The sequence below is a fragment of the Phyllobates terribilis genome, unplaced genomic scaffold, assembly GCF_046119375.1.
Source record: "Phyllobates terribilis strain yellow unplaced genomic scaffold, ASM4611937v1 Scaffold_665__1_contigs__length_859303, whole genome shotgun sequence".
Lineage (NCBI taxonomy): Eukaryota > Metazoa > Chordata > Amphibia > Anura > Dendrobatidae > Phyllobates > Phyllobates terribilis.
In genome coordinates this window covers 242,340-500,217 of record NW_027363425.1, presented here as the reverse complement: position 1 = coordinate 500,217, position 257,878 = coordinate 242,340, and the positions used below count along the sequence as shown (strand labels likewise).

Here is a 257,878-nt window from a genome sequence, read left to right as displayed (position 1 = left end):
TCACCACGGTAACTAGACCTCCAGCGGAGGACGGTCACCGTGGTAACTACACCTCCAGCGGGGGCGGTCACCGTGGTAACTCCACCTCCAGCGGGGGGGCGGTCACCGTGGTAACTCCACCTCCAGCGGGGAACGGTCACCGTGGTAACTCCACCTCCAGCGGGGGACGGTCACCGTGGTAACTCCACCTCCAGCGGGGGACGGTCACCGTGGTAACTCCACCTCCAGCGGGGGACGGTCACCGTGGTAACTCCACCTCCAGCGGGGGACGGTCACCGTGGTAACTCCACCTCCAGCGGGGGACGGTCACCGTGGCAACTCCACCTCCAGCGGGGGACGGTCACCGTGGTAACTCCACCTCCAGCGGGGGCGGTCACCGTGGTAACTCCACCTCCAGCGGAGGACGGTCACCGTGGTAACTCCACCTCCAGCGGGGGACGGTCACCGTGGTAACTCCACCTCCAGCGGGGGACGGTCACCGTGGTAACTCCACCTCCAGCGGGGGACGGTCACCGTGGTAACTCCACCTCCAGCGGGGGCGGTGAGGTGAGGAGGAGCCGCTGCACATCCCCCATACAACACTGAGGAGCCGCAGTCACATGGAGCAGGAGCCTCCACAGGAACAGCTCTGATCTCACCCCACACTCTCGTCTCACAGATTCACCACAAACCCTCCCTGTAATCTCACCGGAATGGCGGGAAGCGGAAACCTGCTGCTGGCTGATACCAGAGAGCAAGAGCTGCACACAACCAGGACGGAGCTGCTGCACTGAGAGCGGGAGGACCTGTGGTGACGTCACCGCCATGTGATCAGGGGGCGGGGTCAGGAGAGCAGTGGTGAAGGACCTGTGGTGACGTCACCTTCATGTGATCAGGGGGCGGAGCAACGGAGAGAAGTGAAGGCCATGTGATGTGATGACGTCACCGCAGCTCCTCCCGCTCGGTGTAGGTCTGTGTTGCGCTCTGTTGCTCTCTGGTGTCAGCCCCAGTGGTGATGGATGGAGTCACAGCGGAGGCTGCTGTCTGTGTACAGGGCGGGGACTCCAGCACTGAGCCCTCAGCATGTGGAGCCCCGGGCCACGAAGAAGACGCCGCCGCTCAGAGAGGAGCCGCGCCCTGTGTGTACAGAGGCCAAGAAACTGCAGCAGAACCAAGACCCTGAGGAGACGCTGCGATATGTGCGGAGTGTAGGAGCGCGTTCACACTGCGCCGCTTCATAGCCAGAACCCAAGAGCAAGACGCAGGAAGTGGTGATGTGTAGCTCCTGAACCTCTTTATAGTGAATGATATGAGTCGTCTCCTGGCAGGGAGCAAATTGAAATGTAAACGGCTCTTTGCCAGTTCACTCCACAGCCCCGCCCCTCCCTCCCCTCTGGCCCCGCCCCTCCCCTCTGGCCCCGCCCCTCCCGGCCCCTCCCTCCCGGCAGTAGTCACTCTGATCCTGAGGATGCCTGCTCCTCCTGCTGCCGCACATAGCACTGACTCACAGCCCCGCCCCTCCCTCCCTCTGGCCCCGCCCCTCCCGGCCCCGCCCCTCCCGGCCCCTCCCTCCCGGCAGTAGTCACTCTGATCCTGAGGATGCCTGCTCCTCCTGCTGCCGCACATAGCACTGACTCACAGCCCCGCCCCTCCCTCCCCTCTGGCCCCGCCCCTCCCGGCCCCTCCCTCCCGGCAGTAGTCACTCTGATCCTGAGGATGCTGCTCCTCCTGCTGCCGCACATAGCACTGACTCACAGCCCCGCCCCTCCCTCCCCTCTGGCCCCGCCCCTCCCGGCCCCTCCCTCCCGGCAGTAGTCACTCTGATCTTATCCAGGATCCTGAGGATGCCTGCTCCTCCTGCTGCCGCACATAGCACTGACTCACAGCCCCGCCCCTCCCCCTCTGGCCCCGCCCCTCTGGCCCCTCCCCTCTGGCCCCTCCCTCCCGGCAGTAGTCACTCTGATCCTGAGGATGCCTGCTCCTCCTGCTGCCGCACATAGCACTGACTCACAGCCCCGCCCCTCCCCTCTGGCCCCGCCCCTCTGGCCCCTCCCTCCCGGCAGTAGTCACTCTGATCCTGAGGATGCTGCTCCTCCTGCTGCCGCACATAGCACTGACTCACAGCCCCGCCCCCCTCCCCTCTGGCCCCGCCCCTCCCGGCCCCTCCCTCCCGACAACATGGTCGCATCCTGAATAGGGCTCCGGCACAGGACGACTTCCATGGAAACCCGTGTAAACAGTTCCATAGGTTTTTATGGAATACCAGCAGGATTGAAGCAGAATTGAAGTCTATGGAGAATAAACCTATTGTACAAAGTTCTCTTCAATTAATGGCACTAATGCCCATGTGATCCAACCCCTTTAATGACATTATATTAGTGAGGGCAAAAGACATTGCTCCTTGATGGGACCCCAAAAAAACAGATAATAACAGAGGAAATAAACGGCATCAGTCCATCCAAGCTCTGGCACTGAGTTTATCCAATGGGCCCTGCAGACAATTCTAGGCGGCGTTCACACTGTGTGGATTTGCAGCGCAGTTTCCCTGCAGATCATCAGCCTGGACGTTCCACGGCATTTACAGAAGCCGACAGCGGCCATGGTCTCTACCCAAAACACATTCTCACTTCCTGGAAAACTTCAGAATCTGCCATGAGGTGTGAAATGGTCTTCAGCAGCAGCGTGTGAATATGTGCCGAGTATCCGAGCTGCGGAATTCATTGCAGTCAATGGACGGGTGAATCCGCCTGGATGCAGATGCCACAGTTCACACTGCAGACGGCCCACAGCCAACCTGCCCAGTGTGAACGCAGCTTTACAATGTGGCGCTGATCATTACTAGCTTGTTGCTATTTTGCATCTTCATTTTGTGTTTGTTAAAGTTTTTACAGCAAATAATATAAAATCCGGTTATTCTGGAAACTATTCTGTTTTATGTCAGAAATTGTCAGATGTGGAGATTCTACTAAAAGGCTAAAACATCCCAGAATATGGCGTCAAACGTAAAGCCAAAGGGAACAGGAAATGAAGAGTCGGCTCCCCAAAAAATCACATTTTACCCATCACTACTCTGCAGTGACACCGAGGAGGGGGCGGAGCTCTGAGGAGGGGGCGGAGCTCCGAGGAGGGGGCGGAGCTCCGAGGAGGGGGCGGAGCTCTGATGAAGGGCGGAGCTCTGAGGAGGGGGCGTGGGCGGAGCTCCGAGGACGGGGCGTGGCCGAGCACTGCTTGTTACTTCCTTGTTGTCTTTCTCTCGGGTTCTGGCTGTGAAGCTGCACAGTGTGAACGCGCTTCTACACTCCGCACATATCGCAGCGTCTCCTCAGGGTCTTGGTTCTGCTGCAGTTTCTTGGCCTCTGTACACACAGGGCGCGGCTCCTCTCGGAGCGGCGGCGTCTTCTTCGTGGCCCGGGGCTCCACATGCTGAGGGCTCAGTGCTGGAGTCCCCGCCCTGTACACAGACAGCAGCCTCCGCTGTGACTCCATCCATCACCACTGGGGCTGACACCAGAGAGCAACAGAGCGCAACACAGACCTACACCGAGCGGGAGGAGCTGCGGTGACGTCATCACATCACATGGCCTTCACTTCTCTCCTGAGCTCCGCCCCCTGATCACATGGCGGTGACGTCACCACAGGTCCTCCCGCTCTCAGTGCAGCAGCTCCGTCCTGGTTGTGCGCAGCTCTTGCTCTCTGGTATCAGCCAGCAGCAGGTTTCCGCTTCCCGCCATTCCGGTGAGATTACAGGGAGGGTTTGTGGTGAATCTGTGAGAGGAGAGTGTGGGGTGAGATCAGAGCTGTTCCTGTGGAGGCTCCTGCTCCATGTGACTGCGGCTCCTCAGTGTTGTATGGGGGATGTGCAGCAGCTCCTCCTCACCTCACCGACCCCGCTGGAGGTGGAGTTACCACGGTGACCGCTCCCGCTGGAGGTGGAGTTACCACGGTGACCGTCCCCCGCTGGAGGTGGAGTTACCACGGTGACCGACCCCCACTTGAGGTGGAGTTACCACGGTGACCGACCCCCACTGGAGGTGGAGTTACCATGGTGACCGCCCCCCGCTGGAGGTGTAGTTACCACGGTGACCGTCCCCCGCTGGAGGTGGAGTTACCACGGTGACCGTCCCCCGCTGGAGGTGGAGTTACCACGGTGACCGTCCCCCGCTGGAGGTGCAGTTACCACAGTGACCGTCCCCCGCTGGCGGTGCAGTTACCACGGTGACCGTCCCCCGCTGGAGGTGTAGTTACCACGGTGACCGTCCCCCGCTGGCACTGTAGTTACCACGGTGACCGTCTCCCGCTGGAGTTGTGGTTACCACGGTGACCTTCCCCCGCTGGTGGTGTAGTTACCACGGTGACCGTCCCCCCCGCTGGAGGTGTAGTTACCACGGTGACGGCCCCCCGCTGGCTGTGTAGTTACCACGGTGACCGTCCTCCTACGAGGCTGATAATGAGCGGTCAGATCGGTGGAGTTTGTGGCTTTTCCTCCAGATTCTTCCTGATAAATGTCGGATATTTGGGGCAGAATTCAGTGATTGTCGTTATATCGTCCCCTGTGATCTCCATCTTCTCCTTTATCATGAAGACGCCGGCAGGACGAGATCCCTCCAGCTGATCCAGTGTTCATCCCTCCTTCTCCTGAATGACCCCGAGGATGGACGAGGACGAGACCACCAGAAGATTATTACACTTCACCCTGGAGATCATCTCCCTGCTGAGCGGAGAGGTAACTCCTCTACATTTCTATCAGCTTTATTGTGTTATGTAACAAGTCCGACATCGGGAAGAGAAGGATTCTTTACTGTAAGAGCAGTGATTGTGTGCAGCTCTCTGCCAGGAGGAGTTGTCATGGGGATTCCCTATAAGAGCTGTAGAGGGGCCTGGATGTCTGTCCTGAGTGTAATAATATTCCAGGTTATGGCCCCAGATTACTGGAGACGGTTATTGATCCCGGGATTTCTACTGATTGTCAGATCTGGAGTCGGGAAGGAATTCTTCTCTCTAAGTGTCTCTCTCCATACACAGGATTACACAATAGTGAGGAAGACACCGGGGGAGGGTGTGACTCCCATCATCCATCTCCAGGAGTCAGGAGGGCGGAGCCCGGACCCCATCACAAAGCCTCCCCCGCACCCCCCGATACATGAGAGGAAGAGGAAGAAGATCCTAGAGCTCAGCAACAAGATGATTGAGCTGCTGAGCGGAGAGGTGACTGCTGGGACATTATACAGGACAGCACTGGAGGATTCTGGGTGATGACCGGAGAGGTGACTGCTGGGACGTTATACAGGACAGCACTGGAGGATTCTGGGTGATGACCGGAGAGGTGACTGCTGGGACATTATACAGGACAGCACTGGAGGATTCTGGGTGATGACCGGAGAGGTGACTACTGGGCCATTATACAGGACAGCACTGGAGGATTCTGGGTGATGACCGGAGAGGTGACTGCTGGGAGATTATACAGGACGGCACTGGAGGATTCTGCGTGATGACGGAGAGGTGACTTCTGGGACATTATACAGGACGGCACTGGAGGATTCTGGGTGATGAGTGGAGAGGTGACTGCTGGGACACTATACAGGACGGCACTGGAGGATTCTGGGTGATGACCGGAGAGGTGACTGCTGGGACACTATACAGGACAGCACTGGAGGATTCTGGGTGATGACCGGAGAGGTGACTGCTAGGACATTATACAGGACAGCACTGGAGGATTCTGGGTGATGACCGGAGAGGTGACTGCTGGGACATTATACAGTACAGCACTGGAGGATTCTGGGTGATGACTGAAGAGGTGACTGCTGGGACATTATACAGGACAGCACTGGAGGATTCTGGGTGATGACCGGAGAGGTGACTACTGGGACATTATACAGGACAGCACTGGAGGATTCTGGGTGATGAGCGGAGAGGTGACTGCTGGGACATTATACAGGACAGCACTGGAGGATTCTGGGTGATGACTGAAGAGGTGACTGCTGGGACATTATACAGGACCGCACTGGAGGATTCTGGGTGATGAGCGGAGAGGTGACTGCTGGGACATTATACAGGACAGCACTGGAGGATTCTGGGTGATGACCGGAGAGGTGACTGCTTGGACATTATACAGGACCGCACTGGAGGATTCTGGGTGATGACGGAGAGGTGACTGCTGGGACACTATACAGGACGGCACTAGAGGATTCTGGGTGATGACCGGAGAGGTGACTGCTGGGACATTATGCAGGACGGCACTGGAGGATTCTGGGTGATGACCGGAGAGGTGACTGCTGGGACACTATACAGGACAGCACTGGAGGATTCTGGGTGATGACCGGAGAGGTGACTGCTAGGACATTATGCAGGATGGCACTGGAGGATTCTGGGTGATGACCGGAGAGGTGACTGCTGGGACATTATACAGGACGGCACTGGAGGATTCTGGGTGATGACCGGAGAGGTGACTGCTGGGAGATTATACAGGATGGCACTGGAGGATTCTGGGTGATGACCGGAGAGTTGACTGCTGGGACACTATACAGGACAGCACTGGAGGATTCTGGGTGATGACCGGAGTGGTGACTGCTTGGACACTATACAGGACAGCACTGGAGGATTCTGGGTGATGACCGGAGAGGTGATTGCTGGGACATTATACAGGACAGCACTGGAGGATTCTGGGTGATGACCGGAGAGGTGACTGCTGGGACATTATACAGGATAGCACTGGAGGATTCTGGGTGATGACCGGAGAGGTGACTGCTGGGACACTATACAGGACAGCACTGGAGGATTCTGGGTGATGACCGGAGAGGTGACTGCTTGGACACTATACAGGACAGCACTGGAGGATTCTGGGTGATGACCGGAGAGGTGACTGCTTGGACACTATACAGGACAGCACTGGAGGATTCTGGGTGATGACCGGAGAGGTGATTGCTGGGACATTATACAGGACAGCACTGGAGGATTCTGGGTGATGACCGGAGAGGTGACTGCTGGGACATTATACAAGATAGCACTGGAGGATTCTGGGTGATGAGCGGAGAGGTGACTGCTGGGACATTATACAGGACAGCACTGGAGGATTCTGGGTGATGACCGGAGAGGTGACTGCTGGGACATTATACAGGACAGCACTGGAGGATTCTGGGTGATGACCGGAGAGGTGACTGCTGGGATATTATACAGAACGGCACTGGAGGATTCTGGGTGATGACCGGAGAGGTGACTGCTGGGACATTATACAGGACAGCACTGGAGGATTCTGGGTGATGAGCGGAGAGGTGACTGCTGGGACATTATACAGGACAGCACTGGAGGATTCTGGGTGATGAGCGGAGAGGTGACTGCTGGGACATTGTACAGGACAGCACTGGAGGATTCTGGGTGATGGCGGTGTCGTTGTCAGGTTCCTATAAGGTGTCAGGACGTCGCTGTCTATCTCTCCATGGAGAAGTGGGAGTATCTAGAAGGACACCAGGATCGGTACCAGGAGGTGATGATGGAGGAGCTCCGGCCTCTTACACCAGGTTCGCTGTAGATGACGTGTAATGATGAATCTCCCATTTTCGGCTTTTCTCCTCTTTTTTGCCTTGTACATGTGACTCTTGTGCTGCTGTTCTCGCTCCCTCACTGTCTCGTCTTCTCCGCTCCCCTCCCCCATCGCTCACACAGGAGAGTGATTGTCAGCAGCGTTTGATTTTACATTCTGTGGATAAATCAGCAGATTTCCGATTGTGTTTGGAGGACAATGAAGCCTCATAAGGCGACAGCAGAAGAAATATTAGGAAGATTTATCGCTTCATGACATAATGGCCGATCAGTAATGAGGGTTATGAAGGGTCGTTCCTCCTGAGCTTTTTGGGGTCTCAGGACTTGTTCTGGTGACTGATGGGGTCCTTTGTCCCCTGATCCGACGTCCCACACTGGACGGTTACTCCGGTGATGTCTCCCCCGGTATCAGTATAGTACAATATAAGGGAGGGCCCTGCTCACAGTCTACATGTTAGGGGGGAATAGAAGGAGTTTTGTATCGGACACGACCAGAATAAGATGTTACACGTCTCTGAGGTCTCAGATTTGTAGTGATTTACATTTATTGTGCATTGTTACTTACAGGGAACCTGTCTGGTTGGATATCGCCAGTAACATGCACATATGGGGTTAATCTGCTGGTTAATAGCATTAGGGAGGTGCCCGGCCGCTGTACTGAGTGTGCGGCACCCGGAAGCCGCCGGCTTTCAGTCATGCAGGCGCCAACGCACCTACAGTCACCGTACGCAGCACTGAGCGGCGTCTGTAACTGCGCCCGGGACTGAGACTGACAGCCGGCTCAGCAGTGCATCAGTACAGAGCGACCGTCACTCAGTGTCGGGGCACAGTTACAGCTGTCGCTCACAGTGCTGCCAGTGGTGACTGTAGCTGCACCTTCTTGATTCCTTGGGATTACATCAGGCCTATGCATTTTTTGTGAGGGTGGTAGTAGTGGCGAGGGACTGTTGTGTTCCTACACCCTGGCTCCCTGACAAAGACAAATGTCCCCATTCTCCTGTGCTGTGCGTGTGGTGCAGAACACTCACGTTTTGGTCGCAGATCTCTGCCGTCTTCGGTTTTCCTCTTCAGTAGCCGCCGCACACACAATACGGGACTTCCACTCCGCTTTATAAAAAAGAACTTTACTTAACCGTCCAACTTCACCATGAGGGAACACGCAGTATTGGACACATCCTTTTCCAGGTGCACAGCATATGTTAATATTCACCGTCTGTTTCTCCTGAGATGTCCCTTCCATAGTCGACCTCTTTGGCCTCTGAGACCCTCACAGTTTTTAGAGTCCCGTTCCATTTCCCCTTCTGGGAAGATTTTCAGACAAGTTACTCTGCTGACTCCTGTGGACCGTAGGCCCCGAACATTAAGGGAAAGTCGTTTTAGAGTTCCTGACTAACGTCCCTCTGCTGCTGGTCGGACCGGGTTTCTGTGCCCCCTGGACCTCCAGCTACTGCTCTGTCACATCCCTCCCTCAGAACTAACTGACAGGAAAAACCGTTGCTCCGCCCTGGCCTAATCTCCTCCCCTTTTGACTGGGCCAATCACCAATCCTCCTTCGGTTGCTGGGCAGACTTCCCCGTTACTCCCCTGCTGCAGTCACTAAACCTCCTGGTAACTACCCCGGCTCCTCCTGCTCTGCAGCTATTGCTAAACACAGTAACTGTTTCTATCCTAAACTATTGCGTTCACCCCTACACTGTACCCAATTCCTAGTAATAATAATAATTTTTATTTATATAGCGCCAACATATTCCGCAGCACTTTACAATTAAGCGGGGACATGTACAGACAATAAATTCAATACAAGGTAAGACAGTGTAAACAGTTACATTAGGAGCGAGGGTCCGGCCGCTCGCACGCTTACAATCTACAAGGAAATGGGGGGACACAGTAGGTGCAAAGTGCTTGTTATTTCAGGTCTGACAATTATAATAAATAGGGATTTTCATATAAAGCTGCATGATCCGGTCATCAGCCCGTATGTATAAGTGCAATAATCAAGTATCGAGTGCAGTTATCTTGTGCATGGAGGGTGAGGAGACAGATGAATAGTAGGGAACAGATTCTGAATAATATTTAGAAGGAGGGAACAGGGGAAAGTTGGTTTACTGAGTAGTTGAGGTGGTCGGCTTGTTTAAAGAGATGGGTTTTTAAAGCGCGTTTGAAGACATGGGGGCTAGGCATCAGTCGGATCGTTTGGGGCAGAGCATTCCAGAGAACTGGCGCAGCACGAGAGAAGTCTTGGAGACGGAGGTGCGAGGTTCAGATTATGAGGGATGTTAGTCTTAGGTCATTTGTAGAACGGAGGGCACGTGTAGGGCGATAGAGATGAGAGAGGAGATATAAGGCGGCGCAGAACTGTGGAGAGCTTTGTGGGTGAGAGCGATGAGTTTATATTGGACCCTGTAGCGAATGGGCAACCAGTGTAATGACTGGCACAAGGTGGAGGCATCGGTGAAGCGGCTGGACAGAAATACGACCCTGGCTGCCGCATTCAGGACAGATTGGAGAGGAGAAAGTTTGGTAAGAGGGAGACCGATCAGAAGAGAGTTGCAGTAGTCCAGACGAGAGTGAATAAGAGCGACAGTAAGAGTTTTAGCAGTTTCAAAGGTGAGAAAAGGTCGGATTCTGGAGATGTTTTTAAGATGCAGGTGACAAGAGCGAGTGAGTGATCGGATATAGGGAGTAAAGGAAATGTTAGTGTCGAATATGACCCCAAGGCAGCGGGCGTGCTGCTGGGAGTTATGGTTGAACCCTCCAAGGTAATTTCGATGTTAGGTAGAGTTGGGTTAGTAGAGGGGGGAAACACAAGAAGTTCAGTTTTAGAGAGATTCAGTTTAAGATAGAGGGAAGACATGATGTTAGTGACAGCGGACAGACAATCCTTGGTATTTTGTATTAGGGTAGGGGTGATGTCAGGTGAAGAGGTGTATAGTTGGGTGTCGTCAGCATAGAGAAAATACTGAAACCCAAATCTGCTGATTGTTTGTCCAGTAGGGGCAGTGTATAGAGAGAAGAGGAGGGGGCCTAGGACTGAGCCCTGCGGGACCTCGATAGTAAGGGGACGAGGAGAGGAAGAGGAGCCGGCAAAAGATACAGTGAAGGAGCGGTCAGAGAGGTAGGAGGAGAACCAGGAGAGAACGGTTTTCTTGAGGCCTATAGAGTGGAGCACAGTGAGGAGGAGCTGGTGATCCACAGTGTCAAATGCAGCCGAGAGATCCAGGAGAATCAGCAGGGAGCAGTGACCTTTGGATTTAGCTGTTCGTAGATCATTAGAGACTTTAGTGAGGGCAGTTTCAGTGGAGTGTAAGGAGCGGAAACCAGATTGTAGAGGGTCAAGAAGAGAGTTATCTGAGAGATAGCGGATTAGACGGGAGTGGACCAAGCGTTCCAGGAGTTTAGAGATGTAAGGAAGGTTAGAGACAGGTCTGTAGTTAGCAGCGCAGTTCTGGTCTAGGGATGGCTTTTTAAGTAAAGGGGTTATGATGGCATGTTTAAATGAGGAGGGAAAGGAGGAGGTCATACAGGCACGTGGAGGCCACACACAATACTGAGCCTCATCAGGAGCATGCCCAGGCGTTGTAGGGAGGTCATACAGGCACGTGGAGGCCACACACAATACTCAGCCTCATCAGGAGCATGCCCAGGCGTTGTAGGGAGGTCATACAGGCACGTGGAGGCCACACACAATACTCAGCCTCATCAGGAGCATGCCCAGGCGTTGTAGGGAGGTCATACAGGCACGTGGAGGCCACACACAATACTCAGCCTCATCAGGAGCATGCCCAGGCGTTGTAGGGAGGTCATACAGGCACGTGGAGGCCACACACAATACTCAGCCTCATCAGGAGCATGCCCAGGCGTTGTAGGGAGGTCATACAGGCACGTGGAGGCCACACACAATACTCAGCCTCATCAGGAGCATGCCCAGGCGTTTTAGGGAGGTCATACAGGCACGTGGAGGCCACACACAATACTCAGCCTCATCAGGAGCATGCCCAGGCGTTGTAGGGAGGTCATACAGGCACGTGGAGGCCACACACAATACTCAGCCTCATCAGGAGCATGCCCAGGCGTTGTAGGGAGGTCATACAGGCACGTGGAGGCCACACACAATACTCAGCCTCATCAGGAGCATGTCCAGGCGTTGTAGGGAGGTCATACAAGCACGTGGAGGCCACACACAATACTCAGCCTCATCAGGAGCATGCCCAGGTGTTGTAGGGAGGTCATACAGGCACGTGGAGGCCACACACAATACTGAGCCTCATCAGGAGCATGCCCAGGCGTTGTAGGGAGGTCATACAGGCACGTGGAGGCCACACAGAATACTGAGCCTCATCAGGAGCATGCCCAGGCGTTGTAGGGAGGTCATACAGGCACATGGAGGCCACACACAATACTCCGCCTCATCAGGAGCATGCCCAGGCATTGTAGGGAGGTCATACAGGCACGTGGAGGTCACACACAATACTCAGCCTCATCAGGAGCATGCCCAGGCGTTGTAGGGAGGTCATACAGGCACGTGGAGGTCACACACAATACTGAGCCTCATCAGGAGCATGCCCAGGCGTTGTAGGGAGGTCATACAGGCACGTGGAGGCCACACACAATACTCAGCCTCATCAGGAGCATGCCCAGGCGTTGTAGGGAGGTCATACAGGCACGTGGAGGCCACACACAATACTCAGCCTCATCAGGAGCATGCCCAGGTGTTGTAGGGAGGTCATACAGGCACGTGGAGGCCACACACAATACTGAGCCTCATTTTGACGTGTTTTAAGGACATTACATCAAAGTTGGATCAGCCTGTAGTGTGTTTTTCCACTTTAATTTTGACGGTGACTCCAAATCCAGGCCTCCATTGGTTAATAAATGTGATTTCCATTGATGATTTTTGTGTGATTTTGTTCTCAGCACATTCAGCTTTCTACAGAACAAAGTATTCAATGAGAATATTTCATCCATTCAGATCTAGGAGGGGGGATTTCACTGTTCCCTTTATTTTTTTGAGCAGTGTATATGAATTGAAATGTCTGCTAACATGCTGCACCTAATCTAATACTCTATCTATATATACTCACCCTATAACTAACACATCAGACATTAGGTCACATACATACTCATATATAAACACAGGGTACAGCAATATGTGCAGAAAGAGGGAAGAGGCGCATGACCGTCCTGGTCACCCTCTTACACATTTCCTCCCCCGTGATATTAATATCTCACTCCTCTGCTACGTGTTATCTCTTCTGAAATCTGCATTGTATCTCCATGTTACTTGCAGTGCTCTGCAGCTAATCACTGGTATATACACTGCTCAAAAAAATAAAGGGAACACTTAACAGAATATAACTCCAAGTGATCAAACTTCTGTGGAATCAAACTGTCCACTTAGGAAGCAACACTGATTGACAATCAATTTCACATGCTGTTGTGCAAATGGAATAGACAATAGATGGAAATTATTGGCAATTATCAAGACACCCTCAATAAAGGAGTGGTTCTGCAGGTGGGGACCACAGACCACATCTCAGTACCAATGCTTTCTGGCTGATGCTTTGGTCACTTTTGAACTTGTAAACCTGCCACCGTTTCACTCTGGTGCGCCAGTTACTTTGCCTTCACAGGCCTTTGTTGCGCCTTCACCCAGGCTTGCATTGTACAGCGCCTCCTGCTCTGCAGCTTAGCAAACAAACCACTGACTCACCCAAACCTTTGCTGAAGGTTTTTTAATGGATTCTGTGGCCATGAGCCACTTGTAAGACTCGGCTGGAGGGAGTGGACCGCCCCACTGCCACCTGCAGATCACTCCCAAAATAAAAGCCCACGCTGGGTTTTCTTAAATCCAACTTGGTCAAATAGTTTGACCAAGTCCAAACTTTCCTTTTATTTTGCTCTGCAGCGACAGGTGTTTCTGTGACTCCAGTGCACTCCAGCGGGTTCAATGTGCCTCTATGAGCATCCTGGGGGATACATACCGTCCCCCGCATATAATTCCCCTCACTGCCTCACGACTGTAATACAGGGATAAAAACCTGTGATCCCAATGTATTACCTGTGACAATACAGCTTTTCTTCTCAGTTATTCCAGACGATTAGATTTGTTAAATCAAGAGAAATGGCATTTATAGAAGGGCCGGATGATTGTCTCACAGTGAATGTCATTGTAGGTTAAAATAATTGATAAAGAATGTAGAACTCGTGGAGGCCGGTTGGACTTGATGGACCTGAGTCTTATTTAAACCTATATAACTATGTATTCATGGGGTTAACCGCAAAGGTCAGAGTTTAAGCGCCGATCGCTGCCGTTACAGGTAGATGCTGGATATTGGGAAGGGATTAAATACTTTATAGGAAAATGTATATTTTATTAGAACAGATGTTTTTCGGTCATCCCATCTGAAAATAACTATAAAGTGAAGACCCCGATGGGCTCATACTGGGACCCCCTCACATAGACTCCTCAGGTGCTATTACTTTCAACAATAACGAGGTTAAATAGCCGGAGGTTTACTTATTTCTAGTTCTCAGAAGGAAGAAACTCCTCAGACAACCCCCATGGGGAATCGGCATCTGTCCCTTATTCATTATCCTGTGACTATGACATAAATCTGTGTTGGGAGTCCTCCTATAATCCATGTGGTGACGGCTCGGAGGACCTGCTTCTCCCGCTGCTCAGTGACTGGGCTTCTGTGCACTGCTGATCACCATTATTGGCATCCCTTCATTTTTTTCATGGCCTGTACAATATCTTCAGAAATAATGAAAGTTACAGTATATCCTTAGGATTTTTTTAATTGTTGGTCCAAAGTAATACAACAATAGAACATTGTTTAACCTCCTTGTGGCAATTTCAAAGATTAAACCGAATAAACAGCATGTGCAGCAATAAAGGCCCCCCTAAACCCCTAATTAATACTTGGCAGAAAAACAAGAACCTCCTCCAGCAGTAGCCAGAAATATAAAAAGCAAAGTTTATTGATCACATTAGAAACTGTAGTAGCAAGTCACCAAAAGAGATCCATAGATATTCTATTCTATTTTCTGCTGTTTGTCTCCACGTCCGAGACTGGGACGGCTCCGCGCGCTGCCTTACAGATGAAGACTGCTAATCAACGGTGGGTGAGCTGACTATTCCTTTACCCCATTCCCCTCTGTTCTTCAAGTAATTAATACTTGGTTGCACACCCTTTGGCATTGCTGACGGCCTCCACACATTTCTTGTAGCCATCTATAAGCTTCTTGCACTTCTCAGCTGGGATTTTCTCCCGCTCTTCCTTTGCAGTTTGTTCGAGCTCTTGAATGTTTGCAGGTTCTTTTTCCCAGCGGCAGATTTCAGCTCACCCCAAAGATTTTCAGTGGGATTGAGGTCTGGACTCGTTGCTGGCCATTATAAAACAGTCCATGTTTTTTCTTTTTCAACCATTCCTGTGTACTTTTGGATTTGTACTTTGGGTCATTGTCTTGCTGGAGGACCCATGATCTTTGACTCAAACCAAATTTTCTTTCACTGGGTAGGACATTTCTGTTAGAACCCTCCTGTTTGTTTTTTCCATCTTGTGTTTTGTGGTCATGTGACCATCTGCCTTTATATTCCAGCTCCGCCCTTGTGGCTGTGCTGGACTTCAGTGTTTGACTGTTTCTCTAGCCTGGTGCTTCGGTGCCTTTCTCTGTCAAGTTCACTTGGTCCTCTGGGACCTCCAGTACATTTTTGTCAGTTTGTCTTTTTGTGTTCTGCAACAACTTCTTTGTTTAGGAGGTGTCCCATTTTTGTCCCAGTCTTTAGTGCTTTTAGGGACACCTCCCTTTTATGCTATAGGTCTTCGTTCAGACTAGCCGAGGACTAAGTCGGGTCTGTTCACTAGGAAGAGGCTGCCCGCTACATCGTAGGGATTCAGCTTAGTCTTACTGTAGGGACAGCTAAAACCTCTTGATAATTCTTTGATTTCATGATTCCTGTGATATGGTCAAGGCCTCCAGTACCAGATGCTGCAATGCAACCCCACAGCATTGTGGATCTTCCACCATGCTTAAGTGTTGGTAAGGTTTTCTTTCCTTATATCAAAAGAATCTAGTCAGCACTCCGTACAGCTGGGGTGGTGCACGTGGAAAACAGTGTTTCTAGGAAAAGTCAATCCCGGCACTCACGTATTGATGATTAATTCGTTTATTCCACAGCTCACATTGTGAGTTGTGGAATAAACAAATTAATCATTAACACGTGAGTGCCGGGATTTTCTTTCCTTATATAACCTTCATTGCATCGTCTGTAAACAAACTGTTGCTTTGCATTGCCAAAAAGCTCTATTTTTGTTTCATCTGTCCACAGAACATTTTCCCAGAAGGATTGAGGCTTGTCAAGGTACTCTTTATCAAAGATCAGTCGTTCCTTTTTATGTCTTTTACTCAGCAATGGTTTCTTCCTTTGCCTTCCCCCATAAAGCTCTGCTTGGTTTAGTGTGCGGCGTATGGTACTTGTTTTAACCATGACCCCAGACTGTTCCAGGTTGGCCTTCAGGTCTTTGGATGTTTGACGTGATGTTTTTTTTCCACTATTTCCACCAATCTTCGAAGACCTTTTTTGCCAATTTTCCTCTTCCCAGGGAGGTTCTTGACGGTTCCATGCTTGGCAAACTTATTAATGACATTGCACACTGTTGAAACTGGGATACCAAGGTTTTTGGAGATGGCCTTCTACCCTTTGGAAGTCTTGTGTTTCCTAATAGCAGTTCTGATGTCCTCAGGCAGCTCCTTTGTCTTCACCATTGTGACAAAGGAACGGGGCCTACCATGTGGCTTTTTAAAACATTGAAGTCACCATTCATTGGCTAATTCTTGTCACATAGGCACTGACCATCACAGGAGAATCTCTTTTGTGATTTACCACAGGCGAGTCAAAATGTGTTTCCATACTAAATTAAGGTAAAGGTGGAAATACCAGTGACACAGAAAGCTTTAGATTTTTCTATTTTTCCCTCCCATTGGTTTTTGTTTTAAATTATCATTTGCTCTTTTGTATTTAACATGAGTCTCTATACAAAAAAACTGTTTCACTTTATTCATTTTTTTCAGGAGATATTCCACATTATGTACTTAAAGCGCATCTGTCAGCAGGATTGTGCTTAGTAAACTACATAGACTGTCAGGTGGGCGACATTACACTGATTAAAATGATACCTTTTTTGATGAAATCCGTCCTGTGGTTCTTGTGTAATCTTTACTTTCAGTTTGGAGATAATTATATGCCTATGCTCCAGGGCGACCTGTGGGGGGCGCTCTATCTGGTGCTCTGATTACATATTCACCTGTATGCTCTTATGGCAGCTCACTGTGCCTTCACTGACCTGCCTCCTATTTTACCTAGCCACGCACTACTAGATGCATTATGTAAAATAGGAGGCAGGTCAGTGAACGATCAGTGAGCTGTCATAAGAGCATACAGATGAATATGGAAGCAGAAACCCAGATAGAGCGCCCCCCATAGGCTGCCCCGGAGCACGAGCATATCATTATCTCCAAACTGAAAGTAAAGATTACACAAGAACCACAAGACGGATTTCATCAACCAAGGTGTCATATTAATCAGTGTAATGTCGCCCTCCTGACAGTGTATGTAGTTTACTGAGCACAATCCTGCTGACAGGTGCGCTTTACATTTCATGGGTGTCAGCAACGATTACCAGGAATGTATCGCATATGAAGTTGTCCTCTGTTTTCATCTTCTCCTTTTATTGTAAAGACGCCGGCAGGACGAGATCCCTCCAGCTGATCCAGTGTTCATCCCTCCTTCTCCTGAATGACCCCCCGAGAATGGACGAGGACGAGACCACCAGAAGATTATTACACTTCACCCTGCAGATCATCTCCCTGCTGAGCGGAGAGGTAACTCCTCTACATTTCTATCAGCTTTATTGTGTTATGTAACAAGTCCGACATCGGGAAGAGGAAATCCAGAAGAGGAAGAGAAGGATTCTTTACTGTAAGAGCAGTGATTGTGTGCAGCTCTCTGCCAGGAGGAGTTGTCATGGGGATTCCCTATAAGAGCTGTAGAGGGGCCTGGATGTCTGTCCTGAGTGTAATAATATTCCAGGTTATGGCCCCAGATTACTGGAGACGGTTATTGATCCCGGGATTTCTACTGATTGTCAGATCTGGAGTCGGGAAGGAATTCTTCTCCCTAAGTGTCTCTCTCCATACACAGGATTACACAATAGTGAGGAAGACACCGGGGGAGGGTGTGACTCCCATCATCCATCTCCAGGAGTCAGGAGGGCGGAGCCCGGGCCCCATCACAGAGCCTCCCCTGCACCCCCCGATACATGAGAGGAAGAGGAAGATCCTAGAGCTCAGCAACAAGATGATTGAGCTGCTGAGCGGAGAGGTGACTGCTGGGACATTATACAGGACAGCACTGGAGGATTCTGGGTGATGAGCGGAGAGGTGACTGCTGGGACATTATACAGGACAGCACTGGAGGATTCTGGGTGATGAGCGGAGAGGTGACTGCTGGGACATTATACAGGACGGCACTGAAGGATTCCGGGTGATGATAGGAGAGGTGACTGCTGGGACATTATACAGGACAGCACTGGAGGATTCTGGGTGATGAATGGTGAGGTGACTGCTGGGACATTATACAGGACAGCGCTGGAGGATTCTGGGTGATGTCCGGAGAGGTGACTGCTGGGACATTATACAGGACAGCACTGGAGGATTCTGGGTGACGACCGGAGAGGTGACTGCTGGGACATTATACAGGACAGCACTGGAGGATTCTGGGTGATGAATGGTGAGGTGACTGCTGGGACATTATACAGGACAGCGCCGGAGGATTCTGGGTGATGTCTGGAGAGGTGACTGCTGGGACATTATACAGGACAGCACTGGAGGATTCTGGGTGATGACGGTGTCGTTGTTGTCAGGTTCCTATAAGGTGTCAGGACGTCGCTGTCTATCTCTCCATGGAGGAGTGGGAGTATCTAGAAGGACACCAGGATCGGTACCAGGAGGTGATGATGGAGGAGCTCCGGCCTCTGACATCACCAGGTGAGAGGAGACTCTTGTTGGCTCCGGTGGATGTGATGACGTCTCTCGGCCTCGTCCTATAATAGATGAGTTTTCTCCAGACTTGCTCTGGTTTTCTCTACATTTTCTCACAGCTTTCATTCCCTGATTATTCTCTTCTGATCTGTGAGTCGCGGTTTCTCCGCTGTCGTCTTCATCAGTCTTGAGTCTTCGTCTTCGGCGGCTTCTTTCAGAATCTTTCACCTTCCTTAGAGCATCGGTCACATTTTGTCTGCAGATGTCCCAGCGCTTCTGTCCCTTCTCTCCTATGATTTCTTTCGGGACCGGAGTCTGATCTTTACTCAGCAGAGTCGGGGTTAACTTACTGATGATTTTCCCCCTAATCCGCTGTCGCTCGTCCGTCCCTCTGAATCGGTGCCGGCTCAATGTCGTCATCAGTCGTGGTCGGGCGTCCGGCTTTTTGGGTTTTGTTTCTCAGCATTTATTGGGCGGTAAGAACGACGTCGCTGCCATTTTCCAGGTCAGTACAGTTACAGCAATTCCAAACTTGTCGGGTTTATTTTTTAGAATATATTTTATGGGTTAAATATTCAGAACTGTTCCTGACACCCATCACTTTATCTTCCGTTATCGGAGCTGTGTGAGGGCTTCTCTTCTTGAATGGCCGCTGACCTTTTTGTTGGTGACTTTTTTGATCGTTGTTTTTTCATTGCAGTTTTGGGGAGGTGTTTTTGATGTGTTTTTTTTCTTTTGGCGTTTACCGTGTGAGATAAATCCTGACGTGAAACTGCCAAATAATAAATATATATATATACAGTACAGACCAAAAGTTTGGACACACCTTCTCATTTAAAGATTTTTCTGTATTTTCATGACTTTGAAAATTGTACATTCACACTGAAGGCATCAAAACTATGAATTAACACATGTGGAATTATATACTTAACAAAAAAGTGTGAAACAACTGAAAATATGTCTTATATTCTAGGTTCTTCAAAGTAGCCACCTTTTGCTTTGATGACTGGTTTGTACACTCTTGGCATTCTCTTGATGAGCTTCAAGAGGTAGTCACCGGAAATGGTTTTCACTTCACAGGTGTGCCCTGTCAGGGTTAATAAGTGGGATTTCTTGCCTTATAAATGGGGTTGGGACCATCAGTTTTGTTGTGAAGAAGTCTGGTGGATACACAGCTGATAGTCCTACTGAATAGACTGTTAGCTGGCCATCATTACTTTAAGAAATGAAGGTCAGTCAGTGCGAAAAATTGGGCAAACTTTGAAAGTGTCCCCAAGTGCAGTTGCAAAAACCATCTATCGCTACAAAGAAATTGGCTCACATGAGGACTGCCCCAGGAAAGGAAGACCAAGAGTCACCTCTGCTTCTGAGCATAAGTTTATCCGAGTCACCAGCCTCAGAAATCGCAGGTTAACAGCAGCTCAGATTAGAGACCAGGTCAATGCCACACAGAGTTCTAGCAGCAGACACATCTCTACAACAACTGTTAAGAGTAGACTTTGTGCAGCAGACCTTCATGGTAAAATAGCTGCTAGGAAACCACTGCTAAGGACAGGCAACAAGCAGAAGAGACTTGTTAGGGCTAAAGAACACAAGGAATGGACATTAGACCAGTGGAAATCTGTGCTTTGGTCTGATGAGTCCAAATTTGAGATCTTTGGTTCCAACTACCGTGTCTTTGTGTGACGCAGAAAAGGTGAACGGATGGACTCTACATGCCTGGTTCCCACCGTGAAGCATGGAGGAGGAGGTGTGATGGTGTGGGGGGGCTTTGCTGGTGACACTGTTGGGAATTTATTCAAAATTAAAGGCATACTGAACCAGCATGGCTACCACAGCATCTTGCAGCGGCATGCTATTCCACCCGGTTTGCGTTTAGTTGGACCATCATTTATTTTTCAACAGGACAATGACCCCAAACACACCTCCAGGCTGTGTAAGGGCTATTTGACCAAGAAGGAGAGTGATGGGGGGGCTACGCCAGATGACCTGGCCTCCAGTCACCAGACCTGAACCCAAAGGAGATGGTTTGGGGTGAGCTGGACCGCAGAGTGAAGGCAAAAGGGCCAACAAGTGCTAAGCATCTCTAGGAACTCCTTCAAGATTGTTGGAAGACCATTTCCGGTGACTACCTCTTGAAGCTCATCAAGAGAATGCCAAGAGTGTGCAAAGCAGTCATCAAAGCAAAAGGTGGCTACTTTGAAGAACCAAGAATATAAGACATATTTTCGGTTGTTTCACACTTTTTTTGTTAAGTATATAATTCCACATGTGTTAATTCATAGTTTTGATGCCTTCAGTGTGAATGTACAATTCTCATAGTCATGAAAATACAGAAAAATCTTTAAATGAGAAGGTGTGTCCAAACTTTTGGTCTGTACTGTATGTATATATTTTATTATTTGGCAAAATAATGTATGTGTGTGTGTAAATAAATAAATATATATATTTTATACAAAAACATTTGTTCTAATTTTGGGAGACAAAGCAAAATTAATGGGGACTTCAATCTGAGATCCTGGTCTGGTGGTAATAAGTGTAAGTCTCCCTTTAAAGGGATGTTTGTTCAGAAGAATATGTATTATGGAGGTTTTCTGTGGAGTCTGACCAGACAATCTCTCCTTGGCTCCCCGTGTGCATCAGTAAGCGCCCATGACCCCGGTGCCGGCTCTCTAGTTGTCCTTTCTACACATTGATAGGTACTAACCGCTGCGTACCGGGTGCTCCCCACAACACCGTCCTTCCGGGTGCGGAGACTTCATCCGTCAGCCGTACATGTGCCCTTTTTTCCTCCTTTAGAGTCAAACGCAGAACTTGCTGCCTATTTTAGTGTTTATACCGAGGCGGATGTGGAGATTTATCTCTATTTAAAGAAGAAGAAAAATGCGGTAACTCGTCTTTTAATAGATCAGGTTCTCTCCTCTTAGTGATCCCAGAGGATCCTGTCCAGGAGGGAGGCCGTGTCCTCATGGTGACATCATGAGCTCTCAAAATGCAATCACTGGTAAATGGTCACCGTCCTTCCCCCAATCTCCATACAGTGAATTAGGAGAGAAGAAACCAATGGATAGAAATGTGGAGCTTTCTCCAGCTCCTCTGTGGTTACATCCCTGGAGACGGAACTTGGAGAAGTTGTGTTTTTTAGTACGGCTCCTCCATCTGACTGACGAGGGTCTTCTCTGTCCCTCTCCTCAGGGTCCTCATCCTCTCTGCAGAGCATTAGGTTTTGGCCTTGCTGATTATCACTTCATACTTGAGGCCCACAATGTGCTGGGACCTCGGTACCGGTGGTGAGGACCACAACAATGTAATTTAGTCCCTGATACATAAATATAGAATTACCGGTTCTGAGAGACGAGTCTCATATATAGACAGATACACGGCAGGTCATGTATTCAGTCTCTGTGTCTCCACAGATGGATCCAGGAGGAGAAATCCACCGGAGAGATGTCCCCGTCCTCTGTATCCCCAGGACTGTCCAGAGGAGAATCACAACATCCCGGAGGATCATCAGGTAGATGACACTGAAGTCCCCACAACATCTGACCATGACGTGATGGGATTTGAGCTCATGTTACATTGTTCTTTTTAGGATGAAGATCTGATTGATATTAAGGTTGAGGTTATACATGGAGCACAAGAGGCGACCGCAATATGGGCCGATCAGCAGGGTGAGGAGGGGAGACTGTCATGTTGGCTCTGTGGCCATCTACTACTACTCCCATCATCTCATGATCACATGATACAATCTACAGTGGCATGTAAAAGTTTGGGCACCCCTGGTCAGAATTACTGTTATTGTGACCAGATAAGCAAGTTGAAGATGAAATGATCTCTAAAAGACCTAAAGTTAAAGATGACACATTTCCTTTGTATTACCCTTGAACATTTGTGTGCTCAGATAACTTTGACCAATGATTCAGACTTTACTTCGCCTGTTAGGGTAAGGGCTCGTTCACTATCATCGTTAGGAAAGGCCAGCTTTATAAAAACCCAGCCTACTCTAACAATGTGCCAAATAAACAGCAGCCATGGCTTCTTCTAATCCGCTGTCTAGCACTCTGAAAATGGTGGAGGCCCACAAAGCAGGAGAAGGCTATGAGCAAAGCGTTTTCAAGTTGCCCTTTCCTCAGTTCAAAATGTAATAAAAAAATGTCAGTTAATAGAAACAGTGGAGGTCAAGATAAGGTCTGGAAGACCAAGCAAATTTTCAGTAAGATTGCTAGAGAGGCAAATCAGAACCCCCGCCTGACTGCAAAAGACCTTCAGAAAGATTTAGCAGACTCTGGAGTTGTGGTACATTGTTGTACTCTTCAGAGACACCTGCACAAATATGGCCTTCATGGAAGAGTCATCAGAAGAAAACGTCTCCTGCGACCTCACCATGAAATTCAGCGTCAGAAGTATGCAAAAGTACATCTAAGAAGGTCTGATGCATTTTGGAAGCAAGTCTTGTGGACCGATGAGGTTAAAATAGAGCAATGATCAAAGTTGTGTGGAGTAAAAAGGGCACAGAATTTTAGGAAAAGAACATCTCGCCAACCATCAAGCATGGTGGTGGATCAATCATGCTTTGGGGTTGTGTTGCAGCCAATGGCACAGGGGACGGGTAGAGGGAAGAATGGATTCCATTAAATTTCAGCAAATTCTTGATGCAAACATAACACCATCTGCAAAAAAGCTGGAGGTGAAAAGAGGATGGCAAATGATGATGATACTAAACACACGTCAAAAGGCGCAAGCTGAAGGTTTTACAATGGCCCTCATAGTCCCCTGATTTGAATATCATTGAAAATCTGTGGCTAGACCTCAAAATAGCAGACGATGCAAGACGACAAAAGAATCTCACGGAACTGGAAGAATTCTCCAAAGAAGAATGAATGAAAATCCCTCAAACAAGAACTGAAAGACTATTGTCTGGCTACAAAAAGCATTTACAAGCTGTGATACTTTCAGAAGGGGGCGCTACTAGGTGCTAACCTTGCCGGGTGCCAAAACTTTTGCATTTGCCCATTTTCCCTTATTGAATTTTTTTTTAAATGTAAAAGATGAAAATATATATAGTTTATTATTTATTGTTTTGCCTAAAATACAAAGGAAATGTCATCTGTAACTTTAGGCCGTTTGGAGATTATTTCATCTTCAACTTAACTGTTCACAATAACAGTAATTTTGACCATTGGAGCCCAAACTTTTACATGTCACTGTATTCTGTCACTATGTGTTTCCTACAGATGGACTCATGGAAAGAAATCCACCAGAGAGATGTCCCCGTCCTCTGTATCCCCAGGACTGTCCAGAGGAGAATCACAACATCCCGGAGAGTCATCAGGTAGACGGTGCTGAGCCCTGTACCGGATCTGTATATGGGGGGACATTTCTGATCGAGGTCATAGATGTCACAGATTTTGGTGGTTTCTTGTATTGTGCTGATTGTTACATCTGATATATCAGGAGGAAGATCCGACTAAGAATAAAGTGAAGGACGAGACAGAAGAAGAAGTGATGACGAGGGGGGATCAGCCGTGTGTGAGTGACGTGAAGGAGGAGATTCCTCTAGATGTTTCCACAGGTGTGTAATAATGACCGGCGTATGATGGTGATGGTGATGATCGGCGTGTGATGATGATGATGATTGGCATGTGACTATGATTAGCGGCGTGTGATGATGATGACTGGCGTATGACGATGATGATTGGCTTGTGACTATCATTAGTGACGTGTGATGATGACTGGCGTATGACGATGATGATTGGCATGTGACTATGATTAGCGGCGTGTGATGATGATGACTGGCGTATCATGATGATGACTGGCATGTGACTATGATTAGCGGCGTGTGATGATGATGACTGGCGTATGACGATGATGATTGGCATGTGACTATGATTAGTGGCGTGTGATGATGATGACTGGCGTATGACGATGATGATTGGCATGTGACTATGATTAGCGGCGTGTGATGATGATTGGCATGTGACTATGATTAGCGGCGTGTGATGATGATGATTGGCATGTGACTATGATTAGCGGCGTATGATGATGATGATTGGCATGTGACTATGATTAGCGGCGCCTGACGATGACCGGTGTGTGATATTGTATGAAGTCTCCGGTGCAGTGAAGCTTTATCCGCCGTCCACATCACAGCAGAAGCGTCCGGTGATGGCGCGGCTGCTCCTGTACAGAGTCCGGTTGCGCACCGATGAATAACTGGGCCGCATTCACACCTCTTCTTAATGATTTAATAAGCACATTTTTAATTTTTCTAATTGTGTTTTTTAATATTACTTCCATCTTTTATTTTCGTATTATTCTTACACAAGTCTCATGCTGCCATATAAATGACTGAGCTTGCGATTCGGACAGAACCCCGGGGGAAGATTCCGTATAATGAGGCGCTGTGGACGCCGTCTGGCCTATGATCCAGTGATGTCCATCTTTTTCAGCGTGCATAAAAGCACAGTCGACCAGAGGCTAGACGGAGTCCGGTGTAACTCTGCTGCCTCATTATTCTCAATGGATCCCTCGGGGGTGTCATCTGAATCATGTATTTTGTAGATTTAGATGGAAACCCCGATGTACAGTGGGTACGGAAAGTATTCAGACCTCTTTAAATTTTTCACTCTTTGTTTTATTGCAGCTATTCGGTAAGTTCTAAAAAGTTCATTTTTTTTCTCATTATAGTACACTCTGTTCCCATCTTGACTGAAAAAAACAGAAATGTAGACATTTTTGCAAATTTATTAAAAAAGAAAAACTGAAATATCACATGGTCATAAGTATTCAGACCCTTTGCTCAGTATTGAGTAGAAGCCCCTTTTGAGCTAGTACAGCCATGAGTCTTCTTGGGAATGATGCAACAAGGTTTTCACCCCTGGATTTGGGGATCCTCTGCCATTCTTCCTTGCAGATCCTCTCCAGTTCCATCAGGTTGGATGGTGAACGTTGGTGGACAGCCATTTTCAGGTCTCTCCAGAGATGCTCAATTGGGTTTAGGTCAGGGCTCTGGCTGGGCCAGTCAAGAATGGTCACAGAGTTGTTCTGAAGCCACTCCTTTGTTATTTTAGCTGTGTGCTTAGGGTCATTGTCTTGTTGGAAGGTGAACCTTCAGCCAAGTCTGAGGTCCAGAGCACTCTGGAAGAGGTTTTCATCCAGGATATCTCTGTACTTGGCTGCATTCATGTTTCCTTCAATTGCAACCAGTCATCCTGTCCCTACAGCTGAAAAATACCCCCATAGCATGATGCTACCACCACCATGTTTCACTGTAGGGATTGTATTGGGCATGTCAGGAGCAGTGCCAGGTTTTCTCCACACATACCGCTTAGAATTATCACCAAAAACTTCTATCTTCGTCTCATCAGACCAGAGAATCTTATTTCTCATAGTCTGTGAGTCCTTCATGTGTTTTTAAGCAAACTCTATGCGGGCTTTCGTATGTCTTGCACTGAGGAGAGGCTTCCATCTGGCCACTCTGCGATAAAGGCCCGACTGGTGGAAGGCTGCAGTGATCGTTGACTTTTGTGAGCTTTCTCCCATCTGCCTACTGAATCGCTGGAGCTCAGCCACAGTGATCTTGGGGTTTTTCTTTACCTCTCCTACCAAGGCTCTTCTCCCACGATTGCTCAGTTTGGCTGGACGGCTAGGTCTAGGTAGACTTCTGGTGGTCACAAACTTCTTCCATTTAAGGATTATGATGGCCACTGTGCTCTTAGGAACCTTGAGTAATGCAGAAATTCTTTTGTAACCTTGGCCAGATCTGTGCCTTGCCACAATTCTGTCTCTGAGCTCCTTGGGCAGTTCCTTTGAGCTCATGATTCTCATTTGGTCTCACATGCACTGTGAGCGGTGACGTCTTATATAGACAGGTGTGCGCCTTTCCAAATCAAGTCCTATGAGTTTCATTAAACACAGCTGGACTCCAATGAAGGAGTAGAACCATCTCAAGGAGGATCACAAGGAAATGGACAGCATGTGACTTAAATATGAGTGTCTGAGCAAAGGGTCTGAATACTTATGACCATGTGATATTTCAGTTTTTCTTTTTTAATAAATTTGCAAAATTGTCTGCATTTCTGCTTTTTTCAGTCAAGATGGGGTGTAGAGTGTACTTTAATGAGAAAAATAAATGAACTTTTTAGAATTTACCAAATGGCTGCAATGAAACAAAGAGTGAAAAATGTAAAGGGGTCTGAATACTTCCCGTACCCACTGTAAGTGTTCAGCGTACAGCACAGGATAAATATGATCCAAAATGTTCTGTACCCCAAAATGCCACCATTAAGAGCTTCTACTCAACCCACAAAAAACAAGTCCCCACTCAGGTTCATCATCTGTAAACAGTAATATAGGGGGTGTCCATATCACTGGTAGCACAAAGGCTCTGGAAAAGTGACTTGGCTCCCACTTAAAGAAATCCAGTGACATCTGCGCTCCCAAATCCAAATGCCCCCTCCTCCTGGGCCCCACCGTGTGCAGTTACCATCCACATGTTTGGCATTACTGTAGCGGGGAGAGACAATTTATTTCTCCAGAAAGCACTAGCTGGGAATCATGTACTGGGCGCTACAACGTAAGGGCACTGCAATGTACCGGACACTACAATGTACTGGCCACTATAAGGGAATATTTGCATTTTCACTTCACAACATCCATTACTGCTTGTTTCTGGAAAGCACCCATGGAGTCAAATTCATCACTACACCTGTAGATACATTTCCATAGGGTGTAATTTCCAAACTGGTGTCACTTGAGGGGGGATTCTGCTCTTCTGCCACTTAGGGGCTCTGTATATGGAGTCTGCAAACTGTTCTACTAAAGTTTGTTCTCCAAGAGTCAAATAGCGCTCCTTCCCTCCCGAGTCTCGCCATGTGGCTAAGCAGTACAGTACAGACACATATGGGGTATTGCCCCGTTCAGCAGAAATTGTGTAAAATTATGTGATCATTTTTACCCATTTTACCTTGTGAAAATGTAAGATCTGGGGCTAAAATAACATTATAGTGGAAAAATGTAATTTTTTTTTTCTTCCCCTTTCAATTGTATAACATTTTGTGAATCACAATTACCTTGTATTCATTGGGAAAGTGCGCGGTGGATGCTGGGTGTGACGCGTGGGGAAACCCCACCCACAGCCCGGCATCCACCGCGGGGATCGCATCACCGAGTCACGCCTCACTTGACGTGACATCAGGGGAAGCAAGAGCCGGCTGCAGCCGGGGGTCGCGTGATGCCGGTGAGTGGCCAGCGATAGCGCCGCTCACAGGCAATAAAGACAAAGCTAGGTAATTAGAAAAAATCTTCTCTCAACGGGTTAATTACATTGGGGGCATTTAGTAGTGGACATCTTTTTTAACTGCGTGGACACTTTTCTATACTAACGCCGAGATATGAAGCTTGAGAGAGTGAAATGGCACCGGAGGTACATTAAGGGAACCTGTCATCAGTAATTACCACTTAAAGAACTATTTGCTGTCTAATCTCTGCCGCCCCTGACTTGTGCCAATGTCACCAGTTTATAAGTGTCATTCACTTTACCCGTCATTGTGTTAATGTTATGGCATGTAGTTGTCCTCCTTATTCCCGGTACTTTCACTGACGAGGGTCTTCATTGTGAGATCCAGAAAATACATTCAGAAATCTCTTTTGTGTTGAAGAAAAAACTCACATCTAATCTATCTTTCCTCCTTACAGGAAATCCTTGTGAGAATAACGGTTCATCACTAAATTGTAAAAAAGAAGATATCAGGAAACACTCTAATAGAGAAAACCTCATCACCCTTCCTGCACCTCCTGGACTTCACAGCACTTCACTTTCTTATAATCCTCCTAATCATGAGGAATCATCTCCTGAGCAATCTCGCATTATTACCAAAAGTCCAGGGGACAAAGTGGATTCAAGATTTCAGTGTGACAAGCAATTTACAAAAAGCTCAGATTTCTTAACACACAGAAAACACAAAGGTAAAAAGCCATACTCCTGTTCAGAATGTGGGAAATGCTTTACATATAAATCACAATTTGTTATACATGAGAGAATTCACACAGGAGAGAAGCCATTTTCTTGTTCGGAATGTGGGAAATGTTTTGGAAGTAAATCAGAGCTTGTTACACATCAGAGAATTCATACAGGAGAGAAGCCGTATTCATGTTCAGAATGTGGAAAGTCCTTCACAGGTAAAGGGACTCTTATTATACATCAGAGAATTCACACAGGAGAGAAGCCATTTTCTTGTTCGGAATGTGGGAAATGTTGTAGAAGTAAATCAGAGCTGGTTAAACATCAAAGAATTCACACAGGAGAAAAACCTTTTTCATGTTCGGAATGTGGGAAGTCCTTCAAACATAAAGGGAATCTTATTACACATCAGAGAATTCATACAGGAGAGAAGCCATTTTCATGTTCGGAATGTGGGAAATGTTGTAAAAATAAATCAGACCTTGTTAAACATCAAAGAATTCACACGGGAAAAGCCGTATTCATGTTTACAATGTGGAAGGTGCTTTACAAAGAAATCACAACTTGTTAAACATCAGAGAATTCACACAGGAGAAAAGCCGTATTCATGTTCAGAATGTGGAAAGTCCTTCACAGGTAAAGGGGATCTTATTATACATCAGAGAATTCACACAGGAGAGAAGCCATATTTATGTTCAGAATGTGGGAAATGTTGTAGAAGTAAATCAGACCTTGGTAAACATCAAAGAATTCACACAGGGGAAAAACCTTTTTCATGTTTACAATGTGGAAGGTGCTTTCCAGATAAATCACAGCTTGTTCTACATCAGAGAACTCACACAGGAGAAAAGCCATATTCATGTTCAGAATGTGGGAAATGCTTTACATTTAAAGGGAGTCTTATTACACATCAGAAAATTCACACAGGAGAGAAGCCATTTTCCTGTTCAGAATGTGGGAAATGCTTTACATTTAAAGGGAATCTTATTACACATCAGAAAATTCACACAGGAGAGAAGCCATATTCATGTTCAGAATGTGGGAAATCCTTTACAGATAAAAGGAGTCTTATTCAACATCAGCGACTTCACACAGGAGAGAAGCCATATTCATGTTCAGAATGTGGGAAATGCTTTGCAAATAAATGGAGTCTTATTAGACATCAGAGAAATCACACAGGAGAAAAAACATTTTCATGTTCACTATGTGAGAAGTCCTTCACAAATAAAGGGAATCTTTTTACACATCAAAGAAATCATACAGGAGAAAAAACATTTTCATGTTCGGAATGTGAGAAGTCCTTCTCAAATAAAGGGAGTCTTATAACACATCAGAGAATTCACACAGGAGAGAAACCATTTTTGTGTTCACTATGTGGGAAGACCTTCACAGCTAAAGGGCATCTTAGTAGACATCAGAGCATTCATACTGGAAAGAAGCCATATTCATGTTCAGAATGTGGGAAGTGTTTTAGTTATAAATCAGAGCTTGTTACACATCAAAGAATTCACACAGGAGAGAAGCCGTATTCATGTTCAGAATGTGGGAAATCTTTTATACATAAATCACACCTTGTAAAACATGAGAGAAGTCATACGGGAAAGAAAGTGTAATTATGTTCACTGTGTTTTATAAAGTTTAATAAACATTGTTCAGCATAAATGAGTACACCCCCTTTGATGAGTAAGATTTTATTTAATAGCTCACTGAACACAAGATCAATTTCTACAATTTTGCCAACACTAAGTTTCATAGAACATTTTTTTGTAATCAAAACATGAAAGTAAGGTTAATAATATAACTCTCATTACAAAATCTTCAGTTTTACTCAAATTAGTTGATGCAAAAATGAGTACACCCCACATAAAAAGCTACTACATCTATTATTTTGTATGGCCTCCATAATTTTAAAGGACGGCATCAAGTTTTCTAGGCCTGGAATGAACAAGTTAGTGACAATACTACATCTATCTTTATTCTCTTTTTCGATAACGAGCTCTTAGAGCCTGGATGCTGGATGGAGCGATGACAACTTGTCTCTTCAGAATTCCCCATAGGTGTTTGGTTGGGTTCAGATCAGGAGACACTTGGCCACTGAATCACTGTCACCCTGTTCTTCAGAAATGTAACAGTGGCCTACCAAGGGAACAGAGTGATGGCAGCATCTTTTCTGTCACTATAGAACAGAACATCTGTGAATTCAAGATACCATCAATGAAATGTAGCTCCTCATGCAGCCGCACATAAGGACACGGCCACCACCAGGTCTCACTGTAGACACCATGCATTCTCATTGTATTCCTCACCTCTTCAATGTCATACAGTTTTGAAGCCATCAGTTCCAAAAAAACCTTTATCTTGGTCTCATCACTCCAGAGTATAAAGTCCCAGGAGTCTTCATATGTTTCCGCATGTGTCCTGGCAGATTGTAGGGCGGCTTTTTTGTGCATGGGATTTAGGAGAGGCTTTCTATGTGGACAACACCCATGTCTGCCATTCCTCTATAGAAAAATATGTCTGCTTTCAGCTCATCTCTCAATGCTTGGATGAAAAATCACAGTTGGGAAGGAATGGACGGGACAAAGAAAGTTACTGATAATCCAGCACTTGTTTTCCAGTGTGAATAAAACCAAAAACTTTTATTGAACAAATCAAATTAAAATCATAGAAACATTAAAAAACAGATAGGAGCAAAACATCTCTGCGTTTCTACCTGGTATTTGTGTTCAGTTCTTCTTCATGACATAATAAATAACCAGTAACCGGCTTCTTCTACACATCATAGGGTCTAATGCACAGCGGAGACCCCCAGCCCCAAATGGACGTGTGCAAGTATGTCTACATTACCCCTATGGACGATCATATGTCCACAACAAAAAGCATCCGTGCAATAGAAGAATGAAGTGTCTGCATCTATAATGTGTATATTATGTATAATTACTATAAAAGAGGAAAAAACACAATTCAGTAAATGGATACAAGGTCTGAAGGAAGATTCATATCACTGGGGAATCTGGAGTCCAATTCCAGAATCCACAAGGCTTCTCGGGGGTGTACTTTTTATACCAATCTCCCCCTTAGCTGGTCTGGTGACATATTCAATACCCACAACTGTAAAGTGATTAATCCCTATTGTGTTGTATGAGATGTTGTGATGCTGCAGATGTATTACGTGTTGTGGGGCCAAGAACGTCCCTAACGTGTCCCCCAATGCGGTGACGTAAGGGTCTGACCGTGCCCCCCACATATTGCAGCAGACAAGCTTCACATTGTATGGTGTCAATGACGTGTGGAACTACAACTAATGAGATGTCGGATATTATAGGGTTTATTATGGTTAGTAGATGCAGACATTTTTGCTTTGTGCACAGACTTGCACAAACCACATTTATTTCTCCCACATTCAATGAAACCTTTGGTGTTTGTCCTCCACGTGTCAGTTGTCTTTCTTGTTGCTGGATCCTTGTCGGTGTATAACATAGGTAAATGTTTTCTGGTAATATTCACTATATTATAGGAATCTTCTCTGCAGCCAGTATTGAATGTAACTCTAGACTGATGGATGTTTCCTTCTTTGTGGGTTTTCGGTAATGTATGAAATATTGGACATTGTGGGTGATTTTCCTTTAATCGTTCTATTTGTTTGGCATTAAGTACAGCCGATACCAAACCCTCCTCCAAAAGACAATGTAAGGGGGTATTGTATGAATTAGTAGGATCTCCATCTAGAGTGCGGCATATATTAGTATCGTCATCCATGTTCATAACCTCCGGCTCATACAACCCACTATCCAGAGCTGTAATCGAGCCCCCTTTATCTGCAGCTCTAATGACTTTATTAGGGCTGTGCTCAGGGCCGTATCTGGCATTCATGCTGCCCTAGGCACTTTAAGTGGTCACGCCCCCTACTGGTAATTCATACTAAAAGTGCTCATACCCTTTAGGCCCCCTTCACACGTACCGGAGACACACACGTACACCCATTATAATCTATAGGCTGCGCACATGGTCACACGGACCGGACATGTCCGTTTTTTGCCGGCAGCTCGGACGTCAGTACGTCCTGCACACAGATGACATAAAGTGTGACATCCGCACACACGTCTGTGTGACACGTGCCGGAAGAGAGCGCAGAATAGAAATGACAGATATTTAGGTGTTAGATGTACAAAGATCGAGATAGATGATCGATATCCGTGAGATATATAATTAGTGCCCTGAGTGTGTAGTTTACTGTACTTGTGTTTAGCTAATAAATTAAAAAGAGATGTGGAGTCCTACCTATTTTTGATAACCAGCAAAGGTAAAGCAGACAGCTGTGAGCGGATATTATCAGGGTGGGAAGGTCCTCGGTTACTGGGCCCTTCCCAGCCTAAAAATACCAGCCCTCAGCCGCCTCAGAAATGGCGCACCAATTCAGGTGCTTTGCACGGCTCTTCACGATTGCCCTGGTGCGGTGGCGATTGGGGTAATGGTGGTTAGGGTTGATGACAGCTGTGATTTGTCATAAAACACCGCTGTCTTCAAGCCCTCAGGTTAGTAATGGAGGGGGAAAGGAAAGAGATCCCGGCCCTCACCTGTAGTCAATCATTTATTCCACATCCACAAATCTGCAAAACGTTTCAGCTCCTCCAGAGCTTTTCTCAATTGTGGCCAATCACATAGAAATACAACATTTATATAGAAAAAAAAACAAGGAAATGACATCACAATGAAATAAAAAATGAAGAAAACCACAAACAGTCATATAATCATATTAGTCTCATTATATAAAATATACACTGCTCAAAAAAATAAAGGGAACACTTACACAACAGAATATAACTCCAAGTGAATCAAACTTCTGTGAAATCAAACTGTCCACTTAGGAAGCAACACTGATTGACAATCAATTTCACATGCTGTTGTGCAAATGGAATAGACAATAGATGGAAATTATTGTCAATTATCCAGACACCCTCAATAAAGGAGTAGTTCTGCAGGTGGGGACCACAGACCACATCTCCGTACCAATACTTTCTGGCTGATGTTTTGGTCACTTTTGAATGTTGGTTGTGCTTTCACACTCGTGGTAGCATGAGACAGACTCTACAACCCACAGAAGTTGCTCAGGTAGTGCAGCTCATCCAGGATGGCACATCAATGCGAACTGTGGCAAGAAGGTTTGCTGTGTCTGTCAGCGTAGTGTCCAGAGGCTGGAGGCGGTACCAGGAGACAGGCCAGTACACCAGGAGAGGGGAGGGGAGTGGAGGGGGCCGTAGGAGGGCAACAACCCAGCAGCAGGACCGCTACCTCCGCCTTTGTGCAAGGAGGAGCACTGCCAGAGCCCTGCAAAGTTACCTCCAGCAGGCCACAAATGTGCATGTGTCTGCACAAACGGTTAGGAGCCGACTCCATAAAGGTGGTATGAGGGCCCGACGTCCACAGATGGGGGTTGTGCTCAGAGCCCAACACCATGCAGGACGCTTGGCATTTGCCACAGAACACCAGGATTGGCAAAGTCGCCACTGGCGCCCTCTCCTCTTCACAGATGAAAGCAGGTTCACACGAAGCACATGTGACAGACGTGACAGAGTCTGGAGACGCCGTGGAGAGCGATCTGCTGCCTGCAACATCCTTCAGCATGACCGGTTTGGCAGTGGGTCAGTAATGGTGTGGGGTGGCATTTCTTGGAGGGCCGCACAGCCCTCCATGTGCTCGCCAGAGGTAGCCTGACTGCCATTAGGTACCGAGATGAGATCCTCTGACCCCTTGTGAGACCATATGCTGGTGCGGTTGGCCCTGGGTTCCTCCTAATGCAGGACAATGCCAGACCTCATGTGGCTGGAGTGTGTCAACAGTTCCTGCAAGATGAAGGCATTGAAGCTATGGACTGGCCTGCCCATTCCCCAGACCTGAATCCGATTGAGCACATCGGGGACATCATGTCTCGCTCCATCCACCGTCACGTTGCACCACAGACTGTCCAGGAGTTGGCGGATGCTTTAGTCCAGGTCTGGGAGGAGATCCCACAGGAGACCATCCGCAACCTCATCAGGAGCATGCCCAGGCATTGTAGGGAAGTCATACAGGCACGTGGAGGCCACACACAATACTCAGCCTCATCAGGAGCATGCCCAGGCGTTGTAGGGAGGTCATACAGGCACGTGGAGGCCACACACAATACTCAGCCTCATCAGGAACATGCCCAGGTGTTGTAGGGAGGTCATACAGGCACGTGGAGGCCACACACCATACTGAGCCTCATTGTGACTTGTTTTAAGGACATTACATTAAAGTTGGATCAGCCTGTAGTGTGTTTTTCCACTTTCATTTTGGGGGTGACTCCAAATCCAGGCCTCCATTGGTTAATAAATGTGATTTCCATTGATGCTTTTTGTGTGATTTTGTTATCAGCACATTCAACTTTGTACAGAACAAAGTATTCAATGAGAATATTTCATTCATTCAGATCTAGGATGGGTTATTTCAGTGTTCCCTTTATTTTTTTGAGCAGTGTATATACACAAAAATGAAAAAACGTCCATAACAAAGTATATTAACTATCAAATAAAATATGTAATTTTACACCAATACACATCGCCACAAATATATATATAGGAAATGCGAAAAAAACAATCATTTTTATTTATATAGCGCCAACATATTCCGCAGCACTTTACAATTCAGCGGGGACATGTACAGACAATATATTCAATACAAGGTAAGACAGTTTAAACAGTTACATTAGGAGCGAGGGTCCGGCCGCTCGCACGCTTACAATCTACAAGGGAATGGGGGGGGACACAATAGGTGAAAAGTGCTTGTTATTTCAGGTCTGACAATTATAATAAATAGGGATTTTCATATAAAGCTGCATGATCCGGTCATCAGCCCGTATGTATAAGTGCAATAATCAAGTATCGAGTGCAGTTATCGTGTGCATGGAGGGTGTGGAGACAGATGAAGAGTAGGGAGCAGATTCTGAATAATATTTAGAAGGAGGGGACAGGGGAAAGTTAATTTACTGAGTAGTTGAGGTGGTTGGCTTGTTTAAAGAGATGGGTTTTAAAAGCGCGCTTGAAGACATGGGGGCTAGGCATCAGTCGGATCGTCTGGGGTAGAGCATTCCAGAGAACTGGTGCAGCATGAGAGAAGTCTTGGAGACGGAGGTGCGAGGTTCGGATTATGAGGGATGTTAGGTCATTTGTAGAACGGAGGGCACGTGTAGGGCGATAGATAGAGATGAGAGAGGAGATATAAGGCGGTGCAGAACTGTGGAGAGCTTTGTGGGTGAGACCGATGAGTTTATATTTGATCCTGTAGCGAATGGGTAACCATTGTAATGACTGGCACAAGATGGAAGCATCGGTGAAGCGGCTGGACAGAAATACGACATTGGCTGTCGCATTCGGGACGGATTGGAGAGGAGAAAGTTTGGTAAGAGTGAGACCGATCAGAAGAGAGTTGCAGTAGTCCAGACGAGAGTGAATAAGAGTGACAGTAAGAGTTTTAGCAGTTTCAAAGGTGAGAAAAGGAAGGATTCTGGAGATGTTTTTAAGATGCAGGTGACAAGAGCGAGTGAGTGATCGGATATAGGCAGTAAAGGAAAGGTTAGTGTCGAATATGACTCCAAGGCAGCGGCCGTGCTGCTTGGGGGTTATGGTTGAACCATCCAAGGTAATTTCGATGTTAGGTAGAGTTGGGCTGGTAAAGGGGAGAAACACAAGAAGTTCAGTTTTGGAGAGATTCAGTTTAAGATAGAGGGAGGACATGATGTTAGAGACAGCACACAGTCAATCCTTGGTATTTTGTATTAGGGTAGGGGTGATGTCAGGTGAAGAGGTGTATAGTTGGGTGTCGTCAGCATAGAGATGATACTGGAAACCAAATCTGCTGATTGTTTGTCCAATAGAGGCAGTGTATAGAGAGAAGAGGAGGGGGCCTAGGACTGAGCCCTGCGGGACCCCGATAGTAAGGGGATGAGGAGGGGAAGAGGAGCCAGCAAAAGATACAGTGAAGGAGCGGTCAGAGAGGTAGGAGAACAAGGAGAGAACAGTGTCCTTGAAGCCGATAGAGTGGAGCATAGTGAGGAGAAGCTGGTGATCCACAGTGTCAAATGCAGCAGAGAGATCCAGGAGAATCAGCAGGGAGCAGTGACCTTTGGATTTAGCTGTTCGTAGATCATTAGAGACTTTGGTGAGGGCAGTTTCAGTGGAGTGTAAGGAGCGGAAACCAGATTGTAGAGGGTCGAGGAGAAAGTTATCTGAGAGATAGCGGATTAGACGGGAGTGGACCAAGCGTTCCAGGAGTTTAGAGATGAAAGGAAGATTAGAGACGGGTCTGTAGTTAGCAGTGCAGTTCTGGTCCAGGGATGGCTTTTTAAGTAAAGGGGTTATGATGCCATGTTTAAATGAGGAGGGAAAGATACCTTACGAAAGAGAGAGGTTAAATATTTTAGTCAGGTGAGTGGTGACCACCGGTGAGAGAGACTGCAGGAGATGTGAGGGAATGGGGTCACTGTTGCAGGTTATAGGTCGAGAAGAAGTGAGAAGCTGGGTAACTTCTTCTTCTGTAACAGGCTCAAAGATGGCTAGTGAGCTTGAAGTGCGGCAGGTAAAGGGATCCAGGCACTGAGGAGATTGGGCTGAGATGTCCTGATGGATGTGGTTGATTTTTTCTAGTAAATAAGTGGCCAGTTCCTCCCCGCTGAGGTTGGTGGTGGGGACCTGTGCATTAGGTTTCAGGAGGGAGTTTAAGGTTTCAAAAAGTCATTTTGGATTGTTGGACAGTGAAGTGATGAGGGTGGTGAAGTAGGATTGTTTGGCCAGATGAAGGGCAGAGTTATAGGTTTTGAGCATGAATTCATAGTGGATGAAGTCCTCTGCTAAAAGAGATTTTCTCCACTGATGCTCAGTGCACCTTGAGCAACGCTGAAGAAAACGTATTTGCATTGTGTGCCAGAGCTGCCGTTGTCTGTGTCGGGTCTTTCTGCGTGTAGAAGGTGCTGCTTCATCTAGGGCGCTCTTCAGTGTATTATTGTAGTGTGACAATGCCAAGTCCGGGCAGGAGAGGGAGGAGATGGGGGCTGAAGATGTGTGGAGATTGTCCATAAGCTGCTGGGTATTAATGGTACGTATATTCCTATAAGTGAGGTAAGTGGGGGTGTCCCGGGTGAGGAGACGGTTCTTGACAGAGAAGGAAAGAAGGTTGTGGTCCGACAGCGGGAGAGGAGAGTTAGTAAAGTCATGCAGCGAGCAGAGACGGGAGAAAACCAGGTCCAGAGTATTCCCGTCTTCATGCGTAGCAGAGTTAGTAACCTGTGAGAGGCCGAATGAGGAGGTTAGAGAAAGTAGATGAGAGGCAGATTGGGAGAGGGGATCATTGATGGGGATGTTAAAGTCTCCCATGATGAGGATGGGGATGTCACAGGATAGAAAGTGAGGAAGCCAGGTGGCAAAGTGATCCAGTAACTGGCGGCAGGAGCCTGGAGGGCGATACACAACCGCCACTCACAGGGAGAAGGGTTTTAAGAGTCTGACGGTGTGGACTTCAAAGGAAGGAAACATAAGTGAGGGAACTGGGGGGGATGACCTGGAAAGCACATTGTGGTGAAAGGAGCAAACCAACACCTCCACCTTGTCTGTTCTCAGGTTTGGCGGTATGCAAAAATTTCAGCCCACTAAACGAGAGAGCAGCAGGTGCGGTGGTGTCTGAATGCTGGATCCAGGTTTCTGTAATAGCCAGAAGGTGAAGGGAATTAGAGAGGAAAAAATCGTGAGTGTAAGTTAGTTACACACAGACCGTGCGTTACAGAGAGCATAGTGGAAAGCAATAGGAGAGGGCATGCACTGAATGTTAATAAGATTAGCAGGGTTTCTATATGCCGCTGGAGGAGAGTGGTGTATGCTAGCACACGGAGGCCCAGGGTTGGGAGAGATGTTGCCAGCGACTAGGAGAAGGAGAAAAAAGAGAAAGAGCAGGTGGTGCAATGATTTGTATGAACATTTTGCGTGCTGTATGGAGGTAGTGGATGGTTTGGAGTGGGTGAGAAATGTCAGTAGAGCTTCAGAGTTATACATGAGAGAGGGGAGAAGGGAGGGGTGGATATGGAGAGAGTGCACCACAGAATGTGTTAAAGGGCAGGCGAGATGTGAGAAAGCAGAAGTTAAAACAAGTAAGATAATAATCATCGTATCATTTAACAGTGATCAGGTCATAGAAGGGTTATGGATTTAGAATTGCTTTCATTTGTCATTGGGTGAATATTTTAATATCTGAACGGACGACTAAATTATCAGCATTAGAACATTTTAATAACATTTTATAAAATTAAAAAATAGGAGAAAAAAAATAATAATTAAAATATTAAAAATTCTCCAGACCCTGATCACAAGATGGCGCCGAGAACTCTGCACAACAACATGGAGAGGAGGAGATGGCGCGGGAGGATGCTGAGGCTGAGTCGCACCCGGAAGAACCTGAGCCTACGTAAAGACAGGTATCTGTACAACTCCGCTCTGCTATACAAGACACAGACGTATCTCTTAGGCCGGGGTCCCACTAGCGTACGGTATGCGATGCGAGACCCCCCGATGCGATATGCTAATGACACTCGCTGCTGCTCTGCTGCGAGCGGGAGCCGAATGTCAGTGCTCCATGCTCTGATCCTCTCGCACGGCTGCGGAGGGGACGGGGAAATCACTATCTCCATCTCCTCTGGTGCTGGCATTGGCGGGAATCGCACTGCACTCGGGTGGTATCTGAGTGCAGCGCGATGTTTCACACGCAGCTGTAGATTATATGGGTGCGTGCGATCCGATCGGAGCTGGAAAACAAAACGCCGCTGAGCAGAGAATCCGAGGATTTCTGGGTACGGACGCAGTCTGGGGTTTTATCAGATTGAAGTGAGAGCGAGCCCTGACTGGGGAAACAGATGAACTTACTATAGATGTGGACCTGATGAGACTACTGGACTTACAGAACCTCCGGGAGCGGAGAAATCCTCATCACTGGAGAAAGCGGCCACTATGTGACGTCAGAGGGAGGAGGAGCCGGGGGAGCGACTGCGCCGGGATCATCTGCAGATCTGGGCGGGGCAATGACCCCTGAGGGGGAGGAGCTGCGGTGACGTCATCACTGTCACATGACCGCAGCCTCATCACAGCTCCTTCACCATTATAATAACTTTATAGTTTATAGAATCATTACAGTCTGTGAGGAAACACTGCGGAGCCAATCACCACCCGAAGCCCCGCCCCCTGATCACATGGCGGCGACGTCACCACAGGACCTTCACGACATCTCTCCTGAGCTCCGCCCCCTAATCACATGGCGGTGACGTCACCACAGGTCCTTCACAAACTCTCTCTTGGGCTCCACCCCCTCATCACATGGCGGTGACGTCATCACAGCTTCTCTCCTGAGCCCCGCCCCCTGATCACATGGTGGTGACGTCACCACAGGTCCTCCACCACTACACTCCTGAGCTCCGCCCCCTGATCATATGGCGGTGACGTCACCACAGGTCCTTCACCACTTCTCTCCTGAGCTCCGCCCCCTGATCACATGGCGGTGACGTCACCACAGGTCCTTCACCACTTCTCTCCTGAGCTCCGCCCCCTGATCACATGGCGGTGACGTCACCACAGGTCCTTCACCACTTCTCTCCTGAGCCCCGCCCCCCTGATCACATGGCGGTGACGTCACCACAGGTCCTCCCGCTCTCAGTGCAGCAGCTCCGTCCTGGTTGTGTGCAGCTCTTGCTCTCTGGTATCAGCCAGCAGCAGGTTTCCGCTTCCCGCCATTCCGGTGAGATTACAGGGAGGGTTTGTGGTGAATCTGTGAGAGGAGAGTGTGGGGTGAGATCAGAGCTGTTCCTGTGGAGGCTCCTGCTCCATGTGACTGCGGCTCCTCAGTGTTGTATGGGGGATGTGCAGCGGCTCCTCCTCACCTCACCGCCCCTGCTGGAGGTGGAGTTACCACGGTGACCGCCCCCCGCTGGAGGTGGAGTTACCACGGTGACCGCCCCCCGCTGGAGGTGGAGTTACCACGGTGACCGTCCCCCTCTGGAGGTGGAGTTACCACGGTGACCGCCCCCGCTGGAGGTGGAGTTACCACGGTGACCGCCCCCGCTGGAGGTGGAGTTACCACGGTGACCGTCCCCCGCTGGAGGTGGAGTTACCACGGTGACCGTCCCCCTCTGGAGGTGGAGTTACCACGGTGACCGTCCCCGCTGGAGGTGTAGTTACCATGGTGACCGTCCCCCGCTGGAGGTGGAGTTACCACGGTGACCGTCCCCGCTGGAGGTGGAGTTACCACGGTGACCGTCCCCCGCTGGAGGTGGAGTTACCACGGTGACCGTCCCCGCTGGAGGTGGAGTTACCACGGTGACCGTCCCCCTCTGGAGGTGGAGTTACCACGGTGACCGTCCCCGCTGGAGGTGGAGTTACCACGGTGACCGTCCCCCGCTAGAGGTGGAGTTACCACGGTGACCGTCCCCCGCTGGAGGTGGAGTTACCACGGTGACCGTCCCCGCTGGAGGTGGAGTTACCACGGTGACCGTCCCCCGCTAGAGGTGGAGTTACCACGGTGACCGTCCCCCGCTGGAGGTGTAGTTACCACGGTGACCGTCCCCGCTGGAGGTGTAGTTACCACGGTGACCGTCCCCCGCTGGAGGTGGAGTTACCACGGTGACCGCCCCCGCTGGAGGTGTAGTTACCATGGTGACCGCCCCCGCTGGAGGTGTAGTTACCACGGTGACCTTCCCCCGCTGGAGATGGAGTTACCACGGTGACCGTCCCCCGCTAGAGGTGGAGTTACCACGGTGACCGCCCCCGCTGGAGGTGGAGTTACCACGGTGACCGCCCCCGCTGGAGGTGGAGTTACCACGGTGACCGTCCCCCGCTGGAGGTGGAGTTACCACGTTGACCGTCCCCCGCTGGAGGTGGAGTTACCACGGTGACCTTCCCCCGCTGGAGATGGAGTTACCACGGTGACCGCCCCCCGCTGGAGGTGGAGTTACCACGGTGACCATCCCCCGCTGGAGGTGGAGTTACCACGGTGACCGCCCCCGCTGGAGGTGGAGTTACCACGGTGACCGTCCCCCGCTGGAGGTGGAGTTACCACGGTGACCGTCCCCCGCTAGAGGTGGAGTTACCACGGTGACCGTCCCCCGCTGGAGGTGGAGTTACCACGGTGACCGTCCCCCGCTGGAGGTGGAGTTACCACGGTGACCGCCCCCGCTGGAGGTGTAGTTGCCACGGTGACCGCCCCCGCTGGAGGTGTAGTTACCACGGTGACCGACCCCCGCTGGCGCTGTAGTTACCACGATGACCGCCCCCGCTGGCGCTGTAGTTGCCACGGTGACCGCCCCCGCTGGAGGTGTAGTTACCACGGTGACCGACCCCCGCTGGCGCTGTAGTTACCACGGTGACCGCCCCCGCTGGCTGTGTAGTTACCACGATGACCGTCCTTCTGCGAGGCTGATAATGAGTGGTCAGATCGGTGGAGGAGGTCGCGGTGGAGTTTGTGGCTTTTCCTCCAGATTCTTCCTGATAAATGTCAGATATTTGGGGCAGAATTCAGTGATTGTCGTTATATCGTCCCCTGTGATCTCCATCTTCTCCTTTATCATGAAGACGCCAGCAGGACGAGATCCCTCCAGCTGATCCAGTGCTCATCCCTCCTTCTACTGAATGACCCCGAGTATGGACGAGGACGAGACCACCAGAAGATTATTACACTTCACCCTGGAGATCATCTCCCTGCTGAGCGGAGAGGTAACTCCTCTACATTTCTATCAGCTTTATTGTGTTATGTAACAAGTCCGACATCGGGAAGAGGAAATCCAGAAGAGGAAGAGAAGGATTCTTTACTGTAAGAGCAGTGATTGTGTGCAGCTCTCTGCCAGGAGGAGTTGTCATGGGGATTCCCTATAAGAGCTGTAGAGGGGCCTGGATGTCTGTCCTGAGTGTAATAATAATCCAGGTTATGGCCCCAGATTACTGGAGACGGTTATTGATCCCTGGATTTCTACTGATTGTCAGATCTGGAGTCGGGAAGGAATTCTTCTCCCTAAGTGTCTCTCTCCATACACAGGATTACACAATAGTGAGGAAGACACCGGGGGAGGGTGTGACTCCCATCATCCATCTCCAGGAGTCAGGAGGGCGGAGCCCGGACCCCATCACAAAGCCTCCCCCTCACCTCCCGATACATGAGAGGAAGAAGAAGAAGATCCTAGAGCTCAGCAACAAGATGATTGAGCTGCTGAGCGGAGAGGTGACTGCTGGGACATTATACAGGACAGCACTGGAGGATTCTGGGTGATGAGCGGAGAGGTGACTGCTGGGACATTATACAGGACGGCACTGGAGGATTCCGGGTGATGATAGGAGAGGTGACTGCTGGAACATTATACAGGACAGCACTGGAGGATTCTGGGTGATGAGCGGAGAGGTGACTGCTGAGACATTATACAGGACAGCACTGGAGGATTCTGGGTGATGACCGGAGAGGTGACTGCTGGGACATTATACAGGACAGCCCTGGAGGATTTTGGGTGATGACCGGAGAGGTGACTGCTGGGACATTATACTGGACGGCACTGGAGGTTTCTGGGTGATGACCGGAGAGGTGACTGCTGGGACATTATACAGGACAGCACTGAAGGATTCTGGGTGATGACCGGAGAGGTGACTGCTGGGACATTATACAGGACAGCACTGGAGGATTCTGGGTGATGACCGGAGAGGTGACTGCTGGGACATTATACAGGACAGTACTGGAGGATTCTGGGTGATGAGCGGAGAGATGACTGCTGGGACATTATACAGGACAGCACTGGAGGATTCTGGGTGATGAGCGGAGAGGTGACTGCTGGGACATTATACAGGACAGCACTGGAGGATTCTGGGTGATGACCGGAGAGGTGACTGCTGGGACATTATACAGGACAGCACTGGAGGATTCTGGGTGATGACTGGAGAGGTGACTGCTGGGACATTATACTGGACAGCACTGGAGGATTCTGGGTGATGACTGGAGAGGTGACTGCTGGGACATTATACAGGACAGCACTGGAGGATTCTGGGTGATGACGGTGTCGTTGTTGTCAGGTTCCTATAAGGTGTCAGGACGTCGCTGTCTATCTCTCCATGGAGGAGTGGGAGTATCTAGAAGGACACCAGGATCGGTACCAGGAGGTGATGATGGAGGAGCTCCGGCCTCTGACATCACCAGGTGAGAGGAGACTCTTGTTGGCTCCGGTGGATGTGATGACGTCTCTCGGCCTCGTCCTATAATAGATGATTTTTCTCCAGACTTGCTCTGGTTTTCTCTACATTTTCTCACAGCTTTCATTCCCTGATTATTCTCTTCTGATCTGTGAGTCGCGGTTTCTCCGCTGTCGTCTTCATCAGTCTTGAGTCTTCGTCCTCGGCGGCTTCTTTCAGAATCTTTCACCTTCCTTAGAGCATCGGTCACATTTTGTCTGCAGATGTCCCAGTGCTTCTGTCCGTTCTCTCCTGTGAGATCTTTCGGTACCTGAGTCTGTCGTGGATTGTTACTCAGCAGAGTCGGGGTTAATTTACTGATGATTTTCCCCCTAATCCGCTGTCGCTCGTCCGTCCCTCTGAATCGGTGCCGGCTCCATGTCGTCATCAGTCGTGGTCGGGCTTCTGGCTTTTTGGGTTTTGTTTCTCAGCATTTATTGGGTGGTAAGAACGACGTTGCTGCCATTTTCAGAACTGTTCCTGACACCCATCACTTTATCTTCCGTTATCGGAGCTGTGTGAGGGCTTCTCTTCTTGAATGGCCGCTGACCTTTTTATTGGTGACTTTTTTTGATCATTGTTTTTTCATTGCAGTTTTGGGGAGGTGTTTCTGATGTGTTTTTTTCTTTTGGCGTTTACCATGTGCAATAAATCCTGACTTGAAAATGCCAAATAATAATACTTTATTTTGCCAAATAATAATATATATATGTGTGTGTGTATATGTATGTAGATAGATTAGATAGGTAGATTTATTTTTATAAAACAAAAACATTTGTTCTAATTTTGGGAGACAAAGCAAAAATAATGGGGACTTCAATCTGAGATCCTGGTCTGGTGATAATAAAAAGTGTAAGTCTCCCTTACAGGGATGTTTGTTCAGTAGAATATGTATTATGGAGCTTTTCTGTGGAGTCTGACCAGACAATCTCTCCTTGGCTCCCCGTGTGCATCAGTAAACGCCCATGACCCCGGTGCCGGCTCTCTAGTTGTCCTTTCTACACAGTGATGGGCACTAACCGCTGTGTACCGGGTGCTCCCCACAACACCGTCCTTCCGGGTTCTGTGACTTCGTACGTTAGTCGTACATGTGCCCTTTTTTCCTCCTTTAGAGACAAACGCTACATTTGCTGCCTATTTTAGTGTTTATACCGAGGCGAATGTTGAGATTTATCTCTATTTAAAGAAGAAGAAAAATGCGGTAACCCGTCTTTTAATAGGAGGAAGTCAGGTTCTCTCCTCTGAGTGATCCCAGAGGATCCTTTCCAGGAGGGAGGCCGTGTCCTCATGGTGACATCATGAGCTCTCAAAAATACAATCACTGGTAAATGGTCACCGTCCTTCCCCCAATCTCCATAACGGTGAATTAGGAGAGAAGAAACCGATGGATAGAAATGTGGAGCTTTCTCCAGCTCCTCTGTGGTTCCATCCCTGGAGACGAAACTTGGAGAAGTTGTGTTTTTTAGTACGGCTCCTCCATCTGACTGACGAGGGTCTTCTCTGTCCCTCTCCTCAGGGTCCTCATCCTCCGAGTGCAGGGCATTAGGCTTTGGCCTCGCTGATTATCACTTCATACTTGAGGCCACAATGTGCTGGGACCTCGGTACCGGGGGTGAGGACCACAACAATGTAATTTATTCCCTGATACATAAACATAGAATTACTGGTTCTGAGAGACGAGTCTCATATATAGACAGATACACGGCAGGTCATGTATTCAGTCTCTGTGTCTCCACAGATGGATCCAGGAGGAGAAATCCACCAGAGAGATGTCCCCGTCCTCTGTATCCCCAGGACTGTCCAGAGGAGATTCACAACATCCCGGAGGATCATCAGGTAGATGACACTGAAGTCCCCACAACATCTGACCATGAAGTGATGGGACCTGAGCTCATCTTACATTTTTCTTTTTAGGGTGAAGATCTGATTGATATTAAGGTTGAGGTTATACATGGAGCACAAGAGGCGACCGCAATATGGGCCGATCAGCAGGGTGAGGAGGGGAGACTGTCATGTCTGTTCTGTGGTCATCTACTACTACTTCCATCATTGCATGACACAATCTACAGTGGAATGTAAAAGTTTGGGCACCCCTGGCCAAATTCCTGTTATTGTGACCAGTTAAGCAAGTTAAAGATGAAATGATCTCTAAAAGACCTAAAGTTAAAGATGACACATTTCCTTTGTATTACCCTTGGACATTTGTGTGCTCAGATAACTTTGACCAATGATTCAGATCTTACTTAGCCTGTTAGGGTTATGGCTCGTTCACTATCATCGTTAGGAAAGGCCAGGTGATGCAAATTTCCAGCTTTATAAAAACACAGCTTACTCTAACATTGTGCCAAAATAACCGCAGCCAGGGCTTCTTCTAATCCGCTGTCTAGCACTCTAAAAATGGTGGAGGCCCAGAAAGCAAGAGAAAGCTATGAGCAAAGCATTTTCAAGTTGCCCTTTCCTTGGTTCAAAATGTAATAAAGAAATGGTAGTTAACAGAAACAGTGGAGGTCAAGATAAGGTCTGGAAGACCAAGCAAATTTTCAGTAGGATTGCTAGAGAGGCAAATCAGAACCCCCACTTGACTGAAAATGACCTTCAGAAAGATTTAGCAGACTCTGAAGTTGTGGAACATTGTTGTACTCTTCAGAGACACCTGCACAAATATGGCCTTCATGGAAGAGTCATCAGAAGAAAACCTCTCCTGCGACCTCACCATAAAATTCAGCGTCAGAAGTATGCAAAAGTACATCTAAGAAGGTCTGATGCATTTTGTAAACAAGTCTTGTGGACCGATGAGGTTAAAATAGAGCAATGATCAAAGTTGTGTGGAGAAAAAAGGGCACAGAATTTTAGTAAAAGAACATGGTGGTGGATCAATCCTGCTTTGGGGTTGTGTTGCAGCCAATGGCACAGGGAACGGTTAGAGGGAAGAATGGATTCCATGAAATTTCAGCAAATTCTTGATACATACATAATACCATCTGCAAAAAAGCTGGAGGTAAAAAGAGGATGGCTTCTACAAATGGATAATGATACTATACTAAACACATGTCAAAATCCACAATAGACGACCTCAAAAGGCGCAAGCTGAAGGTTTTACAATGGCCCTCACAGTCCCCTGATCTGAACATCATTGAAAATCTGTGGCTAGACCTCAAAATAGCAGACGATGCAAGACGACCCAAGAATCTCACAGAACTGGAAGAATTCTCCAAAGAAGAATGAATGAAAATCCCTCAAACAAGAATTGAAAGACTATTGTCTGGCTACAAAAAGCATTTACAAGCTGTGATACTTTCAGAAGGGGGCGCTACTAGCTACTAACCTTGCCGGGTGCCAAAACTTTTGCATTTGCCCATTTTGCCTTATTGAATTTTTTTTTAAATGTAAAAGATGAAAATATATATAGTTTATTATTTATTGTTTTGCCTTAAATACAAAGGAAATGTCATCTGTAACTTTAGGCCGTTTAGAGATTATTTCATCTTCAACTTAACTGTTCACAATAACAGTAATTTTGACCATTGGTGCCCAAACTTTTACATGTCACTGTATTCTGTCACTATGTGTTTCCTACAGATGGACTCATGGAAAGAAATCCACCAGAGAGATGTCCCCGTCCTCTGTATCCCCAGGACTGTCCAGAGGAGAATCACAACATCCCGGAGGATCATCAGGTAGACGGTGCTGAGCCCTGTACCGGATCTGTATATGGGGGGACATTTCTGATCGAGGTCATAGATGTCACAGATTTTGGTGGCTTCTTGTATTGTGCTGATTGTTACATCTGATATATCAGGAGGAAGATCCGACTAAGAATAAAGTGAAGGACGAGACAGAAGAAGAAGCGATGACGAGGGAGGATCAGCCGTGTGTGAGTGACGGGAAGGAGGAGATTCCTGTAGATGTTTCCACAGGTGTGTAATAATGTCCGGCGTGTGATGATGATGATGACCGGCGTGTGATGATGATGATTAGCGGTGTGTGATGATCATGACTGGCGTATGACGATGATGATTGGCATGTGACTATGATTAGCGGCGTGTGATGATGATGACTGGCGTATGATGATGATGATTGGCATGTAACTATGATTAGCGGCGTGTGATGATGATGATGACTGGCGTATGATGATGATGATTGGCATGTGACTATGATTAGCGGCGTATGATGATGATGATTGGCATGTGACTATGATTAGCGGCGTGTGATGATGATGACTGGCGTATGACGATGATGATTGGCATGTGACTATGATTAGCGGCGTGTGATGATGATGACTGGCGTATGATGATGATGATTGGCATGTGACTATTATTAGCGGCGTGTGATGATGATGATTGGCATGTGACTATGATTAGCGGCGTGTGATGATGATGATGACTGGCGTATGACAATGATGATTGGCATGTGACTATGATTAGCGGCGTGTGATGATGATGACTGGCGTATGACGATGATGATTGGCATGTGACTATGATTAGTGGCGTGTGATGATGACTGGCGTATGATGATGATGATTGGCATGTGACTATGATTAGCGGCGTATGATGATGATGATTGGCATGTGACTATGATTAGCGGCGTGTGATGATGATGACTGGCGTATGACGATGATTGGCATGTGACTATGATTAGCGGCGTGTGATGATGATGACTGGCGTATGATGATGATGATTGGCATGTGACTATGATTAGCGGCGTGTGATGATGATGACTGGCGTATGACGATGATGATTGGCATGTGACTATGATTAGCGGCGTGTGATGATGATGACTGGCGTATCATGATGATGATTGGCATGTGACTATGATTAGCGGCGTGTGATGATGATGATGACTGGCGTATGACGATGATTGGCATGTGACTATGATTAGCGGCGTGTGATGATGATGACTGGCGTATGACGATGATGATTGGCATGTGACTATGATTAGCGGCGTGTGATGATGATGACTGGCGTATGACGATGATGATTGGCATGTGATTATGATTAGCGGCGTGTGATTATGATGACTGGCGTATGATGATGATGATTGGCATGTGACTATGATTAGCGGCGTGTGATGATGATGATGACTGGCGTATGACGATGATGATTGGCATGTGATTATGATTAGCGGCGTGTGATTATGATGACTGGCGTATGATGATGATGATTGGCATGTGACTATGATTAGCGGCGTGTGATGATGATGACTGGCGTATGACGATGATGATTGGCATGTGACTATGATTAGCGGCGTGTGACGATGACCGGTGTGTGATATTGTATGAAGTCTCCGGTGCAGTGAAGCTTTATCCGCCGTCCACATCACAGCAGAAGCGTCCGGTGATGGCGCGGCTGCTCTTGTACAGAGTGCGGTTGCGCACCGATGAATAACTGGGCCGCATTCACACCTCTTCTTAATGATTTAAGAAGCACATTTTTAATTTTCCTAATTGTGTTTTTTAATATTACTTCCATCTTTTATTTTCGTATTATTCTTACACAAGTCTCATGCTGCCATATAAATGACTGAGCTTGCGATTCGGACAGAACCCCGGGGGAAGATTCCGTATAATGAGGCGCTGTGGACGCCGTCTGGCCTATGATCCAGTGATGTCCATCTTTTTCAGCGTGCATAAAAGCGCAGTCGACCAGAGGCTAGACGGAGTCCGGTGTAACTCTGCTGCCTCATTATTCTGAATGGATCCCTCGGGGGTGTCATCTGAATCATGTATTTTGTAGATTTAGATGGAAACCCCGATGTACAGTGGGTACGGAAAGTATTCAGACCCCTTTACATTTTTCACTCTTTGTTTCATTGCAGCTATTCGGTAAGTTCTAAAAAGTTTATTTTTTTCTCATTATAGTCCACTCTGCACCCCATCTTGACTGAAAAAAACAAGAAATGTAGACATTTTTGCAAATTTATTAAAAAAGAAAAACTGAAATATCACATGGTCATAAGTATTCAGACCCTTTACTCAGTGTTGAGTAAAAGCCCCTTTTGAGCTAGTACAGCCATGAGTCTTCTTGGGAATGATGCAACAAGTTTTTCACCCCTGGATTTGGGGATCCTCTGCCATTCTTCCTTACAGATCCTCTCCAGTTCCATCAGGTTGGATGGTGAACGTTGGTGGACAGCCATTTTCAGGTCTCTCCAGAGATGCTCAATTGGGTTTAGGTCAGGGCTCTGGCTGGGCCAGTCAAGAATGGTCACAGAGTTGTTCTGAAGCCACTCCTTTGTCATTTTAGCTGTGTGCTTAGGGTCACTGTCTTGTTGGAAGGTGAACCTTCGGCCAAGTCTGAGCTCCAGAGCACTCTGGAAGAGGTTTTCATCCAGGATATCTCTGTACTTGGCTGCTTTCGTGTTTCCTTCAATTGCAACCAGTCATCCTGTCTCTGCAGCTGAAAAATACCCCCATAGCATGATGCTGCCTCCACCATGTTTCACTGTAGGGATTGTATTGGGCAGGTCATGAGCAGTGCCAGGTTTTCTCCACACATACCGCTTAGAATTATCACCAAAAAGTTCTATCTTCGTCTCATCAGACCAGAGAATCTTATTTCTCATAATCTGTGAGTCCTTCATGTGTTTTTGAGCAAACTCTATGCGGGCTTTCATATGTCTTGCACTGAGTAGATCCTTCCATCTGGCCACTCTGCCATAAAGGCCCGACTGGTGGAGGGCTGCAGTGATCGTTGACTTTTGTGAGCTTTCTCCCTACTGCATCGCTGGAGCTCAGCCACAGTGATCTTGGGGTTTTTCTTTACCTCTCCTACCAAGGCTCTTCTCCCACGATTGCTCAGTTTGGCTGGACGGCCAGGTCTAGGAAGACTTCTGGTGGTCCCAAACTTCTTCCATTTAAGGATTATGGAGGCCACTGTGCTCTTAGGAGCCTTGATTAATGCCGAAATTCTTTTGAAACCTTGGCCAGATCTGTGCCTTGCCACAATTCTGTCTCTGAGCTCCTTGGGCAGTTCCTTTGAGCTGATGATTCTCATTTGGTCTGACATGCACTGTGAGCTGTAAGGTCTTATATAGACAGGTGTGTGTCTTTCAAAATCAAGTCCTATAAGTTTAATTAAACTCAGCTGGACTCCAATGAAGGAGTAGAACCATCTCAAGGAGGATCACAAGGAAATGGACAGCATGTGACTTAAATATGAGTGTCTGAGCGAAGGATTTGAATACTTATGACCATGTGATGGGGTGCAGAGTGTACTTTAATGAGAAAAATAAAGGAACTTTTTAGAATTTACTAAATGGCTGCAATGAAACAAAGAGTGAAAAATGTAAAGGGGTCTGAATACTTCCCGTACCCACTGTAAGTGTTCAGCGTACAGCACAGGATAAATATGATCCAAAATGTTCTGTACCCCAAAATGCCACCATTAAGAGCTTCTACTCAACCCACAAAAAACAAGTCCCCACTCAGGTTCATCATCTGTAAACAGTAATATAGGGGGTGTCCATATTACTGGTAGCACAAAGGCTCTGGAAAAGTGACTTGGCTCCCACTTAAAGAAATCCAGTGACATCTGCGCTCCCAAATCCAAATGCCCCCTCCTCCTGGGCCCCACCGTGTGCAGTTAGCATCCACATGTTTGGCATTACTGTAGCGGGGAGAGCCAATTTATTTCTCCAGAAAGCACTAGCTGGGAATCATGTACTGGGCGCTACAACGTAAGGGCACTGCAATGTACCGGACACTACAATGTACTGACCACTATAATGAAATATTTGCATTTTCACTTCACAACATCCATTACTGCTCGTTTCTGGAAAGCACCCATGGAGTCAAATTCATCACTACACCTATAGATACATTTCCATAGGGGTGTAGTTTGCAAACTGGTGTCACTTGAGGGGGGATTCTGCTCTTCTGCCACTTAGGGGCTCTGTATATGGAGTCTGCAAACTGTTCTACTAAAGTTTGTTCTCCAAGAGTCAAATAGCGCTCCTTCCCTCCCGAGTCTCGCCATGTGGCTAAGCAGTACAGTACAGCCACATATGGGGTATTGCCCCGTTCAGCAGAAATTGTATAACAAATTATGTGGTCATTTTTACCCATTTTCCTTTGTGAAAATGTAAAATCTGGGGCTAAAATAATATTATAGCTGTAAAAATGTAATTTTTTTTTCTTCACCGTTCAATTGTATACCATTTTGTGAATCACAATTACCTTGTATTCATTGGGAAAGTGCGCGGTGGATGCTGGGTGTGACGCGCGGGGAAACCCCACCCACAGCCCGGCGTCCACCGCGGGGATCGCATCACCGAGTCACGCCTCACTTGACGTGACATCAGGGGAAGCAAGAGCCGGCTGTAGCCGGGGGTCGTGTGATGCCGGTGAGTGGCTAGCGATAGCGCCGCTCACAGCCAATAAAGACAAAGCTAGGTAATTAGAAAAAACCTTCTCTCAATGGGTTAATTACATTGGGGGCATTTTTAATAGTAGTGGACAACTTCTTTAATTACGTGGACACTTTTCTACACTGAGGGCAAGATACGAAGCTTGAGAGAGTGAAATGGCACCGGAGGTACATTAAGGGAACCTGCCATCAGTAATTACCACTTAAAGAACTATTTGCTGTCTAATCTCTGCCACCCCTGACTTGTGCCAATGTCACCAGTTTATAAGTGTCATTCACTTTACCCGTCATTGTGTTAATGTTATGGCATGTAGTTGTCCTCCTTATTCCCGGTACTTTCACTGACGAGGGTCTTCATTGTGAGATCCAGAAAATACATTCAGAAATCTCTTTTGTGTTGAAGAAAAAACTCATATCTAATTTATCTTTCATCCTGATAGGAAATCCTTGTGAGAATAACGGTTCATCACTAAATTGTAAAAAAGAAGATATCATGAAGCACTCTAATGGAGAAAACCTCATCACCCTTCCTGCACCTCCTGGACTTCACAGCACTTCACTTTCTTATAATCGTCCTAATCATGAGGAATCATCTCCTGAACAATCTCACATTATTACCAAAAGTCCAGGTGGCAAAGTAGATTCAAGATTTCAGTGTGACAAGCAATTTCCAAAAAGCTCAAATTTTTTAACACGCAGAAAACACAAAGGAAAAAAGACATACTCCTGTTCAGAATGTGGGAAATGCTTTACATATAAATCACAATTTGTTATACATGAGAGAATTCACACAGGAGAAAAGCCATTTTCATGTTCGGAATGTGGGAAGGCCTTTAAACATAAAGGGGATCTTATTACACATCAGAGAATTCATACAGGAGAAAAGCCGTATTCATGTTCAGAATGTGGAAAGTCGTTCACAAATAACTTTAGTCTTATTAACCATCAGAGAATTCATACAGGAGAGAAGCCATATTCATGTTCAGAATGTGGGAAATGTTTTGGAAGTAAATCAGATCTTGTTAAACATCAAAGAATTCACACAGGGGAAAAACCTTTTTCATGTTTACAATGTAGAAGGTGCTTTCCAGATAAATCACAGTTTGTTATACATCAGAGAATTCACACAGGAGAAACGCCGTATTCATGTTCAGAATGTGGGAAATGCTTTACATTTAAAGGGAGTCTTATTATACATCAGAGAATTCACACAGGAGAGAAGCCGTATTCATGTTCGGAATGTGGGAAATGCTTTACATTTAAAGGGAGTCTTATTACACATCAGAAAATTCACACAGGAGAGAAGCCATATTCATGTTCAGAATGTGGGAAGTCCTTTACAGATAAAAGGAGTCTTATTCCACATCAGCGAATTCACACAGGAGAGAAGCCATATTCGTGTTCAGAATGTGGGAAATGCTTTAGAAATAAAGGGAATCTTATTACACATCAGAGAAATCACACAGGAGAAAAAAACATTTTCATGTTCCTTATGTGAGAAGTCCTTCACAAATAAAGGGAGTCTTATAACACATCAGAGAATTCACACAGGAGAAAAACCATTTTTGTGTTCACTATGTGGGAAGACCTTCACAGCTAAAGGGCATCTTAGTAAACATCAGAGCATTCATACTGGAGAGTCGCCATATTCATGTTCAGAATGTGGGAAGTGTTTTAGTTATAAATCAGATCTTGTTAAACATCAGAGAATTCACACAGGAGAAAAGCCGTATTCATGTCCAGAATGTGGGAAATGCTTTACAGAGAAATCAAAACTTGTGACACACGAGAAAATTCACACAGGAGAGCAGCCGTATTCATGTTCAGAATGCGGGAAATCTTTTATGCGTAAATCAAATCTTTCTACTCATAAGAGAATTCATACAGGAGAAAAGCCATTTTCTTGTTCAGAATGTGAGAAATGTTTTAAAAGTAAATCAGAGCTGGTTTTACATCAAAGAATTCACACCGGGGAGAAACCGTTTTCATGTTTAGAATGTGGAAAATGCTTTACAGGTAAATCAGATCTTGTTAGACATCAGAGAACTCACACAGGAGAGAAGCCGTATTCATGTTCAGAATGTGGGAAATCTTTTATGCGTAAATCAAGTCTTTCTGTTCATAAGAGAATTCATACAGGAGAAAAGCCATTTTTTTATTCAGAATGTGGGAAGTCCTTCAATCATAAAGGGGATCTTATTACACATCAGAGAATTCACACAAGAGAAAAACTTTTTTCATGTTTAGCATGTGGAAGATGCTTTGCAAATAAATCAGATCTTGTTAAACATCACAAAATTCACACAGGAGAAAAGCCGTATTCATGTTCATTCTGTGAGAAATGCTTTACAAAAAAACCTTATCTTGTGCAGCATGAGAGAAGTCACACAGGAGAGAAGCCGTATTCATGTTCAGAATGTGGGAAATCTTTTATACATAAATCACACCTTGTAAAACATGAGAGAAGTCATATGGGAAAGAAAGTATAATTATGTTCACTGTGTTTTATAAAGTTTAATAAACATTGTTCACCATAAATGAGTACACCCACTTTGATGAGTAAGATTTTGTTTAATGGAAAACAAAAACAGTAGGAGCGCCAGTGGTGAAGAGCCTGAGGTTTGGGGGGGGGGAAATGAAGGGGGAGATGTAGTGACCACTCACCTGGTCCTGTTGTGCAAAGGAGCCCCGCACAACAAGGGAAAACGCTTCCAGGTGGGAGTCTGTAAGATGATCACAACTTGGCAGGAACTGTTGTAGGGAGCTTCTGTCTGCTTCAGCGGTCACATGACCAGGACCGTGTGACCGAAGTGGGCATTCCACAATGAATGAATCTACCTGAGGAAGATAGCGTCTGCTATCGAAACGCGTCGTGGCGTTAGAGAGCGTACTAAACAATAAAAGGTTTGTGTGTTATAACCTAATCCACTGTCTAGTTGTTCTAGCGCTTCACTAACACCGCAGAATTCCTTCTTTCTAGATTTTATTTAATAGCTCACTGAACACAAGATCAATTTCTAAAATTTTGCCAACACTGAATTTCATAGAACATTTTTTTGTAATCAAAACATGAAAGTAAAGGTAATAATATAACTCTCATTACAAAATCTTCAGTTTTACTCAAATTAGTTGATGCAAAAAATGAGTACACCCCACATCAAAAGCTACTACATCTATTATTTTGTATGGCCTCCATAATTTTAAAGGACGTCCCCAAGTTTTCTAGGCCTGGAATGAACAAGTTAGTGACAATACTATATCTATCTTTTATCTCTTTTTCGATAACGAGCTCTTAGAGCCTGGATGCCGGATGGAGCGATGACAACTTGTCTCTTCAGAATCCCCCATAGGTGTTTGGTTGGGTTCAGATCAGGAGACACTTGGCCACTGAATCACTGTCACCCTGTTCTTCAGAAATGTAACAGTGGCCTACCAAGGGAGCAGAGTGATGGCAGCATCTTCTCTGTCACTACAGAGCAGAACATCTGTGAATTCAAGATACCATCAATGAAATGTAGCTCCTCATGCAGCCGCACATAAGGACACGGCCACCACCAGGTCTCTCTGTAGACACCATGCATTCTCATTGTATTCCTCACCTCTTCAATGTTGTAAAGTTTTGAAGCCATCAGTTCCAAAAAAAACATTTATTTTGGTCTCATCACTCCAGAGTATAAAGTCCCAGGAGGCTTCATATGTTTCAACATGTGTCCTGGCAGATTGTAGGGCGGCTTTTTTGTCCATGGGATTTAGGAGAGGCTTTCTATGTGGACAACACCCATGTCTGCCATTCTATAGAAAACATTGTCTGCTTTCAGCTCATCTCTCAATGCTTGGATGAAAAATCACAGTTGGCAAGGAATGGACGGGACAAAGAAAGTTACTGATGTTATGGAGACCCTCTTTGGTTTAAGGAGAACTTTGGTTTAGACAGCAAAGGGTCTTCACGTTGCCAGCGAGATTCAAATTAAGGTACTTCATCGATGAAGGGAGAGAGACAGAATACATGTGACATTCATTGTCAGCAAGTAGAGTCTTCTGGTGTGGCAACCTAGACTCACCAATTTATTAGCTAGACAAAAAAGCGGAACTTCGTTTTTGTATACAACTGAACAGACAACCAAAATAGCTTATCAGTAACAAATACATTTCCCTTGACCCAACGTAAAATCTTCTCAGAGACTTTCACAGGAAACCAGTATCTTAGTCAGACATTTCACAATGTATGTCTTAAAACACTCAAGCAGAGGCCTCATGAATCAGAATTGTTTTATCTAATTAATAATATATAGGTATTAAAAATTAACCATAACACTATCATGGCAAAATATTTTATACCACTATCTTGTATGAGTCTGCCTTGGGGCACGACTATTCACCACCTGATTAACATGTATACATAAGCTGACATTTATCTAGCGGTTACTGATATTATGGCAGTGATAGATATCAACTATCATCACTCACTCTCTGCCCAATCCCGTAGTTGTCCATAATGAATTGCACAGTGTGTGTATTTGTACTTGTTATAGCTGAGCCGGCACCATTTGAAATCATTAGCAGGAGGAAAACCTCATTGCCAAGCGATCATATCTCTTATAACACCGAGGAGCCAGATTTATTAGTGGGTACCATCTTTATACTCCAATAGATGGTTACCTTATATGCATCTATTGATGCATGAGAAATTTTGTGTTTAAAAGTATTTTAATAAATTAATAAAGTTTATACATTTTAAATATTTCTATATATCCACAATTCTCCTACTTCACCTTTCCTCTACCTAACATGACTATTTTGGTGGTGCACACCTGTGGATATAGATCTGATGAGAATAGACCATCCTTTTGACTTTATGGGCTGCAGTCAAGAACTGGAAGGAGACCATACATTGTAGGCTACATTCTGCTAGCTTCACTAACATATACCTGGGAAAGGATCATAGATTCTGCTGGCTCCAATAATATACAGTTAGGTCCATATATATTTGGACAGAGACAACATTTTTCTAATTTTGGTTCTAGACATTACCACAATGAATTTTAAACAAAACAATTCAGATGCAGTTGAAGTTCAGACTTTCAGCTTTCATTTGAGGGTATCCACATTAAAATTGGATGAAGGGTTTAGGTGTTTCAGCTCCTTAACATGTGCCACCCTGTTTTTAAAGGGACCAAAAGTAATTGGACAGATTAAATAATTGTAAATAAAATGTTCATTTCTAGTACTTGGTTGAAAACCCTTTGTTGGCAATGACAGCCTGAAGTCTTGAACTCATGGACATGGACTCATGACACTACGGATGTCCTAACGCGGGTCGACGGCGTTCGCCTGGATGAAGGTGTCTTGCTCGTCACGGCAGATGTTGAGAGTTTGTATACCTGCATTGAACATGCAATTGGTCTGGACGCGGTCCGTCTCTTCCTCGGGGCGTCCGACCTGGGCGGCCCTTGTGCGAATTAATTCTTGAGCTGCTGCACTTCGTGCTCACATATAATTATTTTTTGTTTAAAGATATGATATATCTGCAGAGGCGTGGCACGGCCATGGGGGCGGCCTGCGCTCCCTCGTACACCAATCTCTTCTTGGGCGCATGGGAGAGACAGATTTTTGGCTACAGGGGTGCCCGGGCTACGGACCGTGTGCTCTGCTGGCTCCGCTATATCGATGATATTTTATTTTTTTGGCGTGGCACGGTGCCGCAGCTCGAGAGTTTTATGGCACAATTAAATTGTAATATGTGGGGAATTCGGCTGACGTACAAATTTGACAAGCACAAGATGGAGTTCCTGGATGTCTGTCTTGAGGTGGACAGCGCCGGGCACCTCCAGACAGACATACACAGGAAACCTACGTCGGTCAATTCCCTCGTTCATGCCACAAGTGCACACCATCCCACAACTATTAGGGCTGTTCCAGTCGGACAGTTCCTGAGGGCGAGACGGATCTGCTCTTCAGACCCTAAATTCGAACAACATGCTACCGATTTAAAAAACAGATTTGAACTACGTGGTTATAGCAAAAGATGTATAAGGCTATGTGCACACGATGCAGAAATGAAGCAGAAAATTTCTGCATCATTTCTGCATCTCCCTGGCAGAAAAAACGCATGCAGATTGTGCCTGCGTTTTTCCTGCAGAATACATGCGGATCCACATGCAGATTCACATGCGTTTCCGCATGCAGATTGACAAGCGCTTTCCAGGCGATTTTAGCATCACCTGGAAAGTGCTTGACAACTAGGTCACACTATATAAATCCATGCAAACAGCATGGATTTATATAGTGTGACCCGAGAGAGTGTATATACTTACCTCCGATGGCCCGCGCTGTCCCGCTCACTCCGTTCTCCCGGCTGCCGGCAACTTTGAATTGAAAGACCTGCCGACGTCAGCGTCACGTGACCCGTCACATGACTCTGACGTCACCGCAGGTCCTACAACTCACTGCAAGTGCCGGGAACCAAGCGGGAGCGCTGCGCGGGCCGACAGAAGGTAAGAATACATTTATTTTTTATTTTATTCTTTTTTTTACAGCTTTTTAATGGTACCTGGGTGTGGATGAGACTCTCCTCTCCTCCACACTCGGGTACCATCCGCATATTAGAACGCGGCAATAACGCAAGTACAAATGCTGTCTTGCGGAATTGGCGCGTTCTAATGCAAGTCAATGGCGGCGAAATCACCGCGTTTCCGCAAAATTAATTGACATGCTGCGGATTTTTGACCGCAGCGTTCACGCTGCGGAAAAATCCGCATCATGGGCACAGCACATGCGGATTTCCATTGGGGAACATTGCTTCCCTTCTACCATGCGTTTTTCATGCGTTTCCGCGGCGTTTACGCAACTGCAAAAACGCCGGGGAAACGCATGAAATACGCATCGTGTGAACTCAGCCTAAAGCAGGGCTATGACTATTATATCCCAATAAACAAAATACATCTAAGGATAGGCAGAGAAAGATACGTTATATATCTACCTATAATCAATCATGAATGGGAGAACATGAGAAAAATAATGAGGAAACACTGGGACATCCTGACGACCGATACCTCCCTGGGACCAATCCTTGGGTGTTATCCCCTCATGACCCCCAGACGATCCCACAACCTTAAGGATATGCTGGTCTCCAGCCATTATATTCCAGCGAAACCTAACCCCTTTGGTTCGCATGGCCCCACATTGGGGACATTCCCATGCGGCCACTGTCGTGCCTGCACCAATGTCCTACGCTGCACCACATTTACGTCCTCGGATGGTAAAAGTGAATTTAATATTAGACATCATATCTCCTGTAGTACAAGCAATGTAATCTACTATGCAACATGTGATTGCTCATTGATTTACATTGGACTTACATCTAGAGAACTCCGAGTACGTGTGCGGGAGCACGTGCGGGACATTGGTGCGGCCAGGACGGTGGCCAAAGTTACAGAACTTAAGACTATCCCTAGACACTTTAGGGAGGTCCATAATTGCGACCCTGGGGGCCTAAAAGTCAGTGGAATTGATGTTATTCATCTGGGCACCCGGGGGGGCAATGTAAAGAAAATCTTAGCCCAAGTAGAGGCCAAGTGGATTGTTTTGCTGGGCACCCTATCACCAGAAGGCCTTAACGAATCCTTATCATTTTCTTCCTTCATGTGATGACATTTCAATTTATTGAATGTCAATGTGGATCCCTATAATTTTACCGTTTCCATCCTTCCTTTCCTTTCCCCCTCCCCCTTCTCCTCTTCCTTTTCTCTCCCCAATCCCTCCCCGCTTCTCCACTATTTTTATTGCCATGGCGTGCTTTTGTTTTTAATCTGTAGTTTGGGATTTTTGGTTTTTCCATTATTCGTTATTTATTGCATTTTTCTCAGTTTTCATTGACATGTACTACGGATCATATCCGTGTCACATTGCCTGAATGTGCCTCCACCTGACCTGGATGAAATAAGAATTTCTTTGCATGAAGGATGATTGATCATCTGCGGAGTTAAATATGAATGCAACATTGGACAAGATTTGATGATCATATATATTGTTATAATATGTCTCCCTCTGTGTATGTATCCATTAACCAGTGATGTCTGGCAAAGATGTTCTCCACTTACTGGGTACGTTGGCATACAATGATGCAGTGCACGTGCGCTGCTGTCTCCGTTGCTGGTGCGCGCGCTTGGCTGTCTCTGCGGGGCTGGTGTTCGCGCGGACGCCCAGGCACTCTTTGTGCCGCGTGCCCGCGCTTGCGCACTGGCTCCTGATGGCTTGGGCGCGCGGCCAGGACGGGCACGGCGACGCATGCGCCGTATACCAGCATCAGGCCACACCTGGATGTACCCCATGTGATCGGTCACGTGAGGCCACACGTGATCGACACAATGGGGATTAACCCCTTTCCAACCCTTGCCGTATTAGTACGCACATTTGAGTACCCCCGGTTCAGTGAGGGCTGCTGCGCTGAGCCCTCACTGAACCGAGCACATGTCAGCTGATTCTTACAGCTGACATGTGCCCGCAACAGCCGCGGGTGGAATCGCGATCCACCCGCGGCTGTTAACATGTTAAATGCCGCTGTCAATCTCTGACAGCAGCATTTAATGCGCGCTTCCGGGTTGTGCGTCATAAGCCCCACCCATCGGCGACCCCGTCACGTGATCGCGGGTCACCGATGGGTGGGCATGACAACCCAGGGTCTGCAGCAGACGCCTGTGGTTGTCATGATCTGGTCGCTATGAGCGCCACCTAGTGGTCGGCGCTCATAGCACAGGACCATTTCTGCTGCATGCAGGGAATCTGCTCGTCCCCTGTATGTAGCAGAGACGATCAGACAACTGCTGCTTCTAGTCTCCTATGGACACTATTGAAGCATGCAGTAAGTGAAAAAAAAAAGTTTTTAAAAATATAAAAAAAATATAAAAGTTTAAATCACCCCCCTTTCGCCCCATTCAAACTAAAATATAAAAAAAAAACAACCCACATACACATATTTGGTATCACCGCATTCAGAATCGCCCGATCTATCAATATAAAAAAAGAATTAATCCGATCGGTAAACGGTGTAACGAGAAAAAAATCCTAAACGCCAGAATTACGTTTTTTGGTCGCCGCAAAATTGCAATAAAATGCAATAACGGGCGATCAAAACATCGGATCTACCCCAAAATGTTATCAATAAAAACATCAGCCCGGCGCGCAAAAAATAAGCCCTCACCCAGCCCCAGATCACGAAAAATGGAGACGCTACAGGTCTCGGAAAATGGCGCTATTTTTTTTTAGTTTTTTTTACCAAATTTTGGAATTTTTTTTCACCACTTAAATATAAAAGAACCTATACATATTTGGTGTCTACGAACTCGTAATGACCTGGAGAATAAGAAGGGCAGGTCAGTTTTAGCATTCAGTGAATGTGGTAAAAAAAAAAAAAAAAAAAAAACAACTGTGGTATTGCACTTTTTTTGCAATTTTACCGCACTTGGAATTTTTTTCCCGTTTTCCCGTACACGATATGGTAAAACTAGTAATGGCGTTGAAAAGTACAACTTGTCCTGCAAAAAATAAGCCCTCACACGGCCATATTGTCCAAAAAATAAAAACGCTATGGCTCTGAGAACAAGAGGAGCAAAAAACGAAAAAGCAAAAACGACAAAACCCCAGGTTGCGAAGGGGTTAAGGGATCCGCTCCTCCGTCCCTCCTCATTCCCCTTGAGGAAGCGGCCATTGGGGGCCGCGAAACGCGCGTCGGGGTACCCTGGGGTACGCCATTGCACACCCTTAAACCGCTGGTGTCCTATTGCCTGCTCACTTGGTAAGACTAATGATGATTTACTTAATCTTTAATAGATAGCTCTCTTTTGCCATGCACCATTGTTTGTGTAATATATGGGTAACTTAAAAGTCCTATTTTGAAACTATTCCTTCTATTTAGTACCACTAATTTACATATTTATCCTAGGACCGACACATTAATTCACTAAATAATGTGGCTTGGCTATATTGTCTTCTATCCACTGCATGTGGAATACATGAGCTCTATCTACATATAGGACTAGTGACACCGGTGGTCATCGCTGCTATCTCCATGCACTTTATTTCTATCATTGCTTGAATACTCTTTTTATATATTGAATAATAATGTAATAAAATCTGTTTTTATGCCGATAAAACTCTTTCTTCTCAATTTGATATGTGTATCATGAGTCGGCACTCTTTGGGGCTTGTGGGAAGCACCTTCTCCCATAAACACCAACATAGCTATAGACGGGTTGTACTATTAGTACTAACTGTATACCTAGCAAGAGCCCATACATTCTGTTATCTCCAATAATATATACCTGACAGGAGCCCATACATTCTCCTGCCTCCAATAATATATACCTGACAGGAGCCCATACATTCTCCTGCCTCCAATAATATATACCTGACAGGAGCCCATACATTCTCCTGCCTCCAATAAGATATACCTGACAGGAGCCCATACATCCTGCTGCCTCCAATAATATATACCTGACAGGAGCCCATACATTCTGCTGCCTCCAATAATATATACCTGACAGGAGCACATACATCCTGCTGCCTCCAATAATATATACCTGACAGGAGACCATACATTCTGCTACCTCCAATAATATATACCTGACAGGAGCCCATACATTCTCCTGCCTCCAATAATATATACCTGACAGGAGGCCATACATTCTCCTGCCTCCAATAATATATACCTGACAGGAACCCATACATTCTCCTGCCTCCAATAATATATACCTGACAGGAGTCCATACATTCTCCTGCCTCCAATAATATATACCTGACAGGAGCCCATACATTCTGCCTCCAATAATATATACCTGACAGGAGCCCATATATTCTCCTGCCTCCAATAATATATACCTGACAGGAGCCCATACATTCTGCCTCCAATAATATATACCTGACAGGAGCCCATATATTCTCCTACCTCCAATAATATATACCTGACAGGAGTCCATACATTCTGCTATCTCCAATAATATATACCTGACAGGAGCCCATACATTCTCCTGCCTCCAATAATATATACCTGACAGGAGTCCATACATTCTCCTGCCTCCAATAATATATATCTGACAGGAGCCCATACATTCTCCTACCTACAATAATATATACCTGACAGGAGCCCATACATTCTCCTGCCTCCAATAATATATACCTGACAGGAGCCCATACATTCTGCTGCCTCCAATAATATATACCTGACAGGAGCCCATAGATTTTCCTGCCTCCAATAATATAGACCTGACAGGAGCCCATACATTCTCCTGCCTCCAATAATATATACCTGACAGGAGCCCATACATTCTCCTACCTCCAATAATATATACCTGACAGGAGTCCATACATACTGCTATCTCCAATAATATATACCTGACAGGAGCCCATACATTCTCCTGCCTCCAATAATATATACCTGACAGGAGTCCATACATTCTCCTGCCTCCAATAATATATATCTGACAGGAGCCCATACATTCTCCTACCTACAATAATATATACCTGACAGGAGTCCATACATTCTCCTGCCTCCAATAATATATATCTGACAGGAGCCCATACATTCTCCTACCTACAATAATATATACCTGACAGGAGCCCATACATTCTCCTGCCTCCAATAATATATACCTGACAGGAGCCCATACATTCTGCTGCCTCCAATAATATATATCTGACAGGAGCCCATACATTCTGCTGCCCCCAATAATATATATCTGACAGGAGCCAATACATTCTCCTGCCTCCAATAATATATACCTGACAGGAGCCCATACATCCTGCTGCCTCCAATAATATATACCTGACAGGAGCCCATACATTCTGCTGCCTCCAATAATATATACCTGACAGGAGCACATACATCCTGCTGCCTCCAATAATATATACCTGACAGGAGACCATACATTCTGCTACCTCCAATAATATATACCTGACAGGAGCCCAAACATTCTCCTGCCTCCAATAATATATACCTGACAGGAGCCCATACATTCTCCTACCTCCAATAATATATACCTGACAGGAGCCCATACATTCTGCTGCCTCCAATAATATATACCTGACAGGAGGCCATACATTCTCCTGCCTCCAATAATATATACCTGACAGGAACCCATACATTCTCCTGCCTCCAATAATATATACCTGACAGGAGTCCATACATTCTCCTGCCTCCAATAATATATACCTGACAGGAGCCCATACATTCTCCTGCCTCCAATAATATATACCTGACAGGAGCCCATACATTCTGCCTCCAATAATATATACCTGACAGGAGCCCATATATTCTCCTGCCTCCAATAATATATACCTGACAGGAGCCCATACATTCTGCCTCCAATAATATATACCTGACAGGAGCCCATATATTCTCCTACCTCCAATAATATATACCTGACAGGAGTCCATACATTCTGCTATCTCCAATAATATATACCTGACAGGAGCCCATACATTCTCCTGCCTCCAATAATATATACCTGACAGGAGTCCATACATTCTCCTGCCTCCAATAATATATATCTGACAGGAGCCCATACATTCTCCTACCTACAATAATATATACCTGACAGGAGCCCATACATTCTCCTGCCTCCAATAATATATACCTGACAGGAGCCCATACATTCTGCTGCCTCCAATAATATATACCTGACAGGAGCCCATAGATTTTCCTGCCTCCAATAATATAGACCTGACAGGAGCCCATACATTCTCCTGCCTCCAATAATATATACCTGACAGGAGCCCATACATTCTCCTACCTCCAATAATATATACCTGACAGGAGTCCATACATTCTGCTATCTCCAATAATATATACCTGACAGGAGCCCATACATTCTCCTGCCTCCAATAATATATACCTGACAGGAGTCCATACATTCTCCTGCCTCCAATAATATATATCTGACAGGAGCCCATACATTCTCCTACCTACAATAATATATACCTGACAGGAGTCCATACATTCTCCTGCCTCCAATAATATATATCTGACAGGAGCCCATACATTCTCCTACCTACAATAATATATACCTGACAGGAGCCCATACATTCTCCTGCCTCCAATAATATATACCTGACAGGAGCCCATACATTCTGCTGCCTCCAATAATATATATCTGACAGGAGCCCATACATTCTGCTGCCCCCAATAATATATATCTGACAGGAGCCAATACATTCTCCTGCCTCCAATAATATATACCTGACAGGAGCCCATACATTCTCCTGCCTCCAATAATATATACCTGACAGGAGCCCATACATTCTCCTGCCTCCAATAACATATACCTGACAGGAGCCCATACATTCTCCTGCCTCCAATAATATACACCTGACAGGAGCCCATACATTCTGCTGCCTCCAATAATATATACCTGACAGGAGCCCATACATTCTCCTGCCTCCAATAATATATACCTGACAGGAGCACATACATCCTGCTGCCTCCAATAATATATACCTGACAGGAGCCCATACATTCTGCTGCCTCCAATAATATATACCTGACAGGAGCACATACATCCTGCTGCCTCCAGTAATATATACCTGACAGGAGCCCATACATTCTGCTGCCTCCAATAATATATACCTGACAGGAGACCATACATTCTGCTACCTCCAATAATATATACCTGACAGGAGTCCATACATTCTGCTATCTCCAATAATATATACCTGACAGGAGCCCATACATTCTCCTGCCTCCAATAATATATACCTGACAGGAGTCCATACATTCTCCTGCCTCCAATAATATATATCTGACAGGAGCCCATACATTCTCCTACCTACAATAATATATACCTGACAGGAGCCCATACATTGTCCTGCCTCCAATAATATATACCTGACAGGAGCCCATACATTCTGCTGCCTCCAATAATATATACCTGACAGGAGCCCATACATTCTGCTGCCTCCAATAATATATACCTGACAGGAACCCATAGATTCTCCTGCCTCCAATAATATAGACCTGACAGGAGCCCATACATTCTCCTGCCTCCAATAATATATACCTGACAGGAGCCCATACATTCTGCTGCCTCCAATAATATATACGTGACAGGAGCCCATACATTCTCCTGCCTCCAATAATATATATATGACAGGAGCCCATACATTCTCCTACCTCCAATAATATATACCTGACAGGAGCACATAGATTCTGCTGCCTCCAATAATATATACCTGACAGGAGCCCATACATTCTGCTGCCTCCAATAATATATACCTGACAGGAGTCCATACATTCTGCTATCTCCAATAATATATACCTGACAGGAGCCCATACATTCTCCTGCCTCCAATAATATATACCTGACAGGAGCCCATACATTCTCCTGCCTCCAATAATATATACCTGACAGGAGTCCATACATTCTCCTGCCTCCAATAATATATATCTGACAGGAGCCCATACATTCTCCTACCTATAATAATATATACCTGACAGGAGCCCATACATTCTCCTGCCTCCAATAATATATACCTGACAGGAGCCCATACATTCTGCTGCCTCCAATAATATATACCTGACAGGAGCACATACATTCTGCTGCCTCCAATAATATATACCTGACAGGAGACCATACATTCTGCTACCTCCAATAATATATACCTGACAGGAGCCCATACATTCTGCTATCTCCAATAATATATACCTGACAGGAGCCCATACATTCTGCTGCCTCCAATAATATATACCTGACAGGAGCCCATACATTCTCCTGCCTCCAATAATATATACCTGACAGGAGCCCATACATTCTGCTGCCTCCAATAATATATACGTGACAGGAGCCCATACATTCTCCTGCCTCCAATAATATATACATGACAGGAGCCCATACATTCTGCTACCTCCAATAATATATACCTGACATGAGCACATAGATTCTGCTGCCTCCAATAATATATACCTGACAGGAGTCCATACATTTTCCTGCCTCCAATAATATATACCTGACAGGAGCCCATACATTCTGCTGCCTCCAATAATAAATACCTGACAGGAGCCCATACATTCTGCTGCCTCCAATAATATATACCTGACAGGAGCCCACACATTCTCCTGCCTCCAATAATATATACCTGACAGGAGTCCATACATTCTCCTGCCTCCAATAATATATATCTGACAGGAGCCCATACATTCTCCTACCTATAATAATATATACCTGACAGGAGCCCATACATTCTCCTGCCTCCAATAATATATACCTGACAGGAGCCCATACATTCTGCTGCCTCCAATAATATATACCTGACAGGAGCACATACATTCTGCTGCCTCCAATAATATATACCTGACAGGAGACCATACATTCTGCTACCTCCAATAATATATACCTGACAGGAGCCCATACATTCTGCTATCTCCAATAATATATACCTGACAGGAGCCCATACATTCTGCTGCCTCCAATAATATATACCTGACAGGAGCCCATACATTCTCCTGCCTCCAATAATATATACCTGACAGGAGCCCATACATTCTGCTGCCTCCAATAATATATACGTGACAGGAGCCCATACATTCTCCTGCCTCCAATAATATATACATGACAGGAGCCCATACATTCTGCTACCTCCAATAATATATACCTGACATGAGCACATAGATTCTGCTGCCTCCAATAATATATACCTGACAGGAGTCCATACATTTTCCTGCCTCCAATAATATATACCTGACAGGAGCCCATACATTCTGCTGCCTCCAATAATAAATACCTGACAGGAGCCCATACATTCTGCTGCCTCCAATAATATATACCTGACAGGAGCCCATACATTCTGCTGCCTCCAATAATATATACCTGACAGAAGCCCATACATTCTGCTGCCTCCAATAATATATACCTGACAGGAGCCCATACATTCTCCTGCCTCCAATAATATATACCTGACAGGAACCCATAGATTCTCCTGCCTCCAATAATATATAACTGACAGGAGCCCATAGATACTCCTGCCTCCAATAATATATAACTGACAGGAGCCCATACATTCTCCTGCCTCCAATAATATATACCTGACAGGAGCCCATACATTCTCCTGCCTCCAATAATATATACCTGACAGGAGCCCATGCATTCTCCTGCCTCCAATAAGATATACCTGACAGGAGCCCATACATTCTGCTGCCTGCAATAATATATACCTGACAGGAGTCCATACATTCTCCTGCCTCCAATAATATATACCTGACAGGAGCCCATACATTCTCCTGCCTCCAATAATATATACCTGACAGGAGCCCATACATTCTCCTGCCTCCAATAATATATACCTGACAGGAGCCCATACATTCTGATGCCTCCAATAATATATACCTGACAGGAGCCCATACTTTCTCCTGCCTCCAATAATATATACCTGACAGGAGCCCATAGATTCTGCTTCCTCCAATAATATATACCTGACAGGAGCCCATACATTCTCCTGCCTCCAATAATATATACCTGACAGGAGCCCATACACTCTGCTGCCTCCAATAATATATACCTGACAGGAGTCCATACACTCTGCTGTCTCCAATAATATATACCCGACAGGAGCCCATACATTCTCCTGTCTCCAATAATATATACCTGACAGGAGCCCATACATTCTCCTGCCTCCAAAAATATATACCTGACAGGAGCCCATACATTCTCCTGCCTCCAATAATATATACCTGACAAGAGCCCATAGATTCTCCTGCCTCCAATAATATATACCTGACAGGAGCCCATACATTCTGCTGCCTCCAAAAATATATACCTGACAGGAGCCCATACATTCTGCTGCCTCCAATAATATATACCTGACAGGAGCCCATACATTCTGCTGCCTCCAATAATATATACCTGACAGGAGTCCATACATGCTGCTGCCACCAATAATATATACCTGACAGGAGCCCATACATTCTGCTGCCTCCAATAATATATACCTGACAGGAGCCCATACATTCTGCTGCATCCAATAATATATACCTGACAGGAGCCCATAGATTCTCCTGCCTCCAATAATATATACCTGACAGGAGCCCATACATTCTCCTGCCTCCAATAATGTATACCTGACAGGAGCCCATACATTCTGCTGCCTCCAATAATATATACCTGACAGGAGCCCATACTTTCTGCTGCCTCCAATAATATATACCTGACAGGAGCCCATACACTCTGCTGCCTCCAATAATATATACCTGACAGGAGCCCATAGATTCTCCTGCCTCAAATAATATATACCTGACAGGAGCCCATAGATTCTCCTGCCTCCAATAATATATACCTGACAGGAGCCCATACATTCTCCTGCCTCCAATAATATATACCTGACAGGAGCCCATACATTCTGCTGCCTCCAATAATATATACCTGACAGGAGCCCATACATTCTGCTGCCTCCAATAATATATACCTGACAGGAGCCCATACACTCTGCTGCCTCCAATAATATATACCTGACAGGACCCCCTAGATTCTGCTGCCTCCAATAATATATACCTGACAGGAGCCCATACATTCTCCTGCCTCCAATAATATATACCTGACAGGAGCCCATACATTCTGCTGCCTCCAATAATATATACCTGACAGGAGCCCATACATTCTGCTGCCTCCAATAATATATACCTGACAGGAGCTCATACATTCTCCTGCCTCCAATAATATATACCTGACAGGAGTACATACATTCTCCTCCCTCCAATAATATATACCTGACAGGAGCCCATACATTCTCCTGCCCCCAATAATATATACCTGACAGGAGCCCATACATTCTGCTGCCTCCAATAATATATACCTGACAGGAGCCCCTACATTCTCCTGCCTCCAATAATATATACCTGACAGTAGCCCATACATTCTCCTGCCTCCAATAATATATACCTGACAGGAGCCCATACATTCTGCTGCCTCCAATAATTTATACCTGACAGGAGCCCATACATTCTCCTGCCTCCAATAATATATACCTGACAGGAGCCCATACATTCTCCTGCCTCCAATAATATATACCTGACAGGAGCCCATACATTCTCCTGCCTCCAATAATATATACCTGACAGGAGCCCATACATTCTCCTGCCTCCAATAATATATACCTGACAGGAGCCCATACATTCTGCTGCCTCCAATAATATATACCTGACAGGAGCCCATACATTCTCCTGCCTCCAATAATATATACCTGACAGGAGCCCATACATTCTCCTGCCTCCAATAATATATACCTGACAGGAGCCCATACATTCTGCTGCCTCCAATAATATATACCTGACAGGAGCCCATACATTCTGCCTCCAATAATATATACCTGACAGGAGCCCATACATTCTCCTGCCTCCAATAATATATACCTGACAGGAGCCCATACATTCTCCTACCTCCAATAATATATACCGGACAGGAGCCCATACATTCTCCTGCCTCCAATAATATATACCTGCCAGGAGCCCATAGATTCTGCTGCCTCCAATAATATATACCTGACAGGAGCCCATACATTCTGCTGCCTCCAATAATATATACCTGACAGGAGCCCATACATTCTCCTGCCTCCAATAATATATACCTGACAGGAGCCCATAGATTCTCCTGCCTCCAATAATATATACCTGACAGGAGCCCATACATTCTGCTGCCTCCAATAATATATACCTGACAGGAGCCCATACATTCTGCTGCCTCCAATAATATATACCTGACAGGAGCCCATACATTCTCCTGCCTCCAATAATATATACCTGACAGAAGCCCATACATTCTGCCTCCAATAATATATACCTGACAGGAGCCCATACATTCTCCTGCCTCCAATAATATATACCTGACAGGAGCCCATACATTCTCCTGCCTCCAATAATATATACCTGACAGGAGCCCATACATTCTCCTGCCTCCAATAATATATACCTGACAGGAGCCCATACATTCTGCCTCCAATAATATATACCTGACAGGAGCCCATACATTCTGCCTCCAATAATATATACCTGACAGGAGCCCATAGATTCTGCTGCCTCCAATAATATATACCTGACAGGAGCCCATACATTCTGCTGCCTCCAATAATATATACCTGACAGGAGCCCATACATTCTCCTGCCTCCAATAATATATACCTGACAGGAGCCAATAGATTCTGCTGCCTCCAATAATATATACCTGACAGGAGCCCATACATTCTGCTGCCTCCAATAATATATACCTGACAGGAGCCCATACATTCTCCTGCCTCCAATAATATATACCTGCCAGGAGCCCATAGATTCTGCTGCCTCCAATAATATATACCTGACAGGAGCCCATACATTCTGCTGCCTCCAATAATATATACCTGACAGGAGCCCATACATTCTCCTGCCTCCAATAATATATACCTGAAAGGAGCCCATACATTCTCCTGCCTCCAATAATATATACCTGACAGGAGCCCATACATTCTCCTGCCTCCAATAATATATACCTGACAGGAGCCCATACATTCTCCTGCCTCCAATAATATATACCTGACAGGAGCCCATACATTCTCCTGCCTCCAATAATATATACCTGACAGGAGCCCATACATTCTGCTGCCTCCAATAATATATACCTGACAGGAGCCCATAGATTCTGCTGCCTCCAATAATATATACCTGACAGGAGCCCATACATTCTCCTGCCTCCAATAATATATACCTGACAGGAGCCCATACATTCTGCTGCCTCCAATAATATATACCTGACAGGAGCCCATACATTCTCCTGCCTCCAATAATATATACCTGCCAGGAGCCCATAGATTCTGCTGCCTCCAATAATATATACCTGCCAGGAGCCCATAGATTCTGCTGCCTCCAATAATATATACCTGACAGGAGCCCATACATTCTGCTGCCTCCAATAATATATACCTGACAGGAGCCCATACATTCTCCTGTCTCCAATAATATATACCTGACAGGAGCCCATAAATTCTCCTGCCTCCAATAATATATACCTGACAGGAGCCCATACATTCTGCTGCCTCCAATAATATATACCTGACAGGAGCCCATACATTCTCCTGCCTCCAATAATATATACCTGACAGGAGCCCATACATTCTCCTGCCTCCAATAATATATACCTGACAGGAGCCCATACATTCTGCTGCCTCCAATAATATATACCTGACAGGAGCCCATACATTCTGCCTCCAATAATATATACCTGACAGGAGCCCATACATTCTCCTGCCTCCAATAATATATACCTGACAGGAGCCCATACATTCTCCTACCTCCAATAATATATACCGGACAGGAGCCCATACATTCTCCTGCCTCCAATAATATATACCTGCCAGGAGCCCATAGATTCTGCTGCCTCCAATAATATATACCTGAGAGGAGCCCATACATTCTGCTGCCTCCAATAATATATACCTGACAGGAGCCCATACATTCTCCTGCCTCCAATAATATATACCTGACAGGAGCCCATAGATTCTCCTGCCTCCAATAATATATACCTGACAGGAGCCCATACATTCTGCTGCCTCCAATAATATATACCTGACAGGAGCCCATAGATTCTGCTGCCTCCAATAATATATACCTGACAGGAGCCCATACATTCTCCTGCCTCCAATAATATATACCTGACAGAAGCCCATACATTCTGCCTCCAATAATATATACCTGACAGGAGCCCATACATTCTCCTGCCTCCAATAATATATACCTGACAGGAGCCCATACATTCTCCTGCCTCCAATAATATATACCTGACAGGAGCCCATACATTCTCCTGCCTCCAATAATATATACCTGACAGGAGCCCATACATTCTGCCTCCAATAATATATACCTGACAGAAGCCCATACATTCTGCCTCCAATAATATATACCTGACAGGAGCCCATAGATTCTGCTGCCTCCAATAATATATACCTGACAGGAGCCCATACATTCTGCTGCCTCCAATAATATATACCTGACAGGAGCCCATAGATTCTGCTGCCTCCAATAATATATACCTGACAGGAGCCCATACATTCTCGTGCCTCCAATAATATATACCTGACAGGAGCCCATAGATTCTGCTGCCTCCAATAATATATGCCTGACAGGAGCCCATACATTCTCCTACCTCCAATAATATATACCTGACAGGAGTCCATACATTCTGCTGCCTCCAATAATATATACCTGACAGGAGCCCATACATTCTCCTGCCTCCAATAATATATACCTGACAGGAGCCCATACATTCTCCTACCTCCAATAATATATACCTGACAGGAGCCCATACATTCTCCTACCTCCAATAATATATATCTGACAGGAGCCCATAGATTCTCCTGCCTCCAATAATATATACCTGACAGGAGCCCATACATTCTGCTGCCTCCAATAATATATACCTGACAGGAGCCCATACATTCTGATGCCTCCAATAATATATACCTGAGAGGAGCCCATACATTCTCCTGCCTCCAATAATATATACCTGACAGGAACCCATACATTCTGCTGCCTCCAATAATATATACCTGACAGGAGCCCATACATTCTCCTGCCTCCAATAATATATACCTGACAGGAGCCCATACATTTTCCTACCTCCAATAATATGTACCTGACAGGAGTCCATACATTCTGCTGCCTCCAATAATATATACCTGACAGGAGACCATACATTCTCCTGCCTCCAATAATATATACCTGACAGGAGCCCATACATTCTCCTACCTCCAATAATATATACCTGACAGGAGCCCATACATTCTCCTACCTCCAATAATATATATCTGACAGGAGCCCATAGATTCTCCTGCCTCCAATAATATATACCTGACAGGAGCCCATACATTCTGCTGCCTCCAATAATATATACCTGACAGGAGCCCATACATTCTGATGCCTCCAATAATATATACCTGAGAGGAGCCCATACATTCTCCTGCCTCCAATAATATATACCTGACAGGAGCCCATACATTCTGCTGCCTCCAATAATATATACCTGACAGGAGCCCATACATTCTGTTGCCTCCAATAATATATACCTAACAGGAGCCCATACATTCTGCTGCCTCCAATAATATATACCTGACAGGAGCCCATACATTCTGCTGCCTCCAATAATATATACCTGACAGGAGCCCATACATTCTCCTGCCTCCAATAATATATACCTGACAGGAACCCAGACATTCTGCTGCCTCCAATAATATATACCTGATAGGAGCCCATACATTCTCCTGCCTCCAATAATATATACCTGACAGGAGCCCATACATTCTGCTGCCTCCAATAATATATACCTGATAGGAGCCCATACATTCTCATCGCTCCAATAATATATACCTGACAGGAGCCCATACATCCTCCTCCCTCCAATAATATATACCTGACAGGAGCCCATAGATTCTGCTGCCTCCAATAATATATACCTGACAGGAGCCCATACATTCTCCTGCCTCCAATAATATATACCTGACAGGAGCCCATACATTCTGCTGCCTCCAATAATATATACCTTACAGGAGCCCATACATTCTCCTGCCTCCAATAATATATACCTGACAGGAGCCCATACATTCTCCTGCCTCCAATAATATATACCAGACAGGAGCCCATACATTCTCCTGCCTCCAATAATATATACCTGACAGGAGCCCATACATTCTGCTGCCTCCAATAATATATGCCTGACAGGAGCCCATACATTCTGCTGCCTCCAATAATATATACCTTACAGGAGCCCATACATTCTGCTGCCTCCAATAATATATACCTGACAGGAGCCCATACATTCTCCTGCCTCCAATAATATATACCTGACAGGAGCCCATACATTCTGCTGCCTCCAATAATATGTACCTGACAGGAGCCCATACATTCTGCTGCCTCCAATAATATATACCTGACAGGAGCCCATACATTCTCCTGCCTCCAATAATATATACCTGACAGGAGTCCATACATTCTCCTGCCTCCAATAATATATACCTGACAGGAGCCCATACATTCTCCTGCCTCCAATAATATATACCTGACAGGAGCCCATACATTCTGCTGCCTCCAATAATATATACCTGACAGGAGCCCATACATTCTGCTGCCTCCAATAATATATACCTGACAGGAGCCCATACATTCTGCTGCCTCCAATAATATATACCTGACAGGAGCCCATACATTCTGCTGCCTCCAATAATATATACCTGACAGGAGCCCATACATTCTCCTGCCTCCAATAATATATACCTCACAGAAGCCCATACATTCTGCTGCCTCCAATAATATATACCTGACAGGAGCCCATACATTCTCCTGCCTCCAATAATATATACCTGACAGGAGCCCATACATTCTCCTGCCTCCAATAATATATACCTGACAGGAGCCCATACATTCTGCTGCCTCCAATAATATGTACCTGACAGAAGCCCATACATTCTGCTGCCTCCAATAATATATACCTGACAGAAGCCCATACATTCTCCTGCCTCCAATAATATATACCTGACAGAAGCCCATACATTCTCCTGCCTCCAATAATATATACCTGACAGAAGCCCATACATTCTCCTGCCTCCAATAATATATACCTGCCAGGAGCCCATAGATTCTGCTGCCTCCAATAATATATACCTGACAGGAGCCCATACATTCTGCTGCCTCCAATAATATATACCTGACAGGAGCCCATACATTCTGCTGCCTCCAATAATATATACCGGACAGGAGCCCATACATTCTCCTGCCTCCAATAATATATACCTGCCAGGAGCCCATAGATTCTGCTGCCTCCAATAATATATACCTGCCAGGAGCCCATAGATTCTGCTGCCTCCAATAATATATACCTGACAGGAGCCCATACATTCTGCTGCCTCCAATAATATATACCTGTCCTGAGCCCATACATTCTCCTGTCTCCAATAATATATACCTGACAGGAGCCCATAGATTCTCCTGCCTCCAATAATATATACTTGACAGGAGCCCATACATTCTGCTGCCTCCAATAATATATACCTGACAGGAGCCCATACATTCTCCTGCCTCCAATAATATATACCTGACAGGAGCCCATACATTCTCCTGCCTCCAATAATATATACCTGACAGGAGCCCATACATTCTGCCTCCAATAATATATACCTGACAGGAGCCCATACATTCTCCTGCCTCCAATAATATATACCTGACAGGAGCCCATACATTCTCCTACCTCCAATAATATATACCTGACAGGAGCCCATACGTTCTCCTGCCTCCAATAATATATACCTGCCAGGAGCTCATAGATTCTGCAGCCTCCAATAATATATACCTGACAGGAGCCCATAGATTCTGCTGCCTCCAATAATATATACCTGACAGGAGCCCATAGATTCTGCTGCCTCCAATAATATATACCTGACAGGAGCCCATACATTCTGCTGCCTCCAATAATATATACCTGACAGGAGCCCATAGATTCTGCTGCCTCCAATAATATATACCTGACAGGAGCACATACATTCTGCTGCCTCCAATAATATATACCTGACAGGAGCCCATAGATTCTGCTGCCTCCAATAATATATACCTGACAGGAGCACATACATTCTCCTGCCTCCAATAATATATACCTGACAGAAGCCCATACATTCTGCCTCCAATAATATATACCTGACAGGAGCCCATACATTCTACCTCCAATAATATATACCTGACAGGAGCCCATAGATTCTGCTGCCTCCAATAATATATACCTGACAGGAGCCCATACATTCTGCTGCCTCCAATAATATATACCTGACAGGAGCCCATAGATTCTGCTGCCTCCAATAATATATACCTGACAGGAGCCCATACATTCTCGTGCCTCCAATAATATATACCTGACAGGAGCCCATAGATTCTGCTGCCTCCAATAATATATGCCTGACAGGAGCCCATACATTCTCCTACCTCCAATAATATATACCTGACAGGAGTCCATACATTCTGCTGCCTCCAATAATATATACCTGACAGGAGCCCATACATTCTCCTGCCTCCAATAATATATACCTGACAGGAGCCCATACATTCTCCTACCTCCAATAATATATACCTGACAGGAGCCCATACATTCTCCTGCCTCCAATAATATATACCTGACAGGAGCCCATACATTCTCCTGCCTCCAATAATATACACCTGACAGGAGCCCATAGATTCTCCTACATCCAATAATATATATCTGACAGGAGCCCATAGATTCTCCTGCCTCCAATAATATATACCTGACAGGAGCCCATACATTCTCCTGCCTCCAATAATATATACCTGACAGGAGCCCATAGATTCTCCTACCTCCAATAATATATATCTGACAGGAGCCCATAGATTCTCCTGCCTCCAATAATATATACCTGACAGGAGCCCATAGATTCTCCTGCCTCCAATAATATATACCTGACAGGAGCCCATAGATTCTCCTGCCTCCAATAATATATACCTGACAGGAGTCCATACATTCTCCTGCCTCCAATAATATATACCTGACAGGAGCCCATACATTCTCCTGCCTCCAATAATATATACCTGACAGGAGCCCATAGATTCTCCTGCCTCCAATAATATATACCTGACAGGAGCCCATAGATTCTCCTGCCTCCAATAATATATACCTGACAGGAGCCCATAGATTCTCCTGCCTCCAATAATATATACCTGACAGGAGCCCATACATTCTCCTGCCTCCAATAATATATACCTGACAGTAGCCCATACACTCTGCTGCCTCCAATAATATATACCTGACAGGAGCCCATACATTCTCCTGCCTCCAATAATATATACCTGACGGAAGCCCATACATTCTGCTGCCTCCAATAATATATACCTGACAGGAGCCCATACATTCTCCTGCCTCCAATAATATATACCTGACGGAAGCCCATACATTCTGCTGTCTCCAATAATATATACCTGACAGGAGGCCATACATTCTGCAGCCTCCAATAATATATACCTGACAGGAGCCCATACATTCTCCTGCCTCCAATAATATATACCTGACAGGAGCCCATACATTCTCCTGCCTCCAATAATATATACCTGACAGGAGCCCATACATTCTGCTGTCTCCAATAATATATACCTGACAGGAGCCCATACATTCTGCTGCCTCCAATAATATATACCTGACAGGAACCCATAGATTCTCCAACCTCCAATAATATATACCTGACAGGAGCTCATGCATTCTCCTGCCTCCAATAATATATACCTGACAGGAGCCCATACATTCTCCTGCCTCCAATAATATATACCTGACAGGAGCCCATAGATTCTGCTTTCTCCAATAATATATACCTGACAGGAGCCCATAGATTCTGCTGCCTCCAATAATATATACCTGACAGGAGCCCATACATTCTGCTGCCTCTAATAATATATACCTGACAGGAGCCCATACATTCTCCTGCCCCCAATAATATATACCTGACAGGAGCCCATACATTCTGCTGCCTCCAATAATATATACCTGACAGGAGCCCATACATTCTCCTACCTCCAATAATATATACCTGACAGGAGCCCATACATTCTGCTGCCTCCAATAATATATACCTGACAGGAGCCCATACATTCTCCTGCCTCCAATAATATATACCTGACAGGAGCTCATACATTCTGCTGCCTCCAATAATATATACCTGACAGGAGCCCATACATTCTCCTACCTCCAATAATATATACCTGACAGGAGCCCATACATTCTGCTGCCTCCAATAATATATACTTGACAGGAGCCCATACATTCTCCTGCCTCCAATAATATATACCTGACAGGAGCTCATACATTCTGCTGCCTCCAATAATATATACCTGACAGGAGCCCATACATTCTCCTACCTCCAATAATATATACCTGACAGGAGCCCATACATTCTGCTGCCTCCAATAATATATACCTGACAGGAGCCCATACATTCTCCTGCCTCCAATAATATATACCTGACAGGAGCTCATACATTCTGCTGCCTCCAATAATATATACCTGACAGGAGCCCATACATTCTCCTACCTCCAATAATATATACCTGACAGGAGCCCATACATTCTGCTGCCTCCAATAATATATACCTGACAGGAGCCCATACATTCTCCTGCCTCCAATAATATATACCTGACAGGAGCTCATACATTCTGCTGCCTCCAATAATATATACCTGACAGGAGCCCATACATTCTCCCGCCTCCAATAATATATACCTGACAGGAGCTCATACATTCTGCTGCCTCCAATAATATATACCTGACAGGAGCCCATACATTCTCCTGCCTCCAATAATATATACCTGACAGGAGCACATACATTCTGCTGCCTCCAATAATATATACCTGACAGGTGCCCATACATTCTGCTGGCTCCAATAATATATACCTGACAGGAGCCCATACATTCTCCTGCCTCCAATAATATATACCTGACAGGAGCCCATAGATTCTCCTGCCTCCAATAATATATACCTGACAGGAGCCCATACATTCTGCTTCCTCCAATAATATATACCTGACAGGAGCCCATACATTCTCCCGCCTCCAATAATATATACCTGACAGGAGCCCATACATTCTCCTGCCTCCAATAATATATACCTGACAGGAGCCCATACATTCTCCCGCCTCCAATAATATATACCTGACAGGAGCTCATACATTCTGTTGTCTCCAATAATATATACCTGACAGGAGCCCATAGATTCTGCTGCCTTCAATAATATATACCTGACAGGAGCCCATACATTCTCCTACCTCCAATAATATATACCTGACAGGAGTCCATACATTCTGCTGCCTCCAATAATATATACCTGACAGGAGCCCATACATTCTTCTACCTCCAATAATATATACCTGACAGGAACCCATACATTCTCCTGCCTCCAATAATATATACCTGACAGGAGCCCATACATTCTCCTACCTCCAATAATATATACCTGACAGGAGCCCATACATTCTCCTACCTCCAATAATATATACCTGACAGGAGCCCATAGATTCTCCTGCCTCCAATAATATATACCTGACAGGAGCTCATAGATTCTGCTGCCTCTAATAATATATACCTGACAGGAGCCAATACATTCTGCTGCCTCCAATAATATATACCTGACAGGAGCCCATACATTCTCCTACCTCCAATAATATATACCTGACAGTAGCCCATACATTCTCCTACCTCCAATAATATATACCTGACAGGAGCCCATATATTCTGCTGCCTCCAATAATATATACCTGACAGGAGCCAATACATTCTGCTGCCTCCAATAATATATACCTGACAGGAGCCCATACATTCTCCTACCTCCAATAATATATACCTGACAGGAGCCCATACATTCTCCTGCCTCCAATAATATATACCTGACAGGAGCCCATACATTCTCCCGCCTCCAATAATATATACCTGACAGGAGCTCATACATTCTGCTGTCTCCAATAATATATACCTGACAGGAGCCCATAGATTCTGCTGCCTTCAATAATATATACCTGACAGGAGCCCATACATTCTCCTACCTCCAATAATATATACCTGACAGGAGTCCATACATTCTGCTGCCTCCAATAATATATACCTGACAGGAGCCCATACATTCTTCTACCTCCAATAATATATACCTGACAGGAGCCCATACATTCTCCTGCCTCCAATAATATATACCTGACAGGAGCCCATACATTCTCCTACCTCCAATAATATATACCTGACAGGAGCCCATACATTCTCCTACCTCCAATAATATATACCTGACAGGAGCCCATAGATTCTCCTGCCTCCAATAATATATACCTAACAGGAGCCAATACATTCTGCTGCCTCCAATAATATATACCTGACAGGAGCCCATACATTCTCCTACCTCCAATAATATATACCTGACAGGAGCCCATACATTCTCCTACCTCCAATAATATATACCTGACAGGAGCCCATAGATTCTGCTGCCTCCAATAATATATACCTGACAGGAGCCAATACATTCTGCTGCCTCCAATAATATATACCTGACAGGAGCCCATACATTCTCCTACCTCCAATAATATATACCTGACAGGAGCCCATACATTCTCCTGCCTCCAATAATATATACCTGACAAGAGCCCATACATTCTCCTACCTCCAATAATATATACCTGACAGGAGCCCATACATTCTCCTGCCTCCAATAATATATACCTGACAGGAGTCCATACATTCTGCTGCCTCCAATAATATATACCTGACAGTAGCCCATACATTCTGCTGCCGCCAATAATATATACCTGACAGGAGCCCATGCATTCTCCTGCCTCCAATAATATATACCTGACAGGAGCCCATACATTCTCCTGCTTCCAATAATATATACCTGACAGGAGCCCATGCATTCTCCTGCCTCCAATAATATATACCTGACAGGAGCCCATACATTCTCCTGCCTCCAATAATATATACCTGACAGGAGCCCATACATTCTGCTGCCTCCAATAATATATACCTGACAGGAGCCCATACATTCTCCTGCCTCCAATAATATATACCTGACAGGAGCCCATACATTCTGCTGCCTCCAATAATATATACCTGACAGGAGCTCATACATTCTGCTGCCTCCAATAATATATACCTGTCAGGAGCCCATACATTCTGCTGCCTCCAATAATATATACCTGACAGGAGCCCATAGATTCTTCTGCCTCCAATAATATATACCTGACAGGAGCTCATACATTCTGCTGCCTCCAATAATATATACCTGACAGGAGCCCATACATTCTGCTGCCTCCAATAATATATACCTGTCAGGAGCCCATACATTCTGCTGTCTCCAATAATATATACCTGACAGGAGCCCATACATTCTCTTGCCTCCAATAATATATACCTGACAGGAGCCCATACATTCTGCTGCCTCCAATAATATATACCTGTCAGGAGCCCATACATTCTGCTGTCTCCAATAATATATACCTGACAGGAGCCCATACATTCTCTTGCCTCCAATAATATATACCTGACAGGAGCCCATACATTCTGCTGCCTCCAATAATATATACCTGACAGGAGCCCATACATTCTGCTGCCTCCAATAATATATACCTGACAGGAGCCCATACATTCTCCTGTCTCCAATAATATATACCTGACAGGAGCCCATACATTCTGCTGCCTCCAATAATATATACCTGACAGGAGCCCATACATTCTCCTGCCTCCAATAATATATACCTGATAGGAGCCCATTCATTCTCCTGCCTCCAATAATATATACCTGCCAGGAGCCCATAGATTCTGCTGCCTCCAATAATATATACCTGACAGGAGCCCATACATTCTCCTGCCTCCAATAATATATACCTGACAGGAGCCCATACACTCTGCTGTCTGCAATAATATATACCTGACAGGAGCCCATACATTCTCCTACCTCCTCTTCTGTCCTAGGTTAGGGCTATACAGTGACCTTGAACACTGCCCCTGTCTTGCAACCAATCTCTCCTCTACTATATCGAAGTGCAATGCAAGTGAATGGGTCATATTGCAACCCCAAGGGTACTGTGACTGCGACAAGCAGGTAGCAATAAAATCTAATGAGTTTGGACTTTTTTCAGCATTGACATCTGGAGGAAATGAGAGAACAGCAGCAGCTCCGGCTTCCACCGGAAGTCTGATTTATTTGACAGACATTGTCACGCGATTGCCGGGAGAGCCTGTACTCAAATCAATGGAATGGCACTAGCATCGGAGGGGAATATAAGTAGTGTTGAGCCACCCCCGTAGTGTTCGAGTTCGGTTCGGTTCGTCGAACACCCGTGTGTTCGCCGAACTGTTCGTCGAACTGTTCGTCGAACACCTTCGAACACCGTTAAAACCAATGGCAGGCAAACAAAAACACATAGAAACACATAGAAAACACCTTCAAAGGTGTCCAAAAGCTGACAAACTGCTCAGAAGACACAACTAACACATGGAAAAGTGACAAGTACATATAGTCATGCGAAAAGAAAAGAGGTGGAGGCTAAAAGGAGGGGGAGACACAGATATAGGCATGTCATGCCCTTCTAAAATCCAAAAAGTGAGAAGCCGACACGTTCAGTCCGCTCCTGCCCGTGCCACCTCCGTGTCGCCGGGTTTGTGCCAGAGCCGCGGTGGACCCTGACGGCCAGTCCCCCTCTCCCAATACTGGTGCCTGTCCGCTGATGGGTCGAGCGAGCCCCCCTGTGGTGGAGGCAGCTCTAAGCTTTTTAATTTAAATTGTCCCTCTAATTTGAATGAATACACTTTAAATCCATTTACAAGGATCTATTGGAGGGCAAGTCTCATGCCAGCAGCCGCGTAATTCCAGCTCCAGTAGCGTCCACTAAAGCTGCTGCAGTTAAAAAGCTTTTATAAGGATCGAGCCCGGCTGTCCACCGCAAGGCATCCTACTGCCAGTCCCAGCCCCTATGCCTTGGGGTGCCTCCTGATGCTCTTCACTGAGTATCCCGTGGTCCCGAAGCATTTCCTTTGAAAAAATTAAGTGTCCAAACTACAGGTGGTGTAGCTTGCTTAACAGCCGGGATAATCCGCTGACTAGCAGACACTGCTACTAGGTACAAAGTATTTCCTGGGCTAGATGCAGTTAAAAATTTGTAATTAGATACTCTCGTTGGATGCTGAGAAAGCATTCCATAGAGTCTCCTGGCACGCCATATATGATTCTCTTAAAAAGCTTGGGGTAGGGGTCTAGGGGACCCTTTTATAGCCAAAATCACGGCCCTGTATCACAATACGTCACCTAGGCTGAAGATAAATGGAACTGTAGTACCCTGAGGGCTCGGTTGCTACAGAGGTATTGCACCTCACCAAGAGGTGTGATATCTCACTCTCAGGTAAGGATGGAGTGTGGATCAGGACCCGACACCTGCATGCATTACACCACATTGCCGTGGGGCAGGGCGACCAATATGCCTCTGAGATGGGCACGACAGTCCCTGTCCCTGGCTGGAGTGGGGGGAGGGAACACTGAGGAAGGGGAACCCTGTAGTGCAGGAGCAGAGAGGAAGCAGTTCCTGGGTGCATTGAGAAGGGAGTATAAAAGGTGGGCACCATCTTAGTTCAGTGCAGAGAAGTCTGAGCAGAAGTGGCAGGGAGCAGGGGCTCTGCATGAGCTCTGCTCCGGAGGCAGGCCTAGTAACAGAGGCCCAGGCCTGGAAGAGGGAGAAGGAAGGAAGAGGAGCGGAGAAGGCTCCAGGAACGAGGAATGAAGGGATCCCAGGGGTGCGGACGGGCGAGTCGCCACCGCACGCCCGAATCCACCTGCGTGGAGGGGTCAGGCCAAAGGGGGAGACCGGTCCCCGAAACTAGTGGAGGCAGGAAACGACCCTCAGCTAGAAACCGGAGGCTGTGACATTTTATGTAGCGCAGCCCCTCGCTACACCCGCTAGGAAGGCACCACATAGGGTCAGGGAAACTGGCGCCAAGTTTACCAAGAGGAGGCCCAAGGCAGCCGGACAGAAGGGTTGGTAAGAAAGGCCAGACAAAGGACACACAAAGGGGGTCCTGTGAAGCGCTCCAAAGTTATCTGGGAGTTGTCTGAGCCCCTCACCTGGTGAGCACAGTACGACGTGGGCATCCGTTACCTGCAGACGTGGTCTGGATAATAAGAACTGTGAGTAAAGGCCTTGGACTGCATCACTGACTCCGTGTCGTTACTGCTGCTGCCCTGCACCATCACCCCCATCCTCCGCATACACTGCCCTGAGGCTATACTCCTCCCGTGGGGAGTTATGCTTCGCTCTGCTGCACCCACAACACCAGCCTCAGCGGTCTGCCCTGCAGCGGCGGTTCACTCTGACCGCAATCCACGGGTGGCGTAGTCGGACATTTAAACATCAAAACCACATAAATAGTCCCGCCACTGGTTTGACCACCCTGAGCCACGGAACCGGGTCGCCGCCACGAAGACTACAACCACCAGCATCCACCAAAAAGGGTCCGGCTCCGGGTGTCCCAAGGCCCAGGGGGCGCGTCAGAACATTTTCATCACCTTTCACAATCACCAATGGGACAAGGCAGGGATGTCCTCTGTCCCCTCTCTTATACATCCTAGTGACGGAGCACCTGCTCTCATCAATTCGCCATAACCCCAATATTAGGTGGATTGAGGTGGGAGGCACCGAGTACAAGTGCTCTCTATTTGCTGATGATGTCCTAGTATATATCATTCAATCACATATATCCATCCATGCTATTATGGCTGAAATAGATCACTTTGTTACATGGTCAAATTTTAAAATCAATGCAGCGAAGTCTGAGGCCCTCGATGTCTCCCTCCCCAAATCCATATAGGATTCCATCCAGTCCAACTTTCCCTTTGCCTGGCCCTCACAGGGTATCAAATACTTAGGAATTCCTATTCATAGAGACCTCTCCCATCTATGTTATCTTAATTTTGGGCCCTTTATTGAACAACTCCATACAGACCACGGTTGGCAAGTTAGAACTGTAAGATTCACTACGTGAACCACTGGTGTTTTGTGGAAAAGCACATGTACACTGTGTTCCAAATTATTATGCAAAAAGTGTTTAGGAGTGATAAGGGAAGAATTTGTTTGTTTGTCAGTTAAACTCATTGATGGTGATGTGTGTCAGGACTCTTTATATCACTGTAAGCAATTGCAGACACCTGTGCTAATTAGTTTGGCAGGTGTGTCCAATGAAAGGCAAGACTACTTAAGAAGGCTCTCTCACATTATTAAGCAGCCTACATTTTCTGCCAAAATGGGAAAGAAAAAGGATGTGTCGGCTGCTGAGAAGCAACAAATTGTGGAGTGTTTAGGTCAAGGCATGACTACAATCAACATTGTGCGATGATCAGGATGAAGTGTCTTGGCAATCAAGAAGTATGTAGCTGATTCACAGTACACACGTGTGCGTGCTGATAAGGGCAAATTGAGGACTCTTTCCTACAGGCAATTACGACAGGTTAAAAGAGCAGCGGCAAAAAAGCCTTGTCATAGCAGCAGACAAGTTTTTGAAGCTGCTGGTGCCTCCAACGTCCCCCGAACAACAAGATGCAGGGTCCTTCAGAGGTTTGCAGCTGTGCATACGCCATCCTGTCGACCTCCTCTATCCACTTCACACAAGCAGAAACGGCTCTAGTGGGCCAAACATTACATGAAGACTGATTTCAAAACTGTTTTGTTCACGGATGAGTGCCGTGCAGCGCTCGATGGTCCAGATGGATGGAGTGGAGGATGGCTGGTTGATGGACACCCCACGCAAACACGGCTACAGCGCCAACAAGGAGGAGGTGGAGTAATGTTTTGGGCTGGAATCATGGGGAGAGAGATTGTCGGCCCCTTTAGGATCCCTGAAGGCGCTAAAGATGAACTCCATAATGTATGTGGATTTTCTCAAACAGCACTTCCTGCCATGGTTCAAGAAGAAGAACCGTGTATTTCACAGCAAGATCATTTTTTTGCATGATAATGCACCATCTCATGCTGCACATAAAACATCTGCATCTCTGGCTGATATGGGCATAAAAGGGGACAAACTTATGGTGTGACCCCCATGCTCCCCTGACCTCTACCCCATTCAGAACCTCTGGAGCATCATCAAAAGGAGTGTCTATGATGGCAGGAGGCAGTTCACATCTAAGCAACAGCTCTGGGAGGGTATTCTGTCCTCATGCAAAACAATTGAAGCAGAAACCATCCAAAACCTGACAAATTCAATGGACGAGAGAGTTCAGAAGCTCCTTTCGAACAAGGGGTCCTATGTGAAAATGTAACATCACCTAGAATAAAGTTTTGAGTTGAAAACTGTTTGATTTCAGTTTCTAATAACCTGCTAATGCTTATAATTTCAAAAATGACCATTTTTTTGGTCTTTATTAAAATGAAAAGGTTGATCGAAAAGTTTGGGGGATCTAAGAGTGTGGCAACCCAGTAGTCATGATTACTTCGAATTCTGACAATATGAGGGTCATGTTGCAGGTAGTGCAGCAAGAAGGCACTTGTGTGTCTTGCGCATCTCGGAGCCCCAAAATTATTTTCCGGGCTAGATGCAGCTAAAAATTATTATTAATTTTAAATCTGGTGGAGCTTAGTATAGATGGCCTAATAGGATCAGTGCTGCACACTGCTACAAAGCCCAAATTATTTTCCAGTCAAGATACAGATAAACATGATTAGTAATTTTAAATCTGGTGAAGCTTTAGTATAGATGGCCTATTAGAATCAGTGCTGCACACTGCTACAAAGCCCAAATTATTTTCCAGCCAAGATACAGATAAACATGATTAGTAATTTGAAAGCTTAAAACGGTTGGTAGGGTGATTTTAACCAATCATCAAGCTTTTACTCTCCCCAGGATGACACAGGGGTAGAAAAGTCGTTTCGGATCCATGATTTGTTCATCTTTATGAACGTGAGTCTGTCTACATGATCAGTGGAGAGCCGCGTGCGCTTATCTGTCAGCACACCACCAGCAGCGCTGAACACACGTTCAGACAGAACGCTGGCTGCGGGGCATGACAAGATCTCCAAGGCGTAAGTGGCTAGCTCCGGCCATTTATCCAGATTGGAAGCCCAAAAAGAGCAAGGGTCCAGTGACACAGTCATGGCTTCAATGTTTACTTGGAGATACTCCTGTACCATCGTCTCTAGGCGTTGACTATGTGTCAGACTTCTTGTCTCCTGTGGCCTTGCAAAGGATGGGCTAAAAAAGTGGTGAAATGATTCCGCAAAATTGATGTTACCAGCAAATACTGTGGTTCTGTTATGGTTTGAGTGCTGAACACTTGACGGTCCCACGGTTGGCAAGTTGGAACTGTGAGATTCACTACGTGCACCACTGGTGTTTTGTGGAAAAGCACATGTAAGATTCTGCAACAGTCTCTGCTGATACTCCTGCATGCGTGCATCCCTTTCTATGGCAGGAATAATTTCTGCAAATTTACTTTTGTACCGGGGATCTAACAGTGTGGCAACCCAGTAGTCAGGATTATTTCTAATTCTCACAATTTGAGGGTCATGTTGCAGGTAGTGCAGCAAGAAGGCACTCATGTGTGTTGCGCATCCAGGAGCACCAAGTCCCTGTTGTGTTGGTGGCGAGGTAACAATCATGCTTCCTTCCTCTGTCCTCTCCCCCCAACCTCGCACAACAGAAATGTGATCAAGGTCTCCCTCATCTGATGAGTCTTCCATCAGTTCGTCCTCCACTTCTTCCTGGGCTCCTGCACCTTCCTCACTAGTTTGGCTGCTACCATGCGCCCTGGTAAAACCATCTCCCCCACCCTCACATGCCTGCCACCTTGGTGCTGCCGACCGTCTGGACCTTGCAGATGTTAGCCCTTCCGCATACAACTCCTCCTCCTCTACTTCCTCCACCTCCTCTTGTGCCACCATCTGACTCCGAATTCTGTTTAACATGTGCTCCAGCATGTAAATCACCAGAATAGTCATGCTGATAATGGCATCGTCAGCACTAAACATCTTCGTCGCCATTTCAAAACTGTGCAGAAGGGTGCATAGGTCCCTGATCTGAGACCACTCCTCCAGCGTGATTTGCCCCACCTCTGGATCTCGTTGGCCCAGGCTATACATCAGAACGTATTGCACCAGGGCTTGTCGGTGCTGCCACAGTCGCTGCAACATGTGCAGAGTTGAATTCCACCGGGTAGGCACATCGCATTTTAGCCGGTGAAGTGGCAGGCCCAACGACTTCTGTAGAGATGTAAGTCGCTGAGCTGCGGGATGCGAACGGCGGAAGTGAGCACACAGCGACCGTGCCCTCTGCAGAAGGCCATCTAGTCTGGGATAGTGGGCTAAAAATTGCTGGACAACCAGGTTCAACACGTGAGCCATACAAGGCACGTGTGTGACATTGCCCCGGCGAAGGGCCGCACCCAGGTTTGCAGCATTGTCGCACACGGCCTTCCCTGGTTTCAGGTCCAGTGGAGACAACCATTCATGAAATTGGTTCTCCAGAGCTGACCACAACTCCTCAGCTGTGTGACTCACATTTCCCAGACATTTCAAAGTAAAAACCGCCTGATGACGTTGAGCCCTACTGCCAGCATAGTAAGGAGGTGTGCAGGATCCCTTCTGCGCAGTTAGAAAGCTTGTGGCACGACCAGACAGGCTTTGGGTGCAGGTGGAAGACCGAGAGGAGGTTGAGGAGGCAGAAGCAGTGGAGGAACTTTGACATAAAGAGGATTGACGCACAACTCGTAGGGACGGCAAGACTTGGACAGCAGCCCCTTGTCCTGCTGTCACTATAGTTAGCCAGTGCCCAGTCAGCGACATGTAACGCCCCTGTCCATGCCTACTCGTCCAAGTGTCTGTGGTGAAATGCAACCTGTCACACACAGAGTTTCTCAAAGAAGCGGTGATGTTGTGTGCGACATGCTGGTGGAGCGCAGGCACACCTTTCTTTGAGAAGTAGTGCCGACTGGGCATCTGGTACTGGGGCACTGCGACGGACATAAGGTCTCGAAAATCCTCTGTGTCCACCAGGCGGAAAGGCAGCATTTCTGTAGCCAAGAACTTGCAGATGGTGAAATTCAACCTCTTAGCTTTCTCATGGCTAGGAGGAAATGGTCTTTTACTTGTCCACATCTGAGGGACCGAGGGCTGGCTATTGTGCTTAGACGGGGTTGATAAGGGTGTCCCCGGCAAACTGCCGGTCTGTGAGGAAGATGCAGGCGGACATGTTAGGTTGCCTTGATCCAAAGGTGGTGCTATCGATGTCGGACAGCGCTCAACACCAGCTGGTGTTACTGTAGCACCCCGAGGACTCGGCTGCTACAGGGGTATTGCACCTCGAACCAGAGGTGTGATATTCCACTCCCGGGTAAGGATGGAGTGTGGAACAGAGCTCAGTTAGCTGCATGCACTACACTCACCCCATTTCCGGGGGACAGAACAACGGTACTCCCACCAGATAGATGTGCAGGTACGACAGCGTCTGTCCCTGGCTGGAGTGGGGGGGGGGAGGAACATCCCAGTGGTGTAGGAGCAGATAGGGGAGGGACTCTGGGCATAGGTAAGAGCCCATTGGTTGCATTGTCGCCGGGGCTCGGGTGTCAGAAGGGAGGTATAAAAGGTGGGCACCATCTAGGAACACTGTTCAGTCTGAGGAGAAGCTGAGGGAGAGTTCAGCCAGAGAGGGCTGACAGGGAGCTGTGGCTCCGTCTGGGCCCAGCTCCAGAGCCAGGCCTGAAGCAGAGAGGAGAGAGAAGGAAGAAGGAGGAAGAAGAGAAACACAAAGAAAGGCCCAGAGACGCAAGCATAGAGGGAACCCTGAGATCCCACGAGAGAACGAAAACGGGTGAAGGGTTGGCAGAGCAGGGTACCGGATCCCAAACTGGTGGAGGCCAATTATCCTTAGCCAGGAACCGGAGGTCGTGGTCAAGTCTTGGCGCGACCCCTCACCACATCCACCAGGAAGGCATACCACGTATAGGGTCAGGGAAGCCGGGAAAGGTTTCGCCACCAGAAGGCCCGAGGGAGCCGGACAAAGGTGGGTCCCTGGTGGGGACGGCCAGTAGGAAGGAAGAGAGGGGAGCTCTGGACCACGCTCTGGAATTACCTGGGAGTTGGCCGAGTCCCTGACCTGGTGGACGCAGCATGGCTCAGGTGGTCCTTACTGCGCACAAGTGACCTGATAAAGAACTGTGAGTAAAGCATTGAAAACTGCAGCTGCACGTCTCACTGACTCCTTGTCACACCACCACTACCACTACCATCTCCACCTGCTTCACCAGCTGCCCTGAGGCTATACCCCTCCCGTTGGGGGTTATACCATCCACGCTGCACAACCATACCACCGGCCTCAGCGGTCTGCCCTGCAGCGGCGGCTTCATAGCCGCATTCAACGGGTGGCGTAGTCGAACATTCTAACATCTACTGCTAAATACTGCCACTCAGTTTGACTCCCTGGGCACGGACCGGGTCACCGCCACGAGACTACTACCCCTATCTGATCCGGCTCCGGGTAAGCCCCCGTGCGCACGATACCGCACGACACAGGCCCAGGGGCGCATCAACTTTGGCGTAGTCGGCAGGATTTCGTGCCCGCAATCACCGGGTACTGCGTGCCTGAAAAAGACTGTTGAAACTGACCTGTGGTAAAGATTCCCGCCATCCGGAGTCGATTCCCGCCATCCGGAGTCGATTCCCGCCATCCGACGCCATCTTCTGCCTTCTTCCCGCCATCCGTGGAGTTTTCCCGCCATTGGACGCCATCTTGGGGACGCCGCGCGGGAAGAAGAGGGGCGTGGACTCCGAAAGCGCGCGAGAACTGGAGCCCCGCCTCACGTCCGGACGTTGCGTAAGGTCCTGGAAGGAGCCCAGCAGACGCTGATGTGGCACCCCAGGGGTCTGGTTTCCACAGTAACAGCAATGTTATGTCTGAGAGCAGGTGGGAGGTCTCTTGGTCAGGAATTCTATGCATGCCACACCTCCTGCCCAGTCCTGGGAGGGGAAGAACTTCCCCTATATAAACCTAGGGCTGAGGCAGGGTTAGGGAGTAGAGAAGAAGTAGAGACAGAGAAGAGAAGCAGATATAGGAAAAGAACATCAGGAGCTCTGTGGGAGCAGTGCTACAAGGAGTCAGGGGCTGGCAGCTGCAGAGCTCGCCCTGACTGAGAAGTTATCACCGGACCCGGAGTCCGAGGCTGTGGGGACTAACTCCTATCCAGCAGCAGAAACCGACCGGCAGGGGATTGCAGGTCCTCTGGCCCAGAAACCCGAAGGCACGGTCACACGCGTGGGACCAGCACCGCCGTCGTGGAGCGGAAGCTACTAGAAGGCCCCGAGTCACCGGCCATACGGGTGAGCACCACACGGTACACTCAGGGACGTGGGCTACTTATACCCGCCTCTAGCAAGGTAGCCAGAAGAGTATCGTTAGTTTGGGAGGCCTACAACTCCGCCTGGCCAGGGGAGATCCCATCTGCTCAAGGACTGACCAGGCCCCAATCGCTAGCCAGTACTCCGGGAGGGTCTATCTTTGTCACCAGTAAAGACCCTGAACTACACCGTACCGTCTCCGAGTGGTTCCTGCTACCCCCATCATCCACGTCGGCTGCCCTGAGGCCATACCCCTCCCGTTGGGGGTTATACTATCACGCTGCACAATCCTACCACCGGCCTCAGCGGTCTGCCCTGCAGCAGCAGCTCCTTAGCTGCACTCAACGGGTGGCGTAGTCGTCCAACATCTACCTCTAATACAGCGCCACTTAGTCTGACTCCCTGGGCACGGACCGGGTCACCGCCACGAGACTACAACCCTCAACAGATCCGGCTCCGGGTAAGCTCCCGCGTGCGCAACGCTGCGCGACACAGGCCCAGGGGCGCGTCAACTTTTGGCGTAGTCGGCAGGATTTCGTGCCCGCAACCACCGGGTACTGCGTGCCTGAAAAAGACTGTGAAAACTTACCTGTGGTGAAGATTCCCGCCATCCGGCGCCATCTTCCGCTTTCTTCCCGCCATCGGTGGAGTTTTCCCGCCATCCGGCGCCATCTTCGGCCTTCTTCCCGCCATCCGTGGAGTTTTCCCGCCATTGGACGCCATCTTGAGGATGCCGCGCGGGAAGAAGAGGGGCGTGGACTCCGAAAGTGCGCGAGAACTGAAGCCCCGCCTCACGTCCGGACGTTGCGTAAGGTCCTGGAAGGAGCCCAGCAGACGCCGACGTCACAGGAGCGCGACGGAAGGTCCTCAACCCTGACGATCCACTGCGGAGCCGCGGCCTACGGAAGAGGATCATCGCAAGGTAGGCCACGGTCCACTAGGGGGGAGGAAGATGTCGGATACGGAGGAGAGGTTCACCGCTTCAACCCCCGCCAGCGCCACCGCTGTTGCGGTCATGCCTTTCACCATGCCCTATATCCCGGGGGCAGCCTGGCTACCCCAGTACTCAGGGGAGTCACATACCCTGCATGACTTTAGAGAAAAGCTGGATAGCCTCTTCCAGGTGTACCCCCTCACAGAAGAGCAAAAAGTGAGCATCCTGGTGGCCCAATTAACCGGGGCAGCCCAAAGGGAGGTAAAGTCCTGGCCACCTGGGGGGAGGACTGTCGCAGGGATACTAACCCGGCTGAGGGACACCTTTGATACCCGCACCTCAGCCGAGATCAAGCTTAGATTCTACGGGTGCAAACAGCGGGCACATGAGAGTATAAGGGACTATGCCCTGAACCTACAAGAGGCCCTGAGAGCCATTAAGCAGACCGACCCTGACGGCGTGGGAGACGAGGACAGGCTGTTGACTGAACAATTTATAGAGGGTTTATATTGCAATGCCCACCGAACCCAGTTGCGGGCAATGGCCTTACAGGACCCTCATCTGGGATTTGCACAGTTCAAGGACAGAGCCATCCGGGTGCTCCGAGAACCGGCACCAGGTGGCGTTGTGACCCACAGACGCCCCACTACCACTTACCACCAGGAGGCGGCGCCCTTGTCGGCAGGGCCTGTGGGAGCTGATGCGCAGGCTTTGAACAATGACCCGGCTCCAGACCTGCACCATCAGGTCCAAGAGCTAGCTAAAAGCGTTGCTGCGCTAACCCGAACTGTGCAGTCTTTACAGGTTTCCACTCCAGGGAAGATCCAGCTGGCATCCGGACCGGAGGACATCCCGTGGCGTCGACCAAGGAGGACCCCACCGGCCAGAGGAAGACCCAGCGACCGATACAACGAGGACGGACGACCCATCTGCCGCCGCTGCAATCAACCCGGACATATGGCAAGGTACTGTCCTTTAAACTGGCACAACCTGGGGTAGAGGGCCAACCCCCAGGAAAAAGATCATCAGGCCCATCGAACTGGCGCGACAAATATGTGGGAGGACGTCCAGTCTTGCCTGTGGTACTGGATGGCATCCCAATGAGTGCCCTACTGGACACCGGGTCACAGGTCACCACTATCCCGTACGTGCTCTTCAAGCAGTACTGGAATGACTCGGATATCACCCGCTACCCTGACGACGACTTGAGTATCATCGCCAGCAATGGTCAGCCCGTGCCACAGATTGGAGTTAAAGAGGTGACCATTAAAATCGGTAGAGTCGAACTGGCAGCACAGGGACTGATCATTGTAGACATTGACAAACACGAGAGTCACCCAAAGATAACTCTAGGAACTAATGTAATTGAAAATTGTCTTGCAGAGGTGATTTTCCTTTTACACCAGGTTGCCAAGAACGCCAGCTCCGGCCAGCAGCGAGTGCTCCAGAAAGAGATCCGAGCACTGATGCGACGGCAACAGATAGAACTCTCCGGTGGTGAGATTGGTAGCGTAAGAATGTGTGACCCTTTCCCTATTGCCATGCCCCCAAAAAGTGAAATGATGATTTGGTGCCGGGCAGCTATTGGTCTGAGAGGTAGAGATTACCAGGCAATGGTAGAACCAGTTTACTCAGATAGTAGGCCCACCATTTTGACAGCACGGGGGGTGGTCAATGTACGCCATGGGAGGGTGCCCGTTCGCATAATAAATATCGGGGAGAGGGAAGTGTACCTGCCCCGGTATGCCACGCTAGCCAAATTGTATACCATCAATCAAAATTCCATACAGTCCGTAGAACCCTTGCCTCCATCTTCCCCGGAGGAAGGTAACGGCTCTAAGGAAACAATGGAGGACTGGTGTCAGCAACTACATTTGGGTGCTGACTCCACTCCCTCACACCAGAAACAGGGAGTCTATCGGGTGGTTCAAGAGTACGAGAGAGTGTTTAGTAAACACCCGTTAGACTTCGGGCGAGTCAAGGGGGTAGAACACCACATCCCCACGGGAGACCATCCTCCCATAAAAGAGAGGTATCGACCCGTACCCCCTGCACACTACCAACACGCCAAGGGGATGCTTAGAGACATGAAGGAGGCTGGGGTGATCAGGGATAGCTGTAGCCCCTGGGCAGCTCCACTAGTCTTAGTCAAAAAGAAAGACAACACCATGAGGATGTGTGTAGGTTACCGGAAAATCAACCGTATCACACACAAGGATGCGTACCCCTTACCAAGGATAGAGGAGTCTTTGGCTGCTTTAAGATCTGCTAACTTCTTCTCTACCTTGGATCTCACTAGCGGGTACTGGCAGGTTCCTGTAGCAGAGGCGGACCGGGAGAAGACCGCATTCACCACCCCGATGGGACTTAGCGAGTTTACCTGCATGCCGTTCGGACTCTGCAACGCACCAGGAACCTTCCAACGATTAATGGAGTGCTGTCTGGGCCACAGAAACTTCGAGACGGTCCTGTTGTACCTGGACGATGTCATCGTATATTCCAAGACTTATGAGGACCACCTGAAACACCTGGCGGAAGTGTTCGAAGCTCTGGCAAGCTACGGCCTAAAGGTAAAACCCTCCAAGTGTCACCTCCTGAAACCAAAGGTGCAGTACCTGGGACACGTGGTGAGCGCTGACGGAGTGGCTCCCGACCCTGATAAGATCACCGCAATTAAGGAATGGCCAAGTCCCTCCAGTGTAAAGGAAGTGCGGCAGTTCCTCGGGTTGGTAGGCTATTACCCCAGATTCATCCCCGGTTTCACCAAAAAGGCAGCTCCTATGCAGGACCTCCTGATAGGCCAGTCCCGGAAGGCCAAGTACCAGAAGCCGCCCTTCAAATGGGAGAAGTTAGAAGAAGAGTCCTTCCGCCAGCTGAAGATGGCCCTCACGGGGGATGAAATCCTGGCGTACCCTGATTACAGCCAGCCCTTTATCCTCTACACCGACGCAAGTAACATCGGGCTAGGAGCCGTACAGTCCCAGATCCAGCAGGGGAAAGAACGAGTAATCGCTTACGCCAGCCGAAAACTGCGACCCACCGAAAGAAACCCTGAGAATTACAGCTCATTCAAGCTAGAGTTCCTGGCAGTGGTGTGGGCAGTCACCGAACGCTTTAAGCACTACATCGCTTCTTCCCGATTCACCGTGTACACGGATAACAACCCGTTGACACACCTGGACACGGCAAGACTCGGTGCCCTAGAGCAGAGATGGATGGCCCGTCTGTCCAACTACGAGTTCACAATCAAATACCGGGCAGGACGCTCCAATACCAACGCGGACGCCCTGTCCAGGATGCCAAACCTACCGGACGTAGGAGAAGATCCAGAGGGACTGGAAGAAGTCGAACTCCCCGCGTTCCACCGTCATGGGACTATCCAGTATTCCCACCGGGTAAGGAGTAAGCAAGCCGCTACGTTTAACCCCTTGCCTCACTACAACTGGGAGGAAACGCAAGACAGTGACCCTGCCGTCCGACTGGTGAAGGAGATGCTGACTCGGCCAGAGGCTCGCCTTGACCCAGACGCTCCGGAGGAAGCCAAGCAACTGTGGGCTGAGAAGAGTCGACTGTTCCTTTACAAGGGGAAGTTGTGCCGCAGAATGGTTAACTCCCGGACGCATGAACTAATCTGGCAAGTAGTGGTGCCACGAAGAGACGCAGCTATGGTGATGGAGACATACCACGATGGGGCTGGACACTTCGGATGGAAGAAGCTGGAGTTCCTGCTGCGCGGGCGGTTCCACTGGGTAGGCATGAGGGGAACCATCGAGAGGTGGTGCAGAGACTGTGGCCCGTGCAACCTAAGAAGGAAGGACCGTGCCAGCCAGAAGACTCCCCTGCAGTCCATCGTCACCCGGCAGCCGTTGGAACTGGTAGCCTTGGATCATGTAAAACTGACCCCAAGCAGAAGTGGCTACGTCTACGCGTTAACCATTGTGGATCATTACTCCCGGTTCTTGGTTGTCGTCCCCGTCAAGGACTTAACGGCTCAAACAGCAGCTAGAGCCTTCCAGCAGCACTTCTGCCGTCCACACGGGTACCCGGACCAAGTGCTGACGCACCAGGGACCTGCCTTTGAAGCGGAGGTCTTCCAGGAATTCTGCAATCTGTATGGCTGCCGGAAGATAAGGACGACACCCTATCATCCGCAAACTAATGGACTTTGTGAGAAAATGAACCAGGTGGTAATGGATCTTCTGAAAACGTTGCCCCTGGAAGAACGCAGTCTGTGGCCTGAGAAGCTGCCCGATCTGGTGGACCTATACAACCACATCTCGGTAGGTTCCACCAACTGTACCCCGGCTTACCTAATGAGGGCGAGACCTGGTAAGTTACCTGTTGACCTGGAAATGGGAGTCCTGACACCCGAGGACACTTCACCAGAAGCAGACTGGGACACAGAGAGGCAGCAGCAGTACCGGAAAGTACAGGAGAGCGTGGAGCGAAGTCTCTGTCAGGCTAGGGAAAGACAAGAGAAAACTTACAACCAGTATGCTCCCGCTGTTCCCCTGGTACCCGGAGAGCAGGTCTTGAAGAGGAAAAGACGGCTCCACAAGTTGGACGACCAGTGGGAGAAGGACCCGTACACCGTACTGCCCTCAAGCCACGAGAACCCGAAGGTCTGTACCATCAGTAAAGACGGAGGGGAGACCATAGCTATTGTATCCCGGGATCACCTGAAGAAGTGTCCTGAACAGCTACGGAACCCTGAAGAGGAACAAGAAGACCATCGACCCGTAGAGGAAAGAGAAGATATGGTTAGTACTGTGCTCGGAGACTTCCCTCGGTCTTGGACTCAAGTCAATGGTGCAGTTGTGGTACCCGTACTCACCTTCTTCCAACCAGCATCCCAAGCACCTACGGAGCAACAGGTAGAGCTGGAAGAACAGCCGGTCCAGGAGGCAGAAGACCCCACACCAGCAGACCAGGAGGATCAACCCTCTGCTTATAGTGAGCCTGCCATACCCCTAGTGAGCCAAAGAGCCCGTAGACAGCTGCTCAGTTTACCCTTGACAGCTCCTACACCCTGTAGTTCAGGGCCAGACAGTCAGCTCCGTAGGTCCACTAGGGCCACTAGAGGCCAGTTACCCGCACATTGGAGGATTTGAAGTGTATAAATTGTTTTATTTGTAGTTACCTGTTTTTCTTGTTGCTTGTGTATAATTATGTGTTTCTAGTTATTTATAGGAGTCCTTGGTGGATTTACCGGGAATCCTTTGTACATAGTTGGAGCATAACCCAGGACGGACTAAAGACTGTTAAGGACTCGGGGCAGGACAGACCCCTACCTGGTTATGTCTCCCTGTTTTGGTGAAATGGACACCTTGCTTTTCTTCAAAAACTGCACCCGGTTACGGACATGCCGTGACCATCTTTATGTGTTTTTCTTATTGTATTATTATTGTTTATACCTTGTTATGTTTTTTTTCTAAAAAAATATGTTTAGTCCCGGAGTACTAAATTTCACTAGGGGGGAATGTGGCACCCCAGGGGTCTGGTTTCCACAGTAACAGCAATGTTATGTCTGAGAGCAGGTGGGAGGTCTCTTGGTCAGGAATCCTATGCATGCCACACCTCCTGCCCAGTCCTGGGAGGGGAAGAACTTCCCCTATATAAACCTAGGGCTGAGGCAGGGTTAGGGAGTAGAGAAGAAGTAGAGACAGAGAAGAGAAGCAGATATAGGAAAAGAACATCAGGAGCTCTGTGGGAGCAGTGCTACAAGGAGTCAGGGGCTGGCAGCTGCAGAGCTCGCCCTGACTGAGAAGTTATCACCGGACCCGGAGTCCGAGGCTGTGGGGACTAACTCCTATCCAGCAGCAGAAACCGACCGGCAGGGGATTGCAGGTCCTCTGGCCCAGAAACCCGAAGGCACGGTCACACGCGTGGGACCAGCACCGCCGTCGTGGAGCGGAAGCTACTAGAAGGCCCCGAGTCACCGGCCATACGGGTGAGCACCACACGGTACACTCAGGGACGTGGGCTACTTATACCCGCCTCTAGCAAGGTAGCCAGAAGAGTATCGTTAGTTTGGGAGGCCTACAACTCCGCCTGGCCAGGGGAGATCCCATCTGCTCAAGGACTGACCAGGCCCCAATCGCTAGCCAGTACTCTGGGAGGGTCTATTTTTGTCACCAGTAAAGACCCTGAACTACACCGTACCGTCTCCGAGTGGTTCCTGCTACCCCCATCATCCACGTCGGCTGCCCTGAGGCCATACCCCTCCTGTTGGGGGTTATACTATCACGCTGCACAATCCTACCACCGGCCTCAGCGGTCTGCCCTGCAGCAGCAGCTCCTTAGCTGCACTCAACGGGTGGCGTAGTCGTCCAACATCTACCGCTAATATAGCGCCACTTAGTCTGACTCCCTGGGCACGGACCGGGTCACCGCCACGAGACTACAACCCTCAACAGATCCGGCTCCGGGTAAGCTCCCGCGTGCGCAACGCTGCGCGACACAGGCCCAGGGGCACGTCACTGACGTCACAGGAGCGCGACGGAAGGTCGTCAACCCTGACGATCCACTGCGGAGCCGCGGCCTACGGAAGAGGATCATCGCCAGGTAGGCCACGGTCCACCAGGGGGGAGGAGGACACCAGGAACGGACAGCAAGATGGCGGACCGGCAGCAGACTAAGCTGCCCAGCATCGGCAGCGCCCCAGCCGTCGCGGGCCCCGACCAGCACCAGGAGAAGACGCGTGACGCAGGAGCGGTCGCGGGAGCAGGTAAGAGGAGTCTCCCTGTCCCGGACGCTGCCAGCGTCAGCCTGCTCCCGGGCCCCCTGGTGGAGCCGCTGACCCCGGGCGCTGTAGACACCGATCTGCTCCAGTCCCCGCAACAAGCCCTGCGGCCAAGCCCTCCAGCCCTGGGCACTGCCACCACCAGGCCCAAAGTCGCACCCTCTGACCCCGGGCGTCATCAACGGCGACCCTCTCCACGCCCGGTCGCAAGGCCTGAACTCCCCAGGTGCAAAAGGACTGTACGCCCTCCACGTTCACCGGCTAACCGAGGAGGAGCTGCAGTACTACCAGTACGAGGAAAGCCAAGAGGACCCGGACGGGTCTGAAGACTACCCTCAGGAGGGAGCACAAAGAGGACATAGCTACTGAAGGGAAGTAGCGTGAATAAAGAACTGTACATAGTTACCCGTTAGGGTACAAGGACTGCTTTCCGTTTGAACTGTTCCGATTAACAAGTGTGGTCCCCGTTGGGACACCTAAAATGGACTGTTGCACCTTTACCTGGTCACAAGCTGCACGGTGGCCAGAGATTAAGAACGTGTTTATCAAGAATGTTTTATATGAAAAAGTTTTTGCTAAAAGAGTTAATGGTATTTTATAAGTGTGTGAAGAAAGTCTTATAATGTTTCCGTAATGTTTTATACCTGCAACGTTAAAAAGAGAACCTCCCATAAAGGGATGAGTTTAAAAGTTAATGTCCTGTATATGAATGCATTCTAAAAGTTGTAAGTTTAAATTGTCTTTGCTCTTTTCCAGCCCGAGGACGTGCTGTGATTTACCAGGGGGGAATGTAGCACCCCGAGGACTCGGCTGCTACAGGGGTATTGCACCTCGAACCAGAGGTGTGATATTCCACTCCCGGGTAAGGATGGAGTGTGGAACAGAGCTCAGTTAGCTGCATGCACTACACTCACCCCATTTCCGGGGGACAGAACAACGGTACTCCCACCAAATAGATGTGCAGGTACAACAGCGTCTGTCCCTGGCTGGAGTGGGGGGGGGGAGGAACATCCCAGTGGTGTAGTAGCAGATAGGGGAGGGACTCTGGGCATAGGTAAGAGCCCATTGGTTGCATTGTCGCCGGGGCTCGGGTGTCAGAAGGGAGGTATAAAAGGTGGGCACCATCTAGGAACACTGTTCAGTCTGAGGAGAAGCTGAGGGAGAGTTCAGCCAGAGAGGGCTGACAGGGAGCTGTGGCTCCGTCTGGGCCCAGCTCCAGAGCCAGGCCTGAAGCAGAGAGGAGAGAGAAGGAAGAAGGAGGAAGAAGAGAAACACAAAGAAAGGCCCAGAGACGCAAGCATAGAGGGAACCCTGAGATCCCACGAGAGAACGAAAACGGGTGAAGGGTTGGCAGAGCAGGGTACCGGATCCCAAACTGGTGGAGGCCAATTATCCTAAGCCAGGAACCGGAGGTCGTGGTCAAGTCTTGGCGCGACCCCTCACCACATCCACCAGGAAGGCATACCACGTATAGGGTCAGGGAAGCCGGGAAAGGTTTCGCCACCAGAAGGCCCGAGGGAGCCGGACAAAGGTGGGTCCCTGGTGGGGACGGCCAGTAGGAAGGAAGAGAGGGGAGCTCTGGACCACGCTCTGGAATTACCTGGGAGTTGGCCGAGTCCCTGACCTGGTGGACGCAGCATGGCTCAGGTGGTCCTTACTGCGCACAAGTGACCTGATAAAGAACTGTGAGTAAAGCATTGAAAACTGCAGCTGCACGTCTCACTGACTCCTTGTCACACCACCACTACCACTACCATCTCCACCTGCTTCACCAGCTGCCCTGAGGCTATACCCCTCCCGTTGGGGGTTATACTATCCACGCTGCACAACCATACCACCGGCCTCAGCGGTCTGCCCTGCAGCGGCGGCTTCATAGCCGCATTCAACGGGTGGCGTAGTCGAACATTCTAACATCTACTGCTAAATACTGCCACTCAGTTTGACTCCCTGGGCACGGACCGGGTCACCGCCACGAGACTACTACCCCTATCTGATCTGGCTCCGGGTAAGCCCCCGTGCGCGCGATGCCGCACGACACAGGCCCAGGGGCGCGTCATTACCACCTCCAAAGAAAATGATGACCTGCCAATCACGCTGGCTGTTGCGGGTAAAGAGGTGGCAGGTCTGCGCCCCAAAACAGGTGTGACTGCTGTCCCCCCAGTCACAGAGGATGAAGAGGCCGCGGATGCACAAGATATGGCAGACGGTGGTTGGCCCGGCCGGCTAGGCCGCATTGTACCACACTGAGCTTCCCACTGCAACTTATGCTTCATGTCCATGTGCTGGTTCATGCATGAAGTACTCAAACTATGCATTTTTTGGCCTCTACTTAGCTTTTGCTGACAAATGTTACAGATAACACGACTTGGGTCATCTTTATCGATCTGAAAAAATGCCCAGGCTATGCAAGGCTTAGCACCCATGCGACCTGAAGAGCCACCACGACTTGTGGTGAGAGGCAGAGTTGTGTTTGAGGATGCAGTTGTTGACGTGCTTCCAGTACTACGTCTCTGTCCAGGAAGGCGCAACCTGACCTCGTCATCACTAGCATCTTCCTCCACCTCCTCTGCTGACCTCATCTCTTGGCTGACTGTGGGTTGACAGTAAGTGGGATCTCCAACCTCATCATCATCACCCTGTGCGTTATCACACCCGTCGTCCTCAGAGCCAACCTGTTCCTGCCCTGACAAAAAACTAAAGTTGTCGCTCCAATCAGGTATTTGAGTCTCATCATCGTCTTCCTCATTGTCTCCACCAACAGGAGTTACAGTTTGGGAATGAGGGTCTACATTATGGTCAGAACCTTCTGCGTCTGGTCCTGGATCCGACTCATAAAGATTCTGGGCATCAGTGCAGATCATTTCCTCGTCTGGATTCACAGAAGCGCTGGAGTCGACCTCTGATTCCCAGGCTATAGTATGAGTAAACAGCTCTGCAGACTCAACCATCTGTTCTACCTCATACTCAGACGGGCAACTGGAGATTTGGGAGCTGTGAGGAAGCAAGTGCGATTGGGGTGACACCTTTGAGGACTGGAGTATTTGTGATGTTGAAGTTGATGTGGAGGAGAGCCCACTTAAAGGAGCACTTGATATCCGTTGAAGCACCTGCTGTTTTTGTGCCTCATCTGGAATTTGTAGCGATTGGCGTGGCCGTAAGAAAGGGATCTTATCACATTGTCCGCTAAAAGAAGTAGACATTTTAGTTTGGCTGGAAGATGGTCTTTCTTCTGCAGATGTTAATGTTGCTTTAACACCTACCCCACGGACACAACCTTTTTTCCCCTTCCCAACACGCCTATTCCCCTTTCCACCAGCAGCAGGCCTTTTTCCACTCATTTTGGTGGTTAACTAATTCACAACTCTGGAGTTGTTTGCACAAAAAAACAATGGATGGGAACCGAGCAGAGCTCAGTGGCCAAACTGTGGTATTAGGCCAAAACTATTGGCTGGGTTAGATGCAGAAAAAAATTATATTCAATTTGCAACCTGATGGAGGTCAGTATAGATGGATTAATAGAACAAGTCCCACACACAGCTAGAAGCCCAATATTTTTTCAGAGGTAGATGCAGAAAAAAATATATTCAGTTTGCAACCTGATGGAGGTCAGTATAGATGGACTAATAGAGAAAGTCCCACACACTGCTAGAAGGCTAAATATTTTTTCAGAGCTAGATGCAGAAAAAAATTATATTCAGTTTGCAACCTTATGGAGGTCAGTATAGATCGACTAATAGAACAAGTCCCACACACAGCTAGAAGGCCAAATATTTTTTCAGAGGTAGATGCAGATAAAAATTATTTTTAATTTGCCACCTGATGGAGGTCAGTATAGATGGACTAATAGAGAAAGTCCCACACACTGCTAGAAGGCCAAATATTTTTTCAGAGCTAGATGCAGACAAAAAATTATTTTTAATTTGCAACCTGATGGAGGTCAGTATAGATGGACTAATAGAACAAGTCCCACACACTGCTAGAAGGCCAAATATTTTTTCAGAGGTAGATGCAGATAAAAATTATTTTTAATTTGCAACCTGATGGAGGTCAGTATAGATGGACTAATAGAGAAAGTCCCACACACTGCTAGAAGGCCAAATATATTTTCAGAGCTAGATGCAGATATAAATTAGTTTTAATTTGCAACCTGATGGAGGTCAGTATAGATGGACTAATAGAGAAAGTCCCATACACTGCTAGAAGGCCAAATAATTTTTCAGAGCTAGATGCAGAAAAAAATTATATTCAGTTTGCAACCTGATGGAGGTCAGTATAGATGGACTAATAGAACATGTCCCACACACAGCTAGAAGCCCAATATTTTTTCAGAGGTAGATGCAGATAAAAATTATTTTTAATTTGCAGCCTGATGGAGGTCAGTATAGATGGACTAATAGAGAAAGTCCCACACACTGCTAGAAGGCCAAATATTTTTTCAGAGCTAGATGCAGAAAAAAATTATATTCAGTTTGCAACCTGATGGAGGTCAGTATAGATGGACTAATAGAACATGTCCCACACACAGCTAGAAGCCCAATATTTTTTCAGAGGTAGATGCAGATAAAAATTATTTTTAATTTGCAACCTGATGGAGGTCAGTATAGATGGACTAATAGAGAAAGTCCCACACACTGCTAGAAGGCCAAATATTTTTTCAGAGCTAGATGCAGACAAAAAATTATTTTGAATTTGCAGCGTGATGGAGGTCAGTATAGATGGACTAATAGAACAAAGTCCCACACACTGCTAGAAGGCCAAATATTTTTTCAGAGCTAGATGCAGAAAAAAATTATATTCAGTTTGCAACCTGATGGAGGTCAGTATAGATGGACTAATAGAACAAGTCCCACACACTGCTAGAAGCCCAAATATTTTTTCAGAGCTAGATGCAGAAAAAAATTATATTCAATTTGCAACCTGATGGAGGTCAGTATAGATGGACTAATAGAATGATGCTATGCCCAAAAGATTTTACTTCACTAGGTGCAGTAAAAAAATTGGTATTCTATACACAGGTGGTATATCTTGCAACACAGATAGGCTACTCCACTGACTAACACACTCTGCAATAGGCCAAAAACGATTAGCTTTGCTAGATTCAGCCAAATGCTGTGAAAAAAACTTGCACAGCACTGGCACAGACCTGCCTGGCAAAAACTGATAGGAACTGATGTAACCTAGTCCTGAAAAGGACTGCAATTACAATTAGTCTTTACTCCCACAATCTATCTATTTAAGAGCACAGACCTCCCTGATAAAAGTCGTAGGAAATGCTGTAACCTAGTCCTTAAAAGGACTGCAATCACAACTATTCCCTACTCCCAAGCTATCTGTAGATTTGTGTGAAAATTGGCTTGAAATTAACAAGGTATAGCGCACACAGCAACAGCGGTGCCGTCTAACACGCAGCTGCAGCAGTGAGAAAATGGTGGTGACGGGGAAAATGGCTTGGTCTTATAGGGCAAGGACATGTGACATACACTGCCAATGACACATGCCCTTGCTTGTGTGAAAAAAAGCACTTCGCTCCGTGTGTGCGCTGCTGATAGGCTGACAGACTGCACCTCCCCACTGTAAATGCGGGAAAGAGAAAAAAAAATGGAGATCTTCATTATTCCTGCAGAGATCCATCCCCTGCCCCTCCCCCCACCCCGCTGTACACTCAAACTGCGTATTAACATTACTTTTCATCATTACTGAGAAAAAATCCAGTTATGATTTTGGTGCACGAACAGTTATCGAACATAACCTCGAACAGCCGAATTTTTCTCAAATCGTTCGTGTTCGCCGAACGGCTCGAACACCGCCCAAAACAGCTCGAATTTGAGATTGGCGAACAGTTCGAGTAGAACAACGCTCATCTCTACTCTCCACTCTTCCTCCAGACTCTGGGACATTGATTTCCAAATAAAATGCAAAATTTACTTTCATCTGAAAACAACACATTGGACCACTGAGCATGAGTCCAGGTCTTTTTCTCCTTGGCCCAGGTAAGACGCTTCTGGCGTTGTCTATTGGTCATGAGTGGCATGACACAAGGAATGCGACACTTGTAGCCCATGTCCTGGATACCTCTGTGTGTGGTGGCTCTTGAAGCAATGACTCCAGCAGCAGTCCACTCCTTGTGAATCTCCCCCACATTTTTGAATGGCCTTTTCTTAACAGTCATTTCAAGGCTGCGGTTATTCCGGTTGCTTGTGCACCTTTTCCTACCACACTTTTTCCTTCCACTCAACTTTCCATTAATATGCTTGGATACAGCACTCTATGAACATTGAACAGCCAGCTTCTTTAGCAATGACTTTTTGTGGCTTACCCTCCTTGAGTGTGTCAATGACTGCCTTCTGGACATCTGTCAAGTCAGCAGTCTTCCCCATGATTGTGGAGCCTACTGAAACAGACTAAGGGACATTTTATACGCTTAGGAAACCTTTGCAGGTGTTTTTTGTTAATTATTCTAATTTACTGAGATAATGACTTTTGTGTTTTCATTGGCTGTAAGCCATAATCATCAACATTAATAGAAATAAACGCTTGAAATAGATCACTCTGTTTGTAATGACTCTATATAATATATGAGTTTTACTTTTTGTATTGAAGAACTGAAATTAATTTACTTTTTGATGATATTCTAATTTTGTGAGAAGCACCTGTAGATGCAACCACAACCCCTTTTTGAAGTATAGGAATCGGTTCAGAATTATCTCCACCTCCAGGAAAACAGCGAGATAAGGCATCCGCCTTAATGCCCTTGTTCCCCAGCCTTTACGTGACAGTGACAAAAAAGTTAAACCTGGTAAAGAATAACGCCCATCTTGCTTGTCTGGGCGTTAGACGTTTTGCAGACCCTAGATATACAAGATTGAAATGTCCCCTCCAAAAAATGACGCCACTCCTCAAAAGCCCACTTAATTGCCAACAGTTCTCTGTTACCAATGTCATAATTTCTCTCAGCGGGCGACGTCATTTACCAGGACACGCACCCTGCGACAAAACAGCCCCCACCACCACTTCAGACGCATCAACTTCTACAATGAATGGCTGAGTGACGTCAGGCCGTATGCGAATCGGCGCAGATGCAAAACACTCCTTTAGGGTATTAAATGTCTCCCTGGCTGGACTGGACCATTTAGAATAGTCTGTCCCTTTCCTGGTCATATCCGTCAGAGGTTTGGCTACTACAGAAAAGTTTTTGATGAACTTGCGGTAGTAGTTGGCGAAACCCAAAAACCTTTGTAACGCCTTTAAATCCTCAGGACGCTTCCAATCCAGTACCTCCTGAATTTTTGCCGGCTCCATGCGAAAACCGGTGGACGATAAAATATAACTCGACTTTGACTTCCGGTCAGGCCCTGGCTGAGAGGCGATAAGAAGAAATAGCTCCGCAGCCCCGGCAGATTTCACCCCCTCAAAGCAGTAAAACCTGTTAAGAAAACATAGGATCAAAAGCACAGAACAGTGAGAAGCAGATTAACCAGCCGATGGAACGTTATCTCCTCCGCAGCAGTAAAACCCCGGTGAGTGGTATGACAGGGGAGATTCAGGAGATATCCAAAATGGCCACCAATGAAGATTCTCAGTGTGCCTTGCCGTTATCACAGACGACAGCACAGAAGCCAAGAGGGGAGGAATTGTGTACAGACTCCCAGCAGGAGATGGGGGTGAGAGAAGATGGGAGAGGACAGAGAGAGTCTGGCCAGCTAATGGGAGAGATGCAGGCAGACTTCAGCAGTATAAACTACAAAGAACTTACTGAATCAGTAATCGAACACCTCACCCCACAGATAAGAGTTTCCCTTGAGAATGCAATGAAACAGACGCTGATGGGTCTTAAAGAAGACATCTCACAACATGAAGTGAGAATAGAGGAGGCCGAAGGCAGAATTGGGCGCCTGGAGGATATAAATGAACAGGCTGATAAAGACATCAGTTTACTGCAGAAGAAAGTTCATATTTTGGTAGATCGCATTGAAGATCTTGAAAACAGATCACGTAGGAATAATTTAAGGGTCGTTGGACTCCCGGAGACTATCAAGCCCAGACAACTTCAGAGAATATTTGAAGATGATTTACCAGAGGCTCTGGGAATAACCTCTCACAGGAGGGTAGAAAGGGCGCACCGAATAGGCCCTCAAAGACCGAACAATACGCCAGAGACAAACCAGAGACCAAGGCAAGCAATAGCCAAGTACTTGGACTTTAACGATAAGGAAAACATTCTGCGAGCGTTTAGACGTCGAAGAGAGCCGTTAACTTTTCAAAGACACAAAATTATCATTTTCAATGACTATTCTGTGGAGGTTAATAAACGGCGCAGAATGTTCAGTGACTGTTGTTCCAGACTATTTAAAAATCATATACAGTTCCAATTACTGTACCCGGCCATATTGAAAGTAAGGCACACAGATGGCTCAACAAAAAGCCTTCAAAATCCGAAGGATGCAGAAGAGTACATATCGAAGCTGCTGAGGAAAAACGGACAAGATGAAACAGAGGTCGGAACATCGCCGAAGCAGGGGAGAAAAGCAGAACAAAGTACAGAGAGAGAAGAGGAATCCGAGAATTGGAGGATGAGCCCACAGACCCAAAGGCAAAGAACACCCAGACATCACAAGATAATCCAGGAAGTGGATATTGAAGCAGATAAGTAATACACTATGGAGGGGATAAAGCAGGGAGAAGGACACTTTAATGAGACTGGCGACCCAAGGACTCTCCTATTTGTAGTCACTTGAGGGGGTGACCACTTAAAGAACTTAGAGGTGGTTTAACGAAAGAAATATTGCCGGGGAGGAGCTTGTGGGGGAATAAGCCAGAAAAAGGAAGTCACAGAAAAATGCTATTGAGTGATTGTTTGTTGTTGGTTGTTAACTTGTTTTTTGTTCAAAGGGGAGACATGCAGGAACACAATGTAAGTCAGAGCAAAATTGTGATTATTTGGTGTGAGCAGCCAACATATAATCAAAAATGAAAATTGTGATGAAAGCCGGCCGGTGGGTGCAGCTCTCTGGCGCCCCCTTACCTCTCAGGTCAGTCAAGGTACTGCACCTAGAGAAAGTAGTGCCAGGAAGCTGCAACCAGCGCAGGGAACACGGTAGTGTGTTATCCCTTCAACGTCACTAAACCGTAACGTCACTACACAGCACAACTCGCTAGCGCCCTCTTAGCCTCAGGTCAGTCAAGGAACTGCACCTAGGATAAGCGGTCGCCAGGGAGACTGTCCTGTAACCTACTGGGTATCGGGGCCCTCTGTAGTGAGGGCGGTATATATATCTTCCTTGGCCGCGCCAGGAATATATATATCTGAACCTCCGACCGTCACTACCAGCCTTCCCCAATCCCCAGTTGGTATGCTGCCACCAGTCCCTATTTTAGATATACGCCCAGTCCGTGAATGGGCCTATATCGGGTCAGGAACCAACCCTGGGTAGCGTTTTTGGCTTGAGCCGAGCTCACACGGACGTGCGTTCGTTATGCAGAATAAAAGGCAGGCCCACAATTACTTGAGGTAATTGATTATAATAATACACTAGATACACGATATACAACTAAATATACACAGGTATAAGGTCAGGCTAAACTATACAACAATGGAATACCACACACAGAATCACCACAGCATATCAGTTACCGGTTTCTTGATTTTCTTGTGACGCAGGGAGAGGATTCTGCGATCGCAGGCACGGTTCTTTGTTACAGGCTGAGGCCTACCACCGCATGGTCAAACTGCTCCTCCCCTTGGTGGCCTCAGCTGGTGCTCAGATGTTCAGCACACCACTCTTGGGTCAAAAACTGACTTGTCTCTTGTCTGTCCGGCTATCTTACCTGCCCCGTCCCGCCCACTGCTGGTGAGGTCAGCTGGCTCAGTCTCCACCCTCAGGTCTAACTTCGATCAGAAGCCCAAATTCTATGGAACCCAATAACTTCTTCTGGGATGGTCTCATGATACCCCCAGGGGTTCCCATGGATTCGGGCCGCCGTAACCGACCTTTTGATATCAATTATGATACCATACGGTCCTCAGGAATGGCTCCGCGCTATATCTTGGCTTCCAGAGCACGTACAAACGTCTACCGCGGAGGCTTGTGTGCGCAATGGCTCCGGGACGCCGTGATATTTTTTAATTGGCCCATCCCACGCAACATGCGTGTACTATTCATGTTTCTATATCTTATGCCTCCATGCTTGTGACAGACAAAGAAACTAGTCCTATGGGACAAATGGTCAGGTACAGATAGACGAAGCACCCCCCCCTGCTGGCTGTGTTTCCTCTCGAAGTCTTTGAAGCTCCTAGCATTCAAGTGTTAAGTAGGCTTCTTATCTTACAGGAGCCTGGATGGGGGGAAACTATCTAGTTGACGTTTTAACAGAAGGTCCCAAGGGTGGGGGCTGCTGAAGTGTGGCCATCCCTGGATATGATTTATCATTACCAAGATGGCGGCTACAGGTTCATCACACCTCCCCCTATACGAGGGCGCGAGGGGGTAGCACATTCCTGTGTTCCCCCGTGCGTCCTTCTGCACCCTCCCCTTGCCGGGATAACCCGTCAGCGTTACCGTGGTCACGGCCTCTTCTGTGGCGAATGGAGAAGTGGTACTGCTGGAGAGCGAGGCTCCAGCGTAGCAACCTGCCATTCGACCCAGAGACCGTGTGTAACCAGCTGAGGGGGTTGTGGTCCGTCTCCACGGTGAAATGGCTCCCGTACAAGTAGGGCTGCAGACGCTGCAGGGCCCATACAATTGCCAGGCATTCTTTTTCCACCGTGGAGTAAGCCACCTCCCGGGGCAGTAGCTTCCTGCTCAGGTACAAGACAGGATGTTCCTGGCCTGTCGTGTTGACCTGACTTAGCACAGCACCGAGGCCAAAGTCACTGGCGTCGGTCTGTACCACAAACGGCCGGTCGAAGTCGGCAGCTTGCAGTACAGGGGAGCTACTTAGGGCGGCCTTGAGTGCCCCGAAAGCTGTCTCGCAGGCGACTGTCCAGTCGACTGCGACGGGCAGCTTCTTCTTGGTGAGGTCCGTCAGGGGCTTGGCCAGGATGCTATAGTGTGGGACGAACCTCCTATAGTACCCGGCGGTCCCCAAGAAGGACATCACCTGCTTTTTGGTCCTAGGAGTGGGCCAGGATGCGATGGCATCCACTTTCCCCGGTTCTGGCTTCAGAACCCCCCCGCCTACCCGGTGACCCAGGTAGAGGACCTCACTCATGCCCAGCTGGCACTTTTCCGGCTTGATGGTCAAGCCTGCCCGGTGGATCCGACCGAGCACCTGCCGCAGGTGCTCTAGGTGATCCTCCCAAGTGGGACTGAAGACTGCAATATCGTCCAAGTACGCAGCCGCGTACCCTTCAAGTCCCTCAAGCAGCGTATTGACCATCCGCTGAAAAGTGGCAGGGGCATTCTTCATGCCGAATGGCATCACTGTGGACTCGTACAGTCCAAAAGGGGTGATAAAGGCAGAGCGTTCCCTTGCCGCGGGGGTCAGAGGAATCTGCCAGTACCCCCGGCTCAGATCCATGATGGTCAGGTACTTAGCCCCGGCCATCCGATCGAGCAGGTCATCGATGCGTGGTATGGGGAACGCATCGGTGGCCGTTACAGCGTTGAGCCCCCGGTAGTCCACGCAGAACCGTGTAGTTCGGTCCTTCTTTGGTACGAGGACTACAGGCGAGGCCCACGCGCTGCTGGATGCCTGGATCACCCCCAGCTTCAGCATCTCGTCTATCTCTTGGCGCATGTTTCCCTGCACCTCGAAAGAGACCCGATATGCTGAACGCCGGATCGGCGGGTGATCGCCAGTGTCCACGTCGTGGACAGCCATCTCAGTCCTTCCGGGCAGGCTGCTGAACAGCCCCCGGAAGGGGTGCAGGGTGGTCCCCAGCTGGGACCGTTGGTCCTCCGTGAGCTGGTGGCCAACCCCCACATCCTCGATGGACCCACCCGCCTTGGCTTGGGTGAGCAGATCCAGGAGGGTTTCTACCTCTCCTTCCTCGGGAAGGTTGCACACTGGGTGGGCAGTCGCTTCCCGCTCATGATGAGCCTTCATCATGTTCACGTGGAAGGCCTTCCTCCTTCCACGGGCGTGATCCAGGGTGACCAGATAGGTGACGGCATTGAGTTTCTGGTGCACGAAGTAGGGACCTTCCCAGGCTGCCTGAAGCTTGTTCTGTGGTACGGGGACCAGTACCCACACCTTTTGACCCACCTGGTAGGTCCTCTCACAAGCATTCTGGTCGTACCACCGCTTCTGGTCGGCCTGGGCCTGGGCCATATTGTCCTGCACCAGCTTTGCCAAGGCCATCATCCTGTCCCGGTGGCGCACGACATACTCGATGACCGACACCTCGGGGGTGGCCAAATCCCCTTCCCATGCTTCCTTCACCAGAGCCAGGGGGCCCCGTACCCGTCGCCCGTACAGGAGCTCAAAGGGGGAGAACCCCGTTGAGGCCTGCGGAACCTCCCGGTAAGCAAATAGGAGGTGTGGGAGGTAACGCTCCCAGTCTCTCCCGTGGGAGTCGACCAACATCTTAAGCATCTGCTTTAAGGTGCCATTGAACCGCTCACACAGGCCATTAGTCTGTGGGTGATACGGGCTGGCCACCAGATGTTGCACCTGCATTTGCTTACAGAGGGACTCCATCAGCCGCGACATGAACTGGGTCCCTCGGTCGGTGAGCATTTCTTGGGGGAAACCCACTCTGGAGAAGATCTCCAGTAAGGCGGTAGCCACCTTGTCGGCCCGAATGGACGACAAAGCTACCGCTTCCGGGTACCGGGTGGCATAGTCCACTACCGTGAGTATGAAGCATTTCCCGGAGTGGCTGGGAGTGGACAGAGGTCCAATAAGATCCACAGCAACCCTCGAGAAAGGCTCTTCGATGATTGGCAGAGTTACCAGTGGGGCTTTGGGGCGCGGCCCCGCCTTCCCCACCCTCTGACAGGTGTCACACGAACGGCAGTAGGCACCCACCGCGGCTCCCATCCCAGGCCAGTAGAAATGCTGAGCTATCCTGGCCTTGGTTTTAGCGATCCCTAGGTGTCCGGCCATCGGAATCTCGTGTGCGATCCGCAACAATTCCGCCCTGAACGGATAGGGTACCACTAACTGTCGGTCCCTGGGCCACGCCTCCGGTGAACCCTGCTGGACCGTTACCCGGTACAGCCGTCCCTGGTCCCAGACCACCCGCTCGCAGTCTGACTCCATGGGAGGCTGTGCCGCCTGTTCCTTGAGAGCTTTCAGGCTGTCGTCTGCTTCCAACGCAGCCTGAAATTCCTGACTTGATGTGGCCAGAATCGACGAAACTGCCACATCCTCTGTCAGCCCCTCCGGGCATGTCACCTGGCCGCTGTCTGACCCGGCAGACACTTGGTCAGAAGTGGGGAAGCCGTCGGACCTCTGCAAGGCTCCTTGGGCTCCGGCGCCCCCACTCCTGGTGACAGCGGCTATGACCGCTGTGACCGTGGGTAGTGCCTGCTTCCCCTCTGTTTCTGACCAAGCCGCCCGATCAGGCAGGCTTCCTAGGCCGTTGGACATCTCGGATGTGGGGAACTCCTGCCCTGGGGTCTTACCTGGCGGCTCCTCTCTTGGGACACCCCCACCTCCCATGGCCTGTTCCTCCCCCTGCAGTGGGCCTATACTCAGCAGCCTGGATACCCCTGGGAGCCCTACACTGCCGGTAGCTGCCCCCCTCTCCATCCCTGAGCTTCCCTCTACAGAATCCTGCCCGCCCCCTCCCTCACCGGAGGACAAGAGGTCACGGCACGCCGGCTGAGCACCTCTGCGGGCATCCCCACACTCCCCACCTGCTTTCACTAACCCTGTTTGTGTTGTGTCTGTGCAGGTGTTACCCTCAGGTTTCACTCCCTCCTCCTCAGCAGGACGCACACTACATACAACATGGTTGGCATTAGCAGCAGACAAATCAATACACTCTTGGGGGGCCGAACTTGGGGGTTCAGAGGGTACATACTGCGATACTAGACGCCCCAAGTCGGTCCCTAATAAAACATTTGCGGGAATATTTGGCGTTACTCCCACCTCCCGCATCCCCCTTCCGGCACCCCAGTCCAAATACACCATGGCAACGGGAAGTGCCGGCTCCACGCCTCCAACCCCGGAGACGGAAAGAGTCTTTCCTGGTACCAAGTCCTGGGGGGACACCACCTCAGGCCGTACCAGTGTTCGTTCAGCGCCCGTGTCCCGCAGTCCCATGACCGCAGAACGGCCTATGGTGACGGGTTGGATGTTGTCCAGGGACCTACCACCACCCCCTCCCACACACAAAACATTGGGCGCTCTCTGGGACTGGGATGGGGTCTTTTGGCGCTGGGGACACTCAGCCCTAAAGTGTCCTGGTTTGTTGCATAGATGACAACGTCTTACGTCTGGTCCTTGCCTGGAGAGGGCAACAGGGGGATACACCCCTTGTGTTCTAGGGGCCGGGGAAACAGGGGCATGACTGGGCTTACCCCCTCTCCAGGTGCTGCTGGCAGACTTCTTCAGCTCAGGCGCCCTGTTATTGGCATACTCGTCTGCCAGGGCGGCTGTAGCAGAAGCCCCTATTGGTTTTCGGTCACGGAGGAACTGTCGGAGGTCCTCTGGGCAGTTCCACAAGAACTGCTCCGTGACGAACAGTTCCTGGACCTCCTGGCGGGTAGTAAGCGCTAGACCCGAGGTCCAGTGCTCTGCGGCTCTCAACAGCGCCCGCATATGATCGGTCCAGGTGTCCTTGGGGCCACGCAGCAGGCTCCGGAACTTCTGGCGGTACGACTCGGGAGTGAGGTTGTACTGCCGGATCAGGGCCCGCTTGATGCAGTCGTAGTTCTGTACCTCCCCGGCAGGTAAGTCCCCCAAGGCATCCAGGGACTTACCCCTCAAACGGGGGGTCAGGTATCTGGCCCACTGATCCCGGGCCAGATGGTGCTGAAGACAGGTCCGTTCAAATGCCACCAGAAAGGAGTCCAGGTCCCCATCCTTCTCCAGTAGAGGGAAGTCCTCAGCTCGGACTTTGGACGACTTGGTCTCCTGATGGGTTGGTTGCTCTAGCGGAAGCCCCCGCTGGGCCAGGTCCAGTTGGTGCTGGCGCTCCGCAGCTCGCTCTGCACGCTCCGCAGCCTCCCGGCGCTCTGCAGCTTCACGCTCCGCAGCCTCCCGGCGCTCCGCAGCTTCGCGCTCCTCCTCCGCTGCCTTCTCTGATGCTGCCAGGAGGGTTTTGTAGACGGCATCGCCATGAGACTGGAGACTTGCCATAGCCGCTTGTAAAAGGGCTTGTGATCTGGACAGGCTGGGCTGGGTAGGTGGTGGGCAGCCCACTGCGGGACCGTATACTGGGGACTGGCTCCCTGAGGTGCCCGGGCTGGACTCCTCCTCGCCATGAGTAACAATGTCCTCCCCTCCTGCCACACGGACCGTAGCATTAGCCTCCTGCAGGGTCTTGCTCCTGGTGCCGTCTGCCATCTTGGTAACCGACACCGCTGCAACCCTGAGTTTGCACACACCTTGTTATACTTTTAGCCTGACCGTCTAACGTTGGGCTGACCTTAAGACTCCAGCAGTGGAAGTTACCACTGGCAGTCTTTAGTGCCTGGGAGTAGGGGTCCCACAACACTATTATTCTGCAATCCCACCGCTCTGCCACCAATGTGATGAAAGCCGGCCGGTGGGTGCAGCTCTCTGGCGCCCCCTTACCTCTCAGGTCAGTCAAGGTACTGCACCTAGAGAAAGTAGTGCCAGGAAGCTGCAACCAGCGCAGGGAACACGGTAGTGTGTTATCCCTTCAACGTCACTAAACCGTAACGTCACTACACAGCACAACTCGCTAGCGCCCTCTTAGCCTCAGGTCAGTCAAGGAACTGCACCTAGGATAAGCGGTCGCCAGGGAGACTGTCCTGTAACCTACTGGGTATCGGGGCCCTCTGTAGTGAGGGCGGTATATATATCTTCCTTGGCCGCGCCAGGAATATATATATCTGAACCTCCGACCGTCACTACCAGCCTTCCCCAATCCCCAGTTGGTATGCTGCCACCAGTCCCTATTTTAGATATACGCCCAGTCCGTGAATGGGCCTATATCGGGTCAGGAACCAACCCTGGGTAGCGTTTTTGGCTTGAGCCGAGCTCACACGGACGTGCGTTCGTTATGCAGAATAAAAGGCAGGCCCACAATTACTTGAGGTAATTGATTATAATAATACACTAGATACACGATATACAACTAAATATACACAGGTATAAGGTCAGGCTAAACTATACAACAATGGAATACCACACACAGAATCACCACAGCATATCAGTTACCGGTTTCTTGATTTTCTTGTGACGCAGGGAGAGGATTCTGCGATCGCAGGCACGGTTCTTTGTTACAGGCTGAGGCCTACCACCGCATGGTCAAACTGCTCCTCCCCTTGGTGGCCTCAGCTGGTGCTCAGATGTTCAGCACACCACTCTTGGGTCAAAAACTGACTTGTCTCTTGTCTGTCCGGCTATCTTACCTGCCCCGTCCCGCCCACTGCTGGTGAGGTCAGCTGGCTCAGTCTCCACCCTCAGGTCTAACTTCGATCAGAAGCCCAAATTCTATGGAACCCAATAACTTCTTCTGGGATGGTCTCATGATACCCCCAGGGGTTCCCATGGATTCGGGCCGCCGTAACCGACCTTTTGATATCAATTATGATACCATACGGTCCTCAGGAATGGCTCCGCGCTATATCTTGGCTTCCAGAGCACGTACAAACGTCTACCGCGGAGGCTTGTGTGCGCAATGGCTCCGGGACGCCGTGATATTTTTTAATTGGCCCATCCCACGCAACATGCGTGTACTATTCATGTTTCTATATCTTATGCCTCCATGCTTGTGACAGACAAAGAAACTAGTCCTATGGGACAAATGGTCAGGTACAGATAGACGAAGCACCCCCCCCTGCTGGCTGTGTTTCCTCTCGAAGTCTTTGAAGCTCCTAGCATTCAAGTGTTAAGTAGGCTTCTTATCTTACAGGAGCCTGGATGGGGGGAAACTATCTAGTTGACGTTTTAACAGAAGGTCCCAAGGGTGGGGGCTGCTGAAGTGTGGCCATCCCTGGATATGATTTATCATTACCAAGATGGCGGCTACAGGTTCATCACAAAAATATCATAGTATGCACATTGTATCATGGAGTGTAAAGGGGCTTAGAGCCCCGACTAAAAGAATGATGGTTCTGCGACATGTAAAGAAACTAGAAGCAGATATTGCATTATTGCAGGAAACGCATTTGAGAAATGAAGATATGTTTAGGATGAAAAAATTGTGGGTGGGAGAGGTGTATGGTTCAGAGGGGGTGGGAAGAAAGGCAGGTGTTCTCATATTGCTGCACAAAAATCTACCGTACAAAGTAACGCAGGTAGAACGGGATACAGATGGAAGGTACATAATGCTAAAGCTAGAAAGAAATGAGGAAGAGATTGGTGGAATCAATATATATGCGCCCAACACAGAGCAAAAAACTTTTTTTGAACAACTACGTTTTAAAACACAACAAAGAACATGATAGTAGGAGGAGATTACAACAACACACAGTCTATAGAGGAAGATCGACTGAGTCACGTGAGGACAAGAGGGGGAAAGCTAGTGGGAAATCAACTCTATTGGCAGAGTTCATAGAGGACACAGATTTGTCGGATATTTGGAGGTTGGAATCACCCAATGAACGAGAATTTACACACTTTTCCCACCCACATCAAACTTGGTCTAGAATTGACTATATATTGGTGAGTAGAGGGCTACTAGACAGATGCAAAAAGTCAAAAATTGAGGAAATGGTGATTTCGGATCATGCGCCAATCTCTCTAAATTTAATTGAGCAATATCCAAGGGGAACGGACTACATATGGAGATTCCCATCGTTTCTTCTTGGAGACGAGCGGTTTAAAGTGATATTACAGCAATGGTGGGAGGAGTATTCTTACCACAATTCGGTGGATGGTCTGAAACCACAAACATACTGGGAAGCAGGAAAGGCGATCCTGAGAGGGAAACTAATAGCGTATGTGCATACATTAAAAAAAACCAACCAACACTAAATATGAGGAATTGAGTAGGAAATTAAGGGAGAAATGCTTGCACTTTCAACAACAAAAAACAGCTAAAATAGGGATGAATGGAGGGAGGCCAAAAGGGATTTTGACATATGGGCGGAAAAAAAAGAATTATTTAGAAAGACGCAAATGGAAATAGAGTTGAGGAGATTTGGAGATAAAGCAGGAAAGCTATTAGCAAACTTGGCAAAGGGCAAGAAGGGAAAGAGTAATATCTTAAAGCTTAAGACTAGAGATGGTTTAAGGGTATGTGCACACGATGCAGAAATGAAGCAGAAAATTTCTGCATCTCCCTGGCAGAAAAAACGCATGCAGATTGTGCATGCGTTTTTCCTGCAGAATACATGCGGATCCACATGCAGATTCACATGCGTTTCCGCATGCAGATTGACAAGCGCTTTCCAGGCGATTTTAGCATCACCTGGAAAGTGCTTGACAACTAGGTCACACTATATAAATCCATGCAAACAGCATGGATTTATATAGTGTGACCCGAGAGAGTGTATATACTTACCTCCGATGGCCCGCGCTGTCCTGCTCAATCTGTTCTCCCTCGCCGGCAACTTTGAATTGAAAGACCTGCCGACGTCAGCGTCACGTGACCCGTCACATGACTCTGACGTCAGATCAGGTCCTACAACTCACTGCAAGTGCCGGGAACCAAGCGGGAGCGCTGCGCGGGCCGACAGAAGGTAAGAATACATTATTTTTTATTTTATTCTTTTTTTACAGCTTTTTTAATGGTACCTGGGTGTGGATGAGACTCTCCTCTCCTCCACACTCGGGTACCATCCGCATATTAGAACGCGCCAATAACACAAGTACAAATGCTGTCTTGCAGAATTGGCGCGTTCTAATGCAAGTCAATGGCGGCGAAATCGCCGCGTTTCCGCAAAATTAATTGACATGCTGCGGATCATGGGCACGGCACATGCGGATTTCCATTGGGGAACATTGCTTCCCTTCTACCATGCGTTTTTCATGCGTTTACGCAACTGCAAAAACGCCGCGGAAACGCATGAAATACGCATCGTGTGAACTCAGCCTAATGGTGGATAACCCTAGGGAAATAAACTCAACCCTGCGGGAGTATTATGCTAACTTATATATAGAAGAGGCCAAGGGCACAAGTAGGGGTGAGGACTTTCTAAAAAAAATGAACATACCTTGTGTCTCAGAGCCACAGTTAAATATGCTAAATGCTCCCATTACAGAGGGGGAAGTGAAGAGTACCATTGGGGGATTGCCAGCTGGAAAAGCACCTGGGCCGGATGGGTTCACGGGCGATTTTTATAAGGTCATGTCCCAACAAATAACCCCTACTTTGACTGCATGGTATAACGAATTGTTACAGGGGGGGATCTGTTGGTGGGCACTAATGTGGCTCATATTAGCTTAATACCAAAAGAAGGGAAAAATGTGGAGGACCCAGCATCTTATAGACCTATATCCTTGATAAATCAAGATCTTAAAATAATATCCAAACTCATGGCAAACAGATTAGCAGAGATACTGCCAACATTAGTAACACCCGCACAGGTGGGCTTTGTGAAAGGTAGGAGTGCAGTTACAAATGTAAGACGTACATTGTTAGCCATAGATGCAATAAATAAAGAAGAAAACAGTCGAGGTAAGCCGGCTCTGGTTACACTAGACGCAGAGAAGGCCTTTGATAAGGTGAAGTGGAGCTGGGTAGGTCAAGTTTTGGACAAAATTGGGCTTGTGGGAAACTTCAGAAATGTTATAAAAGCCCTATATGCTAACCCCGCAGCAAGAATTCAAACCCCAGGTCATTTATCGGCAAATTTCCCTCTTGAAAAGGGAACACGTCAGGGATGTCCTTTGTCCCCGCTAATGTTTGATCTGGCATTAGAACCCCTTGCGCGATACCTAGAACAACATGAAGTTTATGAAGGGATACCAATAGGGGGCATGAAGCTTAAGGCCTCGTATTTCGCAGACGATATCATACTTTACATGGCTGAGGTGGCAAGAGATCTGCCAGGGGTCCTGGATCTTATGGAAAATTTTGGTAGGTATTCGGGATTCACTCTAAATAAAAGCAAATGCGAAATTCTCCACTTAACAAATAGAGACAGAAGTAGTATGGTGGAAAAGGAAATGTGCAGTATTCCAATATCCAAAACACATATAACATATCTGGGTATCAAGCTGGGGAGAAAACCAGAGTCAATATATAACTTAAACTTTCCTCCAGTCATCTCCAAAATTCAACAGGAATTAGAAAGGTGGCAAAATTTGCCTTTGAGTCTATTGGGCAGGATTCACCTTTTAAAAATGATGAGTTTTCCGAAACTCATGTATCCACTGCAGACCATTCCTGTTCTCCTAAAACATGTAGATGTGCAGAAAGTATACTCGGCTATTAGGAAATTTATATGGAGAGGTCGAAGACCTCGTATAAAACTGAATACACTGATGGCTTCCAGGGAAGAGGGAGGGGTAAACTTGCCAGACATAAGAGGATATAATCTAGCGTGTATTTCCCGTCACATAGTAGATTGGTTTAAAGACACTAGTGGGTTCTCTGATACGGTCCTGGAAAAATCGTATGCGTACCCGTGGAACTTAGTCGCCTTATTACACACGCCACAAAGCCTAATGCCTAAAAAAATAAAAAACTCAATAGTGTTTCGGGATACAATAGCTACATGGAAGGAATTTAGGAGAAAACTTAAATTATCATGGAGAATATCAAGAGATTTACCCATATGGGGAAATCCTGTGTTCCAACAAATAGCAGAGAACAAACTATTTCAGGAATGGAGGGTGAGGGGGATCCATAAAATAGCTAATCTACTACATGAAGAAGAAAATAGGTGGCTGAGTAGGGAAGAGATAATATTAAAATTCAAGCCAAGTGAACAACAATTCCTACAATTCGGACAAATAAAAGGGACAATTATGACGCATTTGATAAATGTGAGTGAAGAGACGAGAAGGAATGCAATGGATAATCTATTATTTGACCGAACAGGTACATGCGATATATCCGCAATATACAGAAATCTGAAAGGCATCCTTGGAAAAATAGACATAGAGAAAACATTCAGATCCTGGGCCAAACAAATAGAGGGTGAGGAAATCGGGAAAAAAATGCTGGCGGGTTGGCAGGCAGTACGGAAAAACATCTTAAGTGAGGTCTGGAGAGACACACAATTTAGGATTTTGCACAGAGCTGTACTGGCCTTCAACATACCAGTATCTAGAACAATGAGGGATCGTCTGGTACATTGTCCAAAATGCAAACTCGGAAAATCTGATCTGTTACATGGACTCTGGGGATGCTCTAAAGTACAGGAATTCTGGGAAGATATATGTAGCACCTAGAGGAAGATGGGGGATAACTCGGTACCCGGGCCTTTAGCCTGACCTTCAGGGATGTCGCGGTGGTCGGCCCAAAAAGGGTTTGATTTAGTAAAAATAATAGTTCGTGACGCCACCTGTGGTTTCTGGTGAGGATCACCAGCGCTGCGCAGTCCACTGAGGCTGATGATAGGGCAGCTTGATGGTATTGCTCTCCACAGGTAGAGCTGGGCCTCAGGGCAGTATAGGAACGGGGATGCAGGACAAAAAGACTACGCCGGGCCAGAGCAAGTACAGGGACGGACACGATAGTCACTTCAGTACCTTTTACTGGTGGAAATTCAGGCACTCCCCGGAGCACTGTAGGGTGAAGGGTGTATGTCCGGATCCTCCCCAATGAGCAGGTTTTGGGCCTCCTGGTTCTGGCTTCTGCGTAGTAAGTTTCTGACCTGCCTGGAGCTAGGCCTAACTTTGTCTCCGTCCTGTCATTCAAAATTTGTAATAAAACTAATAGAATTAAGAAGTATAAATAGAAATTAAATAAATTCATGAATATATTAAAAAGAGGTACTCTAGAAATAACTTATTAAAGAATCAATTGAATCTTAATATGACATAATTTTATACTTACACTCCATGATTTGATGAAATAACACATATCTTAGGGTATTTGACCCTCATTGCAAAACAGGAGTTCTAGTAAGCTAGGTAAAAAAAGGCTTTGTTCTGTAAGTATAAGAGAAGCTTTCCACAGAGCTTCACTATTGGGAGGACATGTCTTCCTGCTATATCATTTTGTGGTAGGTGAGACGGAAGCAGGGGCGGACTGGCCCACCGGAGGATCGGGAAAACCCCAGTGGGCCCCGGGTCCCGATGGCCACACCCCCAAGCCCCACCCCCTACCCCCCTGGGACCTGTACAGAGAACAAAGGGCCCCCCCGGTTCGCTAATCATATCGGCAGCACTGCCGATATGATTAGTGATGGGCCCTCTGCAGCGGCAAAGCAGGGAGAGCGATCTCCCTGCTCTGCCTGCTGCTGCAGTGCCCCTCTGCCTCCTCTGCGCAGCGCAATACTGCCGGCGCGTGTGATGCGCCCCCTGGGCCTTGGGGACACCCGGAGCCGGGCCTTGTAGATGCTGGGGGTTGTAGTCACCGTGGCGGTGACCCGGTCCGTGACCCAGGGCGGTCAAACCAGGGTAGTAGTCTATGTGCACTAATGTCAATGTCCGACTACGCCACCTGTGGATTGCGGTTATTGGTAGTCCGCTGAGGCTGGTGGTATGTGCAGCTAGGTGATGTGACTCCCCACAGGTGGAGTGTAGCTTCAGGGCAGCGTGTAGAGATGATGGTGGTGATAGTGCTGGGAATCAGTAATGACAACGCGGAGTCTTTGCAATGCAGTCTCAGGGTCTTTACTCACAGTTCTTTCACTCCAAGTTATTACTGCAGGTTTATAACTTCCCGCGTCGTCCTGTGTTTACCAAGTGAGGGGCTCAGTCGACTCCCAGGTAGCTCTGGAGCACTTAGCAGGACCCCCTTCTGTGTGTCCTCTCTGGCCTCTCTCCTTGAACCTCACACCTAGCGGCACCTCTATCCAGTGTCCTCGGGCCTTGGCGGGCGACTTGTGTTCCATCCCCTGGCCCTATGTGGCTATTTTCCTGGTGGCTGGTGTGGGCGGCCTGCTGTACTTGAAGTGCTGCAGCCTCTGGTTCCCAGTTGAGCCTTGTAGTCTCTGCTGGTTGGGGAACCCGGTTCCACTTCTTTGGCCTGACTCCCCTACCTCCTGGCAGCAGCGGGCATACGGGTGGCTTGCTGCATGGCCCGTACCCCTAGGGTCCCTTCTTCCCTCGTTCCTGGAGCCTTCCTGCTCCCCTTTCCTCTCTTCTCTCTTTCCAGGCTCATGCCTCTTGGCAGGGCCTGCCTATGGAGCAGAGCTCATACAGAGCCTCTGCCCCCTGCCTGCACCTCAGTCTGACTGATTGGAACTTCCCCACTGACTGACTGAACCAAGATGGTTCCTTCCTATTATACCTCCTACCACAGTGCTCCCAGGATCTACGTCCTCCACCCATCCACTACATAGTTCCCCCTCTCTAAGTGGTTCCTCCCCACTTCAGCCAGGGATCAGGGACTGTGCTCTCCCGTAGGAGCAATCTCGCCCTGTCCCCCGTAAATGTGGTGTAGTGGATGTAGTGTTAGGGTCCTGGGCTGTACTCCTTCCTTACCTGAGAGTGAGATACCACACCTCTGGTTGAGGTGCAATACCTCTGTGGCGACCGAACCCCCAGGGGCGCCACACGTGCGCAGGAGGTCAGTCTCAGGGTGATGACGTCATCGCCCTGGGACTGCTTCCTGTGCGCACTGTGGAGGACGGACCCGGCGTCGCCCCAGGCAGCGCAGGCCTGCAGCTCATCTGGACGCGAATCCTAGCCCCCAGCTGCCTAGTTTTGCCTGGCTGGCGATCAAAATATGGCGGGAGCCCGCGCATTTTTTTTTTAATTATTTTTTTAAATTAAAAAAAACCCATTGGGCTTTCCTGACTTTTGATCAGCAGCCACGGTAAAGCCAGGCAGCTGGAGGTGGCAGCCCGTAGCTGTCTGCTTTATCTGCGCTGAGAATCAAAAATTCTGCGGAGCGCTATGTCATTTTTGTTTTATTATTTATTTATTTTCACATTTCTATATGTGTGACAGTCCCAACAGCCAATCACAGACGCTGACACAGAATGACACTGGAGCACTGTTACTGTGGAGTGCCGCACTATGTTGCTTTTTTGTCATTTCATGTAGTGTAGAAATCTTGGGAAAAGTGTGGATTGTGCTCTGGAAGTGATCAGTTATAGCTAACTATGATATTTTCTGCAGAGATAAGTCCTGCATAGAAGATGTGATATATCGGTCTGCGGCAGATAAAGAACTTGTGAGTATGTGTATTACCTATACACGAACACTGACACTATATACAGAGCTCCTGTGTATAATATCAATGGTGATCATTGCATTCCCTGTACACTGACACTATATACAGAGCTCCTGTGTATAATATCACTTGTGATCATTGCATTACCTGTACACTGACACTATATACAGAACTCCTGTGTATAATATCAATGGTGATCACTGTATTACCTGTACACTATACACTATATACAGAGCTGCTGTGCATAATGTCACTGGTGATCACTGTATAACCTGTACACTATATACAGAGCTCCTGTGTATAATATCAATGGTGATCACTGTATTACCTGTACACTGACACTACATACAGAGCTCCTGTGTATAATGTCACTGGTGATCACTGTATTAACTGTACACTATACACCATATACAGAGCTCCTGTGCATAATGTCACTGGTGATCACTGTATAACCTGTACACTATATACAGAGCTCCTGTGTATAATATCAATGGTGATCATTGCATTACCTGTACATTATACACTATATACCGAGCTCCTGTGTATAATATCACTGGTGATCACTGTATAACCTGTACACTGACCCAATATACATAGCTCCTGTGTGTAATGTCACTGGTGATCACTGTATAACCTGTACACTATATACAGAGCTCTTGTGTATAATATCAATGGTGATCATTGCATTACCTGTACACTGACACTACATACAGAGCTCCTGTGTATAATGTCACTGGTGATCACTGTATAACCTGTACACTGACCCAATATGCAGAGCTTTTTTAAATTTTTATTATTTTAGTATTATTTGTCACTATGTGGTGGCATTATGTACTTTGGTCATGACATGACGATATTTGTCCCTTCTATGTGGTATTATTCGGTCACTATGTGGTGGTAATATGTGGTCTCATGGTGTGTCAGTATTTATACCTTGTATCTGGTAGCATTTGATCACTATGTGGTGGTATTATGTGCTTTGGTCATGGTGTGGCGGTATTTGTGCCTTGTATGTGGCATTATTTGGGCACTATGTGGTGGTAATATGTGATCTGGTCACGGTATGGTGGTATTTCTGCCTTCTATCTGGTAATATTGGTCTTGGTAGAGTGGATTGTGGTTGGTCATTTGTTTTATCTGATATCAATAAGGGGAAACCTCTTTATTTCCAATAGATATTAAATACTTGGATGTTTAACCCCTCCCTGTCTTGTGACTATTACACAGCAGCAGAGATGTAGTTACAGAGGTTCACCAGAGAAAGCAAGTTGGCATTTGGTGAGATTTTCACCTCTGTATTGATAAGACAAAACCAGGAGTGGGTGAGAAATGCATAAAACATGACCTCGGATCGCTCCACTCCTGGATTTGTCTTATAAATACAGAGGTGAAAATCTCACCAAATACTCTTAGTGCCACAATCTCCTGACAGCGCGGATTCCACCAATAAATAAGTGACCCCCTTCCCAACCTGTGCATCGCTGAGAACTTCACCAATAAAAACCCTTTAATGCAAACTCTAGTAATTGTACATGGCATTTCTGGTGAGCGCACAGTGATGGGCAGGAGCCGCCAATATAATGGGGATAACGGCGAACAGGTATCTGCAAATAGCTGAAGGGTGGGCCCGGGTGGGTGGACCCCTGGAGTCAATGTCCCTGGTGGGCCACAGACACCCCAGTCCGGCGCTGGACGGAAGGCAGCTGGAGTTTCATGGTGGATGAGGTGTGGATTTATTAGAGACCTGGATCCCTGTTTTGTACCTACACTTGAGTGAAGGTGTGAATGAGATTCTACAAATCTCAGAAGTAGAGGACTGTGAGGATCAGACGAGTCTTCATTGCATTATGTTTTAAGTCTTTACCAACCTTTAGGCTATGTTCACACATCATGTTTTTTTTCAGCGTTTTTTCTAATGCGTTTTTTATGGTAATTTTCAGCTGCGTCTTGCAGTACCCGCAAAGTCTATGAGATTCCAGAAATCTCATGCACACATCATGGGTTTTTTTGCAAAATAGAGCATGTCACTTCTTTCAGCGTTTTTTTCAGTGTTTTTTTACCCATTGAAAGTAATGGTTGGTGAAAAAAACGCTGAAAAAACGCACCAAAAGTGAAGGTGTCAGGTTTTTCAGTGTTTTTTTTCAGCGTTTTTTGCGCCAAAACCAGAAATTTTTATCTTGTTTTCACTGAACGTTATGTACAAACATATAAGAGACAAAAGGACCGTGAAAAAAACGCAGCAAAAATAAGCAAAACAGCAAGAAAAATCCTGAACAAACATCTGGCAAGAGATCAGGTTTTGCTGCAGAAAAAAACATGATGTGTGAACATAGCCTTACACACAAGACCCCCTGAGAATGGAGCGATCAACGTTCAATCCTTGAGACCATTGATGTCACCTTGTGTGTCAGTCAGCAGTCGGCTTTCTATAATACCCGGCTATTACTGCGCTGAAACAGCGGAGAACAGTTTATCATATATTATAAGAAATACAAGTGTTCTGCCTGCGGCCCTCCTGGAAATCCCGTACTCCCCCCTGGTTGTATCTGAGTTATAGGCTCAGAACCTGCAGACCACTAATATAATGGCCGTCCTAGTCCAACCATTAGTGGGATTCCAGACATTGCCTAATTTGTATCACATGAACGGCAATAAATCATCTCCAGCTGTAATGTACTGATACATATATGCCGATAAGAATGTAAAGAGTCATAAAGAGAAGAACAATAGAAACTGAAATGATACAACGGCTTCTGCTTCTGACGTCTAATTGTGGAAAAGTATTTCACTAAATATAAGAGGATTTAATTATATATATATATGTGTCTATACTGTGTATATATATTATAGAATGTTATCACTTCATGTAATCCACTTATATACATTCTAATCCATATATATATATATATATATATATATATATATATATATATATATATACACATACAGCTGACGCGCCCCTGGGCCGTGGGGTACCCAGAGCCGGGCCTGTAGATGCTGGGGGTTGTAGTCACTGTGGCGGTGACCCGGTCCGTGACCCAGGTGGTCAGTCCAAGGCGTATTTATGTATAGGTTATTTATAATGTCCGACTACACCCCCTGTGGAATGCAGTCAATAGAGACCGCCGCTGCGGAACAGTCCTCTGAAGCTGATGGTTTGGCAGCAGGGTAGTATAACTCCCCACAGGAAGAGTGTTGCTTCAGGGCAGTGTGTGTGGATGATGATGGTAGTAGTGCAAGTTATCAGTAATGGCAACACGGAGTTTTTGCAGTGCAGTCCCAGGGTCTTTACTGTTGGCAATTATATGGGCCCCAACGGGAGTACCAGCTAGTGATGAAGGCCTGGTCAGTCTGGGAGCAATCCTAGAGTCCTCCTGGCCAGTTGGAGTTGTAGGCCTGCCGTTCTGACTGTACTCTTTGGCTATCCTGCTTATAGTCGTGTTGCGGCCCATGTCCCTGAGTGTAACGTGCTGTGCTCACCCGTATGGCTGGCGACTCAGGCCTTGTGTATTCCTCGCTCCTCTGTGGAGGTATTGGTCCTTTCGGGTGGCTGAGCCTCCGGGCTTCTGATGGGGCCAGGAGACCTGCAATCTCCTGCCCTGTGGTATCTGCTGCTGGGTATGCAATCCCCACAGACTTGGACTCTGGTGTCCGGTCCTCTGTGTAAAACGTCCAGGACGAGCTATCTCCAGCTCCAGTCCCTGGCTTCTTGCTCCTGCGTGTCCCACTTGACTCCTCACACTTGACTAGACTGCCTAGACTAGACTGCTCTAACCCCGCCTCCAGACCCAGTTATAAAGGGCAGGATCCTCCCCTTTCTGGTCTGGGGCAGGAGGTGTTGCATGTACTGTGTTCCTGACCAGGAAACCCCTGTTTTGCTCCCAGACATGGTATTACTACCACTGTGGCAACCAGACCCCCTGGGGTGCCACACAGCCTTGACTCTTACAAAACTAAAGGGTTTTTCCCAAAATTCCTAGTTGTCCCATATCAATAATAAAACTTACTCATCGTTTGGGGTCCAACCACTGGCCCCCTTAGCAATCCAGACAATGGGTCCCTAGATCCCAGGAACCAGGCTCTGCATAGCCCTGTATTGAATGGAGTGGAGGTGTACATGCTAGACCACAACTTTATTCATTGTCTATAAGACTGTCAGATTACAGCCCCGACTATTCCCTACAGTCCCATAGGGAATAAATGACGATTTTTGGAATAACCTTTTTAATCTAAGCAGCTTTAAATGTTTATTGGAATCTCGCACGTCCTGTCTGCGGTGTAAGTGACGCCGCTCTAATGATTGTGTTATATCGCACGTCCTGTCTGCCGTGTAAGTGACGCAGCTCTAATGATTGTGTTATATCACACTTCCTGTCTGCCATGTAAGTGAGCGCAGCTCTAATGATTGTGTTATATCGCACTTCCTGTCTGCCGTGTAAGTGAGCGCAGCTCTAATGATTGTGTTATATCGCACTTCCTGTCTGCGGTGTAAGTGAGCGCAGCTCTAATGATTGTGTTATATCGCACTTCCTGTCTGCCGTGTAAGTGAGCGCAGCTCTAATGATTGTGTTATATCGCACTTCCTGTCTGCGGTGTAAGTGACGCAGCTCTAAAGATTGTGTTATATCGCACTTCCTGTCTGCGGTGTAAGTGAGCGCAGCTCTAATGATTGTGTTATATCGCACTTCCTGTCTGCCGTGTAAGTGACGCAGCTCTAATGATTGTGTTATATCGCACGTCCTGTCTGCGGTGTAAGTGACGCAGCTCTAATGATTGCGTTATATCACACTTCCTGTCTGCCGTGTAAGTGAGCGCAGCTCTAATGATTGTGTTATATCGCACTTCCTGTCTGCCGTGTAAGTGACGCAGCTCTAATGATTGTGTTATATCACACTTCCTGTCTGCCGTGTAAGTGAGCGCAGCTCTAATGATTGTGTTATATCACACTTCCTGTCTGCCGTGTAAGTGAGCGCAGCTCTAATGATTGTGTTATATCGCACTTCCTGTCTGCCGTGTAAGTGACGCAGCTCTAATGATTCTGCTTCTTGTGTTATATCGCCGGGTGTAAGTCTAGGAAGAGAGGACTGAATCCACCCGATTCTGAAACTCTCCTCTCCACATCCTGTTCATGCAATTCTCATTATTGTTTGATGACATTAAATTATTTTAATACAACGTTGGACTGTGATGATCCTGATTTAGTAATAGGAGACGGTGAATGTGGTTGAACCAACAGGTCCACGAGCCGATATTAGAAAGCCGACAGATTTGTAGTTGTAGAAAAGAGAAAAGTAGAAAAATCAAAATAAAACCCAAAAGACGAGATAAGCCGGAATTACAGCTAGAATGTAAAGCTGCCATAAGGCTGCTACATGGATTTCTATATACATTTTTGGCATGCTACTTTTATTTTTCTTAGAAAAGCTGCCTTCCTAAAGGTGCTGGTGAGTGACCCGTCTGCTGTCTGCTGAGCGGGGGCCGTGTGCCGGAACCTCTTCATTTACAGGACCCCACAAATTATAAGTTACAATTAGTCAGAAGTGTTCACTGTCCCTTTATAAAGAATTGTTACTAAATATCAGGACGGTTTATTAAAGAGGTCGTCCTCTGCAATCAATAATGCCCCCATCCATTTCAATTTGGAAAAAAGTTTTTTTGTGATTCCCTTTGGTTGTTATAAGGGTCTGTGAGGGGCGCTATCGCTGACGGCTCATTGGGCGTCTCTGACCCCGGCTACAGCCGGCTCTGACCCCGCTGAGGTCATGTCACATTCCAGATTCATGCCGGCGTGACCCAGTGGCGCCACCTCCTGTCACAGCCCAGCATCCACCGCGCGCTCTCCCTCTCCTCTACATTCATCTAGCAATTAACAGACTATATACGGTACATAAATATATATCAGCAGGCCGCTGTGAATAAAGCACATACGTCATTACAGTAAATATTGCAGGAATCCTTCATCATCTCCCCTCCAGATTATAAGCAGTGTAATGATTGCAGTAATCATCCATACCATCCACCCCAGTTTATTACCATAGTAACATCATTGTCAGTTATCATCCATTCGATGCCATTCACCATGCTCGCTGCTCCCTATGGTTTATTGTCACAGACAGTCACCATGACGACCGGCACTAATCATTCATCACATACTCTTATGTTCCCCAATAACTGTGCAGTGTAAACTGCAGCCAATCACCCAATGAACAAGTGTAAAGAGGTGGTCCGCTACATTGTAAAATGCCCCCATCCATTTACACCTTTTAACTAACTATTTTTGGAAATACCTTATGTTGCCAGATGTGCCTGTGGGTGGCGCTATCCCTTCTTGCTCAGTCCACATCACGTGACCTCGGCTGATGTCACCTCAACTTCCGGGTTTCTTGGATTCACCTAGGCATGACCCAGTCGCACGCACTAAACCCCCCGCCATGATTGACTGGGTTGTGAACGGCGTTTCACCGCACGTCACATCCCAAAAGGCCTTCACACAGGAAGTGCAGGAGCGCCCTTACTGCCATTCCCCATAAGGACTCCACTGAATATGCATCCCCACTGGGATATCTCTCATATGGTTTGGACCATCACAGCCTTACTCAGAGCGACTATGTGAGCAGGGCCCAGGAGCGGACCGAAACGGAAAAGTCCCCTCTAAACAAAAGAACTGTTTTTTGTCGCCACTTGCAGGTTTTTCTAAATATCATTAAAACTTTTGCATTGGATCTCCTGAGTGTGCGGTGAAAGTTTCTATCCTCTAGTGATTGTGGGGTCTGCAGCCCCCTTCCACCCGCCCCTCACTCTATAGCTGGGGGCAGGACAATTTTTGTAATCGTGAACATCCCAAAATCCAGAGAGCGCTTGCGGCCGATGAAAGCAGAGGAGAGAGGGAAAGCGCACGCTTGATTTTGGAGCGATACTGGATGGAAGGGGGCATTATAGAATGTAGCGGACCACCTCTTTAAGCTTAAAAATAATCATTCTCAGAATTATATCGTCCTGTAAACAAGAGATGCGCTGTCAAGAAAAATGACCGTCTATGTGCAGACAATGATGTGTTACTGATAGGGATGTGTGGATCCATGGATGTTCAGGTTCAGCAGATTCTACCAAGCTACAGTTAAAAGTTTGGTTTTGGACCGAACTTGACCCTGAACCCAATAGAAGTCACTTAAAAAGGGCTGTAAAATGTTCATAGTAAGGGCTAAGGGGCTGCAAAAGGAAGCCAAATGGGGGTAAGTGCAGGACAATTGCCCTGAAAACAAATGTTGATAGGAAAATGACTTAAAATAACATAATAAAAAAAAAGAAACAATTATAATCTTGAACCAGGAGGCAGAGGTCCAAGTGAAGCAGGAGGTTGAGGAGGAGGAGGAGGTGGAGGTGGCGGTGTTGGTGGAAAAAGTGGAGGAGGAGTAGGTAGCCAAAACTGTATTTTTTGGTTTTGTTTTTTTAGGGGGTACTCTGAAAACAGGCAGTGTAATAATCTGCGATCCACTCTCTCTCTGAATACAGGCCGTGTAATATTCTGCAATTTTTTGGGTTGAAAACAAAGCGGAGAGCATCAAATAGATGTGTCAGTTTTGCTGGTGGTGGTGAATGTAGCTGCTGCTGGGAGAGAAAGGCCGTGGTCGATCTGTGTCGGCTACGTGCCCAAATGAAACACCTTCCTTTGCTGCAAGTAGGCGACAGGATGCTCTGTGTAATTTCGTAGGCCCGAGTATCGTTGGGTGAATGGTGAGGCCAGAACAAGTAGAAGTGGTTTTAGGTTGGTTGGCTGAGCGTGCCTTCAGTCCCATTGCTTTGTCTTCCACCTAATCCCCTGCTGAAAGCGCAGATTTGGCACCTGCGGCTCATGGGCATCTGTCTTCCACCTCACCCCCTGGCAAGCAGTCTGAGCCCCAAGTCATGCAGCGGTATCTTCTGCTTTTTGATGACTGCTGGCTGTGGTTCCGTGGGCCATCCATCTGGCCCTAGCCAACAATTGGAACAGATTGAGTGCACTGATGCCCAACCACTTGTTTTGTTGGAGGATGAGTACGTGGGATGGGTAGTGTAAACGGTCGGCAGACCACTGCAGCACATCTCTGATGATGCTGACGATGAAACACTGTGCCAACTACTGCTGCCGCTTCCTGCAGTGTGCACACCGGCATGGAGGGCAAGGGTGAAGACTGGGTGGAACATCATGTGGGGGATTATTGTTATTATTTATTTTTAGAGCACCATTGATTCTATGGTGCTGTACATGAGGAGGAGTTACATATAAACACAAATAGAAATTGCAATGAACAAACTAATAGTGACGGACAAGTACAAAGGGGAGAGGACCCTACCATTGCGGCCTTACATTCTACAGGATAATGGGGAAGGATAGTAGTATTGGGGGGTGCAACAGCTCTGCTGTTGGTAAGGTGGCAGTGGGGTCATTGCAGGCTGTAAGCTGTTTTGAAGAAATGGGTTTTCAAGTTCCGCTTGAAAGTTCCAAATGAGGGAATAATCGGATGTGTTGGGCCACAGAATTCTACAGGATGGGGAATACTCGGGAGAAGTCTTGCAGGCGATTGGATGACGAACGTACGATTGTGGAGGAGAGAAGGAGGTCTTGGGAGGACCTGAGATTACATGGTGGGAGATATCAGCAGATTAGTTCAGAGACAGGGGCGTACCTACCGCTGGTACCTACCGCTGGTGCAGCTGCACCGGAGCCTTGCCGTGCAAGGGTGCAGGGGGGCCCTTACCGGACGGTTAATATTGAAGGCAATCTGGCCTGCTTCTCGGAGCCCCAGGCTCTGGGGGGGCCCATAGCCAGATTTCCCTCTCATGTGCGGCGAGCAGCAAGCGATCCCTCCAGCTCCGCTGCTGACAGAAGGAAAATGGCAGTGGAGCTGAGGGATCTGTCCTCTGCTTCCTGCCCGGCACTTCCTCCCTGACACAGGCTCGTACAGCTTGATGACGTCATCAAGAAGCTCGGGCCTGTGTAAGGGAGGAAGTTTCCGGCAACAAGGAGGATGCTGCGGGAGTGTGCTGAGAGGTAAGTTGTGTTTTTTTTTGTTGTTTTTTTTGTACTGATACACTGTGGAGAGGAACAGGAGAATGAGGGGAGGTGGGGGGAGAGCAGTGATGGGCAGAGCAGTGATGGGCAGAGCAGTGATGGGCAGAGCAATGATGGGCTGATCAGTGATGGGAAGAGTAGTGATGAGCAGAGCAGTGATGGGCAGAGCAATGATGGGGAGAGCAATGATGGGAGAGCAATGATGGGCAGAGCAGTGATCAGCAAAGCAATGATGGGGAGAGAAATGATGGGCAGAGCTATGATGGGGACAGTGGGGATGAGCAGAGCAATGATGGGGACGGGGAAAGCAATGATGAGGATAGTGGGGATGGGGAGAGCAATGATGGGGATGGTGGGGATGGGGAGAGCAATGATGAGGATGGTGGGGATGGGAGAGCAATGATGAGGATAGTGGAGAAGGGGAGAGCAATGATGGGGATGGTGGGGATGGGTAGAGCAATAATGGGGATGGTGAGAATGGTGGGGATTGGGAGAGCAATGATGGTGCTGGGGAGAGCAATGATGGGGGTTGCTGGGAGAGAGCAATGATGGGGTGCAGTGCTGGAAGAGAGCAATGATGGGGTACTGGGAGAGAGCAATGATGGGGGTGCTGGGAGAGCAATGATGGGGGTGCTGGGAGAGAACAATGATGGGGTGCTGGGAAAGAGCAATGATGGGGGTGCTGGGAGAGAGCAATGACAGGGGTGCTGAGAGAGAACAATGATGGGGGTGTTGGGAAAAAGCAATGATGGGGTGCTCAGAAAGAGCAATGATGGGGGTGCTTGGAAAAAGTAATGACTGGAGTACTTGGGGAGAGCAGTGATGGGGGTGCTGGGAGAGAGCAATGATGGGGGTGATGGGAGAGAGCAATGATGGAGGTGCTCGGAAAGAGCAATGACGGGAGTACTTGGGGAGAGTAGTGATGGGGGTGCTGGGAGAGAGCAATGATGGGGGTGCTGGGAGAGAGCAATGATGGAGGTGCCCGGAAAGAGCAATGACGGGAGTACTTGGGGAGAGTAGTGATGGGGGTGCTGGGAGAGAGCAATGATGGGGGTACTGGGAGAGAGCAGTGATGATTGTGCTGGGGGAGAGCAATGATGGGGGTGCTGGGAGAGAGCAGTGATGGGGGTCTCACTTTGCTTGTACTGTAAAACCTGGTATATTTTCCGTGTGCACATCCTGCATGGGGCATTAAAAGGGAGGAAATGAAATACTGCATGGGGCATTAAAGGGGGGGAGTGACATCCTGCATGGGGCATTATAAGGGGGGGAGTGACATCCTGCATGGGGCATTAAAGGGGGGAGTGACATCCTGCATGGGGCATTATAAGGGGGGGAGTGACATCCTGCATGGGGCATTATAAGGGAGGGTGTGTGTGACATCCTGCATGGGGCATTATATGGGGGGGGGGAGTGACATCCTGCATGGGGCATTATAAGGGGCGGGGGTGTGACATCATGCATGGGGCATTATAAGGGGGGGTGACATAATGCATGGGGCATTATAAGGGGGCGACATCCTTCATGGGGTATTATAAGGGGGGTGACATCCTGCATGGGGCATTATAAGGGGGGCGACATCCTTCATGGGGCATTATAAGGGGGGTGACATCCTGCATGGGGCATTATAAGGGTGGGTGACATCCTGCATGGGGCATTATAAGGGGAGAACAGCCTGTGTGGGGCATTATGTGGGGGGAACAGCCTGCATTAGGCATTATGTGGTGGGAACAGCCTGCATGGAGCGTTATATGGGGGTCAGTATTCTGTATGGAGCGTTATATGGGGCCAGTATCCTGTATGGGGCCTTATATGGGGGCCAGTATTCTGTGTGGGGCGATTCGCCGGTTTCTGAGCTATTGTTGAATTTACAATAGATATCACTCATGTAATGTAAAAAGTGAAATCTTTGGCATTGTACTATATATATATATATATATATATTTCTCTGCGGTATCTGTGCATCATGAATCGTAGTATGTGTTAAAGGGGCCACTGAGACTCTTTCGCCCGGGGCCCAGAAAAACCTGGAGCCGGCCCTGCAAGAGTGTCCACCACCCTCTTATATGAGCAGCACTTGGCACAATATAATTGACTCACTATGTACAGACAAAGGCAGAATCTTATTCATTTACCAATCTACCCCGTTCATTGTTATATATATTTGTAATTGAGAATAACGTCATATTTGCATGAAGCTGAAACGTGGGGCCCTGGAGTTGGATAGTGGGGGGCCACTTGGCACCACAGTCAGACTCTGCTTGTGTCTCTTGTATTCGGGGGCTCTGTGTCCGGTCTTCAGTCTTCGATCAGGTAGTTTGTTGTGTAGGACATATACTGTTTTAGTGCCCTGCCTCCATCATAGAGATCGACCCCCATAACACTTGTAATGTAACTTGGGACAGGAGCTGACATTATGATACCACAATGGGTGGAGATAGACGTGGTCTGCCGTCTGTAAATGGCGCCCCCATAATTCCTGGTTCTACTTCAGGAATATTGAGGGTAGTAATGGTCACTTCCATCATTGTAACTGTTTAAATAAAAAAAAGTCAAGACAAAAAAACTCACATGACACTTTTATTTTCTTTCTTTTTATTTTTTTATTGGAATAGCAATAAGCAACATTGTAATAAAAATATTACTGGCCCCTTAAGAAATTAAACTCTGATCACAATGACTCTCAGATCAGGCTCCATAGAGACCACAGAACTGGCTGTGGTCATTGAGGACTGGCTGAGAGCCACTGGACCCAAAGATCCAGAGGAAGGCGAAGAAACCCCCCGGAGAGCTCTGCATCAGGGGGGAAAAAAATTCCTTCCTGACCCCAGTGGTGGCGATCGGATATTTCCCTGGATCATGTCTGTCCTGCTGCATATTGCTGTATATCTACATGTATTATAAGCTCAGGCAAAGGAAAAGACAAATACACCCTGCTGAAGAGGAGCTTACAATCTAATATACAAGCTGCTCCTGAGGGCATGCAGAATAATGTACACCCTGTCCGAGGAGCTTACAATCTAATATACAGTATACAGACTGCTCCTGAGGGCATGCAGAATAACGCACACCCTGTCCTAGGAGCTTAAAGCCTAATATACAGTATACAGACTGCTCCTGAGGGCATGCAGAATAATGCACACCCTGTCCTAGGAGCTTACAATCTAATATACAATATATAGACTGCTCCTGAGGGCATGCAGAATAATGCACACCCGGTCCGAGGAGCTTACCATCTAATATACAGTATACAGACTGCTCCTGAGGGCATGCAGAATAATGTACACCCTGTCCTAGGAGCTTACAATCTAATACAGTGTGGAATGCACGCACGTGTCCTCTTCAGCAAAGTGTCCTGTTCGACAAGTGTCTGACAGTAATTTCAATGGCAAGCGACTAACGTCCATCCATCTCTTCTATCTTCACAAAGGTATAACATCTCTGCTTGCTGTATCTATGTCATCTGCTGAACTCTCATCTTGAAACAATTTCTATGGTATAACATCTCTGCTTGCTGGATCTATGTCATCTGCTGAACTCTCATCTTGAAACAATTTCTATGGTATAACATTTCTGCTTGCTGGATCTATGTCATCTGCTGAACTCTCATCTTGAAACCATTTCTATGGTATAACATCTCTGCTTGCTGGATCTATGTCATCTGCTGAACTCTCATCTTGAAACCATTTCTATGGTATAATATCTCTGCTTGCTGGATCTATGTCATCTGCTGAACACTCATCTTGAAACCATTTCTATGGTATAACATCTCTGCTTACTGGATCTATGTCATCTGCTGAACTCTCATCTTGAAACCATTTCTATGGTATAACATCTCTGCTTCCTGGATCTATGTAATCTGCTGAACTCTCATCTTGAAACCATTTCTATGGTATAATATCTCTGCTTGCTGGATCTATGTCATCTGCTGAACTCTCATCTTGAAATCAGTTCTATGGTATAACATCTCTGCTTGCTGGATCTATGTCATCTGCAGAACTCTCATCTTGAAACCATTTCTATGGTATAACATCTCTGCTTGCTGTATCTATGTCATCTGCTGAACTCTCCTCTTGAAACCATTTCTATGGATAACATCTCTGCTTGCTGGATCTATGTCATCTGCTGAACTCTCATCTTGAAACCATTTCTATGGTATAACATCTCTGCTTGCTGGATCTATGTCATCTGCTGAACTCTCATCTTGAATCCATTTCTATGGTATAACATCTCTGCTTGCTGGATCTATGTCATCAGCTGAACACTCATCTTGAAACCATTTCTATGGTATAACATCTCTGCTTGCTGGGTCTATGTCATCTGCTGAACTCTCATCTTGAAACCATTTCTATGGAATAACATCTCTGCTTGCTGTATCTATGTCATCTGCTGAACTCTCCTCTTGAAACCATTTCTATGGTATAACATCTCTGCTTGCTGGATCTGTATCATCTGCTGAACTCTCATCTTCAAACCTTTTCTTTGGTATAACATCTCTGCTTCCTGGATCTATGTCATCTGCTGAACTCTCCTCTTCAAACCATTTCTATGGTATAACATCTCTGCTTGCTGGATCTATGTCATCTGCTGAACTCTCATCTTGAAACCATTTCTGTGGTATAACATCTCTGCTTTCTGGATCTATGTCATCTGCTGAATTCTCCTCTTGAAACCATTTCTATGGTATAACATCTCTGCTTCCTGGATCTATGTAATCTGCTGAACTCTCATCTTGAAACCATTTCTATGGTATAATATCTCTGCTTGCTGGATCTATGTCATCTGCTGAACTCTCATCTTGAAATCAGTTCTATGGTATAACATCTCTGCTTGCTGGATCTATGTCATCTGCAGAACTCTCATCTTGAAACCATTTCTATGGTATAACATCTCTGCTTGCTGTATCTATGTCATCTGCTGAACTCTCCTCTTGAAACCATTTCTATGGATAACATCTCTGCTTGCTGGATCTATGTCATCTGCTGAACTCTCATCTTGAAACCATTTCTATGGTATAACATCTCTGCTTGCTGGATCTATGTCATCTGCTGAACTCTCATCTTGAATCCATTTCTATGGTATAACATCTCTGCTTGCTGGATCTATGTCATCAGCTGAACACTCATCTTGAAACCATTTCTATGGTATAACATCTCTGCTTGCTGGGTCTATGTCATCTGCTGAACTCTCATCTTGAAACCATTTCTATGGAATAACATCTCTGCTTGCTGTATCTATGTCATCTGCTGAACTCTCCTCTTGAAACCATTTCTATGGTATAACATCTCTGCTTGCTGGATCTGTATCATCTGCTGAACTCTCATCTTCAAACCTTTTCTTTGGTATAACATCTCTGCTTCCTGGATCTATGTCATCTGCTGAACTCTCCTCTTCAAACCATTTCTATGGTATAACATCTCTGCTTGCTGGATCTATGTCATCTGCTGAACTCTCATCTTGAAACCATTTCTGTGGTATAACATCTCTGCTTTCTGGATCTATGTCATCTGCTGAATTCTCCTCTTGAAACCATTTCTATGGTATAACATCTCTGCTTGCAGGATCTATGTCACCTGCTGAACTCTCATCTTCAAACCATTTCTATGGTATAACATTTCTGCTTACAGGATCTATGTTATCTGCTGAACTCTCATCTTGAAACCATTTCTATGGTATAGCATCTCTGCTTGCAGGATCTATGTCATCTGCTGAACTCTCCTCTTGAAACCATTTCTATGGTATAACATCTCTGCTTGCTGGATCTATGTCATCTGCTGAACTCTCCTCTTGAAACCATTTCTATGGTATAACATCTCTGCTTGCTAGATCTGTGTCATCTGCCGAACTCTCATCTTGAAACCATTTCTATGGTATAACAAATCTGCTTGCTGGATCTATGTCATTTGCTGAACTCTCATCTTGAAACCATTTCTATGGTATAACATCTCTGCTTGCTGGATCTATGTCACCAGCTGAACTCTCATCTTGAAACCATTTCTATGGTATAACATCTCTGCTTGCTGGATCTATGTCATCTGCTGAACTCTCATCTTGAAACCATTTCTATGGTATAACATCGCTGCATGCTGGATCTATGTCATCTGCTGAACTCTCATCTTGAAACCATTTCTATGGCATAACATCTCTGCTTGCAGGATCTATATCATCTGCTGAACTCTCATCTTGAAACCATTTCTATGGTATAACATCTCTGCTTGCTGTATCTATGTCATCTGATGAACTCTCATCTTGAAACCATTTCTGTGGTATAATATCTCTGCTTGCTGGATCTATGTCATCTGCTGAACACTCATCTTGAAACCATTTCTATGGTATAACATCTCTGCTTACTGGATCTATGTCATATGCTGAACTCTCATCTTGAAACCATTTCTATGGTATAACATCTCTGCTTCCTGGATCTATGTAATCTGCTGAACTCTCATCTTGAAACCATTTCTATGGTATAACATCTCTGCTTGCTGGATCTATGTCATATGCTGAACTCTCATCTTGAAACCATTTCTATGGTATAACATCTCTGCTTGCTGGATCTATGTCATCTGCTGAACTCTCATCTTGAAACCATTTCTATGGATAACATCTCTGTTTGCTGGATCTATGTCATCTGCTGAACTCTCATCTTGAAACCATTTCTATGCTATAACATCTCTGCTTGCTGGATCTATGTCATCAGCTGAACTCTCATCTTGAAACCATTTCTATGGTATAACATCTCTGCTTGCTGGATCTATGTCATCTGCTGAACTCTCCTCTTGAAACCATTTCTATGGTATAACATCTCTGCTTGCAGGATCTATGTCACCTGCTGAACTCTCATCTTGAAACCATTTCTATGGTATAACATCTCTGCTTGCTAGATCTGTATCATTTGCTGAACTCTCATCTTCAAACCTTTTCTATGGTATAACATCTCTGCTTGCTGGATCTATGTCATCTGCTGAACTCTCATCTTCAAACATTTCTATGGTATAACATCTCTGCTTGCTGGATCTATGTCATCTGCTGAACTCTCATCTTGAAACCATTTCTGTGGTATAACATCTCTGCTTACTGGATCTATGTCATCTGCTGAATTCTCCTCTTGAAACCATTTCTATGGTATAACATCTCTGCTTGCAGGATCTATGTCACCTGCTGAACTCTCATCTTGAAACCATTTCTATGGTATAACATCTCTGCTTGCTGTATCTATGTCATCTGATGAACTCTCATCTTGAAACCATTTCTGTGGTATAATATCTCTGCTTGCTGGATCTATGTCATCTGCTGAACACTCATCTTGAAACCATTTCTATGGTATAACATCTCTGCTTACTGGATCTATGTCATATGCTGAACTCTCATCTTGAAACCATTTCTATGGTATAACATCTCTGCTTCCTGGATCTATGTAATCTACTGAACTCTCATCTTGAAACCATTTCTATGGTATAACATCTCTGCTTGCTGGATCTATGTCATATGCTGAACTCTCATCTTGAAACCATTTCTATGGTATAACATCTCTGCTTGCTGGATCTATGTCATCTGCTGAACTCTCATCTTGAAACCATTTCTATGGATAACATCTCTGCTTGCTGGATCTATGTCATCTGCTGAACTCTCATCTTGAAACCATTTCTATGCTATAACATCTCTGCTTGCTGGATCTATGTCATCAGCTGAACTCTCATCTTGAAACCATTTCTATGGTATAACATCTCTGCTTGCTGGATCTATGTCATCTGCTGAACTCTCCTCTTGAAACCATTTCTATGGTATAACATCTCTGCTTGCTGGATCTGTATCATTTGCTGAACTCTCATCTTCAAACCTTTTCTATGGTATAACATCTCTGCTTGCTGGATCTATGTCATCTGCTGAACTCTCATCTTCAAACATTTCTATGGTATAACATCTCTGCTTGCTGGATCTATGTCATCTGCTGAACTCTCATCTTGAAACCATTTCTGTGGTATAACATCTCTGCTTACTGGATCTATGTCATCTGCTGAATTCTCCTCTTGAAACCATTTCTATGGTATAACATCTCTGCTTGCAGGATCTATGTCACCTGCTGAACTCTCATCTTGAAACCATTTCTATGGTACAACATCTCTGCTTGCAGGATCTATGTTATCTGCTGAACTCTCATCTTGAAACCATTTCTATGGTATAGCATCTCTGCTTGCAGGATCTATGTCATCTGCTGAACTCTCCTCTTGAAACCATTTCTATGGTATAACATCTCTGCTTGCTGGATCTATGTCATCTGCTGAACTCTCCTCTTGAAACAATTTCTATGGTATAACATCTCTGCTTGCTGGATCTGTGTCATCTGCTGAACTCTCATCTTTAAACCATTTCTATGGTATAACAAATCTGCTTGCTGGATCTATGTCATTTGCTGAACTCTCATCTTGAAACCATTTCTATGGTATAACATCTCTGCTTGCTGGAGCTATGTCATCTGCTGAACTCTCATCTTGAAACCATTTTTATGGTATAACATCTCTGCTTGCTGGAGCTATGTCATCTGCTGAACTCTCATCTTGAAACCATTTTTATGGTATAACATCTCTGCTTGCTGGATCTATGTCATCTGCTGAACTCTCATCTTGAAACCATTTCTATGGTATAACATCTCTGCTTGCTGTATCTATGTCATCTGATGAACTCTCATCTTGAAACCATTTCTGTGGTATAATATCTCTGCTTCCTGGATCTATATCATCTGCTGAACTCTCATCTTGAAACCATTTTTATGGTATAACATCTCTGCTTGCTGGAGCTATGTCATCTGCTGAACTCTCATCTTGAAACCATTTTTATGGTATAACATCTCTGCTTGCTGGAGCTATGTCATCTGCTGAACTCTCATCTTGAAACCATTTTTATGGTATAACATCTCTGCTTGCTGGATCTATGTCATCTGCTGAACTCTCATCTTGAAACCATTTCTATGGTATAACATCTCTGCTTGCTGTATCTATGTCATCTGATGAACTCTCATCTTGAAACCATTTCTGTGGTATAATATCTCTGCTTCCTGGATCTATATCATCTGCTGAACTCTCATCTTGAAACCATTTATATGGTATAACATCTCTGCTTGCTGTATCTATGTCATCTGCTGAACTCTCATCTTGAAATCATTTCTATGGTATAACATCTCTGCTTGCTGTATCTATGTAATCTGCTGAACTCTCATCTTGAAACCATTTCTATGGTATAACATCTCTGCTTGCTGGATCTATGTCATCTGCTGAACTCTCATCTTGAAACCATTTCTATGGTATAGCATCTCTGCTTGCTGGATCTATGTCATCTGCTGAACACTCCTCTTGAAACCATTTCTATGGTAAAACATCTCTGCTTGCTGGATCTATGTCATCAGCTGAACTCTCATCTTGAAACCATTTCTATGGTATAACATCTCTGCTTGCTGGATCTATGTCATCTGCTGAACTCTCATCTTGAAACGATTTCTATGGTATAGCATCTCTGCTTGCTGGATCTATGTCATCTGCTGAACACTCCTCTTGAAACCATTTCTATGGTATAACATCTCTGCTTGCTGGATCTATGTCATCAGCTGAACTCTCCTCTTGAAACCATTTCTGTGGTATAGCATCTCTTCTTGCTGGATCTATGTCATCTGCTGAACTCTCCTCTTGAAACCATTTCTATGGTATAACATCTCTGCTTGCTGGATCTATGTCATCAGCTGAACTCTCCTCTAGAAACCATTTCTGTGGTATAGCATCTCTGCTTGCTGGATCTATGTCATCTGCTGAACTCTCCTCTTCAAACCATTTCTATGGTATAACATCTCTGCTTGCTGGATCTATGTCATCAGCTGAACTCTCATCTTGAAACCATTTCTATGGTATAACATCTCTGCTTGCTGGATATATGTCATCAGCTGAACTCTCATCTTGAAACCATTTCTATGGTATAACATCTCTGCTTGCTGGATCTATGTCATCAGCTGAACTCTCCTCTTGAAACCATTTCTGTTGTATAGAATCTCTCCTTGCTGGATCTATGTCATCTGCTGAACTCTCCTCTTGAAACCATTTCTATGGTATAACATCTCTGCTTGATGGATCTAAGTCATCAGCTGAACTCTCATCTTGAAACCATTTCTATGGTATAACATCTCTGCTTGCTGGATCTATGTCATCAGCTGAACTCTTCTCTTGAAACCATTTCTATGGTATAACATCTCTGCTTGCTGGATCTATGTCATATGCTGAACTCTCCTCTTGAAACCATTTCTATGGTATAACATCTCTGCTTGCTGGATCTATGGCATCTGCTGAACTCTTCTCTTGAAACCATTTCTATGGTATAACATCTCTGCTTGCAGGATCTATGTCATCTGCTCAACTCTCATCTTGAAACCATTTTTATGGTTTAACATCTCTGCTTGCAAGACCTATGTCATCTGCTGAACTCTCATCTTGAAACCATTTCTATGGTATAACATCTCTGCTTGCCGGATCTATGTCATCTGCTGAACTCTCATCTTGAAACCATTTCTATGGTATAATATCTCTGCTTGCAAGACGTATGTCATCTGCTGAACTCTCATCTTGAAACCATTTCTATGGTATAACATCTCTGCTTGCTGGATCTATGTCATCTGCTGAACTCTCATCTTGAAACAATTTCTATGGTATAATATCTCTGCTTGCTGGATTTATGGCATCTGCTGAACTCTCATCTTGAAACCATTTCTATGGTATAACATCTCTGCTTGCTGGATATATGTCATCAGCTGAACTCTCAACTTGAAACCATTTCTATGGTATAACATCTCTGCTTGCTGGATCTATGTCATCTGCTGAACTCTCATCTTGAAACCATTTTTATGGTATAACATCTCTGCTTGCTGGATCTATGTCATCTACTGAACTCTCATCTTGAAAGCATTTCTATGGTATAACATCTCTGCTTGCAGGATCTATATCATCTGCTGAACTCTCATCTTGAAACCATTTCTATGGTATAACATCTCTGCTTGCTGTATCTATGTCATCTGATGACCTCTCATCTTGAAACCATTTCTGTGGTATAATATCTCTGCTTCCTGGATCTATATCATCTGCTGAACTCTCATCTTGAAACCATTTCTATGGTATAACATCTCTGCTTGCTGTATCTATGTCATCTGCTGAACTCTCATCTTGAAACCATTTCTATGGTATAACATCTCTGCTTGCTGTATCTATGTCATCTGCTGAACTCTCATCTTGAAACCATTTCTATGGTATAACATCTCTGCTTGCTGGATCTATGTCATCAGCTGAACTCTCATCTTGAAACCATTTCTATGGTATAACATCTCTGCTTGCTGGATCTATGTCATCTGCTGAACTCTCATCTTGAAACCATTTCTATGGTATAGCATCTCTGCTTGCTGGATCTATGTCATCTGCTGAACACTCCTCTTGAAACCATTTCTATGGTATAACATCTCTGCTTGCTGGATCTATGTCATCAGCTGAACTTTCATCTTGAAACCATTTCTATGGTATAACATCTCTGCTTGCTGGATCTATGTCATCAGCTGAACTCTCCTCTTGAAACCATTTCTGTGGTATAGCATCTCTCCTTGCTGGATCAATGTCATCTGCTGAACTCTCCTCTTGAAACCATTTCTATGGTATAACATCTCTGCTTGCTGGATCTAGGTCATCAGCTGAACTCTCATCTTGAAACCATTTCTATGGTATATTATCTCTGCTTGCTGGATCTATGTCATCTGCTGAACTCTCCTCTTGAAACCATTTCTGTGGTATAGCATCTCTGCTTGCTGGATCTATGTCATCTGCTGAACTCTCCTCTTGAAACCATTTCTATGGTATAACATCTCTGCTTGCTGGATCTATGTCATCAGCTGAACTCTCATCTTGAAACCATTTCTATGGTATAACATCTCTGCTTGCTGGATCTATGTCATCAGCTGAACTCTCCTCTTGAAACCATTTCTGTGGTATAGCATCTCTCCTTGCTGGATCTATGTCATCTGCTGAACTCTCCTCTTGAAACCATTTCTATGGTATAACATCTCTGCTTGCTGGATCTAGGTCATCAGCTGAACTCTCATCTTGAAACCATTTCTATGGTATAACATCTCTGCTTGCTGGATCTATGTCATCTGCTGAACTCTCCTCTTGAAACCATTTCTATGGTATAACATCTCTGCTTGCTGGATCTATGGCATCTGCTGAATTCTTCTCTTGAAACCATTTCTATGGTATAACATCTCTGCTTGCAGGATCTATGTCATCTGCTCAACTCTCATCTTGAAACCATTTTTATGGTTTAACATCTCTGCTTGCAAGACCTATGTCATCTGCTGAACTCTCATCTTGAAACCATTTCTATGGTATAATATCTCTGCCTGCCGGATCTATGTCATCTGCTGAACTCTCATCTTGAAACCATTTCTATGGTAAAATATCTCTGCTTGCAAGACCTATGTCATCTGCTGAACTCTCATCTTGAAACCATTTCTATGGTATAACATCTCTGCTTGCGGGATCTATGTCATCTGCTGAACTCTCATCTTGAAACCATTTCTATGGTATAACATCTCTGCTTGCGGGATCTATGTCATCTGCTGAACTCTCATCTTGAAACCATTTCTATGGTATAATATCTCTGCTTGCTGGATCTATGTCATCTGCTGAACTCTCCTCTTGAAACCATTTCTATGGTATAACATCTCTGCTTGCTGGATCTAGGTCATCAGCTGAACTCTTGTCTTGAAACCATTTCTATGGTATATTATCTCTGCTTGCTGGATCTATGTCATCTGCTGAACTCTCCTCTTGAAACCATTTCTGTGGTATAGCATCTCTGCTTGCTGGATCTATGTCATCTGAACTCTCCTCTTGAAACCATTTCTATGGTATAACATCTCTGCTTGCTGGATCTATGTCATCAGCTGAACTCTCATCTTGAAACCATTTCTATGGTATAACATCTCTGCTTGCTGGATCTATGTCATCTGCTGAACTCTCATCTTGAAACCATTTCTATGGTATAGCATCTCTGCTTGCTGGATCTATGTCATCTGCTGAACACTCCTCTTGAAACCATTTCTATGGTATAACATCTCTGCTTGCTGGATCTATGTCATCAGCTGAACTCTCATCTTGAAACCATTTCTATGGTATAACATCTCTGCTTGCTGGATCTATGTCATCAGCTGAACTCTCCTCTTGAAACCATTTCTGTGGTATAGCATCTCTCCTTGCTGGATCTATGTCATCTGCTGAACTCTCCTCTTGAAACCATTTCTATGGTATAACATCTCTGCTTGCTGGATCTAGGTCATCAGCTGAACTCTCATCTTGAAACCATTTCTATGGTATAACATCTCTGCTTGCTGGATCTATGTCATCTGCTGAACTCTCCTCTTGAAACCATTTCTATGGTATAACATCTCTGCTTGCTGGATCTGTCATCTGCTCAACTCTCATCTTGAAACCATTTTTATGGTTTAACATCTCTGCTTGCAAGACCTATGTCATCTGCTGAACTCTCATCTTGAAACCATTTCTATGGTATAACATCTCTGCTTGCCGGATCTATGTCATCTGCTGAACTCTCATCTTGAAACCATTTCTATGCTATAATATCTCTGCTTGGAAGACCTATGTCATCTGCTGAACTCTCATCTTGAAACCATTTCTATGGTATAACATCTCTGCTTGTGGGATCTATGTCATCTGCTGAACTCTCATCTTGAAACCATTTCTATGGTATAATATCTCTGCTTGCTGGATCTATGTCATCTGCTGAACTCTCATCTTGAAACCATTTCTATGGTATAACACCTCTGCTTGCTGGATCTATGTCATCTACTGAACTCTCATCTTGAAACCATTTATATGGTATAATATCTCTGCTTGCTGGATCTATGGCATCTGCTGAACTCTCATCTTGAAACCATTTCTATGGTATAACATCTCTGCTTGCTGGATCTATGTCATCTGCTGAACTCTCATTTTGAAACCATTTCTATGGTATAACATCTCTGCTTGCTGGATCTATGTCATCTGCTGAACTCTCATCTTGAAACCATTTTTATGGTATAAAATCTCTGCTTGCTGTATCTATGTCATCAGCTGAACGCTCATCTTGAAACCATTTCTATGGTATAACATCTCTGCTTGCTGGATCTATGTCATCAGCTGAACTCTCATCTTGAAACCATTTCTATGGTATAACATCTCTGCTTGCTGGATCTACGTCATCTGCTTAACTCTCATCTTGAAACCATTTCTATGGTATAATATCTCTGCTTGCTGGATCTATGTCATCTGCTGAACTCTCATCTTGAAACCATTTCTATGGTATAATATCTCTGCTTGCTGGATCTATGTCATCAGCTGAACTCTCATCTTGAAACCATTTCTATGGTATAGCATCTCTGCTTGCTGGATCTATGTCATCTGCTGAACACTCCTCTTGAAACCATTTCTATGGTATAACATCTCTGCTTGCTGGATCTATGTCATCAGCTGAACTCTCATCTTGAAACCATTTCTATGGTATAACATCTCTGCTTGCTGGATCTATGTCATCAGCTGAACTCTCCTCTTGAAACCATTTCTGTGGTATAGCATCTCTCCTTGCTGGATCTATGTCATCTGCTGAACTCTCCTCTTGAAACCATTTCTATGGTATAACATCTCTGCTTGCTGGATCTAGGTCATCAGCTGAACTCTCATCTTGAAACCATTTCTATGGTATAACATCTCTGCTTGCTGGATCTATGTCATCTGCTGAACTCTCCTCTTGAAACCATTTCTATGGTATAACATCTCTGCTTGCTGGATCTGTCATCTGCTCAACTCTCATCTTGAAACCATTTTTATGGTTTAACATCTCTGCTTGCAAGACCTATGTCATCTGCTGAACTCTCATCTTGAAACCATTTCTATGGTATAACATCTCTGCTTGCCGGATCTATGTCATCTGCTGAACTCTCATCTTGAAACCATTTCTATGCTATAATATCTCTGCTTGGAAGACCTATGTCATCTGCTGAACTCTCATCTTGAAACCATTTCTATGGTATAACATCTCTGCTTGTGGAATCTATGTCATCTGCTGAACTCTCATCTTGAAACCATTTCTATGGTATAATATCTCTGCTTGCTGGATCTATGTCATCTGCTGAACTCTCATCTTGAAACCATTTCTATGGTATAACACCTCTGCTTGCTGGATCTATGTCATCTACTGAACTCTCATCTTGAAACCATTTATATGGTATAATATCTCTGCTTGCTGGATCTATGGCATCTGCTGAACTCTCATCTTGAAACCATTTCTATGGTATAACATCTCTGCTTGCTGGATCTATGTCATCTGCTGAACTCTCATTTTGAAACCATTTCTATGGTATAACATCTCTGCTTGCTGGATCTATGTCATCTGCTGAACTCTCATCTTGAAACCATTTTTATGGTATAAAATCTCTGCTTGCTGTATCTATGTCATCAGCTGAACGCTCATCTTGAAACCATTTCTATGGTATAACATCTCTGCTTGCTGGATCTATGTCATCAGCTGAACTCTCATCTTGAAACCATTTCTATGGTATAACATCTCTGCTTGCTGGATCTACGTCATCTGCTTAACTCTCATCTTGAAACCATTTCTATGGTATAATATCTCTGCTTGCTGGATCTATGTCATCTGCTGAACTCTCATCTTGAAACCATTTCTATGGTATAATATCTCTGCTTGCTGGATCTATGTCATCAGCTGAACTCTCATCTTGAAACCATTTCTATGGTATAACATCTCTGCTTGCTGGATCTATGTCATCTGCTGAACTCTCATCTCGAAACCATTTATATGGTATAACATCTCTGCTTGCCGGATCTATGTCATCTGCTGAACTCTCATCTTGAAACCATTTCTATGGTATAACATCTCTGCTTGCTGGATCTATGTCATCTGCTGAACTCTCATCTTGAAACCATTTCTATGGTATAACATCTCTGCTTGCAGGATCTATGTCATCTGCTGACCTCTCATCTTGAAATCATTTCTATGGTATAATGTGTCTGCTTGCTGTGTCTGTGCTCTGTTATTTGATGCAATGTATTCAATAGTCACTGTCTGTCCTTCCATCATTGTAGACTTTATCTGATGGTGAAAGATGTTATACTGTGTCAGGCATAGTGTGTTAGGTCTGTGTCTTTGATCAGCTCTCCACTCCCTGGTGAGCTGAGCAGCTGCCAATTTAGTCACAAGCAGCTCCCACAATCCCTCTCACCTGATGCTATAGTCCTTCCTATAAATCTAGATGCATCATAAGGGGTGCACGCACGTGTCCTCTTCAGCAAAGTGTTCTGTTCAACAAGTGTTTGACAGTCATTTCAATGGCAGTCATTCAGGACAGGAGTCAGGTAACCGACACTTTATACTCTCTTCTAACTATGTACTTTACTCCTGCATCCATATTCCTGTGTCCTTTTTTTCATCCACATTGACCGCCCTATCCCCCCTCCATCACCATATCTGCCCCTCTCTCCTTCCCTCTCCTATGTACAGCTCCCATGCTCTTTTGAACTTCCTGAAAAATCTCACTCTATCTTATCCAAAGGTATTGCACAGGAAATCATGTCACAAATCCAAAAACTATCTGCTCTTTCTCTTTTAACTGCTACTAGTCATTTCAGGGGATATCTCTTCTAGCCCCGGACCACCCTCCACCAACCTCAACCTCTCCCTTACCTCACATCGAAACCCTGCTAACCTTATTAACATCAGCTGTACTCCTTCATCTACTTCCTTCAATTGCGCACTGAGGAATCCACGGTCTATATGCAACAAGCTTCCTTTCCTGCAGAATTACTTTCTGACCAACGCTTTCAATCTGCTGGCCCTCACTGAAACCTGGATCCAGGATTCTGACACTGTCTCCCCTGTTGCTATTTCTCATGGCGGCGTGCATTTTTCCCATTCCCCGAGACCTGCAAACAGACTTGTTGGTGGGGTCGGCATACTCCTGTCCCCACATTTAACCTTCCAGGTCATCCCCCCCAGTACCATCACTCTCATTCCCTTCTTTTGAGGTCCACACAATCAGACTCTTCCATCCCCTCTCCCTCAGAGTAGCGCTCATATACCGTTCCCCAGGCTCACCCACCCAGTTCCTTGACCATTTTTCTGCCTGGCTGCCGCACTTCATGTGCTCAGATTTACCAACCCTTATCCTGGGAGACTTCAACATCCCCATAAACAGCCCCACCTCCTCATCCGCATCCCAGCTTCTATCTTTAACCACTTCTCTTGGCCTCTCACAGCTTTCAACTTCTGAGACACACAAAGATGGAAACACCCTTGATCTGGTCTTTGTCCGGCTTAGTTCACTCCCCCACCTAAATAACTCCCCTCTCTGATCATAACATTCTCTCCGTCACACTCACAAATCCTCGCCTGCCCCAGCACACTCCTACCTATCACACATTCAGAATTCTACAAGCCATTAACCCTGATACACTTACAGACTCCCTTCACTCATCACTGTCCCCAATCTCCTCTTTTTCCTGTCCTGATGTGGCTGTAAACCACTACAATGACACCCTCAGAAGCACACTGGACCAAGTAGCGCCCGTCACCCTCAGAACCTCTAAACACAGAGCAAAACAGCCCTGGCTCACACCGCAAAGCCGATTTCTCCAGCATTGCTCTAGAAGTGCCGAACGCCTATGGAGGAAAACTCGCACACTAGAAGACTTTATCCACTACAAATTTATGTTAAAAACATATAACTCTGCCCTTCAAAGCGCAGGCCCCCATCACGGACATTTGTGCCGAGTACTTGGCCTCCTACTTCACAGAGAAATTAGACACCATCCATCAGGAAATCAACTCCCAGCCACCAAGAGCCGTGACTCCCATCCCTCCCCACATCCCCTCTGCATCACTCTCCACATATGACCCAGTCACAGAAGACAAAGTCTCCAGGCTCCTCTCTTCTTCCCATCCCACTACATGCACCACTGACCCCATCCCCTCACATCTACTCCAGTCTCTTTCTTCAGTCGTCACTACTCGCCTAACTAAAATCTTCAACCTCTCCCTCTCTTCTGGTATCTTCCCCTCCTACTTCAAACACTCCATCATTACTCCATTATTAAAAAAGCCCTCTCTTGACCTTTCCTGCACAAACAACTACAGACCAGTCTCCAATCTTCCCTTCATCTCTAAACTCTTGGAGCGCCTGGTCTACTCCCGCCTTACCAGTTACCTCTCCACTCACTCTCTTCTAGACCCATCACAGTTCGGCTTCCATCCCCTATATTCTACAGAAACTGCACTCATCAAAGTAACCAATGACCTTCTGACAGCAAAATGTAATGGTGACCCTCATTCTTCTTGACCTCTCTGCAGCCTTTGACACCGTTGACCACCACCTCCTACTCTCTACGCTCCACTCAATCGGCATTAAGGACACTGCTCTCTCCTGGTTCTCCTCCTACCTATCTGACCGCTCTTTCAGTGTATCGTTCGCTGGCTCCACTTCTTCCCCTCTTCCTCTCACTATTGGGGTTCCTTAGGGTTCAGTCCTTGGCCCTCTTCTATTCTCTCTCTACACAGCCCCAGTTGGACAGACCATCAGCAAACTTGGTTTTCAGTACCATCTTTATGCTGATGACACACAACTATACACCTCATCCCCTGACCTTACCCCCTCTGTACTACAGAACACCAGTGACTGTCTGGCTGCAGTTTCTAACATCATGTCCGCTCTCTACCTGAAACTCAACCTTTCCAAAACTGAACTTCTTCTACTCCCGCCGTCTACTCACCTCTCTAAATCTGACATCTCTCTCTCCGTGTGTGGCACCACAATAATGCCGAGCCAGCAGGCACGTTGTCTGGGCGTTGTGTTTGACACCAATCTCTCCTTCACCTTCCACATACAATCTCTTGCCCACTCTTGTCGCTTGCACCTGAAGAACATCTCTAGAATCCGCCACTTTCTCACCTTGAAAACAACAAAAACCCTCACTGTTGCCCTGATCCACTCCCGCCTCGACTACTGTAACTCTCTATTAATTGGCCTCCCCCTCACTCGACTTTCCCCCCTCCAGTCCATCTTTAATGCTGCTGCCAGGGTCATGTATTTGGCTAACCGTTACTCAGACTCCTCCGCTCTGTGCCAGTCATTGCACTGGCTGCCCATGAATTATAGGATCCAAGTGAAATTGCTTGTTCTCACCCACAAAGCTCTCCACAGTGCGGCACCACCCTACATCTCTTCCCTCATTTCTGTTTATCGGCCTACCCGTTCTCTACGCTCCGCAAGCGACTTTCGACTAACATCCACACTAATCCGTACCTCCCACTCCCTGCTTCAAAACTTCTCCTGAGCTGCACCTATTCTTTGGAATGCTCTACCCCAAGAAATTAGGATGAACCACTATTTACACAGTTTTAGGCGCTTCCTAAAACACACCTGTTTAGGGCAGCCTATCACCTTCCCTAATCGAAGTCCTTTTATCTTCTTATAACCCATCCCTTGTTTCTCCACACAACTCTCCACTGAACCAAAAAGCACCAGAAATACTGGCTGGTGATGAGCTCATGCAGCCTTTATCTATCCCTCATCCCCTCAAGATGGCTGGACCATCCTTGTAAATAAGCCATTGTAGTTTGTGTCACCCCCACCTCATTGTAGATTGTAAGCTCTTACGAGCAGGGTTGCCATTATTTTTGCTGTAATTATTGTATTATCTTTAGCTATGTTACTTATGACTATTGATTATGAACCTGTGAATTGTTAAGAGCTTCGGAATATGTTGGCGCTATATAAATAAAGATTATTATTATTATATTATACAAGCTGCTCCTGAGGGCATGCAGAATAATGTACACCCTGTCCTAGGAGCTTACAATCTAATATACAATATACAGACTGCTCCTGAGGGCATGCAGAATAATGCACACCCTGTCCTAGGAGCTTACAATCTAATATACAATATACAGACTGCTCCTGAGGGCATGCAGAATAATGTACACCCTGTCCTAGGAGCTTACAATCTAATATACAATATACAGACTGCTCCTGAGGGCATGCAGAATAATGTACACCCTGTCCTAGGAGCTTACAATCTAATATACAATATATAGGCTGCTCCTGAGGGCATGCAGAATAATGCACACCCTGTCCTAGGAGCTTACAATCTAATATACAATATACAGGCTGCTCTTGAGGGCATGCAGAATAATGTACACCCTGCCCTAGGAGCTTACAATCTAATATACAATATACAGACTGCTCTTGAGGGCATGCAGAATAATGTACACCCTGTCCTAGGAGCTTACCATCTAATATACAATATACAGGCTGCTCTTGAGGGCATGCAGAATAATGTACACCCTGTCCTAGGAGCTTACAATCTAATATACAGTATACAGACTGCTCCTGAGGGCATGCAGAATAATGCACACCCTGTCCTAGGAGCTTACAATCTAATATACAATATACAGACTGCTCCTGAGAGCATGCAGAATAATGCACACCCTGTCCTAGGAGCTTACAATCTAATATACAGTATACAGACTGCTCCTGAGGGCATGCAGAATAATGTACACCCTGTCCTAGGAGCTTACAATCTAATATACAGTATACAGACTGCTCCTGAGGGCATGCAGAATAATGCACACCCTGTCCTAGGAGCTTACAATCTAATATACAGTATACAGACTGCTCCTGAGGGCATGCAGAATAATGTACACCCTGTCCTAGGAGCTTACAATCTAATATACAGTATACAGGCTGCTCCTGAGGGCATGCAGAATAATGCACACCCTGTCCTAGGAGCTTACAATCTAATATACAGTATACAGGCTGCTCCTGAGAGCATGCAGAATAATGCACACCCTGTCCTAGGAGCTTACAATCTAATATACAATATACAGGCTGCTCCTGAGGGCATGCAGAATAATGTACACCCTGTCCTAGGAGCTTACAATCTAATATACAATATACAGGCTGCTCCTGAGGGCATGCAGAATAATGCACACCCTGTCCTAGGAGCTTACAATCTAATATACAATATACAGGCTGCTCCTGAGGGCATGCAGAATAATGCACACCCTGTCCTAGGAGCTTACAATCTAATATACAATATACAGGCTGCTCCTGAGGGCATGCAGAATAATGTACACCCTGTCCTAGAAGCTTACAATCTAATATACAATATACAGACTGCTCCTGAGGGCATGCAGAATAATGTACACCCTGTCCTAGGAGCTTACAATCTAATATACAATATACAGACTGCTCCTGAGGGCATGCAGAATAATGTACACCCTGTCCTAGGAGCTTACAATCTAATATACAATATACAGGCTGCTCCTGAGGGCATGCAGAATAATGCACACCCTGTCCTAGGAGCTTACAATCTAATATACAATATACAGACTGCTCCTGAAGGCATGCAGAATAATGTACACCCTGTCCTAGGAGCTTACAATCTAATATACAATATACAGACTGCTCCTGAGGGCATGCAGAATAATGCACACCCTGTCCTAGGAGCTTACAATCTAATATACAGTATACAGACTGCTCCTGAGGGCATGCAGAATAATGCACACCCTGTCTTAGGAGCTTACAATCTAATATACAATATACAGACTGCTCCAGAGGGCATGCAGAATAATGTACACCCTGTCCTAGGAGCTTACAATCTAACATACAATATACAGACTGCTCCAGAGGGCATGCAGAATAATGTACACCCTGTCCTAGGAGCTTACAATCTAATATACAGTATACAGACTGCTCCTGAGGGCATGCAGAATAATGCACACCCTGTCTTAGGAGCTTACAATCTAATATACAATATACAGACTGCTCCAGAGGGCATGCAGAATAATGTACACCCTGTCCTAGGAGCTTACAATCTAACATACAATATACAGACTGCTCCTGAGGGCATGCAGAATAATGTACACCCTGTCCTAGGAGCTTACAATCTAATATACAATATACAGACTGCTCCCGAGGGCATGCAGAATAATGTACACCCTGTCCTAGGAGCTTACAATCTAATATACAATATACAGGCTGCTCCTGAGGGCATGCAGAATAATGTACACCCTGTCCTAGGAGCTTACAATCTAATATACTGTATACAGACTGCTCCTGAGGGCATGCAGAATAATGTACACCCTGTCCTAGGAGCTTACAATCTAATATACAATATACAGGCTGCTCCTGAGGGCATGCAGAATAATGTACACCCTGTCCTAGGAGCTTACAATCTAATATACAGTATACAGACTGCTCCTGAGGGCATGCAGAATAATGCACACCCTGTCTTAGGAGCTTACAATCTAATATACAATATACAGACTGCTCCTGAGGGCATGCAGAATAATGTACACCCTGTCCTAGGAGCTTACAATCTAATATACAATATACAGGCTGCTCCTGAGGGCATGCAGAATAATGTACACCCTGTCCTAGGAGCTTACAATCTAATATACAATATACAGACTGCTCCTGAGGGCATGCAGAATAATGTACACCCTGTCCTAGGAGCTTACAATCTAATATACAATATACAGACTGCTCCTGAGGGCATGCAGAATAATGCACACCCTGTCTTAGGAGCTTACAATCTAATATACAATATACAGACTGCTCCTGAGGGCATGCAGAATAATGTACACCCTGTCCTAGGAGCTTACAATCTAATATACAATATACAGACTGCTCCTGAGGGCATGCAGAATAATGCACATCCTGTCCTAGGAGCTTACAATCTAATATACAATATACAGACTGCTCCCGAGGGCATGCAGAATAATGTACACCCTGTCCTAGGAGCTTACAATCTAATATACAATATACAGACTGCTCCCGAGGGCATGCAGAATAATGTACACCCTGTCCTAGGAGCTTACAATCTAATATACAATATACAGGCTGCTACTGAGGGCATGCAGAATAATACACATCCTGTCCTAGGAGCTTACAATCTAATATACAATATACAGGCTGCTACTGAGGGCATGCAGAATAATGCACACCCTGTCCTAGGAGCTTACAATCTAATATACAATATACAGGCTGCTACTGAGGGCATGCAGAATAATGCACATCCTGTCCTAGGAGCTTACAATCTAATATACAATATACAGACTGCTCCTGAGGGCATGCAGAATAATGTACACCCTGTCCTAGGAGCTTACAATCTAATACACAATATACAGACTGCTCCTGAGGGCATGCAGAATAATGTACACCCTGTCCTAGGAGCTTACAATCTAATATACAATATACAGACTGCTCCTGAGGGCATGCAGAATAATGTACACCCTGTCCTAGGAGCTTACAATCTAATATACAATATACAGACTGCTCCTGAGGGCATGCAGAATAATGCACACCCTGTCCTAGGAGCTTACAATCTAATATACAGTATACAGACTGCTCCTGAGGGCATGCAGAATAATGCACATCCTGTCCTAGGAGCTTACAATCTAATATACAATATACAGACTGCTCCTGAGGGCATGCAGAATAATGTACACCCTGTCCTAGGAGCTTACAATCTAATATACAATATACAGACTGCTCCTGAGGGCATGCAGAATAATGCACACCCTGTCCTAGGAGCTTACAATCTAATATACAATATACAGGCTGCTCCTGAGGGCATGCAGAATAATGTACACCCTGTCCTAGGAGCTTACAATCTAATATACAATATACAGACTGCTCCTGAGGGCATGCAGAATAATGCACACCCTGTCCTAGGAGCTTACAATCTAATATACAATATATAGGCTGCTCCTGAGGGCATGCAGAATAATGTACACCCTGTCCTAGGAGCTTACAATCTAATATACAATATACAGACTGCTCCTGAGGGCATGCAGAATAATGCACACCCTGTCCTAGGAGCTTACAATCTAATATACAATATACAGACTGCTCCTGAGGGCATGCAGAATAATGTACACCCTGTCCTAGGAGCTTACAATCTAATATACAATATACAGGCTGCTCCTGAGGGCATGCAGAATAATGCACACCCTGTCCTAGGAGCTTACAATCTAATATACAATATACAGGCTGCTCCTGAGGGCATGCAGAATAATGCACACCCTGTCCTAGGAGCTTACAATCTAATATACAATATACAGGCTGCTCCTGAGGGCATGCAGAATAATGTACACCTTGTCCTAGGAGCTTACAATCTAATATACAATATACAGACTGCTCCTGAGGGCATGCAGAATAATGCACACGCTGTCCTAGGAGCTTACAATCTAATATACAGTATACAGACTGCTCCTGAGGGCATGCAGAATAATGTACATCCTGTCCTAGGAGCTTACAATCTAATATACAGTATACAGACTGCTCCTGAGGGCATGCAGAATAATGCACACCCTGTCCTAGGAGCTTACAATCTAATATACAGTATACAGACTGCTCCTGAGGGCATGCAGAATAATGCACACCCTGTCCTAGGAGCTTACAATCTAATATACAGTATACAGACTGCTCCTGAGGGCATGCAGAATAATGCACACCCTGTCCTAGGAGCTTACAATCTAATATACAATATACAGACTGCTCCTGAGGTCATGCAGAATAATGCACACCCTGTCTTAGGAGCTTACAATCTAATATACAATATACAGACTGCTCCAGAGGGCATGCAGAATAATGTACACCCTGTCCTAGGAGCTTACAATCTAACATACAATATACAGACTGCTCCTGAGGGCATGCAGAATAATGCACACCCTGTCTTAGGAGCTTACAATCTAATATACAATATACAGGCTGCTCCTGAGGGCATGCAGAATAATGTACACCCTGTCCTAGGAGCTTACAATCTAATATATAATATACAGACTGCTCCTGAGGGCATGCAGAATAATGCACACCCTGTCCTAGGAGCTTACAATCTAATATACAATATCTGAATGTAGCTTACCGAGGGGTGGTTGCGGTGGAGCGCGGTCACAGGAGGCCGGTGTCGGCGGTCCCTGGACTGTCATAAGATGTCGGCGCCGGTGAGCAGTGTAGCTTTTCCCATTTATTGCCCTGCAGTGGGCTTTGGGAAAATGGACGCTTGAGGCGGCGCATGCATCTCCCGAGATCTCAATCTGCGCATGCGTCACCTCCAGCAGCCATTTTCCCAAAGCCTACTGCAGGGCAATCTATAGGAAAGGGGACTCTGCTCACCGGCGCCGACATCTTATGAGAGCCCAGGGCCTGCAGCATCGCCCCACTCCTGTCGCCGCCGACTGCCTAAAGCAGTGGCCCTGCCTCCTGTTACCCCGCTCCACCACCGCCGCCCCCTGGTAACCTACTGTTAAACGGACTATAAGAGGCACCACCATTTCATTTAAAAAAATGATTTTCCACCCCAAAATTTGGGGTGCGTCTTATAGTCTGCAAAATATGGCAATGGCAATGCAAGTCTATGCGCTTGTGGAAAAATTGGACCGCGCTTTGACATCGGAGTGTGGTGCGATTTTCACCGACTTGCAGAAGGGAGAAGGTGAGAAACCTTTTCTTTCTCCTCTCCATGTCTGAGAAAACCTGATACCACTCTGATGAAAGTCTGATCAGAGTCTGTCCCTCTATTATACCAGGTGCCGCTGCTTCAGTTCTGCTCCTGATTTCCTGTGGTTCCAGTTCTGCTCTTCCTGCTGCCATCAAGCCACGGCGTTCTCCGTTGTTTCTGCTCGGCCATCCTGCTGCGCCGCCGTCATCTGTCCGTGCTTCATTACTGCTGCTCATCTGAACTAGATGAGACATAACACCTATCATTACAAAAAAGAGGATTACATGATAGGTCCTATTTAAGGAATCATCCTGATGCACAAGAGAGAACACGTCGCTCAGAGATGTTTGCTGAGATTATTTTATGGGTAAATGATGAAGTTCTAAACTTCACCACAAACTCCGCACAGCTACACAATGTGTGAACAGGGCCTTAGTGTTAAGTGAAGAGCTACCTACATAGACTTGTCTTCCTCAAGATGCCGCCTCTGGGACACAAGATGGTTCAGGATTAGAACTTTACACATTCTGTACCAACTGTGATGTCATGTGATATCTCTGATGTCATGTGCCCTGTGATGTCATGTCCCCTGTGATGTCATGTGCCCTGTGATGTCATAATAACTGCCACTGCTGTGTTATGTATCGAGTTTCCAACATCAAGGAACAGTTGAATTAATAAAACGAAATCACCGGCTGCAAATAACCACCGGCCTCATTATTAATTGAGTCATGACGCAGATAATAACCTAAACATTTCCATCTTTTATTCTAATCCGCATCACCTACTGCTCTATGACCTAAAGGGAAACACCGGCGCCATCCTGCAACTCCTGATCACCATAAACCGTCAGCTCCCGGTCACTCCTGATCCAGCAGGACCATGAGAGCGGATAATGGAGAACTGGACCCGTCTGCTATTAAATGGATGTTCTGAAAACGCTAGGTTCTGACAACATTAATGGCAAAGCTGCCCAAAAATGGAGCCAAATGGGGGGGTGTCAGCCGGCGCTCCCCTTTCTATATGCTTTTATTAGAGCACATGGGTGTCATAGAGGGCAAAGCCAGCCGATTGCTGAGGGTCTTCCAGACCAGTGACACATGATCAGGTGATGGCCAGCAAGTCCTCATTTAGGGAAGGGTTTCTCCAGATTGGTAGCCCCTGTTAGGCCGGGCTCACACTGCTTTACTAAAGCCCCCAAATGATTTTCCATGGAATCTGCTCAATAACATTTTTTTGTAAATCATAGACTCATTCTAACAATCACAGCACGGGACACATGATCCAGCGCCATCTGCTGAGATTTTCAGGTTAATGATGCAGTTCTGAATCCCACTACTGACCCCCCATCTATACAATGTATGAGTGAGGTCATAGGTGAAGAGTTCCCGACCTGGACTTGTCACCTTCAAGCAGTCAGCCTGGAATGACACAAGATGGCTCAGGAGTTACACTCTGTACATTCTATACCAATTGTGATGTCATAGGATGCCTATGATGTCTATGTGCTTTGTGATGTCATCAGAACTGCCTGTTTAACCCCTTCCAACCCAATGACATACTTTGATTTTGTGAACAGGTTATTTGGATGCAACGGCGCAGACAATGAAGGGACAATAGTAATCATCCAAAACTATAACTATAGGGACACATACACACACAGCTGAAACCAGAAGTTTCCATCCACTATATAAAAAGACGCAGGTTTTTCTCAATATCTGACATGAAATCAGAATAAACCTTTCCCGTTTTAGGTCAATTAGGATTTTACCATCATTTTTAATATTTGCCAAATGCCAGAATAATGAGAGAGAGGGAAGGTTTTCAGGCATTTTTATTAGTTACTGATTCCAGTGATTCAGCTCCAGGTGCGATATCACAGTGTTCAGGATCCAGCAGGATGGATCAGTGTTCTGGTCAGTATGAGGAGTGATCCGCTGTCTGCAGCTGGAGAGATTCAGTGACCCGTGCACTGCTCTCCCGGGATGTCTAATGCTGGGAGGAGCAGTCAGCAGCACTCAGCGCACTAGCACATGACATGCTGCAAGCACGGCAGCTCACACGTGTCACTGATTACTATTCACCGCTCCTCCCAGCATTAGACATCCCGGCAGAGTACGGGAGTCACTGGATCTGTTCTGCTGCAGTGCAGACAGCAGCTCACTTCAGAGACTGACTGATCGCTGATCAATAATGCTGAATCTCTGCCTCTGCGATACCGCACCTGGAGCAACCAGGGAGAGCGGTGCTGCTGCTGGTAAGTCTAATAGTGATTGGCAGCATCGCAGCCAATCAGTGTTAGTTTTGTTTGTGGCCTCTTCCCCGTGCTAACAGCAGAGCTGAGGTAATGAGCCATGATGTGCTGAGTAACAGCGCTCCTCCCTAACTGTGTCACAGGCTGACAGTGAGAAGCACAGGGAGATGGATGGCTGCCTGCTACATCACTCACCAAAGGTCAGATATATGTAGCTGAGCAGGATTATCACATAACTAAGTGACCCCCATCAACACCAACAGTGAGGGGCTTTACTCATTGGTGATAGAGGGTGAGAGGGCTCAGTCACTAAGGGAGGATTTCCCTCAATGTTTTGTTTCACCCCTGACTGACTGATCCTCCCCTGTATTACCCCTGAGTGCCCCTGTATCAACCCTGACTGATGCCCACCCTGTACCACCCCTGACTGATATAATGTCCCCATTTTGGTATAATGTCCCCCATCCTGGGCTCCATGCTATAACCATGTCCCCCTTCTGGTATAATGTCCGCCATTCTGGTGTAATGTCACTCATCCTGGTATATTGTCCCCATCTTAATATAATGTTCCCAGCCTGGTATCTTATCTCCCATCCTGATATAATGTCCTTCATTGTGATATAATTTCCCCATCCTGATATAATGTCCGTCATCCTGATGCAATGTCCGCCATCCTTATGTAATGTCCGTCATCCCAGTGTAATGTCCGCCATCCCAGTGTAATGTCCGCCATCCCAGTGTAATGTCCGCCATCCTGGTATAAGGTCTGCCATCCCAGTGTAATGTCCGCCATCCTGGTATAAGGTCTGCCATCCCAGTGTAATGTCCGCCATCCTGATGAAATGTCCGCCATCCTGATGAAATGTCCGCCATCCTGGTATAAGGCCCGCCATCCTGGTATAAGGTCCGCCATCCTGGTATAAGGTCCGCCATCCTGGTATAATGTTCCCCCAGCCGGTAGCTGACTTCTGCGGGCCGCCAACACCTGCTGCTTGCCTCTGATTGGCTGGCACCATGTCTTGAAGTGCAGGGAGCCGGCGGGTCTCTGCGTCACAATACATTTCAGCAGAATGTGTGTCAGAGAATGCACATCCAGGTGAAATTGGTGTCGTCGGGCCGCGCACAATCATGGGTCTGGTCCCGGTTGTACCCTCTATGACCGCGATCATTACGCCCCTGCTTGTTTTGTATGTTTTAGTATAACAGTAACAGTATTGCAGTATATAGTGGAAATAATGATCCCATATGAATCCAGCCTAATGCTGGATATCACAGGAGTATCAAGATGGGTGCGCACAGCTGAATGGTCACCATACAGGCACATGCCCGCTGTATGTTGCGTGTGCACAGCTGAATGGTCACCATACAGGCACATGCCCGCTGTATGTTGCGTGTGCACAGCTGAATGGTCACCATACAGGCACATTCCCCCTGTATGTTGCATGCGCACAGCTGAATGGTCACCATACAGGTACATGCCCGCTGTATGTTGCGTGTGCACAGCTGAATGGTCACCATACAGGCACATGCCCGCTGTATGTTGCGTGTGCACAGCTGAATGGTCACCATACAGGCACATGCCCGCTGTATGTTGCGTGTGCACAGCTGAATGGTCACCATACAGGTACATGCCCGCTGTATGTTGCGTGTGCACAGCTGAATGGTCACCATACAGGCACATGCCCGCTGTATGTTGCGTGCGCACAGCTGAATGGTCACCATACCGGCACATGCCCGCTGTATGTTGCGTGAGCACAGCTGAATGGTCACCATACAGGCACATGCCCGCTGTATGTTGCGTGCGCACAGCTGAATGGTCACCATACCGGCACATGCCCGCTGTATGTTGCGTGCGCACAGCTGAATGGTCACCATACAGGCACATGCCCGCTGTATGTTGTGTGTGCACAGCTGAATGGTCACCATACAGGCACATGCCCGCTGTATGCTGCGTGTGCACAGCTGAATGGTCACCATACAGGCACATGCCCGCTGTATGTTGCGTGTGCACAGCTGAATGGTCACCATACAGGCACATGCCCGCTGTATGTTGCGTGCGCACAGCTGAATGGTCACCATACAGGCACATGCCCGCTGTATGTTGCGTGTGCACAGCTGAATGGTCACCATACAGGCACATGCCCGCTGTATGTTGCGTGTGCACAGCTGAATGGTCACCATACAGGCACATGCCCGCTGTATGTTGCGTGTGCACAGCTGAATGGTCACCATACAGGCACATGCCCGCTGTATGTTGCGTGTGCACAGCTGAATGGTCACCATACAGGCACATGCCCGCTGTATGTTGCGTGCGCACAGCTGAATGGTCACCATACCGGCACATGCCTGCTGTATGTTGCGTGCGCACAGCTGAATGGTCACCATACAGGCACATGCCCGCTGTATGTTGCGTGCGCACAGCTGAATGGTCACCATACAGGCACATGCCCGCTGTATGTTGCGTGCGCACAGCTGAATGGTCACCATACAGGCACATGCCCGCTGTATGTTGCGTGTGCACAGCTGAATGGTCACCATACAGGCACATGCCCGCTGTATGTTGCGTGTGCACAGCTGAATGGTCACCATACAGGCACATGCCCGCTGTATGTTGCGTGTGCACAGCTGAATGGTCACCATACAGGCACATGCCCGCTGTATGTTGCGTGTGCACAGCTGAATGGTCACCATACAGGCACATGCCCGCTGTATGTTGCGTGTGCACAGCTGAATGGTCACCATACAGGCACATGCCCGCTGTATGTTGCGTGCGCACAGCTGAATGGTCACCATACCGGCACATGCCCGCTGTATGTTGCGTGCGCACAGCTGAATGGTCACCATACAGGCACATGCCCGCTGTATGTTGCGTGCGCACAGCTGAATGGTCACCATACAGGCACATGCCCGCTGTATGTTGTGTGTGCACAGCTGAATGGTCACCATACAGGCACATGCCCGCTGTATGTTGCGTGCGCACAGCTGAATGGTCACCATACAGGCACATGCCCGCTGTATGTTGCGTGTGCACAGCTGAATGGTCACCATACAGGCACATGCCCGCTGTATGCTGTGTGTGCACAGCTGAATGGTCACCATACAGGCACAAGCCCGCTGTATGTTGCGTGTGCACAGCTGAATGGTCACCATACAGGCACATGCCCGCTGTATGTTGCGTGTGCACAGCTGAATGGTCACCATACAGGCACATGCCCGCTGTATGTTGCGTGTGCACAGCTGAATGGTCACCATACCGGCACATGCCCGCTGTATGTTGCGTGCGCACAGCTGAATGGTCACCATACAGGCACATGCCCGCTGTATGTTGCGTGTGCACAGCTGAATGGTCACCATACAGGCACATGCCCGCTGTATGTTGCGTGTGAAGTGGTCTCCACTCCTGGGCCAACTCCACACACGTGGACCCTGCTGTGGACGTACTGGTACTGTATGTTCATCTGTGCCAAGGGATTAATATATTTCTAATTGATTTTATGTATGTGCCTGGGGACAGGAGCACCCTGGCACCGGCTGTCTTAAAAAAGGCGCGGAACAAATGCATTCATATTAAAACCATTTTTACATGCAGAAAAAGTTGCAATTTGTACAAAATTATATTACTATGCAACATTTGACACACTGGATGTCAGCTCTTTTTTAACATTGAGACGTGTGCTACCATGCTTAAAATGTTCTGCTTAAATAATTTGCACCAAATGTATCATTAGTGACGAAATGTGATAAATATGGAATAATGGAGTTGAAGTGAGTACAAAGGCCTGTGTCTAGTGTCTCTGAGGGGGCAGCAGCCGCCTACAGGCCTGTGTCTGGAGTCTCTGAGGGGGCAGCAGCCGCCTACAGGCCTGTGTCTAGTGTCTCTGAGGGGGCAGCAGCCGCCTACAGGCCTGTGTCTGGAGTCTCTGAGGGGGCAGCAGCCGCCTACAGGCCTGTGTCTAATGTCTCTGAGGGGGCAGCAGCCGCCTACAGGCCTGTGTCTAATGTCTCTGAGGGGGCAGCAGCAGCCTACAGGCCTGTGTCTAGTGTCTCTGAGGGGGCAGCAGCCGCCTACAGGCCTGTGTCTAGTGTCTCTGAGGGGGCAGCAGCCGCCTACAGGCCTGTGTCTAGTGTCTCTGAGGGGGCAGCAGCCGCCTACAGGCCTGTGTCTAGTGTCTCTGAGGGGGCAGCAGCTGCCTACAGGCCTGTGTCTAGTGTCTCTGAGGGGGCAGCAGCCGCCTACAGGCCTGTGTCTAATGTCTCTGAGGGGGCAGCAGCCGCCTACAGGCCTGTGTCTAATGTCTCTGAGGGGGCAGCAGCCGCCTACAGGCCTGTGTCTAATGTCTCTGAGGGGGCAGCAGCCGCCTACAGGCCTGTGTCTAATGTCTCTGAGGGGGCAGCAGCCACCTACAGGCCTGTGTCTAGTGTCTCTGAGGGGGCAGCAGCCGCCTACAGGCCTGTGTCTAGTGTCTCTGAGGGGGCAGCAGCCGCCTACAGGCCTGTGTCTGGAGTCTCTGAGGGGGCAGCAGCCGCCTACAGGCCTGTGTCTAGTGTCTCTGAGGGGGCAGCAGCCACCTACAGGCCTGTGTCTAATGTCTCTGAGGGGGCAGCAGCCGCCTACAGGCCTGTGTCTAGTGTCTCTGAGGGGGCAGCAGCCGCCTACAGGCCTGTGTCTGGAGTCTCTGAGGGGGCAGCAGCCGCCTACAGGCCTGTGTCTAGTGTCTCTGAGGGGGCAGCAGCCACCTACAGGCCTGTGTCTGGTGTCTCTGATGGGGCAGCAGCCGCCTACAGGCCTGTGTCTAGTGTCTCTGAGGGGGCAGCAGCCGCCTACAGGCCTGTGTCTAGTGTCTCTGAGGGGGCAGCAGCCGCCTACAGGCCTGTGTCTAGTGTCTCTGAGGGGGCAGCAGCCGCCTACAGGCCTGTGTCTAGTGTCTCTGAGGGGGCAGCAGCCGCCTACAGGCCTGTGTCTAGTGTCTCTGAGGGGGCAGCAGCCGCCTACAGGCCTGTGTCTAGTGTCTCTGAGGGGGCAGCAGCCGCCTACAGGCCTGTGTCTAGTGTCTCTGAGGGGGCAGCAGCCGCCTACAGGCCTGTGTCTAGTGTCTCTGAGGGGGCAGCAGCCGCCTACAGGCCTGTGTCTAGTGTCTCTGAGGGGGCAGCAGCCGCCTACAGGCCTGTGTCTAGTGTGTCTGAGGGGGCAGCAGCCGCCTACAGGCCTGTGTCTAGTGTCTCTGAGGGGGCAGCAGCTGCCTACAGGCCTGTGTCTAGTGTCTCTGAGGGGGCAGCAGCCGCCTACAGGCCTGTGTCTAGTGTCTCTGAGGGGGCAGCAGCCGCCTACAGGCCTGTGTCTAGTGTCTCTGAGGGGGCTGCAGCCGCCTACAGGCCTGTGTCTAGTGTCTCTGAGGGGGCTGCAGCTGCCTACAGGCCTGTGTCTAGTGTCTCTGAGGGGGCAGCAGCCGCCTACAGGCCTGTGTCTAGTGTCTCTGAGGGGGCAGCAGCCGCCTACAGGCCTGTGTCTAGTGTCTCTGAGGGGGCAGCAGCTGCCTACAGGCCTGTGTCTAGTGTCTCTGAGGGGGCAGCAGCCGCCTACAGGCCTGTGTCTAGTGTCTCTGAGGGGGCAGCAGCCGCCTACAGGCCTGTGTCTAGTGTCTCTGAGGGGGCAGCAGCTGCCTACAGGCCTGTGTCTAGTGTCTCTGAGGGGGCTGCAGCTGCCTACAGGCCTGTGTCTAGTGTCTCTGAGGGGGCAGCAGCCGCCTACAGCCTGTGTCTAGTGTCTCTGAGGGGGCAGCAGCTGCCTACTGGCCTGTGTCTAGTGTCTCTGAGGGGGCAGCAGCTGCCTACAGCCTGTGTCTAGTGTCTCTGAGGGGGCAGCAGCCGCCTACAGCCTGTGTCTAGTGTCTCTGAGGGGGCAGCAGCCGCCTACAGCCTGTGTCTAGTGTCTCTGAGGGGGCAGCAGCCGCCTACAGCCTGTGTCTAGTGTCTCTGAGGGGGCAGCAGCTGCCTGCAGGCCTGTGTCTAGTGTCTCTGAGGGGGCAGCAGCCGCCTACAGGCCTGTGTCTAGTGTCTCTGAGGGGGCAGCAGCTGCCTACAGGCCTGTGTCTAGTGTCTCTGAGGGGTCAGCAGCCGCCTACACGCCTGTGTCTAGTGTCTCTGAGGGGGCAGCAGCCGCCTACAGCCCTGTGTCTAGTGTCTCTGAGGGGGCAGCAGCCGCCTACAGGCCTGTGTCTAGTGTCTCTGAGGGGGCAGCAGCAGCCTACAGGCCTGTGTCTAGTGTCTCTGAGGGGGCAGCAGCCGCCTACAGGCCTGTGTCTGGTGTCTCTGAGGGGGCAGCAGCAGCATTCTGCTACCCCTTTCAGACAGCTCCAACAAGCGCCTGGGGCAAGATGCTCATCTCACCTCATGACAAAAGCAGCCCTGGTTGACATATAGAGAATGAGTAGAAGGAATGATGGTGCAGAGAACCGATACAGTACAGACCAAAGGTTTGGACACACCTTCTCATTTAAAGATTTTTCTGTGTTTTCATGACTATGAAAATTGTACATTCACACTGAAGGCATCAAAACTATGAATTAACACATGTGGAATTATATACTTAACAAAAAAGTGTGAAACATCTGAAAATATGTCTTATATTCTAGGTTCTTCAAAGTAGCCACCTTTTGCTTTGATGACTGCTTTGCACAGTGAATATTCATTTTCTTTACCAGCGGGGACAATGTAGGCTGCTGCGGGCGGCTGCTGCCTCCTGTGCCCCGCTCCTCCGCAGTTACCGCTCCCCCCACACCCCACACAGTGTATATATATACCCCCCCCCAACATTCGGACTCTAAGATGCACCCCCCACTTTCCTCCAAAATTTTGGAGGAAAAAAGTGCGTCTTATAGTCCGAAAAATATGGTAACTGTATGTGGGAGATTTACTGTAATCAGTGTGAAAGAAATAAGGAGTTGATGCTCATGGCAACAAATCGGATTAAATATCTAATTTTTCAATTTTACAGAGAATCATTTGCAAAAAAAGTAATTGATAGCTTTGGCCAACCATGACATATTTCCTTTGCACTTCTTTTAAATAATCTCCCCCTATCTTTCCAGCTGTTTGACATAGTTGAAATAGAGCTTTAATGTAATTGGATGGAGTATTGTTACTATCTTCAGATGTCTCTTCATCTAATTCTGCTGGTTTTGCGGAGCCGATGTCGGTGCATCTTAAATTCCATTGATAATGACAAACCGGTGCTGATGTATCAGACGGTTAGGCGCGTCCACAGACGTCATCACTGAGAAGAAACCCGCATGGATTCCGGAACAGTTTAATTAAAAGCATCTTTTTCCTTGGAGCTGGATACCACATCTTCTGTGACATCATTACTGAGGCCGGAGCTCCACTGCTCCTGGATGTACGGCCGCCTTTGTGATTAGTAAATCTCATTTGTATATGATACTGAAATATTAAAAAGTAATTGTTAATTGCGTGGACACTTTTCAACACTGAGGGCATGATAGGAAGCTTGAGACAGTGAAATGGCACTGGTGGTACATTAAGGGGGTAAATCCTGATGACAGGTTCCCTTTAAGAACCGTCTATTTGCCGTCTAATCTCTGCCACCCCTGACTTGTGCCAATGTCGCCAGATTATAAGTGTCATTCACTTTACCCGTCATTGTGTAAATGTTATGGCATGTAGTTGTCTTCTTTATTACCGGTACTTTCACTGACGAGGGTCTTCATTGTGAGATCCAGAAAATACATTGAGAAATCTCTTTTGTGTTGAAGAAAAAAATCACATCTAATCTATCTTTCCTCCTTATAGGAAATCCTTGTGAGAATAACGGTTTATCACTAAATTGTAAAAAAGAAGCTATCACGAAACACTCTAATGGAAAAAACCTCTTCACCCTTCCTGCACCTCCTGGACTTCACAGCACTTCACCTTCTTATAATCCTCCTGATCATGAGGAATCATCTCCTGAGCAATCTCACATTGTTACCACAATTCCAGGTGACACAGTGGATACAAGATTTCAGTGTGACAAGCAACTTACTAAAAGCTCAGATTCTTTAACACAAAGAAAGCACAAAGGAGAGAATCCATACTCCTGTTCAGAATGTGGGAAATGCTTTACATGTAAATCAAAATATTTTATACATGAGAGAATTCACACAGGAGAGAAGCCGTTTTCATGTTCAGAATGTGATAAATCCTACACAGATAAAGCGGATCTTATTATACATCAGAGAATTCATACAGGTGAGAAGTCGTATTCATGTTCAGAATGTGGGAAAGTATTGGCACCCCTGCAATTCTGTCAGATAATACTCAGTTTCTTCCTGAAAATGATTGCAATCACAAATTCTTTGGTATTATTATCTTCATTTAATTTGTCTTCAATGAAAAAAAACAGAAAAAGAATTGCCCTAAAGCTAAATTGGATATAATTCCACACCAAACCTAAAAATGGGGGTGGACAAAAGTATTGGCACCCTTTGAAAAATCATGTGATGCTTCTCTAATTCGTGTAATTAACTGCACCTGTAACTTACCTGTGGCACCTAACAGGTGTTGGCAATAACTAAATCACACTTGCAGCCAGTTAACATGGATTAAAGTTGACTCAACCTCTGTCCTGTGTCCTTGTGTGTACCACATTGAGCATGGAGAAAAGAAAGAAGACCAAGGAACTGTCTGAGGACTTGAGAAACCAAATTGTGAGGAAGCATGAGCAATCTCAAGGCTACAAGTCCATCTCCAAAGACCTGAATGTTCCTGTGTCTTCTGTGCGTAGTGTCATCAAGAAGTGTAAAGCCCATGGCACTGTGGCTAACCTCCCTAGATGTGGACGGAAAAGAAAAATTGACGAGAGATTTCAACGCAAGATTGTGCGGATGGTGGATAAAGAACCTCGACTAACATCCAAACAAGTTCAAGCTGCCCTGCAGTCCGAGGGTACAACAGTGTCAACCCGTACTGTAAAGGACATATTAATATTCATGCTATCCAAGTGTAAAGGACATATTGATAATCATGCTAGAGCAACTCCATTTTGTCTACTCGCTTTAAAATCATGTTATTATCACTCCTTGCATAACATACATTCTTTCTTTCTCTTCCCATAGAAATTATCGCACACTAACTTGTTCTCAAGAGAACATTTTGTCAGACACTTATCTAACTTGTTTAGGCCAGGTTTGACCTTGTAAAATTTCCATAGTGCTTCTAACTAATGATGATAATATGACCATATATGTGATTCCGTAATAATTGTACTGACATTAGTTAGCCTATAGTTTTGTAGTATGGCTGCAGAGTTGATTGGCTATTAAAATACTCAAAACAATATAAAATGCTAAGCAAAATAAACAGGATCAGAGATTCTTTGAATCCTCCCAATACAGAGCATTGCCTCCGTTTGGTTTTCTGTGGATTGCGCAATCAACATAATAATTTGTCACTCACTTGGTCAACAGTGAAGGGCCATTTGCCCTCCCTTAACAGTTGGTGCCGTGACTCGGATCCCTAACCAGGGACGCCCCTCCACCTCTGGACGTCCACAAAGTGAGACCTGCCTTCAGCCTCCCCCACTGGAATTGGGACTGATCATCCCCCACAAAAAGCCACGGTAAGTGCACAAGTTCTTTACTAGTGACACTGACCTTTTGGCGTGGTTTCCACGTGGTATGTGGTTGTTTGCAGTATCTCCGGATGTCCTGGTTGGATATAGTCAAAGGTGAGACTATAAGGGGTGTAGTCCCATTAGGGGTCTGATATTATTTAACTTCAAAGCAGTATCACCTCGGATTGACAAGTGAATATTGTGTGAATCTTCCCTTCTTTAACTTCCAACAAAGATTCTTAGAAAATACATAGTTAGTTAGTTAGTTAGTTTCAGTCGCGGCAGGTGATCGAAGATTGGGTAGGACACGCAAGTAGATATACATATATCGAGTGTCCGGAGCACTGCGAAGCTGGCCAAGTGCTCCCCCTTTCATCAGCCGTCTGTACGATTCCCCCGACGGATGGGGTGAATTAAAGGTAGAAGGTAGTAGGTAGTAGTGGAACAGCTCGGAGCTCTGGCCAGACTCCACTGTGCACAAGAATTAAGAATCTTTGTTGGTTGTGAAGCGGCAGTAGTGATTAATTAATGTTTCCGTGGAGCTGGAAAAATTGTCTCCCCTGCATGAGGGAATATCATAATCAGTCTCGAGAAGGAAAAAGATCATGCAAGAATGCACCAAAAGTGTTAAATTTTCCTGAGGAGGGGAGGAGACTTCAGCCTGTGTTGTGGGATGAAGGCATCCAGCAGCAAAAGGGTAGATTAGTTGACTGTGGATTGTTGGAAGACGCTGAGAAGTTCAGGAAAGTGGCACATGAGATTTGTGATGAAGGATATGTTGAAATAGAGGAGGAAATGAAGCCTGGTTATTTCAATTACTTTTATGTCAAGAAAGGCAAATTATCTAGCACTGTGACAAAAACTGTTTGTTTTGTGCTACAAAATGAAGCTGATGGGGAAAAAGTACATGAGGAAGTAGATTCCCCTTCCAAATTATGTGTCCACAATCCAAATCTAGAGCTAAATAAGCATCCCCTACCCCCCACAAATGTAGCAGTACCCCAGCCCCTGAATCCGGAAATTGAGCAATTTATACCTTATGAGATTAAAGACCCTGCACTTCCCACTGAGAGCCAGCCACCATCATATAACCCAGATGGCTCTGCAATGTGTGTTGGGTCACTAATTCAGGATGGCGCAAGACGTGCTATAATTGTGGAGCACGTAAACCAGGTGTTGTAGCACCAACCTGCCCATTACTTAATGTAGAGGGGGGGGGGTATTATAAATCACTACCCCCACCTGCCCCTGCCATGGTCCATACTCCATTCAGAGAGACCCAGGGTCCTCTGAACTCTTCCCTATTCACCCTCTCCCAAACTGGGGAAATAGAACATGGACACAAGTATCAGGAGGTGGCGTCTGTTTTACTGAATGGTCCTTCGGATTTCTCCACTATACTGAGAATAGACATGGGGAGTATACCACAACAGCAAGTTGGGATCATTGTAAACGCAGCAAATGCGAAACTGCAGCATTGGTGGGGACTAGCTGCAGAGATATGTCGTATTGGGGGACCTACAATACAAGCTGCATCTAATGATTACATCCATGACCATGGTCCATTAAGAGAAGGAGAGGTGATGGCTACAAGAGCCGGACAGCTATCATGTCAGTTTGTTATACATGCGGTTGGACCAAATTATGATCCCCTGGATTTACCCAGGTCACAACACCTGCTTAAAGAAACAATCCAAAACACCCTGGCATACGCATCACAGCTTCATGCCACCCCTAGCCCTGCTATTCATTTCCACTGGTATCTTTGGATACCCAAAAGAGGTTGCGGCCAAAATAATAGTCGGGGCTATAAAGCAGTGTATTGCCATGCATCCAACTAAATTGAGAGAGATAAGACTCTTGGCCATCGACAGGGATCTTGTTGATTATGCTGCTCAATTAATCAAACCCGATATCTGGTCTCCTCCAGCATTCCCCTACCTCCAAGATCTCCCCACAATCAGTACAATGGTAATTGCTGCACCCACAGTACCGATAGCACAGTATCCCCCCTTGCTCCCCCCTCCTCCTCCCTTACAGCCCCACTATTACCCCATGGTGGTACCTGATCAGCAAGTAATGTATCCCGAGAGAAGACCAGTAGTAAAGTCCTGTCTTCAGTGTTGGAGGTGTCGCCGAGCAGGACACTTCCAAAGGGACTGTCAGTGTACCACACAAGTCCCCGTATTCAGAAATAGGACACCCGGCCCACAGGACTTGTCAGAGTCTGCCATCATGATGCCCGTAATCACCCCCAGGCTTTGTTCATCTGTAGTTCTCCCAGTGGGAGGGAATCCATCCGGTAAAGTTCATGGTAGACACTGGGGCGGCCAACTCCATTTTAAAATCAATCCACTGAACTGACCCAGTCCAATTTTCTAACGACAATCTAATATTGATCGGTGTAGATGGCAGACCTAACAAGCACACTTTCACCAAACCTATTCCAATTGGCCTATTTCCATAAGTAATGGCATATTCCCGATCTGCCCGGTAAATCTTTTAGGAGCAGACCTCTTGTCTAAATTCCGATCCCGAATCCAATTCCATGACAATGGTCAGATGATCCTTACTTTAAAAGATCCAAACTCTGATGCACACATAGAGGTGGTCTGCATCTTACGGACACTACCCACGGTTATGATTAACATATCAGATACAAAGATGAAATGTTGAAAAGTGGTGAATACATGTAAGGAAAGGTTGCGCTGAGTTTGTATGTAAATATGTGGAGGAACTTAAATAGTTAACTGAAATATGCGCGCTGCCAGATAAGCGCCCAAGTACAGCTGCTAGGCTATAATAGCAAACGGCCTTGGCTTAATACGAAACAACAGAGAATACAGGAAAAAAAGAGGAATAAAGAAAGGGGGTGAATGGAGGAAGAAAATACAGACAATAAGGGAAAGACATTATGTTATGTGTATTACAAAGATACTGCTCTCCGATAATGGCGGAGTAATGAATTGTTGGAAATGTTCTAATTGTGGCCAGCAGAATCCATTGTCAGCAGATTATTAGATTATTGTGTTGCATGTCACGTGCCCCGTCCAGGAGACACACCCCTTGCCACTACCCAAGCCACTCCTAGTGCCCCATCCTCATCTGTTATACCTATGTCCGCCCAAAGTTCCAACCCTTCCTGCAGCGGCCATGTTGCTACACCCATTGCATCACCTCCAGCCTCTGACCACATGTCCCTTTGGTGGTGGCCATCTTGGTGCACCCTTCCTGTAGTATGCTTCCTTCTGGTGGGAGCCATCTTAGCACACCCGGAATACAGGCAGCAATACACACTACACCCAGAATGTGTATGAGGAAGATCACCATAATGCTCTGTCACACACTGATCATATTTATGTCCACTTTGACATTAGAGCATTATATGTGTTTATGTAAATTAATTTTCTAGATGGTCATATATCCTTAAGCTTCTAATAGATGCACATACACGTCTGGTTTACAGTAACTGATTTAGCAAACGTTTTTGTTTTTTTGGTTTTTTTTTATTAGCATTCCACTACACAAAGACTGTCAGTTTCTGTTTGCATTTACATATTACATTACATATTACATTTACACGGAGCAAATGTCCATCAGGGCCAGTGTTATCCTCCTCAAGCATCTAGCAAAACTGAATTGTCGAGTCTCAGCCTCGAAGCTTCAGTTTTGCCTTGGTCAAGTGGTCTTCTTAGGCCATTGCCTTACTCAGGGTGCCAGACATCTCACAAAAGAAAGGAAGACGGCCATCTACCTGCTACCATTCCCAAAAGATCCCATAGAGCTGCAACGGTTCCTCGGACTATGTACACATTGCAGACAATGGATCCCAGACGCCTCACGTCTGATGCAGCCCTTATATAACGCATTAAAAGAAGACACTCTGGCTAATGTAAACAACAAGGACCACCAAGAACAGCAAGAACTTTGAGCAACTAAAATCAAGGATAATGACAGCCCCTGCCCTTGGAAATCCGGACTATGTTCAACCTTTCCATTTGTATGTCTGTGAGACAGGAGGGCATGCAGCCGGGATACTCACACAGAGACACTGTACAAAGCAGCGCCCGCTAGGTTATTACTCAGGACATCTGGACCCGGTAGCCGCCAGGGCCTCCCCCAGCTGTCTACGAGCGGTTCACGCCACACAGCAGTTACTTGAGAAGACGGCGGACATCATCCTTGGACATGAGACTCACATTTATGTCACACACGATATTGCGGCTGTTCTGGCTTTACAGCAACCTAAACATCTGTCTGCGGCTGCAGTGTTCGTTGATTTTGCCAGAAAATGTGAAGTTACGCTGGTGCACCACCATCAACCCAGCCACCCTGCTACCAGCACCTGAAGGAGAGGGGAAAGAGGCTCCACTGCATGACTGTCTGGAACAAATTACTGCGGAGTCAACTCCACTTGTTCTAGTGGGGGAAGTATCGTTGGATGACCCAGAACTTATGTTATATACGGATGGATCCTGATATGTTGACACCTCTGGCAGGTTTCATACTGGATATGCTGTCACAACTGAAGATACATTGGTAGAGGCTGCAGCCTTACCTCCCAGTATGTCAGCACAGGAAGCAGAGCTCAAAGCTCTGACTGCAGGTTCTCCTGTGAAAAATGCTGAAAGCGTCAGACAATTGATGGAAGCGGTGCAACTTCCAAGACAGTTGGCTGTCGTAAAGGTAAAAGCTCATACCCGACCAGCCAGATGCCTCTGAAGCAAGAGGTAATACACTTGCTGATCTCCATGCTAAGCGAACAGCTCTTCTTCTGACATCCATGTCCATGGCTCTTACGCGGCAACAGGCCAAACAGCTAAATTCCGTGCCAACCCAGGATCAACCTGCAGAAGAGCATAAACCGGTCCCTCCAATCACAAAGCTACGCTCCACACGCTCTACGCTCTAAAGAAGAACGCCAGTCGTGGAAGGAGGCGGGTGCTAAGTTGATAGATGGGCTATGGAAGAAGAAACAACTGTACTGTTTGCCTCGACTCCTGTATCCAGCCGTTGCGACCTGGGCCCATGGACTGCTTAGTGGTAGTAAATATGTTTTCCAATTGGCTAGAAGCATTCGCCGTTCCAAACATGACTGCCAAGACTACCGCTAAGAAGCTGGTCTCTGAAGTTGTTCGCCGGTATGAAGTCCCAGAAGTCATCGAAAGTGATCAAGGACCAGCCTTTTCCTCATGCGTATATCAAGAAATACTTACCATGATCGGATCAACAGTGACGTTACATATTCCTTACCATCCACAGTCAAGTGGCAAGGTGGAGAGATTAAATGGCACACTGAAAGGCACTATATCACATACACACCACTCCCATAGGGAAACACAAACTGTCACCCTATGAGATATTATTTGGGTCACAACCAACCATAGCTTGATTTACCCCACAACAGTTGTCAGAAGAAACAGATCATGTTGTGCAATATGTGATTCAATTTGCCAAAGCCCTAACTAACACCCATGCATTAGTACCATCTTCTATTCCAGATCCAGCTGATGCAGAGGGTTGTCATACCCACAGGCCCGGAGATTATGTGTATGTGAAGAGGCATGTTCGGAAACACAGACTAAAATCATTGTATGACGGACCATACCAAGTGCTCCTGACAATCCCAACAGCTGAGATGTTTTATGATAATATGTATGGTTAAACTAGTCAATACCTGGAATAGCCTACAACAGAGTACTGACCCCTTTAATAATAAGTTCATTACTCACCACCAGATTTGGTACATAAATTAGTATTACAGCACTCTGCTTTATGGGATCTACCGTCAGCCACATATTGGGTCTGTGGGAATAATGCGTATAAATGGCTCCCAGTCGAGTAGTGGGGACTTGTACGTTGGCCCGGCTAACTCCAGCCACTTATCTTATTCCCCATAGTAAAGTAGATATGAGAGCCATCCCTCTTCATACCATCTATAAACGTGCCAAGGACAACACTCCACTCCAATCAGGAAGACCTCATTTAGTACAAATGAGTATACCCAATAAGATAGCCAGTACTGTCTTCCTCTACCCTATGGTTACACAAATGTGGGACAAGTTAGTGGAAGTCACTGACTACTTAGATGACCAGATTTGGAATATTTTGGAAGTTATTAATACTACTGTTGCAGTGCAGAGTCAGCTTATCATAGTGGCCAATCAACATACTTTAGTGCTGGACTATTTGACAGCAGCTCAAGGAGGGATGTGTCAGGTTATAGGCCCAGCCTGTCATCACTATATTGATCCCGACTCTACCATACGGTTAAAAACTAAAATGGAAGACATTAGGAAACTCAGGGAAGAGTATAACAAACATAACGAATTGACCAAAGAGTGTTGCATATTGTTGCTTGCTTGTTAATATATGTTTTACTAAAACTAGTCTTTTATTGTATCCCATTTTGCATGAGGAAAGCCCCTGCCAGTCATCAGAGAGCAAGGAGAACGCTGTTAACCAACATCCAGTGCCACTATACACGGACATGTAACCAGCATTGAGGACCTGGATGACAAGGGAATGAAGGAATGATGACCTTTACCCGCACGCCCCGACCAACCTCAGATCTGAGCTTATGATTATATCAACTAACAAGGGGGGATGGACATGCCGCGACAGCCCCAATTGGTAACAAGGGCACTAATTGGGTGAAGACCAATGTCCCTCAGGCTCAAAACATGACCCTGGGAAAGCACCTCTATTGTTGATAATAACATAATTTTTAGGGGGGAATGTAAAGGACATATTAATATTCATGCTATCCAAGTGTAAAGGACATATTGATACTCATGCTAGAGCAACTCCATTTTGTCTACTCGCTTTAAAATCATGCTATTATCACTCCTTGCATAACATACATTCTTTCTTTCTCTTCCCATAATAATAATAATAATAATTTTTATTTATATAGCACCAACATATTCCGCAGCGCTTTACAATTAAGCGGGGACATGTACAGACAATAAATTCAATACAAGGTAAGACAGTGTAAACAGTTACATTAGGAGCGAGGGTCCGGCCGCTCGCACGCTTACAATCTACATGGAAATGGGGGGACACAATAGGTGAAAAGTGCTTGTTATTTCAGGTCTGGCAATTATAATAAGTCGGGATTATCATATAAAGCTGTATGATCCGGTCATCAGCCTGTATGTTAAAGTGCAATACTCAATTACCGAGTGCAGTTATCGAGTGCATGGAGGGTGTAGAAACAGATGAACTGTAGGGTGCAGATTCTGAATAGTATTTAGGAGGGAACAGGGGAAAGTTAGTTTACTGAGTAGTTGAGGTGGTCGGCTTGTTTAAAGAGATGGGTTTTTAAAGCGCGCTTGAAGACATGGGGGCTAGGCATCAATCGGATCGTCTGGGGTAGAGCATTCCAGAGAACTGGTGCAGCACGAGAGAAGTCTTGGAGACGGAGGTGTGAGGTTCGGATTATGGGGGATGTTAGCCTTAGGTCATTTGTGGAACGGAGGGCACGTGTAGGACGATAGACTGAGATGAGAGAGGAGATATAAGGCGGTGCAGAACTGTAGAGAGCTTTGTGGGTGAGAGCAATGAGTTTATATTGGACCCTGTAATGAATGGGTAACCAGTGTAATGACTGGCACAAGGTGGAGGCATCGGTGAAGCGGCTGGACATAAATACGACCCTGGCTGCCGCATTCAGGACAGATTGGAGAGGGGAAATTTTGGTAAGAGGGAGACCGATCAGAAGAGAGTTGCAGTAGTCCAGACGAGAGTGAATAAGAGCGACAGTAAGAGTTTTAGCAGTTTCCAAAGTGAGAAAAGGTCGGATTCTGGAGATGTTTTTAAGATGCAGGTGACAAGAGCGAGTGAGTGATCGGATATAGGGAGTAAAGGAAAGGTTAGTGTCGAATATGACCCCAAGGCAGCGGGCGTGCTGCTTGGGAGTTATGGTTGACCCCTCCAAGGTAATTTCGATATTAGGTAGAGTTAGGTTACTAGAGGGGGGAAACACAAGAAGTTCAGTTTTGGAGAGATTCAATTTGAGATAGAGGGAGGACATGATGTTAGAGACAGCGGACAGACAATCCTTGGTGTTTTGTATTAGGGTAGGGGTGATGTCAGGGGAAGAAGTGTATAGTTGGGTGTCGTCAGCATAGAGATGATACTGGAACCCAAATCTGCTGATTGTTTGTCCAATAGGGGCAGTGTATAGAGAGAAGAGGAGGGGGCCTAGGACTGAGCCCTGAGGAACCCCGATAGTAAGGGGATGAGGAGGGGAAGAGGAGCCGGCAAAAGATACAGTGAAGGAGCGGTCAGAGAGGTAGGAGGAGAACCAGGAGAGAACGGTTTCCTTGAGGCCTATAGAGCGGAGCATAGTGAGGAGGAGCTGGTGATCCACAGTGTCAAATGCTTCAGAGAGATCCAGGAGAATCAGCAGGGAGCAGTGACCTTTGGATTTGGCTGTTAGTAGATCATTAGAGACTTTAGTGAGGGCAGTTTCAGTGGAGTGTAAGGAGCGGAAACCAGATTGTAGAGGGTCGAGGAGAGAGTTATCTGAGAGATAGCGGATTAGACGGGAGTGGACCAAGCGTTCCAGGAGTTTAGAGATGAAGGGAAGATTAGAGACAGGTCTATAGTTAGCAGTGCAGTTCTGGTCCAGGGATGGCTTTTTAAGTAAAGGGGTTATGATGGCATGTTTAAATGAGGAGGGAAAGATACCTGACGAAAGGCAGAGGTTAAATATTTTAGTCAGGTGAGTGGTGACCACCGGTGAGAGGGACTGCAGGAGATGTGAAGGAATGGGGTCACTGTTGCAGGTTGTAGGCCGAGAAGAAGCAAGGAGCTGGGTAACCTCTTCTTCTGTGACAGGCTCAAAGATGGCTAGTGAGCTTGAAGTGCAGTAGGGAAGGGGATCCAGGCACTGAGGAGATTGGGCTGAGATGTCCTGATGGATGTGGTTGATTTTTTCCAAGAAATAAGTGGCCAGATCCTCACTGCTGAGGTTGGTGGTGGGGGCCTGTGCTTTAGGTTTCAGGAGGGAGTTTAAGGTTTCGAAAAGTCGTTTTGGGTTGTTGGACATTGAAGTGATGAGGGTGGTGAAGTAGGATTGTTTGGCCAGATGAAGGGCAGAGTTATAGGTTTTGAGCATGAATTTATAGTGGATGAAGTCCTCTGCTAAAAGAGATTTTCTCCACTGACGCTCAGCACACCTCGAGCAACGTTGAAATTATCTCACACTAACTGGTTCTCAAGAGAACATTTTGTCAGACACTTATCTAACTTGTTTAGGCCAGGTTTGACCTTGTAAAATTTCCATAGTGCTTCGAACTAATGATGATAATATGACCATATATGTGATTCCGTAATAATTGTACTGACATTAGTTAGCCTATAGTAGTGTAGTATGGCTGCAGAGTTGATTGGCTATTAAAATACTCAAAACAATATAAAATGCTAAGCAAAATAAACGGGATCAGAGATTCTTTGAATCCTCCCAATACAGAGCATTGCCTCCGTTTGGTTTTCTGTGGATTGCGCAATCAACATAATAATTTGTCACTCACTTGGTCAACCGTGAAGGGCCATTTGCCCTCCCTAACAGTACTATCCGTCGGCGTCTGAATGAAAAGGAACTGTATGGTAGGATACCCAGGAAGACCCCACTTCTTACCCCGAGACATAAAAAAGCCAGGCTGGAGTTTGCCAAAACTTACCTGAGAAAGCCTAAAACGTTTTGGAAGAATGTTCTCTGGTCAGATGAGACAAAAGTATAGCTTTTTGGGAAAAAGCATCAACATAGAGTGTACAGGAAAAAAAAGAGGCATTCAAAGAAAAGAACACGGTCCCTACAGTCAAACATGGCGGAGGTTCCCTGATGTTTTGGGGTTGCTTTGCTGCCTCTGGCACTGGACTGCTTGACCGTGTGCATGGCATTATGAAGTGTGAAGACTACCAACAAATTTTGCAGCATAATGTAGGGCCCAGTGTGAGAAAGCTGGGTCTCCCTCAGAGGTCATGGGTCTTCCAGCAGGACAATGACCCAAAACACACTTCCAAAAGCACTATAAAATGGTTTTAGAGAAAGCACTGGAGACTTCTAAGGTGACCAGCAATGAGTCCAGATCTGATTCCCATAGAACACCTGTGGAGAGATCTCAAAATGGCAGTTTGGAGAAGGCACCCTTCAAATATCAGGGACCTGGAGCAGTTTGCCAAAGAAGAATGGTCTACAATTCCAGCAGAGCATTGTAAGAAACTCATTGATGGTTACCGGAAGCGGTTGTTACCAGTTATTTTGGCTAAAGGTTGTGCAACCAAGTATTAGGCTGAGGGTGCCAATACTTTTGTCCGGCCCATTTTTGGAGTTTTGTGTGAAATGATCTAGGATTTGATTTTTGCTTCATTCTCTTTTGTGTTTTTTCCTTGCAAGCAAATAAATGAAGATAATAAGACCAAAGAATTTGTGATTGCAATCATTTTCAGGAAGAAACTGAGTATTATCTGACAGAATTGCAGGGGTGCCAATACTTTTGGCCAGCACTGTAAATCACACCTTGTTGCACATGAGAAAATTCATACAGGAGAAAAATCATTTTCCTGTTCAGAATGTGGGAAATGTTTTATATATAAATCAAATCTTGCAACACATCAGAGAATTCATACAGGAGAGAAGCCGTATTCATGTTCAGAATGTGGGAAATGTTTTATAAAAAAATCAAATCTCGTTGAACATCAAAGAATTCACACCGGGGAGAAACCGTTTTCTTGTTTGCAATGTGGAAAAGCTTTAGAAATAAATGAAAACTTCTTATACATCAGAGACTTCACACAGGAGAGAAGCCGTATTCATGTTCCCAATGTGGGAAATCTTTTATACATAAATCATATCTTTTAAAACATGAGAGAAGTCATACAGAAAAAAAACTGTAATTATGTTCACTGTGTTTCATAAATGTAATAAATACTGCTCACCATAAATGAGTACACCCCCTTTGATAAGTAAGATTTTATTTACTATCTCACTGAATAAATTTCTAAAATTTTGCCAACACTGAATTTCATTGAACATTTTTGTTGTAATCAAAACATGAAAGTAATAATATAACTCTCATTACAAAACCTTCAGTTTTACTCAAATTAGTTGGTGCAAAAATGAGTACACCCCACATCAAAAGCTACTACATCTATTATTTTGTATGGCCTCCATAATTTTAAAGGACGGCACCAAGTTTTCTAGGCCTGGAATGAACAAGTTAGTGACAATACTATATCTATCTTTGTCCTCTCTTTCGATAACGAGCTCTTAGAGCCTGGATGCCGGATGGAGCGATGACAACTTGTCTCTTCAGAATTCCCCATAGGTGTTTGGTTGGGTTCAGATCAGGAGACACTTGGCCACTGAATCACTGTCACCCTGTTCTTCAGAAATGTAACAGTGGCCTTAGATGTGTGTTTTGGATCATTGTCATGTTGGGGAAGTGCAGGTCTACCAATGGCATGGAGTGATGGCAGCATCTTTTCTTCCACTATAGAGTAACGCTGTTGCCGGCGCCCTCGCATGGTGTCCCCTTCTCCCTCCATGCAAAGACGCTTTCTCACCGCTCCAGCCGTGGGCGTGGTTTCTGGTGCTCTTCTTGTCCTCTGTTCCTGTGAATGCGTTGCAACTCCTGGTGCTGTCTAGTATGCGCTTGTTTCCTTGTTCTTAAGGGGCAGTGCGCGCCTTATGCTAAATGCATTTAGCATAAGTAGTACACCTACAAGATGGCTCCCAACCAATAGCTGGGAGGCATCTTGTATAAAAGACTCTCTCTCCCCTTACTAAGGTGTACTGCTAGTGACTTGTGAGGTCCCCTAGTCTTGGTGTGGCCAGGGTCCTGAGTCCGTAAACCACTGGTCCCGCTGTGGCCAGAGTCCTGTACCCTCATCACTGGTCCTAGAGTGACCCGGGCCTAAAACCTCGTCCCCTGGTCCTGGAGCAGCCAGTGCCTGAACCCTCATCCCCTGGTTCTGGAGTGGCCGGCGCTTGTACCATCGTTCCTTGGTCCTGGAGAGATCAATGCCTGTACCCTCGTCCCCTGATCCTGGAGTGTCCAGTGCCTGAACCCTCATCCCCTGGTTCTGGAGTGGCCAGTGCCTGTACCATTGTCCTCTGGTTCTGGAGAGGCCAGTTCCGGTACCATCATCCCCTGGTCCTGGAGAGGCCAGTGTCTGTACCCTTGTCCCCTGGTCCTGTAGCGGCCAGTGCCTGAACCCTTATCGCCTGGTTCCAGAGCGGCCAGTGGCTGTACTCTCGTCCCTTGGTCCTGGAGCAGCCAGTGCCTGAACCCTTGTCAAATGGTCCTGGCTCTGCCAGAGCCCTGAACATTGTCCCCTGGTCCTAGTGTGGCCATTCCTGTTCCTGAAGTCTCCTGGTCACAGTGCATCGAGTGTCTGAACATTCCCCTAAGTCTCCGTGTCAGTGATCCTGGACTGTATCTACTAAGTCTGAATGGAGCCGTAATCAGTGTCAGCTAAGCTGACCCCTGGGGTCAGCAGCTACTGCCGGACACCACCCTGGAGTTGTACTTTACAGCTACCTGCCGCACAAGCCTGACCTCACCACTAGAGGCTCCAGTGAACACCAAAGTAGCTGCTTAGTTACGCCCCTCCAGGGTTGGCCCGGTGGGTCCAGAAATCCACTTGCGCCACAAATGGGCGTAACAAAGCAGAACATCTGTGAATAAATGATGTCATCAATGACCTGTAGCTCCCCGACACCAGCAGCGCTCATGCAGCCCCACATGAGGACACGGCCACCACCAGGTCTCTCTGTAGACACCATGCATTCTCATTGTATTCCTCACCTCTGAGACAGTTTTGAAGCCATCAGTTCCAAACACATTTATCTTGGTCTGATCACTCCAGAGTATAAAGTCCCAGGAGTCTTCATATGTTTCCGCATGTGTCCTGGCAGATTGTAGGGCGGCTTTTTTGTGCATGGGATTTAGGAGAGGCTTTCTATGTGGACAACACCCATGTCTGCCATTCCTCTATAGAAAACATTGTCTGCTTTCAGCTCATCTCTCAATGCTTGGTGAGATCCATGGGAAGAGCTCGGATGGAAAATCACAGTTGGGAAGGAATGGACGGGATTTATTAAGTTACTGATAATCCCGCACCTGTTTTCCAGTGTGAATAAAAACAAAAACTTATATGAAAAAATACAAATTAAAATCGTAGAAACATTAAAAAGCAATGTGCACACTGTGCGTTTTTGATGTGTTTTCGCTGCGTTTTTTTCCACTCGGAAATGCACCAAAAACGCTAGGTAATCCGTGTGCCAGCTAATGCAATGACAATCCTGAAGTGCTGTGCACATGAGCAGGAATTATCTTGACCGGATTGTCATTGCGTTTAAATCTGCAGCATGTCAATTCTTTGTGCGTTTCTGCAGCGTTTTTCACCCATAGACTTGAATTGAGTCAGTCAAATCCGCAGCAAAAATTCAGGTATAAATATATTTGCGGATTTGCTGCATATTTGACTGACTCAATTCAAGTCAATGAGTCAAAAACGCTGCAAAACCGCACCAAGAATGGACCACGTAAGACCACTCCTCCCATCATCCGATGGTCGATCCCGCTGATAACAGTGGGAGCAGGCGCAGCTGAGGGGAGACCGGGACTGTGCGTGGGGAGCAGTAACCATTCACTCTCCTTAATAGCGCACACACTGTACCCGCAGCACAGCTCCTGCTGCCGCTTTGTGGTCTGTGTGCCGCTATTAAAGAACATGAATATTCACTACAACCCATGGGAATATTTTTTTACTGTGCATACAGCTGAATTTCACCCACCAAAAAAATGACAAAGTGGGCTACTATAGCTTGCACTGCCACATTAGCAAATGAAAAAAAAAGTTTTCTTGTGCTCTGCTGAGTCTGCATATAGCTGAATTTCAACCCCACAAAATCAAAAGGTGGCTCCAAGGGCTTGCTAGCTTTATCACATTAGCAAGTGAAAAAATAGATTGAAGGGATACTGGTGCATACAGCACAATACAAGCCGTGCACAACGCTGTTCTGTGGCACGGGCCCTGCTGTTTCTGTCTGAATCTCAGTAATTGCACAATAAAAATAAAAATGTGCTGCAAGGTCGATTTCACAGGTACACAGCAGAGGAGTTATCTACACTATCTGACTTCCAAACAAGCGCCCATCTATCTAGCTAATATCTCTCATTAGGAGCAGCGTCTATCACCGGCAGTGTGACATGCATAAAATGGCGCTGGGGGAACATGACCGCTCTTTATATAGAGAGGAAATGTGATTTCAGCAGCCAATGGCAGAAGCCCTTGTGTCTAGACAGTGTGGATGCTTCCTGCGCTCTGATTGGCTAGCCGCGCTTTCCTCACTTAAAGTTACAGGAAAAAAAAATTACAAGCGCGCCGCTAATCTGACCTGTTCTGAGCTCTCCCCAGCCCCTCCACTCATCTAACACGTCCCCCTGCTCATCATACACAGGCACTATGCTAGACAAACTGTTAAAAACGCTGTAGCTGCCCCGCAATTGTGGCGCCCCTGAGGGTTCGGCCGCCACAGGAATGCTGCACTTCTTTAATGGAGTGTGGTGTTCCTCCTCTGAGGTAAGTCCTGTGTGATGGTAGTTACCTGCTTTTTGCATCCAACACCACACATTTCCACCAGAGGGAGCTAGTATGCACTAGTGCTGCTCCCCTGGTTACAGGGAGACTGGGGAACACAAAGTAGTAGGAACCAGTTAGTGGGTGTGGGTGGAGGAACAGTTAATTAGTTACACTTCTAATTTCTGATATATTAGAATGCCTTCTTGAATCTTGGGTCCTTCGTCCTTCAGCCCTGTGTGGGTTCAAAGCTGGTCCTGTGTGGACCTGTCCAGCCCTGCAGACCTGTGTGGTCTCAAGCAGACTTGCTGTCAAGTGGTCGTACTGTGCTGTCATGAACTGTGTGAAAAGTGACTTCCCTCCGGGAGCGCAGATCCTGTGTGGGCCTGCACCGGCATGGGACACAGCCCTCGTACCCCAATCCATGGAACGAGAGGTAGGTTGCAGACAAGGAATGTCTCAACCCGACCAAGGACCAGGATCAAGAAGGCCCGGGAGCTTTAGAGTGTGGCTCCCTAGCAAATGGGTCCCGGGGAGGATGCAGACGGAGCGGAGTTCGCCACCTGTCATCTCCTACCTGATCTATTCAGAGGGATTCCGGCTGCAAGAGGGGTACCTGCCCCCGACACCCGACCTCGTACTCTATGTCCAGGATGGGAAAGCCCGGTTAGGCCCTGAGGATCCCGGCGGGCCTCGGCTGGAGAGGAATTGCCACCCGAGCCCTAGATCTGAGAGGAGCTCAGAGGGAGACCTGGCCTATCCACACACGCACAGACGGGAGAGGGTAAAGTCTTTAGTGCAGGAACACTGTACAGTAGGGACGCTGCCAAACACTGGACTTCCTCGGAGGTAGTCGAACCCTCGTCCCTGGTGGCCGCAGGACTCCGCGAGGAGCAGGGAGAAGCCTTGCGCTGCTTATAAGAACTGTGAGTAAAGCCTTGGAAATTCATCCCTTTGGCCTCCGGACTGTTCATTACGCGCCATACCACGCGACACGGTGCCCGCGTCCCTACTCCCGCACTATTACCCTCCTTCATCCCGGCCCTGCCTGCCCTGAGGCCCTGCTCCGCCTGTGGGGAGCGGTGAGAACTTTAGCCGCCATGACATCGGGCCTCAGCGGACTGCTAGCGGCGCTGGTGGCGCATCACCAGACACCCCAGGTGGCGTAGTCGACAATTACTACTCCACCCGGAATAGCCCTAACATCATTTTTAATGTGACGGCCCTGGGCACGGAACGGGTCAAGGCCACGACTGCATCCCCCTTCAACATCTGACCCAGCTTCGAGTACCCCATCATCCCAGGGCAGGGCTTGAGAGGCGTCACATCACTGGCGTAGTCGGCAGGATATCGTGCCCGCAGCAACGGAGAAAAGTGCCCATTGCTATCGGGTACTGTGTGCCTTACACCTTGGACTGTTGTTTTACACTTAAAATGGCGCCCGCTCAAGAAGAACAGGCGCCATCACGCAGTGAAAAGACTGTCTTTGTATACCTCCCATCGTGGGCTGGGCTCCCGCTTGGCGCCAAAAATGTGACTGCCCCTTCCAACAGAGACTGTCCGCGGGGTAATGCCCGTCAAATTGGATGGGCTGAACGAAGGCGGGCCTGTCAACATGCCGCCCAGGAACCGCCCCGAAAGAGAAGGAAGGAGCAAAGCAGCAAGGTGCGGCCATTGCAGATGGAGTTTGGCGCTGAATGGAGGTCATGGATGACCCCACGGAAGCATGCCATGCGACTGTTGCACCCAGTCCAGGCCCTTCACCCGGAGGAGAGTCTAGAGGCAGTGCATTGACACCGGAGGACTTCGCGTTCTTACACCAGGAGGCTCCAGAGCTTGCAAGGAGACAGGAAGAGGCCCAGGAGGCGGCGACGGCTGCGTGGAAGGCAGAGATGCTGCAGCGGATCCGAGACCGCCGCCGAGGAGAAGAGGCTCCTGAAGCAGTCGGCCCGGAGGTCGAGGTGGAAACCGACCTGACGGCAGGTGAGGAAGCAACCCCTGCCCCGGCTGCGGAGCCCTCGGAGCTGATTCTAGACCTGATGACGGAGTACATCCATCCCCGAGCCGTCACCTGGGAGCAGGCATTGGCTCCTGAGCTGCAAGCGGCAGCTGTCGGCGGGGATTTGCACTGCCCCCAAAGTGTTCCAACGGAGGTGCCTGGAGTAGCGGAGGAGACCACCGACGCCAACCCGGACTGGTCCGCGATTATGGAGGACTTGCCGCAGCCCGTGCTCACACCGCTACCTGCACCGGCGGTGACCTGGCCCGAGGCCGAAGAGTGGGCCTGGGAAAACCAGGGGGGCGACTTGATGGGTTTCCCCTGGGAGACCACCGCGGAAGCGCAGAGGAGGAGCCGCTGGTGTAGTGAGCAGGTTTCCCAACTAGCCAGGGAGCAACGCTGCGAGCGCCTGGAGGTCCGGACCAAGGCTTCCAAGGATCGGGCGCGACAGGAGGAGGCTATCCATCCCGGTCCCCGGTATGAAGGCAAGGTCGTGAGATTCCACCATGAGGCGGGGTGGGGGTTTATTCGGTGTCCCCTCTTCCGTGAAGATGTGTTCTTCAGCCGGCGGGACGTCGAGCCACGCCTTAAAAAGGGACACCCCGGTCGGAACCTCGCCCCGGGTGAAATAGTAACTTTCGCTCGCCACCAGGGGGAGCGTGGGTGGTACGCCCTGGACGTACACAAAGTGTCCGGGAGCGAAGCCACCACCTCCTCAGCCTCGGGTGATCGGCTGCCCTCTGTCGGGAGGAATGAGCCTTTCCCTCCACGTGAGCCCCAAGTCTAAGGTAGCCCCGGCTGCTGCTGTTACTGTTTAAAGTTTTACTGTGTGCTGCTATATTTCTATTGCTGTGTGATCTTTACTTTATAGAGACTTTGGTCCCTGCGGACTATGGCAGGCGGCGGACTTCCATGTATATAGTTATGCACCTATTTAGGTGCTCCCTATTGGTTTTATATAAAACCGTGCCTTTTATTACCTCAAGACCTCAGAAGCAAAACCTGTCTGGGTGGCACGTGTGGGGGTCCAAATCCGGATCTTCATGCCCTGCAGCCACCCCAGGGCCCACGTAGAGGGTTTAGGGCAGGTCCCTCTTGCTACTGAACTGCCGCGTTACATCACTGGCGTATTTCAAAAACTAAAGAAAAGGATGCACAGCCCCTATCACAAATTTAGGGTGCGTCATGATGTACCCAAACATTTAAACCAAAACCAAGAGAAACAGGAAGGTACATATGTAGAAATGCGCACACCTCAATACATATTAAGTAAAAAAATATATAAGCTTTATTATACACTTTTAAAAACACTAAAAGACAACACACATGATTAATAACACCCAAATACCACAATGCATGATTGGCAGTATACAGAATATAGATATAATAAATAATTTAAATTCATATAATAATCACATATCACAGTACTCCAATATTACTCAATATACACTGTAAGCCCTCATTATATATCAGCCCAAACCGTGGACAAACCTTGCATATAGCAATTGCAACTGCATGAATCTGTGTCCCTCAAGCATAGTCCAAATAAACAGTACCACAGTCAAATCAAATGCATATAAGTAATTATATCACTGCCCAATAACCAGATGAGGGTTGATTGGTAAAACCAATCATTGCATATACATAGCCATATCACCACTTATGGATCATGTGTGGATCGATTGATAAGCCCCGCGCGTATCGCTGTGTAACACAGCTTCATCAGGGAGGTTATCACTGGCGTATTTGTCACTTTAAATTAGTCCGCTGCCTAAATCAGGAAGTCTCATGCTTTAATTTATATTTTTGCACTTTTATATCTCTGTATCTTTTTATACCTTTGCACTTTTATATTGTTATGCAACGTTATAAGAAATGTGCCTCCCATAAAGGGATGATAGTTTTACTTGTTATATAAAAAGAATTTTGCTGGGTGATATTCCTTTGCAGCCCGTGGACGTGCTGTGTTTTACCAGGGGGGAATGTGGCGCCCCTGAGGGTTCGGCCGCCACAGGAATGCTGCACTTCTTTAATGGAGTGTGGTGTTCCTCCTCTGAGGTAAGTCCTGTGTGATGGTAGTTACCTGCTTTTTGCATCCAACACCACACATTTCCACCAGAGGGAGCTAGTATGCACTAGCGCTGCTCCCCTGGTTACAGGGAGACTGGGGAACATAAAGTAGTAGGAACCAGTTAGTCTGTGTGGGTGGAGGAACAGTTAATTAGTTACACTTCTAATTTCTGATATATTAGAATGCCTTCTTGAATCTTGGGTCCTTCCTCCTTCAGCCCTGTGTGGGTTCAAAGCTGGTCCTGGTCCTGTGTGGACCTGTCCAGCCCTGCAGACCTGTGTGGTCTCAAGCAGACTTGCTGTCAAGTGGTCGTACTGTGCTGTCATGAACTGTGTGAAAAGTGACTTCCCTCCGAGAGCGCAGATCCTGTGTGGGCCTGCACCAGCATGGGACATAGCCCTCGTACCCCAATCCATGGGACGAGAGGTAGGTTGCAGACAAGGAATGTCTCAACCCGACCAAGGACCAGGATCAAGAAGGCCCGGGAGCTTTAGAGTGTGGCTCCCTAGCAAATGGGTCCCGGGGAGGATGCAGACGGAGCGGATTTCGCCATCTGTCATCTCCTACCTGATCTATTCAGAGGGATTCCGGCTGCAAGAGGGGTACCAGCCCCCGACACCCGACCTCGTACTCTATGTCCAGGACGGGAAAGCCCGTTAGGCCCTGAGGATCCCGGCGGGCCTCGGCTGGAGAGGAATTGCCACCCGAGCCCTAGATCTGAGAGGAGCTCAGAGGGAGACCCGGCCTATCCACACACGCACAGACGGGAGAGGGTAAAGTCTTTAGTGCAGGAACACTCTACAGTAGGGACGCTGCCAAACACTGGACTTCCTCGGAGGTAGTCGAACCCTCATCCCTGATGGCCGCAGGACTCCGCGAGGAGCAGGGAGAAGCCTTGCGCTGCTTATAAGAACTGTGAGTAAAGCCTTGGAAATTCATCCCTTTGGCCTCCGGACTGTTCATTACGCGCCATACCACGCGACACGGTGCCCGCGCCCCTACTCCCGCACTATTACCCTCCTTCATCCCGGCCCTGCCTGCCCTGAGGCCCCGCTCCGCCTGTGGGGAGTGGTGAGAACTTTAGCCGCCATGACATCGGGCCTCAGCGGACTGCTAGCGGCGCTGGTGGTGCATCACCAGACACCACAGGTGGGGTACTCGACAATTACCACTCCACCCGGAATAGCCCTAACATCATTTTTAATGTGACGGCCCTGGGCATGGAACGGGTCAAGGCCACGACTGCATCCCCCTTCAACATCTGACCCGGCTTCGAGTACCCCATCATCCCAGGGCAGGGCTTGAGAGGCGTCACACAATCACGTTCCCGAACTTATTCGCCGAACGTTGCCGATTTTCCCGAATTTAAGTAAAAATGCTCGCCTTTCCGATCACGAATCCGAATGTGCCACATTTGTGCCAAATTTAACTTTTGAGATCGGATTTCGAACATATTCAGTCATCACTACCCACTTATCCAGAACTGAAATTGAACCCCCTTTAGCTGTAGCTCTAATTACTTTATTAGGTTTGAGCTCAGAGCCGTATTTGGCATTCATGCTGCCCTAGGCGCTTTAAGTGGTCAGGCCCCCTACTGGTAAGTCAAACTAAAAGTGCCCATACCCTCTAGGTCCCCTCCACCGGATACACTTAAACACGTACACCCATTATAATCTATGGGGCTGAGCACATGTCCGTGTATTCACACGGACTGGACGTCCGTGTGACCCACCCGTGGACATGTCTGTTTTTTTCCGGCAGAACAGAGGGCAATACGTCCTGCACACAGATGACAAAGTGTGACATCCATGTGCCGTCCGTGTGACACATACCAGAATAGAATGCAGAATAGAAATGACAAATGTTTAGGTGTTAGATGGCAAAGATCGAGATAGATGAAAAATATCAGTGAGATATATAATTAGTGCCGTGTGTGTCGTTTACTGTACTTGTATTTAGCTAAAAAATAAATGAAAAAAGCAACGTGGGGTCCCCCTTATTTTTGATAACCAGCCTAGGTAAAGCAGACAGCTGCTGGCTGATATTATCAGGCTGGGAAGGTCCTCAGTTGTTGAGCCTTTTCGAGCCTAAAAATACCAGCCCGCAGCCACCCCAGAATTTGTGCATCTAATGTGATTAATAAAGACTTCCTTACACTATAGTTCACCAATTTATTGAACAAAAAAAAATTCCCTGCAGGTCCGCAGGAATCCATCGAATCCGATATAGTCCAGAAATGGAAACCTGAAAAACATAAAACTAGAGAAATAAAAACAAGAAACAGCCCCTCGTTCACCAATTTATTACCAAACATTTTCCCACGGAGCTCGGATGTCGTCCATGCTCCCTGAAACTGGCTCTGGCGTCTGTGAATAGACGTAAAGTGACCGCTATCCACAGGCGCCAGGTACAGACTACAACTCTCATCAGAGCAGGTGGGTCTCGCTGAGCACAGTGTGAGCCAGCAACTCTTTAAGGTGCATCTACACTGGCCAATAATCGGCCGATCTAAACAGGCTGACAGTCACCCGATGTACAAGCAAAAAACGTAGTTACTTACCGGTAACGGGATTTCTGAGAGCCCATGAAGGCACCACGGAGAGTAGGAATCCGCCCTTCAAGGACAGGAAACCTACAGATAAAAGGGCGGTACCTCTCTCCCGCATCAGTTGTTTACAGAGCATGAGAGGACCACCAGGTTAGTAACACGAAATTTTACAATTTAAGACTTCGTCAGACACACCACATGGCTACAACAAGTAACCACTAAGTGTGCGCACCCACACGTGAAGAGAGGGAATGTACGGGTGCCGTCATGGGCTCTGAGAAATCCCGTTACCGGTAAGTAACTGCGTCTTTCTTCTTCCCCCATGACGGCACCACGGAGAGAATTACAGAGAAGTGACTCATTAGGGGGGGGACCACAGCTTCCAGAACCCTTCTCCAGAAAGTAAGATCCGAAGAAGAGGTTAAGTCAAGCCGGTAGTGATTAAAGAAGGTAGAGGGGGAAAACCAGGTTGCAGCTCTACTTATCTGCTCTATCGTAGCACCAGCCTTCTCCGCCCAGGAGGCTGCCACCGCTCTCGTTGAGTGGGCCTTCAGTTTCTCCGGGCCAGCTTCTCCCCGTGAGGAGTAAGATAGTGTGATGGCCTCCCTTATCCATCAGGCCTTACGAGGGCCCTGAAAGTAAACAAAGAGAGAACTATTCTGCCTACACTCGTGTCGCCTCTAGATATTGGATTAGGCATCTTCTGACGTCTAGTGTATGCAAGACCTTCTCTTTCGTGTTCCTAGGGTTAGGGCAGAAAGAAGGAAGGGTGATTTCCTGGGACCTGTGAAATCTTGACGCCACTTTTGGTAGATAGGCAGGGTCGGTTTTCAGAATAACCCTATCCTCCAAGATTTGTGTGAAGGGGGAGCCTGCCGATAAAGCCTGAATATCACTAACCCTACGTGCGGATGTGAGAGCTACCAAGAGTGCTGTCTTTAGGGACAGAATTTTTAGGGATGCTTCCGACGGGTTCAAAGGGGGCCTCCATTAAAGCTGAAAGGACCAAGTTTAAATCCCAGGGTGTAGTATTTCGGGATGGGATCTAGCTGATGCCTTAATAAACCTAGATACCCATCTATCCCTAGCCAGGTCAAAATTATAGAGCGCTCCCAGGGCCGCAACTTGAACTTTTAAGGTACTTGTGGCCAGACCCTGCTCCAACCCCCTCTGTAAAAATTCCAGGATGGCTGTGAATGGAACCTCCCTACCCAACCTGGAACCTGAGACTGAAAGGAATTTCTTCCAGGTTTTCCCCGTACAGCTTGGTGGTGACTGGTTTTCTACTTTGAAGTAGTGTGGTGATAAGATTTGGGAAGAAACCTTTGTCTTTCAGAAGAGCCCTCTCAAATTCCAGGCTGTCAAGTATAAGCTTGACGCCCGAGGATGGAGGACTGGACCCTGAGAAAGAAGGTCCGGGAGCTCCCGAAGAACCCATGGGTCGGAGATTGATAACCTCCTCTTCCATGAAAACCATGCCCTCTTTGGCCAAAAGGGGGCTATCAAGATTACCCTCGCTTCCTCTTCTCTGATTTTCCTCAGAACAGCTGGAATCAGAGCGGTCGGAGGAAAAGCGTAAGCTAGAGGGTAATTCCATGGGATCATGAAGGCATCCATGGCTACGGGGTTCCCTTTGGGATCTAGGGCGTAAAAAGAGCGTGTGTTTTTGTTCTGATTGTTGGCGAACAGATCTATGGAGGGCCGGCCCCACCTTTGTACAATCTGCCGAAAAACAGCTTGACTTAATTCCCACTCGCCCTGCTTCAGCTGTGTCCAACTCAGAAAGTCTGTGGTGCGATTTTCTATCCCTTTTATGTGTAGAGCGGATAGGGATTGTAAGTTCCCCTCGGCTAAGTGAAAGATGACCTCTGTCGTCTGCATTAGGGAATGGGACCGTGCACCCCCCTGGTGGTTCAGGTATGCCACTACTACTTGGTTGTCTGAAAAGACCCTCACGTGATGACCCTGTAGCGTATGCATGAATTCCCGGAGTGCCTGCTCTACTGCTAGGAGCTCCTTCATGTTTGAGGACATTAGTTTTAGGCATTCTGTCCAGACCCCCTGAGCTACCAGATTGTTGAGGTGAGCCCCCCAGCCTTGCATCTGTGGTCAAGATTTGCGGTGTTGGGATTGTCCAAGGAATCCCCCGGGCTAGATTGTCTATGTTCCCCCACCACTCTAGGGGAAGTATGGTTTTTGCAGATAGCGTTAAAAGACCTTCTAAACGCCCTTTTAGGGCTTTTTCTGCCCCTAGGATTTCCCACTGAAGGGTTCTGGTATGTATTTATGCCCATTGGACGGCCGGAAAGCATGCTGTCAGGGAACCTAGTAGGGACATGGCTTTCCAAAGGGACATAGACGGGTGGGACTTTGCCCGAGATATCTGGCTTAGGATTTATTGAATTTTCCCTGAGGGGAGACGACACTCCTGACCTTTTGAATCCAGCACGATGCCTAGATATTCCTGTATTTGGCATGGTTCTGTTTTGGAACTTTCCAGATTCAAAAGCCATCCTAAGCGAGTCAAGGAATCCATGACCTTTTTCAGATGGGATTTGCAGTCTAGGAAGGAGCTGCCTATTATCAGGAAGTCGTCTAGGTATGGGACGAGCAGGGTGTTCTGTTCCCTTAGATGAGCCATCACCTCTGTAACAACTTTGGTGAAGATCCTTGGGGCTATGGCGATGCCGAATGGGAGGGCTGTATATTGGTAGTGTTCGACCACTCCACCAATAGGAACTGCTACCCTGAGGAACTTCCGGTAGTCTTAGTGTATCGGGACGTGATAATAAGCGTCCTTTAAGTCCAGGACGGCCATGAAACAACCGGGAAACAGCATTCTTACTGAAGATTTTATTGTTTCCACTTTGAAGGCTTCCACCTTCAACAGTTTGTTCAGTTTTTTTAGATTCACAATCGTCCTATATGTCCCATCTGTTTTTTTTTCTCAGGAATAATGGAGAATAGAAGCCCATGCCATCCCCCCCCCCCCCCCTGAAGGACTGCCTTCCTTACCAGTCCCTGGATTTCCTGCTCCAAGGCCAGTTGCTCCGCATTTGAAGACCTTTCGGGGGTTATAACAAAGTTTTGCTGAGGGAATTTGAGGAACTGCAGTTTCAGGCCCGATTGTATTATGCTCAGAATCCATGAGCTGTTGGATATTAGCTCCCAGGCCGGGAGAAAACTTGATAGCCTTCCCCCCACCCGGGGCAAATCTTCATTGGGGGGCCTTTCTGTTATCACTGGAGGGCTTGTTAAATAGGAATCCCTTGGTCTTCCTTCTCCTGTCTTCCCATCTATCCTGTTCTTTAGGGGGCTTCCTACGTATAAACCTTCTACTCCGAAAAGGTTTCCTGTAAGTAGTGTTAGACAGGATAGGAAACCGCTTCTTATTGTCCCCTGCCTTATATCTAAGATATCATGAAGGGCGGACCCAAATAGAAACTCGCCCTCACAGGGGATGGAGCACAACCTAGACTTAGTCTACAGATCCCCGGGCCAACATTTGAGCCAGAGGGCTCGTCTAGCCGCGTTAGCAAGCCCTGCTGCTCTAGCACCTAACCTGACGGAGTCCGTCGAGGCGTCAGCCAGGAAGGCCGCTGCCCATTTCATTATCGGGATAGATTCAAGGATTGTGTCTCTCGATGTTTTTTGCCTCAGTTGTGATTCAAGCTGATCCAGCCAGACCATTAGTGACCTGGCCATACACGTGGCAGCTACCGCAGGTTTTAACCCCCCTCCAGCGGCTTCCCAGGAACCCTTTAGGAAGGTGTCTGCCTTTTTATCCATGGGGTCTTTTAAGACGCCCATGTCCTCAAATGGAAGGGAGTATTTCTTTGAGGCCTTGGATATGGCGACATCTAGTTTTGGTGCTTTCTCCCAAAAGGAACATACTGGGTCCTCAAACGGGTACTTTCATTTGGGGGAAAGGAAGCCCTTCCTCTCCGGTCTTTTCCACTCTTTCTTAATCAGCGAGTGAACATGTTCGTTGAGTGGAAAAGATCTCTTTTTTTGTTCTAGACTGCCGAACATCACGTCTTGTATGGATTTTTTAGGCCGGGTATCTGTTAATCCCATGGTAGATCTGACAGCCTTGAGGAGGCTGTTTCCTCGATAGGGAAACAGCTCCGTCCTCCTCTATCTGAAGATGAGGAAGAGATGGAAGTGTCCGAATCTCCGCCATCCTCAGAACTGCTAGACCTGGACTTGGGGGATATGTTTTTAGTTTTCCTTAACCTTTTGCCCCCCTGAAAAGATTTAATGGTGTTTTCGACATGCGATTTAATCAGGTCTCTAAGTTCAGAGGCAAATCTCGGGGTTCCCTCGCATATAGTCTGCTCAATGCAGGAGCTGCAGAGTCTCTTATCCCAAGTAGTGGGCAAGGTTTCAGTGCATAGTGCACAAGTCCTATTTTTTGTTTTCCCTGTACTCTTTTTTCCCTATAGGAGACAAAAAGAGAGAGAGAGCAAGGGCCCCTAGTTACAAAGTGGACTTTCACGAAGCTCACTTACCAACCAGACGGAAGAGCGGGTACCGATTCAGGAGGTGGAGCCATCTTTGCAGACGGAGTCCTCCTGGAAGATGCTGAGGTGGAGTCCTAGCTGCGCTGCGACGATCTGCCAGAGCGCCCGCTTCCACTGTTCCGGTCCTGGGGTCCCGTCTCTTCTTTCGTTGGGTTGGCGGTGGTGGTGGCGACTGAGGAGGTAGCTCTTGCTTCATTCAGGGGCGCCCGGGGCACGTGCAGGAGGGAGGGACACCCGCACCTGTGCAGACTGGCTATCCAGTCATGCATTGCGGCGCCGCGTCATCCAAGGGCGCCCCGCGCGCACACCCGGAAGTTGAAATGCATGCCGCCGCGCCGCACTCTCACCTCCGCAACCAGGGGGGTCCAGCACAGTCCTCGACGGCCCCGACAGGCCCTGCCTCTTCGTCCGGACCCCCCTCCGCACATCCCAAGGGCCCACTGACCGCAGCGGTGGCGCATCAGGACACCGCACCAGCCGAGGCAGGGGATCCCGCTGCCTGGATCGGACAGGCCGGGCCTGGCATCCCACGACGTTCATCTTCTGGCACCCCACAGGTATGCCTCCTCCGGACTATAGGGTCCTGTCAAGGACAGGAAACCAACTGATGTGGGAGAGAGGTACCGCCCTTTTATCTGTAGGTTTCCTGTCCTTGAAGGGCAGATCACCTCTCTCCGTAGTGCCATCATGGGGGAAGGAGAAACATTAGTTTGTCAGGGGAAATAATTAAGCTTAAATATCACTGTTCTGGGCAGCAGGTCATCCTGTGTAAACGTGCTGCCGAGAACAGTGCTATTCTCTGCTCACAGAACGATCATATTAAGGTTCACAGGTGATTAAACGACTGCCGATTGGCTTCATATAACCAGTCGGTGGGCATTTTGGCTGCGTTAGTCCAGTGTAAATGCAGCCTTAGGTCCCGGCACCTTATAGGAGACGTCTTCTCCGGTTGCTCACATCCTTTTTCCCCTTCACGCATGACGGCACACCCGCTTCAGTTGGTTTCCTGTCCTTGATGGGAGACCTCATGAAGTATCAGGCGGCTCACCAGGATAAAGATCCACTTACCCAGGCCTGTCCCGGCGGTGGAAGAGAAGGCTGGTGTTCCGTGGCGCCGGCCTTTAGGGCCTGGTAGCGCCGTCCACAGGTTCCCTGGGGACCTGCTGCATGTGGGGGCAGAGGTCCTGGGCTTCTGTGCACCGCGGCGCCACCCTCCCTCTGCAGCGCACATGACCAGGAGTGAGCGGTCACGTGCCTCTGACGTCGCCGGGCATGCTGGGCAGGGTGTGCCCCGGTGTTGTTGGCGGCGGCGCCGGAAGTAAGATGGCGGCGCCCTGTGAATTGCCGGCCGTATAGCCCAGTGGCTGACGTTGGCAGGAGGAGACCGCAGGGATTTGGTGGCTGACCCTGCCCTCCTCCCAATATAAAGGTGCACCTATGGTCAGAACACTGCTCAAGGAGTCCGCCATAATGTTAGACATGGAGCAGCAGCAGCTGTCGCCACAGCCACAGTCGTTACCAACCTCATCACCACCTCCATCTGCTCGCCGTTCCAGAGGGTCCAGCGGTAAAAGCAGCAGCTGTCCCAGTCAGAGAAGTAAAGCTTCTCAGGACTTCACGGTCTCCAGGAAGGATGCGTCGCGTATCCTGAAACAGTCTTCAATTCCGGTATCCGCAATGGCGGGGTGAGTGATCTTCGTGAATGTCACTATATATATTTGCTACTGGGCCTCCTGTTGTGTGTTTAATCACCAGGAGGAGCCCAGGAAAGTTACCGACGAGAAGCGGAACAAGGAATGTGCAATATGCAAAGGTCAGTCATCAGATCAGAGGTAGAGGGTTCCCTTAAAACAATTTTAAGGAAAAGAAGGAAGGTCATATCCGATTCTTCTTCTGGTTCTGATTCTTCGGTGTTGTCAGGGGGACAGTGTTGCAGTGAAGCTTCATCCTCATCCTCCTCGGACAGTGATGGGGGGGCATGCTTCCCCATAGAAGACACCGATAAATTGATAAAAGTCATCAGAACCACTATGGGGTTAAAGGAGGATAAATCCGTAAAATCCCTAGAAGACATTATGTTTTGAGGGTTAGAAGAGAAGAAAAAACGCACCTTTCCGGTAAATGCAAAGGTCCAGGCACTTATTAATAGAGAATGGAGGAAGCCGGAGAAAGTAGGGGTCTTGCCTTCATCCTCAAAAAGGAAATATCCCTTTGAGCTTAAGGACTCTGAAAATTGGGACAAGGTGCCAAAAATTGACGGTGCTGGATCTAGGTCATCTAAGAGATCAGCACTCCCCTTTGAGGACTCAGGGGTGCTTAGAGACCCCTTGGATAAGAAGGCAGATACTTTCCTAAAACATACTTGGGAATCAGCAGCAAGTGGCCTAAAACCAGCCATTGCAGGAACATGTACTGCCTGTTCCCTGATGGTCTGGTTGCAGCAGTTGGAAAATCAACTAAAAGACAAAATACCTTAAGAGACAAAATGCCTTCCTGGCAGATACTTCTGCCAATTCTGTTAAGCTCGCAGCTAGGTCAGCCAGTCTGTCAAACGAGGAAAGACAAGCTCTGTCGCTCAAAGGATGTCCTGGAGATTTACAATCAAAGTCTAGGCTGTCTTCCATACCTTGTGGCGGTCAATTTCTCTTTGGGAAGAAGTTGGAAGACGTCCTTGAAAAGGCGAGCGACAAAAAATGAAGATTCCCTGGGTTTTCAGCAGACACAGGAGAACCTATTTTCGGAGGGGGAAATTTAATAGAGGTCGCCCCTCGGGGGAGAAAAGGAAATTGGATTTCAAGAACAGAAAAGAGGATATAAGTTCGGTGGTCCCTCCTCCACCTCCAAAAAGCCTCCACAATGACGCCAGGCCACATTTTGTCCAGGCCTGGAAAAACATCTCGAGTTCCTGGGTCCTCAACATATTAAAGGGATGGACTGAAGATTCAATTCCTTCAGCAACCACGGCAAATATTTGCGATGACCCCGTTAAGGAAGTTCCCGGACGAACAGCTGGCTCTGGAATCAGAGATCCTTACCCTTTTGGAGAAGCGAATGCTATGCGAAGCTCTGGTCAGTCAGAAAGGAAGGGGATTTTATTCCCCTCTCTTTCTAATAAAAAAACGGACGGTTCTTTCAGGACTATTATAAATTTAAAAGGCCTCAACCGTTTCATAAACAACCATACAATCAAGATGGAATTCAGCAATAAAGCTTCTGTTTCAAAATTGTTTAATGGCAGTGACAGATCTGAAAGACGCGTATAATCACGTCCCCATTCACCCAGATGACCAACAGTATCTAAGGTTGCGCTTTACATCCAAGGAAGGTGCAGGCACTTCCAGTTCTGAGCTCTCCCCTTCAGGTTGTCGATTGCCCCAAGGGTGTTCACCAAACTAATAGCTGAAGTAACGGCCTTTCTTCGCATTCAAAACACGGTCATAATACCGTATCTGGACGACTTCCTTATAGTAGGGAATTCAGAGAGCCATTGTGTTTCTCAGCTGAAAGAAGTCATGATGACCTTGCAGAACCCTGGGCTGGATAGTGAACACACAAAAATCAAGACTAGAACCCACTGGACCCCTAAAGTTAAATTTGACCTGTCCATCCACCACAAGAGGGAGTTTCTGGTATGTAAGGAGAGATGTAACTTTCTTTCTAAATACCCTTTTAAAATTTTTGTGCTGACAAGATTTCCCACTAAAGGACTCTTGTGTAAAATTGAGCCCACTTGACTGCCGGAATGCACAATGTTAGAGTACCTAGCAGGGACAGTGCTTTCCTCAAGGACATATCTGAGGTCTGTATAGCTGCAGAGACCAACTTTGTGACTTTGTCTATCTTGCTGTCAGATAGAATACAAGTCTGACACTCGGAGTTTAGAGAAAACCCTAGAAAGGTCTGGACCCTTGTGGGACACAACAGTGCACAACATCATCATGACCGATGTGAGCAACTCAGGGAGGGGGGCACACCTGGGAAACCACATAACTCAGGGCTCTTGGTCAGTCCTAGAGGAAAAAGGGTAGTCAAACTTAAAATAGCTATAGGCAGTGTGGAACGCTTTAGAGGGCTTCCTCCCTTTACTCCGGGACAGTCATGTTCGGGTTATGTCGGACAACAGAAGCACCGTGGCTTACATAAACCACCAGGGGAGAACAAGATCTCATTCCCTTCTGGAAGCAGTAAGCAGACTTTTTCAAGTAGCGGAGCAAAATCTCCTATCTCTTTCAGCACTACACATACGTGGCATAGAAAATACAAGGGCAGACTTCCTAAGCCGCAACAAGTTAAGGCAGGGGGAATGGGTCCTGAACCCCAGAGTATTCCGGCAGATAGTACAGCTAAGGGTCTGCCAGAAACAGATTTGTTCGCCGACAAAAACAACAGAAAGGTGGAGAAGTTCTGCTCACTAGATCCAAGGGGAAACCCATTGGTGATAAGACGCCCTCCAGATTCCCTGGGGTTTCAAGTTGGCCTACGCCTTCCCTCCAATAGCTATGATACCTCTTGTAGTGAGGAAGATCAGAAAGGATCGAGCAAGAGTGATCCTCATTGCCCCCTTTTGGCCGAAGAGACCATGGTTCTCCCTCCTGAGAATGATGTCCCCATCAGACCCATGGATCCTTCTGGAAATCCCAGACCTTCTGGCACAGGGACCAATATTCCACTCTCAAGTAAAGGGTTTCCACCTTGCAGCTTGGAATTTGAGAGGGCAATATTGAGGGGTAGAGGTTTTTCGTCAGGATTAGTTTCTACTCTGTTGAGGAGTAGGAAGCCCATAACCACCAAAATCTATGGTAGAACATGGAGGAAGTTTTTAGATTTCCTAGGGGAGCCGTTAAGCCAAAAACCTCCAATTAATTCCATCCTGGAGTTTTTATAAAAGGGGTTTGAGTTGGGTCTAGCTACCAGTACGCTCAAAGTCCAGGTTTCAGCCCTAGGAGCGTTGTATAACTGCAAACTCGCAGCCAATAAATGGGTTGCAAGGTTCATTAAATCTTGTGATAGATCTAGGCCGGTCTCAATACCCAAAGTTCCCCCATTGGACCTGAATTTGGTGCTTGAGGCTCTAACTGAGGAACCTTTTGAACCAATCCAGGAGATGTCTGCAAAATACATTACTCTCAAAACAATTCTTTTGGTGGCTTTGACATCTGCCCGTAGAGTAAGCGATTTACAAGCCCGATCCATAAATCCTCCATATACAAAAGTATTTGACGATAGAGTAGTATTAAGGCCTGACCCAGCTTACCTCTGTGAGAGAAAAGAATCCATCTTGTTTGTCTGTGGTATCCATTTTGTCTTCACTCTTATGTAATGGTCATCAGGTAACACTGAGGGGCAGTGAGGTTTCACATTACTGTTCACTCCCCTATGGTTACTATTGGTTCATAGGTCAGAGGGAACTATTCCTTTGTCTCTGACCCTATTTAAAGTGTCACATGTGTTAAAAAAGCAGAAGTCTTTTTCTAGTACACCATTCCTGGCTGTGCTGTACTGATTTCCAGAGCGCTCATAAAACAAATCTTATTAATTTGGAGTTCGAAAGGCATAGAGGAGAGCATATTTCACTCACACCTCCCTAAGGTAGTGCTCAAATTTCATAGATCTCAGTAAATTGTTCTGCCCTCCTTTTGTGATAACCCAAAGACCCTAGGGGAACAAGAGTTTCATAACCTTGATGTTAGAAGGGCCCTATTACAATATATACATGTAACTAGCCAGTGGAGGCGAGGCCAATCACTGTTTGTAGCTTTCCAGGGGAGTAGGATGGGGGTGACCAAATGGACTATAGCCAGATGGATTAGGGAGGTCATTTCCTTAGCCTATTCGGCAAGTGACACCCCGATCCTTGACAGCATCAAGGCTCACTCCACCAGAGCCATCGCTACCTCTTGGGCAGAAAAGGCAGAGGTATCGATAGATCAAATCTATAAGGCCGCTACCTGATCGTCACCATCTACCTTCTTCAAACACTATCGGTTGGATCTATCCTACCTTACTGACTTAACCTTTGGTAGAAGGGTGCTGCAAGCGTTGGTCCCTCCCTTCATAATAATAATTTTTATACAGCCAGCATATTCCGCAGCACTTTACAATTTTAGGGGGGGCTTGAATAGACAAAAAGACATTACCAAATAAGCATAACTCAGATATTAAAAGGAGTGAGGGACCTGCTCGCAAGCTTACAGTCTATGAGGAATTAGGGGGGAGGAGGGGGTGGGACACAATGTAAAACATACAAATATTGTATAATACAGCCATAATATGCTAAATAGGGTAAGTACAAAGCACTACATGAACTGGTCGCCTGCCAGTGTGTGTACAGTACAGACTGAGGCTATTCAGTGCATGGATGGGATGAACATGATTTTGAAGAAAATTTTGATATGGGCCAAACTGGGACAGTTAGACAAGTATGTTAAGGCGATAGGCCAGCCTAAAGAAATGGGTTTTTAGGGCATGCTTAAAGCTGTGGGTATTGGGAATTAATCGAATTGTCCTGGGTAGTGCATTCCAAAGAATTGGTGCAGCACGTGAGAAATCTTGGAGACGGGAGTGGGAGGTTCGGATTAAGGAGGATTTTAGTTTGAAGTCATTAGCAGAACGGTGGGCACGTGTAGGGTGGTAGACTGAGATGAGGGAGGAAATGTAGAGTGATGCTGAATCGTGGAGAGCTTTGTGGGTAAGAGTGATAAGTTTATATTGAACTCTGTATTGGATGGGCAACCAGTGCAATGACTGGCACAGGGAAGAGGCATCGGTGTAGCGGCTGGCGAGGAATATGATCCTGGCTGCTGCATTCAGGACAGATTGGAGAGGGGAAAGTTTAGAAAGTGGGAGACCGATTAGTAAAGAGTTGCAATAGTCCAGACGAGAGTGAATAAGAGCTACAGTAAGAGTTTTTGCTGAGTCAAAGGGAAGAAAAGTTCTGATTATAGAGATGTGTTTGAGGTGTAGATGACACGAGAGAGCAAGTGATTTTATGTGAGGAGTGAAGGAAAGATCTGAATAGAGTATGACCCCAAGACAGCGGGCTTGTTGCTGGGGAGTAATTGTGGAGCCACAAACGGGAATGGCATTTTTTTCACCAAAAGTCTCTCAGGTGTGCCATCATGGGTGAAGGGAAAACACCAAGGTTACTTACCGGTAGCCGGCTTTTCCAGAACCCATGACGGCACCCGTATATTCCCCTCCTTCCTTCTTTCTCACCATATGGGTGTGCACGTTTGTTGGGTGTTATATAATGTGGTGTTGGATTTTGTGTATAACTCTTGCTATGAAGGCCCTTCAATGCTCTGTAACCAACTGAAGCGGGGGAGAGGAGCCGCCCCTTTTATTTCAGATGGTTTCCTTTCCTTGGTGGGCGGATCTTCTCTCTCAGGTGTGCTGTCATGGGTTCTGGAAAAACTGACTACCGGTAAGTAACCTTGGTGTTTCTTCTTCAGCTGCCCCTGATTCCAGGGTAAGTTTTCACATCCGCAGCTCGTCTCCACACACGTCCCTTTTCTTCGGTCTTCTGCAGCACATGCCGACACTGCCCGTAAAAATAAGGGTCATTATAATGCCGCCTGAATAAAAATAGCTGACCCTGCTGTGCCCTAAATAATCCTGTGCTGTGCCCCTGAATAAATAATGAATCCATACACAAAAGATAATATCCACGCTGTCCCTCTTATGATACATGACCTCCTCTTCTATAAAATATTGCCTCCACACCGTCCCTCCCCCTGAACAATAATTGTCAAACCATCAACCCTTAACAACTATGACCTATACACTGTCCATCCTACACACTACACCTACATTATGTCCTATAGCCTCCACAGTCCCCATCTGCAGTGCCCCTACCCACAATGCCCCCTCTCCATACTGTACTCCCTCCATACTGTACCTACACAATGTCCCTCCGTATACACTACCTCCCATACTGTGTCCCATCTCCACATTGTACTCCCTCCATACTGTGCCTACACAATGTCCCTACGTATACACTGCCTCCCATACTGTGCCCCCTGTCCACACTGTACTCCCTCCATACTGTGCCTACACAATGTCCCTCCGTATACACTGCCTCCCATACTGTGCCCCATCTCCACACTGTACCTCCATACTGTGCCTACACAATGTCCCTCCGTATACACTGCCTCCCATACTGTGCCCCCTCTCCACACTGTACTCCCTCCATACTGTGCCTACACAATGTCCCTCTGTATACACTGCCTCCCATACTGTGCCCCATCTCCACACTGTACTCCCTCCATACTGTGCCTACACAATGTCCCTCCGTATACACTGCCTCCCATACTGTGCCCCATCTCCACACTGTACTCCCTCCATATTGTGCCTGCACAATGTCCCTCCGTATACACTGCCTCCCATACTGTGCCTACACAATGTCCCTCCGTATACACTGCCTCCCATACTGTGCCCCATCTCCACACTGTACTCCCTCCATATTGTGCCTGCACAATGTCCCTCCGTATACACTGCCTCCCATACTGTGCCCCATCTCCACACTGTACTCCCTCCATACTGTGCCTACACAATGTCCCTCCGTATACACTGCCTCCGATACTGTGCCCCATCTCCACACTGTACTCCCTCCATACTGTGCCTACACAATGTCCCTCCGTATACACTGCCTCCCATACTGTGCCCCCTGTCCACACTGTACTCCCTCCATACTGTGCCTACACAATGTCCCTCCGTATACACTGCCTCCCATACTGTGCCCCCTCTCCACACTGTACTCCCTCCATATTGTGCCTACACAATGTCCCTCCGTATACACTGCCTCCCATACTGTGCCCCATCTCCACACTGTACTCCCTCCATACTGTGCCTACACAATGTCCCTCCGTATACACTGCCTCCCATACTGTGCCCTTACTAAACCTTCAGCTCCACTAAGGAGCATTTACTTTCCCCTACTTTGTGGCGCTCTATCACACAGCAAGCACCCCATGTACCTCCCAAATACAGCCAGCACCCCATGTACCTCCCAAATACAGCCAGCACCCCATGTACCTCCCAAATACAGCCAACACCCCATGTACCTCCCAAATACAGCCAACACCCCATGTACCTCCCAAATACAGCCAGCACCTCATGTACCTCCCAAATACAGCCAGCACCTCGTGTACCTCCCAAATACAGCCAGCACCCCGTGCACCTCCCAAATACAGCCAGCACCCCATGTACCTCCCAAATACAGCCAGCACCCCATGTACCTCCCAAATACAGCCAGCACACCGTGTACCTCCCAAATACAGCCAGCACCCAATGTACCTCCCAAATACAGCCAACACCCCGTGTACCTCCCAAATACAGCCAGCACCTCGTGTACCTCCCAAATACAGCCAACACCCCGTGTACCTCCCAAATACAGCCAGCACCCCGTGTACCTCCCAAATACAGCCAGCACCCCGTGTACCTCCCAAATACAGCCAACAACCCGTGTACTTCCCAAATACAGCCAACACCCCGTGTATCTCCCAAATACAGCCAGCACCCCGTGTACCTCCCAAATACAGCCAACACCCCATGTACCTCCGAAATACAGCCAGCACCCCATGTACCTCCCAAATACAGCCAGCGCCCCGTATACCTCCCAAATACAGCCAGCGCCCCGTGTACCTCCCAAATACAGCCAACGCCCCGTGTACCTCCCAAATACAGCCAACGCCCCGTGTACCTCCCAAATACAGCCAACGCCCCGTGTACCCCCCAAATACAGCCAACGCCCCGTGTACCCCCAAATACAGCCAGCACCCCGTGTACCTCCCAAATACAGCCAGCACCCCGTGTACCTCCCAAATACAGCCAGCACCCCATGTACCTCCCAAATACAGCCAGCACCCCATGTACCTCCCAAATACAGCCAGCACTCCATGTACCTCCCAAATACAGCCAGCACCCCGTGTACCTCCCAAATACAGCCAGCACCCCGTGTACCTCCCAAATACAGCCAGCACCCCATGTACCCCGCATACAGCCAGCACCCCATGTACCTCCCAAATACAGCCAGCACCCCGTGTACCCCCCAAATACAGCCAGCACCCCATGTACCTCCCAAATACAGCCAACACCCCATGTACCTCCCAAATACAGCCAACACCCCATGTACCTCCCATATACAGCCAGCACCTCATGTACCTCCCAAATACAGCTAGCACCCCATGTACCTCCCAAATACAGCCAGCACCCCGTGTACCTCCCAAATACAGCCAGCACCCCGTGTACCCCCCAAATACAGCCAGCACCCCATGTACCCCCAAATACAGCCAGCATCCCATGTACCTCCCAAATACAGCCAACACCCCATGTACTTCCCAAATACAGCCAACACCCCATGTACCTCCCATATACAGCCAGCACCTCATGTACCTCCCAAATACAGCCAGCACCCCATGTACCTCCCAAATACAGCCAGCACCCCATGTACCTCCCAAACACAGCCAGCGCCCCATGTACCTCCCAAATACAGCCAGCGCCCCATGTACCTCCCAAATACAGCCAGCACCACATGTACCTCCCAAATACAGCCAACACCCCATGTACCCCCCGCATACAGCCAGCACCCCATGAACCTCCCAAATACAGCCAGCACCCCATGTACCTCCCAAATGCAGCCAGCACCCCATGTAGCCACCACTCAGCCAGCACCCCATGTACCCCCTATGCAGCCAGCACCCCCATGTACCTCCCAAATACAGCCAGCACCCCATGTACCTCCCAAATACAGCCAGCACCCCATGTACCTCCCAAATACAGCCAGCACCCCATGTATCCCCTATGCAGCCAGCACCCCCATGTACCTCCCAAATACAGCCAGCACCCCATGTACCTCCCAAATACAGCCAGCACCCCATGTACCCCAAATACAGCAGACACCCCATGTACCTCCCAAATACAGCCAGCACCCCATGTACCTCCCAAATACAGCCAGCACCCCATGTACCCCAAATACAGCAGACACCCCATGTACCTCCAATACAGCCAGCATCCCATGTACCTCCCAAATACAGCCAGCGCCCCATGTACCTCCCAAATACAGCCAGCGCCCCATGTACCTCCCAAATACAGCCAGCGCCCCATGTACCTCCCAAATACAGCCAGCACCCCATGTACCTCCCAAATACAGCCAGCACCCCATGTACCTCCCAAATACAGCCAGCACCCCATGTACCTCCCAAATACAGCCAACACCCCATGTACCCCCCGCATACAGCCAGCACCCCATGTACCTCTCAAATACAGCCAGCATCCCATGTACCTCCCAAATACAGCCAGCACCCCATGTACCTCCCAAATACAGCCAGCACCCCATGTACCTCCCAAATACAGCCAGCACCCCGTGTACCCCCCAAATACAGCCAGCACCCCATGTACCTCCCAAACACAGCCAGCGCCCCATGTACCCCCAAATACAGCCAGCATCCCATGTACCTCCCAAATACAGCCAACACCCCATGTACTTCCCAAATACAGCCAACACCCCATGTACCTCCCATATACAGCCAGCACCTCATGTACCTCCCAAATACAGCCAGCACCCCATGTACCTCCCAAATACAGCCAGCACCCCATGTACCTCCCAAATACAGCCAGCACCCCATGTACCTCCCAAACACAGCCAGCGCCCCATGTACCTCCCAAATACAGCCAGCGCCCCATGTACCTCCCAAATACAGCCAGCACCACATGTACCTCCCAAATACAGCCAACACCCCATGTACCCCCCGCATACAGCCAGCACCCCATGAACCTCCCAAATACAGCCAGCACCCCATGTACCTCCCAAATGCAGCCAGCACCCCATGTAGCCACCACTCAGCCAGCACCCCATGTACCCCCTATGCAGCCAGCACCCCCATGTACCTCCCAAATACAGCCAGCACCCCATGTACCTCCCAAATACAGCCAGCACCCCATGTACCTCCCAAATACAGCCAGAACCCCATGTATCCCCTATGCAGCCAGCACCCCCATGTACCTCCCAAATACAGCAGACACCCCATGTACCTCCCAAATACAGCCAGCACCCCATGTACCTCCCAAATACAGCCAGCACCCCATGTACCCCAAATACAGCAGACACCCCATGTACCTCCAATACAGCCAGCATCCCATGTACCTCCCAAATACAGCCAGCGCCCCATGTACCTCCCAAATACAGCCAGCGCCCCATGTACCTCCCAAATACAGCCAGCACCCCATGTACCTCCCAAATACAGCCAGCACCCCATGTACCTCCCAAATACAGCCAACACCCCATGTACCCCCCGCATACAGCCAGCACCCCATGTACCTCTCAAATACAGCCAGCATCCCATGTACCTCCCAAATACAGCCAGCACCCCATGTACCTCCCAAATACAGCCAGCACCCCGTGTACCTCCCAAATACAGCCAGCACCCCGTGTACCCCCCAAATACAGCCAGCACCCCATGTACCCCCCAAATACAGCCAGCATCCCATGTACCTCCCAAATACAGCCAACACCCCATGTACCCCCAAATACAGCCAGCACCCCATGTACCTCCCAAATACAGCCAGCACCCCATGTACCTCCCAAATACAGCCAGCACCCCATGTACCTCCCAAATACAGCCAGCATCCCATGTACCCCCCGCATACAGCCAGCACCCCATGTACCTCCCAAATACAGCCTGCACCCCATGTACCTCCCAAATACAGCCAGCACCCCGTGTACCCCCCAAATACAGCCAGCACCCCATGTACCCCCAAATACAGCCAGCACCCCATGTACCTCCCAAATACAGCCAGCACCCCCATGTACCTCCCATATACAGCCAGCACCCCATGTACCTCCCAAATACAGCCAGCACCCCATGTACCTCCAAAATACAGCCAGCACCCCATGTACCTCCCAAATACAGCCAGCACCCCATGTACCTCCCAAATACAGCCAGCACCCCATGTACCTCCCAAATACAGCCAGCACCCCATGTACCTCCCAAATACAGCCAGCACCCCATGTACCTCCCATATACATCCAGCACCCCATGTACCTCCCAAATACAGCCAGCACCCCATGTACCTCCCATATACAGCCAGCACCCCATGTACCCCCATATACAGCCAGCACCCCATGTACCTCCCAAATACAGCCAGCACCCCGTGTACCTCCCAAATACAGCCAGCACCCCGTGTACCTCCCAAATACAGCCAGCACCCCATGTACCTCCCATATACAGCCAGCACCCCATGTACCCCCCATATACAGCCAGCACCCCATGTACCCCCCATATACAGCCAGCACCCCATGTACCTCCCATATACAGCCAGCACCCCATGTACCCCCCAAATACAGCCAGCACCCCATGTACCCCCCAAATACAGCCAGCACCCCATGTACCCCCCAAATACAGCCAGCACCCCATGTACCTCCCAAATACAGCCAGCACCCCATGTACCTCCCAAATACAGCCAGCACCCCATGTACCTCCCATATACAGCCAGCACCCCATGTACCTCCCAAATACAGCCAGCACCCCGTGTACCCCCCGCATACAGCCAGCACCCCGTGTACCTCCCAAATACAGCCAGCACCCCATGTACCCCCCAAATACAGCCAGCACCCCATGTACCTCCCAAATACAGCCAGCACCCCATGTACCTCCCAAATACAGCCAGCACCCCATGTACCCCCAAATACAGCCAGCACCCCATGTACCTCCCAAATACAGCCAGCACCCCATGTACCTCCCATATACAGCCAGCACCCCATGTACCTCCCAAATACAGCCAGCACCCCATGTACCTCCCAAATACAGCCAGCACCCCATGTACCTCCCATATACAGCCAGCACCCCATGTACCTCCCAAATACAGCCAGCACCCCATGTACCCCCAAATACAGCCAGCACCCCATGTACCTCCCATATACATCCAGCACCCCATGTACCTCCCAAATACAGCCAGCACCCCATGTACCTCCCATATACAGCCAGCACCCCATGTACCCCCATATACAGCCAGCACCCCATGTACCTCCCAAATACAGCCAGCACCCCATGTACCTCCCAAATACAGCCAGCACCCCGTGTACCTCCCAAATACAGCCAGCACCCCATGTACCTCCCATATACAGCCAGCACCCCATGTACCCCCCATATACAGCCAGCACCCCATGTACCCCCCATATACAGCCAGCACCCCATGTACCTCCCATATACAGCCAGCACCCCATGTACCCCCCAAATACAGCCAGCACCCCATGTACCTCCCAAATACAGCCAGCACCCCATGTACCCCCCAAATACAGCCAGCACCCCATGTACCTCCCAAATACAGCCAGCACCCCATGTACCTCCCAAATACAGCCAGCACCCCATGTACCTCCCAAATACAGCCAGCACCCCATGTACCTCCCATATACAGCCAGCACCCCATGTACCTCCCAAATACAGCCAGCACCCCGTGTACCCCCCGCATACAGCCAGCACCCCGTGTACCTCCCAAATACAGCCAGCACCCCATGTACCCCCCAAATACAGCCAGCACCCCATGTACCTCCCAAATACAGCCAGCACCCCATGTACCTCCCAAATACAGCCAGCACCCCATGTACCCCCAAATACAGCCAGCACCCCATGTACCTCCCAAATACAGCCAGCACCCCATGTACCTCCCATATACAGCCAGCACCCCATGTACCTCCCATATACAGCCAGCACCCCATGTACCTCCCAAATACAGCCAGCACCCCATGTACCTCCCAAATACAGCCAGCACCCCATGTACCTCCCATATACAGCCAGCACCCCATGTACCTCCCAAATACAGCCAGCACCCCATGTACCTCCCAAATACAGCCAGCACCCCATGTACCTCCCAAATACAGCCAGCACCCCATGTACCTCCCAAATACAGCCAGCACCCCATGTACCTCCCATATACAGCCAGCACCCCATGTACCTCCCAAATACAGCCAGCACCCCATGTACCTCCCAAATACAGCCAGCACCCCATGTACCTCCCAAATACAGCCAGCACCCCATGTACCTCCCAAATACAGCCAGCACCCCATGTACCTCCCATATACAGCCAGCACCCCATGTACCTCCCAAATACAGCCAGCACCCCATGTACCCCCAAATACAGCCAGCACCCCATGTACCTCCCAAATACAGCCTGCACCCCATGTACCTCCCAAATACAGCCAGCACCCCATGTACCCCCAAATACAGCCAGCACCCCATGTACCTCCCAAATACAGCCAGCACCCCATGTACCTCCCAAATACAGCCAGCACCCCATGTACCTCCCAAATACAGCCAGCACCCCATGTACCCCCAAATACAGCCAGCACCCCATGTACCTCCCAAATACAGCCTGCACCCCATGTACCTCCCACATGCCGCCATTACTGCCCGTGTGCACAGCCCCTTATACAGCCGCACAGTATGTCCTCCAGAGAGATAGATAGAGTGAGCAATCGCCTTAGAAGCCCCCTGATTAGTGCTGGCCCCCTGTGTGATGCCCCCTCAGTATAACCAGTATGGAGCGGCTGTAGGACTCGTCCTTATAGACCGCGCTGTGTGCACAGGAGCCTCAGAGCAGGAACTCCATCTCCTCACCTCTGCAGGGACACCGAGGAGGGGGCGGAGCTCTGAGGAGGGGGCGGAAATCTGAGGAGAGGCGTGGGCGGAGCTCTGAGGAGGGGGCGTGGGCGGAGCTCTGAGGAGGCGGCGGAGCTCTGAGGAGTGGGCGGAGCTATGAGGAGGGGGCGTGGGCGGAGCTCTGAGGAGGGGCGTGGGCGGAGCTCTGAGGAGTGGGCGGAGCTCTGAGGAGTGGGCGGAGCTCTGAGGAGGGGGCGTGGGCGGAGCTCTGAGGAGTGGGCGGAGCTCTTAGGAGGGGGCGTGGGCGGAGCTCTGAGGAGGGGGCGTGGGCGGAGCTCTGAGGAGGGGGGCGTGGGCGGAGCTCTGAGGAGGGGCGTGGGCGGAGCTCTGAGGAGGGGGCGTGGGCTCCTCTCGGAGCGGCGGCGTCTTATTCGTGGCCCGGGGCCCCACATGCTGAGGGCTCAGTGCTGGAGTCCCCGCCCTGTACACAGACAGCAGCCTCCGCTGTGACTCCATCTATCACCACTGGGGCTGACACCAGAGAGCAACAGAGCGCAACACAGACCTATACCGAGCGGGAGGAGCTGCGGTGACGTCATCACATCACATGGCCTTCACATCTCTCCTGAGCTCCGCCCCCTGATCACATGACGTTGACGTCACCACAGGTCCTTCACCACCTCTCTCCTGAGCTCCGCCCCTGATCACATGGCGGTGACGTCACCACAACTCCTCCCGCTCTCAGTGCAGCAGCTCCGTCCTGGCTGTGCGCAGCTCTTGCTCTCTGGTGTCAGCCAGCAGCAGGTTTCCGCTTCCCGCCATTCCGGTGAGATTACAGGGAGGGTTTGTGGTGAATCTGTGAGAGGAGAGTGTGGGGTGAGATCAGAGCTGTTCCTGTGGAGGCTCCTGCTCCATGTGACTGCGGCTCCTCAGTGTTGTATGGGGGATGTGCAGCGGCTCCTCCTCACCTCACCGCCCCCGCTGGAGGTGGAGTTACCACGGTGACCGTCCCCCGCTGGAGGTGGAGTTACCACGGTGACCGTCCCCCGCTGGAGGTGGAGTTACCACGGTGACCGTCCTCCGCTGGAGGTGGAGTTACCACGGTGACCGTCCTCCGCTGGAGGTGGAGTTACCACGGTGACCGTCCCCCGCTGGAGGTGGAGTTACCACGGTGACCGTCCCCCGCTGGAGGTGTAGTTACCACGGTGACCGTCCCCCGCTGGAGGTGTAGTTACCACGGTGACCGTCCCCCGCTGGAGGTGTAGTTACCACGGTGACCGCCCCCGCTGAAGGTGTAGTTACCACGGTGACCGTCCCCCGCTGGAGGTGTAGTTACCACGGTGACCGTCCGCTGGAGGTGTAGTTACCACTGTGACCGTCCCCTGTTGGCGTTGTAGTTACCATGGTGCAAGTCCTCTGCTGCTGGTGTAGTTTCCACGGTGACCGTCCTCTGCTCTGCTGGAGGTTTAGTTACAACGGTGACCGTCCTCCCCTGGAGGTTTAGATACCACGGTGACCGTCCTCCCCTGGAGGTTTAGATACCACGGTGACCGTCCTCCGCTGGAGGTGGAGTTACCACGGTGACCGTCCTCCGCTGGAGGTGGAGTTACCACGGTGACCGTCCCCCGCTGGAGGTGTAGTTACCACGGTGACCGTCCCCCGCTGGAGGTGTAGTTACCACGGTGACCGTCCCCCGCTGGAGGTGGAGTTACCACGGTGACCGCCCCTGCTGGAGGTGTAGTTACCACGGTGACCGTCCCCCGCTGGAGGTGTAGTTACCACGGTGACCGTCCGCTGGAGGTGTAGTTACCACTGTGACCGTCCCCTGTTGGCGGTGTAGTTACCATGGTGCAAGTCCTCTGCTGCTGGTGTAGTTTCCACGGTGACCGTCCTCTGCTCTGCTGGAGGTTTAGTTACAACGGTGACCGTCCTCCCCTGGAGGTTTACATACCACGGTGACCGTCCTCCCCTGGAGGTTTAGATACCACGGTGACCGTCCTCCCCTGGAGGTTTAGTTACCACGATGACCGTCCCCCGCTGGAGGTGTAGTTACCACGGTGACCATTCTCCGTTGGCGCTGTAGTTACTACGGTGACCGACCTCCTACGAGGCTGATAATGAGCGGTCAGATCGGTGGAGGAGGTCGCGGTGGAGTTTGTGGCTTTTCCTCCAGATTCTTCCTGATAAATGTCGGATATTTGGGGCAGAATTCAGTGATTGTCGTTATATCGTCCCCTGTGATCTCCATCTTCTCCTTTATCATGAAGACGCCGGCAGGACGAGATCCCTCCAGCTGATCCAGTGTTCATCCCTCCTTCTCCTGAATGACCCCGAGGATGGACGAGGACGAGACCACCAGAAGATTATTACACTTCACCCTGGAGATCATCTCCCTGCTGAGCGGAGAGGTAACTCCTCTACATTTCTATCAGCTTTATTGTGTTATGTAACAAGTCCGACATCGGGAAGAGGAAATCCAGAAGAGGAAGAGAAGGATTCTTTACTGTAAGAGCAGTGATTGTGTGCTGCTCTCTGCCAGGAGGAGTTGTCATGGGGATTCCCTATAAGAGCTGTAGAGGGGCCTGGATGTCTGTCCTGAGTGTAATAATATTCCAGGTTATGGCCCCAGATTACTGGAGACGGTTATTGATCCCGGGATTTCTACGGATTGTCAGATCTGGAGTCGGGAAGGAATTCTTCTCCCTAAGTGTCTCTCTCCATACACAGGATTACACAATAGTGAGGAAGACACCGGGGGAGGGTGTGACTCCCATCATCCATCTCCAGGAGTCAGGAGGGCGGAGCCCGGGCCCCATCACAGAGACTCCCCCGCACCCCCCGATACATGAGAGGAAGAAGAAGATCCTAGAGCTCAGCAACAAGATGATTGAGCTGCTGAGCAGAGAGGTGACTGCTGGGATATTATACAGGACAGCACTGGAGGATTCTGGGTGATGACCGGAGAGGTGACTGCTGGGATATTATACAGGACAGCACTGGAGGATTCTGGGTGATGAGCGGAGAGGTGACTGCTGGAACATTATACAGGACAGCACTGGAGGATTCTGGGTGATGACCGGAGAGATGACTGCTGGGATATTATACAGGACAGCACTAGAGGATTCTGGGTGATGAGCGGAGAGGCGACTGCTGGGACATTATACAGGACAGCACTGGAGGATTCTGGGTGATGACCGGAGAGATGACTGCTGGGATATTATACAGGACAGCACTAGAGGATTCTGGGTGATGACCGGAGAGGTGACTGCTGGGACATTATACCGGACAGCACTGGAGGATTCTGGGTGATGAGCGGAGAGGTGACTGCTGGGACATTATGCAGGACAGCACTGGAGGATTCTGGGTGAGGACGGTGTCGTTGTTGTCAGGTTCCTATAAGGTGTCAGGACGTTGCTGTCTATCTCTCCATGGAGGAGTGGGAGTATCTAGAAGGACACCAGGATCGGTACCAGGAGGTGATGATGGAGGAGCTCCGGCCTCTGACATCACCAGGTGAGAGGAGACTCTTGTTGGCTCCGGTGGATGTGATGACGTCTCTCGGCCTCGTCCTATAATAGATGATTTTTCTCCAGACTTGCTCTGGTTTTCTCTACATTTTCTCACAGCTTTCATTCCCTGATTCTTCTCTTCTGATCTGTGAGTTGCGGTTTCTCCGCTGTCGTCTTCATCAGTCTTGAGTCTTCGTCCTCGGCGGCTTCTTTCAGAATCTTTCACCTTTCTTAGAGCATCGGTCACATTTTGTCTGCAGATGTCCCAGCGCTTCTGTCCGTTTTCTCCTGTGAGATCTTTCGGTACCTGAGTCTGTCGTGGATTGTTACTCAGCAGAGTCGGGGTTAATTTACTGATGATTTTCCCCCTAATCCGCTGTCGCTCGTCCGTCCATCAGAATTGGTTCAGGCTCAATGTCGTCATCAGTCGTGGTCGGGCGTCCGGCTCCTCCCTCTTGGCTGACACTTGTGTGACCTTCCTTGGTCTCCGTTCATTCTTCTTCTTTGTGACAAATCACTTTCTCCGTACTGAGCACAAAGTCCTGGATAAATATCGGCACCGGACCGTCCCTCAGACCCCGAAACACGAGTCCTGACATGAAGATGGAGCGTGGTGGAGCCGATCACCCACCAGAGCCTGACATGGAGGCTCCAGCAGTTCTCCGGCCCCCGCGTCTATTCACCACTCGCTCTGCAGGCGGAGAAGCACAGAACTTTCCGCACTGGAGGAGAAGGTCTCATCACCGCGCACTCCTCTCTATAGGGGGAATGTGTCTCCTGGAGGAGAGCGGCGATTCTGAGTACGGAGAGTTATAGGCCGTGCAATGCCCCATGGGAAATAAGATATGCAGAGAACGGGGTCTCTAGCGCCACCTACAGGAGGCAGCAATCATAGGAGTCAATAGCAATGTTTCAACCCCATCCTGTTGGGGAAAATTTCCATTTTTTTCATTTTTTTTTCCTCTTCTTCCATCAGCCAGAACATTTCTATTTTCTATCCACAGATGTTTGGGGTTTTGTGGTTTTTTTGCAGCACAAATTGTGCATTTTACCATATAATGTGCTGAAATCAGGAAAAAAATCCAGCTGCGGTGAGACAGTTAGTGAAAAAAAACCAAAACTCAATTCCACATTTATATTTTGTTTTTTGTTTCTCTGCATTTATTGGGCGGTAAGAACGACCTTGTGGCGATTTTCCAGGTCAGAACAGGTACAGCGATTCCAAACTTCTGGGTTTTTGTTTTTTGAATATATTTTTTGGGTTAAACAGATTCTGTGGCATCGGACCAGACAATCTCTCCTTGGCTCCCCGTGTGCATCAGTAAGCGCCCATGACCCCGGTGCCGGCTCTCTAGTTGTCCTTTCTACACATTGATAGATGCTAACCGCTGTGTACCGGGTGCTCCCCACAACACCGTCCTTCCGGGTTCTGTGACTTCATCCGTCAGCCGTACATGTGCCCTTTTTTCCTCCTTCAGAGACAAACGCAGAACTTTCCGAGCACTTGCTGCCTATTTTAGTGTTTATATCGAGGCGGATGTGGAGATTTATGTCTATTTAAAAAGGACTAAAAACGCATTAACTCGTATCTTTTTGGCTCTCAAAATACAATCCCTGGTAAATGGTCACCGTCCTTCCCTCAATCTCTATACAGTAAATTAGGAGAGAAGAAACCGATAGATGGAAATGTGGAGCTTTCTCCAGCTCCTCTGTGGTTCCGTCCCTGGTGGAGACGAGACTTGGAGAAGTTGTGTTTCTTAGTACGGCTTCTCCATCTGACTGACGAGGGTCTTCTCTGTCCCTCTCCTCAGGGTCCTCATCCTCCGAGTGCAGAGCAGAGAGCATTAGGCTTTGGCCTCGCTGATTATCACTTCATAGTTGAGGCCACAATGTGCTGGGACCTCTGTACCGGGGGTGAGGAACACAACAATGTAATTTATTCCCTGATACATAAACCTAGAATTACCGGTTCTGAGAGACGGATCTCAAATATAGATAGATACACGGCAGGTCATGTATTCAGTCTCTGTGTCTCCACAGATGGATCCAGGAGGAGAAATCCACCAGAGAGATGTCCCCATCCTCTGTATCCCCAGGACTGTCCAGGAGAGAATCACAACATCCCGGAGGATCATCAGGTAGATGACACTGAAGTCCCCACAGCATCTGACCATGATGTGATGGGACCTGAGCCCATCTTACATTTTTATTTTTAGGGTGAAGATCTGATTGATAATAAGATTGAGGTTATCGATGAAGAAGAAGAGATGATGGATTCATGGACCAATCAGCAGGGTGAGAAGGGGAGACTGTCATATCTGTTCTTTGGTCACCTACTATTACTCCCGTCATCTCATCACATGACACAATCTATTCCATAACTGAATTCATCATCTTTCCGCCATCCCATTCACCCCCCCCCCCCCAACTGACCTATCTATCAATGTCAATGGCTGTCCACTCTCCCCAGTCCCTCAAGCTCGCTGCCTTGGAGTAACCCTGGACTCTGATCTCTCCTTCAAACCACATATCCAAGCCCTTTCCACTTCCTGCCGACTCCAACTCAAGAATATCTCCTGGATCCGCACATTCCTCAACCATGAATCTGCAAAAACACTAGTGCTTGCTCTCATCATCTCCCGCCTCGACTACTGCAACCTCTTGCTCTGTGGCCTTCCCTCTAACACTCTCGCACCCCTCCAATCTATCCTAAACTCTGCTGCCCGACTAATTCACCTGTCCCCCCGCTATTCCCCGGCATCTCCTCTCTGTCAATCTCTTCACTGGCTCCCCATTGCTCAGAGACTCCAGTTCAAAACCCTAACCATGACATACAAAGCCATCCACAACCTGTCTCCTCCATATATCTCTGACCTAGTCTCCCGTTACATACCCGCACGCAACCTCCGATCCTCACAAGATCTCCTTCTCTACTCCCCTCTTATCTCCTCCTCCCACAATCGCATACAAGATTTCTCCCGTGCATCCCCCCCTACTCTGGAACTCTCTACCCCAACACATCAGACTCTCGTCGACCATGGAAACCTTCAAAAGGAGCCTGAAGACCCACCTCTTCCAACAAGCCTACAACCTGCAGTAACCACCACTCCACAAATAGCGCTGCATGACCAGCTCTACCCTCACCTACTGTATCCTCACCCATCCCTTGTAGATTGTGAGCCCTCGCGGGCAGGGTCCTCGCCCCTCCTGTACCAGTCGCTGTCACATTGTGTTCAAGATTATTGTTCTTGTTTTTGCTATGTATACCCCATTTCACATGTAAAGCGCCATGGAATAAATGGCGCTATAATAATAATAATAATCACTGTGTGTTTCCTACAGATGGACTCATGAAAAGAAATCCACCAGAGAGATGTCCCCGTCCTCTGTATCCCCAGGACTGTCCAGAGGAGAATCACAACATCCCGGAGAGTCATCAGGTAGACGGTGCTGAGCCCTGTACCGGATCTGTATATGGGGGGACATTTCTGATCGAGGTCATAGATGTCACAGATTTTGGTGGTTTCTTGTATTGTGCTGATTGTTACATCTGATATATCAGGAGGAAGATCTGACTAAGAATAAAGTGAAGGACGAGACAGAAGAAGAAGCGATGACGAGGAGGGATCAGCCGTGTGTGAGTGACGGGAAGGAGGAGATTCCGGTAGATGTTTCCACAGGTGTGTAATAATGACCGGCGTGTGATGATGATGACTGGCGTATGACGATGATGATTGGCATGTGACTATGATTAGCGGCGTGTGATGATGATGATGACCGGTGTGTGATATCGTGTGGAGTCTCCGGTGCAGTGAAGCTTTATCCGCTGTCCACATCACAGCAGAAGAGTCCGGTGATGACGCGGCTGCTCCTGTAGAGTCCGGATGCGCACAGATGACTAACGGGGCCGCCTCCACACCTGTTTTTGATGATTTAGGAATCAAATTCTTAATTTTCCTAATTATATGACTTCTAATATTACTTCCATATTTTTATTACACAAGTCCCATGCTGCCATATAAATGACTGAGCTTGTGATCCAGACAGAACCTTTGGCAGAAGATTCCCTGTAATGAGGCAGATGGAGGCATTGTGGACCCCGTCTGACCTGGATTTGGCATTCTCCGTCTTTTTCAGCGTGCGTAAAAGAGCCGTTAGCACAGTTTTGTGCATCTCTGAAAAGAAGGACACAGCTGAACAGAGGCCTGACGGTGTCCAGAGTAACTCTGCTGCCACATTATAGTGAATGGATCCCTTGGGGGTGTCATCTGAATCACGTATTTTGTAGATTTAGATGGAAACCCTGATATAAGTGCTCAGCGTAGAGCGCAGGATAAATGTGATCTAAAATGTTTTGTACCCCAGAATGCCACCAATAAAAGCTTCTACTCAACCCACGAAAAACAAGTCCCCGCTCTGGTTCATCATATTAACAAAAACATAGGGTGTCCACATTATGTGACGTGGCTCCCACCTAATGAAATCCAGCAAAATCTGCTCATCTAAATATCCTCTCCTCCTGTTCCCCACAGTATGCTTAAACCACAAGTTAGCGTCCACATGTTTTGCATTATTGTAGCAAGGAGAGCCCACTTAATTTACAGGGTGCGTGTCTCCAGAAGCACAAGCTGAGCATAATGTACTAGGCACTGCAATATACCGGGCGCTACTGTGTACTGGGCACTACATCGTATGGGCGCTGTGACGATACAGCTTAAAATTTTAATTACCAGATGATTAGATTTGTTAAGTCACAGTGGCTCAGTGGTTAGCACTGCTGCCTTGCAGCGCTGGGGCCCTGGGGTCAAATCCCACCAAGGACAACATCTGCAAATAGTTTATATGTTCTCCCCGTGTTTGCTTGGGTTTCCTCCAGGTTCTCTGGTTTCCTCCCACATTCCAAAGACATCCTGATAGGGAATTTATATTATGAGCCCCAATGGGGACAGTGCCCATAATGTCTGTAAAGCGCTGTGGAATTAATGGAACTATATAAGTGAGTAAAATAAATAAATGAATACACTATTATCTTGGTGTTGACTTGTAAATGTTTGTGTATTTATGTGCCTGGTCAATTAGAACAGACCAGTATTTGTATAACCCTGAATATTAACTTCTATTCGTTTGGAAACAAGGATGTTTACTATGCTAAAGACATGTTGCACTAAAAGGCAACTAGATGTTTATTTACAAGACCCCCCTGTGATACCAACTATGTAAATTGATTAGCTCAAACAATGCCCTCCCTAACACCTTACCTGTGAATGTGTACTTGCACAGACAACTGTAGCTATTGTTAAGGGACATGTGCTTCTGTAGTAGTTAGTCTTGAAGCAGAGAATCAGAAATGAGAATGAGAGACATAGAATCATAGAATGGTAGAGTTGGAAGGGACCTCCTGGGTCATCTGGTCCAACCCCCTGCTCAAAGCAGGATTCACTAAATCATCTCAGACAGATGTCTGTCCAGCCTCTGTTTGAAGACGTCCATTGAAGGGGAACTCACCACCTCTCGTGGCAGCCTGTTCCACTCATTAATCACCCTAACTGTCAAAAAGTTTTTTTCTAATATCTAATCTGTGTCTCCTCCCATTTAGTTTCATCCCATTGCTTCTAGTCTTTCCTTGTGCAAATGAGAATAAAGATGATCCTTCTACAATGTGACAGCCCTTGACATATTTGTAGACAGCTATTAAATCTCATCTCAGTCTTCTTTTTTGCAAGCTAAACATTCCCAAATCCTGCAACCGTTCCTCATAGGACATGGTTTGCAGACCAGTCACCATTCTGGTCGCTCTTCTCTGAACTTGCTCCAGTTTGTCGATGTCTTTTTTAAAATGTGGTGCCCAAAACTGTACACAGTATTCCAGATGAGGTCTGACCAAAGAGGAGTAAAGACCGATAATGACTTCACGTGATCTAGACTGTATGCTTCTGTTAATACATCCCAGAATTGTATTTGCCTTTTTTGCTGCTGCATCACACTGTTGACTCATGTTCAGTCTATGATCTATTAGTATACCTAAGTCTTTTTCACATGTACTGTTGCTTAGCTCTATTCCTCCCATTCTGTATATGCTTTTTCATTTTTATTGCCCAGATGTAGTACTTTGCATTTTTCCCTGTTAAAAATCATTCTGTTGTTTGCTGCCCATTGCTCCAGTTTATTTAGGTCTTTTTGAATCCTCTCTCTCTCTTCTCTAGTATTAGCTATCCCTCCTAGCTTTGTGTCATCAGCAAATTTAATCAGTTTACCCTCAATTCCTTCATCTAAATCATTGATAAAGATGTTGAACAATACAGGTCCCAGGACGGAGCCCTGTGGTACCCCACTTGAGACATTCATCCAGCTGGATGTGAAGCCATTTACAACCACCCTTTGAGTCCGATCACTAAGCCAGTTATGAATCCACCTAACAGTTGCCTGGTCCATTGCATACTTGGTCATTTTTTCAATAAGGATGGTGTGAGATACTTTGTCAAATGCTTTGCTGAAGTCAAGATATACTATATCTACAGCATTTCCCTGATCCACCCAGTCAGTGATTCTGTCATAGAAGGAAATTAAGTTAGTCTGACATGACTTGTTAGTTACAAACCCATGCTGACTCTGGTTAATCACTTCATTCTTATCCATGTACTTACATACATGTTGTTTAATAATTTGTTCAAAGATCTTTCCTGGTATAGAAGTCAGACTCACCGGCCTATAGTTCCCTGGGTCCACCTTCTTCCCCTTTTTGAAGATAGGAACAACATTTGCTCTTCTCCAGTCTTCTGGGACTTCTCCTGTTCTCCAAGAATTTTCAAAGATTATGGAGAGTGGTTCTAAAATTTCTTCTACGATCTCCTTCAGTACTCTGGGGTGTAATTCATCTGGACCTGGAGACTTAAACTCATTTATGTTAGCTAAATATTCCCTCACAATCTTTCTGTTTACAGATAACTTGGATTCTTCTATTCCTTTGAAAGGACAGTGAAGATCAGTTGATGTTACATTTTCTTTCTGAGAGAAAACAGATGCAAAATAGGAATTAAAAAGTTCGGCCTTCTCAACATCCTCTCTTACCATTTCTCCATTTTCATCCTGTAAAAATCCTATAGCATCTTTGACTTTTCTTTTACTTTTGACATACCCCCAAAATTCTTTTTTATTGCTTTTGACATCTCTTGCAAGCCTTAATTCATTGTCAGCTTTAGCTAACCTGATACGTGCCCTGCAGGATCTGCAGACTGCATTATAATCTTCTTTAGATATGCCTCCCTCTTTCCATTTAATAAACATTTCTTTCTTTCTTTTTAGCATGTGTTTAAGTTCTGTGTTCATCCATCTTGGTTTCCTTAAATGCTTCCCATTCTTCCTACTTTTCGGGATTGTTAACGATTGTGCTTTGAGAATCTCATTTTTAAAAATTTCCCATCCTTCCTGGACATTTTTGTCCTTAAGGACATCCAGCCATTGGATCCCTCCTATTCTCTTTCTGAGTCTCTTAAAATCTGCCTTTCTAAAATATAACCTAGAAGTTTGAGTCTTCACATGTCTTCCTCCTCTAGTTATCCAAAATTCTATAATAGCATGATCGCTGCCTCCTAGGGTCCCAGCCACCTTTACCTCCTCAACCATTTCCTCCCTGTTTATAAGGATTAGATCCAAAGTAGCAGATCCCCTTGTTTTCTCCCCTACCTTTTGGAAGATAAAGTTGTCAGCAAGAGAGGATAAGAATTTGCTTGACCTGTTAGTTTTACTTGAGAGAGATTCCCAACAAATGTCTGGATAGTTGAAATCTCCCATGACCACTACGTCATATTTTTTGGAGAACTTGGTCATTTGATACATAAAGAGTTCATCCATATCTTCAGCTTGCCCAGGTGGCCTGTAGTAAATGCCTACAATGGTGTCCTTTCCGTTGTTCTCTCCTTGTATTCTTACCCAAACAGTTTCCACAGAACTCCCAGTCTCTGAAGCTTCAATCTCTGTGCAGATATACGCTTTTCTAACATACAATGCGACACCTCCTCCTCGTTTATCAAGTCTGTTTCTTGCAAATAAGTTGTATCCTTTCAGCCTTTTATTCCAATCATGTGTATCGTCCCACCAAGTTTCAGTGATTCCAATGACATCATATTTCTTTTCCTGCATTAGTAGTTCCAATTCTCCTTGTTTGTTGCCCATGCTTTGTGCATTTGTATAAAAACATTTTAGTTTGTGATTGGTTTCTCTTCCTCCCATATTTTTATTATTTAAATTGTTTTGTCTTTGTTCTTTCTTTCCACTTCCAGTAGCAGAGATCTCAATAGTATTTGTCAGCTGTATGGCTTTTTCTGGCTTTTTGCTTCCCTTCCCACATTGTTCTAGTTTAAAGCTCTCCTGATGAGTGTAGCAAGGCGACTTCCAAATACATGTTTTCCAGTCTTCGTAAGGTGCACCCCATCTCTAGCAAGTAGTCCTTCGTATAGGTAATTCATTCCGTGATCCAGAAATCCAAATCCTTGTTGACGGCACCATCGACGTAGCCAGTTGTTCACCTGTAGAATCTTATTCCACCTCCTTGTTCCATGGCCATCCACTGGGAGGATGGATGAGAAGACCACCTGTGCTCCCAATTCTTTCACTTTCTTGCCTAAGTCTTCAAAGTCACTGCAGATGGTTTCCAGGTCCTTTCTTGCGGTGTCATTTGTCCCCACATGTATTAGCAGGAATGGGTAGTGATCTGTAGGTCTGAAGAGTCTTGATATCCTGTCAGACCCATCTTTAATTTTTGCTCCTGGAAGACAGCACATTTCTCTTGAGGTTATGTCTGGTCTGCAGATAGCGGCCTCTGTTCCTCTTAACAGGGAATCCCCCATGATCACCACTCTCCGTTTTTTCTTCACAACATTCTTCTTTCTCCATCCAGGAGGATTCTGAGGGCTTACAAGGTTATTCATTGCTGGCAAAGTCTTATCTTGCTGTATTTCTTCATGGTTCTCCTGCGTGAGAGCCTGGTACTGGTTCCTGAGCAGTATGGGTGCTGACTGCCTCTCGATCCTCCTGCTTCTGTGGGTCACATGCTTCCATTCCTCTGTTTCCTCAGGTGCAGTTCGAATTTTTTCTCTTTCTGAATCATGAAGAGATAATTCTGCTCTGTCTAAGAACTCTTCACCTTCCTTAATGATTTTCAAGGTAGTTAACCTCTCTTCTAGATTTCGCAACTTTTCCTCCAACAGGGACACAAGCTTGCATTTCTGGCATGTGAAGTTTGGCTTGTCCACTGGCAAGTCTGTGAACATGTAGCAGGATATGCAGCTCACCAAATGGCTCCTGGACTCTTCCATGTTCTTATTGTTAATGTTCTGAAAACAGTGAAAAAAGCTTAAAAAAAAAGCTTCAAAATGCACGCGCCGGTAGGCGCGCGGTTTAGCGATGTCCTCTTTTCAGCTCCAACAGCCAAAATCCAGTGTTCTTTGAGCTCGCGGAGACTCTTCGTCTTACCCCAAAATGCAGTGGGAATATGCAAATTACCTCCTCGGGACTCCTCCCCTGGTTTAGCGATGTCCTCTTTTCAGCTCCAGCAGCCAAAATCCAGTGTTCTTTGAGCTCGCGGAGACTCTTCGTCTTACCCCAAAATGCAGTGGGAATATGCAAATTATCTCCTCGAGACTCCTCCCCTGGTTTAGCGATGTCCTCTTTTCAGCTCCAACAGCCAAAATCCAGTGTTCTTTGAGCTCGCGGAGACTCTTCACTTACCCCAAAATGCAGTGGGAATATGCAAATTATCTCCTCGGGACTCCTCCCCTGGTTTACCGATGTCCTCTTTTTAGCTCCAACAGCCAAAATCCAGTGTTCTTTGAGCTCGCGGAGACTCTTCACTTACCCCAAAATGCAGTGGGAATATGCAAATTATCTCCTCAGGACTCCTCCCCTGGTTTACCGATGTCCTCTTTTCAGCTCCAACAGCCAAAATCCAGTGTTCTTTGAGCTCGTGGAGACTCTTCACTTACCCCAAAATGCAGTGGGAATATGCAAATGATCTCCTCGGGACTCCTCCCCTCGGGACTCCTCCCCTCCTCCTCATCCTTCAGGACAGTAGATGGGTAGCATGGCAGCTCCATTTAAAGCGACACAGATTTGGATTCTACATGACTCCGGCATAAGGGTATCATCCCTGACTGGAAAGATAAGGATCTCTGCTCCATTGACCATCAGAGAACAAGGATACATTTGGGGAGACCAGGTTGGGAAGATGAAGTCACTTGGCCCCATGGATATGTTGTTTGGGGTTACCAGGAGGGACCCACCAGTCACCTGGAACCCATGGAGCCATTCAAAGAAGCCAGATTGGGACCCACCGCTCATCTGGCCTAATGGAAACTCTCAGAAAAGTCAGGGTGGGACCCTCGGGTCACCTGGCCTTGTACCTTGATGGACTACTAGCTTCCTAAGCTTACCGCTACCTTCTCTCTGTGGAGACCCGCCAGAAACGGGAAGCCACTGGTTGAGGTAGTCGGCCCTGGAAGTTTCCAAAGTCGCAGCTGTTCTATCCCAGGAGGGTGAGTGAAGGGTGAGACTGTGTAATGTTGTCTCAAACAAGGATAGAAGGAAAGGCAGCACTCACCCAGTCTTCTTTAAAACGTTCCTTTATTTTTGTGTGCGGAGCATTTCAGCATGCAGCATTGGACTGAGACCCCGGAGGGTGTGCGGGGGAGAGGAAAAAAGGGGGGACGACGGCCGTTTCGCTGCCTTCCGGCGCTTCACCCGGTCCAAAGTAAGTGACACACCTGTTCACTTCCTTTTAAACCAATACAAACACATATGTGAATAAATTAAAACATAATGATATGCATAAAAACATTTTCCATCATTAAGCTGAAAACACATTATAAGATGAAACAAACAAAAAAATAGCGGTATCATAAGAAAACTGACAGATCTACCTTCTCATTCAATCCTAATGGGCCCTGGGCTTCAGAATTTAATAGCCATCTAGCCTCATGTTGCAATAGAATTTTTTTGCGGTCTCCCCCTTCCCTTGGCGGTCTAACATGTTCTAACCCTGCAAAACGTAGCACAGTCGGGTCGGCATTATGGCATTCAGAGATATGCTGGATTAATCTAGGGGAACCTTTCTTTGATACTGTAGAATTATAGTGTTCCCTGAACCAAACAAATAAAGGTCTAATGGTTTTGCCAATATAATAAAACTGGCAGGGACATGTGATTATGTAAACTACATAATTCGTTCTACAAGAAATAAAGTCCTTGACTGTGTGTGTAAAGGTCCTATTCTAAAAGATTTATCGATTCTATGAAATTTACAGAAGGAGTAATGCCCACACTTACAGTTCCCTTTGGAGAAACCACTTTCCAACCATTTAGCAGAATCCTCCTGGAATCTGTTGTGCACCAGGAGGTCTCAGATTGCAGCTCCGTCTATAGGAAACTATTGGTTTTTTTGCTGGCTCTTTCCGTCAGATCTTTATCACTCTCCAGAAGATGCCAATTATTATTAATAGCTTTTTTAATTATATCTGACATTGGACTAAATTTGAAGGTTAGAATGAATTTTTGATCTTTTTTGTCTTTTTAATAATTCTTTTTGAGTTTTTTTTATCGGCTTTCGCGCGAGCTGAATTTACTTCTTGCATGGGATAACCTCTATCAAGAAATCTTTTTGATAGGTCATCTGATTGTTCTTCAAATTTTTTATTAGAGTTATTAATTTTTCGAAGTCTTAAAAATTGACTGTTAGGCAGTCCGCGTTTTGCATAGCTGCCTAAAGTCCATAAAAATTGTGGTGTTAATCCTTACCTGAGATATATTAAGGCATGCCATAGATATGTCGATGACATTTTCTTGGTATGGGCTGGGACAAGAGTGCAATTTGAAGAATTCGTGACGCTCCTTAACTCAGAGAATTTAGAAAATATGAGGTTCACCTCTACTTTTGGAGGTCATGAGTTACATTTTTTAGACGTGCATGTATCCATTCAGGAAGGTACTATTGTGACAGAATCGTTTCGGAAAGACGCTGCCACTAATATGTTATTACATTTTAATAGTTATCATCCGTATCATGCAAAACGCGGACTGCCTTACAGTCAATTTTTAAGACTTCGAAAAATTAATAACTCTAATAAAAAATTTGAAGAACAATCAGATGACCTATCTAACCTTACAACCTCCCCCCTTCCCCTATCTGACCACCATCTACTCACTTTCTCATCCCTGTCCTCGTCACCTGTCACCCTTGTCCAGCAACTAGCACACCCCCTCAGAAACCTTGTATATCTAGACACTCACACACTCTCTGACTCTATTCTACCACTGACATCCATATCTTCACTCCACAACACAAACAGTGCCACTGCTTTCTACAATGCCACTCTCGCATCAGCTATTGACTCGGTTGCCCCTCTTATGCATGGCAGAGCACGACGAGTCAATAGGCAACCCTGGCATAAAAACCTCACTAAACAGCTCCAATCAAGCATCCAGGGTAGCAGAGCGGCGTTGAAAAAAAAAACACATTCTCAAGATGACTTCACTGCATTCAAACAAGCAACACTCGCATTCAAATCAGCACTCACCTCTGCTAAACAGGCCTACTTCACAACCCTCATATTTTCCCTGTCCTACAACCCCAAACAGCTATTCAACACTTTTAACCCTCTCCTCTGCCCTCCACTTCCCCCTCCGACCTCCGTCATCTCTGCTGAGGAGTTTGCCACACACTTCAAAAACAAGATTGACCAAACATGGCAAGTCTTTACTGCCCAACCACCACAATCCATATGTTTTCCACACCATTGTTCTTCCCCCATAACCTCCCTTTCCAACATCACGGAAAGAGACCTTACTCGTCTCCTCTCCAAATCACACCTCACCACATGTGCACTCAACCCCATCCCTTCCCACCTCCTCCCCAACCTCACCCCCACACTCACCCCATCCCTAACCCATCTCTTCAACCTATCACTAACTTCTGGTACCTTCCCCGCTGCCTCCAAACATGCCACAATCATGCCCATCCTCAAAAAGCCATCCCTCGACCCAACCGCCTTGTCCAGCTATCGCCCCACATCGCTCCTCTCATTTGCCTCCAAACTTCTTCAGCAACTTGTTCACGCTAAACTTTCCTCCCACTTCTCATCTAACTCTCTCTTCGACAATCCGGCTTCCACCCCACCATTCCACAGAAACTGCTTTTACCAAAATCACCAATGACTTACAGCCAAAGCTAACAGACAATTCTCTGTACTCCTTCTTCTTAACCTGTCCTCTGCTTTCGATACAGTTGACCACTGCCTCCTACTACAGATCCTCTCTTCCTTTGGCGTCAAAGACCTTGCTCTGTCTTGGATCTCCTAATACCTTTCTAACTGCATATTTAGCGTCTCCCACTCACAAACTACATCCTCACCCCTCCCCCTCTCTTCTCAATCTTTACTCTTGGCCTGGGACAGCTCATAAAATCCCATGGCTTCCAGTACCATCTGTACGCTGATGACACCCAGACGTCACCTCTCTGGCCCAGACGTCACCTCTCTGCTGTCCAGAATCCCAGCGTGTCTATCAGCCATATCCTACTTCTTCTCCTCTCGCTTCCTCAAGCTCAGTGTGGACAAAACTGAACTCATCATCTTTCCCCCAACTCGCATATCTTTCCCACTTGATCTTTCTATCACAATAAAGGACATCACGCTTCCCCTGTACCGACAATCCGCTGCCTCGGAGTAACCTTTGACTCTGCCCTGTCCTTCAAACCCCACATCCAAGCTCTCGCCACCTCCTGTCGCCTCCAGCTCAAAAATATTTCCAGAATCCGTCCTTTCCTCAACCCTCAATCTACTAAACTGCTTGTGCATGCCCTCATCATCTCCCGCCGCGACTACTGCAACATCCTCCTCTGTGGCCTACCTGCCAACACTCTCGCACCCCTCCAGTCCATCCTTAACTCTGCTGCTCGACTGGTCCATCGCTCGCCTCATCACCCCTCTGCTACCCCCCTTTGCAAATCCCTTTACTGGCTCCCAATTGCCCAACGTATCCAGTTCAAGCTATTAACACTGACCTACAAAGCCATCCATAACCTCTCTCCTCCGTACATCTCTGAACTAATCTCCCGATACATTCCCTTACCCCTAATCTCCCGATACATTCCATTACGTAATCTCCGGTCCTCGCAAGACCTCCTTCTCTTCTCCACACTTATTCTTTCCTCGCCAAATCGCCTCCAAGATTTCTCCCGAATATCCCCCATCCTATGGAAGTCTGTGCCTCAACACGTCTGATTATCCGCCACATTTGGACCCTTCAGACGGAACCTGAAAACCTATCTCTTCAAACAAGCTTACAGCCTGCCATGACCCCGCTGCCTCCTCAACAACACCGAAGCTACTGCAACCCCCCAACCTACTGTCTCCTTCCCCGCTCCTGTAGAATGTAAGCCCACAAGGGCAGGGTCCTCTTCCCTCTGTACCCGTCTATCATTGTTAGTTCTTTACTGTAAGTGATATCTGTATCTGGTATGTAACCCCTTCTTATGTACAGCACCATGGAATCAATGGCGCTATATAAATAAATAATAATAATAGCGCTCCTTCCCTCCCGAGTCTCGCCATGTGGCTAAGCAGTACTGTACAGCCACATATAGTACACTGCCACGTTCAGCAGAAATTGTGTAACAAATTATGTGGTCATTTTTACCCATTTCACCTTGTGAAAATGTAAAATGTGGGCCTAAAACAACATTATAGTGGTAAAAATTAATTTTTTGTGTCTTCTCCGTTCAATGGTATAACATTTTGTGAAACACATATGGCGTCAAAACGCTCACTACACCCCTAGATAATGTATTTGTGAAAATGATTAATTTGTGGCCAAAATAAAATTTTTTGGAGAAAAAAATTTTTTTTTAACTTTCACGGTCCAATTTCTTAAAATTCTGTGAAACTCCTGTGGTTTCAAAATGCTCACCATACATTTTAGATAAATTCCTTGAGGGGTCTAGTTTCCAAAATGGGGTCAGTTGTGTGAGGTTCCTACTGTTTAGGCACATCAAGGACTCTCCAAACGCGATATGGCGTCCGCTATCTACATCAGTCACTTTTGCACTCCAAACTTCAAATGGCGCTCCCTCTCTTCTGAGTCCTGCTGTGCACCCAAACTGTAGTTTTCCTCCACATATGGGGCATTGACATACTCAGGGGAAAGTGTACAACAAATGTTATGGTCCATTTTCTCCTGCTACCTTTCTGAACATTAAAAATTTGGAGCTAAAATAACATTTTTGTGGAAAAATGTTTCCCTTCCACCTTGCTTTAATTCCTGTTAAGCCCCTAAAGGGTTAATAAACTTCTTGAATGTGGTTTTGAGGACTGTGAGGGGTGCAGTTTTTAAAATAGTGTCACTTTTGGGTATTTTCTATAACAGGACCCTCAGTCACTTTAAATGTGATGTTTTCCCTAAAAAATATGGTTTTGTAATTTTTGTTGGAAAAAAATGAGAAATTGCTGATAAACGTTTAACCCTTCTAACTTCCTAACAAGTTTCATCAATGATGCTGATGTAAAGTAGACATGTGGAAAATGTTATTTATTAACTATTTTGTGTGATATAACTCTCTGGTTTAAGGGCATAAAAATTCACAGGTTGAAAATTACAAAATACTAAAAAAAAAATTTGCCAGTTTTTTTTTTATATTTTCATAATTAAAGGCAAATAATAACGACCAAAATTTACCACTAACATAAAGTGCAATCTATCACGAAAAAAACAGTCTCAGAATCAGTGGGATACGTTGAATTACCACATAAAGTGATGCTGGTCAGAATTGTAAAATAAGGCCGGGTCATTAACCCACATAACGAGCAAAGTATCTTGGTCCCTTAGGGGTTAATGTACCTTCAGCACTATTGCAGTCTTCTGAGGTTTCCTATTATGCTCTTATGCATGCTGTGGACATGATTACGGTGGCCGGAGCTCGACTGCTCCTGGATGTACGGCCACCTTTGTGACTAGTCAATCTCATTTGCATTCGGTGCTGAAATATTAAAACTCCATTGAGTGGACACTTTTCTACACTGAGGGCATGATAGGAAGCTTGCTACGAGAGTGAAATGGCACTGGTGCTACATTAAGGGGTTAATTCCTGATGACAGGTTCACTTTATGACCTGTCTATTTGCTGTCTAATCTATGGCACCCCTGACTTGTGCCAATGTCACCAGATTATAAGTGTCATTTACTTTACCCGTCATTGTGTTAATGTTATGGCATGTAGTTGTCCTCCTTATTACCGGTACTTTCACTGACGAGGGTCTTCACTGTGAGCTCCAGAAAATACATTTAGAAATCTCTTTGGATATGATTTTTTTCTTTAACACAAATCTATGTTTCATCCTTATAGGAAATCCTTGTGAGAATAACGGTTTATCACTAAATTGTAAAAAAGAAGATATCAGGAAGCACTCTAATGGAGAAAACCTCATCACCCTTCCTGCACCTCCTGGACTTCACAGCACTTCACTTTCTTATAATCCTCCAAATCATGAGGAACCCTCTCCTGAGCAATCTCACATTATTACCACAATTCCTGGTGAGAAAGTGGATATAAGACTTCAGTGTGACAAGCAACTTACTAAAAGCTCAGCTCAGACACAAAGAAAACACAAAGGAGAAAAGCCATACTCCTGTTCAGAATGTGGGAAATGCTTTACATATAAATCACAATTTGTTATACATGAGAGAATTCACACAGGAGGAAAGCCATATTCATGTTCAGAATGTGGGAAGTCCTTCATCAATAAAGGGAGCCTTATTAGACATCATAAAATTCACACAGGAGAGAAGCCATATTCATGTTCAGAATGTGGGAAATGCTTTAGACATAAAGGGAATCTTATTAAACATCAGAAAATTCACACATGAGAGAAGTCATATTCATGTTCAGAATGTGGGAAATGTTTTATAGACAATTCAGTGTTTGTTCAACATCAAAGAATTCACACAGGAGAAAAGCCTTTTTCATGTTTAGTATGTGGAAGGTGCTTTACAAATAAATCACATCTTGTTAGACATCAGAAAATCCACACAGGAGAGAAGCCGTATTCATGTTCAGAATGTGGGAAATGCTTTTCAGATAAAGGGAGTTTTATTATACATCAGAAAATCCACACAGGAGAGAAGCCGTATTCATGTTCAGAATGTGGGAAATGCTTTACAGATAAAAAGAGTCTTATTAGACATCAAAAAATTCACACAGGAGAGAAGCCGTATTCATGTTCAGAATGTAGAAAATGCTTTACAGACAAAGGGAATCTTATTAGACATCAGAGAATTCACACAGGAGAGAAGCCATATTCGTGTTCAGAATGTGGGAAATGTTCTAGAAATATATCAGATCTTGTTAAACATCAAAGAATTCACACAGGAGAGAAGCCATATTCGTGTTCAGAATGTGGGAAATGTTTTAGAAGTAAATCAGATCTTGTTAGACATCAAAGAATTCACACCGGGGAGAAACCGTTTTCTTGTTTACAATGTGGAAGAAGCTTTAGAGATGAATCAATACTTCTTGTACATCAGAGAATTCACACAGGAGAGAAGCCGTATTCATGTTCAGAATGTGGGAAATCTTTTACACATAAATCATATCTTGTAAAACATGAGTAGTCAAACAGGAAAGAAACTGTAATTATGTTCTCTGTGTTTCATCAATTTTAATAAACATTGCTCAGCATAAATGAGTACACCCCTTTTGATAAATTTTATTTAATATCTCACTGAACACAAGAACAATTTCTAAAATTTTGCCAACACTGAATTTCATAGAAAATTTTGTAGAATCAAAACCTGAAAGTAAGGTTAATTAGTGATGAGTGAGCATGCTCGCCACTATTCGCTACTAGCCCGAGCATCTCAGTGCTCGAGATGCTTGGTACTCGGCGAGCATATTTTGAATGCTCAGGCTGGAGCCTGAGTCCTCTCCCTGCATGTTTGGTGTTAGACGGCCAATTAACATGCAGAGATTGCCTGCCAGCCACGGTAATGCCTCAGCCATGTTGGTTGTGGCATTACAGTGATTGGCTGGCCGCATAGCGTCATTGGGTCTATATAAGACCTGGCGCCGCCATGCTCGACACAGTTACTGTGGAATCAGACAGTGTAGGGAGAGGTGCTGCTGAGCGAGGGAGAGAATTGACGGTTGTTTTAGTGAGGTATTCCACAGCATTACAAATCCACACTAACAGTCCTTCTAAAGACTAATGCTACTGAATATTAATCCTGGTGATAGCAGGAGTTAGGCAGGCAGAGTTTGTGGAGAGCGTATACAACACAATAGGATCCTTTGCATATTCTTTCTGCTGCTGTTACTCATATCCATAGTCCTAGATATCAGGGCTAATATTCTTATTGCTCTTAATCCTGATAATTTTGGTGAAAGCAATATAATACACCATTTTTACTGCTCCATTTGCTTGTTAGCAGCATACAGCCAGATTTGGTTGATTTGAATAGCATTGCTGTATTGTGGAAGAACAGAAACTTGTCCATCATCTCAGGTGGTCAGATATTACTGCGGTAATAATCCAGACATTTTTGGGAACGTGACAGATATTATACTCCATTTAAAGTCTGCCAGTTGTGTGTTCAAACCTATTCACACTTGGTCGCTGACCAATAGCATATCTATTAGGGCAGTGTTCCCCAACTCAAGGCCTCAAGGCCCACCAACTGGCCATGTTTTCAGGATTTCCTTAGTATTGCACAGGTGAGTGAACATGCATGATTATATATAAAAGACCCACCAATACAATTCAAGATTGACATCACATGATTAAACTACCAATACAAAAGACAATCAAGATAACGTCACATAATAAAGTCATCAATAGAAAAACCCCAATATAAAACTACACAAGTAAGTACAATAATATATATATATTTTTGTACTTTCTTATTTGTGTAGTTTTATATTGGGGTTTATCTATTGATGACTTTATTATGTGACGTTATCTTGATTGAAATCACACGATTAAACTACCAATACAAAAGACAATCTTTTATATGTAATCACGCATGTTAATTCCAGGTATAGCTTTGACTAAGAACGCAGGCTTGCGTTTGAAACGCGTTTCTTTGCCTTTTTTTTCCATGGAATTTCCATTTTACCATTAAAATCTTTTTGCGCATGACAGAAGCTGGAACATTTTGTATTTTTCCTTCTAACGCAAGTGGTCCCTTGAGGTCCATGCTTCAGGACGCCAGGAAGTGTGGGTAAGCTGGTTTCTTTTTTCTCCTGTTTGACAGATATTATATTATATTATGGTGTGGCCTCCATGCTCCCCTGACCCCAACCCCATTGAGAACCTCTGGAGCATCATCAAAAGGAGTGTCTATGATGGCGGGAGGCAGTTCACATCTAAGCAACAGCTCTGGGAGGGTATTCTGTCCTCATGCAAAACAATTGAAGCAGAAACCATCCAAAACCTGACAAATTCAATGGACGAGAGAGTTCAGAAGCTCCTTTCCAACAAAGGGTCCTATGTGCAAATGTAACATCACCTAGAATAAAGTTTTGAGGTGAAAACTGTTTGATTTCAGTTTGTAATAACCTGCTAATGCTTATAATTTCAAAAATGACCATTTTTTTGTTCTTTATTAAAATGAAAAGTTTAGCGTCGGCGTCTCTGCCCTCTGCTAGGCAGGGACGCTGTTCCCCTCACCTCTCCTCTCCGAGCCCGGCGTCCTCCTCCCGCTCTGCTGGCAGCACGCGCTCCTTCCCGGCCACGGTGCTTAGGGCGCGCGCGCTCCCCCCCTCTTAAAGGGGCCGCGCGCGCCGTCCTAAGGAGTCCCCGGCCAATGGCCGGAGGACTTCACCATATATAAGGCACCTCCTCCAAAATGGAGGTGCCCGAGCAATGTTGTTGCACTGTTCACTACTCTGCTTCAGCCCTCAGGTCCAGTTTCCAGTTACCTGCCAGTTTGCTGTCTGATTCCTGCCTGTTATCCGCTTACCTGCTTGCTAGCCTGAGGTCCGACGGTCTGCCTTCCGACACCTGTCAGTCTGTCTATGGACCAGCTTGCCCGCTCACCTGGGAGCGCTCACCTGCTACCTGTCTGCTAGCCTACCTGGAGGCTCCGCCGTCACGTGCTGTGACCACCTGCCAGTCCAGAGACTCTTGCCCGCTCACCTGGGAGCGCTCATCTGCTACCTGCCTGTTAGCCTACCTGGAGGCTCCGCCGTCACGTGCTGTGACCACCTGCCAGTCCAGAGACTCTCGCCCGCTCACCTGGGAGCGCTCATCTGCTACCTGCCTGTTAGCCTACCTGGAGGCTCCGCCGTCACGTGCTGTGACCACCTGCCAGTCCAGAGACTCTTGCCCGCTCACCTGGGAGCGCTCATCTGCTACCTGCCTGTTAGCCTACCTGGAGGCTCCGCCGTCACATGCTGTGATCACCTGCTTATCCAGAGACTCTCGCCTGCTCACCTGGGAGCACACATCTGCCATCTGCCTGATAGCCTACCTGGAGGCTCAGCCGTCACAGGTCATACCTACCCTTTACCCAGAGACTGTCCCGGTCACTTGCTGTGACCTCCTGCCCGTTCACCCAGAGACTGCCCCGGTCACTTGCTGTGACCTCCTGCCCGTTTACCCAGAGACTGTCCCAGTCACTTGCCGTGACCTCCTGCCCGTTTACCCAGAGACTGTCCCGGTCACCTGCTGTGACTACCTGCCTGTCTTCCCTGGTCGCCACCCGCTTCTTTACAAGGACCGCCCCTTGTATAAGTTGCTCAGAGGTTCCGCCTCCCAGACCCGTTACAGTTTGCTCGGGCCATGGAACCCGGTGACACCCAATCTCCCTCGCTCTCGGACCTTTGTCATGAACTGTCCCGTCAGAGGTCCCAACAGGAGTCCATCCTGAGTCACCTGCGGAATGTCAATTCTCGCCTGGACACTCTGACTGCTCCGCCAGCAACCACCGCTAGTGTCATGACTCGCAACCCGGCAGCTCCGCTGCCCACCAATACCATGGTATCCTGCTCCGGACCCCGGCTTTCTGCACCTCCTCGCTTCGGAGGCGACTCCGCTCAGGCTCGGGGTTTCATAAACCAGTGCACCCTGCACTTTGAACTCCTGTCCCACCAGTTTAACTCCGACCGGGCCAAAGTAGCCTTCATCATGTCCCATCTCACGGGGGAGGCACTGGCTTGGCTAAATCCTCTATGGGAGAGAGGAGACCCCCTGGTGTCCGACTTGCCTGCCTTTCTCACGGCTTTCCGGAAAGTCTTCGACGAACTCGGACGGAAGACCTCATCCGCATCGTCTCTGCTACGCCTCCGTCAGGGAAGTCTCACCGTGGGCCAATATGGCATACGGTTCCGTACCCTTGCCTCGGAGCTGGCCTGGGATAACGACGCTCTGGTATCTGTCTTCTGGGAGGGTCTGTCCGGCCGTATTAAAGATGAACTCGCCGGTCGGGACATTCCTACCACTCTCGACGACTTAATAACTCTTGCCACCCGGATTGACCTACGGTTCCAGGAGCGTGCCAAAGAGGTCACCCGTGAGAGGAGGTTTCCACGTCTAGCTCCTACCTTCCAGAAACCCGTCACTCCCTCCGTTTCTCCCCAGGTACACTCTCCTGAGCCTATGCAGGTCGACCAGACCAAGATGGTCAAAACCCGTCAGGACTTACGCCGTGCCGAGGGGAGTTGCTTCTACTGTGGCAGTAAGGAGCACCGGATCCGTACCTGCCCGGAGAGGTCGGGAAACGCCTGTGTCTAGGATTGCTCAGAGAGGTCGACCTAGACAAGAATAAATCCTCTCCATCTCTGCTGCTGTCAGTCTCAATTATCTGCGGGGAGAACCGTTATTTCGAACTAGCCCAACTTGACTCTGGAGCAGCCGGGAATCTTATTTCACAGTCCCTGGTAGAAAAATACCGCATTCCCACCAAACCTCTGGCTGTACCCTTATCTGTCGCTGCCGTGGATGGGGGCCTCTTACCACGTCCCATCCAACTCATCACCGAATCCATTACTCTGCAGGTGGGAATGCTGCATTCTGAGAGCATCTCTTTTCATGTTCTGCCTGGACTCTCTCATGCCCTCTTACTAGGCCTACCTTGGCTCCAGAAACATGCACCCGTGCTTGACTGGCAGACCGGAGAAGTCCTTCGCTGGGGACAGGACTGCCATAAGACTTGTTTGGTTCCCGTTCATCCCGTCCGTCCTTCTCCTACCCCAACTAATCTACCTGGACTTCCGATTCCTTATTGGTCATTTGCTGATGTCTTTAATAAAAAGGAGGCAGAGACATTACCCCCTCATAGACCATACGACTGTCCTATCGACCTGTTACCCGGTACTACTCCTCCCCGTGGGCGTATTTACCCATTGTCCGCTGCTGAGACCCGGTCGATGTCCGAATATATTGAGGAGAATCTGGCCCGGGGATTCATCTGGAAATCTACCTCCCCGGCGGGAGCAGGCTTCTTTTTCGTTAAAAAGAAGGACGGCTCTCTCCGTCCCTGTATAGACTATAGAGGCCTTAACCAGATCACGGTGAAGAATAAGTACCCCCTTCCGCTCATTCCGGAATTATTTGATCGTCTGAGGGGGGCTAGAATCTTCACCAAACTGGACCTCCGTGGGGCGTACAACCTGGTCCGTATCCGTCAGGGGGATGAATGGAAGACTGCGTGCAACACCCGGGACGGCCACTATGAATATCTGGTAATGCCCTTTGGTCTCTGTAACGCTCCTGCCGTCTTTCAAGAGTTGGTCAATGACATCTTCCGGGACCTTCTCTACTCCTGCGTAGTGGTGTACCTGGACGACATCTTGGTCTTCTCTCCGGATCTCCAGACTCACCGGAGGGATGTTCGTCAGGTTCTGCTCAGGCTCAGGCAGAATCACCTCTTCGCTAAATATGAGAAGTGCCTCTTTGAGCAGACCTCGCTTCCGTTTTTGGGCTACATTATTTCTCAGACCGGCCTACGAATGGATCCAGAGAAACTGTCTGCCATCGAGAAATGGCCTCGACCGAAGGGGTTGAAGGCTATTCAGCGGTTCCTGGGCTTCGCCAACTACTACCGCCTCTTCATACCGCACTTCTCTTCCCGGACTGCCCCAATTTCCGCGCTCACCCGTAAGGGCACTAATCCCAGAGAGTGGCCGCCCGAAGCAGAGGAGGCCTTTCTTTCCTTAAAACAGGCCTTCTCTTCCGCCCCGGTGCTGCATCGCCCGGACGGCAACAAGCAGTTCTTCCTGGAAGTTGACGCCTCCTCCTCTGGAGCCGGAGCGGTACTTACCCAAAAATCGTCTTCCGGGAGAATGGTAACTTGTGGCTTCTTCTCCAAACTCTTCTCCTCTTCTGAGCGCAACTATTCCATAGGAGACCGAGAGTTATTGGCCATCAAGCTGGCATTAGAGGAGTGGCGTTACCTGCTCGAGGGGGCTCTTCACCCGGTAATAATTTACACTGACCACAAGAACTTGGCTTACCTCCAGCATGCCCAGAGACTTAACCCGCGCCAAGCCCGGTGGTCCTTGTTTTTTGCTCGCTTTGATTTTGTTCTTCATTTTCGCCCGGCTGACAAAACCATCAAAGCGGACGCCTTGTCCCGATCCTTTCTGGTGTCTGATCTCGAGGAAGAACCTAAACATATCATCGATCCCTCCAGAGTAATGCAGGTGGCTCCCGTGAGTCTAAATCGTCTCCCTCCCGGTAAGACGTTCGTATCGGTACCTGATCGGGAGAAGATCCTACACTGGGGTCACTCATCTAAACTAGCTGGCCACGCCGGTCAGAAAAAGACCCTCCAGCTTATTACCCGGCACTACTGGTGGCCTACCCTGCACAAGGACGTAATAGACTTTGTTTCTGCCTGTGTGTCCTGCGCCCGCAACAAAGTTCCGAGACACCTGTCAGCCGGTCGCCTCCTTCCGCTTCATGTACCTGCTGCCCCCTGGCAGCATATAGCTATGGACTTCATAACTGATCTCCCTGTCTCTGCCGGTTGTACGGTCATTTGGGTGGTCGCTGACCGCTTTTCCAAGATGGCTCACTTCATTCCCCTGCCAGGCCTCCCGTCTGCACTCGAGCTGGCTAAAGACTTTATCCGCCACATCTTCCGTCTTCATGGCCTGCCCCTCCACATCGTGTCGGATCGTGGGGTACAGTTCACCTCACGTTTCTGGAGAGCCACTTGTAAATTGCTAGACGTCACCCTTGACTTCTCCTCCGCTTACCACCCACAGTCTAATGGTCAAGTGGAGCGGATCAATCAGATCCTGACCAGTTACCTCCGGCACTTCGTTAATGCCCACCATTCTGACTGGGTGGATCTCCTGCCATGGGCCGAATTCTCTTACAACAATCACGAGAGCGAATCCTCTTCCAAATCCCCGTTTTTTGTAGTCTTCGGTCAGCATCCACGGATCCCATTTCCCGTCTCCACCTCGGTGGATAATCCGGCTGCGGAATCTCTTGTTAACAAATTTTCCTCCATGTGGGAGAGTACCCGGTCCGCACTCCTTCAGTCGTCCGAGCGTATGAAAAGACATGCTGACAAAAACCGTCTGGATCCTCCTCAATTCCGTCCTAGGGATAAAGTCTGGCTCTCGTCCAAGTATGTCCGGCTCAAGATTCCTTCCTATAAGTTAGGGCCTCGGTTCATCGGTCCTCTGGAGGTTATCAGTCAGATCAACCCGGTGGCCTATAAATTGAAACTCCCGGCCAACTTGCGGATCCCTAACTCCTTCCATGTATCTCTCCTCAAACCCGTGGTACTTAACTCTTTTTCCAAGTCTACAGGTACGCTTCCTGCTCCGGTTTCCGCTGAAAACGAGTTTGAGGTAGAGAACATTCTGGCCACCAAAAGGGTAAGAGGAAAGACCTTTTTTTCTAGTAGATTGGAAGGGGTTTGGTCCTGAAGAGAGAACGTGGGAGCCTCGGGAGAACATCCATGCCCCTCTCATCCTTGCTAAATTTCTGTCTGGCCTAAAAAAGGGGGGGCCTAAAGGGGGGGGTACTGTAGCGTCGACATCCCTGCCCTCTGCTAGGCAGGGACGCTGTTCCCCTCACCTCTCCTCTCCGAGCCCGGCGTCCTCCTCCCGCTCTGCTGGCATCGCGCGCTCCTTCCCGGCCACGGTGCTTAGGGCGCGCGCACGCGCGCTCCCCCCCTCTTAAAGGGGCCGCGCGCGCCGTCCTAAGGAGTCCCCGGCCAATGGCCGGAGGACTTCACCATATATAAGGCACCTCCTCCAAAATGGAGGTGCCCGAGCAATGTTGTTGCACTGTTCACTACTCTGCTTCAGCCCTCAGGTCCCGTTTCCAGTTACCTGCCAGTTACCTGCCAGTTTCCTGCCAGTTTGCTGTCTGATTCCTGCCTGTTATCCGCTTACCTGCTTGCTAGCCTGAGGTCCGACGGTCTGCCTTCCGACACCTGTCAGTCTGTCTATGGACCAGCTTGCCCGCTCACCTGGGAGCGCTCACCTGCTACCTGTCTGCTAGCCTACCTGGAGGCTCCGCCGTCACGTGCTGTGACCACCTGCCAGTCCAGAGACTCTTGCCCGCTCACCTGGGAGCGCTCATCTGCTACCTGCCTGTTAGCCTACCTGGAGGCTCCGCCGTCACGTGCTGTGACCACCTGCCAGTCCAGAGACTCTCGCCCGCTCACCTGGGAGCGCTCATCTGCTACCTGCCTGTTAGCCTACCTGGAGGCTCCGCCGTCACGTGCTGTGACCACCTGCCAGTCCAGAGACTCTTGCCCGCTCACCTGGGAGCGCTCATCTGCTACCTGCCTGTTAGCCTACCTGGAGGCTCCGCCGTCACATGCTGTGACCACCTGCTTATCCAGAGACTCTCGCCTGCTCACCTGGGAGCACACATGTGCCATCTGCCTGATAGCCTACCTGGAGGCTCAGCCGTCACAGGTCGTACCTACCCTTTACCCAGAGACTGTCCCGGTCACTTGCCGTGACCTCCTGCCCGTTCACCCAGAGACTGTCCCAGTCACTTGCTGTGACCTCCTGCCCGTTTACCCAGAGACTGTCCCGGTCACTTGCCGTGACCTCCTGCCCGTTTACCCAGAGACTGTCCCGGTCACCTGCTGTGACTACCTGTCTGTCTTCCCTGGTCGACACCCGCTTCCTTACAAGGACCGCCCCCTTGTATAAGTTGCTCAGAGGTTCCGCCTCCCAGACCCGTTACAAAAAGGTTGAAAACTCTGCTGTGCATAATAATTTGGAACATGCATTTTGAGTGCAGTTTGAGTATTTTATTTTTTAAAAAATATCCTGTTATCATAGGCAGTTTGTACAAAAACCTTTCAATTGTACTCTAATAGTTATTTGACTGGAAAATTACAATTACTGCAATTCATATAGGGAATTTGGAAAATCTGAGAAAATATTATTTGCATAATAATTTGGAACACAGTGTAGACCCGCGCTACAAGGAGAACGTTCTAGTCTGGCAGAGAAGTCTAATAAAATGTTGCAGTACCAGAAGGCCCTTGAAGAAGAATTATCTGACAACGCTGGTGGCAGAGGTCACATTTTGTTGGATAACCAAGGAGTACAGGTGAGGGAGACACAAACCAAAGACAGGGAAACACTGTCAAAGGTCTGGGACAGTTTTCTCAGACCCTCCGAGCGCCTAGGCCCTGATTCGTGAGGTACTCTGACAAGAAGGGAAAAGTTTTGGAAGATGCTGAAGGAGTACCTTGCTGACCGTACCAACATCCCCCGTGATTCCTCTGTGCCTTACAGCTATTGGGTATCCAAGCTACACAAGTGGCATGAACTGGCTCTCTACGCCTTGGAGGTCCAGGCCGCTGGTTTTTAGTGCCACCGGGGGTATTATAACATATACACAATAAATGTGGAGGAGACCCACTCCTTAATAATGGGAATGATATATGCAGGGAGGAGGGGGAATGGAAGATCAGCTCAGCAGTAAGTAGTATCCAGGACACAGCTGCAGGGATCCGCTCAGAAGTCCCGGGACGGCCTGAACAGCAAATGTAACAATACAAGTTCCAGCAGAGATCCAAAAGTAACAGAAGATGAAGTTTATTCACAAAGTAGTTACAATACACGGCAGCAACACGACCAGCTAGTGTGAACACCAAAGTGTTTCCACCCCCTGAGGGGTCTTACTCAGGGCTCTCTGCTGAAAACACAATGGTGCTATTTACAAGGAACAAATACACAAGTCCCATGTTAATGGCGACCAATGAATGTAACAGGTTAATTATGATAATTACATCACACCTGTACTTAGCTGAGGAGCCAGGAAACTGTTACCATCAGGGTCTGCATACAAATCTCATGAGTCCTATAGGGAAAAAAGAGTCCTGCATGGAAAGAGTTAAATGGAGCCAGAGTATAGTATCTGCGGGAAGGAAGCATACAACATATAATATCCCATATTCACACATAATATAATGCACGACAGCCGCTACCAATAATGTCATTACATTATCCACGGAGTATAGTCCCAGTTATTATAATGGGGTTAGAATAATGAAGAAATATTTACCTGTACGAGAACAAGATGAAACATTGTCACGTGTCCTAAAAGAGAATCACATGAGATAGACCCCCAGGAGACCCCACTACTGACTCTGTATTGGCTCCTAGCACGGATCCATCAATTCAGCTGCAGATCTCAGAGACATGGCTGTGCTTAAAAGGATATTTCCAGTGCGGCCGGACTAGATGTATTAAAAGGTAACGAATCCACTTCCTTTTCCACTAATAAAACGCACCATATTCAGCAGTTTATGAATTACACCGGATGTGGTTTACTTAGGCTGTGTGCTCACGATGCGGTTTTTAAGTGTTTCTGCAGGGGCAAAAACGCTGCAGAAACGCTTAAAAAACGCTTGGTAGAAGGCCCGCCATGTTCCCCAATGATAATCCGCGTGTGCTGTGCACATGATGCGGAAATTTCCACTGCGCATTATCATTGCGGAAAAATACGCAGCACTAACAATTATTTTGCGGAAGTGCTGCGTTTTCGCCGCCATTGACTTGCATTAGAACGTGTGGAATCCGCTTCACTAGATAAGTACATGCGGAATACACGCGTTCAATGTGCGGATGGTACCCGGGTGTGGAGGATGGGAGATTCTCCTCCGGACCCGGGTATCATAGAAACTGTAAAAGAAAGAATAAAATAAAAAATAAATGTTATATTTACCTTCTGACGGCCCCCGCTGCGCTCCTCCTCTCATGCCGGCACATCGCGGTGGACTGGAGGACCTGCGCTGACGTCATAGTCATGTGACGGGTCACGCGACGCTGACGTCGGCAGGTCCTTCAGTGTACCGCGACTTGCCGGCAAGGGAGAACGGAGAGAAGCAAGACTGCGGGGGCCATCAGAGGGTAAGTATTGATTTATTTTTTATTTTGAAACATTCTTTTACGGTCACATTATATAAATGGATTTATATAGTGTGACCAAGTTGTCAAGCACTTTCCAAGTGATGCTAAAATCGCTTGTCAACCCGCAAGCGGAAATGCAAGTGAAGAACGCTTCACATCCGCATGTCCCTGGCAGGAAAAACGCATGTACAATCCGCATGTACAATCCACATGTACAATCCGCATGTACAATCCACATGTACAATCCGCATGTACAATCCTCATATACAATCCTCATGTACAATCCGCATGTACAATCCACATGTACAATCCGCATGTACAATCCTCATGTACAATCCGTATGTACAATCCACATGTACAATCCGCATGTACAATCCGCATGTACAATCCACATGTACAATCCGCATGTACAATCCTCATGTACAATCCGTATGTACAATCCGCATGTACAATCCACATGTACAATCCACATGTACAATCCGCATGTACAATCCGCATGTACAATCCGCACGTACAATCCGCATGTACAATCCGCATGTACAATCCGCATGGACAATCCTCATGCACAATCCGCATGTACAATCCACATGTACAATCCGCATGTACAATCCGCATGTACAATCCGCATGGACAATCCACATGTACAATCCGCACGTACAATCCTCATGTACAATCCGCATGTACAATCCTCATGTACAATCCTCATGTACAATCCGCATGTACAATCCGCATGTACAATCCGCATGGACAATCCACATGTACAATCCGCATGTACAATCCGCATGTACAATCCTCATGTACAATCCGCATGTACAATCCTCATGTACAATTCGCATGTACAATCCGCATGTACAATCCGCATGTACAATCCTCATGTACAATCTGCATGTACAATCCTCATGTACAATCCGCATGTACAATCCTCATGTACAATCCGCATGTACAATCCTCATGTACAATCCGCATGTACAATCCGCATGTACAATCCTCATGTACAATCTGCATGTACAATCCTCATGTACAATCCGCATGTACAATCCTCATGTACAATCCGCATGTACAATCCGCATGTACAATCCGCATGTACAATCCTCATGTACAATCCGCATGCACAATCCACATGTACAATCCGCATGCGTTTTTTCTGCCAGGGAGATGCAGAAACGCTCAGGAAAACTCCGGAGCATTTCTGCATGGTGTGCACATAGCCTTAGTCGATTGTGTTCAGGGCCGCGATCAGTATGTCGGATGCAACCAGCACAACAGCTATAAACATCTCTCTGATCTCTGCAGTATCTCGTCATTTTGTTATTATACTGTACATAAGGGTGATTTATCAGGACTCAAATTTAGAGCTATTGATAAAGTCCATAAATCTAGCAGAGGTGGAAATTACAGAAGAATGGTACTAAACCGAGAATCCTATTGGATCTTCCAACTCGGCACCAGGGTGCTGCTAGGTCTGAACGTGAGGCAGGATTTAATCTAAAATATTTATCACTGCAGTCAGGTATTATTCCCCATACTATTATTTATTGCATGCACATGACGATAAATACATGATTCCCCTTAGGTGGTGGAAACGCGTTGGTATTCACACTAGCTGGTCGTGTTGCTGCCGTTTAACTACTTTGTGAATAAACTTAATCTTCTTTTACTGTTGGATCTCCACTGGAACTTCTATTTTTACATTTATGTAAACCAAACAGAAAAAAATACCCAGTAAAATGTAACTTTTAATAATTACCATTAAACGTGTACTAAATAGTCCAAATGGGACAAAAACATAACTACACCTATCAATATGGGGCCGTTACATTGACGATATCCTCGTCCTCTGGACTGGGGACCAAGCGTCCTTCATTAGGTTTATACAGCGTCTTAATATAAATAATCTTGGCCTAAAATTCACCTATGAGATTGGTGGCAATAAAATTGCCTTTTTGGATGTTATTCTTTCAGTTGATGGATCTGGTTCCCTGAGGTCATCTATCTTTAGGAAGCCGACAGCGGCACATAGTCTACTAAGATGGGGGAGTTATCATCCTACCCCCTTAAAACAGGGAATCCCTAAAGGTCAATTTTTAAGACTGAGGAGAAATTGTTCCTCTGAGTCAGACTTTCTCCATAGAGCAAAGGACTTGAAGGAACGATTCATTGATCGAAACTATCCGATTAAGGTGGTTAATGAAGCATATAATCATGCTTTGAAACAGGATAGGTCTAAACTGCTGGTACCCCGAGCCAGGTCTGAACAGACTCCTCTGACTAGATTAATCAGGATGTATGATGATCAACATCCAAGGATTATGACAATTTTGAGAAAATACTGGGCCATTTTAAGGACTGACCCTGATATATCTAAGTGGATTACGGACTATCCATCAGTGACCTTTAGGAGAGGCAGATCAGTTATAGACCATCTTGTACATAGCCACTTTGTTCCACCTAAAAAAGAGGGCACCTGGCTGGATAGATGGTCAGTGGGCACTTTTAGGTGTGGCCAATGTAGTTTCTGTAGATACGTCTCGCCTTCAGATACCTTTCAGAGTGCGGTAACCAGACGCACGTATAGGAACAAACATTCTGCCAATTGCAAAACTATGGGCGTTGTCTACATGTGCACATGCACCTGTCCAAAAGACTATGTGGGAAAAACTAAGAGACAATTTAAAGTTCACATTGGTGAACATCTGGGGGATATTAGAAATAAGAGACACACCCCGAGCGAAACATGTGAACATTGCTCATGGAGGAGATCTTAAATCTATTACGTTCCGCTCAATCGAAGTTGTTGGCCCCTCAGTTCGCCAGGGTGACTGGAATAGGAGGATTTTATAGCGGGAATCCAGATGGGTTTTCTGGCTTGAATCTTTGAACCCTGGAGGCATTAATGAACACCTGAATTTCTCTAGCTTTGTTTAGCCTCTTTTTCTGACTAGCCCTAACGGATGAAATCATTTCTGGCCTCTTGAATGGATTTCTATTTGTATTCGATCCCAGTAACTGTATCTTTTTTACTGATTGATTGGGACTATTTATTCATACTCCATATGTTATGATTGACATTGGGTTAAAACTGCATTTTCTTACAACACGCTGCCTATTGACAGTGGATGGTCTACTATATTGGTACTCATGTACATGTGCTTTATTGTGATGGACTTGTCAGTACTTATTATGGTATATTTAATACCTCCCTCTTGGGGGTAGGATTGACTCCCCCTTATGATACAAGCGTTTCGAAGATTTTTCTATTGAGAAGTTTTACACTTGCAACTTTGTGCGCTCTACCATCTTTATGATGGGAATGTCTGCTGTTCTGTTATTGCAGCCAATACTGCCATATCGAGAAAGAGAGAGTCTATTAGACATACACTGACATCATTATGTAGAACGCTGTGTGCGTCCAATTCCCGTGGTTACTGTGGTCTCGTGGTTGAATGAGGCTTGTGGTTCATCTCCATGGTATTACCGGAAGTGACGCGATATACGTCACAATGTGAGTCATGTGGCATTAGCTTTAAGTTCGCCCTACGATGTACTGCGCAACTGTGGAATCATATAAACTATGGCACGCAGCTTGCGTTCCACCTCCAGGGTAACACCGGAAGTTACGTAATATACACCAACGCACGACTATAGGAATATACAAATTATGGAACGCAGCTTTGCGGTTCACCTCCAGGGTATACCGGAAGAGACCGCAATCAATGGAGATCTTCTTCCAGGGGAATTTTGAATGAATTGGCGCACATTATCTTGAGAGGAGGTATAAATATATGGTGTTGTTTGTTGTTCCAGGCACGGCTATATTCCAGCATGGAAGCACTTATTATCAGTGCACCAACTATGGTCTTTCTCCTCTAACATTTGGTTTGTCCCCTGATGAGCCCTGGATCGAGGAGGGGGCGAAACGCATTGGGACTACTTTAAAAGGGACATTGTTTTCTGCTGGGTCTATATCACCCTGAGTGACCAAGAAAGTGGATGCCCGGCTCGACTGAAAAATTTGTGTGAAGTCCACAAGTGTGAATTTATCCTGTGATTGGGACTATATAGCCACCTATCAAAGGGCCTAAAGAACAATCTTCTAAGACATCTGTCGGGACCCCCAGATGGACTAGAGACCAGATAAGTCCATTTACTTGTCTTTGACCAGTGTATTTCTGTCTAATTGTGTGGGATCCTGTGAGTGGCTATTGTGGGGCTCACACTTATATATACTAGTGTTGGGAGGCTAGGTCCTGTTCCTTGTTATATTTAGGGGATACAATTTCCTCTGTCTTTGCATTTTTTTTTATTATTTTTTTCCCTATTTACATACATGTTGTGTGATATTTAGCATGTCAATTATGACATGATTGTATTCGATGCTGGTCAAACTTTGTCATCTGTGTGTTTGTTTAGGGAGATCTAGGGACAGGTTAGGGACAGCCTCCATGGAGCGGGGACACCAACTCTTATCGTTAGGGTGAAAATACTCCGCTGGTAGGTAGGGTATTCCATCCCACAAGGGTTATTTAGGGTAAGTCTGATTGCATACATATTTTTTCTACCCTGACTATCCTTCCCCATATATGTTTTTATTGATAGGTGTAGTTATGTTTTTGTCCCATTTGGACTATTTAGTACACCTTTAATGGTAATTATTAAAAGTTAAATTTTACTGGGTATTTTTTTCTGTTTGGTTTACATAATATATATACCCTCTTTTTCTTGCCAACTTTGTTTGGCTTGTTTTGTCTTGGTTTTTTCACTATTTTTACATTTAATAATGGAAAGGCCAATTCAAATTGATTCCATATTCTACAACATTACCTCTCTTATCTGAAATTTGTTTATGGGTGAGCTATCGCAGTATTGATAGCATATTACACCGATACAGCCAGGTGTTATTACCTTATACTGCGTGCTGCAAAAAATTTGTAAAAATCTATCTTATTCCCTATTGATACCGCTGTTAGCTCCATTTGCAATATGGACAGGTGCAAGGTATCATCATCTGGAGAGGAGTGTTCATTGTTGTTGAATACATCAGTTTGTTGTTGCCACGTTCGAAAAAAAAATCTCCTGGGCCGGTTAAAATGTATTTTCTACTGTACAATATTACCTCTCTTTTCTGCGATTTGTGTACGGGTCAGCATCCGCATTGCATTTTCCTGGCCTGTACTTGATGCTGAAATTGAAGTCAGCTAGTTCAGCGACCCATCTCTGACCCGTTGCATTCAGTTTGGCTGTAGTAAGGACATAGGTCAAAGGGTTGTTGTCAGTGTATACCTCAAACTCTTTGCTATAGTAGAGATAATCTCTAAATTGTTTACAGATTGCCCATTTCAATGCCAGGAACTCCAATTTTCTGGAATGTAGATGGTAATTCTTCTCGGCGTCTGTCAACGTTTTAGAACCGTAACCAATCACTCTCATTTTTCCATCTTGATGCTGATACAGGGTAGCTCCCAGTCCAACTTGAGAAGCGTCACAATGAAGAACAAATGGTAAATTGGGTGGTTTTACCAGGTAGTCTACTAGTTCTTCCAATACCTGTAGTTCAGTCTGCGGACAGAGATTCCCGGTTTTCGTAATTGGTGCTGCCCCTCCGTCTTCAGCTTCTTTCTCCCCCAGCTCATCCATTTTTTAATTAATGGCAGCTAACAGTTGTCTGCGGTTGTGTGCTTTCGAAATCTGTTCTTCTGACATCTTTATATGTTCTGCTACTGTTCTCAATTTTTCACAGGTTAACTGAAGAAGCAGCTCACTAATTCTGTCCATTTGTATTTCCACATCCATTGCTGCTAGTGAGTTTTCTTTAGGGCTGGTCCCCTTTAACTCGTGTAGCAGAGTAGAGTTGAGCTGCTGTTTTTTTTTCAGTTTTCCTCTTCTCCCTCTACACGCTAATTCCTGCTCAGGACTCCCCGTACGGGCCACCAATGTTACACGCACGCCGCTAGGTTCAGATAGGGGCGAGACTGGTTACATGAATTCTTTGGAATCCTGGGGGAACCGTTACTCAGGGCGACTCTTTAAGGTGCATCTACACCGGCCAATAATCGGATACTGATCGGCCTATCTAAACCGGCTGACAGTCACCCGATGTACGAGCAAAACATTAGTTCATCAGGTGAAATCATTAAGCTTAAATATTCCTGTTCTGGGCAGCAGATCATCCTGTGTAAACGTGCTGCCGAGGACAGTGCTATTCTCTGCCCACAGAACCATCATAATAAGGTTCACAGGCGATTAAACGACTGCCGATCGGCTCCATATAACCAGTCGGGGGGCATTTAGGTGCCGCGTTTGTCCAGTGTAAATGCAGCCTTAGATCCCGGTACCTTATAGGAGACGTCTTCTCTGGTTGCTCACATCCTTTTCTTCTTCATCTGCCCCTGATTCCAGGGTAAGTTTTTACATCCGCAGCTCGTCTCAACAGATGTTCTTTTCTTCGGTCTTCTGCAGCACATGTCGACACAGTGCCCTTAATAATAAAAGTGTCATTATAATGCCGCCTGAATAAAAATAGCTGCCCCTGCTGTGCCCTAAATAAGCCTGTGCTGTGCCCCTGAATAAATAATAGCGCCTCTCTGTGCTCCATACACAAAAAATGATATCCACACTGTCCCTCTTATGATACATGGCCTCCTCTCCTATAAAATATTGCCTCCACACCGTCCTCCCTTATATACTACTAGCTATTGAACCCGTTCTACGCCCGGGTGGCGAGCATTTTTATTGTTATATGGTCTCCCATGCTGGTATGTGCTGCCCCCCTCCTGGTATTTGTGCTGCCCCCATCCTGTCCCCACCATCCTATCCTGGTATGCATGGCACCCCCCATCCTGTCCTGGTATGCATGGCACCCCTCATCCCTATCCTGTAATGCATGGCACCCTTCATCCCCAATCCTGTAATGCATGGCACCACTCACCCCCAAACCTGGTATGCATGACACCCCTCACCCCCAATCCTAGTATGCATGGCACCCCTCACCCCCAATCCTGGTATGCATGGCACCCCTCACCCCCAATCCTGGTATGCGTGGCACCCCTCATCCCCAATCCTGTAATGCATGGCACCACTCACCCCCAAACCTGGTATGCATGACACCCCTCACCCCCAATCCTAGTATGCATGGCACCCCTCACCCCCAATCCTGGTATGCATGGCACCCCTCACCCCCAATCCTGGTATGCGTGGCACCCCTCATACCCAATCCTGTAATGCATGGCACCCCTCACCCCCAAACCTGGTATGCATGGCACCCCTCACCCCCAATCCTGGTATGCGTGGCACCCCTCATCCCCAATCCTGGTATGCGTGGCACCCCTCATGCCCAATCCTGGTATGTATGGTACTCCTCATCACTATCCTGGTATGCATGGTGCCCCATCCCTCTTCCCTATCCTGGTATGTATGGTATCCCTCATCCTGGTATGCATGGGCCCCTCACCCACATCCTGGTATGCATGGTACCCCTCATTATTATCCTGGTATGCATGGCACCCCTCATCCCCAATCTTGGTATGCATGGCACCCCTCATCCCCAATCTTGGTATGCATGGCACCCCTCATCCCCAATCCTGGTATGCATGGCACCCCTCATCCCCAATCCTGGTATGCATGGCACCCCTCATCCTTAATCCTGGTATGTATGGCACCCCTCATTCCAAATCTGGTATACACTGCATTCCTCATCCCAATCCTGGTATGTATGGCACCCCTCATCCCCCAATCCTAGTATGTATGGTACCCAATCCCTCATCCTGGTATGCATGGTACCACTCATCCCCCAATCCTGGTATGCATGGCACCCCATCCCTCATTCTGGTATGTATGGTACCCCTCATCCCCCAATCCTGGTATGTATGGTACCCCTCATCCTGGTTTGTATGTTACCCCTCATCACTATCCTGGTATGCATGGCACCCCATCCCTCATCCTGGTATGCATGGTACCCCTCATCCCTATTCTGGTATGTATGGAACCCCTCATCCTGGTATGCATGGCACCTCTCATCCCAATTCTGGTATGTAAGGCCTCCTCATCCCAGAAACCTGGCATGCATGGCACCCAATCCCTCATCCTAGTATGCATGGCACCCCATATCCCTATCCTGGTATGCATGGCACCCCATCCCTTATCTTGGTATGCATGGCACCCCTCATCCCAATTCTGGTATGTATGGCACCCCTCATCCCCCAATCCTGGTATGTATGGTACCCAATCCCTCATCCTGGTATGCATGGCACCACTCATCCCCCAATCCTGGTATGTATGGTACCCCTCATCCTGGTATGCATGGCACCCCTCATCCCAATTCCTAGTATGCATGGCACCCCTCATCCCTATCCTGGTATGCATGGTACCCCGCATTCCTATCCTGGTATGTATGGTACCCCTCATCCTTATTCTGGTATGCATGGCACCCCCCCAATCTTGGTATGCATGGTCCCCTCACCCCCCAATCCTGGTATGCATGGTCCCCTCACCCCCCAATCCTGGTATGCATGGTCCCCTCACCCCTCAATCCTGGTATGCATGGTCCCCTCACCCTCCAATCCTGGTATGCATGGTCCACTCACCCCCCCCCCCAATAATGGTATGTGTGGTACCCCTCATCCTGGTATGCATGGTCCCCTCACCCACCAATCCTGGTATGTGTGGTACCCCTCACCCCCCAATCCTGGTATATATAGTGGAAAAACCTCGGCACTCAGATTAGATCAAGTAAAAGAAATTTTAATGCAGTCCAAAAATTAAATAAATGACAAATGTTTCGGTCAAACCGACCTTCATCAGTACAACAGACTGCCTGATATGAGGGGGTTAAGGCATGAGAATCAGGAATCAGGACAAAATATCTCAATATAGCGGAAACTACCTTAACCATGGAGTATATGGGGAGCCTGTTGTAGAAAGCGGTTCCACCGCTAGTTCATGGCACTGCAAATGTGTCTTCAGTAAAATGGCGCTGGATAGCGCTATACGCATGCGCCGATTCCGACGCCTCACTCCTGCCCCGGTCTCCGGCAAAGAGAGGCGCCGCGGCAACACTCCTACCGGTCAGGTAAGTATGTAAGTATGGCGCTGGAGATCGCGGTATGCATTCAGTGTCTGCACATACCGTGATCTCCGGCGCCACACACTCTTCTTACCTGTAATGGCTCCATGCGGTCTTCTGTCTGGAGCCAGACTGCACAGGCGTGTCGCGCTTGCGCAGTCTATAAAGGCTTCAGACAGAGACACGCATCTCCCGTCATATTAAAGATATCCACCACACCATCGCCCCTTAACAACTATGACCTATACACTGTCCATCCTACACACTATACCTACGTTATGACCTATAGCCTCCACACTGTCCCCATCTGCAGTGCCCCTCCCCACAATGCCCCCTCTCCATACTGTGCCCCAAATTCACACGGTACTCGCTCCATGTTGTGCCTACGTAATGTCCCTCCTATATACTGCCTCCCATACTGTGCCCTTACTGAACCTTCAGCTCCACGTAGGAGCACTTACTTTCCTTCATTTATGTCGCTATATCACACAGCCAGCACCCCATGTACCTTCCAAATACAGCCAGCACCCCATGTACCAACCACACAACAAACATCCCATGTACCCCCACACAGCAAACACCCTATGTAGTCCCTACCCAGTTAACACCCTATGTAGCCAGCACCCCATGAGAAGCCAACGTGCCATGTACTCACAACACAGCCAGCGCACCATATACCCCCCACACAGCCAACATGCCATGTATTCACAACACAGCCAGCGCACCATGTACCCCCCACACAGCCAACATGCCATGTATTCACAACACAGCCAGCGCACCATATACCCCCCACACAGCCAACGTGCCATGTATTCACAACACAGCCAACACACCATGTACCCCCCACACAGCCAACGTGCCATGTATTCACAACACAGCCAGCGCACCATATACCCCCCACACAGCCAACGTGCCATGTATTCACAACACAGCCAACACACCATATACCCCCCACACAGCCAACATGCCATGTATTCACCACACAGCCAGCGCACCATGTACCCCCCACACAGCCAACATGCCATGTACTCACAACACAGCCAGCGCACCATGTACCCCCCACACAGCCAACATGCCATGTATTCACCACACAGCCAGCGCACCATATACCCCCCACACAGCCAACATGCCATGTATTCACCACACAGCCAACACACCATATACCCCCCACACAGCCAACATGCCATGTATTCACCACACAGCCAGCGCACCATATACCCCCCACACAGCCAACATGCCATGTATTCACAACACAGCCAACATCCTCATTTACTCACCACCCCAATGTACTCCCCATACAGGCAGCACCCCATATACAGCCTGCACTCCATGTATCCCCCACATGCAGCGTATAGCCCAACATGCCCTGCCCATATACAGCCTGCACCCCATGTACCCCCAGTGTTTGTTTTCCACCACACACAGCATTTTGCAGTTAGCCCAAAAAATTATACAGTCGTGTGAAAAGTGTTTGCCCCTTCCTGATTTCTTTTTTTTTGGCATGTTTGTCACACTTAACCACTTCGCACCAGAGCCTGTTTTTGCCTTGTTGACCGGGCCAATTTTTTCAATTCTGACCACTGTATTACTCTGGAACGTTTCAACGGATCCCCCTGATTCTGAGAATGTTTTTTCGTGACATATTGTACTTCATGATTGTGGTAAAATTTCTTCGATATCACTTGCGTTTATTTGTGAAAAAATTGGAAATTTGGCGAAAATTTTGAAAATTTAGCAATTTTCAAACTTTGAATTTTCATGCCCTTAAATCAGAGAGATATGTCACACAAAAGAGTTAATAAATAACATTTCCCACATGTCTACTTTACATCAGCACAATTTTGGAACCAATTTTTTTTTTTGTTAGGAAACTATAAAGGTTAAAAGTTGACCAGCGATTTCTCATTTTTCCAACAAAATTTACAAAAACATTTTTTTAGGGACCACATCTTATTTGAAGTGACTTTGAGGGGCCTTTATGACAGAAAATACCCAAAAGTGTCACCATTCTAAAAACTGCACCCCTCAAGGTGCTCAAAACCACATTCAAGAAGTTTATTAACCCTTCAGGTGCTTCACGGGAATTTTTGGAATGTGGAAGAAAACAATGAACATTTAACTTTTTTTCACAAAAATGTTACTTTAGACCCAATTTTTTTATTTTCACAAGGGTAACAGGAAAAAATGGAATACACAATTTGTAGTACAATTTCTCTTGAGCGCGCTGATACCCCATATGTGAGGGAAAACCACTGTTTGGGCGCATGGCAGGGTTCGGAAGGGAAGGAGCGCCATTAGACTTTTTGAATGTAAAATTTGTTTGAATAATTAGCGGACGCCATATTGCATTTGGGGAGCCCCTAATGTGCCTAAACAGTGGAAACCCCCCACAAGTGACACCATTTTGGAAACTAGACCCCTTAGGGAACTTATTTAGATGTGTGGTGAGCACCTTGCACCCCCAGGTGCTTCACAGAAGCTTATAATATTGAGCCGTAAAAATAAAATTTGCACATTTTTCCCACAAAAAATGTTTTTCATTCCCTAATTTTGCATTATCATAAGGGTAACAGGAGAAATTACACCATGAAATTTGTTGTGCAATTTCTCCTGAGTACGCCGATACCCCATATGTGGGGGAAAACCACTGCTTTGGTGTACGGCAGGGTTCGGAAGAGAAAGGAGCGCTATGTTGGCTGGGATAGGCAGCAGACACCGTGTCACATTTGAAGAGTCGCTGACATGCCGAAACAGCAGAAACCCCCACAAGTGACCCCATTTTGTAAATTACACCTCTCAAGGAATTCATCTAGGGAAGTAGTGAGTATTTTTTAATTTTTAAATTTATACCATTGGGCAGTGAAAAAAGCATAATTATATTTTTACCACAAAAAAATGTTTTACCCTCAGATTTTACATTTTCACACAGGGCAATGGGTAAACATGGTGCCGAAATGTGTCACACAATTTCTTCTAAAAGTGGCAATACCCCATATGTGGCTGTATCGTACCGCTCAGCCATACGGCAAGATCTGGGAGGGACGGAGCGCTATTTGACAATAGGAGAGCAAATTATTGTAGAATAGGCATTTGGATTTGGGAGCACAGTTTCTTAATTTCTTTTGGGGGGCAAGGGCCATTTCGCTTTTCCAGAGCCTTTCTGCTACCAGTAACTTGGAAGTCCCTTATATTTTTAACAGATGACGGACCTGAGTGGGGACTAGCTTTTTTTGAGGACTGAGTTGAAGCTTTTATTGGGAACATTTTACGTAACATTTATCCGGCGCTCGAGGCTGAGCACTTACATCGGGGTTTCCATCTAAATTTCCAAGTGATGTAATTCAGATGAAACCCCTGCGGGATCCATTCACTGTAATGAGGCAGCAGAGTTACTCTGGACTCCGTCTGGCCTCTGTTTAGCGGTGTCCTTTTTCTCAGAAGTGCACAAAACTGTGGCCAACCGCACTTTTATGCACGCCTAAAAAAACTGACACTGTGGGATCACAGGCTAGACGGCATCCATAGTGACCTATATCTGCCTCATTACAGGGAATCTTCCGTCATGGGTTCTGGCTGAATCACGTATTTCAGAGATTTACACGGAAACTCTGGTGTAAGTGCTCAGCGCAGAGCACAGGATAAATGTGAGCAGAGCCTTACTGTGATCTTTGGGAGACATAATAAACAAATCAGTAGCAGGTGAAGAATTGGTTTTATTTATTTTTTACGCCGTTCCTCGTGCGGTATAAGTGATGAGATTACTTTATTCTTTGGGTCGGTGCGATTACAGAGATACCAGATTTATATCGGGTTTTTATGACTGCTGTCACACACTAAGAGATGCTTTTTTTTTTTTTGCAAAATCTAGTTTTTGCATCGCCATATTTTGAGAGCTATAATTTTTCCATATTTCGGCCGACAGAGTCATGTGATGGCTTGTTTTTTGCGGGACGAGTTGACATTTTTATTGGTACCATTTTTGGGTACGTGACTTTTTTGATCGCTTTCTATTCCGTTTTTTGGGAGGTAAAATTAACAAAAACCAACAATTCAGGAATTTTTTTTTGAGTTTTTTTTTTATGCCGTTCTGCATGTGGTAAAAGTGATCAGGCAGCGTTATTCTTCGGGTCAGTACGTTTACAGCGATACTACACTTACTATATATTTTTTTTATGTTTTGGCGCTTTTACACAATAAAACAATTTTATAGAAAAAATATTTTTTTTGCATCGCTTTATTCTGAGCGCTATAACTTTTTTATTTTTCGGCTGATAGAGCTGTATGGTGGCTTTTTTTTTGCAGAACAAGATAACGTTTTCAGCGGTACCATTTTTATTTCCATTTTGCTTTTTTTATCGCATTTTTTTTCCACTTTTTGTTTGGCAATATGATGAAAAAGCATAGTTTTTTGCTCCGTTTTTTATTTATTTTTATTACGGTGTACACATAAGGAGTTAATTAGTGTGACAGTTTTATAGATCGGGTTGTTTCGGAGGCGGCGATACCAAATATGTGTACTTTTTTTGTTTTTGCATAAATATACGGATTTATTGGTTTAATATTTTATTTATTTATTTTTATTTATTTTGTGATTTTTTTTTTAACAGTTTGAAAACATTTTTTTGACTTTTTTTTTACATTTTTACTTTTCTAATCACTGATGTCATGCAATGTAATAGACATATATTACATTGCATGACATCTTTTCTGACTGTTTCACAGTCAGTGTCTCCTGTTGGACTCAGCTGCAGGGCTGAGCATAGCAGGACACCATATATGGCAGATCTGGAGGCGGTCATGTGACCTCCAGGTGCCATAACAACGGAAGGTCCTGGAAGCTATCAGGGGGCCGTCGGAGAGGTAAGTTGACGACCCCCTCTCCTCTCACTATCTTCTATATGCCGCGATCACTATAGATCGCGGCATATAGAAGATTGCAAAGGGTTAACATCATTGGGACCTGATCCAATCAGGTCCCGATGATGTCCCCTGTCAGAGCTATCACTCTGCACCGGAATCGCAGCGCTTGCAGGACCCTGGGGGTCCTGAGCGCTGCGGGACCACCAACCGTTTTTAAACGTCGGCG

The 257,878-nt window shown here is 47.3% G+C and overlaps 2 protein-coding genes and 2 pseudogenes across 2 annotated transcripts; all 4 read left to right on the top strand.

Annotated features, from left to right (window-relative positions):
* The first annotated feature begins 998 nt into the window (after nucleotides 1-998).
* LOC141235437 (uncharacterized) lies at nucleotides 999-17,947 on the top strand. Its single transcript, XM_073668119.1, has 4 exons — nucleotides 999-1,187; nucleotides 7,373-7,493; nucleotides 17,258-17,400; nucleotides 17,720-17,947. Exons 1-4 carry the CDS (start codon nucleotides 999-1,001, stop codon nucleotides 17,945-17,947), a joined length of 681 nt encoding a protein of 226 aa, XP_073524220.1.
* Nucleotides 17,948-23,785: 5,838 nt separating this feature from the next.
* Nucleotides 23,786-54,738, top strand: LOC141235435 (uncharacterized; annotated as a pseudogene).
* LOC141235434 (uncharacterized) lies at nucleotides 40,181-233,299 on the top strand (annotated as a pseudogene).
* LOC141235436 (uncharacterized) lies at nucleotides 132,964-169,834 on the top strand. The gene is made up of 2 exons (XM_073668118.1): nucleotides 132,964-133,045; nucleotides 168,716-169,834. The coding sequence occupies exons 1-2, from the start codon at nucleotides 132,964-132,966 to the stop codon at nucleotides 169,339-169,341; spliced, it is 708 nt and encodes a 235-aa protein (XP_073524219.1). The 3' UTR covers nucleotides 169,342-169,834.
* Nucleotides 233,300-257,878: the final 24,579 nt, after the last annotated feature.

What these genes read in the sequence shown, in the direction of transcription:
- LOC141235437 (XM_073668119.1), top strand. Translation starts at nt 999, where the DNA reads ATGGAGTCACAGCGGAGGCTGCTGTCTGTGTACAGGGCGGGGACTCCA. An exon ending in CGCTGCGATATGTGCGGAGT is followed by an intron (nt 1,188 to 7,372) that starts GTAGGAGCGCGT and finishes TGTCGTTGTCAG; the next exon opens with GTTCCTATAAGGTGTCAGGA. An exon ending in GCTCCGGCCTCTTACACCAG is followed by an intron (nt 7,494 to 17,257) that starts GTTCGCTGTAGA and finishes TTTATTGTAAAG; the next exon opens with ACGCCGGCAGGACGAGATCC.
- LOC141235436 (XM_073668118.1), top strand. Translation starts at nt 132,964, where the DNA reads ATGACGTCATCAAGAAGCTCGGGCCTGTGTAAGGGAGGAAGTTTCCGG. An exon ending in CTGCGGGAGTGTGCTGAGAG is followed by an intron (nt 133,046 to 168,715) that starts GTAAGTTGTGTT and finishes TCCTCCTTATAG; the next exon opens with GAAATCCTTGTGAGAATAAC.